Source organism: Patiria miniata, unplaced genomic scaffold, assembly GCF_015706575.1.
Source record: "Patiria miniata isolate m_02_andy unplaced genomic scaffold, ASM1570657v1 HiC_scaffold_24, whole genome shotgun sequence".
NCBI classification, from domain to species: domain Eukaryota; kingdom Metazoa; phylum Echinodermata; class Asteroidea; order Valvatida; family Asterinidae; genus Patiria; species Patiria miniata.
In genome coordinates this window covers 8,125,041-8,413,398 of record NW_024037063.1, presented here as the reverse complement: position 1 = coordinate 8,413,398, position 288,358 = coordinate 8,125,041, and the positions used below count along the sequence as shown (strand labels likewise).

General features: G+C 39.2%; 8 protein-coding genes across 16 annotated transcripts in view; 4 read left to right on the top strand and 4 right to left on the bottom strand.

Moving 5' to 3' along the window:
* The window catches only part of LOC119732658, an 88,447-nt gene extending 27,740 nt beyond the window's left edge, over nucleotides 1-60,707 (top strand). For both annotated transcript variants that reach the window (XM_038206286.1, XM_038206285.1), the window contains 5 exons: nucleotides 8,803-9,035; nucleotides 16,763-16,967; nucleotides 21,857-21,991; nucleotides 31,868-32,068; nucleotides 59,230-60,707. In XM_038206286.1, coding sequence (XP_038062214.1) covers nucleotides 8,803-9,035; nucleotides 16,763-16,967; nucleotides 21,857-21,991; nucleotides 31,868-32,068; nucleotides 59,230-59,246 — 791 coding nt within the window. In that variant the 3' untranslated portion in view covers nucleotides 59,247-60,707. The remainder of the gene's footprint in view (nucleotides 1-8,802; nucleotides 9,036-16,762; nucleotides 16,968-21,856; nucleotides 21,992-31,867; nucleotides 32,069-59,229) is intronic.
* A 1,766-nt stretch (nucleotides 60,708-62,473) lies between these two features.
* LOC119731888 (delta-like protein 1) lies at nucleotides 62,474-81,641 on the top strand. Its single transcript, XM_038205172.1, has 6 exons — nucleotides 62,474-62,516; nucleotides 63,033-63,167; nucleotides 73,359-73,472; nucleotides 74,111-74,257; nucleotides 75,399-75,590; nucleotides 77,300-81,641. Exons 1-6 carry the CDS (start codon nucleotides 62,474-62,476, stop codon nucleotides 77,698-77,700), a joined length of 1,032 nt encoding a protein of 343 aa, XP_038061100.1. The 3' UTR covers nucleotides 77,701-81,641.
* A 435-nt stretch (nucleotides 81,642-82,076) lies between these two features.
* LOC119732656 (kelch domain-containing protein 8A-like) lies at nucleotides 82,077-95,437 on the bottom strand. 3 transcript variants are annotated; one of them, XM_038206282.1, is made up of 6 exons: nucleotides 95,210-95,437; nucleotides 92,675-93,116; nucleotides 90,991-91,155; nucleotides 88,422-88,628; nucleotides 87,933-88,025; nucleotides 82,077-86,341 (listed from the first exon to the last, which is right to left on the bottom strand). In XM_038206282.1, exons 2-6 carry the CDS (start codon nucleotides 93,066-93,068, stop codon nucleotides 86,103-86,105), a joined length of 1,098 nt encoding a protein of 365 aa, XP_038062210.1. In that variant the 5' UTR covers nucleotides 93,069-93,116; nucleotides 95,210-95,437; the 3' UTR covers nucleotides 82,077-86,102. The 3 variants fall into 3 exon arrangements, with proteins under 3 accessions (XP_038062210.1, XP_038062211.1, XP_038062212.1); XM_038206283.1 differs by having other exon boundaries at nucleotides 95,223-95,437; XM_038206284.1 differs by having other exon boundaries at nucleotides 95,288-95,437.
* A 5,678-nt stretch (nucleotides 95,438-101,115) lies between these two features.
* LOC119732655 lies at nucleotides 101,116-106,737 on the top strand. The gene is made up of 2 exons (XM_038206281.1): nucleotides 101,116-101,479; nucleotides 104,226-106,737. The coding sequence occupies exon 2, from the start codon at nucleotides 104,391-104,393 to the stop codon at nucleotides 106,041-106,043; it is 1,653 nt and encodes a 550-aa protein (XP_038062209.1). The 5' UTR covers nucleotides 101,116-101,479; nucleotides 104,226-104,390; the 3' UTR covers nucleotides 106,044-106,737.
* A 2,768-nt stretch (nucleotides 106,738-109,505) lies between these two features.
* LOC119731670 (ataxin-7-like protein 1) lies at nucleotides 109,506-156,546 on the bottom strand. Of its 2 annotated transcripts, none has more exons than XM_038204876.1 (12): nucleotides 156,398-156,546; nucleotides 156,147-156,257; nucleotides 148,704-148,808; nucleotides 127,368-127,732; nucleotides 126,547-126,976; nucleotides 125,587-125,669; nucleotides 124,438-124,856; nucleotides 123,101-123,305; nucleotides 121,945-122,066; nucleotides 119,823-120,876; nucleotides 118,106-118,346; nucleotides 109,506-116,266 (listed from the first exon to the last, which is right to left on the bottom strand). In XM_038204876.1, exons 1-12 carry the CDS (start codon nucleotides 156,486-156,488, stop codon nucleotides 115,692-115,694), a joined length of 3,801 nt encoding a protein of 1,266 aa, XP_038060804.1. In that variant the 5' UTR covers nucleotides 156,489-156,546; the 3' UTR covers nucleotides 109,506-115,691. The 2 variants fall into 2 exon arrangements, with proteins under 2 accessions (XP_038060804.1, XP_038060805.1); XM_038204877.1 differs by having other exon boundaries at nucleotides 123,101-123,302.
* A 1,229-nt stretch (nucleotides 156,547-157,775) lies between these two features.
* On the bottom strand, nucleotides 157,776-203,602 carry LOC119732260 (lysine-specific demethylase 5A-like). 3 transcript variants are annotated; one of them, XM_038205710.1, is made up of 29 exons: nucleotides 203,241-203,602; nucleotides 194,704-194,781; nucleotides 193,933-193,992; nucleotides 193,444-193,506; nucleotides 192,775-192,843; nucleotides 191,713-191,820; nucleotides 190,821-190,943; nucleotides 190,313-190,427; nucleotides 189,670-189,827; nucleotides 189,086-189,244; nucleotides 188,444-188,563; nucleotides 183,152-183,307; nucleotides 182,056-182,237; nucleotides 179,853-180,015; nucleotides 179,148-179,267; nucleotides 177,067-177,261; nucleotides 175,532-175,713; nucleotides 174,516-174,640; nucleotides 173,601-173,751; nucleotides 173,047-173,164; nucleotides 172,421-172,567; nucleotides 170,537-170,745; nucleotides 169,955-170,093; nucleotides 168,103-168,282; nucleotides 167,081-167,227; nucleotides 165,575-166,780; nucleotides 164,735-165,035; nucleotides 163,521-163,697; nucleotides 157,776-162,886 (listed from the first exon to the last, which is right to left on the bottom strand). In XM_038205710.1, exons 1-29 carry the CDS (start codon nucleotides 203,385-203,387, stop codon nucleotides 161,889-161,891), a joined length of 6,096 nt encoding a protein of 2,031 aa, XP_038061638.1. In that variant the 5' UTR covers nucleotides 203,388-203,602; the 3' UTR covers nucleotides 157,776-161,888. The 3 variants fall into 3 exon arrangements, with proteins under 3 accessions (XP_038061638.1, XP_038061639.1, XP_038061640.1); XM_038205711.1 differs by having other exon boundaries at nucleotides 163,521-163,694; XM_038205712.1 differs by lacking the exon at nucleotides 190,821-190,943.
* A 5,676-nt stretch (nucleotides 203,603-209,278) lies between these two features.
* LOC119732455 (coiled-coil domain-containing protein 77-like) lies at nucleotides 209,279-227,290 on the top strand. Its single transcript, XM_038205982.1, has 10 exons — nucleotides 209,279-209,406; nucleotides 215,179-215,482; nucleotides 216,171-216,334; nucleotides 217,055-217,176; nucleotides 218,295-218,393; nucleotides 219,465-219,702; nucleotides 220,988-221,207; nucleotides 222,448-222,573; nucleotides 223,997-224,149; nucleotides 225,159-227,290. The coding sequence occupies exons 1-10, from the start codon at nucleotides 209,375-209,377 to the stop codon at nucleotides 225,303-225,305; spliced, it is 1,605 nt and encodes a 534-aa protein (XP_038061910.1). The 5' UTR covers nucleotides 209,279-209,374; the 3' UTR covers nucleotides 225,306-227,290.
* Nucleotides 227,291-231,922: 4,632 nt separating this feature from the next.
* On the bottom strand, nucleotides 231,923-268,263 carry LOC119732454 (IQ motif and SEC7 domain-containing protein 1-like). 3 transcript variants are annotated; one of them, XM_038205978.1, is made up of 14 exons: nucleotides 267,604-268,263; nucleotides 252,106-252,652; nucleotides 248,960-251,169; nucleotides 247,769-247,930; nucleotides 244,669-244,783; nucleotides 243,239-243,413; nucleotides 242,703-242,842; nucleotides 242,141-242,260; nucleotides 241,567-241,663; nucleotides 240,447-240,599; nucleotides 238,725-238,757; nucleotides 236,126-236,326; nucleotides 235,369-235,415; nucleotides 231,923-232,675 (listed from the first exon to the last, which is right to left on the bottom strand). In XM_038205978.1, the coding sequence occupies exons 1-14, from the start codon at nucleotides 267,696-267,698 to the stop codon at nucleotides 232,523-232,525; spliced, it is 4,248 nt and encodes a 1,415-aa protein (XP_038061906.1). In that variant the 5' UTR covers nucleotides 267,699-268,263; the 3' UTR covers nucleotides 231,923-232,522. The 3 variants fall into 3 exon arrangements, with proteins under 3 accessions (XP_038061906.1, XP_038061907.1, XP_038061908.1); XM_038205979.1 differs by lacking the exon at nucleotides 267,604-268,263 and adding an exon at nucleotides 258,825-259,464; XM_038205980.1 differs by lacking the exon at nucleotides 238,725-238,757 and having other exon boundaries at nucleotides 267,604-268,259.
* Between the last annotated feature and the right edge of the window lie 20,095 nt (nucleotides 268,264-288,358).

Sequence of the window (288,358 nt, the reverse complement as noted above, 5' to 3'; positions counted from 1 at the left end):
GCCGAATCTACCGAATATCCCACTATTCGATCATTCACCGAATAAAATCTGTGATGAAACTTTTTTCGTATAAGTTGAGTGGTTTTATTCTTTGTCAAACATGTACATCAATGCATGATTTGAATTTTTGGTGAAAAACATTAATTTAGCCTTAATTTAAATCTTTATCTGTCAAATATCCCCTTGTACAGCAAGCAAACATGAAGGCCTAACTAGTGTTTGCGATTAACGATGCGACTCTCGCAAAGTAACAGCAGATTGACACTCTTATTAATGGATGGAAAGCTCAAATTAATCAAAACATCTATCAACATTCTTGGTAGGGGCATATCATTGTATTTTTAAGAAGGATCATTTAAAAATAAAGCCCAAAACCAGTGGCCGAACTGAAGTTTTGGTATTAGTTTAATACGCATATCATCGCTGTCAGAGAAACGTCAAGACTTTCTACTTTCACTTTTCCATCTGCTACGTTTTCTGAGCTGAAATTGCACTCGTTCGTACGGGCTCCAATTCCTCTTTATTTCTGAGAAATGAAAGGTCATGTGCAATGACAATTCACAGAGAGTCTTATAATGTAAGTACTTCCTGCAAAACAGGTGCAATTTCACCTCAGAAAATGCCGCGGATGGAAAAGTGAAAACAGAAAATCTTGAAGTTTCTCCCATGGCGGTACTACATTATACTATGTGTAAACACAGAAACTTCAGTTCGCCCACTGCTTCTGGGCTTTGTATTTATAAAATCCTTCAAAAATACAGTGATCTTCCTATATTGTTGATTGCTGTTTCGGAGAATTTGAGCTGTCCATCCATTTATAAGATTGTCAATCTGCAGAAATTTTGCGAGAGTCACGTACTCGTTCATCGCACTCACTATTTACGTGGATATAAGTTTGTTTGCATTATATGCCTCGCTTTCACTTCCAAGATGGCATACCCTGAGAAAGGTCTATTGCCCAATGCCCAGAAGCATACATTTTTTAAACTCCAAGTAAAAACCAGTTAAGACTCTTTGCCAAGGAAATTTAAAGTAAATCCTAGGAATATTGTTCTTGATAAGACTAGTTACTCTTCTTGAATTGTGTGATGTTGTCCACACCACAAAATCTGCCCCAAATACTCTCCTCATTGCGGAGTAAAATGTGCCCAAGTATTAACCAGAAGTAAATGATGTGATAGTAGCAGCAAAAAGGAATAAATGGAGATGGGCAGGGCGCCTGGCAAGAAAAGAGGATGAAAGATGGAGCCGACTTGAAACAGACGGCAACCCTTATATGGCATAAGGAAAAGAGGGCGAACTTGGTCTAGATGGAGAGATGAGCTGGTGGTGGAAACAAGGACAACAGCCTGGAAGAGACATACGGGGAAAGAGAGAAATGGCGTGCTATGGGATAGGCCTTTGCCCAGCAGTGGAACAATACAGGCCGATGATTCAATTCAGTTCAAAATACTTTATTTGTTCTTAAATAGGCAATCACATTTGGTTGGACAGCTCTCTATAAAAAAACACTATAAGTAAGTAATTACTACTCGAATTAATATATACAATTTTAAACAATTACAAACTACATGTACTTATATCTAGATTTAACATTGATATAAAACTTCTCTAAAATATTCGTTAAATACGATGATGAATGTACATGTGATGACGAGTAAAATGATGGTTGATGGACCCTTAAAAATACATATATCAATTATTTTAAAGTCTCTTAGCACTTGAATAATGACAACTGGGATAACGACAACTTCCTTCTGTTCTGTGACAAATAAATTGAAATGACAAATAAAATGATGTACCCTTAAAAATACAAATATCAATTATTTAAAAGTCTAACAGCCACTGGAATGAATGACAACTTCCTTCTGTTGGCTTTACACGGCCGCGGAGGGCATCTGAGACGACGTCCTGATGGAAGAAACTGAAACATGGTTTTCAGCACATGATTTTCACTGGCTACGATAGAGTTGGCTTTCCTAAGCACTTGTTGTTCGCAGAACTAAAGGTCTCTCTGGGGCTCTCCGATAATTTTAGACACCAGGTTAACAATCTTTTGCAAGCTGTTCCTGTTCGTATAGGTAAACATACCAGGAAATAAATGAAAAGCACAACACACTTTCAATGAATGACCGATAAAAAGACTCGGAATAGTTTTGTCAACAGAAAAAGTCATCAACTTCAGTGGCGTAGCACGGTCTTTTTTATTGGGGGGGGGGGTTAAAAAATTGTGAAAAGGGCACTTGCACATCTGTGGTGAAATGTAGACACGGTTTTTCTCCCGACACTTGGCCTCCTTAAAATCAAAGGGGGGGGGGGGGACTCTGCCGATGGGGGCACTGTTCAAAACTGACGATTATGCACAATATATGGGGCTTTTAATGAGTCGCTTTCAAAAAAGGCACCTGGAACGGCCGATGAAAGCAAAAACGGTACGAATACGTTTTTACAGGGCACTTTTTTCGGGAAAAAAGGGCACTTTTTCGGACAAAAAGGGCACTTGGTCAGGAAAAAAAGGGCACTCTTGACAAATATTGGGCGGGGGGGGGGGGTAAGCGCTGGTGACAAAAGGCCTTTTAATGAGTCGCTTTCAAAAAAGGCACCTGTAACGGCCGATGAAAGCAAAAACGGTACGAATACGTTTTTACAGGGCACTTTTTTTCGGGAAAAAAGGGCACTTTTTCGGACAAAAAGGGCACTTGGTCAGGAAAAAAAGGGCACTCTTGACAAATATTGGGCAGGGGGGGGGGTAAGCGCTGGTGACAAAAGGCCAATGAATGGAAAAGGGCAGTCTTTTCAAAAGATTTGGGGGGTAAAAATTTAAAACTGGCCACGTGATGGGCTCTTGACCAATAGAAATGGGTAAACTGCATGTCTTAGGTATTTATGTATAACCATTTAGAGGGTCACATTATTCACAAATCATTAGGACTTTCAAAATGGCTGCCTAACATTTGGAATTGCTCTCAAACAGTTACACATTTGAACAACTTTGATGATGCCATACCACTGCTGCAGTGTTTTATCACATGCGTGATGCTCCTCTACCCATCTTTCCTATTCAGTTTTTTTCCAGGGTCCTTCCCACCTGTCTTTCCCTGTCCTTGTCATAAAATCAATACAGCACAGGTCACTTAACTCAGTTGGATGAGGAGACGCTGACCTGCCATGCTTGTTGTGTTTCTAATTTGACGTTAAAATGATTAAGTTTGTCCTTTGTGCCCAGGAGATGTTTTCCCTGCTTCCTTCCTTCTCCGAGCACCAATTAATGTTGATCAAATTTTCCAGCCAGTTTCCACTTGCTTTGTAAGCTGAAGCAAGGTGATGTGTATACATGTAGGTGCTGTAAAACTAATTCTAGATTGTAAAAAAAGGCATTGCTTTTTGAGGCTGGCATTTCTTGTGGAGTATGAATTTGTTTATCCCAAGTGGATACTAGTTTTCTTTTAAATTAAGTGGTGCAGTTTTGGGGAAACATTATCTAACATTTTTTTATTACAAGAGATACAAACACTGTGTATACAAACATTTAGTATTAAAAAATTTTTTTTGGAATTTAAAATAATAAAAAGTACGATTTTGCCTACTGATGGAGTCCAATTCAAAGTTTACTAAAACAAATTATAGTTCAAATCCTTATTTGTCACTTGAGGCAAATTTATGTAACAAAGAGTCCCTCAAATAAACAAATAATGAAAGGCATGTCACAGGAAAGTTTGAGTTAAATGATTTCTAACTCTAAGGCTCAAAATACCAATTCATCCAATTTTTTTTAAAATAAGGATTGTGAGTCAGAAGTCACACGGTACCAAAGTTATCTTATGTTGTGAAGAAATCAGGATTTTTTGTGTAAATGTTCCCCAGCTTCCTTCATAAGTACACATCACAAACTCAGTTGCATCTGACTTGCATGGTATTGATCAGGAAGTGCACACAAAGCAAGAACTTATTTTGAAGTCAAATCTCCAGGCCTGAGGTTTCAGAAAGCCTGAATATGAATGCTACCATCGCCCCGTAGGAGGGAGCTGATTTAGAGTTGCTGTTGCATTTGATTAAGTCTGCTTGGAATGAAAAGCCATTCGGTTCCTTTTATCACTGTCCCCAAGTGCACTTACTTAATGGCAGAGCATGTATACTTCCATTAGACAAAGATATCTCTTATCCAATGGTCATTAAATGATGATTTATTCGGCAAGAATCACAGCACATTATTGTGGTACTGTTGTAGACCTGTGTATAAAAGAGTTCACTTCCGCACCATCCTCATGGATAAACCTATCCATATTTCATGCCTAACGGTGGCCTGGGAAATCATGGAAAACGCCGGAAGGTGGGAGTAAAAAAATAAAAACAACCTGTGTGTACTTCTGGCTGTATTCTAGTTGGTGAATTCCCCAGCGGGCATCACAGGGGACAAGCCAGGAGCAAGCCTTGATAACTGCACGCGCACATGAACAACCAATCAATAAGCTGTGTGGCGGACTAGATTCACGTCCAAGCTGTCCCCTGTTGCTGCCGTCAATTGCAATTGGTGTCCCCGATGCATAGCTGCACGTTGCCGTGACCTATAACGCTACACGGTTCTGAGTTAACATTACTTTTTGGCAGTCTCCTTCCTGGAATGTTTTATACATAAACAGATTGGCACAGAAAGGCAATAAGTTATAAATCAATAAACAAACTTGATGCATTGTTAATCATACGCACTGTGGTGAGTTGGCGGAGGAGATCAAGTTTATACTCAACATTTTTAACTCTGAACTTAATTGTGTCTTCTTCTTTTTTTCATTTTTTTTTAATGTGCGAAGGGAATTGAAGGAATGACTCACTTCATTTTCCTTTTTTTATATAAAGTTATGCATAAATATAAACAAGGAGAGGCAAGATACAAAACAAAAAGCTGAGCATTGAACACAAATTACAGACAGGCTACACACACATACAAACAAAGGACATTTGCATAACAAATTAAAAAAATGTTATTGAGAATGGTGCCATGATTTCACAAATATGCTTTTTGCCCAAAAAAACATGTGCTTGGTTGAATTATACTGTAAATTAATGTCAAGTTTGCTGATGAGCCTAGTATTAGACTAATAGTAAGGTAAGCATGTTGCCCTATATGTGCAAAGTTTCGCGATCACATAGCTTCGATTCCAGGTGTATATCTCTGGAATACACTTGCGGTACATTTGACTAAAATGAATGACTATGTCTCAAAATAGATCTTTCAGCGCTTTGACCACAGGGTTCAAAATGAAATTATCATTTTCTAGACTGAGGCCTGTTTCCCATCAAGTCCACTACCCACAGGCTGATCCTATTAGGAGTCCTCTGTCATATAGAATGGTGGCCTTGGCAGGCCTGCCCATGATTAGGAGTGTCATTACTGCACCATTAGCTCTAGGGATAATGGCAAGTCAATAATTAGTCAAATGAAATAAGCCTATATGGATTGCCACAGCCAAGGATACAGGATTCATGCGCGGTTTTCATAAAATTTCAGGTATAAGATTTAGACCCGGTCTATACTGAATTTCAGTGTTTCATATTGGTCGTTTATATTGGTCGTTGCTCTAAAAACAGAGCTATCGACGGTGGTTATTAATCTAATAAAGCATCATGATGTAAACCATATCAAAGGGAAGAGTTATTAAGCTTTGTGTTGTTTATTTATTGAAGGGGATATACGTAAGGCCAAACAAAATAATAGTTCTGCTACCCTATAGTTTCCCTACCTACCCTATTCTGACAGCCCCTACCCTAATTTTTTTATTCGAAAATGAGGAAAAAAAACACCCAAAACCATCACTTTATACCTTTTAGCCTTGACTTCACGCAGACGCCTCCATATGATCGTACACACACAAAAATGCCCCCCCCCCCAAAAAAAAATTCCCTACCTACCTACCCTATTTTCGAATGCCATGTAATCGGAAGCAGAACTATTTTTTTTTTTGGCCTAACCACTCTATGATTAAAAAGGGTATAATGCATTACATTAAACCTACCATTTGAACAAGTTGAACAAACATCTTATCCAAAGGAAGTCACAGTCAGGGTAGTAAATTATTGGAATGTATGAGCACGCACTCTACCACTTTTGAAATGAAATTTAACAGACTCTAGCCCTGAGATATTTGTAAAAAGGGGCGGATCCAGGAATTTTCGCAGGGGGGGGGGTTTCATCAGCAAAAAATCTGAAAATGTACACAGGTTTTTTTCTCCGGACACTTGGCCTCCGTAAAATCAAAAACTGGGGGTACCATATTTCAATAGGGGGCGCTGTTCGAATTTGACAATTATTAACACTAGATTACAGAATGGTGTACCGTATTTTGAACAGGCGGACATTATACCAGTATAATTGGGGGGGGGGGGGGACTTATTTTTTAAAGAATTTGTATGATATTTTTTTTTTTTGACAGAGCTGTGGGGGTTTTGACCCCAACACCCCCCCTCTGGATCCGTGCCTGCAGGTAAATACCATTTTACTAGATTCCGTCATACTAGATATACAGCAATGACCACTAATAGGAGTCATTGCTGTATATCTAGTATGATGTAATTCAAGATGAAATAACAGGAACTCAATTTATTATAGTGTACATGTATTTAGTGTGTTCTCTTACCTGTTTACAAAGAATACAGAAATCCTTAATTACAATACAAAAATGTAAGAATTCTTATATATAATTTGTATATTCAAGAGCAAAGATCTCTACCTGTACATGTTGTACGGTTTACATTTAAAGGCATATTATCAGTTGCATGAAATGGATTGATTTAAGGGCTAGTAATTTAAAAACAGACATTGTTCCACCATGGAGCTATTTATAGCTCCATGGTTCCACTGAGCTGTTTAATGTTTTTTGTCCATTGCTGCTGAAAAAAACATGATAAAAACCCCGGTCCAAAAAAGTCAAAACTGTGCAGCTCTTGGAATCTGTCGTGCATAGAACCCATAGGTCACAGGGGGTACCTGAGTGCCAGCTCTGTCGTGGGAAAGTGATATACATGTACATACGCCTAGCGTACCTGAGCATATGCATGAAGTCAACAGCTAGCATGCGGCTGTTTAACAGATGTCGTATTTGAGAAAAGTCAGTGATGGTTAGGTCCTGATACGAAATTCATCTTTTCTTGAGAATGACAACATACCAAACTCAACCTCAAACTCGAACTCGATTACACAGGATGCTTCATACTATTATTTACTTGCAATCAAGTGTTTGATATTTAGGCAGTTATGTTTTTGAGTGTTTACAAATGATCCTAAATGCCTTTAAATACCAAGGACATATAAGTTTTCCAAATGGCTTTTGGTACATCAATTAACTAAATGATAGAAATACATGTAGTCTCTGGCACAATAGAACTAAATCATATTTCATTGTTTGAGCAAACTGTATAACATAATGTTCCAAATGCATTAATAAATATGTTTCTTGTGCAAATAAAAGCACAATAGCCTCTCATAGTATCATAATAGTAGCACAAACTATCTGCGTTAATGTTTTGATAGAAATATGTGTAAAAATTGAAAGGACGGAATGTGAGTTCAATCTGGGTCTGTTCATGTACATTATTCAAGCTTCCATGCAGCCAGGTCCCTCACCTAAATATTTGTATACTTGCAATTTAAAAAAAAGTTTAGAATTTGATCTTGTGATGTTTGGACGTAAATCACATCAAATGAAATGAAATCAGAGATATGTAATCCTTAAAGGTCAGCATGCGCCATATGTCATAATTTATGTGCCTGTTATGTTTTGGACTAGAGCTGAGCACCGTGAGGGCGCAATTCTCTTCCCCGGTATGTACATGTACGTGGCACCATATGTGAGGCTGTCTGAATATTCTTCGTGTTTCGGCCTGTCAAATAACATTAGTCACATTAGCAGGTGTAAAGACACAGGGTCCCCTGTGATACTAGTATAAGGCATGGACATCAATCGGTGAGGGACAGGGGGGATTCTTTTTAAAGTGAGGGGGAAACTTTTTAAAGTAGGGGGGATATCATACTGATTGTTCCCCCCCCCCCCATTTTTTCGTCCCTGAATAAAAATTGTAGCCTGCATATGATTGTGTAGCTCAGAAAAGCTTATTCCATGACTCCAAACTCGATAGTGATGTTTAAATGATTATCTTTTGCTTTAATAAAAAAAAATGCTAATTGGTCAAAGTGGTCAGAAATTGCCTCAGATCTCACCACAGAGCTTCTAGAATCCTAAATTTTCAGGGCCATTAAGAGGGCCCCGAACGCCATGCTAGTTAGGACTTTGTGCTCGCATTAGTTGTGATCAAGGTATGTCCTCCCCCCTTTCCCACTTTTGAGAAGCGATTGACACCCTTGGTATAAGGGAACAAATAGTATTGTAATTGGGCAATGTCAGACGTACATTTTGGACAATTCAACATTGTACAGGGTGGTCCCAAAAAACATTTACACTATTTCATATTGCAGATTTATTGGAATTTGGGAGACATGTTACAATTGTTTCAAGATATATTCCTGAACTAGGCTTGAGCAGGCCCCATGCCTTCTGGGGCTTCGCGCTCTACGCTCGCATAAAATTAAAGTTCCACTTAAGAATTTAAAGACCCCCCCCCCCCAGTCTGGGATCAGGGAACGGGCCTGAACAAAGTATGCGCACATGTGCTGAGCGTATACATGCAGTTTTACGATGAACAAATGTCCAAAACATTTCTAAGCCCCAAAAATACCCTTGCATGAATTTCCACACTAATAATAGTAATGATAACCTCCAGTAATTATTCCTTCTTGTTTCATCTCCACAGATTATAAATATTTCTTTAACTTCATCCAAGGCAACTATTCCTGCTCCTCATCGGGTGCCGTCACCTCACCTGGGTTTCCCCTACGCCATCCCACGTCAAGCTCACACATTTATTTCTACGAGCTGGAACATTTAGGCCCCCATGGCCGCATCAAAGTGGTCTTCACTGATTTCTTTTTAGACTCTGTCAACAAGTCGGTCAACATGTGCAATGATGAACAGAATTATTTAAAGGTGAGTGGACTAGTGGTTCGGTTCATTCATGTTCAGCAAGCTGTCAGAAATCATTGTTCCAGTTCCAGAACATCTTAGGGCAAGTTCACGCAAAAATTATTGTTGACCAACGGTTAACTATAGTTTGATTAAAGTTAGCCCAAACTCTGTCTAGTCGACGATGGTTGACTAAGCTAGCCGACTATTTGGAACCAGCCTACCGCGGCTGGTCGCGCAATGATTTATAGCTGGTTAACAATAGCATAGCATAGTGCAGAGAGGACCAACTACAACAAAAATAGCGGAAACGAAACTGTGATCGCTAAATTTCATTTTCATTGTAAAGTTTTTCCATCTTAGCTGGCAATCAGGTCAATTTTGTCCCACCATTGTACAATAATATTGGTAATTATGCAAGATGTCTTAAACTATGTGTACACAATCGCTATTGTTTGTGTAAATAAAGGGAAAACAACAACTGTTGAATAATTGTGCGACCACCATTTTTTGACGGCCGTTGACATGCCACTAGTTCGACTAGAGTCGTTCGCAACTTCAGTGCACATGTGCTAGGTACGTCACACAAACCAATGACTAGTTACCCACTGGTCCTTGCTCAAACTTGCCCGATGACTTCGCTTCCTTTTAATTGTTCTCATGGACCTTAGTTGCTTCACCCCTCAAAGGAAAGTTCCTTTCAGGAATTCCTTGTTACTTAATAAATATGACAAACAACATCTTCTGAGATACCTGCAAGGTATAAGGTCTACTGTCTCCTGTCATGCATTTTTAATTTGTTCTGAATAAACATTAACACATCAACTTAACCATGTGATTACTGATTGTACACATCTGCACATAAGCCCCATGTACATGCATGAACCCTACACCCCCACCTCAGCAATTCAACTCAACACCCCCTTCTTAATCATCCGCCTTCCATCCTATACCCTTCCACCATCCCATCGCAGCTTTCTCTTTCTTGTTGTCAGCCTGACAGACATAAATGTATTCATCCATCAAATTGATGGATGAGTTCATTCAAAGCACAAGGAGTCAGCCAGCCAGTTGATGGGCTGTGCTAGACTGACCTCATCATCACAGATAGATGGCATGTAATTTGATATCAAGATTGATGCATGAGTTGTATGATACATTGCCTGGTCAATTAGTGCAACCTTTCCCCGCTTAATTTTACCTGGCTCCCTGTGCACTTTTCCCATCCTCAGTGCTGAAGTACATATCTGCTGTCTGGCGCCTTCATTGCGCATACATTTTGTAGTTTTGCTCAGCGTAACTTGAGTGTTTTTGATGACTGCCAATGTTTTTCATTCCTAAGGTTTATGTTAATGTTGATGTGAAAAAAATGAATCATCTATAGTTCACCATATTTTTGAAAGCCATAATCAAAAAGACATCATACAATGACCTGTTGTCACACAGGCATAATCCAGTGAGTTGAATTATGCTTTCCCAAAACACTGCTGAAAATCCTTCAAGTTGTATTTTGATTGTATAGGTTTTGAACAGAATTACCTTTAGAATTTCAGTGCATAATTTGTTCTTCACATAATGCCATATCTTTTAGGCACTTGTTTTTGTTAAGTTTTTTTAAAGAGATTAATTCTACCTTATCAGGACCAGGGTATTTATTTTGTGGGTCTTCTCGGGACATTGCACCTCCAATTTTTATATGCTCTTGCTGACTTTCCGAATGCTAACAGTATGTGGTCTATGACGTTATTTGGTTGTGTTGTGGCTACAAGAGTACCCTTTAGCTTTTTTGCCCATTTTTGAACAAACAAGTTAAGTATTTCAGACTTAATTTCTTCATTTTCCATTCACAGCTTTCCAATGTGGTACAAATATTCTTTAGAACATAATCCAATTAAACAATAATTGGTACATGTCATCTTTGGAGGGCACTACAACCTATTTTGGGGGCAAAACTGTATTTTGTTTGTTCCCCCAAATATGTTTGTTTGTTTTTCCAACCAAAATCAGCTCAAATGGTAACACTAAAACTGCTTTGCATTTTTTTGGGGTGCAATGACAGCTATGAAAAACTCACAAACAAAGAAAATTGTGTAGAAAAGGTGAAAATAAAGTGGTCTTCAATGTATATTTGCCATATTAGATTCTCGGTATACATTATAGATCATGTGACCATATGATAATGTTTACTCCAAAGTGAAACCTTGATAGATTTGGCCAAAAAATACCACATTTTTGACTAGTAAAAAACCCAAATGTCCTTTTTTTACATATAAAAATGACAGAAATGTACGATTGCCAATTTTTCAAATTGATTGCCATGGCTGCTATGGATGTCCCATAGTATTGGTTGAGTTGTTGACCCTCGATAAAAGTTAGGAGAAGCACTTTTGATGTAAATATCCGGCAAAGGAATTTTCTATACTATTTTGTGATTATGTAAATCACTCAACACATTCCAAAGATTGCCCAAGGCATCCGCAGTAATATCACATCTCAGAAAGTTCTCCCCTCGTGTTCTTCACACAATGTGGTTGTAATGAAATAGGAATCACACTCTGACACACTTTATTGTCACTCACTGTGACATATGCACAGCCAACTTGCAGACTGCTAAGCTGGTCGGTGCACTAATTGCTGCAGGCAAGGCAAGCTTCCAGGGATGAAACGCTGTATAAACATGCAGGTGGACAAATCAATACAGTTTTTTGGCTGCAGGTAAAAATATGGATTTAATATCACTGGGTGAACATTGTCAAATTAGCACAATTTCATTGTTAACAAAACTGTGTTTAGCTGTGCAATATACAGTAGTTACAATTTTTAATACCTTTATCTACCAAAGCAATTTTTAATTCACTTAATTTTTATTTTAACTGGGTAGCCCATTGGAATCCACTGGTCCCATGGGGCCCAGTAAAGAGAAGACGATGGAAAGAAATGGTAGTTTTAGAGGTGGGAGGAAAACCCTAGTAGAATATTCTGAGGAATACCCACGGAATCAGGCAGGGACTGAAAACCCAATCTACATAATGGCCCAGACAGGAATCGAACCCAGGTCACAGTGTTGGAAGGCCAGGCCAACCTGTTCAAGAAATACTTTTCACTTTGCTATGAGTATTTAATGTTGTGCAATGGAATATTTAGTCTTAAATTTTAGTCTTAAAGGTATAGTCCATCATTTGTAATTTCTGCACTTTGTTCGTTTGAAGCAACAAAAGTGCTCAAAATCTAAAGAAGGGTGCTGAACAACTAACCTGATGAAATTTCAGCTCAGCTTCAGCTGTATATTCCGAGAAAAACAGCATTCTAGGATCTCGATTTCAAATCAAAAATTGCTGAATCATGTTTTGAATTGGGCCTGAATTCAGCGTCCGAGACACGGTCTTACTGAGCCGATTGCAGCTCTGATCCGACGAATTATAGCAACCGTGTGCGTCGTGCCAAAGCTTGCGCATGCTTCGCCGAATAAAAAAATGAACTTCTAACGGAAATTTCCAACGGTGCGTCTTAAGACGCACCGTTGGAAAGGCCTTCTTTCGTTGATTTCTTCAAAATGACAGCTTGCCAGAAAGAATAATTTCTTTACTATCTTTCAACCAAGTATCTTTTTCAACAATAATTACGTCAGTTACTTTTTGGATAGCTGCAAATGATGGACTATAGCTTTAACAACTTTGGGAGGAGCCTGATGGAAGTTTAGTTGGGGCTTCAACTATATTGCAAGTATGTTCCATGTTTTTCCCTTCCTTTTCCCTCTGTATTACACTACGCATCAACAGTCACATAATACCACAGTGCTAGCCTGCAGCAGTCATTTAATCTCAGGACATGCTCAGATTTCTTTATTTAATGTCATCAGGGAGATATATTAACTGTCAATCAGACTGAAGTGTCAGTAACAGTACGAGATTAATTGCTGCCTAAGGGAACAATTTAAGCTAAGTAATTGTTGTGTCTGCATGTAAATCATTACTTGTTCGTATGAAGTGACAAATCTGTCCAAAACAGGTATCTGGGGATCAGTGGCTGTTCTTACATTTTATGATGTCCTCTTCCTGTATATAATCTGTTGATTTTCAAAACTTTAACATGTGGCGTTTTGTTACTTACTCTAATTACACAAAGTAGCAAACGTGCAGCAACTCAGTTTTTTGGGGGGTTTGACAAACTTAAGTGAAGAAACTGTTCAGTAATTGATATCTCCAAAATTAATATGCTTTTTATGAAAAAGAAAACACAGAAGGGCTATCAAACAAGTAGGCTATCGCTCATCAGTTACATACAGTGGCGTAGCCAGGAATTTTTCAGTGGGGGGGCGCTGGGGGGGCTGGAACATTTCATGGGGGGCGTCATGTAGATCAATGATAATTTTTTTAGAAACTCAAAATCTCAGTGGGGGGGGGGGACTGGGGGGGCGACAAGGTTTCATGGGGAGGCTGTCGCCCCCCCCCCCCCCCCCCCCCACTCCCCCCATGGCTTCGCCACTGGTTACATATTTTCAATTTTTGGGGGGGAAGAAAAGTACAATGTATGGGTCATTCTATAAATTAATTTAAGGTTCAAATTGTGAAACATTTTCTGTCCCTGTTTGTCTGAATTTTGTCATTTGCCATTCAAGTATCATTAAAATTTACTTCAAACTATCTACATTTGTTGGCTAGGTAGTTTGCTCTTGCATGATCACTCGTTAAGTATGAAAGCATGAAGGAGTGCGTCCACAATTTTACAAAATCATATGCCAGATGTAACAGGGACAGGAAAAACTTACTCATGTATAAAAATCGTGATTTGAAAAATCGACCTACTTTTATTTTCCCAACACTTGGTTTAGCTGCCGTGTGGACAGATTCGTCACTTCATCCAAATGGTGAAGACATGGGGTTCATTCTACTACAATCTCCAAAGATAATTCAATTCCCGAAGGCAAAAGTATCAACTTTCATACACAGCAAAATATTCCACTGGCTTTCAAACTAGCCCCTGAAAACCTAGATAACCTGTGTTGCATTGATACTGACTTTTCTGGTAATTCAATTTTCCTTCTTACTGAGTTACTTTCCCCACACCTGATCCTATCTGATCCTTTATCTTTACCCATCCTGATAGGCAGTCTAGTTAGCCCTAGAGGACTGAAGAAATACATGAAATATGACTACTCGATGCTTTGGCTATTTTGATACATGTGAATAAGATCCTTTATGGTTTATCTTTGAATATGGGCTGCGTGCTCCAAAAAAAGAGGGCGCCCTTTTACCTAGCAACGATGCCCCATGGGCGGAACACATAGTTTGCTGGTTGTTGCGCGCACACCGTTCCTTGTGTGTGACGCACGTAATTCAATTTTTCTTTTTACTGAGTTACTTTCCCCACACCTGATCCTGTCTGATCCTTTATCTCTACCCATCCTGATAGGCAGTCTAGCTAGCCCTATAGGACTTAAGAAATACATGAAATATGACTACTCGATACTTTGGCTATTTTGATACATGTGAATAAGATCCTTTATGGTTTATCTTAGAATATGGGCTCTGTGCGCCAACAAAAGAGGGCGCCCTTTTACCTAGCAACGACGCCCCATGGGCGGAACACATACATTTTGCTGGTTGTTGCGGGCACACCTTTCCTTGTGTGTGTCGCACGCACACCAGGGGATTTGTACTATGTACACGCAGTGGCCGTGCTTCTGGGCAAAATATTGCAGTCAGGCAAGATGGCATCGTTTGGTCACCCCCAACTGTACTTTCTTTGACTGTGAGGGGGTACTTGTGAACGGAGCAGATAGCCCTGTTGGGTTGGTTTCAGGAATATGTTGCTTAAGAACAGTACTAATTATGTGCATTACTTTAGTGCCTGATTGGTTAAATTGTAGGCTTTACAAAATGTACGTTGAAAATAATATTTTACAGTAGCGTTAACATTTGTTACTATTCTTTTATCTTGCAACTTACGGCATAACAGTTCTAAGACAATTAGATTATCAATTTAAATATAATTATGTTCAATTTCAAAATTTTATGCAGAAAACTGTGATATGCCACTCATACCCTGTTTATTGCACTAAATCATACAAGTAACATTCAAATGTGAATCTGTTTGGAATTCGATATGAGTGTTTTTTGTTCTATTTCACTGTTATCATTATTAGTGGGTGTGCCATCTATTCTGGTCATGTTTTTGTGGTTTTCTTTTTTGCTTGTTAACCTTTTTGGCATTAGGTTTTTAGACCATTTATGGGCTAGTGTTTGATTTGTGAAGTCACTTACGCCTGCGCACTACTAGCAACGTGTGAATGCCTCCTGTCAAACGATGGTCAAAACATCGGCAAGAAAATTCTTGATCCTGGCTCCTTGAGAATTAATGTACACACTGTTATTGGTAACCATTGACGAGACTGTGCTCTGGGCTCTGGTTCCAAATAGTCGACTAGGGTTGTCCAAGGTTGCATTCAAGTGAAGTTAGTCAAACTACAGGTAGCAATATGTAGTCCTTACTCCAACTTGCTCTTGGCTTTGAGCTCATGCTGTCTGAAAATGTATTCCCATAAATCATTTTTAAATGCTCTTTACAAAGTTTGTTGATAAGTTGTTTTCTTGAACAATTAATTTCTTGAGATTTAAATCTGGACATATCTGAACCTTATGAACTAGTCACAAATGTAAAATGAGTCTTTTGGCAAAATTGGCCTTTTGAATAAATACTTGAAAATAGCATGAAGTACGCTTTCTGACATGTATCATGGACTTCTTTGTGATAATTTAATAAGATACATCTCGCATCTGCTGCAAAAAAATTAATACATCGCAACAAACCAAGAAAACCATTAAAAATCACAATATCGCCACTTCTCTTGAATCAATTTTAAAATTATTGAAATATTTTTATATAAACATTCAAAAATAAAGTTGTTTAACCAGTACACTCAAAATCCAAATTGGAATGAATTTTTCACCTTATCCAATGATAGATGTAGATTGAGTTCACATGTGCTCCATGAGACTCATTCGGGCTCTCTCACTGACCTATTTGACCCGGCCTACATCCGGGTACCGGAAAGTCAGAGTAGCCATTGCAGTCGGCAAATATCATACAGAGCCTTGTGTAGTAGGTAGTGCGCAAGCCTTTAAAGCTGTGATGGATGGCAAAACTGTGAGTAAAACTCGGAGCCAACACCCTCTGGGTCAGTACGATTATAACAACTGTACACAGCACAGGTAGTGACCACTGTGCCATTGGATAATGAATTTACGGTTATTTTATGGGGGGAAAAAAAACCTATACTGTCTAGTATCCAACGCACAATGTGGTTGCTAACCAAACACTTGCCTACTGCAATGGTAGCCAATCACAGGGAAACCGCATGATCACGTGGTACTTAAACATATGATTAGACTCTAAAAGCCGATATGTTTGTTTTAGCAAATGAGGGCACTGTATCAATGCAATTTCCTGGGTAGAAACAATCTAAATATCACGTGCATTGAAGAAATTTAGCAACTTTACTTCAATCTAAATTTTGTAGATTATAATATGTTATGTTTGAATCATAGCAAAATGTAATCTACATGTAAAGAACCTTGGATTCACGTCTGTTTGTACCTCCAGCATGGCGTTGTTAAAACGCTTCATTTGCTCAAGAACATTGCCTATTTGTAGAGCGGAATTGCTCAAATGCTTGTTTTGCGCTACATCAAATCACTGCCTCCATTGCTACCTGCCTGAATCCATGTTGTTAATTCTTGTCACTGCCACAGATTATCGACGGCAAGAAGTCCTCCCGCTACTGCAGCTTCAAGAGGCCCGCACCACACTTGTCGTCCACTCACAACCTCCGCTTTGAGTATCATCTGAACGGAAAGCAAAGACACCACGGCTACGGCGTGTTCAGTCTGAACTACTCCTTCATCACGCTACAAGAGGCTGAAGAATTTGAACGAGGGCTGAGAGGGGGAAGCTATGGTAATGGAAATATTTGGAGAATAACGGTCGCAGGAAAAATGTTGACACTGTGGTCATTGATTATTCTAGAACTCCGGGAATTGCTGGAGGAAGCGTGAAGTAAGGTTTATTTTTGAGAGGAATGGTATAGTGGGAGCATTAAGGAAAGAGTCTTGTAGGTTGGATGATCTTTTATGGAAAACATGGGCTTTAATGTCATTGTTGAGTTGAAACTATCAGCAGGTTTAGTGCTGAACAAAAGTTTTTACATATTAAAATAGCTTGCAAGTTTATATTTATGGGTTTTTTTATGTCCGATTATAAATGATAATGGACAAAGCAAAGAAAAAATAGGAACAAAATGGATTATCCAAATGAAACTGGCTTCTCGTAAAGGGACTCTCCACTCTGACTGCCTTGAACGTAAAAATGAAATACAGGAAAAACATAATTAAATATTTATTAAGTGTAAATTCAATATCTTGATCATACAGCAAATTAATAGATACACCTAGCAATAAGCCCAATTTTTGAAAGGGTTTAAAAAGCAGATAAAATCTAAAATTTAAACAAAATTTAATTAATATAAACAAAAACTACACATTTTTTTTTTGGCAATTTGGGTAAGTCGCATCCTATTCATCATTTTCATCCTTTAATGATATAGTGCTCTCCTCACTCACTTTTACTCTTTCAATTTTGGGGTTTTTGGTTTCCCCTTCAATCATACCCATGATTACCTAATGTCAAAGTTGCGCTGCATAAAACTTTAATGCATTCGGAAAGAAAGTGTGATTTGGGGTTTAATCACTACTATATCAAACCTCTGCATGTTGTGTGCTGAGAAAATAGAAGCTATACATTTTAGAGACACGGTTGAAAATAATCATGTCTTATTAGTTGTCCATCCCTCGCTATTTTTGAATACCTTTGAAGAGTTTGGATAAAAAATGTCATGACTAGCCTGAATTCCCAGAGCTTTTGTTCTTCGCTTCAGGTCCCCGTTTGCCAAGGGACCCTGCAAACAATCTGCCTGCAGTACGTCTGAGCCTAGTCCTAAAAACATTAGTATACCCATGGGTGATTGGAGAATATAGCATGCAAGCTATTTGATTGGCTGGGGGAATTACGGGTTGCATTTAGTGTTTTCGGAATTTAATACGTGGACAACACTCTCCTACACTTTCAATTTTTTAAGATGCCTTTAAACTGGTAGGTATTAAAGTCAACTTTGCATGCTAAATCCTTTCCCTCCACATCGTCTTTCAATACTGAATATATAATTTGAAAAAAAAGATGACAATTATGTTTAAATTGACTCAAGCCAAGAAATCTCATTTGCCATGTTACTTTCTGTGCATTTCATCAAAACTACCAGTGTTCATTGTGCTGTATTTAAAAAAAAGAAAAGAAGGTTCACAGCACATCCCCCTGTTAAACCACGCTCCTCTACCCTTGAGCTAATTGTTCCTTGATGGGAGACCTACTTTTCCTTCTCCCCCCCCCCCCAAAAAAAATCAGCTGCTGTTAGAACTCTAGAGGGCACAAATCTGTGCATGTATGTCACCCAGGGCTTTTCAACAGACTAGACTTTGTTTTCAGCCCTCTGGTAAAAGGCTTTAATTTGATAAATTTTGTGTAGGAGGCTGAACATGCCTCTCTGTCCGCTAGGAAAAAAAAAACAAGTACATGTACGTGACATACTCAAAGAAAAACCTCTTTTTCTGTACTTAGTCATTCATTTATTTACAGTAGATGCAGTGTTGTCATTCTACGTAGGAACAATATGTAATTTTTGGAAGCTATGTTTTTGGTTGATTTTGGTCAACAAAAATCAAGTAAAGTCATGGTAAATGGGAGGGTATGTTTTCCTTCTCCCCTTGTTAGTAGTAAAACTGTGTTGGGATTCGCCAGCTCCTTATCACAGATAACTCACTTTTGTTGAGATATGCTGAAGCCCCTTTGCACTGCCTAGCCACTGGCAAAGGGGGAAAAAAGTATTTTTGCATTGTGATATTTCTGCGCGGTGACTGACCATGGTCTAGCGGAGTGTCTGTCCTGTTTGCACCTTTCTTCACAAATTGCCAATCACATCTCTCTCCCCCACATATCGCCCACCAGCCAAGCAGCTATAAGGAAATACGGTATGGGTCGCGGGGGACTTTCAAAAGGGGAGCTGTCAAGCAAAAATACATCAAAGAAAAACCCCATTGAGCTGTGGTGCTACCTAAATTACTGGCAGCGCCATCAAAGATCACCCTAGAATTGTGCGATTGAGCGTGATACTTCATTATTTGAGGGTGGCAGCAAAGCGATTTGAGAATGCCCTGGGCCAGGCGCCGTCAGATTCCAAGTTTATAGAATCCTGCTGCGACATGTAGGTGCCATGGTCTGCAGACTATGTATGAAGCAGCCAGCTAGGCTAGCATTGTAATATTGGGAAACGTGCCAAGTATAGGGTGATTGCGGGATTGCTTGAGGCTGTCAAACAACTAGAACGTGTCTAGATTTGGACCAACAAGTATTTTGCAGTGGAGGGACTTTTCATGTGATGGTTTAAAATCAGATTCATCGACCTGAAAAGTTTTGCTCATTTCTGCACGTTCTGTTCCAGCTCAGATAATTAAACTTTGGATGTAGGATTTTTGATCCTATATGCACTTATTATTGCTGGTGTACAATGTTTGAAGAACTACCAATTCAATTATTGATAAAAAAATATCAGATTTTACAACAAAAATCCAAATTGACTGCGTAGTGGGTACATGTGGTCTAGCGGTGGAGCACAGGATTCATGATCGTGAGGTTGTGGGTTCTAGCCCCGCCGTGGCCATGCGTGTTGTACCATTAAGTAAGGCGCTTTACCTCAATTAGGGTGGCGATCCCCCCACAGCAGCATATGAGTCTAGCCCAATCACTAACGAAAGAGAGATGGGCACTCCGTTCCTGGTAACACAGGTTTGTCCATCTACCTTTTTTAAATGGAATGCAGAGGGAATTGAATATGTGACATGGGCGTCGGGGGGGAGGGGGGGGGATGCCCCCCCCCCCCCCCCCCCAAGAAAGCAACAAAAAAACCCAAAAAAAACCAAAAATGAAAAGAAAAAGAGATGCAAAGTCATAGTGGTGTAAATTTAATGGGGTGGGGGGGGGGGGAAGCAAAATGTCCCTGCCCCCCCCCCCCCTCTAAAACTGATAAATCAAGAATATGTTGAGAAATACAAGCATTTTTTTGGGAAAAATATGTTTTGCCCCCCTCTAGAAAAATCCTGGCAACGCCCATGATATGTGACCTACGAAGTATGTTGCCAGTCTCCCAAATTGTCGATGTCTTTGTGCATGCATGGGTGCTAGTCAAAGCCAATGAACAAATACATCAGCTTCTGACTAGTGTACCATGAATTCACCGACACTGACAATTCAGGCTGGATATAATTAATGGAGTAGAGCAATGACACAGTGTTTGGGAAATTGCAAGTTCACATTCTGCTCCAGTCATTTTCTTTGTTCAACCTTACATGTTTATTTATTAAAAGTGAACGTAGTTCACTTGAATCTGTCGGGTGGAGAGACCACATCAGTAGTGATAAAGTCTATGAGTTAACAGGACAGCAGCCCCTCTCCATCACAAATTACCAGCGGCAGCTTAAAGGGCCCATGTAATGTAATTTTTTTTAATGCAATCCTTGAAAATGCACCTTTGTGTCCCATTTAACCTGATATTCAATTTTCATTTTGCCATTTTTAAGGGCATTTTGGTGCCTTTTTGGTTGTTATGCTAATGCAAATTTCCATATTCATGACCAAAAGTGTGATATCATTTCAGGCAGAAACCTCAATGTTACAACTGTTCAGCACCAAAATTTGCTAGAATTTTGGATATTTTGCTGTCGTCAATGTTCTTTTCTTTTATTGTTTCAGTACATGACAGTTAGCCAATGAGCAAAGTTTTATCTCACAAATATGTTTTTATTGAGAAAATTTGAGCCACAATTTGAACATGACCGCACAGCGCCCTCATTTGTCAGGAAAAGCATGGACACTTTTAAACGTTCAAAAAGTGCACTTTTCAATCAAATTTACCAAAAAGGAATGTCAAATAGTTTCCATACATTTAAGAGGATTAGAAAGTTGTGCAGAATATGTTCCCAAGTGAGATCCATGTCATGGGCCCTTTAAATTGCTAGGACATGTGGTGAGGACACCTGTCCATGGGAACCGTAGGAAAGGCAGACCTACTTTGATGTACCCACAGTATATTGTCAGACAACTCTCTAAAAATGTAATCCTTACACCTAATGAGATATGTGAGGCTGCCCAAGATAGAGCCATTTGGAGAAACCTTGTCAGTGATGACAAAATCCAGGAAAACCCAGCAATTCAAAGGTTTCATTGGAAGTCATGAAAATTTTGTTATCTTTAATACAAGAAGTCTTGGAAAGTTTAAATTTCAGGGGAAAAAACATGTATAAAGGCATGGAATCCTGCACAACCAGTATATGATGATGTGTTATATTAAGCTATGGCAGTTTGTATTCCAGTTTAATATAATTCTCTTTTCGCATGTATGCTCTACACTTGTTGCGTGTTCAGTGCACCATTGTGACGCTGTAATTTGTGGTGTTCTTTGGTCAAACTGGAAGGCTGAAATGGAGTGGCTTCTATTGTCTATAGGCTCCTTAAATAAGATGCCAAGACAGCATAGAAATGGAAAGCCCCTATTTTGTCCTGGAAAAGTCATGGAATATTATTTCTATTTTCTGGAACCCTGCCGATTGCAGTATTAGACAAGAATAGCTCCTGGTGATTAGTACTTATAACCTGAGCATTAGGCATTTACAGTTTGACGCCTCACGTAATCTTTTCTAATGAATGTCTTGGTTTGTTCCTTTTCATTTTATGTGTGACAGTCCAGAACACAGCCTATGAGGTAGCCAACATTGGCCATGTCTCCATCAACATCTTGAGAGCAAACACAGAGTGGGTTGACTACCTGTGGTATCTCAGAGGTAGACCCGGTAACAGGCTACTGCTCAATTTCTTAGGTAAGTAATGTATGAAGGCAACCAATCAGCAATGGTGGAATGTTTCTGATCATGTCTCTCTAGTGGGTACAGTGGAACGTCGCTATAACGAACACCACCATACCGAACATTTGGCTATACCGAACATCATCCTTGGCTCCCAATTATTGTGTACAAAACGTACAGAACATTAAATAATGAAAGGTTTGCGGAAACAGCGGCGAATAATTTCTCAACTAAGAGAATGGTTCTGAAGACAATCAAAGCATACTGACCGGAACGTCGAGTTTATACCTCTGGTTGATATTGTTGAACATTGTTGTTAAAAAAATGTCAGTGGAAGAGCGACAAGTGGCTATTATTTCCCCAAGGAATAGAAGGGGAAAGCCACCCATTGCTGAAGTAGTAAGCTCAAAAACTGTGTGATTACATAATTCAATAGTTGACACATGCTCAAAGTGGTCTTTCAGTAACTACCAGGGTGTACAGGTCGAAGAAGGGCGCTATTTATTGAAAGTGAGTACCGGAGCACCTGCAGCTTAAAATTGCTATACCAAACGATTGCTATGATGAACAATTTCTGTGGATCCCACGATGTTCCTTATAGCGGCATTCCACTTTACACCCAAAACTGGGTGTATACAAAGGAAACAATTCAAAATGCGGGGGCAACTGGTCCTGCCCCCACCCCTCCTGCTGCTGCCTATGATGGCCACCATCTTATCCTATTCATCATATTGGTAGAACAGAAGATGAACAGTCAGCGCTATATATTGTCTGCCTTTATGCTGTTCTGCTACAAGAAGAGCAATTAAGGTTTTTGTTTTATGGTGGATCAAATTTTGGACAATCAAAACAGCACTCAAACAGATTTAGCAATTTAACTAAATACATATTCTGCTTTTCCGCCACCAGCAAACCTGATTCACTGTTGATTGTTGCAGTAAAATTTACTTTTTTTTGTCAGCAGAAAAGCAGAAAAAATTGCTGAATCTCTGGTGTGCATTTAGCAGAATAGCAGAAAAAATGGAACTTGCAAACATATCTGAACTGCATTTTCTTTCAAACAAACAAAATACAAGTACAGGTAGGTCTATTCCTTGTTCTTCACACTTTGAAGTGAACCCATTGAGATTTTTCAGTTTGTAAATTTCTTGAAACTCTCTTTGAAACTGGGTCTAATTTTTCTTTGAGACAAATCTGATAAATAGGCTTGCAAAACTCAAAATCGAAAAATTTCGATTCTTCCGTTTTTTTGCCACTTTGTGAGCACAGCAAGGAACTACACAATTCTCATCATTCTATATACAATGCAGGTAAATTTATTGCCTCCAAATCTTAACAAATTCCAAAATAAATTCACATCGGCCTATATACAAATCCACGTTTCAAAAATACAAGGGGTTTTTTTTGAACACGAGTACTCAATTTCTATGAATCAGCTTCTGCAAAGTTGGTTCAAATTCCTTCCAAATTCAGGTACGGGTTTCTCAAATTCCAAATCAATTCACAATGAATAAAATTCTCCAAATTTGGTGTTTCTCAACTTCCAGTAAATTGACAATTTACTCAGTGCACTTCCAAATTTAGGAAAGTAGTTCTCAAATTCCAATCAATTTACAATCTATGAAATTCTCCTCCAACTTCAGGTGTTTCTCAAATTCAAACCATCTCAGAATTCTCTTCCAAACTCCAGGAATAGTATCTCAATTTCCCTCAACACCACAATCTTTGAATCTGTGTCCCATAATTTTACAATCTCAAATTTCATAAAATGTCCACTCCAATTTCAAATTTTCAATTCCGATTTCGAAACAAAATGTTCACTAAAATCTTTAAATTAGGCAAAGTGTTTTAAATACACCTTCCAAATTTCACATTTTTACAACCTTCCTCTATCACTCAATAGGGCCAGTGGAGTTGAAATATACAGAAAATACAACCACTCTTCTCAACCGATTCCTTGCAGTACTGTAATTCTTCAAATTTCTTCTACAAACCTTCAATATTCAAGCACTATCAAACTGTTATTGTTTGCAACCAAGTTTTACTTTGTGCAACAAATAATTATAGTTAATCTTTCTTCTAAACCAGGAAATTTTAGTTACAGCAGAATTTGCACAATATGTTTCAACACAGCAATTAACAATTCAAAATGTTCAAAGGACAACTTCTCGGTTTGTCAAGGTAATTGATGAAGTTGGTGTTAATGAGGTCATGTTCGATGCATATAGTACTGCACCGCAATTCCCCATCGACAAAGACACAGTAGTTACGTCACCTCCCATCAGTCAGGGACACAACAGATTCCGTTGATCCAGCACACAACAGAAAGGGTACACAAGTGGCTCAACTTCAAACCCCAGAATTAAGTGCCATCTAGAGAATGAACGTTATATCAAAATGCAATTTACTAAATTTAAATTTTCAATTTTCAGTCCTAAAAACAGAGTTATCTTAAATGCCTTAACAAAATGCCATAATCTTACACATGATATTAACAATTTTAAGTTTAATTGATTACAATGATATAAAAGATGAATCAGCATAAACATAACAACAAATATAAACCAAATTGTTTAAGTTACAGTTACCTCCAGAACTGTAAGGATCTAGACCAATAAAAGTTGCTGTGGCAGAAAATTGTCATTTTTTTTTAAACTCCTAATTCTCCTGTCACAAATTGTTTGGCCCCAGTATTTCACACGTTTTATCTTGACATGGCCAGGTACATATAGGGTGGGTTCAAGTCCCTGAATTGCATATGAAGGGTCATTCGGATCTGTTCTCACTCCCTACCACGTGGTCATACTGCACCTCTTTTTGTCATATTACACACTCTCACCCTGTCTGATATTAATAAGCTTCAAACTGGCATTTTCATGTTCAAGCTTACTAATAATCTCCTACCTGCTACATTTTCTTCTTTCTTTACTCCAGTTAACATCATTCACCACTATCACATTAGATCACACAGCAACCTAGTACATACCTTTCACGCGCACATCTCAGTACAAGAACACACTTCGCTTCTACAGTCCCAGTCTTTGGAATAGCATTGACCAATCAATTATATCCCAAAACCGCTGTGGGCTCTTTTACGAACTCTTTCAAAGAGTATCTTATCTACCAATATGTAGCATAGATTTTTTTTTCTCCTCCTTTGGTTTGTTCTCCAGTGTTGCCATCTCTCTTGCAGTTTTTACGTTTTTTTCCCCTAGTCATTTTTCTTAATCTAAGTTCTGGTCAGTTTACTTTGTCCTCTTGTTTATCTTTGTCGTTGACTTAATTAACTAACTATTTTATTATTTCATGTCTTTGATCTCTTTTCTAAAGACACTTCGCTACAAGCCTTGGCTTATTAGGATTGTGCCTCCACAATATTGTATTTTGCTTTCTATTATGTTATTATTCAGTATGGAAATAAATGTAATATTGAAAAAAGGGTAAAATCGATGAGAATTTCGCTTACCAACATGACAGGAATCTCCACTTTGCCATCTTCCATCATTGGCAGTCGACTGAGGGTGCTTTAATTTTGTTGCCAACTACAGCACGGCTTTCATTTCATGGCATAACAGAAAGAGAAAAAGCTTGTTGAAAGCCATGCTGTGGTTGGTCAAGAGACACTGGTCCAAACTGACTGGACTGCACCTCAAGCTTCACTTACCATGGCGCTCAACAATAGGCACATTCCAGTAAGTAGCACCCACATATACCGGTACCGTGAACCACCACATACCCTTAATTAAGGCAAAATTCACCCAACTGAGAAAAGAAAAGGATGTAAAAGCAGGGCACTCTTGAATGTTCATTAGGCCTAAACTATTATCCAATCACAATAAGGGAAATAAAATAATTTTACACACACTGGTTTTTGAGGGAAACTTCATTCATTCAAAGGAGCAACTTGCACAAAAAATTTACTTCTACAATAAAAATGTACATGTCAAATGTGACACAGTCATCTTTAGTGCCATAGGGAAGCAAACATGAGCAGTAATTGCCTCTGCAGAAGGCATCTTAACTTCACAAATTTAATAGTGATTCCTCCTTGAAAATTTTTGCTGCAAATTCTAAAAGGCTTTAGAGCATCATAAAATGAGCTCTAGTGACTAATTGACCGTATAAAAAACTACAGATCCTGATTGCCAATTATCAAAAATAAAAGGGAAAGAGGACAAAGTGCACTAATTTCCAATTTTTATATTGCTTTCTAATACAGATAACTTCAGTGGTTTTAGAAAAACAATTGCTCCAAAAAAATTACTCTAGAAAAACAGTTCTCTAGTGAGAACTGTTGACTACTTCAAAGATAGGTATAGGTTGAAGCAGACCTCTTACGTCAGCTTTAAAGGTGACACACAAGGATCAATAAGCTCTTTGAAGTTAACTGATAATCACTTATAATCATTGCTTTCAAAATCTAGGATTTAGTTTGGTATTACTTGCAACTTTAGGATAGGATAACTGTTATGCACCTTGACAATATCCAATCTTGTTTTTGCCGCTTTAGAACCATTTGCTTGGATATTGTTCTTTTAGTGCACTTTTGTTTTGAACTGATTTGTCAGAATAGAAGGATACAGCTTATCCATACACTTGAACTGTGATTGCTTCTTGTAAAATATGGCAGATATATCTTGCTCTGGCAATGCATTGCTGCTGCTTAAAGCCATCAAGAGTCAGGATTTTTTTTGGTATAAAAACGGCAAATAAAATCTTTAAAAAAGTTCCCTACAAAATGGATGGTTGTCTTGTTCAAACATTTATTGTGAGGATTGCATAGTCTTAAGGCTACATACACATTAGGGTACATTTGCCCTTACTATGTACGTGCCTCCCTGCGGCCTCATGAATTCAGCTGTCAGTGTGGATGATTGTGGAATAATGACGGCCCGTGATCTCCACAGAGTGTGGATTGTAGCGCCCTCTATTGAGCAATCACCATTCTTTTTCAAATTGAATTGGTATCAGTATCATATTTTTGACATGCCGTTGTGCAGTAATTCAATCAAAAGATTTTAAAGTTTATCCTCGTGATTTGTCATTTTTGGTGGCTGATTTGTACTGGTAAAGTGCTATGGAACATGAGCAAAACGTGCAAAAAAGTATGGAACGGAAATACCATCTAGAATTGAAAAATGGAGAAGTTGAGAAATTGGTTTCAACTTGTGTGCATATGAATGGATAAGTAGTGGTTAAAAAAAAAAAAAAATTCTTCAAATGATCAATAGCAAGCAACAATTTAACAGGGCGGTCAAGCATAGTTTTTCCAGCAAGGCCCTAAATCCTGTTACTTATTTACAATATGCAGTGCGTCCTCTGCTAAAGTACAGAGATTGTGCCTAAAAGGACATCACATCCACAGTGCTGTCAGTTGTCAGGAAAAGCACATTTTAAGTGTTTAAAGAAGTACACTTTTCCCAAAACCCCAAAAGCTATGGCAAATTCATGTAGTTATACGTTTAAAAGAAATAGAAAATTGCACAAAATATGTTCCAAAATCCAAAGTGAAATTCATGTCATGGTCCCTTTAAAAAAAAATTCAATTTAGGCGTTTGTTATGTCAAGGAAGCTTTTGCAGATTCTATCGATTCAGTTTCAGATTTTCATTCCACCCATTTTTTCAACACCTGCCAGTCCCTTTCAGACATCTACACCATGAAACATGTGCACGAGTGTTCCTTATCCTGGGGATCATTTGGAAGTCTAGCAGTGTTGTTGGGCATTATCTTCCTGATAAAAAAATAGAGAACAGTGTTTTCTTATTCTTGTGAAGGAGTCCCTAGTGTCCTCAATATCAGCCTGTACCTGCTTGCTTTCATCTGCTGCCTAATGTTATGCAGTACTGCCTAAACTGTTGCACACTTAATTGTTACCATGACTACGTCAGTAACCAGGTTTTTCGTCTGGGGGCATCACGTGCAAGTTTTCCAAAACAAAGTATCCAGGAAGTTTGTTTCCGGTCAACTGGTCATTGGATACTACTATCCCATAATAGGTAGCACTATTAGAGCATCAACCTTAAGGATAAGTACTACTATTAGCGGCTGTGAGGGGCTGCTTCTTTTAATTAAAAAAATAATGGCCTATTCTCCCTCCCCCCCCCCCCCCCCCCCCCCCCCCCCCCCGGGCTGCATCCTGAACATTGCAAGCAAGTTTGTGCATAAATAGATCACTTACCTATAGAAAGGTGCTAAAGATGAAGTCATTGTGATAACTGCAAAAACAGAATGTCAATCAAAAATGCCCAAGGTGACCAAAAAACTGTGCACTTTACTAGAAAGGAACACTGGCACTGAAGCAATTTGCATTTGCATTTTATTAGTACTATCCTGAAGAAACTATGATCAAAAGCCCATCTGAACAGGGGCATGACTAAGTGATTGCTTTTCATTCAAATAACAAAGGGTGGCATTGCAGACAAACACTTCTGACATAACCTAAATGTTTGTACTTATGTCTCATCATCTAATAAACAATTCAACACAACTTTTCTTCTTCTTTACAGCTCACACTTTTTGCCGAATGATACTAATCTTATGCCAGGATTCATATTGTCTTCCACTTTTGCCAAACTTTGGTATTATTTTTTGTCTTTTGATGAACAGGAAAAAGCTTCATTAGACTGTTTCGGATTTTGGGAGATGCCATTCTCCTGAACTCTAGTTACTAGAGCTGTCTGCTTAATTTGTAGATGAGGGAACATTTGCAAAATCTGGGTTTATAATTGGTATCCACAAAGCATTGTGGTCAGTGCCAGCCTCTGTGATCTCCATGGGGAAAATACTTTTGTATGTCATATTCAAAATGTTCATGAAAGAAGCTTGTATTTTGGGTTATTTTTTTGTCTTTCAAGCAAGTCTATTTTTGTTATTCTAAGTGCTTTTGCAACTTCCTCTTATTTGTAGATTATTTTAACTTTTTGTTTTTGGCTTTCCTAAAAGCAAGTTGATGACAGGGATGTTGCCAGACCAAATTGTATTGGGGGGGGGGGGGGGGGGTTTGGATGACAACAATTTACTGACTGGCCAGCCATGCTGGAAGGTAGCATGGAAAATATTTTTGGTCACCTGCGGCCACTCACAAATTTTAAAAAGGGGGGGGGGGGGCGGGGGGTTAGCATCAGAATTTTGGGGCCCTGTTCAATGCCGACAAGCTTGGACACTATCAAACCATAGGTGGTGCTATTCTTCATCACATATTTGCTGTTACACACATGTTTGCTGAAGGAATGACAATTTTGCTAACAAAAGCGATTTATGGGGGATTACACCCCCCCCCCCCTTCCCCCAGTGACACCTGTGTTGATGAGTTCCTGTAAGGGAATGAATTGCAGTCGGACATTGGATATTCACAGACAATTTACCACACTTGTCTCAACTAATGGTTGTACTGTTAGTGCACTCTAAATACATATGAGACTGTTCAAAATTGATGCATTTTTAAACAAGATACTGAATACCTGGTTGGGTACGATGTGCTTTTGATGTTCTATTAATTAGCTAGAAACCTGTGTTGAAACCACTGTCTTTGGGGAGGGCCAGTGTGATCTACATTTGCTGTGTCATTCACCCTCTTCTTTCCCAATTCTTTTTCCGGTAGATTTGGTTTTTGGTGCTTTTACTCTTCAACTTTTTATTACACAAAAATACTGAACTTGGTTCCATCATTCCCCCTCATTTTCCCCCAAAGTGGGGTTATTTCTTTCCTTTCTCACTTCATTATCTTCTTGCATTTCGGCTCCTGAACAGTTAGCAAAGATGGGAGTCAAGGAAGACATTCGCTCCCCCCCCCCCCCTCTCCTCCCACCCCCACAACACTAGCCCCTTTTTCGTAATTGTCTGTTTTGGGGTTACATGATGGGTTTCAAGAAAAAAATTCTCATTATTACAGCGAAATATGGCAGACTGACACAAAAATGTTATTTTCAACACTTAAGTGAAAAACAGTTCAAATGCAACAAAATATTTAGCACAGGTGAGTCATCAGGGGAAACAATTTAAATGTATAAATTCATTAAATGTATGGAGCCTCAGTGCAGAACTGACAGGTCGTCTCAAATCCACTTTGTTACAAAACAACTTTCAGTGTTATAAGGCCCCAGTAATATATTCTCAGACGCGCAGCGTCGAAGTTCTCTAATCGGATGAATTGTATTTACAAGAGAAGTGGCATCGAGTCTGAAGATAGGAGAAGTCAGCAGATTTAAAGATTTTATTAACGGCTTTACATACATATATTTCATGCAAGTTTTAAATGTATTTCTGAATGACACTTACTCATATTGAATAACAATGATTGCACGTTTGATATATCTGAAACTTGGATTCTGCCTGTGAGTCTCAACTTCTTTTTACAAAAAGAAACAAAAAAGTGACTCCTTCAGAAATAAGAGCTTACAAATCTTGCCATATGAGGGCCTTTTTCACCAATACACATATTAGTTCAATTCCAGACCATTTTTTAGCTTCTCTTTTATATATTTGAGTTTCAAGTCTGATGAATTTACACGTCACTTCAGGAGACTCAATACTAACACCGAGTTCATGATTTGAAAAGTACTGAGAGAGTTGTGATATCTCGACTTGAGTCCAACTCCAGTCACAATTTTTGATGACTCGACTTGAAGCGAGTCCCTAAGGGCAAATGACTTGACTTGACTCGAGTCACTGCAAGCAAATGACTCGACTTGACTTGAGTCCCTCATCAGAAGACTTGACTCGACTCGAACGAAGGCTAATAAGACTCAAGTCCCAAAAATGAAAGCAAAACTTTGCGAAAAAATATTTGCAATGACTTACAATGCCAATTTTATGTTCACGTCACTTTGGGAATACACAACTGTACAAACATACAACGTGTCACAGACTCCCACCTCGTGGCACAAAATACTATCCAGGAATCGGATTTGAATAATCACAAACAGTTTTGTATAGTGCAATTTTGTTTTGATGTCAGCAATCAGTGAAAAAAATTCTAGACCCGAAGCCAAACCAAACCGAAGCCATATCCGCTCCGTTCACAAGTACCCCCTCACCGGCACAGGAAGTACAGTTGGGGGTGACCGACCGACGCCATCTTGCCTGACTGCAATTCATTTGCCGCGAAGCGTTGCAACTGCGTGTAAACAGTACAAATCCCCTGGTGTACGTGCGTCACACACAAGGAACGGTGCGCGTCAACCAGCGAAATGTCCTGCCCATGGGACGTTGTTGTTAGGTGAAAGGGCACCCTCTTTTGGTAGCGTATGGAGCTCATAGGCTCGAAGTTTCACTTCTTGTTAACTGTTAATGATACAAATGACTTTCTCTCTAGTTTTATTTGTTATATACATGTAGTGTCAAATTGACTCGAGCTAAATATTTGACTCAATTTGACTCAACTCAACCTTCTTGACCAAATGAGTTGACTCGAATTGAGTCACTTCTTAAAAATGACTGGACTCCTTGAGTCACAAAAAATCATTGACTCGTTACAACTCTGAGTGCTGATTCTTCTTTAGTTTTGACTGAGGAAATCAATCAGCCTTTCTGCAGAAAAAGAAGAGAAAAAAAAATCACATAAGAAAAAGTTCACACAGGGCAAGGCCCCCTCAAGAAATTGTTGCGGTCACCTGACCGACCGAAAAATATTGGAATCGTGGGTAACCGTCTTGTCCCTCTCTCTCTTTCAGTTACTTTTTAAAAAAATGTTTTAAGTGCCACTATGATCTCTTGTGAGCAAGTGTAAGCAAAGAAAGTTACGCATTTAGGTGATACCTAATTCCGCTGCCAAATGTACATATTCTTTTGTATTTTATGATTCATCCTTAAACTCCACCATGACAAAATGACATGATATTAAAATGAAATTTATAATCATCCTTCAAAACTTTCTATGTTTTGTCTTCAGCTGTAAGCATTAATGCGTCAGGTAGTTTGGAGGTTCGTGATGGCAGCACTTCCCAAGCACCCCTTCTCCTCTTGGTACAAGGCAACAGCACTGATGTCACAGATGTCTTATCAACCCAAGCAACAGTCTACGTTCATTGGCATGGACATGTCAGTCAGTATAATAGACTCAGATTTGTCTACTCCAATGTGGCGCCTGAAGGTGAGTCAAATTTTAAATTAAAAAAAAGCATTCAGTGTTTGTACATGTAAAGCCATAGAATTCAGTTTGTGAAACGATGCCTTTCTGCTCCGTTCACAAGTACCCCCTCACCAGCAAAGAAAGTACAGTTGGGGGTGACCGACCGACGCCATCTTGCCTGACTGCAATTTTGCCGAGAAGCGCAAAGCGCGGCCACTGCGTGTACATAGTCATAGTACAAATCCCCTGGTGTACGTGCACCACACACAAGGAACGGTGCGCGTCAACCAGCTAAATGTCCCGCCCATGGGACGTTGTTGCTAGGTAAAAGGGCGCCCTCTTTTGTTGGCACACGGAGCCCATAGGCCTAGAGATCAATCTGGGCATGGTATCAATTCTATCATGATGGCCCCTTCAATGGCAAAAGCATTGTGCTAGATATTGTTCAGATAGTCTGTCATGCGGCAGTTGCTTTGTACAATGATTGCACAATGGTTTCTCCATTGAATGGGGCATTCGAGCATGCAGTGATGACATGACCGGATTGTGAAATTTACATAATTTTGCTGACCACCAGATATGTGGAACAAATGGGTCAAGGTGCTTCTGCTGTCCGTAAGTCTGTGACTTATGGAACAATTGATGATGTTACTTATACACAGTCAATATAGGTGTCGTAAGCTAAGGCATAACAATTGAAAGTGAACAATTTCACTCACTAATCATGATTTTTCATAACAGCCTGTTATTGCTCAACTAATCAAGGTAGATAAGAGAAAATAACAGCTTATAAGTCTTTGAGGTAAATGCAATGCTTGTTAATTGTGAAAGAATTTTGAAGTTGCTGCCCGATTCCAAAATGTTTTTGACAAAACCATCAAAACTGTTTTTAAAATGGCAGGCTGAGCTGTTTCACCAACTATATTGTGATGGATATAAAATCATACACAAATAGCCTTGTAAAATTTGTGGTCATCCCAGTCAAAGATGTTTAAAATACTCAAAATGTTGTTATTGCTCAAACTCATTTAAGTGTTTTCATACATTTAGTGCTCGAAAACTGTTGTGCGACTACTCAACCAATTAAAAACTTATATAGGGCCTTCCATTTATAAAAACCACAAAGCGCTGTGCAAAAGATAAAACCAAAGTACATCAATATAAATATACAAATGTATATGTCAAAATAAAACCAAGTTTATAATAATCAGCAAAATAAAATATGAAAGCTGAAAAGAAACTGCCATATTTGTCCAACAAAACAGACAACAATCAACCCAATAACCATACAATAAAGGAACTACAACAAAATGACCAAATACATTGTAAAACAGGCCAAACACATTGTGTAAAACAGGTCAAACAGGAATTGTAAACCGGATCAAACGAATGAACACAAAATTGTATCAAAACCCAACCAATGCTAAAATCATATAAAAAATACAACAGATGGTTGTCAGCCATAAAATTAATCTTCTTTGGATGTGGGTGCTTCTTATTTAAATTACATACATGTATATAGGTTTACAAACTTTTTGTCCATATGGGGGTTGCCTGTGACAAGGCTGAAAGCCAAGGGTTACTACCATAAGGAACAAAGATGGACACAAAGGTTGCGTGCCCCAGCATCCCCTAAGCGATATGGTAGAGGTACTTGGTGTACATGTACATGTACATGACCTAATCTGAAAGAGTCTACAAGAAAATCTTAACATATCATAAAATAAAACTGGAGTGCAGCTCACATGAAAGTTTGATTTTTTCTAAATTGCTGTGTTTTTAAAGGTAGAGTACATATTTGTCATTTGTGCTCTTTTTTCGTTTGAAGCAACAAAAGTAATTAAAAATCTAAAGAAGGGTGCTGAACAACTAACCTGATGAAGTTTTAGTTTAGTGAATGCTGTATATTCCAAGAAAACAATATTCTAGGATCTCGATTTAGATTCAAAAGTTGCCGAGTCATGTTTTGAATTGCGCCCAAAATCAGCGTCCGGACACATTGTCATTCAGCCGATTGCAACTACACGATGTGACGCACTGAACTGTCGAATTATAGCAAGTGCGTGTGCGTCGTGTCAGGGGTTGCGTGCGCACCCATTCAGGGCTTTGCCAAATTAAAAAAGACTACTAACGGACATTTCTAAAAATTTGTCTTTAGATGCATCTTTGGAAATAATCTTCTGTTATTGTTTTCTTCAAAATGACATTACGCCAGAAAGAATAATTTCACAGGGAGTTTAGTGCCATTACTATCTTTAAACCAAGTAGGCCCTACGCTCTTCAAAAATAATTTTGTCAGTTACTTTTTGGATAGCTGCAAATGATATACTCTACCTTTGTAAAAATGTACATGTAAATTTCTCATCCATACATAGTAGCAATCTGGTCTGAATATCATGAATAGTATGCCCATCATGATGGATTGGTTGCTTCATTAGTTTTGTTCATGGATCATGAGTACCAGTAGGTCAGTCACTCCCGATCAAGGAAATTAAATTTCCAAGAATGTTTTTTTTTCAGTGAGAATGTGTTAGACTTCATTTATATAGGGCTTATAACCAAAATTATGATCTCACCTTTACTGACGCATGGATTAGGCAATTTAATTGTATCGTGGATGAAGTTGTTAATTAGTTCCAGGAATTGTTTTCATGTGTTTTTCTGTGAAATCCTGCATCATCAGTGTGCACAGGGAATGGATCGGAATATATCAGGAAAGGGCAAATTTTTAACAACATTTTGTGCTTTGAAAGTGAAGTGCTCATGGTGGTTTGGGACAATTTTAGAGAGTTGAGGATGGATGGTGTTTTAGAAACATGGGGATTTTGGAGGATTGAAGATGAATGGTGTTTGAAGAGGATTTTGGAGGATTGAGGATGAATGTATTTTTTGCGGCAGGACTGTCTGACTATTTTAAGGATTGAGGCACTGGGTATCCTTCATTTGAACATAAGTGCAAAATTTTGGAGGATTTTGGAGGATTGAGGATGGTTCCTTGCAAAAAGAGCAGAGGGACTCAGGGTTAAGAATTGGCAAATGTGAAGACCCTGCCTATGAGCTGCTTCTTCACCATTTAGGTCCCTTTGTTTCCAAGATCCAGAGATGCTCCAAGAAGCAAAACTGCTAAATCTCAGATAGTTCAACAACAAAAACTTGATAAAAAATTTCACAGTATATCTTAAAGAAAATATTTACATAGTTTCAGATTTCAGTACCATTTTAGTTTTTCAGTGAAATGTACAGTCACAACCGTTATACGTGTCAAAGATCATGTTTTTCCCATGAGATACAGCAGTGTAGTTAAAGGGTAGATACAACATTTGCAAACATAAAAAAACAAAATTATCAAATTATCACGAAATATCTTACTTGATTGTTAGGGAATGACAGTCTAAATCATCCTGTAAACTTGTGGCTCCTGGTGTGCTGACATTTTCAAGAAAATCATATTTTTTTCAACGCTGGTCGGCCGACCAGCGTTGGAAAAAAACTGGCTTTTTTTTAAAACTGCTCTTAATTTTTCATAATTAGCTTTTCCGCATTTTCTTTGCAATTGATTGCACACCTGTGGAGGGGTACAAGCCTGCTGGAGTGATTCTCTGACCTTACAATTCCCAAAGTCGACAAACTGCTCTGTTGATGTTAAGTGGGGTTAGTGAACCAGACAACAATAGCATTATTGGTATTTTTGGCTTTTTCAGCATCTTCAAGCCCAAAACGTGAAACAAGTCAGTTTAACAATATTTGCAATAACATCTTAATCCCCCAAATCCATTTACTCCTGAAAATTGCATCAAGAGCAAATGTTGTACATTCCCTTTAAGTAGCCTGCCTGAGGCTAACTGTATTAAAAGAGGAGATACTTGTTTCAATTCATAAACTTTACAAAGTACACTAAATTTTGACAAATAGCACAGCTTTGTGCTTAAATGCAAATATCGAAAGCTCAGGTTTGGTGTCACCAAGGAAAAATGAAACAGCAAAAACTCCCAGCTTTTTTTTTTTTTTATCATAACAGGTCTTCCTGGGCCGTGATATGAATGATGCTTAATTACTGTACATAAGCTGTCACTGATGAGTATACATGCAAAGCATAGGCCTATCATAAGCCTCTGTCCCAAAAAGATTTGGAACCAATCATACATCTCCGTTTTCATCCACCTGAATCGTAAGAATCAAATTTTGCTCATAGCAGTTCCAATGATATCGTCTACAGTTGGTAATAAGCTTAGTTAACAAATTATTAACTTACTTCTTGGATAAATGTTGCATGTGACCGACACGCTGTGAATTCGGGCGATTCACAATGCAGTGCGCCATCAAGAGTTTGCCATTGCCAGTCAACTTTTCAAGTTTACAGTCGACAAAACATGGCCCATTTGAATGAGTGTCAGTAGACAACTTGGGCTAATTTGTTATAGATTGGGGCATAGCGTTCTGCCGGCTTACCAAAAATCACCATATTGATAAAAAGAAAAGAAAACGGGAAACATATACTCAAATCGTACGCTTACGAAAAACTACTGACTGGAAAAACGAACAATTTGAAATGTCCCGCGCTGCAAATTTGTCGACCAAATGAACTCTCCATGGCAAGCTCTTAGTGGCGCACTGCATTGTGAATCGCCCGAATTGGACGACAACGACAAGCAATATTTCCCCGTGTTTTTTCCCCCTTTTCCCCCGTGAATTCTCTGTACATCTGCATCCATCCTCCTACTATTCTATGCAGCTTGTTTTGCAGCCAGCTCACGTCTGTAATCATTCCACCTGGCCCTCTTCAAGTCCAAGTCAAGTGGGTCTTGTGAAAACACTGCCCCCGTCAGCTCTCCCTCTCCTCAAGCAGCTCACCAGCGTTTTATTCCCTGTCAACCTTTATCCTACCTTTTTTTCCCCTATTTCTTCTGTCCATCCTGGCACGAATTCATCATTTGCTCATTTGCATTTCACTCTGTGAATGGCAGGTTACTAACCCACATTATGCAGTTTATTATTTAACCTCCTTGTGAACAGTTTGGACTTTGTGTTGTCTTCGTTAATGTATGTTATTTAATAGGTACAATCACAGCATTATCTATAATTAACTACATGGACATAAAGAAAAACTTTTAATGATGTTATATTCTTTTTGTTTGCTTGTTGGTTTGGCTGTAGTTAGGTCCTACATGTTGTGTCTATCAAATTTTTACTTACACACTATTATAAATTTGTTCTCAATTCCCAAACTGCTTAGGCCCTATTTACTTGCCTTACTTTGAGCTTTCCATAAAGAAGTCAATTGAAAGCAATGACACATGATTAGTTAACAAATAAATGAACACTTCAAATTATAATGAGATTTCAGCTTCCAATTCCCAAAGTATCACTTTGCAAACTTTGGGCACATCATAATTTAACAGTGTGTCACTAGTAAATACAGTTTTCTTTAATAATTTGTTAGCGGCAAGAAACTTATTACGTTTTTACAGACAGTACTGGTAGGCCTATGGATTATAAACTTTTAGACATCATCCTGTTTCAGTGCAATTACACGTTGGGCAAAATGGGTTGATATGAAGACCAACGTTGCTAGACCAACGTTGGTCAACATATCAACAGGTTAAACTCTTGGGCAAATTTTTCCCAATTGTTGGAAAATGTTTACCCAAATTGGGTAATTTCAAACCAATGTTGGGTAAAATTATATTTCCCAACAGTGTTTTACCCATTATTTTATACAGTGAATCAAAGACTAATAATAGATATTTTATAAAGCAAACGCTTTACGGTTTGTTCATATCACATACAGTTGTTCTTTTCGGGGGGGGGGGGGGGCAGTGATCTTCTAGACTTCTTGTTGCTTTGGCTGTATTATACATTTAGCCTAATAGGAACTCTCTTTTTATTCTTCATCAGTGGTTGGACATAGAAAAAAGTCGTATATATCCATCCACGCTATGGGAAAATCCTGACGGTGATCTCCTGTATTCATGTAGGATTTGCAAATTTCCCTTACACTGGTTAATTAGAGGCACTACTAGTCCAGAGCACATGTGCGTTATGTGTACACAACGACTGGGGACCGTCAAATTGAATTGTGAATGGTCATGTGGCCCTTTTATACATCTTTTGGATGCGTGGTACGTCGTAGTCCCGCAGAGCCATCGGGGGTCTGCTTCATTAGGTCTTGTTGGAGATAGAAAATTGACGGTTGTGTAGGCTGTGTGGCATGGTGCATATGGGTTGCAGAGAGTGCTTGTGACCAGTGGGCAAATACAGAACCAAAACCCGGGAGAGTCGAGCAGGTCAACACGGATAGGTAGACGTGTACTATACCTAATGTAATTGGACAAGGCTTGTTCTTGGGCATTTCTTGGCTGGAACATCAATTCAGGTCTTGACGCTGGGTCCATTTTAGCTTCAGACCAGTAATCATGAGAAAGCGCAGAGAATATGTGCTGGCAGCCAACGGAGACTCAGGTAAGAGCCGTGGCTGTCTGGATTCTTTTCCTTTTCCTCCCACTTGAGGGTTGTTAGGCCTACCTTGCGATTGCATCAAATTAATCAGTAACTCTCAGTCATCTTCATCCAGAGTTCAGCTGTTCTTTTGGCTGTGATTTGATCATTGCTTCCCTATATATGTATGTCCTTTAACAATTTGCAGAATTGTGTGTGACTGAATAACTAGAGGTTATTTTCATATATTAATTTAAAACTTTTGAATGATTGGGCTTTTTTCCACTTTCAAAGGGTCCAACATTGTGAATAGTAATTTCTGAGTGAGGTTATTTTTTTATTTGGAATTTCCAATATGTTTTGTGTGCAGCTGTAGTATACAGTGTTTATACGTCAGTGAAGGGCAGGACCTTATATTGACATGCAGCTGTGTCTGGAAATGAATTTTAAAGAGAATACGGCTCAAAATTGTCCGTGCATAAGAGTAACTTATCCAACAATAATACATCTGATGACTTACATTTCAGTTTATTTGCGTGTGTTTTATAGTGTGACACTTCCAGGGTCACACCAAAGTCTTTTTATTTTGTGACATTAGCCTAGTGATAAATTCAACACCGTTTTTATGACATGACAAATCTGTTCACTCGGTAGCAAACCTGATGAGTTTTAAGAAATTGCATTTCAAGTTGGTCAGTTTTTCAAATCGTGTTTTAGTATGTATATTTTCTCCCAAGAATTGAAAATATGTAAATGACCAATAGTTAACTAGCCATACCTTGTCTCCGTTTTCTTAAAATCATGTTTAATTAGGGAGATAGTAAGTACCGGTACTTGATAAGATTAGTCATAAATGGAAAAATTAGAGAACATTCGCTACACGTATGGAGATGCATGTGCTTGTACACGGATTTGTAAATTGCAAATTGTATATATTACGCACTAACACACGTGTAACATCAATGAGACTAAGTGACAAATTGAGATTTGTCACTTCGTCAGAACAAAAAAAATCAGTTGTCTCACTTTTTGTTAGTAGCATAACTAATGAACGGAAGCATGCAGCTCAGCATAAAACGCAAGAGAATCATTAGATAAGATTGCATGGCAGTATGGCAGTAATTGAATATCCAAAAAAGGAGGGAGATTTCAGATGAAATATTTGTGACCAACAGCCCTGTATTTCTTGGAAATTCACCGCAAAATAGTAATTTCCAAGGAAGATTTTGATTAAGCCATAGCTTATAACTCATGTCAGGAATTTTGAGAACCATTCTGGCTAACCGACTGACATCCTTACAAAAACATCTCTGAGATTTAAAGGGTATGTGCTAAAAAACTATTCACCCGGATTTCCCGGAAACTTTTTTTTGGCTTTAATATCCGGTCTGAAAGTCTGTGGTAAATGAACCATTGAAAGCAATGTGGGTGAGGATATAGCATCGGTGAGCAGTTTATGTGAGCACACAGTGCGCTGAGTTTAATGAATGAGTTGTCAGCAGAAAGATGCAAGATTACAGCTGGCAGGCCGCGCTATTTATTTTACCCAATTCAAATTGCTGGCTGAGGGCCTGTCTGCTGATGAAGTGAGTATAGCAGTTGACATGGCGTGTATTAATAATGACATTTATATTATCTATTTCTGGATTGCTTGGACAGTTTGTGATTTAAGAAGGGTGAAGGAAGGGGTAAACGTATTTAGAAATAGTATATGTGTTGAGAAAATGTTTTTTACTGGGTCTGAGAGTGCCCTATTAAAACCTAGGGGGAAATACCTAAAATCCATTTTGTTACAAACAAAGGGGTCATACAGGATCATGGGCGTTGCTAAGATGGGGCAAGGGGGGGGGGGGCATTTTCCCCCTCCCCTCCCCCCCCCCCCCCAAAAAAAGAGGTGTGAAGTCATATTTGCCATTTGCAAAATGGGCGTCTGCAGGGGCGTCAGTGGAGGTGGGGTGGGCAAATGTCCCCCTCCTACCCTCGAAAAAAATATATAAATTAAGAATATGCTTGAGAAAGTACAAGGATTTCGGGGACAAAATGTGCTTTGCCCCCGCCCTCACCCAAGAAAAATCCTGGCGACGCCCAAAAACCTGAAAACGTCCTCTTTTTCACAGCTTTTAAAAAATACATTGCAAATATCTATGCATAGAGAGTATATTCCATTAGCTTTTCAACAACGAAGAAATCTTTCCAATTGGGTAAATATTGATTGAGTTATGGTCAATTAAAAAATAAGTGCCAATTGCGAAAACAATTGTTGTTGAAAAGACAATGGAGTACCGAGATGACGTCATTTGGAATCAGAAAGTGTAGTGCAAACGAATGGAGTACGTGCGCGTGTTGGTTCTCGGGCTGAATCACCCACTAATGTCTTTTACACACATTTTGTACACGTGACGTATTCACTTTGGTACTCCATGAACTACTGTCTAAATATGTATAGATATTTGCCGTGATGTATTGTTTTAAAAGCTGTGAAAAAGAGGACGCATTGAGGATTCATGTTTTGGTTTTTTAGAGACCCTGTGTATAAAGCAAAGTCGCATTTCAGTTTGTGCGTAAAAATAAAGTCTAAAGTAATACCGCGTAATTCAATCTGTAAATTCATAGCTCATGTGTCTAACCCTATTTCCCTCTCCATGTACACCCCGAAATCAATAAAAGTGTGTCCTCATCAGGTGACTGTGTCCTCACCAGGTGGCGATGTCCTCGTGCTAAGGTCAAGGAACCTCCAGGAAGATGACTAATCTTTTATTGTAATTATCCACTGTCTGGCACATACTTAGACCAATTACACTGCTTTTAAACACTTGTTCTCTTCTAATGGGCTGATAATGAGACAGCTTATTTACTTACTGCATTGAACCTAATAGGATTAGTGGTAGAATCCAAGGGGATGTGGAGAGGTTTGATTTGCGCTGTAAAAGTACATTTACTGTGGTTTGATCTTTATGCAGGTATTTGGGAGGTGAGTGTTGTAGAGGTGTATAGTGGTAGCAAATGTCTTGTATTTTCATTTATTCCAAGTCACCAGTCAGTAATGTACAAAGGCATATATTTAGAAAATGTATTGTTTTATCGTTTTAGCAGTCTGTTCTTGACTGCTTAAGGATGTAGCACATGTCCCTGCAGTGCATTATAGGCAAGTGGTAATATTGAATATCCGGTCACGATTTAAATGCAAAAAAAACAAATGGTATTGACAGAAATAGTGCACTGTTAATTCAGGCTGTTAACCATCTTCACAAAAACCTAGTTACTTGTTGAGTATTTTCCATGAACTAAAGACATTTTAGGACAGTTTTCAAACTAAGACCATGTTTAGTTGCCTCAATCTTCCTGAAAAATGAGATTCAGAAAAACGAATAAAAATTGTTGTCCACTGTCCATGCTGTATAATGCTGAACCTTTGATTTCATAGAAATACATTTTGAGCAGTGCATTTTTAAATAAAAAATCAGTCTTCTTTAGCTTTAATGTGAAAATGTGCATGCCCACTTAATTGTTTGTTTTTTCTAGGTTGTGTCTTGTGTGTCCGATTGTCCTTTGTCATGTATTGTCGCTGTTTTCCTGTCATGTACACTTGTTTGTCAATAGTTTAGGGTACAAAAGCAACTTGCTTTGCCTTATACCTAAATGTTGTCGTAAATTTGCTTACTTACCAGTATTCAAGATCTTTGTGTATTATACACTGTTAATTGCATATTTGTGCATTATGCTTACATATTATGATTGTAACACTATTATATGGGAAATCGCAACATTGAAAATAATTTTTTCTTTGTATACTGTAGCGTTAACGCTGTTCACTTCACATACCAATTTCTGTGGAATCTTGCATAAATGTCATGTACATGTACATGTAGGTTAAAAAAAAACATGTTATTTCTGTCACTCGCAAAACTGAAAGTGGCAGGAGACTGGAGGTTGCCAGCAAGACAAATGTGAGCACCATACGCATAGCTAAAGTTTTGAACAAAAGGCAATTGAAAATATAAGAGCACTGACACTTTTCTTGCTAACGGTAGACATTTTGAGGTTCAAACTTTCCATCATGCGAAGGCTAGGACAGATAAATACAAATATTCTGGATCTGTGCAATTCCCCAAAACGTTTTCTGGTCTTGCAACGATAATAGGAATGCTCTTATCATTTCTCCTTTTAACGTTCTTAAAGCTAGTCTCCGACATTTTTACACTGTATAGTATTTTTAGACCACTGTTTAACATTTTACTGTGTTGCCCTATTTCATTTTATCCAGCATTTTATTGGGTAATTTTTCTCTTTTGCACATTTTTTGTTCTCCTTTGTTTGCTTTACTTGTCCATCTTGTTCCTTTGTCTGTTCATGCTTTAGTTGCCATTTGGGATGTGGGCTATCTAGGAAAAACAACAACCAAAGATCTCTTGGTTTTTTGGTTTTGGTGTTGATTTTTATGTTGGTTGAATTTTGTTACATTGTTGATTTTTTTTCATGTGAGCAAACTAAACAAAATATACACCAAACGTTTACCATCTTAGATTTTCATAAAACCTGTCCATGTCTACCTGCCACGTAAGGAAAGAATTAAAAAACAGAAGATTGGAGAAAAAAATCAATAGTGGTATGCCTAATTGAATTGGGAATTCTGCAGTGACAGCTGAGGTCTGCTGGGCTTCTACCCCTGAGTAAAATGAGTCAGTCAAAAGGAGTTGAAACGAGGAAGAAATAAAGAAGAAATAATCGAAGGAGAGCGGTTCAAGAGGCAGTGATTGTCGTGAATTATGACCACCTTTTATCACACGCAGTCAGCAAATCATGATCAGCGAGTTTCTGCTGATGAAGAATGAATAACCCATCAGGATGAAGTGCTTGGCAGTACTGTGCCTGCGTATAGTGCTCCGTAAGTGACAGCCCGGCACGGCAAGATAAGCGGCCCTTGCAAGCTTTGCCAATCAAGCATGACAAGCTAATGGTTTGGATGCCTCCATGCAGTAATCCCGCTGCAGCGGGTGTTGAGTACTTTGTGAATGATAGATTGTCTGCATCCACTTGAGGTGATTGGCACGAAAGGTATCTGTGTATTACTGAATCAATAGACTCCAAAAACTCAATAAGCAGCACTTTCTTACCAAGAAAGTTGTCAACGGTTATTGAATTTACAGTGAAACTATGATAAATGTACAGTGTCTGTTTGTCAGGTTAAACATGCCACCTCACACTTTTTATAGAGATAAGTTAACTAGGGAGGATATAAAGATCTTAGGTCAACTAGCTTGGACTTTTTGCAAAATGTACGATATTTTGCAATTTTTTCCCACACAGTTAAACATGGGGGACAAGTCCCCCCACCCCCACTGTTTAAAGTGGGGGATATCATATCGTTTGTCCCCCCCCCCCCCTTTTTTTTTCCTTCCCAAATAAAAATCGTAGCGAACATAATGATTCTATAGCTCAGAATCGCCGATGAATGACTCCAAACTAAAAGGTCATGTTCAAAGATGATCTTTTGCTCGTAGAAATTGGTTTAAGTTGTCAGAAATTGCCGCAGATCGCACCACAGGCCGTCTAGAATCCAAAATTTTCTTTCTTTGCTTCGTTCTTTGCCCTCGCATTAGTGCTGATCAAGGTATGTCCCCCCATGTTTGAGAAACGATTGACGCCCTTGCAGTTAAGATTTCCATCAGTGATAACAAGGTTTTGTAAATTAATTTAGTCCATGAAAGTTTGTCTTTTTTTGGTTCTGCACTGATGTCTTTGTATTGACATTTCTATAATTTTAAAGAAACTCATTTCCACACCACAGGAGTTAGACTTGAACTGCGCAACAAATTCGTTCCTCGAAATTCATCAAAGCCAAAGGATGAGAAAACCTGACATGAATACAAAGAAATTGATTGAATGTAGTCAGCATAAAATAAAATTGTTATGAGAAGGAAAAATCATGATAAAATTAATAACCGAAATCCTAAAAATTGTGAATGTTTTCTAAGTTTTTTGATGGATTAGAAATATCAGGAAGCTCATTTGTTTAAACTTGTTGACAATTCCTGTGCATGCTTAATGCAAATATAAAATGATGCAGGCATATTATTTTGTTTTTAGTAGACTTTAATACTTGAATCCGTTCATCCAAGATTGAAATGAGATTCTTGAGCGCAGAATGCATTATTTGATTTGAGTAATGCCTGATTAGTATTGAAGTGGCTTAGTGTATTCAAGGAATCTTCGCCCCCTAAAAAATGTGCATTTTTAAACATCAAATCAGTGGGTGTTTTTTTCCCAAAAAGAGATTCCTTCCTTGTAGATTGAACAAGGGATGCATTTTGAGTTCAGAGAAGATTGGCTCATTCTTTCTAGAACATCTTTGGAATGTGTTTATGCTGATTTCATCTTAAGGGAAGTGGAGCATTTTTTTTCTCTCAATAACCCGTACACGTATTTTTAAAATAACCAGCTACTAGAACTTGGAGTTTTTACATAAATTGTGTGCTTCCATTTTTTTTCACCAATCAAAGTTTCTGAAGCACATTTGTGATACACATTTCAGTGAACATAATGAAAAATAAACATGTAGCTAGCAAAGTCACTGTTCTTAGTTTCAAGCCAAATCTTATGGAACTCCATTGCTGTTTGGATTTTGTTACTTCTAATATTTCATCACCTCATCCAAATAGCCAGCAGTTGCTTGCTCGTGACTTGCTATGACAGTCTCAGAGAGACCTGATTAAATTGGAGCCAGGCTCCTGTCTTGGCAGCCCCCATGTCTTCAGTGTAGTTTAACGTATGCATTTGTTCTGTTTTTCCCCAACGTATATTGTATCGTGTTGTGTGGCTTAAAAAGTGATTGCACGATACACTCCGTACTGAAGAGAAACAGTTCCCCGAAGTGCTGACACAAAATTTCATTTTTTTTCTACAACACATTGCTAAGATGGATTTGAAATTCATTTTTTTGAATTTTTTTATTATTATTATTAATTTGGGGGTGGTTGGTCCTCGATTCAATAGATAACTATTGAAGCAATAGAAATTAATTCAACAGGTGTTTTCCAGTGCCATTTTATTGAAATTAATTTTGAAACTAAATCTGCTTCGTTTCAATCTTTTAATACTTTGCAGATGGAGAGTGCTTGGGTACAGCTCTTTATCAACTGTAAACTTGTTACTGCTGTATAGGCCAGCCTGTGAATGATGGGTTCAATTTCTTGCCTTCACGTGTGTGTGTGTTAGCTCAGTAAATCAAGTTTTATCTTGAGCATTTTTCAAAAGTAAATACCAAATTTTGAACTACTGCATGTAACAAAACACTACATTTGAAACAAAGTTCATTTTGGAGGAGTCTTAAGCACAAATTGACCATTTGCTAGATCTGTTACATGCACTGCTCAATTACCACAACATTAAAGTTCTGATTTTCAGAAATTTGTGAGAGTAAGTTGTGAAAAATCAGATGTTCAGCGGGCATTTCAGAATGGAAGAATGACAGTAATGATGTTGTTTACTCATTCAAAGCAAACAAGAAGACGTAACGCACCAAACAATATTGTCAACACAATTCAAAATTTAACACAAAATTGTTGTGACTATTATGATCTGTGCTGGAAAATAATATTTTGGGTTTTTTTCCAGATCCTTTACAAATATGAGTCAAGTGTGTTGAAGTGTTTTCAGTACTATGATATGCCCCGTTTTAGAATGTTGAGTTGCTCCCAAGACTGGTAAAGGGGTGCAAATAACTGTTTGTTATTTCATTTCATCACATCATTATACTAACATTGTAGAATTGGTTAAGTTTTATATTATTACAGGTATGTACATGTTTTACCCAGACGACATGGCACATATTTTCCGTAGGTAAAAATAAACTCAATGCCTCTGAGCTATAGCTGTGACATGTGACAGGTGTAAACAAAGTTTTGTTCACCGATGATGGCTAAGGATTATAAAGGCTCCCTATTGGTTGAAAGCTCCAACATTTGCATATTTTCATTTGCATGTCAACTTCATTACCTTATTTGGTTATGAGTGATGACAGCTTTACATTGCCCTGTGTTTGTACTTTATGACTAAGCAACAGACGTACGTGACCAATGCATCAAAATAAAATCTTGACATGCTATACATTATTACTGTTATACGAACCGATTGTTGCTGAGCCTGCTGAAGCAGATCTATACACAACTAATCATATATATATAAGAAATGCTATCATATAAAAATGATAAAAGTAAATATGTGAGGGAAGCAAATGCTCCTGGGACAAATGGCACAAAAGTGAGCTGGCAGCTTGTGCATGCAATTATAATAAATATCCCAAAGCACAAATGTACACACTCCCAAAATTATTCCAATCCTTAATGCTGTGCACTGCACCTGATCATACTGTATACGTTGTACACAAATCTCATGAAAGTATAACTTGATCCTGCAGATTCTATTGATTTTATGCAACCCTGTCTCACGTCATGGGAACATTAACTTGCAAAGCTGAACTTTCTTCTAGAAATGTGCCCCCAAACAAACATGCAACAAGGTCATTAATATTACCAAGGAACACTGCAAGTGATTCTGACATGGGCCTTCCGCCTGCATTTATGCATTCCTGTCTCATGGCTCACAAGGCAGTGTTTAATTTGGTCTACTATGATTTAATCCGCTCTTGCTCTGAAGATCTAACGGACAAGAGAAACGTGTCTCTTGACTCATCCCTTGTATAATACCCCTTGGTATTCATACATCACATGCGATGGCACGTTCTGATTTCTTTTGTGCAGGATATCTGTTACGCCCTTCATCCATCAGAATCAATATGGGGTTCTGCTTGAAATCAAAGCCCACCGACTAGAGCATTGGCCGCTTGAGTGTTTAGTTCATCACTGACATGGGGGGGGGGTGTTAGGGGGGTTTGAGCAAACCAAAAACATAAAACCAGTCGTGTTTTTTGATAATGGATACACTAAGATTCAATAAACTGTATGCATGTCCGGGATGAAGTAGCTTGTGATTCATGGTTGGGCCAACCCAGCATGCACAAACCCTCAGAGATTCATTCAAGTGCATGTTTGGTCGTGATGAAATTTGACGTGATTTGTCATTTGGCAAGCAAGGCACGCACTCCATGCATGACCAGATCATGTCAGGAGTCATTAGACTTGGGGGACTAGGGGGGGGGGAAGTACCCACACAAGCAGCTAAATGTCAGAGACGTTTGTAAAATCTTATTAAATCCTTTTTCAACACTAGTCAAGTATAACTAAATTTATCAAGTTTTGAATTTGCAACACATAGACAGGTTCAATAATCAGTTGCTGGTTCTTTCTTTAGACTTTCGTTTTGGTGGTGATTTTTTTAGGCTTTTAGGGAAGTAAATGGTATGACTTCATCCAAAGAGACCATTTCTAATGTTAATGTATGCCGGTAATAAGTACAGACTTGAATGCAACCATTTGAAAACCTCTGCACATTTTTACAGTAGATTATGTCAATGAGTTGCAAAACCCTGTATCAATTGACTTGCCCTGATGCAACATTCCATCATACATCCATTTATTATGGTTTGTGAACTCCCAGTTAGAAGTCATTTTCTATTAACATGCATCACCTCTGTATCTGCACACAAAATAATTTCTGGAAGAGCTCTGTCTGGATTTTTAGGGGGGAAATGTATCCTGTCATCTAGACCTGTGCTAAATTTGATCTGAGGCCACCTAGGAGAGAGCCCAAAATGGAAATAGATTCAAAAAAAGGCTTTGTGACAAGGCCCAAGATAGATCTTATCGTGACGTGGTGCTTTGCCATCAGATAATACAGAACACGTTCTGTACCAGAATTCTAATATTTTTCAGTCCAATTCTTGCAAGCTTGCAAGCCTTTTGTGGTTGCGGTTCCATTAGTGTCCTTACCTCCCCCCCCCATGCGATGGTAAAACGTGACCTAATTCAACCAGAAGCGAGGACACTACAGACCCATTATCAACAACTCAAACCATCCACATACACCTCCATAATATCACATGTTTTTCTGTCGTTTGTTATTGAATCCGCAAGCTCTCCGTATTCCAAGCGTTATCAAAGCTGCTGCAGGCATCACTTGCACCGAAGACATTTTGCCAGAGTGTTTTGTGAAGGAGAACCTTGTTTGAGGGGCATGTCTCAGTACTCTGTCATCGACCTTTCGGGGGAGGGAGGGGGTGGCTAACTTGCTCTCGGGCTGTGGTTCAGTTCACATTTGCTTGGTGGGTTTTAGATATTTTTTCCCTAGAAATTTGAGTGACGCTTTTTTCAGAAATGTAATCAATAAATCATTAAGAAAAGAAAATATGTAAATCTTTAACTTTGTAAAAAATCTTCAGGGCCCCCCCCCCCCCCCCCTCAGCCTGGAAAACAATTCAGTCCATAGCATTCATCTTAATTGAATGAGTCTTTCTATTGTGATGTTTACAGACATGCTCATGCCATCATTACAAAAGGATTAATGTGCCTCGGCTTGTATCACTGTCATTTATTGATGGGTCGAGGTTTATTCCTGGAACTTTTTCATTCTTACATTGTATAAAATCTATATACGTCGGTGCTCCAGTGCCTCTTGTCATGAAAGATAGTCCATTAAGGGAAGAATTGCGTAAAATATCTTGTTGCAGTACAGAACCGTGATTTATAGCGGGAATCATTGCAATGCCTGTGTGCCGGATTGCTTGCCAAACAAGCCAAATTGACCTATAGGCAAACAAACAGCAAAACTCTGAAAACAATTTTTCATGCACTTGCATGTATTGGCAGAGACACAAACTGATTCATGTTCGTGCTGTATTAAATCCAAGACGGCCATATTTTCTAAGTTTGACAATCGCATGAGGAAGAAAAGGGGGGAACACTAGTTTCTGAAACTGCGCTTATCCAGCAATTGCCCTTTTCTTCCTCATTCTGGTAATATGACTCTCCCATATTGTTCAACTCCAGCATATTTCAGCCTTTGCTTTTACTCATGTTACAGTCAATTTGGAAATTAAAATCTTGATGTAAAGGGTTGAACGGCAAGCGCAAGCTAATTAAGTTGTCATTTTGCTGACAGCACGCATATCAAATTCATGCTAACTTTGCCGTGCTGCAGGACTTTTTTTCCCTTTTGTCATTCCACGTATAGTGAAAATCTGAGTAATTGCTGTGCTTCTGATAATATGTGATCAAGATACATGTGGTAGACAGCGAGGGTATAACATAATTATAACACACACACATAAAAATAAGTAAATCGTGTACCAATTTAAGCAAATAATATTCAACTCTTGGGTATTAGGGATAGAATTTATGGCAGATTTTTTTAATACCGAATATCTAAACAAAAAAAATTCCCTCCGAAAAATGTTTCACTCAGTTTTTATCCAAACATGTGCTTTAAACTGCCTTGCCTATTATATTACTCACTGCAAAAGGCCTCCCGAAAACAAGCTGTCTGAGCACTCTATGGTTTACTTTACTGATTTTTCAGTGAATAAATAAGTGTAATATAATGACGTCCACATGCTAATGGGTTAATTGCCCTTACTGAAAGAAGCACATACTTGTCTGCTGGATACTCAACAAGTTTTTGTGTCGCCTAAACAAAGTTTTGGGAGACACTAACCAGTCCTAAATTCTGTATGACAGTAGACTCGTAAGTCTGTAGACCCATAGACCTGTTAACAGTTTTGAAAAAAAATGTATAACTTCTACATGCTTTTGACGAAACTTGGATGCAGTGACCCTTGGGTGGGAAGACACAATTCTTCATGGGATTGCTGAGGTCAAAAGTCATGTAGGGGTCATTAGAGGTCATTGTTGAAATATGCTTCAAATTTTTAGACTAGAGAATTTAATGGATTTTCATGTAACTTAGATGGAGAGATCCTTGAGCGGGGGTTCATCACAACTTCCGAAATTGGAGGTCAAGGGTCATGTAGGGGTCATTTGAGGTCGCAGTTTCAAAAGAATAGGGATTGACCATGGAAAAAGGGGACACATGGGTTCCGCGGACCACCTGTTATACATAATGTCCTCATTTTCAAGATCCAAGAAAATTGACCAGAATAACGCCTAACTTTATAAATTTAAAATGAGACACAGAAAGATCAGGCAGCACAAGGTTTCCTCGGCCTTTGCCATTTGAAGCAACCCACACACTTGCAACATTTCAGGACTTTTCTCCCCTAGGCCTTTGCATGCATTCTCAGCCATGATGCAGCCCCACAGCAAAACTCTGCTAATCAATAAAAGTATCACATTTCCTTTTCCAGAATGGAACATCGATTGGTGTGTTTTTTTGTTTTTGTTTTTTACATTATATGTCTGACTAATTACTGCTAGGGTCAAAAACCTGAAGCAAGCCAGTTCTTGTTACAAAACATTTTCGGTTTTAGACTGGTCATTAAAGGGGCATGACAGCCTGAAATCCCTGAAAATTTCACGTTTCCAATTGTTTACTTATCCTATTTCAAATGTCTGGTTGAAAGGAAACTAACCTAATGGCTTAGCGTTCCCGAGAAAAGACGAAAAACTCCATTTTGTGGCATAAGCGTACGTATTTCAAGTTGTCTCTTTTCAATGAACTGTTCACGTTGTGTGTGTGTCACATATACATCAGCACCAATACACAAATGTTGTTTTTTTAACGTCCGCAGAATGCAAACCACTGTGCCACATAATTCACAACTATATAGCATTCTTAGCTCGATTTTTCTGGGACAAAATTGTAACCCCCAAAATTCGTTCTCAGAGGAATAACACAAAAAGGCCCAGTTTTTAAAGGATGGTTGCATGAACAGTGCTCATGTCCTACGTTTAATTGTTCTTTCTAATTAATATAATTTTGTTCCAATGCGTTTTGGAGCCCACATGTGTGCATTCCGGTCCGTAATGTCCCTTTAAACAGTAAGGAGAGCGAAAAATCATTCTATTTTGATGATATCAAGTATTGTTAAAACACAATTTGTTAAGTTTCAAAGCTCTAGAGTCAAAATATGGATGGGAACATTTTTTTTTACATGTGCCTGTTGATTTATACATGCATGTCTGAGGACATACTGTATATTCAATGGGTTACTGTTATTCACATATTTAGGAGAGTATGTTCAGTTTGTTGAGCAGCAGTTATGGAATTGTGATTTCAATAGGTATGGTTGGTTGGGGTTTATATATTAAGGAAAATTTCCTAGAAAAATGCCTGGAATGGCGGCTGTTTTCCTACAGTGTGATTCCTTGAAATTGGCAACAAATGGATCAACATCAACCCCTATATGATTCATTGGCCAAAAAACAATGTTTAGAAGCAATATAAAGTAGAAGTGTTGATTGTCCAAAATGGACAATACAACTGTCTTTTCTGCGATGTTTTTAATTGATAGTTTATTTTTTTTAAATTAGGCCTCTCAATTTATTTTATTTCTAAATGATTGGGTATGCTGTAAAGAATAATCAAGATTGAGACATGGAACAAATTGTTTAATTCAGAAGAATTGTAAGTAGAATTTTTTTTAAATTCATTAAAAAAAATAACTAACGATTTCACCGTTACATCATTTCAACGTTCTATTACATGCTAACAACCCACCAAGTTTCAAAACAATTGGACCTTCCCTTGTATGTGGTTTAAAAAAACAACACATTTTTTGTGACGTCACATATTTTGTAAAAATTGTGTCCCTATTATTAATGACCTGCAAAACCTTTTGCAAAAAGAATTTAGAGTTTAGTATGTTTTGTTCGTGAGATATGCGGATGGGATGAACAATTCAAAAATCAATAAAAAAAAATCAAGTGATAAAAGTCATCATGGCGTTGCCTTCATTTTCATCAAAACACGCTCCTGACTTTGTATACATGTACAAACAAGAGGAAGAAGAAGAAAGAAATCAGAACAAAAACCAAGGCTTTTCCACACATTGTGGATAAGCCAATTAAAGCACCTCAGCATACATGTAACCCCAGATCCCTTCATAGTGGAAACAAGATGGAATGGAAATGTCATGCTAATATCACAGAAAGAAATCTTCAGATTGGAAGGATATTAAACAGTAACAAATACTTCACTGGAAGTAAAGCAGGTCCAGCTGGTTGGGCTGTCTGATCGGCGGATGTAATTTTTCAAACATTTGTTGCAATTAGATTGCTTTAAAAGGTTAGAGCATAGAGATGCAGGTTGACACTTTAGATGAGAAATTTGCCAGGCTGTCAGTCAGCAGTCCCTAACTGAGATTGTCTTCAGGCCAACAAAAAAGGCTCTGGTTTTTGGTCTACGCGTGCGTCGCCGTAGCCATGTGTGCTAGAAAAATTAAAAAGGTTTTTTTTTCAATTTAAGATGCTATCTCAAAACCACCAAACTCACTGGTTTGACTGGAATCCTGCTGCTGCACAAGTTTAACGTGTTTTTAGATGGGGTTGCGATCGAGTATGAGCTTTATGTGGCCTCTCTGGGTTCCCATACATTTTACACAAAATTTTGTCCGGCACCATTTGCAGTCATCAGCCGACATTTGAAGAAAAAACAAGTAAAAAAAACACCCAAAAAACGCATCTCCGCACCACTTTGGGGGCAAGGTCCATACCAGAAACCGAAGACTTTTTTTTGGCCTAATGTAGATTTTTTTTGTTTTAATTTGAAACACAATTCACATCCCTGGTTTTGAGAACTTATAGGCCATGTTGTATTGATTAGCTCCATCCAATACCTGTGCAAAGCATTCTCTTTTCAGTTTCTGAACACACTTGTTTTCTGTTACTATAACTGTCTTTCTAAAAACCACACCTGACTCCGTCAAAACATTAATGCCACTAGTACTAGTGTTGCATACAAAAATACAATGACTCATCTTGTTCACTGCAGTGAATGTGTCTAAGTGCAGCATTTCAACCATGAATATCAAATCAAAGTCATTTACTGTATGTTGGCCTGTAAACATGAGTTTCAAGTATTTTCTTCTGGTTTTGCATGTACTCGTGGGCTGTCTGTACCGGGAGCGGGTGAGTGGTATGTTTGGTCGTATTTTGGACGACGAAAGCCACCCACTGTGCACTGAGCTTGCAGGTCATATTATTCCTAGAAGTGGAAGAATGAGACTGCCGGCTGCTCACACCAATCGCCATCTTTACACTTTTGTCCCAATGAGAATTTAATTCTTCAATGCCATTTTTAAAAGATGAATGTTGTTTTTGATGACTAGACAGTGGGAGACAGGTACAGGCTTCTCCTTCACTTGCAATGTTTTTATCTGGTATCTGTAAATTTTAACTAATGTATTTTGTATTCAGTGTACTTCCCTTTTTATAAGCTTTGCGAGCATTGTAATTTCTTCATCTGGAGATTAATAAAGTTTTCTTATGTCTTAGGTCTTACTCGGAATGTCTGTCACTCTTTGCCATTTTTCTTAAATGTCAGAGATCATTGGAAAGTTCCTTTTAAAGTATGATAGTTAATCTTCAAGATGAAGGCACAACTGCATATTTCTCCTGTGACTTCAGCATGACCACTGTGTTGTTTCATTACATTCGTTTTTTTCCCCCCGCTAACAGTCACCAACCATTGAAATACTATCGTCAATTTGTTGTGAAACTGCAGGTAAAGCCCATAGGGAATTGATTGACTGACGGGCCTGCGGCAAAATATCAAATCAAGTGAAAGGGAACGCTCTCCGAAATCGCCTTGTGTGATTGTGCCGGGTTGTCACCCTATTGGCGTTCATTTTCCCGGGGGGATCCCAAATTGTTATCAGTGGTTTAGAGTGTTGGAAAGGCTGATATATTGGTTGTATTCTGGATGCATTGTCAACTCTGATATTTACTGCTCCTGAAGCTGCCAAGCAAACATGTTTTCTTACAATCCATCTATTTTCAGATTGGGGTATCTTAGGACTTGTTTGCCATTGTGTCTATGTTGGATTTGTTGTTCTAACAGGAAATGGAGTCTGACTTATTTACATATAATAATGCAGACAAATTTTGTTTAAGTTGGTTTAGTGATCGACGTAATCATCTGTATTTTAAGGCTATAAATTACTTGCTGTTCATCTGTTCAAAGATCAAGAAACAATCATGGGTAGTGCACAAAGGAATGTTTAAAATGCTACACATAAGGCAGTATAATGTTTGATCTCGGCTGTTTCTTTGGCTGTGGTTATGTGTATTGGTCTTTAACAAATTGAATTGCATTAACTTTCTGTTATTTCAAATTTCAAATTTACAGTCAATTTTGTCAGTTACTGTCAACTTCTTGAAATTATGATAAGCAAGGAACAGATTTCTTTCAGACTGTTCTTATGTGCAAAAAAAACCAGGATTTTGAATCCGAGCCTATGTAAGATGAAATGTTGAGGATTTCAATCTCATCTTTGGCAGTGACATGCTTGTACAAATCAGTCATTAAGTTAAGACATTTAGGACCAAACTCTTAAATATTGTTTGAAATATCATTGGACTGCATATTACTGTAAAACATTGTCTAAATTTCTTATATACAATACGTTATAGTTAACCTATCATCTAGTGTCCATGTGAAAGAATTTTTTTTAATGTTGAATTTCGCTCATGTAAGTTATACAAGAAATTGTTTAGTGGAGAGGGAAGTCAAGATTGATTTTTTTCAGTGGCTCTAATTGCACCAGCTTCATGCTCTAGGCCCGGTAAACCGTTTAGTCGTGAGTTAGCAAGAGTATAGTTAAATCGAACATTTTTGAAACCAGATGGTTGTCTATCCCCCAGCACACATGCAGATTGGTGAGATAAGATGGGTGGCCCGCATCCAAATCCTTCATTTCCATCTCCCTCAGCCATTGATCAACCCACCACCATTGGTCTTGTATACTAAACCCTGAGAATCAAATTAAAGAGTGATAAAAGACGTGTAGGACACAAACCGTTATCAGATCCTCCAGTGTTCTCATTAATCATGGATTGGGAGCGGGTCTTGGCTGCGAGTTGAGCCACCATCAATGTTGGATAATGCTACAGCTCCCCATCTTATGAACCCCCCTGAGGCATAGCCATCCACCGCCAGAAACTGTATCCGTCAGGGCATTTGCTTGCATGGATAGACCGTTCCCCTCACAAGAGCAGATACAAGGAGCCAGAAGGTACTCCAGTCAGGTCCAAACACGCAGGCGACGACGTGAGACGCAACTTCCTGACAAATTCGTCCGTGTGCACTTGTAATTACTAGGAGGGCCGACGATGGATTTCGGCAATGGAGTTTGACGACCGTGGCTGGAGAGGATAAAAAGCCCATCTCAGCAGGTACCTTGAGTGGACGCCTGGCACGGCAGATAAATTTGATATTTCTGCATGCTTGCAAGAGGAAGGTGTCTCTGTGGTGTCATATTTTGCTAGTTGGCCATACTTTGTAGTTGGAGTATGTGTTTAGGCCTACTGCAGCCTTTACCTGATGAAAACCATCTGTGAACAGCCAACTGACTTATAACTGAATTAACTTTTCACCTCCAGAAGACAGTTTAGACTATAACATCATGGGCAATAAAGGTAAGAAAATTAGTACGATTTGGCAATATCACTCGGGTGTTGTCAACATAGTTTTTAGTTCAAACTGCCATGAACTGAAGAAAATAAATATCAATCATGACATATTTCTGAAGTCAGCCACAACATTTAGAAAATGTAGTGGACAAATTGAATTATGCACGGTTCAAATGCTACTGTTGCTTTAGTTCTGTAGGTAATTGATTGCTAAAAAGAGGACCACAGATCAATTTCTTTTTCTGAACTTCATTGCTTTTTGTTTAGTATATTTGAACTATCACTATTTTGCATTTCAGAGAAAAGAACAAGTATTGGATCAATACTGTTCAAGTAAAGTTTCAATATATTCATAACCTAGAACGCTTGGTAACCATACTTTTCTCCAGTGCCTGTGAATGCTGTAGTCGTTACCCTGATTTAAACTTGAGTATGGTAGATAATCAGAATATCCATTCATCTGGCTATATAGCTCTTACAATTTGAAGAAACCTTTGAGTTGAAATGTACCAAATTCGGTATGTGTCAGTGCAAGTAAATTGAACAGTGACATGTTTAAGAGAAAGTTCGATTATTTCTAAGCTGCCTTGGTGATTGGCTCTGATTATGATCCTACAGCAGGAACCTACAGCACATTTACAATAGAAGGATGCAAAAATATGTGTAATGCGAGAAATCAGTGAAGTGCCACCGTTAATGATATTTGGAATAACCTTTTTCATTTGGTATTATGAGAAAATTAATGAGAAATCTTTGGTGATCCTATTACTTGCTACGCATCATACTATCGTTCTTGTTATTGAAATACATGTGAAAGCTCCGATTTCAATTAGAACTTTCAAAATGTTGTATTGTCAAGCAGGAATTTAATGTAAATGGAAAAAACACATGGTCCAGAGACTTGGCATGAGTTTGGGGCAGTCATATCTGTCACATTTATTTCTCCATGTAATATCACCACTATATACTGCAAAGCGCAGTCCAGTATCAGGAAGTGTATGTGTTTACTAGTTAATTGTGAGTTGATTGCCCATGTAGTGTGAGTGACTTGCCCGCATAGGTGGCAACTAGTCCGTAAAGTGGGTGACTCGCCCCCAAAAGCGGGCAACAGGCGGCTTCGGGTGAGACAAATCAATTTGTTAACCCAGATCCTCATTATTTGAGCAGGGGCCCATTCCTGTGACTAAACCTGATTTGCATATATCTGTCGTGCAAGTGTCAAGTGACATCTAATTTTGTATTCCACAGAAGTTTTGTTGTCAGCGCCTTCCTCGAAGCACAGCTCAGGTTTTTATTCAGGTATTCCGATCAGGATTTAGTTTCCAGTAATTGGTGAAACATATCTTGCTTTTTGGCTGACGGGAGAGCCACTTGGGGATTGTTCATGCCGTGTTATGTTGTGATTAGCTGGAAAATATGGGCGTTTTATTCAGAAAGGGCACCGAGACTTCCAAATCAGTGCCACTAGATGCAAAAGGGAAGAATTTAGTTAAGATTTATTTCCCCTTTGAAAGCTTAGATTGTACTTGCCCCAACAATATCTGAGGTATAATCTTAGGGTTTTCAGCCAAAGCCCTACGTGGGTTTGAGAGAGCATGAAAAATTCAGCTCGGTGCATATTTCGCTCCTTAGCAAATGAACCCTGGAGACTTCATTTGGGTCCATGCCCTGTGTTTCCCTGTGTAAACAATTCATTTATTTTCATACCCATCGGTCACTCACACTTGAAATTTCCTTTACAATCATGCAGGTTTTTTTTTAAATGACTTGTAACAATCTCTTTAAAAATTGCAAGCAATGACAGGTAATCTACAGGGACTTTGGCAATAGCAATTTGTATGCATGAACTGATCTCGTCAGTCCACAGCTCTGAACATTCCCTGTTATACCCTTGTTCAAATGTCAACCATGATTAAGTGTATGGATAATCAAAGCAATTAGATTTGTTGTATTTGTGAGAGAGTTGCTCTGTTCCCTGGTGAGGTTAGGTAGTGCACTCACTTTCAAAACTTTTGTAAAAAGTGGATAAGAGCGCCATATCATGTTGTCTAGAGCCATGTTTAGTGTGTTTTTCCTTTGTTGCACAATTTTTTTTCAGCTGATTATATTTCTGTATATTTTATCCAAAATAAATTTAGTACATAACATGTGTCTGAAATTCATATAGTGTGTATGTGCTGCTGTATAATGTGCCCTGCTAGTTCACTTATTTACACATTGTTAAGTCTGAAAAGCGCTTTTCAACTCAACCTGGTGACTCTAGCTACAATCCCAGCCAAAATGGTTGGGACACTTCCTGAGCCTACCACGGTCACCCACTCCCCTGCTCCCCCACTTCCCCGCTCCCCCGGTCAATGTTGTTCTCTCCAGCTTTTGGAGCACACACGGTGCAATGAAATACAACATTGAGCAGGGGTAATTGGGGGCCCAGCGAGATTTAGCCAGGATTGAAGCTGGACATCCACAATGAATTATAGATAGTAGAAACACGAATCGTTGCTTGCAGGGTGACAATATTGAGAATGATGTCTGTGGCTTGGTACGTTGAACATCATGTCTGTGAGAGGCTGAGTTCAACACCTGTTTCATTGCTACAATGCACAATGTCAGATGACATATAACTCAGTCTGCCAAAAAGTTCATTTCTATTGTGCACTGAGGATGAAGGTGTAATCATGCTTTTCTCAGAGACATGCTGTGCAGTTGTAATGCTGAATTATTAAATACAACTTGATGCTATGTGCCAAGAGCAACCTGAGACTAGATCGGTAATTTTCAGATTGCTCACATTGCAAAGAAGTACAGGGAAAAAATGAAGGCAGGAAAACTTTTTACAAATTTGTCATGTCAGGTATACTCTGCCTGTACAGGCTGAAAGCCACTCCAGGTACAGGGCTACAAGAAAAATTAAAAGAAGAGTAGACCTAGGTACTCAGGAATACTGAAGGTAGGAATTAACAATCCTCTTGGAAATGAACAGATCATAGGTTGAAGGGGGAAAAAAGAGATGCAAGGAATTGGATATTTCAATAGGGGAGTAAAATTGTCATGGTCTGAAACATTTTTGACAGCTTTCAGATCTTTGTTTTTATTTTGAAATGAAATTCTGTAGCTTGAATTAACTACCGGTACCCAACTGTGTCAGGTCTGGAGTGGTTGTAAGTCCAGACTTTGTAACTGTAGTAAGTTTCAAGTCCGGTGTAAATACATATGCAAGAAATACTTATTGAAAACTTGGAATTATTCTTGACATCCATTGTATTTCAGAACCGCAAGTATCCTGAGGCAGTCTGATTGGTGCTACGCCAGTCTCATTTGATCCTCACCTACAGCATTTGGTGAACCAGTTTAGATTCTTTTCAGGCCGGGGGCAGTTTATGGAATCCGATTTCGGAAACTACCCAATTAGCATGTGTTTTCCCCAGCTTTGAGGGATCCTGCATACTGAATTTCCTCCGGCTATCCAAAGCTGGGATCTATATGTACGGTTAGAAAGCTGTATGTGGCACAGATAAAGCATTCTACATGTTAGTGTGATAAAGTAAAAAAAATTGTCTAAAATTAATTTGACAAATTCAAAGGTTGAGCACAAAGGGAACCTGTGAGAGTAGAATGATTAAGAATCACTTACACTAGGTTACTGCCATTTCTTTTCAATTGATTGCAAAGGTGTGTGGATGGCTTCAATTGTGTGTAAACCTGAAAATGCCTACTGAAATTAGATCTTGTATTCAAGACCAAATGAAGTCTGTACACGATCACTACATGGCACTTTGTGACCATTTTCAAAAGACTCAGGGCTGGACACACTGGGCATGTTCAAAACCCGTTCTAGCGTTGAATGAACAGGGTTTCGAATGACAAGAACCAAAACACAAAACGCTGTTCGGGAACAGGATTTTCACTCCCCACTTACTGGGGAGCAGATGCAACTTGCAGGCTATGTTTGTGCACAAAATTGAAAGCAGCTATGTAGGAGCAATAATGATAAAAAAAAAAACTTGTACGTGACCATAGAGTGTCTTTGGCAATTTTCATAGGTGTTCCAGGATTTCAATCGTTTTTGTAAGATCATTAATTTTCCCTTCTTGTCATTCGGGGATTAAATGTAGCAGCTGCCATCTTGAATTTTTGCCCAGCTGCACTCATACACACTTGGGCTTTCGTAATGGGCAACCCGAGAACACTGTTTGCGGATCACTTGAGATCTGTGCATATCTTGTGCATTCTTGTGCAAATTGCCTGAACTATGCAAAACTAATATTATTCTTAATGTGCCCGATGCCGTAGCATATTTGGGTAAGCATCAGCCATCCTCAGCAAAGCATTAGAATGAACCTCCCAGTGGTCTCTCCCAACTCTCTCTATTTAACCATTGAGGCCCGGTACTTGTGCATGGAGTACATTTATTGCCCTTAATCACGACAATTCCGAGTTTAAATATGGGCATGTATATAAACTAGTAATTCACACAGGTAATCAAGCAGCTATCAAATGGTACAATGAGCAACTGGAACGATGAACAGCCGTGTGGCTGACCCTGATCCCTCATTAATGTAATGTAATATGTGTATTATATGTAGTAGTTTGTTTTTTACCTGTAATTATTGGATTTATAAGTTTGTGGTAACTACATTGCATTTTTACATCTTTTTAATTAATGATTGTATGTTTTTATAACCCACTCTTTGTCAAGGCCATTTTAATTTCCCTCCTGAGGGATAATAAAGTTCAATCTTATCTTATCTCTTATCTTAATGTAAAAAGTACTGAAGCAAAAGAGTGCACGAAATTAATGTGACAACTGTTTGTGTGTCTCAAGATTGTACCCACACTGTGGAATATTACTGGGAGGCAATGACCGACAGTAGCACCCAGTCAGCAACTTATATATTGCATATTTTATTGGCATTTCTTCCGCCAATAACATGCATCAGTAGGATCCCTCCACATGCTGGCTCTGTGTATAAAAGATGTGTACTCCCTGTAATTCTTCAAATCAACCAAATTAGCGGGCCTAACATTTTGGTATTAAACAAGATCTTTCTCAAAGGCAAAGACAAATTCTTCAATCAGAAAAGTGCATCTTTTGTAACGTCACTTTACATTGTATATTACTGGCGCCTGCAGAACTGGTCTTGCATCAATATAAGGAAATATATTGATCCCCTGGTAATTCCCTCAATCCAGCAAAAGAAAAAACAGGCATATTACTACTGTTTCATCATGTTTATATGATAAGGATATCATATGATAATTATCCTCCATGTGCAGTAGAAAACACAAAATTTGCTTTATTTTAATATTCACTCACTTTGGCATCTTACATATGGGCAATTCAATGAGAAAGTGGACATGGCTGAAAAAATAGCAAATTCATGAAATCTTCAAAACTGCAAACATCACAACCTCAACTGTGGGATCAAATTAAAGGGGACAAGAAGACATTTCATTTCAGTGACGTGGCAGTGAGATGTATTATTATTTGGTGGGGGCTAAAATTATAGATTTGGGGTGGTCATTTTGGCACCTTGGTTTTACATGCAAAATGCAAGTTTTATTGTGAGTTTTTGTTTTTGAGGCAGAGAGAAAGGATCATATTTTATTTAAGACAGATTTTTTTTATTGGATAATTTGTTTCTTATATGTTTGAACTTGTACCAAAGTTGGGTGGACAAAGTGTAACTTGAGTTACTGTAACGTGAGTTACTGAAATATATCCCTCTAGATATTTTTGATTGATTATTTTTTAATAAGCATATTACTAAAGGCCCTGTCACACTGTCTGCGATCATATATGCGCTCTCACTGCGTCCTTGAAAAATAGCTGGGGCGCAACAACAACTACTAGATCCCAGCGACAACTACATAGGTCGCCAGATGGGCGCCAGAGGGTCCTTATGGTCTCCGATGAGTGCCAAAGTTTTTGAGCATGCTCAAAACAATTGCAACACCTCTGTGCTCTGACCAGGGCGCCATAATGACACAACTCGGCGCTGTGCGAGCGTGAATCGTGCGACATTGAAGTGGCATTGAGGCAGCCTAGGCGCAAGGCAGTCGATGTAGTCTCCATGAGAAAGTAACTCGACTGCGATGAACTTGAACTAGTCTACATTTGAAACTGGACTGCGGATTGACCGTTTTCTCTGGGTAGCCTATTTATAAAGCGCAAGGGACGTCACGTGAGCGTATTGGTCGGATAGAGAGCGCGACGCGAGCTACTAGGACGTATCAACAGCGAGTAGATCGTAGTGTGAGCGCAGTGACAGCGCGGCGGCAGCGACTAGATCGAGTAATTGGGCTTGATAGGGTGCATAGAGAGCGAGTTGAGCACATCAGGCACGGGATGAGCACAGTATGAGCGTAGCTTGAGCTACTTTGTGGCCACTTGAGACAGAAAATTGTCATTTTCTTGCATCCTCGCTGCGATTGTTAAATTTATTAAATATTTTTGGTCACCGTAAGGTCTCCTATGAGAGCGCATATAACGTGACAGGCCCTTTACACCCTAATGAAAGTTTCTTCTGACAGGGCACAGTATGAGGAAACTTTTCGTATGCAGGGTACTAAAGTTTTGCCATGTCTTTTTTTTTTGGGTAACGTGAGTTGCCGATCAAAAAAATCTTGTTGCCAAACCAACAGAAGTTTATTTTGTTGCTGTTTTTGTTTGTAGTTTAGTCACTTAATTTCAAGGGAAGTTTTGTGAGAACAATCCACCCAAAATGCTGTGACTTTATAGAATAACAGCACAGAGTTGACTGAAGAACTCATCTAAATGTAACACGAGTTACCATGGAATTCCCTATATCATATTACATTTACAGATTTTATGTGAATGAAAAGTTTGACTGTTGCTATTGATTTTCATTGATTAAGATTCTGCTAAACGACCAATTACATGTGCTAAAAAGTAGCCCTGGCGACTTGTGACTCATTTTGATGGGTTGGGTTGTACCAACTGTTTGTCTGAAAATGATTTTACCTATTTTATCTATTCTAAAATTTGGATGTGCCAAATGAGATCTGTGGATCAAGAAATCACCCTTTTACTCCTGTTTTTGTTTTGGTAGATTCTTCAGGCAGTTGCCCATCAGCTTACCTGAAATGCAACAATGGTGTGTGTATTTCCAAGGAGCGGCAGTGTGACGGTGTCAGTAACTGCCAGAGAGGTGATGACGAGGACCCTACTAACTGCCAGGATCAAGGTCGGTAATCATTCAGTATGTTACACCATACATAAGTATGAGCCAAGAGCTCTACTTTGATTTAATAGTCAATGTTCCAACATGGCCAGGGAAGTAAAACTCGGCTGACCTGCATGATGTATGTACTGTCGCTTTCACATCTTCTGGATTGACCCACTGCAAAAGATTGAGCTTTGGTAGTCCCACCGATACATAACCTGACCAGCACTCCAAAAACAAAATGGTCAGTGATGTACTCCTAAAATGTAGTTAGAGTATATGTTTCTCTTTTGTTTTTCTGAAGTTTTGCTGCAACAAGGAAAAGATTTCAGGCTTTTAAGTATTCCTACTTTTTCTTCTTTTTTGTTGTTTTTTTACCTTGCTCCTACTTTTCCTACATTTTTGTTGAAATACTACTATTTTCCTGCTGTTTTGTCCCACAACTCCGAGAAAAACACCAAAATCTCATTGAATATTTTACATGACAGTGTTACACACTGTGATATGTAAATCACACGGTGCAGGGCTTTGACGCAGGAGTACCGCAACTGTACTTCCAAGAGCTTAGTTGAGGATGGAGCACAAGTGTTGTGAGTACAGAACATGCTAAATGAGGCTTATGATGCTGTGGACATGGGTGATTACCACCGAAAACTACTCCTGAAAACCTGCAAAAGTCCTACTTTATCCTGATCGTGTCCTCCTAATTTTGTCCTTTTTTTTTAAAATTTGATCCTACTTTTCTCCCGTTTTTTCACCTTGGTCTGCTTGAAAGCCTGTTATTTGTAAATTAGTTTCCTGTTGCTCAAAACAAGGAGCAGCACGTATCCCAATCACTACTAGACTCCCAGTCATGCAATAATAGTGACCACAAGTCATGCTTCTGGAAGAACATGAACACCACTGAAACCTTCACAACAAACAAATTATGACAAGAGATTTCGATATACAATATTGTTTATTTTAGGCAAGAAGTGCAAAATTACTGGTGCCAACAGTGTTGGCTGATTTTGATTATTTGTGCCAACACCTGGGGACCAATAGTTTGCACTACCTAAACATCATCACATGTATTTATACACTACATATATTATGCAGAAACTGAACACTGCCCAGCTTCCAAACTGTTAAGCCAGCTGCACACGAAGCCAGCTGCAGTAGCTCACAAAATATCCCCGTGTGCAGTGAATTTTTGCTGAGTTTTCTGCCTCGCGAGGCCATGAGGCAAATATCTATCCTGTTTGATTTCTTTCGCCTCATGTGTGCAGTCCGCCTGAGCTATGTGCTGAGCTAAAAACTATCCAATGAAATCACGTAGTCTGTACAGGTGATTTTAAAATATTTTAGTGCAAATATTCTAAAGCCTGCTGGCGTTTGTCCCCATTTTTTAAATCACGCAGCCGACAAACGAGAATAATATACTTTCAATGGCAAGTTAATCTTTTTATCTCAGCACTTAGCTCACGTTGACCAAACATGGTGAGTTTTTTGCCTCGCGAGGCAAAAGAAATCAAACAGGATAGATATTTTCTGCCTCGCGAGACAGCACACTGGGATATTTTGTGAGCTGTATGTGTTGAGACAACGGCCTTGAATGACTTTTTGCTCAGCACGATGTGATGCTCTCGTGTGCGGCGGGCTTTAAGCTGAAGCCTTGTACAACATTGTCATTATAGGTCATTTTTTTTGTCTGAATTATCTTGTTTGACAGAACAGCTGGCATGCATATTAAGTTATGAAAATGTATTTTAGTTTTAGGAATTTTTTTTGACAGCGTGTTCAAGTTGTATATGTCGGTTTTCTAGAAACACCAGTCTTGTGCTTAATTCCCCCCTCCCCCCCCCCCCCCCCCCCCCAGTGCTGTACCCAAAATATTGTCGTCAGAATTACAAGAAAGACTGATTAAGGTTGTAGAAGTTGTTTTGGAGGGAAAATAATAAAAGAGGAGTGTGTAACTTCACAATCACCATAAATTCCACACAAAAATGTTGTGCTTTCGCATACCAGTTTGTACCGTATTAACACATAATTATTACAAGTGTTCCACATTCACGCACTGAAGTAGCTTGAAGATCTAAAAGATGTGAAATAAAATATCTGCTTCACATATATACGGAAAAGTGTGTGAACCATGAATAGTGCATGGCTCAAGAGCACAAGGTGCAGATCCTTAAATCATGCTTCAATCCAGGTAATAATGTGGCTATACAAGTGTAGATGGTACAGCTGCCCCGTGTTGAGGAATATCCAGGTTTCGTAAGTGCTTCCCCCACAGGCCAAAAAAAAAAAAGGTTTCCATTAACATGTAGAATTTTCCTGGGTGAAGGCAGTTTCAACCATGGAATTTGACAGTGCTGTGAACTTCAGTGTGTTATACAACGGAGGAATTATTTCTGCAGTAATTTACCCTGTTTCAGTTCATTTCCTTTTTTCTATTGAAAAGGATGCATGCTGCACCGAATTACATTGCTTATGGTACAGTCTTTGAGTGCTGTATAATCTCATAAAAAAAGGTCAAGTACTGTGCAGGTAGGTCAAGGAGTACACAATTATTAGGTTTCACATTTTATGTTCTAGGTTTGCTGCTCTACTGCATAGGGGATTTTTGCAGGCGTTTGGACTGTATCTTTCCTGGAGGAATGTACTGTCTGACCAAGCAGAGTAGGTGTTTGCAGGCAGAGTACATATTGCAAGATCTCATTATGTTTACTCATTAAACTTAAAAAGACATTTCCCATAAGATTAAGAGTACTCGATATTGATTTCCCAACAGAGTGATACCTACGCATGTCTTTTGATGTTGGAAAGTACAATGTTGCTGAAGTACAATGCTGGAAATGATGTGATCAGGCCATGTAATGTTTCCTGAAAAAGAAATTTTTCATTTTTTTGTTTTGTTTGGATATTTCATTGAAGTTCCATGCAGAAGGGTGGATCCAGAACACAATTTTGTGGGGGGCCAAAAAAAAGTTAGTCCCCCAAGAAGTGGGTAAAAAAAGGACGGCGTGGGGTTCGGCGTACGGCGTATCCCGCCTAAGGGCCCTGCAATTTTTTTGGAATCTAGATGCTCTGTGGTGTGATCTGAGGCAATTTCTGACCTCTTTGGCCAATTTTTTTTGTGAGAAAAAGACGGTGGTGTACGCAGTGCCTGCCTTTATTGTGACGTCACTTAATAAAAAAAATTGGGTTGTTTTTTTTGGGGGGGGAACCATGTCTCCCTTTGGGCGCCCCCCCCCCCTCCCTCGGATCCGCCCGCGTCCATGCACAGTTTTTTGAATTTGTCCTGGTCAAATTTCATTGTTTAAAGTCTGCATGAATGTTGACTGGAAATAGGTTAACCATGAACAACCATGAACAGCAATATTGCTTTGCTTCAATTGTATTACAAACTGGGTAAAACTGCAACATTTTCAGTGTCATTCAATAGGGGATAAAGGGTCCACTGTACTAATTCAAGCCCCATTGAAAACAGTGTAAAATCAAGTTCAGAGCTAAGTAACATGCAAGCCAACATCACTGGGGTTTCTGAAACAAAAATTAAATTATTGTCTTGTCTTTCATCTTTTCATTTCTTTTCAATGTTAGGTACATTAGCCAATTACATTTTTAAATATTCACACCCAAATAAAATCACCTCCCGAAAAGTGATAGTTCCCGAGCCTGCATGTAGCCATTTTACAAGTGGCATCCTTCCACTTTCACAGGCAAATAGGACCCATTTTTCATCCGTGATTTTATCAAGCCTGCCCTCAGATGGAAGCCCCAAAACCAGGGAGTTGATCCTTGGGTATATTTAAACAATTCCACCGTTTTTAAAGCCAAACGGTCTCCGTTTTCAAAAGTAATTATGGGGGGGCACTTTTTATGCTAATCAGCTGGCGTAGAAATTCTCGCTTGAATTCAGTTCAGTGCACCCTAAAGGGTAGGCAACAGGAGCCATTCATCTCACCCAGATGCAGGTCCTTCTTTAAAGGAAATGTACATCATTGACTTTTGCTGTAATTTTCAGAAATGAACTATTTGAGGGTTTAGTATAATACATCAAATATTGTTACACTGACACCTTTGATATTTTGTGTTCGAAAGTGCTGGAAAAACCAAGAAAAACAAAATGTTTAAGTAGTCTGGTTCATTAACTCCACTAAAGATAAAATGGATCAATTTGTAGATGCCGGAAAATTGTAAGGTAAGGGAACCAATCTAGCTGGCCTGCACGTGCACTGTTCATGAACATGTAACCAATAGCAAACAAATTTGGACTGAAAAAAGGGTAAATTTGGAGCAGTAGTTGAAAAAATAGTTAGGTTTTTCCAACGGTGGTCGGCCAACCACCTTTGGAAATGTATACAAAAATACCAATTTTTTGAAAATGACTTAACACCAGGTGCCATAATTTTACAGGATGCTTTAGACTGTCATTACCAACATCCTAGTAACGTATTTCGTAAAACCTTGGTAGTTTTATTTGTCGATGTTTGCAAATGTTGTATTTTCCCTTTAAGTAAATACACCCAAAGAAGAGTTAAAACCATTGTTTTATGCTACACATATGCCCTTTTCCTCTACAGATGTGCAGTATGAATGAGAAGAGAGATAAGAAAACGGGGGGAAAGAATCTTATGAAGTCCATTCACCTCCCCCCCCCCCCCCCCACCCAAAAAAAATACTCTTGGAATATTGAAAATCAGCCGTGATTGCCACTTCCCCTGGCTTCATAGTAGCAGACTGGGGTATATAAATTGGTTCCAATAATCCTGTCATCCTGAATATAACGGCCTTGAAATTCAGGTATTCAAGAATGTACATTGTTTGGAAATGTTGACTTCATTCATTCTGGGTATAAATTGAAATACGATTTTAAGGGCGTGCTATTTTTCAGACTTTTGTCTGAAATCAGACTATTTGAATCAGAGAGAAAGACATTAGTGTTGAAAGAAATGCATCCAATTTTCAGATTTTTTTTTTTAAATTGACAATGTCATCCCTCAATGGCCACTGATGCACTTTATAGAGCTCAAAATATGTATTATACTATTTTTAAGAATATACAAATCAGTATATTGTTATTATTTAATAATTTGAACCCTTGCAGATTAAAGCAACAAACAAACAACAACAAAAATAAACACAACTTCCTTTTTACCACACCATCACCCATTTAGTTTGATTTCCTACACTGTTTTTGTACAGATGTGCCAAAAAGGATTCAATTTGGATAGTGCAGACTTCATTGTATGTGAAAACTAAGTAAAGTGTGTTGCATATATATATGCTTAATATACATTACATGTTTATGGAATTCTAACAAATCGTCACCGACACCACAAAGTAACACTCATGTACATACCGGTAAAAACTAGCAATCGGAGAAAACGGCATCTAAAGTTGAACGCCTTCTAGAACAACACTTTGGGTTTCTCGTTGTGGACACCTGATGTATTGATGTCATTAAATTTGCTGTTTTTGACCCGTTTGTGTATTAAAACAACAAGAAATAAGAGAAAAAAGATGAGTGCTAGTTCGTGAAACCAAAAAAGCTGCGAAACTGTAAATTTTCATTTTCACGAAGTAGCACGCTTCAATGTATTACAACACTAGAAGAGTGTTACTTCGTGGAAACGGAGGTCAGCGCGCGCGCGCTCAAACAAGAAGAGTGTTACTTCGTGAAAACGTTTTTGCTCGCATTTGAGCAGAGTGCACGCCATACATTACAATGGTAAATGGAACTTGAGTGTTACTTCATGAAAACGAAAATTGTCACTTTCGCGCAAAAGTTGCCATGGATAATTAGCGTAATTATTAAAGTAAAGCTCTTGAAGCTTTGAAACTTTGTGCAATGGTAGGCCTTGATGAATAATGTTTAAATATGTACAAAACTGAAAATCGAAAAAAAATATGGTTAAACACGTGGAGTGTTACTTCGTGGTGTCGGTGACGAAATATGTTGTTACAGTGATCATAGGTACCAGGACACTGTCAATATCTTTATAACAAATTTGAAAATGGAGATAAATATCCAAGTATTTTTTTTTTTTTTTTTAGTATCATTTCATTTTTTGTTTGATTGCAGCATTCAGGGGTTCTCCATGGTGTCACAAACATTCCAATGAGAATCTCCATATTGTACATGTTATGAAATGTTGATAGAATACATCAACTTGTCTCTGTCCCCTGGGCACTTACAAATCAAATTCAAACCCCTGTAAGTGCCTGTTGTACTGTTCTTGCCTATAACCAGGGGCATATATCAATTCCATTCCTGTCAGCACCATGATAAATAAAGCCCAAATTATCTCTGCCTGAAGACTGACAAATCTCCACGGTTAAATCTACATAGGCAAAATCACAGTATCTACAAGAAAGACATATCCCCTAGAGGAAAGATGCTATCTGTAGAGCTAGAAAGAAAGAAATTAATGTGTCCGTTTCTCCTGACGAAAAAGATCGCTGGTCGATGTTTCGAATAAGGGATATAAAAGGAAGCCATGCAGTAAACACAAGGGGATTGTGTAGATGAGTGAATCTTGTTGACATGAGCTGTATTAGAATTTTGTCTGGATCCCACTGGCTTTCAGTTGGGAATGAGAGTGTTACATGTAGTATTTGTCGGACCATAATCAATTGAGTTTTGTAGGAGTGTGTCAGTCAGTGACACTGTAGTTTCACACCGGCAGCTGGGGGAAGTGATGCGTGCTCCATCATTGTTAGAAACACTTACATTGGTTCTTGAAGAAAGGGATGGATAAGAATCTTGATGATACATGTACATTGGAGCAATCATCTTATCAAGATGTCTTTGCATTAAGAATAGATGAAAATGAAAGCTTTTCTTTGAAATCTTTTTTTTTTCATCTTTTTTTTTTCTTCTTCTTTTGGCTTTATGACTAGCTGCCTGTGAGGCAAAATTAGATTTTCATTTTTCAACATCAGTCTTAATTTCAAAAAGACAGCAGCAGCTGAAGAAAGCTTCTGGACATGTTCAATAGATTCCTGTGTTTTGAATACAAATAAATGAGTTGTGTTAGGTATTTGTCATTTTGTACATTTCTTGGGAAGACCAAAAACTAACATATAGAGGTAATAAACATTAAAAAGGTAATGTAGTGGACTTTCGTTTTGCTATGTTTTGAACCTCTGTTGGACTCTTGGTTCTTGAAAGAATGTTTTAAATGTTAACGTTTTTGAAAAAGTTTAGGAAGAAGTTACAAAAAACTAAACTTAATGATGATGTTCATGTCAGTGTAAATGCAGGCTTTCAAGTATTCCCACTTTTTCCATGTTTTTGTTACCTTACTCCTATATTTTATCCTAATGTTTGTCCCACAACTCCGAAAAATGAAATCTCATCTAATATTTTTGATAACAGTGTTACACACAACGTCACAGAGCTGACAAATCGGCGAATCGCCAATTTTGAGATTTTGTCGTTTTTGTGGTTTTAAAGGTTGTTCTTTCAAGTATTCATGCCAAAATTCTTAATTCTTCTCTGAATTTTGAGATTCAGAGCCCACCTTCCCCCCCCCCCCCCCCTCGGTATGTCAGCACTGCGACGACAAGTCCTAATTTTTTTATCCTTATTTTGTCCTACTTTTGTCCAGCTTTTTTTTAATGTTGATCCTGCTGTTCTACCTTTTTACCTGGTCTGCTTGAAAGCCTGTAAATGAAGATTAATTATTTTTGAAGGGCTAAAGAGCATACATGTATGAACATTAGAATTTGTAAAGCACTTCTCCTATTTTTCAAAAACTTGTAATAGATTTGTAGAGGTACATGTGTACACAGTGTCTCTTGAATGTCACTTGAACCGCTAGAACACATTAAGGCATAAGTAAATTACACTTACAAAGTACAACCTTCCTTATGAGCGGAGTGTTTTCACTCTGCTACACCATGTTATTAAGTGCATACATATTGACAAGCCCTTCACTGTTGCTTTGTAGCCAAGGCGCTCTAGGAATCTGCAAATGTTAGGTTAATGATAAATTTCCACTAATCACCATTTGTGGTTACACATGACACTTAAACACACATTCAAAGGAAGAAAAATTGTAGGGGCTTGTTTTTTTCCTTTTTCTTTTTTACCATGAGCTTTATTTGTTGTTTATTCACAGTACTAAAAATTTCTTGAAGCCACAGTTAATAATTATGGTTTCTGAAGGCGGGATACAAAGTTTGGAGTTTTCATAGCTGCATACTTGTTTATTTGAATAAAGGTAGAGGTGTTTTTAGTTTACATTCGTTGTTGGTAAGCCTGTCAAAGGCCTTTATCACATGAATAGACAAGAAGTTTATCAAACCTGAAAGGTGTTTACATGTTAGAAGTGCAAGGCTTTTATTATAAAAAGGATGATGGAATAATGAAACACCATTGGCTATCAGGTGCTGAAAAGCAACCTTCTATCAAAGGGAGAATGTTGCCGGCAAAAGGTGTCATCTAGATGTTAAAAGTGCAACTTTTATGCCAAGTACACTATGCCACACATATCCTGCCATGCAACATCACAGACAGCTTTTTACACTCTCCAAAACAAGATTTTAACAAACCCGTTTCACACCAGAAAAAAACCAGCACAACTAATACACAGATCAGGTGCTCTACAAAGGTAAAATTCAGCACTGGTAGGAATAGAGCAGGTCCACGTAAAAACTCAGGCACATACGCTGGGGGGGGGACTCAATTGGACTATGTTTTCAATTGTAACTTAGAAACCACCAAAAAAAGACATGTGTAGCAGGTGAGTGTCAGGTACTTGTCTCTTTGACAATTTTTTATACAGGGCAAAAAAAAATGAAGTAGGCTTATGCAGGGTTTTTCTTTCTTTAAAGGGAATATACAACATTTGCAAACATCGAAAAATAAAACTACCAAGTTTTTGCGAAATACCTTAACAGGATGTTGGTAAATGACAGTCTAAAGCATCCTGTAAAATTATGGCACCTGGTATACTGTCATTTTCAAGAAAAGTGGTATTTTTGTATCAATTTCCAACGCTGATCGGCCGATCAGCGTTGGAAACAACTGGCTTTTTTTCAAATACTGGCCCCAATTGACCATTGCACTTGTTTGCAATCGATTACAAACCTATGAACGGTTACGAGCCAGCTAGACTGGTTCCCTGACCTTACAATTCCCCAATGTATGTAAACTGCTCTGTTTCTTCTTATATGGAGTCAGGGAACCAGACTACAGGAAAATGATCGTTTTTCTTGGTTTTTATAGCATTTTCGAACCCAAAACCTCCAAAAAGTCAGTGTAACTATATTTGCTTTATATTTCCAACCCCCCAATTCCATCCATTTCTGAAAATTACAGCAAAAGCAAATGATATATATTCCCTTTAAGTACAAGAATCATTCAAATCACTCATGTACTTTTAAAGTTACGGAATTTTAAACACAACCACTGTTTTAAAGTTTTTCCCACGGATCCAAGAAAAAGGTGTGCATTCTTTCAGCAAAACAAACACAATTCACACACATCCCTATGTGACTTGTTTTCGTTTTTCTGAAAGAACACTTACCTTCTTGTAATCCGTGGACAGAACTTTAAAAAGGTGGTTGAGTTTAAAATTTTGTAACTTTCAAAGTACGTAAGTGATTTGAATGATTCTCATACTAAAAGAAAGCCTAGATTTTGAAAGTGTTACATGCAGAACTTCACTAAAACAATGGTCCCGACATTTTAGGTTTTGCCTTTATTTTGACTCGCCCTGTAGATGGATCCAGAGATGTGCTCGTTCCTTAGTGATTCTCGAACAATATTACAGCTCTCTTTCCCTTTACAAAATCATCATTTCCTCAGAGATTTAGTTGCAATCAGATTTGGAGAATTAACATCTGTCTAAGCTTTATTTGTATTGTATGTGCACTTATGACTTCCTCACTGTAGTTTCTAATATCCATGCAGACACAGAATTGCAAGGAAATCTCCCGAGATCTGACTTCTTACCTCGCTGATAGTTGCTGATCACCGGAGGCAATCTCTGCCTTTCTGTAGAGCTGCAGCTGGCCTCATTTCTAGCTTCTTATCTCATTTCAATGCATTTCTTTTCTGCCAAAAAGCAAGATTGGTAATCTCCTCATCATGCCTTGGAGGTATGGACCGGAGCTTGGCACCATGAATCCGTAATCTGCTGCCATCTTTTGTCTGGTAATTGATACCCCTCACAGCGCTCACGTTAACTGATTAATTCCCTTTTGTTTTTTAATTAGACTCTGCCGATTGCACCTGTGAGAATGGAGGCACGTGCATGGTGCGAGAAAACTACCTTATCTGCCTGTGCCCAGACGATTTCACCGGTGAGCGGTGCCAGTACATCGGGAGACGTGAGTATTTTAATAGTCAAACAAGTTAAACAAAATCAGTTGATCAGCCACGTCTGATTGTGGCATGATCCTGAAACAGAGCTCCCAAGATTGTGCCTGTGAATAGTTGTTATGCAGGACAAGCCTGTACATAGATGGTTTTCAGGTCCGACCAGACATAAGTTCAACTGGAAGAGCAAGGCATATCATCAAAATTAAGCAACATTAACTATAGAGGAGTTACAGCACATATTACTTTTAGTTTCATGTTCTGGAATACGTACTTATCCCTGAGGTATGATAGGCCTTCTGTTTTCATCATTTGGAATCACATCTTTTGGATGGAATGGTAAGTTACATGGTAGGCCTGGCTACTTCATCAGTGCAAGAATCCAGAAAACCCTTGTTAGTGGCTAGTTGCACATCCCAATGTGCTTATATGGGTTTTCTACAATTTAAATGTATCATTGATAATATAAGTAGCATTTTGAATTCTTCTTACAGTCTTCAAATTGAATCTCAATATTGGATTTTAAATTGCAATATAGCAAACTTTGTGTGCTTAGGGGAAAACTAGTTGATTCCTGTTATGATTCTACTCTCCATGTTGATTCTGATCCTGTCTGATTAGTATAACTGTGACTTTTCTGTGTCAACAGGCAAGCATGTGAGTGCAGTTATTTCTCGATGTAACTGTAAGAATGGAGGAACATGCACACCTACCAGCTCAGGATTTGGCTTTGTCTGCAACTGTTTGCCTGGCTATGGGGATTACGACTGCAGTCAGAACAACAGTCTGGTGCACGGTGAGTTCAACAGCAAGGAAGGTTGTACTCAGATGGATTCAGGTCCTCACAAGTTGTAACAAATCCTCCACTTACCAGTCTCAAGTCAAGTAACTAACAAGCACGGAGTCATAGAGACGTCAGAGAGGCGTAAATTCAATATTGGGCTTTGCCCTTCACCTATGTAATTTCATACTCGTCCTGTACTCAGTACTCTGCAAGGGCAAGCGAGAAGAAATTGCACATGGGTTGAGTTCCACCTGAGTAAGCTTGAGCATTTTTTTCTCTTTAGACCTCTGTCCTTCATGAATAACCTATTTTTGAACAAACAAGGTGTTAAAAATGATAGATATGTGACAAAGGCATTCCTTTGTCATCACTTATCCCTTGTAAGTTGTATCCTCTTCATATAACTATTGACCCGACTCGTGATTTGACTCTGGCAATCTTATGCATAACAGCCATCCTAAATTGTGTACATTGTTATTTTAGGCCAATTTTTTTAGTAACTTGGATTACGGATCTGCGACCAAAAAAAAATGCCACTTTCGATGATCCCTCCTAAAAGAAAACATTTTAATAAGTCTCACCTTCCTTTAGCAAACATATTTTTTTTATTCAATTTTAAACTCGCAATCCTGGCGTCAGACCAAAAATAGAGAACGGAAACTGTTCATTTCCTTACCACCTTGCTAGATGCTCGTGGCTTGATGCTTCACACAACAGTTCTCACCCCAGGGAAAGTATCTCTCCCCGGGTTTAAAATATTCAACCCTGATCCCGAGCAGGGATGAACTCGCCCCAGAGAAAGAGCAATCTTGGGGGTGGCTCGGGGGGTGAGAATTTCAAGTGTGAATCGTGGCTTCTTTTCACCCGTGCATCGCCCGGTGCCACCGGTTAATAAACACAAGTTTTTGATTACATTTTAAACTTGCAATCCTGGCGTCGGACAAACAAACTGCAGGCCTTTTCACACAAGACAAAATCTTGGCGTGCAGTTTGTTTATAATTCAAACATTGTATGCAAGAAGATTTTATGAGCTAATAATATGATTGATTGAACATGAACCATTTTGCAATATGAAGAGAGTATATCATTAGTATATCATTTTTTTGTATTCAGGCATTTTCTGGTTTCATCTGTGTTGTATATTGCATGCAGGAGGTGCATCTTCCACTGAGTATGGCATTGCAATGGGTGCAGCTGTGGTGGCTGTCTTGCTGGTACTCTTTGGTGTCGGTCTCTGTCTGTGCGTTATCTTGCAGTATCTCAAACAACAACGTGAGGGACCTGATGGACAGTACAGACCAGCACTCAGTAGGGATGTGTACAGTGTGGAGGCTGTTAATATCGGTGAGGCCTACATGGTTGTCATTCGGTGGGGGGCAGGCCCCCCCCCCCCCCCCCACTTTTTAAAGTGGGCGGTATATATCGTTTGGCCGCCTCCCCCACTTTTTCTATCCCCGAATAAAGATTGTAGCCATCACATGATTCTGTAGCTCAGAATAGCTGGTTTAATGACTCCAAACTCGAAAATGATGTTTAAATGATGGGTTATTTTCCTCAAAAAAAATTGTTAAAGTGGTCAGAAATTGCCTCAAATTGCACCACAGAGCGTCCAGAATCCAAAAATGTTTGGGGCCCTTAAGCGGGTCCCGAACCTCACGCCGTTAGGGCTATGCACTGCACGCTCACATAAGTTCTGATCAAGGTATGACCCCCACTTTAAAAAAGTGATTGACGCCCTTGGAGACCTAGCTCATGAAACCATGTTAAAACTGAACAAAATCTACATTCTGAGAATTAATTAAAATTCATGCAGTGTTGTATGCAGGCTTACAAGCGTCTCAAAACTTGCAGCATTCCTTTCAGACTGACTCTTCAGGAACAAGGCTTATTCCCGGTAGAACCAAACCTTGTTCCATGCATAATTGATGTTTCTAAGGCTGTTCAAAGTGGGAAGAGATTTCTGATTTGGAATCAGTAGTATTCCTGGTTGAACTCTCCAAGTGTTTAAAGGTAGAGTAGATCATTTGCAGCTATCCAAAAAGTAGATGGCAAAATTATTGTTAAAAAGCTTACTTGGTTTAAAGATACAGAAGGCAATAAACTGTCTGTGAAATTATACTTTTTGGCGTGCTGTCATTTTGAAGAAAGCAACAAAAGAAGGCCATTTCTGAAGATGCGTCAAGTGATGCATTTTTGGAAATTTCCGATAGTAGTTGGTTTCTTATTCGGCAAATCCGTGCATGGGTGCGCAAAAGTGTTGACGCGAAGCACACGCACATGTGTGGTTGCTATTATTCGTCAGTTCAGTGCATGACATCGCATAGCTGCTGAATGAGAAAGTGTCCCAGATGCTGATTTCAGGCGCATTTCAAAACATGGTACCTTTGAATTGAAATCGAGATCCTACAATATTTGCTCATAATATACAGCATTTCACAGGGCTAAAATTTCATCAGGTTAGTTGTTGAGCACCCGTCGTTAGATTTTGAGCACTTTTGTTGTTTCAAACAAACAAAAAATTGATGTGACCAACTCTCTACCCTACCTTTAAAGGCACTCCTTAAATTCAACATCTTCAAAAACTCAGTGAATTCCCAATTTTTTTTCTAGAAAGTGTGGGGAAGTGTCTCCTGCTCTCACTACCTCACATTTTTTACACAAAAAAAATTAGCCTACTCAAGAAAAATTGACTTCTCACAGGTCTATTTTTGTTGTTAAACTGATGTAAAGTTAATGCTTTATTAGTCAAGATATTTTGTCATTTTGCTTTTTAGCAGGTGACTTGTTCCCCTTGATCTGATTAGTGTTATCCTTAATAAGACTCAAGTCACTATTACTGATCTTCAGGGAAGCTTTCTCTCCAGTTTTATTGATCTCAGTGATTATCCACACACACATTTTTTTATCCCTTTTTAGAAAAGGAATATCATCAATCCTTGATACGATGTGTGATTGGAATACCAGACTGACGTTTTGTCTGATTCAATTGCCAGTTGTGTGTATGTAACATGCAATAGTAATCAATTTACTAAAGATTGTAATTTCATCTTCAGGTTTGAATTCTGTGGAGCCCAATGACTACATTCCTCCCAGCTATCACCAATGCACTCATCACTCATCCCGTGCCAGTGTGGCTACCCCTGATGGATCCATGGATGGTACCCTGACTCCTTCAAACCCAAGCTACCAACGTCACATATGCCGACAGCAACGCACACCCGAAAGCCCCCCACCAAACTACGACACCATCCTGAAACTTGCCCGGGACTTGAGCCCCTTCTATCGGATGTTTACCAGCAAAGGAAGCCTGAACTTTAGCGAGACTAGGTCCCAGCCCCCCAGCTTACGGGACCAAGACAGTGTGCCTAATACAGGGTCTTTGAATACGCCCAGCACCCCCTGCAATGAGTGCTTTGAGATGAAGAACATGCCTGATCCCAAAGAAGACACGTGATTGGTTGGGGAGCTGGCCAATCAGCAAACAGTATTAGCCAGTGATGTCATGTCTGTGTGTGTGCGTGGAATCATGGGATAGGCCACTCTATATCAATATTATGCACTTGAATGAAAGCTTAGCTGGAAAACTAACACTGACTGGAAAACTTAAAAGAAATCGTTATGGAAAACATTTAAATATTTTTAAAGTTGGGCTGGGACATGCCAATCACTGTTAATGGGAGTTGGCAAGGGGTGTTGTATAAAGCCTGTCTATGATACACCTATTGTCTACCTTGAGTTGCAGGGATAAAGGTCGACTGAAGTGATATATTTTTAACCAGTTCGCGCCAGAGGCCGAGTATACATACAAACGTTTTGCTGTATTCAGAATGGATCACAGATAAGCACGCAGGGAGCGAGGCCAGAAATATCTGTCAGAATAATCTTGTCTTCAATAATATCATGTGGAAATAATCCCTGTGTGAACTGGAAGGGTGGTGACAATGTGTCAGCAAACCACTGACAATCAATGAGGCACATGTCCCTCGCTTTCCCACAAATAACCATCTCAAAGTTAGCACTGTTTACATCCAACATATGTTGAGAACGTGACGATTTGCAGCTATGATTTGATCATTGCTAATTGCCCAAGATCAAGTACAAGTTTGCAAAGTTGCTGTTTTCAAGCACATTATGATTCCTAGGATTGGTTTTATAACATATTCTGATGACACATGTCACTAGATCAGTCAGATGCTACAGTCGTTGGATCACAACACTTCAAACTGAAGGTTATTATGTACTCAATGCAAAAAGCAAAGCAAATTTCACATCTCCCACATGGGTAAATATCATAAGAACATTCCACAATACTATTTAGGCAAATATTCATCTGCCAGCTCATTTTTGTGAAGCACAAACTTGCCTGTACCAAGACCAGTTCACACTTGATGTAATTTTCAAAGTGGAAGGAATGTGTTGGGGTTATGGTGAATGACACAAAGAAATTGCAATTGCTGAAGTTTACACATTCACTTTGCTCTCACTTCTCCTTTTGCATGAAGGAACTAACGTTTACATTTTTTTATAAAAAACAATTTGGTGAATTGTCCATGAACAAAGAACAAAAGAGATCCAGAACAAATTTGACTTTTTATTTTCAGTGATCTTCAGTGACAGTTTCTCTTGCTCTAAAACTTTATGTGTCAGATAGCCAGATGTACTGTACATTAGACGAGAGAAATTAATCTGACTGCTTCTTGTACGCATACACTCAATGGAATGAGTAAATACAAGATTCAGGACACTAAAAAAAGACGATCATGTTGAATGTCTAGACCATTTGGAGCACTCTGTACACTCACAGGGACCTTTTCAATGGCAAAGAATTGTTTTGGCTATTGTTCACGGCCCAATTTCATGGCCCTGCTAACCACAGAATTTCGTGCTTACGATCACCATTTTGTGCAACAGCACTAGGGAAAAATTCTGTGCCACATTACCGGATGTACGCATGCGCAGAAGCCAAAATTCCTTGCTAACCCGTGAAATATGCTTACCGTAAGTACAGAATTCTTTGCTACAGTCAGCAGGGATTTTTCGCTAACAGAGCCATGAAATTGGGCCCAGATTTCTATTCATCACGGGGCAGTTGCTTTGTACCATAGCTGGCACAATGCTTTCACCATGGAAGGGGGCCTCAGGGAGTGTTCCGTGATAGGGCGATCGTGTAGTGTAGGGCCCGGTTCCTAAAGGGAACAAATCCACTTTAAAATTATTGGACCTACCAAACTAGTTGGCGACATTCTCAATAAACAGGTATGTCATAGATAGAGGGCAGGGTTTTGATTTTTTGAGGGAAATTTGGGGGTAAATGACGATGACAGCACGGTGACAACACGCGACCCGAAAATAAAGATGGCGATCACCGCGCAATGTACCATGAGCACGCACGGCACGCTGAATCGCAAGGCACTAATCATGATTTCTACCCCAAGAATCTGTTCAAAATTGCAAAACGGGTGTCATTAGAATTGAGAAAAGTCTGCTTTTGATTGTAAAGGTGATTTTTTGAGCAATAAAAAACATTTTTGACTCTAATTTGATCAAAACAAAACAGGGGCCCTACACTTCACAATCGCCTGTAATAGCATGCTTGAAGTGGTCTACAATGTATATTTTAAATTGCAAGAATAACATGCTTGTTTTCATTCAGGAGCCATGAATATCATTTCCACAATGCACAGTCACAGCACAGACATCCAGAGAAACTTTATTTTTTGTACTATGCATATAAGTATCAATTCTATAAACACACCATACTTGGTGGGTTTCTTCTCACACTGGTGCCATCTTTGGTTTGTATTCCATGCGGATGTAGGAAGTGTTTGGGCTGATTTGGTGGGGCAAGTACCTAATCTTGTCTTGCACTATGAAAGATTGTGCATGCTCTGAAAAGGACAGTCAAAAAGTGTCTGTAATACTCATTTTGGTGTACACTTATCAGGACACTCTAAAGTGCCACTTGCAGGCTAGGCTGGTGCCCAAATGTGTTATTTTACTACACGCTGATTGCTGATTAAGCCTGGGAATCTGACAGTGATGGCAACAGTGTGACAACAAAACAGTTCCTTTTTGACAGTACTACTGTATTCAGAAGAAATGTGTACCATATGAAGAAATTGTACTATTTTGCGTGAGAGAGAAAGAGATATAGATGATATAGATAACAGCTTATATTTCTTGCAAACTAATTTATATACACAGCACATCTACATAATAATTACATATTTTAAGACTGTGTTTAATATGGGGTCTTCAAGATTGGAAACTGACCATTGTATGATTGTAGGTAGTGTTTTGGGCAACGAACACTTGCAGCAGAAAATGTCAATGTTGAATTCAACTGGGGGAGTCCCTACTTTTATTTTACCTGTACCAGTTCTTTTGTACTGTTTGAAACACTATTTTAACTCTTTGAGTATGATCATTGCCTTAATTAGATGGAATTAAAACAATGCACTATATAATTTCAAGCCAATATATTTTCAAATGGCGCAAATACACCGAGTTAATTATTGTACAGTTATTATACTGGTTCAATGACCATTATTGAACTCATTTAGATTAGCTGTCAACTAGTCAAGTTCTTGTAAAAGGTTCTCGCACTCTCTCACTTAGAAACTGTGTTTTCAGTTTTGGTGAGATGCTGTTGTGCATTTCATGAACAACTGCCCAGTAGCGTATAATGGGGCTGACATCTCTACAATACTAATCCAGAGCAGTGTTACAGGTATAAGTTTTAGGGAAAGTTTTCCATACTGGGCCTGTGTGGGCCACCACTTTTTTTTTCAATTAATTTTCAAGTGCCAAAATGTTGCATCACTTACTTCATTGAGATTCAAACCTTGAACTCTTGTTTGAAACACAACACTTTTACCAGCAGGCCACCAAGATCGCTTGTTGCGATAATCAATCTTTGGACGTATTTAAAGTATCCATTGAAATAAGACTAATGAACGGTGAACTAAATATTCATGAGAAATTAAAATATTGACTTCTTTTCTTTTGGTTAGTTTGTTTAGCGAATCTTACTCCTGCATACAAATTGGGCATTTTATTTGTAATTCACTTTTCATAACCATTTATAGTATGGCGAAAGGATTGTGTTTTTAATTTCATGATTTATTTACATCACTTTTCCAATTCCAACTCTTGTTTCTGGTTTTATCATATTCTGGAATTTGATTCAAAGCTTCCTTTTCGCATGGTTTTGCCCAAACAGGTTATCAAAGGGAAAAGCACTTTTAAAAAGGTACATCTTGACTCGTGATCGTTATACCATGTTTGCTCTTCAATTATGTTTTGAATTAACATAGCATACTCAATACATGTCTCCAATTATCTTGAATAAACAAACAAGGGGTTAACTGATCTGACCTTGATGTTTACTATTTACGTTAGAGTTCTCCTGCCTTTCTTGCTTCCAAAAAACAATTCTACATTGAACACTTTCTGCTTCATATACAAAAGGGGTGACCTCTTTAAATAGTTGTCAATTTAACTGTTAGATGAGATTTGAAGGTTTAGCTGTTACCAATTCCAGTTGAACATTTAGTTTACTTGTATTTCAACTTTGATGAACACTTGGAATGGTGTATTCCAGGTTTTGAAAACAAAAATAGAGCACCAAATCTACACTGTTGCTCAATTATCAATGGAGAGTTGTGGCTGGTTTGCTATTGCCGTCCATATCACATATCCCTATCGATAATATTGCCATGTCAACATAGTGAAGCTGAGATTACGACTTGCAATCTGTGCATCAGCAACACATCGCCAGGGACTGTCAAACTCGCACGGGTTGTTGCCAGACATGTGCCGTTACATTCCTTTGAAAGTCGTCATCCTGAGCCTAATAAGCCGGTGTGCGTGAATGTCTGACTCCATGAAATGTGGACTCAATGGTGGTACTGCGCATGTGTGAGTACGATAACATACTACTTTTAGGATCATTATGGGAGAGTGACCGGTCACATGCGAGGGATTAATCAATAATAGGGAAAAGGAGTCTGATTTTCATAGGAGTCGGATTTTCATATGACACCGGACTTGACGATATAATTTATCTTGGCAAGTCATCATCTCGACACCAATAAGTTGACTTGGTGGGAATATTTATCAAATTGTTACATCAACTTCGGTATTAAACCTCGACTGTTGGAGGTAAATCCTCATCCTAATTTTGTTGACTTAGAAAGATAATTCACCTTACTTTCTACAATATCTCAACATGACATAAATTGCCTTGGTATTTAAATAAGTGGTATGGCACTCGTGGAGCACCATAAACAAGAATGTTGCTCTTGCTGTTTACATACAATAGGCACGTAGTAGTAATGCATAATACAAAAATGTTTTAAAAAGTACTGTAATGTCTTGTATTAAAAGACCACACATTAAGTAACAGCATTACATCTTAAAGAATTACATATAAGGAGTGAAAGGAGCTCCACGAGCCACTCGACTTGACCCTTAAGATGTTGTCATCCAGAGATGAACTATGCTAAGGATCTCAACAATGTGTTGTACACATGAGCAAAACGATCATCAATTCTGTCCAACCTGTCGGTAGGCAAAATTGCTATTGCATTTTCCCCACTTAAAGTAGTATTGATACGTTTCAGTACAGAAATCAATGACTGTTGGTTATTAACAGTTTCAACCATTTCCCCTTTCTTTTTGGTGGAATAAATAACTGTACTTCATACTGATAATCATCTAAACCCCTCTCAACCACATACCTTTAAGACATTGTGGCTGATTTTTGCCCGAGGTTTTACTTAATATGAATGTTTTGAAATCAACTCACTCTCTGGGGGTTTTTTGCACGCGAGATGATAGCCACAGCTGATAGGTGATTCCACAGCTGATAACCAGCTGTGGACTTGCCAGCTGCTCAGATCTCTGTAGCAATGTGCACAGGTTACAAATATAAATCCGGCTGCAAATCGATTGATACCTTCAAAGGTGTAATTTGTCTCAGGAGTTTAGTCATAGTGTCAGAAAGGAGTTTTTGCAGAAAAGAAGGGTTGTGATATTATATTACTACACCTCATGACCAAATCAGAGCAGGTCATTGGCCGATTCCGCCGTGCATCCGGGAAGTAAAAATGATACGCGCCCAGCTCGCTGGCATGCTGTATTTTTTCTGGTAGCATCAAAAATTCCCTGTGGAACCCACTACGTAGACATGAAGTCTGTGGCATGTAATCTTTACAGGACCAGTCTGTTGTTGTAGTCCTTGTAACTACTGCAGTAAAGACACATTAAAGACTGTTGGCATCAGAGTATTCATTGGCTGACGAGGAACTTGAGTATCTTGTGCTGAATATAGATGCAAAATCTACAAAGGCTGTTATTGGTAAAGGCAATTATGAAGTGTAGTAAAACAAATACAGTGTGGTTTGTTTTTGGAAAATAGTTGCAATTACTGGTCCCTCGGTGTAGGTCAGCTTGACTACCTCTCGACGCCAACAGTAAAGCTGACCTACACCTCGGGACCAGTAATTCCCACTACTTTCCCTCAAACCATGCTGTATTTGTATAATATTGCATCCAGAAAATATGGATAACATTGCATCCAGAAAATATGGATAACATTGCATCCAGAAAATATGGATAATATTGCATCCAGAAAAAGTGTTAATTATCTGTATATACATGTATATGACTACGGTTCATACGTGAGGTCATGTTCCAATTTCAGTTTCAGCAACATGCCTAAGCATACATGTATATGTATTTCTGCTGAGGAAACCAAGTCATCTTTTAATGCCACAAAATGCTCAAAATCACTTTACATCGTGAAAAAATTCATGTTTAAAAGCTTCCAAAGCAAAGTGACATTTCTGGAACATCATTAAATCAATGAGAGGTTGATATAATTATCACATTGGAGGAATTTTCAGCGAAAAGATGGAAATTCATACGTACTAATCCCATGTCAATCGCTTCCATACGCTGTTTCCCTGTTTCTTTTTCTCGTATCACATAATTATAAGAACGCACAAAGTGATGATGTCACACTTAACATTTGTCTTGACATGCCATCATCTCAACATCCAGCAAGTCATTGTGAGAGATTATTTATCCCAGCAAGTCGTCATCTTGGATTCAAGAAGCCAACTTGGCAAGATATTTTGTCTCAGTGAGTCATCATTCTCTTATATTGGCATCTAAATAAGTGGTATGGCACTCATAAGAGCACCATACTTGTTTTTGGAAAGTGATATTTGCCAGTTTTTTAAATGAGTTTGAGTACTTGCTGTGACAACACCAATGAATTATTGTTTGTGCACCTAGTATGATCTGCCTTGAGAAGGTAACTATGCACGCCAATGGTCTGCTTAACACAACCTTAGTATGCAGTGAATTAGGTATGCCATCTACTCCCTCAAAAATTCTGTTGGGATATTCAGGCAATCCCAATCCACCAGGCAAATTGGCCTAACCATCGACACTTCAAAGACTGAGGTGCTATCAAGCATGATTGAAAGTTTGTAGTTAACGGTATGATCATGACTTCAAATACCTTCAACTTCCAGTCATGACATTCAAAAAGCCACACCCTGGGGGCACTGTGGGGAATTTGGGGAATTCTGCCACAAACATCAGGCTCAATGTGAAACTAGCCCAGATTGGATGATGTTGGCCTCCGTAACGTTGGGAGGTAAGGGAGTCCACCTGGGCTAACGTGAAACCTAGGTAACATCAGCCAACTTGAGCTGGCACCTTGAGCTCAACGCCACACATCAAGACGCAGTCAGCAACCAGGACCTCTTCATTCAGACACAAGAAAAACCTCTTCCCTTTTCAAGGGGCATCATCTTTGTTCCCAAGGACATTAGCTCCTCCCTACCACTGGCTTCACAAACCACTCTGGAGTCCTTCTCCCATGGCGTATATGCCAGCAAGGGTCCTCTACCATGAGTATGTAGCCAAAATACTTATTTCTAGCTTTCAGCAGAGTCCCCAGAAAATCACAATTCTTCTCAAGCCCAGGGTAACTTGGACTTGGCTGTGCCGCCCGTCAGCAGCCTCCATAGGATACCTCAGAAGACCGAAGAAGTGATGCTACTAGCACATCATGCAGTATTAATGCATTTCTCGGTATTACAGCCTCAGCCAGAAGTACCTCTAGAGACAGGAATACAAACTGTTTGCACATTTTAGTTTTTGGACCTCCATGGGACATTTAGCTCTTTATGTATTAATACTTCAGCGAATGTTGGATTTTCACAATTCAAAAACCTCAACACAAAAGGCAAGCTTGGAGTAATGGGCAAACTGTACATATATGTAGGAAAACCAAATAAATGGCCGAGTTCATGGTATAAAAACAAACTAAAGTTCTGTTAAAGTACAACAAAATATTCAATAGTTTCAAGCAGAAGCATTCCACACAAGAATTTTGTAAAGTAATCAAACAAAAACATGATTTCAATTTTTAGAACTACTCTTCAATTTTCAAAATCACCCATTTCTAAAACTGTTCACAGGAAATCCAGTGAATTAACCTACGATCTAGTATTGGAAATCTAGTATTGGGAATCTAGTAATGGTATTGTTTAAAGGTGCAAATATGGATTCACCTCAATAAAAGAAGTATGCCACTGCACAGATCATCAATGTTGGATTTTTGGGGGGTGAGGGGGCATGTGTTTTGGCTGCCGGCCTTAGCTGGTTACCTCACACAGTTCTTCTGTCTCGTTTTGACCATCAATTGAAAGATCTCTTTTTCAAAATTGTCTTTATCAACTGGCGAGTACTGATCTACCAAACAGCCTAGAAATCACCACACTGCAAGAATATATTAATCTCCTTGTACAGACTAACTGTATTTATCTAAAAAAACACTCAGCGCCTTTTACCAGCATGTCTGTTAGCATTCTGTGCAGTACTTTTGTCTTTAACACTGAGTACATCCACAGCTAGTGTTAAGCCAGACGGTGTCATGCCACCTAGGATATAGAGTTTACCATCCATCATCGTACTAGCAGCAGAACTCCTAGAAGTAGGGCAAGGAGGTAAGGCACTCCATGTCTTAGTCTCTGGATCTAAGACTTCACCTATCCTATGAGGCTCCTTACTGTGACCTGCAAAGATACAAGTATGTCAGTGTGTTAAGTTCAGTTTATAGTCGGTCGTGCAATAATGACCAATGCTGATAGTCACTGGACGCAACCTAGCCTTTTTTTGTGGACAGTTTATAGTCGCCGCGTAAATTCAGCTGTGAAGGGTGATGATCAAGCATCACTACTGCTGAACAAAATATTCCTATTTCTTGCTGTGACTGTTGTTGTTTGATGTTCCATTTGTAAAACAATTAGGTCAATAAATAGCAGATGTTTAATGTCGATTTCCTGATATTTCCTCCCTCATCAGCATCAGAATAATTGACTGTAAGATTTTGATAGAATGGTTTTGTAAAAACTTTGCTTGTCACCACTGCCCTTCCATTAGTCTAGGGGCTAGACGTTGTTATGATCTGATACGTGATAACCCGAGGCCGCGATAACCCGCCGTCGCAAGAGGGCGCTTTCACGACCAACCAATATCGCCTACAGACTTGTCAGAACGTCTAGGGAATCTGCTGAAATCTCCTCCCCCCCCCCCCAAAAAAAATGGGGGAAACTAGAGCGCATCCACAACTTCTGCAGGCAATTACAGTCCACTTTCAGTCCTGCACATACTACACATAACAAAAGAGCTGACCAGTGAAGTTGCGCAAAGGTCTTGCTGCATCTTTTATTGCACTGGAACAAATTTGAGAGTTTGCTTTGGAACTACTATAATTTTTTTGAATTACGTGCTGCATATATTAGGCCTAACGGTGCGCGCATTACACAACCAATACAAATTTCCCTGACATGATGTTCCTGACAAATCCGTGGGCGATATTGGTTGGTTGTGATAGCGCCCTCTCACGGTGGCGGGTTATCGCGTACCAAACCAGATACACCATCTAGCCCCTAGACTACCCTTCCATGGGAAGGTTGTCCGTTTTGGGGGCCATTTGTGCATCTTCATTATTTCTTACACATCATGCAAGTCCATTAATCTCATGATGAAATGTAAGGTCAGTGACTGTCAAACTTCAAATATTTGAAATCTGTAGCAACGTCACCAGCATCTTTCGGTAACTAGTTGCAAGCACTTCAGTGACAACTATAAACCATTTGTAAGATGATCGCACATCAATTATAAGCAGGCCTGTGACAAATGATCTTTTCCAAAATGTAGCATGCCTTCACTTACTACCTGTCAAAATGATCTTACACTTTGATTCACTTCATGTTCCAGGACTGGATTTACATTGTCACTGAAGATAATAACACGAAATAGATTTGGTAGCCTATTCATGGACTCTATGCAAGAAATGAAGATATCACTGAGTGGCCTATTCACAAGACCAAGTGTACTGAATGCGCCCAAGTTTGTTTGCGGCCCATTATTGAATTACTACTTTTAATTTTAATTATAAGCTGCCAGAAAACAATTCCGTTCTTGTGCGGAAGGCCGGTCCCCCCCCCCCTCCCCCACACCGTCAGTATCAATAATGCATGGACTAGGAACCAGTCTGCTCACAAAGTTGATCTGTTTGTGCCCAGACGTTCAAAAAAGTAAAAGGAGATTTTTACTGATATACTGTGATATGTAATAATGTAGCTTCTCAGCTAGACTCACCCATGCCTCCAAGTACTACCACTTTGTCCCCCACAACATCAGCAGTGAAGTCTCCTCTCTCATATTGCATAGACTCAATCTCCCTCCACTCATCTGATCAACAGAATAAACCAAACATTACTCATTGCAAAAGCAACAAATCCTGCACGGTTTCCTATTGGTGCACCAGAAGAATTACCTCCATGGGGTATTCACTAAGCACCCTGCCAAATGCAGCACAGTGCAGTGCCAGCCTTGGTACCAAGTACCTACCCTGCCAAATGCAACGGAATGCAGGGGTGGAATGCATCAGATCAGGACACTGCTGTAAATGCAACAACTTGCAACAACGTTTTACCATTGGTGCATTCTGTTGCATTTAGCAGGGTGAGGGTTAAATTGGCCAAAACTTTTCAACATCGCCAAGGGCACCTGCACCTAGTCATAACTCGAGATCTGTCCTGAATGATCAATCTGGATACTTAAAAGCCTATGTGGGGAGGCCATCACCTTTCTCGATGTCGTACTCCTCGACCACTTTGTAGAACCCATCCTTAGGATTAGGTTTGAGACCACCAATGCAGTAGATATATCCGTCTGTGGATACGTTACATGGGAAGGCACGCTTGGTAGGTACAGGCTGAAGGCTGGTCCACTTCCTCTCAACAATGTCTAACACCTCGACGGCCGGGCAGATAGTCCTAGCAATCCGTCCACCTAGCCAAAGCACAAATCAACAAGTTGTCATGAACTATTGTTATCGCCACAAGATCCATGAAATTATGAGTAAAGGCATTTGAAATGACAAAAAATGTCTGTTTTGTTGCTTTGTAGACCCAGTAACTGTTTGCTGTATTTCTTCTTCCAAGTTGTATGATCTTGAAGCATTCATCCATACATGTATTTTGGTAAAATTAACCTGAATTTGTGACTCAATCAAGACATTTTGACTCAAATTTTAAAACTCGCTTGAAATGACTTGACTTACTATCCACACCAAGCTGATAACATGTCAAATGTTAAACGCTTTGTCAAGATATGAATTAACCCTTACCCCCAAGACCCTTCTCTGGTCACCCTGCCAAATGCAACAAAATGCAATTCTGCTGAAATGAGAACCCTGCTAAATGCAACAAATTGCAACAGTGGTTTCTGTTGCAATGTGCAGTGAATCCAGTGCATACCAGCCTTGGCACCAAGCAGTTTTTCTGCTAAATGCAACTAACTGCAGCAGTGGATTCTGTTGAATTGCCTCGGCAATATGAGCAGTTACCCTGCTAAATGCAACAAGATGCAACAAAGCACGGGACTTGAGTGTGCTGCTAACAAAATGCAACAGTATGCAACAACTGTTTACCTTTGTTGCTTTTCTGTTGATTTAGCAGGATTAGGGTTAATTTCAGGATTTAGTACCTCGTCTCTGTACCCAGTCAACTGTGAATATGAAGGAGGTTTATACAGGACCACCCTGGTGCCATCTGGCCTATAATGTGCAAGCTACTTGGCTGAGTGCTGACCAGTACACTATATTTATGTATACACTGCACTGGGTGAAATAAGGTTTACAACTGCTCCGACAGAAATGACCCATGCATTTAGGATTTTAGTACAAACTTTTCTTTGGACAAATTTGGTAAATGGTCAGTAACTGTCCATCCCCGACCATAACTAAAGCCTGCCACACATTAGAGCTATCTGCTGAGTACAAAGTTGGCTGTGGACGTTTGTCAGCACATAGCTCAGAAAATATCAGTGTGTGCGGTCAACGTTTGCTGCGTCTTCAAACAGCCACAAATGATTCTTTTTGCTCAGCAGACAGGTCTCATGTGCAGCGGGCTTTAACATATTGCATTAGGCCCCTACATTTTTGTCAGCTGTAGGATGGTCCATTTGCCAGTGATGCGTTTTGTTATACATGTACCGTGGTTTTATACTTTTATAACTGTTTTGAATTTTAAAGTAATGAATTTAATCTTTTTGGGAAAGTCAGAATAACATGAATTTTAAGGTGTTTTTAATTCTGAAGTCCAAAGCTTGAATGAATTGATCGAGTCAAAATTTATAGGGACCCAGGTCCATTTCTAACTGTTGAGTGCTGGAGAGACCATTCCATTGTCAAACATGAACATTTAAAATATGTCGCACGAACAGTTCTCAACTACTGAATTTTAACAATACAACGGTACGTGTATCACAACTAGAATATGACTGCAAAACGGATGTGTCAGTTTCAACACTCAGCGTAGCCCCGTCTCTCTGCATCTACCGGTACATGTAGACTGGTTTCTACCACCATCATTATTGAGAATAACAAAGGCGTGACTGGCATCCTGTCTACATGCTTCACCTGATGTATGTCAACTATGTTATTAAACAGCAATGGAGAGCATGTCTGAACCAGCAAAGTCACACAGCGCCCTCTGTTGTTCACATATTGAATCCATTTGCAAGTCAACATTAGACGGATCCATTAATCCCCATCCTATGATGTGTTGTCCAATCACAGCTTTGATCAACGTCCGACTAAAGACTGACGTGTTCTTGCCTACGACCCATGCATCTGGAATATGCAGAATGGCACATTTGAGAGGCGCAGGTGTCGTTGCCCACGTTCTTAGTGGGCAGGTCCACATGAATCGGTCTATTTAACCAGTTCATGTTGGAGGACGTGGTCACACACACTGGCTGTTTTTATACACAGGCACGGCTGACGGGTTTTAACGTCAAGCGCGCCTCGACACGCCTCCGGGTGACGTCTAAACACGCTAATCCCTCGTGCCTTTTGTACGCACACACAAAGTCTGTGAAGTCTGTGGAGGTTGGCCGAGTGTTGATCTTGAATTGGCTGTTTTGCACGGCCTATTGTTCTAACATTAACGCTCCAGTGCACACCCCAGACCATATGAACATATGAGGTTTCGGCAAGAAATATCGTACAAATACTGTTGAAATGGCTCTTGCGAATCAGTACTTGTGGCGTTTGGCTGTATAAAAGAAGCCGACTGAAAAATGTTGCCTTTTGCAAATATCAAAATTTGGTAGTTAAGAATTGGGAGATTTGCCGAAAGTGTCATCTCACCTACTAGATAGAGTTTATCCCCCTTCAGGAACGTCCCCATGGCATAGCGTGGTGTGGGCAGATCAGGTAGGCTTAGCCAGAGATTCTTGTCTGGATCTAAGACGTGGCATTTCTCACAAGGCGTTGTATCTGGTTTCATTCCTCCTACTACCAAGATCTTGTCATCTGAGTCAAAAGATAATTATCAGATATCAAAACTCATTCACATTACATGTAGTCTGCTTTCCAATCTTAGGTCAGGTAGCCGCTAGTAATACATTGTAATACAAATATACGTCATGTGACTAAAACGGAAGGAATGCCTCCTTTTTTCGAAAATTTCCTAAGTTTGCCGATTTCATTTCGTCGACAATCTTTGATAGTGCCTGGATATTTCCGAGTATAATATAGGTTTTATTAACTGCCTTGCTTATTTAACACTGTAAAAAATGAGTTGATAATTTATATTCATTGCTTACGTTTACAAAACTTGAAATTGAACGACGATTTTGTGCATCACTTATACGCTCGGATCGTATGAGGGGCGAACTTTGCTGCGTCATGTACTATTTTGAATTGACGACCGTTACTGGGATATTCCAAAACTTGGCGTGGTCTCCAATCGGCTCCGACTGCTAACAGTGCTGCCTATTTGGGTGCCTACCTTTGAAGATTCCAGGTCAACATTTCTATAATATTGGATGGCTTTGAGGTGGATACAAGAATATATTGCAAGAGCTATGACAATATATGATAATATATATGACAATATTGTCATATATATTTTCATATATACATATTTTTGTATCCACTGAAAAAAAGCTATCCAATATTATTATTATTATTATTTATATCAGGCTGACTTGATCCGCAAGAAATACAATTCAAGAAACTGTCTTCATTTCATCTTTTTCGTCAAACTATTTGAAGCTGCTACTGACAACAGTGCACGTATACCTGGTCTTCTTCGCGCTGCATGCGCGCAGCGTGCTCCGTGTTCGACGGTATTCGTGCGCGCTACACTCTGTTAAATGGTTAACAACTGTGACTTTCTATGCTCTTTATCGTGCGGGAACCAGCGAAAATTCCTGGATGACTGCAATAATAATATTATTGCAGTCAACCGGGTACTTTTACTGACATGATATTGTAGTCATCCTGGTACTTTTTTACGAAAGCATGAAATACGCTGATTTACTTTTACCGCTGGAAGCCTGATATAAAAAATAATAGTCATTATTATACCTCTGTCTAGACCAATTTTTCATTGGTCTAGAATGCTCACGTGTTAAGTTTATAAAAAGTCATGGCACACTCCCTGTGACCGTCCCTCAGGGAGTGTGCTATCGACTTTGTACGTACATACGGTGTGAAACGCTTGTATCGTTGGTACCCACGCTATTTTCACCATGTTTTCACACATGACTGGGAGCAGGGAACTAGAAGACAATCAGCCGTTTCGAGCACGGTAAGTGACATGCATGTGAGTTGACGTTCGATTGTCATGATTGTTGTGCTCACTGCTGTTTGTTTTCGTGATTTTTACATCAAAATCCAACACAGAAGTATAACAAAACAATGGTTGACTGCTGTGATGTGGGATATGACGTTTTGAACACCCCCTCGGTGTTAAAAACGTCATATCCCACACAGTAGTCAACAATTGCTAAATGTATGTATCCTAAATTGGACATGACATACTTACTATATGCTACAGCAGACAGGCCTTGTATCCGGTCAGCGAGGGGTTTAATGTCCTTCTTCCATTGTCCTTTCTTATTGCTGGTATCAAAGGATTCCACTGCATCGATAGGGACGGCATCCACTCCCACACCACCAATCACAAAGATTGTTGAGCCCAACGCTACCACGCAAGTCCCTGCTCTGGCTGTGGGGATGTTACACAGACGTGCCCACTTCTTGTTCTTGGGGTTGTAACAGTGGAAGTCATCCGTGCCTTTGCCCTGAGCATCTGAGCCACCAATCAGAAACAGCTGACCGTTGACTGTAATCATCGATGTGAAGACACGCTTGACCAGCGCATTGGTGATGGTTTCCCACCGGAAGCCTGAATCAACACCAGGTTGAGCTGTCGCCATGCTGATGATCTCTTAAGCACTTAACTGATGAATTTTCACTGCACTAATCTATTTTGGGCAAACATCGATATATAAACAATACAATTAAGAAGTTTTTACTTCAGAGTAACACCGAGATTAAAAATCTCAACTCAACTAGGCCTGTGCGACTAGTGCGACTAGTCGACTAATCACCAATACTAAAAAACATTGGTAGTCGCGACTATCAATTTCTAAATAGTCCACCAGTTGTTATGCCATGACAAGTCGCAACTATTGAAATTAGTCGTGACTATTGACATTGGTCATGACTATTATTGAAATTCATTAGTCACCCACGCCTGAAAATTCGTAGTCCAAGTGATTAAAAATGGCCCCAAAAAAGATGTTTTAAGGATTGAATGTAACTGACAATATGAATGTCAATTTCTGAGGCAAAAGTGTATCTTCTAATACAATGGGGTTATACGATGAACGATATGTAGACACATATACAGGGTTCGAAATTAACGGTAGCACGCTAGCCAAATGCTGGTCAAAACAGCAGTGGGCTTGTCAAACTATTCCTTTAGTAGCCCGGCTGGCGAGTGAACATTTTTTGGGATACAGCAAAGATGCAAGGACAGAAAGAAATAAATCATTAAATTCAGAAAGAAAACCACGTGAATTTGTGACTAACTTTATCAACTGTTTTAAAGGGTTAAATTATAAGATCTGTTAATCAAAAACACCGACAAAATTGCCTCAGAATTGAGCCTGAAAATGCGCCATTTTTTATATGAAATTAGGAGAAAAAAAATGCGGGCTAGGGAACAATGGCGATTGTGAAGTGTAGGGCCCCTGTTTTGTTTTGATCAAATTCGAGTCAAAAATGTTTTTTATTGCTCAAAAATCACCTTTACAATCAAAAGGCAGACTTTTCTCATTTCTAATGACACCCGTTTTGCATTTTTGAACAGATTCTTGGGGTAGAAATCACAAAAATTTGCGCGGTTTGTGCCTTGTGATTCAGCGCGCCGTGCGTGCTCATGGTACATTGCGCGGTGATCGCCATCTTTTTCGGGTCGCATCTTGTCGCCTTGCTGTCATCGTCATTTTACCCCCAAATTTCCCTCAAAAAATCAAAACCCTGCCCTCTATCTATGACATACCTGTTTATTGAGAATGTCCCCAACTAGTTTGGTAGGTCCAATAATTTTAAAGTGGATTTTGTTTCCTTATAGGAACCGGGCCACGGGGCCAAACACTTCACGATCGCCGAAACAATTGGTAAAATAAATCCTTACTTTTAGGACCCCGTTCCTATATAGGAAGGGTAAGACCAAAACAGTTGACTATTTGACACTCAAAATTGACATTCTGATATTTCTTGACACATCTGAACAATTGGCAATGACACCTTCTTGAATATCAGCAGGTTTAATTTTGTGGAAAGAGGGCAGGGCTTTGATTTATGAGGGAAATTAAGAAGTAAAAGACGACGATGACAACCAAAAAAACAGACTAAAAAATTAAAATGGCAAACGTGATAGCTTGATGCAATAAAAGCTCAATGCTGATTGGCTGATAAAAAATAAACGTCTTATTAATTTTTTTTAGCAGCCAATCAGCTTCGGGCTTTCATTATGTAGGGATTGCACTCGTGTTGTGAGAACTAGAAGGGTTAGATATTATTTAGATCATCACCTCGTGTTTGTATGGCCAGACGCGCCGAGAGTCCGACAAACGTCATAAACTATGATGCATATTCATTATCTTGCCCAAGCGCGCTCGCATAATGCATACATTACAGCGCGGCCGCCATTTTGAAATCGCATGGGGAGCATTTTAGGGACGATATTTGTGGAACATGATGACTGAAAGTCGTCTTTTGGCCAGATGGATGAAAATATTGAGACCAAAGAACGTTTTTTCGAAAAGGTATGAGTTGCTCTACGAATAAGAAGAACCTTAACTTTGGCAATTTTTGTCCTGGATGAAAAGATAATCTCGATTGAAATCTGTAGCAAAATCGCTACATCAGCGGCCAAAAAAAATCAGTCTTTTTGGAAGCATTGGGCGTCTGGCCGTACTACAGAGCTTGCGATAGTACGGCCAGACGCAGTCGGGCTAACGCTAAGGCGCATTACGTTAGTCTACTGACGAAAACTGCCCGTATTTACCGTAACTACACACTCGCCAAAAGTTGTGCCAGCAAACTGCAAGGGCCTACAGATAACTCCAATGAAATCAGTCCTCACCAGTCGTTTATAAATAATTTGAATATACTTAGTTCATAAACGCCCTGTTTCCAATCCGAATACCGGCCAGATTTACGATCAACCTGGAAAATGGGCGCTGCCATGATATGTCCCGCTGACAAACGAGTAACCTAATTTCCGTATAGCGTATCCAGCCATCAATGGCGGTACCTGACTCTTTTCTTTCCGTTTGTATAGAGAGCCCTCTGTTGTCACAACACTACAGAACATTTTGCTCATTTTGTCAGTGAGCTTATTGTCAAAAATAATCTCCCTTAGTGTATGCATTCAGTTTTAGGAACACAGAGAAACGCAACTCCACTTTAATATACAATTTGTTCCACATCCAAAAGGAGTTTCGGGCATAGGTTTTGAGCCGAAATACAGAAATACGATATGTCCTGACCACGCGCGGATCCAGATGGGGGCACACCCGGCCCGTGCCCCCCCTTTTTGCAACTGTTTTTTTTTTTTTTTTTTTTTTTTTTAACGAGTCATCTTAGGGCGGGCGGGCATTAAATACATCCCTTTGAGAACATGGCTATCTTTTTCCTTTTTGAGGAGTCATTATGGCGGGCGGACGGGCGGTCATCAAATCAATCGCTTGGAACATAACTATTATACATAATTATCAACAAAAATATACAATGTATAAGTTTTGAAGGTCGCCTGTCAATCATTGTCTCAAAATTTCTTTCAAAGCAAGAATATATTTTTATAAGACACTTTTTTATTTCCCGGCTGGACTAGGGGCACATTTAATACAGCACTTGCATTTAATGCTTCATGTCAAAATGTATTCCAAATTATATTCTAGAGTAGAACCAAGGGCGGATCCAGGGGGGGGGGGGGGGGGCAAAGGGGGCCATGCCCCCCCCCAAAAAAAAAACCGAAACCATTTTTTTTTTTTTATGTGACATCGCAATAAAGGCAGGCAATGAGTACACCACCATCTTTTCCTCAATAAAACAGTGGTTAAAGTGGTCAGAAATTGCCTCAGATCGCACCACAGAGTATCTAGAATCCAAAAAATTTTCGGGGCCCTTAAGCGGGCCCAGAACCCCACGCCGTAATTTTTTTGACCCACTTTTTGGGGGGACCAAAACTTTTTTGGGGGGGACCAAAAATTTGTTTTGGCCCACCCCAAAATTGTGTTCTGGATCCACCCTTGAGTAGAACATGTACCGGTACACGAAATTATGTAGGCTATGTATTTTTTTTAATAAATGAAGAATAAAATCGCCACCCCCTTCTTTTATTTTCCCGGCCTCAGAGAGAGATTTACGTCTGGTTCTCTACAAAAACTTTTTTTTTAAAGCAAAATGATTAAAAAAAAAACTAGTTCGTTAAAGTTTGTACTCGAAGTTAATTCTTTTGTAGATTCCAGGGGAAATTTAATACGAATTATGCTCGGTTTTTCTTATTTTTAAATGAATATGATCAGGATTAACAACATCCCTCAAATAATAGCGTCAAAATATATTCCAAAATATATTCTAGAGTAAAACATTTTCACAAAATAATGTAGGCCATGCATTTTATTTTTTAGATACACGAAGAATTAATCGTCATCCCTTTTGCCTCAAATCGAGAGACATCAAATAAATAGGGGTTATTTTAATACGACTTAGTATGTCTTGTTCTCTCGATTTATTTTTAAAGTAAAACGATTTCAAAACCCTAGCCCATTAAGTTCTGAACTCTCAGTTAATTCTTTTGTAGATTCCAGGGGAAATTTTAATACGAACTATGCTTAGTTTTTCCTAATTTTAAAAGGAATACGAATAAGATTATCAACAGCCCTTTGACTTCAAACTTAATTTCAAAATGTATTCCGAAATATTTTAGAGTAACATTTACAAAAATAATGTAGGCCATGCAGTTTTATTTTTTAAATAAGCGAAGAATAAAATCGTACTACGAAAAAAGACATCGGGAGCCCTACATTTAATGAATTATTTGGACTTGGAATATCATCCCCCAATCGTTTATCTATGTGCATGTACACAACACGGAGGTGAAATTTCACGTTCAATTCAGTTTCCCACATTTTTCGCATAAAGGTTTCCCCTGTCTCTGAGAAAAAAAAATGCCCAATAAAATCTCAGCTCCGAAAAGCCTTTCCAGAGAATGATTGATAGCCGCATTGTTCAAATTGATACAATGCCACTCTTGTTCGTTACAAAGCATATATACATTTGGGTTCAGCTGTATGTAGGCCACCGAACTTTAAGGCCTTTGATAACAGCTCAGGAATGCTGCCACTTTCGGGAAATTTGTGCAGACAAACTTTTTCATATTTTGGAATTTGGAATTTTGATGCAGTTTGCATTTCCGTTAAATTAAAGGTTGTTTTTTTGTTTTCTATTAAAGAAAATCGGAGCCCCCCCCCCAAAAAAAATACAAATAAACGATTTTCCTCAGGCCTTGACATTTCTTGAAGTGATTCGACAACACTTGCAGAATGCAGACGATTCATTTCGTCTTAAATTATTTAGCCTGCAGACTTCAAAAGAACATGGAAAAAAATGGTGGTTAAAGTGTATACAAGTGTATATACAAAGTAAGTATATATGTGACCGCAGTTACCTCACATTATACTGGGACACAGGCGGCAGTCTTTTTGAAGTCTTGACTAAACATATAAACGCTACGGGGAAATTTTGCTAATATCAATTTTTTTTTATGACAATCGAGATGGTTTTGAAATAAAGTTTTATTTCTTCTTTTTGTTTGTAAAGACTATTCGTAATGAAATACTCAGCAGGCTTATAAGTTATACAACATTTTTCAAAGGAATTGGGACGGAGAAATTTTCTGGGCCGGTTGATTTGCTCAGCCGTGGGGTGGGGTGGGGGTAGGGGCTGCTTGGGGCAGGCTGTCCCCTAATGAAATTCAATTTATTTTATTTTCTTTGTTTGCAAGGCAAATTTCTGGGTGGAAATGTATGTTTTAATAGTAAACATGACTTGTTTTGGCTCGCTCGCTCCGCTCGCTCGCAAAATAACACGTTCATTTTTTTCACCCGGGGGCTGTCATCAGCACCTTCTAATTTTGGGGTTCATTTTCAACTTACATCAACAGTGACTTTAAATTCTATATTTGATAGGCAAAAATAGTGTTATTAAAAGTAAAAAATAAACATTGTGAATTTTGCTCTTAATGGCTTAAAGTACTCATGATGTAGGAGAGAACATCTAAAATCGTAGAGCTTCCAGTGCCCTCAACCCTGCCCGCAAGGGATTTCGCGCTTCAGTCTCGTTATGTGTGCAACGCGCACAAAGTTTTTGTGCCCCCCTTTTTGAAAATCCTGGATCCGCCCCTGGTCCTGACCAATTATGTGGACGGGGCGTCAGCCCCAAATGCCAGTCATTCACACATTGTTAGCAGTGAATGAAAAATGTGACTTAAGAATGGCATATTGCAACATTTTTGTTTGGACAAACTTTCTCTTTTGAGGCAGGAACACATTTCATAATGTGAGGGTGGGGCAAAAAGAAATAATTAACGAGATATTATACAAGGTTCGAATTCATGTCATTTTGTTTTTCTGAATTTGGTCTAAGTAGTCTAAGTGGTCCTTCGAAAAGCAAAGTTGCAATCTGCAGTTTTCCTTTCAAAGTTTATGCTGGTGGAACTAAAAAGTACTCGGAAGCATAGAATCATGGTCATTCTGGAAATATCTTCCTTGGTTTTAATCGGCGGATGGGGGTAAAGACATTGAGCAGGGGGAGGGTGGGGGCGTGCCCCGTCAGAGGCATTGGGTGAAACATCCCCCACCCCCGGCATAAGACCCGTGCAACCCCCCCCCCCCCCCTCAAAATTTGAGGAAGGCAAACATGAACTATTTTTAATTGTTTAAACCATTAAAGAGCCTCTCAAAAAAATGAGCCTCTCTCGCTTAAAATGTCCTGGTTAAGTTCAATAAGTCAAGTTGGACCCCATGTTTTTCAGACTTGCCTATGCACGTTTTACTGTTTGCCGCCATTTCCTCCCAGCCACGTTACACGGACTTACAAGATTGCTGCTTCCATTTGTAATTTCAGCGCATGGTGATGAAGCGGGGAGGGATTCTGACAAGAAGTGTTTGAAGCAAACTCGCTGAATTAGTATTGGCATGTCAAGACAAACAAGCACACAAAAACCACTTCGGTTAACAACACCGTTGGGCGGGCTCTTCTGTTTACCTATGAAATGGCTTTAACAACTGTGTTGTTTTCCTTTCCCTTGCCCTAGCCTCCCCCGCGCCCCGCGATGTAGTCAGTGGACAAATCGTTTTGTGCTCCTTTTCACACATAATGAAAGACCCCTATGGCCAGTCAGTAACGATAATAGTTAACAAGACATCAACATGTACATAAGACATCAAACAAAACTGTACAAGCTGAAAAGGGAACATCCTTTTAAATGAAAGAGCAGTCTGCATGTTGTGTGTTCCCATTCGGTTTATCTGGACTATGAGTAGTCGCGAAACAGAAGTCACGCCAAAGCAGATCGCATGTGTGTGTCGATAAACATTTTGTATCGATCAGATGGACCACTATTGTCCCGCACCGAAGGGCAAACTGAACTCTTCAATAGGTATCGATTTGTGGGGCTCATGTGTTATTCTGCAAAGACGGGTGTGTGTCTTTATAATTGGATACAGCTCATTTATAATTGATGAAATCTACCAAAATGAAAAGTTCTTGGGTGTTTTAAAGGGGAACGCGAGACTCGAACAAAATAAGCAAAACGAAATAATTGAAATATGCTTTGATAACTGAATGTAATGGTTATCTCCACTTTGATGTTTTGGTCAAGTGGCGTATGGCGTAACTAAGGCTGCGGTTCTGCCCTCACTCAAGACATGTGCGTCTCCCCGTGCCGGCCCCTATCCGCAGCGGTACTTTCCTCGCCTTCCACGGCTTTTGCCCTGGTTCGAATCCCCCCTGAGCCAGTATGTGGATTGCTTTTGTCAGTCCCTGCCTGATTCCTTAGGTTTTCCTCAGAATATTCTTGTGGGGTCTTCCTCCCACCTCTAAATGTGTACAAAAAATTATTGTCTTCTCTCTACGTTTGTTTTTCTTCAGGCTTGCGAGCTACAGTGCTTATCCTGCTTTTGGGTAACTCTTTGTTTCATTACCAGAAATAATTATTAATAATAGAGGAAGGCAAAAAAGTTTAAAACCCATCGAATACCCCTCTCCACAAAATGAACCCCCGGGTTCACACCCCACTCAAATTGGACCCCACTCAAGCCAAAGTTCAAGATTATTTCAGCCAAATTACTGCAAACAAGCGACAATGGGAGTTTTTAATCCGCAGATAATATTAATTTTGGACCATGCAATGCCGGATTTCGCGTTTACATGGAGTAAAGATGAGTGTAAAAAAATAATAATTTGATGTATTTTAAAACAACCTCTTATGTTAACTATTTTCTTTGCACAATTGCATTTAAATCTAAAAAAAATAATGCTGCCTGACGTTCCGAACTTAACAAGTTCTTCTTCAGAGGCAAATAAGAACTTAAGTTCGCAACGTCAGGCCGCATTAGTTTTAGATTTGTATATTCAAGTCAATCCTGTCAGAAAGCAGTTTGCAACAGCCCTATTCATTTTCATAATTGTATTTAACTTATTTGAACTTTTGAAATGAGTAAATAAAAGTGAACATGGTAATATTATTAACGCAATACTATCGCGTTAAAACATTCACTGAATGTACGGCATAGTATCAGGGTCGGAAATGGTACCTCGTGTCCCCCTTTAAGTTGGGAGGGGCCATCGCCTTGGTGACGAACAATGATTGTGCGTGGCCTCATCATCTGGCCTCTAGTAATGCGACCACGGCGTATGATACCCACCAGTGACTGTAAACGCGACGCACGGCATGCTTGTACGATCTAGCATCACTTCTATGGCAGAGACATGCCCGATATGAATTACTCCATGGCAGCCGGCATTACCTCATATTTACATATTATCAAGGCCTTGATCACGATTTTCAGATAACATTTTGGCAGAGAAATCATTGTATTGGGTCGCATGTACAATGCCAAAACTTGACACCACTTTTCTGAACGTCCTGGACACGGCAAGCGCCTACTCGTTCGTGAGTGTAGCGATCATGACACCGCAGTGAACAAAATCGAGTAAACTTTTTGTTCTGGACAGGGAAGCTTACCAGAGACCTTACCAGCTTTTACATGTAAGTAATTGAATTTTGATTAAAAGTATTAAAACAAAAGAATACAGGCGAGCTTATTGGTGGTTCCAGACCAATTTGGGCTTAAGGGGTCTAGATAGTCCTAAAGTCACAAGTGACAGTCAGTCAGTCAGTGACATATCGGTACAAAGAGCCTACTAGGCCCTAGGCTCTGAATCCAGCAACACTTGCGACATATTTAAACACTGATCTTAAATGAGCGAAACTGTCTAGTCTGACCTCCTACTCACTCATGTCACCAATCCTAGAACCTATGTGTAAGACGGAGAATCGAAACAGAGTTTTGAAAATGGCGAAATACGTTTTTTTTCCCCGGTTTATTCCAAGGGCGGATCCAGGGGGGGGGGGCCAAAGGGGGCCATGGCCCCCCCCCCCCAAAACGAAACCAATTTTTTTTTTTTTTAATGTGACATCGCAATAAAGGCAGGCAATGAGTACACCACCATCTTTTCCTCCAAAAAAATTGGTTAAAGTGGTCAGAAATTGCCTCAGATCGCACCACAGAGCATCTAGAATCCAAAAAATTTTCGGGGCCCTCACGGGCCCCGAACCCCACGCCGTAATTTTTGAGACCCACTTTTTGGGGGGGGACCAAATTTTTTTTTGGCCCCCCCAAAATTGTGTTCTGGATCCGCCCTTGGTTTATTCTCCTTTGCACCGTGTTACTGTTAGCTATAGTCACTTACTAACTCATACCATTTTCCTGTGTTCTTTGTGTAGTGTATATTGTCCTATCAACTTACATCATGAAGTCACAACAAAAATAAAAGAATCCAAAGAAACCTTTTTAAAAAATGAAAATCAAATTTGAAGCAACACAAAAAACGCAGAAAGTCTGATTACGCGTGCACATTATTCTCGTCGGTCCTGCATGCATGCAAGAAATTCAGGTTGAAGATTTATCACCTGTGACTTTTAACACCAAGCGGAATTATGAAACAATTCATCAAAGAAACTCACAGATATTGTTAATTTGTGGATATTGATGGCATTTACAGAGATTGGATTTCCAACATTGTTTACCTGTTGCACCTGTGCTGTGCATAATGAAATGGGTCACGGCTCTCAGCAAACAATACCGACCGTTGAGTCCCGTGGTTTGTAGTCCAGTTCTTCGGTAAATCACTGACAGACGTCAACCTGCGTGGGAATAGGGTGTAATTGTTACTGGGCAACTCTCGAATGCCCACCGGAATGAAAGCTATCAGAGCACTGATAATGCCGTTGTTGGAGCCCCTTGTCAACACTTGACAATCTCAGATGTCAAATAAAAAAATGTGTAGTGACCATGATAACAGTCATTATGTCACTGCGATATCATAAAATATCACCAACTTCGTATGACTTCGGAACGAAATGCTGCAAACTACCCTAAAATAAAGTGTAGTGTAGAGTTTACTACAACCATTATTTTTTTATGAGTATCGAAAAAGACTTTAATGAATTGACAAACAAATCGAAAATGCTGTTTCGCAAAGCGGCATTACTGATGACCCAGGACTGATTTGTTTTGAACGATGCTGTGATTTGACTTTATTTGGAATTTCTACGTGATACCTTCCGACAGAGAATTCCATGTACGCCTCTCTTTTCCAGACACCGATATTTCTCAGAGAACACAAGCAAAGGTTTCTATGTAACTATAACGGTAAACATTACGCGGTTACACTTTCCCCGTGATAATCCCAACCTTAATCAGCTTATCCACAAACGTATATCCGTCTTGAAGCGCACCATTGGGCCAGCAAGGCTCATCCGCTTTGTCGGGCGCTATTCCTTTGTGAAAAGATACTTTCTCTCTATTCAGTCAATAACAAAATCTACTTAGTGTGATCAATGGTGTTATAAAGAGCGAAAGTTGATGCTTCTGCACGAAGTTTTCAAGCCGAAGAACGCTGTTGCTTAATGCTTCTGCTCAATCGGTCGAGTTGAAATCTTAACCACCTAACCCCCCCCCCCCCCCCCCCCCATCATGCATCTGATCCCCAGATTTTAGTTTAAGCTGAAACTTTAGTGGACGAGTAAATTACGAGGATTGAGGGATAACAAAATACTAGGTGCAGTCAGCAACGGTTCGTACTTGTGCAACTGAGCATTGCGCACGGGCAGCCTTGCTTCGATCTTATACACTCGACCAAAAAAGAAAGTCCCCCCCTTCTATCCTTTTTTGTCTAACTCAAAAACTACTGAGCACCTCTCGCTCAAATAACGACTAATCAGTACAGAAATTCATTAGCAATCCAGCCATACATTTTATTTGGCCCAAAACAGTGATTATGTGTACGAATTTATACAATTTATGACAAATGATACCGAAAACAGTTGCACTTTTGTATACGTGCAAGTTGTGGTTCACACTCACCTTGCACGTGTACAAAGGTGCACCTTTTTTCGGTATCATTTGTCACAAATTGCACAATTTTGTACACATTATCACTGTTTTGGGTCAAACAAAAGTAGGCCTACGGGCTGGATTGCTATGGAATTTCTGTACTGATCGGTCGTAATTTGAGCAAGATGTGCCCACGGTTTTGAGTTAGACAAAAAGTATTAAATGTTTGGTTTTGTTAGGTTTAACGAAATTCTGGGTATTACCTGTTACATACATTGCTAAAACTATTCAGAAACCTGCATTTGTAAGACCTCATAATCCCAGTGAATATACAGCATGTGACGATACGTTGATCCAGATAGTGAAATAATTCTCAGTGTTCTTTAATTTGGGCAGGTGAACTGGGACCGTTGTTGATTGTGACGCTTCAAGATCACTTGCACTGTAAATGTGACTACAGCAGAGAAACGATTGACTTTTGCCCTGCGAACTCGGATAAAATCAAGAGCAACTTGAAGACAGTATTTGGAAGTTGTCATAGGATTGAGAAGTGCATCAAAGATGGCAATCCGTCCCGGTCTCACAAATGGAGGCCCTTGCCTCAAGCACCGAGCATCACCGGCACCAAGGCCGAAACAAAAGGACCATTCCGATATCAAAGTGACCAGCCACAAACAGACCGTGCAACACTCAGTTCGCGCCCAGAAATTGGACGAGCGACAGCTCAGCAAGTTCTTTAAGAGTCTGGATGACTTAAAGATCAAGAGACTGCTTCAGATTGACAAGGAGATGTCTGAACAGGAACAGATCTTAGAAAATTTGGCTAATGAGCGTGAGCTTGCTCGGGAGCGACGGGTTTCTAGACGAGGCAATAGCTCAAGGAGCACATTAGCAGATAGTGACTTGTCTTCGATATTGCCTGATCATTTCATGAGAGGGCCTCGCCCTTCTATACGCAGAGGCTCCAGTAATTTTGACTTGTACGCCTTCATGATGCGTAGGGAGAGTGACCACGCAGTTTCGCCGCACACCAAGAGCACGCGAGTGAATAAAAAGACTCCCAGGAAGTCATGCAAACAAGTCCAAAGTTCTCCGCGGCACCATAAGACATCCTTGAAGACATCAAAAGCAGAGGATGATAGGGGATCCAGTTCGGTCGCAGAGTACCGGAGTAAAGATGAATATCACGTGTTCTTGCCGGGAAAATATGAGATGAAGCCAAGGTCTACTTCACCAGTATCGGTAACAAGTCTCGCGAGGAGTGTCAGCATTGAGAGTCTGCAGTCATCAACGCCAAACGACGACGGCATTACAGCGACGCATACGCAGAAAAGTTTCCCTTCTGGAACTGATTGGCCAAGAAGACATGACGTCAACAAAGGCGCCCCACGACGCGCGCATCAACGGACACCGCGTTCAAAGCAACTGCAAAATGCACGTGGAGATGGAAGAAAGAGACAAAGTCAGAAAAACAACAAAAGGGAGGGCGGTGAGCGAAGGGCAGAATTAAAGGTTAATGCTCATGACATGGCAAAGACGAATGGATCGCTAAAGAAAGAGGTATCATTTCATTTTGACGAAGAGGAGGACAAAAGAGATGCTTTAGGTGGCATCGGTGTCACCATAGGCGCCGGCATTATGGAGAAAAATAACTTACTGAAAGCACCCCCAGTGTCATCCCCACTCGCTACCAATCAACCGGAATGCAAGGAACCAGACTGTATTTTTCACAACAAGGCATATCGCAAGACGGACCACTCTGATGATGATGATTATACCATCGATGACTATTACCGCACTGTGGGTGCCAAGTCGACTGTGTCACCACTCTTCATGCCTGCTGGTAGTCCACGCTCATGGAGTCGCCGTGGAGTAGTACGTCCACCATCTCCCAACCCATCGGAGTTTCTCCATGGACTTGACCATGGGAAAACTACCACAGATTCTTCCAAGGGTAGTCTGGCCGAATCCAGCAGCTTCCTGTCCGTTCGGCGACCTCTCAAGGGCTCCAACCGCGAGAGGATGTTGAAGGACAAAGAAGAAAACGTACGAACCACTTTCAACCTCATGCGCAAGAAGATGGCCGACCAGAAACCGCCGGAGTTTAACCAAAACTACGGCACGCCAACTCCAAATTGGAAAATACTCAATCCATTAAAGATGCGGCACAAAATCAACCAGAGTAACCCTTTACATAGTAGATGGGGACTCTAGAATGGATACATAGGCCTAGATCTCCATCTTCCCAGCTGCCCATGCGGGTTGAAGAAAGGGGTGGTTATTTTGTACGCCGCTTTAAGTGGACGTTCATCGCATTAATGTTTGGGTTCTATTTTTAAGTGCACTTTTTTAACATTTAAACTTTCGTTCATTGTATACATTTTGTTATTGCCATTGACCGGGGTCAACGTTTCCGCGTGCGAACGACCTACTATTTGCACGATTGTACATGGCAAGTGACTTACCCTGCTCATAATGCTTTGTAAATGTCTGCGTTTCTTGGTTCTGTATGAAAGAGATTACTTACATGATGTATATAGGCCTACGGTTACCAGCGCGTTATCCAAAGGACGAGTGAAGATTTTCAAATGAACCATAAAGGCGCCGTGTTGTCACTTGAGGCATGATAGTCCCAAACATTTAGGGGCAGCGGAACCGGGGGTTGCCCCCCCCCCCCCCAGATTGTCCCAGGCCAACAAAAAGTATGTGCCCCCTCGAGATGAAAAAAAAACCTGCCCCTCAATCGCACACTTGTCATGAAAGCATTATGATAACGCTTAGAAATGGTCTCCTCTCTTGTAATGCAAACGTGCCCCTGAAAACACAAATACCCCTCACGCATTAGCAAGATTGTAAACCTTCTCTCGTGACTGGAAACTATCCCTCGAAAGCACAAACACCCCTCTCTCGCGATTAAGATGGAAAACTGCCCCTCGAAAAAAAAAAATTGGTTTCGTTTTTTTTTTTGGGGGGGGGGGGCCCATGGCCCTCTTTGGCCCCCCCCCCCCGGATCCGCCCTTGCTCACAATGTTCTCCTCTTTAACACCGACGGAAGGTGCCTTTTTTCTGAGCAAGTGCTCCTTTTTGGTGATGCCCCTTAGTGAAAAGCGTTCCGCCGCCGCTGCAGCTCACTGAAAACATAATGTACATGTTTGCCCATCGACTGGTTGTCAATACTGAATCAACATTGAAACACTAGAAACAGGCAGTTCTGTTGTCCGCGACAGAACCTCACCTTCTATTTTGCTGCTGAGCATATCGATATCCCTGCAATGCAACAAGCCTTGGGTATTCTCTCGGTCTCTGCGTCCTGCATGCACCGGGTTGGTACCCCGTAGATTATTCCGACCTCTTGTTTTCAGAGCTTTTAATGTCTTGCGGCGCAAGGTCTTGAAGGTAGACTGGTTCCTAATCGATAATCTAGGGACCAGGTCTGTCCATAGGGTTGCAGGCCAGTATAATCGGTCCAAAATTGCCTACGCCGGCCAAATCACGATTTGCATGCCCGATTGTGGGCCATAAACTTGAGGGTTTGTAAAAAAAAAATATGGGTGGAAGCCGTGCACAGGACTGCGAGCTTTATACTTGTAGTTCTGTGCAATTTGGACGAAATCGGGGCCCTTAAAGCGCTCTATTTTGCAATGGAGTGTAGGCATCGTTTTTCAAAATGGCGATGGGCTTCAGGACTATTTTAAGGGGTGATCATCTTCGGATGGAAATTTCTACTAATTTCAGTTAACCCCAAAAAATTGATAAGAAAATGAAAGATGATGAAATAAGCTTTCATTTGATGTGTGTCTCGAACACCTTGGAGAGTTGTGAGTATTTTTCCTGAATTTCTGAAGTGCATGGGGGAATTTATCATTTGGGTCTATGGCAGTTTATTTACTGGTCTGCAACCTTTAGGCGCATAATATTTGTGCCCAAAAGCAATCCAAAATAAAAAAACTTTTCTGCAGAGGGTTGCTGATGCCCCAAAAAGAAAAAGTATTACATTGTATTTCTTTAAAATAAAGGTAAAGACTGCATCGCACAAAAACAAAGCTATTTCATGGGTCATTTCAGCTGCTGATGATGCAGGTAGGGAAGGGGAATTAATTTTGTTCCCCGGGCGGATAAAAAAAAAACAGTCACAAAACCACGCAGGAAATTTATGGGCAGCATCGACCATTGAAACCGACGTATGAGGAGTATTTCAACCCAACTGGTTCTAAAGGAAAATCCGTATTCCCCTTTTTTCGGGGTTGTCGTTTTTCCTTACAATAGTGGGATATTTTCAATTTTTTGGCAAATTGCAATTAATTCAGGTGTAAAATTGAAATAAAATTCGATCGCCACAAAGTACACGGATGTCAGCGTTTGCTTCGTTTAATTTTTGTGGTGGTGTTAAGGAGGCCTATGTGGAAGGTGCGGGCAATGAATAAGTGGGGCGTGGGAAAGTTCGTATTTTAGTCGTGTGATTATTTCGTATGCCAAACAATCATCGAGGCAGTGTGCGTTCATTGTTTTACAGTAAACAGCTACTGATTTTGCACCGTATAAACGAGCCAACAAAACACATTCAGGAGGGGGGGGGGGGGATTGAATGTTCCTCAAGAATGGCGTAACGGGGTGCAGTACAAAAATACGTCCACACCTAGGATGGCCGCATTCTGTCGTATGTGAGTTACAACACCTATGATAGTAGGAAGATGCAACTTAGTCGAGGGGTTAATATTGAAACCGTACAAAGTCGATTCCAAAAGACTTAACCCTATCATATCAGGACCGGGCTGGGGCACAATACATTTTACGTAATAGCTCTAAAATGCTTCGGCCGATAGACATGACATTTGACGACTTATTCTAACTTTTATCGGGAGTCAAAGTTTGGCCATTTTATATCAAATAACCGAGGAAATATGCTCGTCTAAAACATTTTAACTTTGAACCTATAAGATATTCAATTAGACTAAAATTCGTGGTCATGTGACCAACTACAATACATGCTGGAAATCCAATATGGCCGCCATTGCGCAAAAAGCCTATAATTTCCACCTTTTTACAAAATTGTCTGGTGTTTTTTTTTGTAATTCTAGCATTAAACAAAACAAAGCATTTGCTGATTTTGATTTAAACAAAACAAATTTGAGACAAAAGGGACAAGCCCCTGCTTCAGTCCATGTAATAAAATGCCAACAAATGCAAACGGTGTAGAGCGGTACTACCTTTCTGTAAAGAGGATATGCTGTCTATACCATTATGTTCTATTCTAAGACTTGTCCTTTATTGGATTTTTTTTAAAGTTGAAGGGCAGACTGTTCAGTGTTTATGCAGCACGCAGTGACTAGACGTTCTTGAGTGCGCATTATTTTCATTATCAAAATCTGCAAAGAGGGACTTGAAGTATAGGTGAGCGCGGACACCCGGGATTTTTGTTGTTGCCATTGGCTTATCTAGCTCCCTGACCTATGTTCTTGAAACTCAATGGTTCTTAAGCCTGGAGTGCTGAATGGTAACACATAGCAACCGATGAAAACTGGTATGCAATGATGAAAAGATGTTTCATCGCATGACGTCAGCCCGCCCCGATCTATCAATGCATGTTGGACGTAAAAACTGTGTAAGGGCCGGGCTAGGCTTGGTACTAGTCAGACTGGTTCACTGGAGAAATGGAAGAAACACAACAGGCTGCCATTCAATTTGTACTGAGGAATCTATTGATAATACATATGGGAGAGAACACATGAATGTCAATATACCTCATAGAAAAATAAATAACTGAAAAAGTATGAAAAACAGTCCAATGCTCAACTCCCATACAGAACACACATTTAAGGACATAAACTTGTCTGTTCGACGTATGGCAAAAATATGTCAAAATATTTACAATACATTTCAACACGAATACATTAGAAAATATGTTTATTTGATATTAAGAATTAATAACAATAAGTATTGTTTTTTTTATTAATAGTTTATGCATTTCTTGTCAATGCTACTAGATTTTAAAATGTAACATACTGGAAATGTGATATTCTTTCCCCAGAAAAAAAATATAGAAAACAGTAGCCTATTGCTATTCAACTGTACAATAATATGTTTTATTCATTTGGCATATACATATTTTCATATTACACAAAATTAATTCGTGCCATTTTGTTTTCCTCTCCAGTCATATACACGAGACATTAACTTACAACACTCCACGCAGTATTTCTGGAATCTCAGACTACATCAATGCTAAAAATTAAAATTAATTAAAGAATTAAACACATTGCAATGCTTATACAGTATTTCAAAAACTCTTTTAACTTTCTCAAATCGGTGTGGTTTGTACTCCAAAAATACTTCTGAAAACACGTATGATAAACTTAAAACATGAAATTGTTACTTCAAAAATACGTTTGGGTTTAATTAATAACTATACCGATGGTTTGAATTGAAACATTCATATGGCATTTGTGTATACGCAGGACCTGCAAACTTTTCTTTGGGGGAAGTACCTAAGTGTGTATGTTGACATGTGGTATAAGCATGAATCTTTCTACTTCAGCCTATATTAGCTGAAGAACAGTGAGCTCAACTGATAGCTAAATGACACTCTGCTGCAATTTTGAAACACAAACATCTGACAAAGGGACTTCATAAATGAAAGTGCGTAAAGTGACTGGAATACTATATATAGACTCCAATACAAGTACTACCCTAAAGAGAGTTAATAACTTCGGTTATTGAATGGGAACTTTCGGAGTTGTAAATTAAGAAAACATGCTCGGGAAACCACCTATGTTGAGAATAACTGGTTTGGTGTGAGCTGTACAATATCGTGCAACAAGATACATGTGTAAGAGATATTTTAAATTGTTAAACAAAATGGCTTCCGATGAAACTCGTTCTGCATGTCAATGAGGTGCCGTAGCTAAATGAATTGCAACAATTTGGAAAGGTTTATGTGGTTGGCAATGGGCCAATCATGCACAATACCAAAATGGTTGTTCTTGCAGTGTAATCCGTTGATGTACTGGGAAGGGTCACACTGATAAACCAGGTGGTTTCTGAACATAGTAATATCTCATTTAGATATTACAATCTATCTTGGTTATCAATTATTACACCGAATATGAAATAGAATCTGTATAAATAACAGCAAAGTATTCAGTGTATGGAAAAAAAACTTGGAAAAACAACAATTACAGAGTACACATATATCCATGCCACTTTATAGATGAAAGAAAACGTACAATTTTGACATGGATGCAACGACATTCTTGATATTTATAGTCCTCATCACATTCATTCAAACCCCTCAATAGGGCGGTAACATTACAAACAGTCATTTCAACTTATTGGCTTAAATGATTGATTGATCTATCCCCATTAGCATCCGGTGTTTAGATTAGCTGAAAGAAGTTCAAAGTGTTTTTTTTTGTTGAATCAATTGATATCCTGTTTTTCCGAAAGAAACTGTGGATATGCTGGCACCTAAACAATAAACAGATGTTGGAACCCTTAAAGATGTATCTATTTGTGTATTGGGATTATGTACTATGAAGAACCTTCAAAGCACATTGTGTGATCCAGGAGTACTATCATTCAGGCAGAGGAAATTATCTGACAACTCCAATGAAATGTCCGTTTCTAGTCATCAGTTGATATTTCGTTATCGATATGAACTTGAGGATACTCATTTCCTTTGGAAGTGAATACACAACAAACCAAATTTGTTTTGGGGTTTCAAATCAAAGCCATTGAGACTATGATGCTTTCCTTTGAATCAAGGACTTTGAGATAAATACTTATTTCATTCTGCTAATAATTTACAAAATTCACTGCTCATTCACATGAACTGTTAAATTGTTTTATCTATAAATACTAATGCACCATGCTATAAATAGTTATTAAAATTATTCAAATATCACTGGATCATCTAGAATGACAAATTGAGTCTTTATAAGAACTTGATAGAGAACACAATTTTGGACATGTCATTGATTGTAATACCCACTACTACATGGCGATGGAAACACCAGCAAGCTTTCAGCAGAAGGTCAAGGGTTCCCGTCATGCTCTTATTGTTCGCATATGCTTTTTGATGTGCCTACCTTTCATCACTGAAGGGAACAATCCTAGTTTATTAATACAAGCAACTGACTGGAATGACACACAATTTAAAATAAACACTCTTTATAGTTATACTTTTAGACTTGTGTATCAGTCAAAAATTCAACTGGGTAAAAGTATGACAGAAGCATATATTAAAAATATGTAGTAAAGCACATGAACAATAACCTGCTCTCTCACAAAAGAGAACTAACATATCTCCCTCGCAGTGTAATTAAGAAGAGCCATTCAGATTTGTGCTACTGTGGTTCCTTGACTTACTGAGAATCAACCTATGTGAAAGACAGAGACGAAAAAGAAGAAGTTGAACTAGTCAAAGTGATGGTTATCCCTTCCTCAGCTTGAGATGGGAGAGACTAAGTCTTTGTCTTGTGCTGCTTTTGAGAATCATCTGTACACTACTGATGTCACAGGAGGTATGATAGCGCTTTGTGACCATTTTCTGAGACCCCCTGTTGGAGGGACACATTGCATGTGAGCGCTGATGACATGGTGCAATGTACGCATGAATCATTTTATTCTGATCGTGCACAAACCCACAGCATCTTTGCATGAGCATCATGCGGCATGAGCATCAATGCGTTTGAATGTCCCTCCCAGTGATCTCCCCAACTCTCCCCTTGTAACCCTTGAGGGGGTACTTCTGCACAGACTCCTTAAGCCAATCCACACCAGCCTGTATGCTGAGTAAACCAGCTTACTGTCAGGCCAATCACATGTAAACTAGGCTCTTTCCTTGAATCTCCAACAACTACAGATACTGCATTTTGTTGCATTCATTTTGATGTTTTCTCAATACATGCCTTCTAATAACCTCAATAATCCTCCAAGTAGAAGTAGGACCCCAACCCTGTTATCTTCAGCCGTTGTTTTGCCTCAATGCGGCAGGGCCATTGTAAACAGAAGAAAATATACAAGGGCAAGCTAACAATGTGGTTTCTTGTAAATGATGTTTGTTTCGCATTTAGCTGCAACATTTTATGAAAATAGAATTTCAGCCAATCAGTAATCATGTGCTATGGGTATGGCCTAATTATCCAATCAATTTAAAAAAAAAAAAAAAAAACACCAGCTGAATTTACAAATCCACGGGTAAAGCATATGAAACATTATCTACCACTCAGATGGTTACGGAATTTACCATGTTTAAATTCAAATAAGTTAACAAGATGATATACATTCATAGTCCAGTAACATATGGACCATTACCCTAGACTAAAGGAAGGTCCAACACAATCAAGATGAGTTGGCATAAGATAGACTTGCATAAACACTTTGACTCATTCAGTAACTCAAACATGTGCATGGGCCTAGGATGTGGTATTTAAATGCACATACTTAACGTCAAATTATATTCTGTACAGTATTTGCAATCTGAGAAGTTTGGAAGTTTAAATAAAGTATTTTAGTCAAAAAAGTTACCCTATTTTTTTATTTGAAAGTTTCTACAATGTCATGACTGAAATAACTTCATAACCGTGGCAAGCTAGAAACACAGAATTGTGTCAATTCAATCATTGCAACATTGTTGGCGACTTGACTTCTTAATTTATGAATGAGGACTTAAGGATCCATACAACTGAGGACAAATACCTTCAACTGAGGACTTATACCTTCAACTGAGGACACATTGATTTATAAGGACTCATTCAGCTGACTTATGGACCTACAGTTGAAGCCCCCAGATGCAAATCTGCCTGTTGGTAATTACATTAACTGTTCACAGAATTCAAAGGTTCAATAAACACAATTTTGTCAGAAAATGAAAAAAACACAAGTTGGCAAGGTAAAGCTACAAGGTCATTCTAACAGAATACTGATGTTATCCAATAATTGAAGTCACGCAGGCACGATCATTACCATGCAATGACACTCTTTCAATAGGTAAGGTAATGTACTTAACTATTTCTGAATAGTGGATCTTTTATCAAAAATGTATTAAAATCAAAGAGAGCTGCGCAGCGTTTCTTTTAAAAAATGGGATGATCTCATCCCACTATGTTAAAAGTCAAAGATTAGTACAGAGATTAAAGGGGGAAAAAGAAGGAAAACAAGGAAGGAAAAAACAGTTTTCCAACATGCCATGTGGGTATTCAAACTGTGGATGTCCACATCAAGATTTGATCATATTCACTTCATCAACACACAGATAAACGTATACAAGTCTATGGATGCCACTGAAACCGAGTCTACAATCAGTAAGTTTTGTATGCAATCAAAAAATGGGCTGATATAAAATGTGCGAGTAAGATGGAGCAAAAGATTGAGTCTTATTACTCACTTCAGAACTGCAACCTCACTTCCATTTTACTGGTGTTCTCTGTGGCCTGCATGCATGCAAGTACATGACGCGGTGCTTATCTTAAAGTGAAAATTGTCCAATTTTGATGTGTACATATGCAGTTGGCATAATTTACTATCCCTTTTAATTGACATCCTTTGACCATTCTCATTGCGTAGATTTCACACACATCCAGTACAGACAAATCTCAGTAAACATCACGGCTGCCAATACTCCAACTCCCATCCATTCTGCATGCATCCAGTAAGAGCAGTGTAACAGATCACTTGTCTGTCACCATGATTTAATTATTGTAACAATTCATTCATACAATGACAACAAACACTAGTTTCGATGCTGAGATATAAAATGCTTACATTTAAGAGTGCACAAATCTCCATTTTGAAATATAATTCATTATCAAACAGTTTTCAATAAAGGAAACTTTGCACATGACTGATACTCAAAGAATAAACAATATTTCTGTTTGCAGAGGGTTATCTTTATGTGGAATAAATCGGCAAGTTAACACATATAGGGCTTATGGGTTTGTTTATGGATACAGGGATGCCACAGGGTCTCCTTAAAAAAAAAACGAACTGGGTCTGCTTGAAAAAAATGGAACGGCTGCTTGAAAAAGTTACAAATATTGTAATTATTCTGGTGTTTATTTTCGATAAAGCCACACTAAAGAACGTTAAGCACACAAACCATACAGCCCTAGCCTCCAGGTCATGCTGCTAATATTCATGTTTGTTTTGAAAAGCTCCCCTCCCTATGTCCCACGACAGCGCATCACTTATGTATTGCTCACATGTATGTGTATGTGTAGCCATGTCCATGCACTCGTGACTCGTGACTCAGACTCAAGACTTGAACCAAATGACTCGAGACTCAGACTCAACTACAACTGTGCTTTATGATCCGTGGAATCTAGCCTATTCATCAATATGTGGTGAAACCAACGTTATAATGCAAAATGCAAGTGCAAAGTATTTCGTCGCGATTTACAAATTGTCTTTTACCAAAAAACAAGCCCAAATGCTAGTTTGGTGGGTCACCACAGCCAGATCCCAACAGCTGGAGCTTACATTATTTTTTTCAGGGATCATAGACTAGGGAATAGTTTTAAGGGTATAAAATTCTTATTTCTATAAATTGACCAAGTGAATAATTGTATTGGACTATTATGCCTTCAGGTTTGTAAAGGTATTAGACTTTGTTCTTTGAGTATCAATATCTGCATGAAACAATCACAATTATTATTATATTAATTGCAATTCATTATAAAAATAATATAAAGCCTTATCATCTGATGTCATGAGACATCTAAGTATAAACGACTAAATATATTACTTTTGTTCCCTGATTCCATTCATTTAAATACAATGTGGCAAAAATAATTTATTCACAAAATACCCTCATCCAAGTAGCCAATCCACACAGGCACCATCTGTTTGCCGGGCTCCGATTGGCTTTCAGTGCTGCATCTTGATTTCCTGTCTGTTATCTTCATCCTGACTCATACCAATCTGTGATTGGTCAGATAGTCCGGCACCTTGTAATCTGATTGGCTGGCCTGATCCTGGCTGCTGTAGGTGTAAGGCAATGGCCCTCTGTGGCAGGACGGTAGACTGTGACAGCACTTTACCCCCTTGCTCTGTAGCTACAGCAGGGGCTAGCGTCAGACCCCCTGGCAGGACCCCTGTGCCCACTTGCTGGGTAGGAATGCTCTGGAAGAGGTTAGGAATCAAGGCGCTACTCAGCGGCAACGGTTTGCCCTGAGGATCCATTGCTACGAGATTAGAAATCTGTTGCTGAAGTTGCTGTTGAATTTGCTGGGGTGTAAGTTGCAGCTGATGAAACTGTAGCGCTTGTTGCTGCTGCTGCTGCTGTTGTTGTTGTTGTTGTTGAAGCTGCTGCTGTTGCTGCTGGTTGGAGAGCTGTGACACGGTCCGATGGGGATGGTGTTGATGGTGGCTGTGTTTTTGGTTCAAGGTGGATTTCTGAAGGTTGTGTGAGCTGCCTTTTGGTGAGACTAGAGTAAGTTTACCTGCGTGATATCAAACACCAACAAAACAAAACATGTTAAGCTTGATACTCACTAAATGAATCAAGTTGCTTAACAGCAAATTTTCTGATGGGGAAGCACATGTATATTTATGTTACTTAAACTATCAAACACCTTACTCAGAAAACTGATAAAAAAAAACCAACACGTTATGCTAAGTGATCAATTAAAAAATATTCCTTAAATACGTTTCAGGAAATTTAAACACTTAACTTCTAGTCAACTTACTTAAGCCACAAGTCATAGTCTTGAAAAATGATAAAATTTACCTCCTGGGATTGCAAATAGACATAAGTTTAAAAAATAAAACTATTTTCAATATTTCCTATAAAACCTTTCATCAAAAATTGTTTGAACTAGTTAATCCATAAGTGTTAAGTAGAAACCAGTAAAAAGTTTGCCTTTGTGCACGTACATGACAACAACACAGAACTGCTATTAGGCCAAAAAAAAAAAATTTGGTCTCTGGTCAGACCACAGTTCCGGAATTGACACGGCCACGCGGCTTTTTTTTTTTTTTTCTTCAAGCTTGGATTGCACAGACAAGGTGGGTACTATTTTGCTTTTTTGGTGTCCTCATGTACATTGGTGTCCTCCATAATTTGCCTTGGTGCTTTTGATCATTTGCCTTGGTGCAATTTCCCATTCCTTGGTGCTCTTTGGTAAAAAAAAATTGAGGAGGTGCGGAAATAGAGGGCGCTATTGGAGCTACCGCGGAACATTTTTGAAAAAAAAAAGATCGACGCGCATGATTAAAATCGACGCACGCACTGACCAGAGACCGACTTATTTTTTTTTTTGGCCTTACACTCATGCTCTATGAAACTGTGTAGGATGAGGAAAGCATCTAGAATTTGTGTAGCTCTATTGAAATGTGCTTAACCCTATCAGGACCCCCCTGTGAAACTTCTTATGGTATAACAGCTCTGGAATGCTTTGGCCGATTGGCAGGAAATTTGGTCGTTTTTCCTAACTTTAATCCAGGGTCAATATGACACTAAAATCAATTGTGTAGGATGTCAATGGTTACCATGGCTACCTATTTAAAAACACAAGTACATGTAATCAGACAATTTGGTGATTTTTTAAAATAAAACTGTGTAAATACGCATTTTTTGTGAGTCAAAACCATTTTTTCTTCGCCTGAACCTATCAAGTATCCACTTTAGACAAAAATGGATGGTTAACGCAATTTGAAAATTCAATATGGCAACCATTAGAGTAAAAAGCTGTTTTTAATTTTCACCTTTTCTGCACAATTTTCATTGTTTATGGGTAATTTTTTCCCAGTTCTTGCATGCAAAAATGCAAAGCATTTATAAAATCACCATAAGTAATTCATTATTGCCTCCTTTGGTTAAATAAATGCAAATTTTGGGACAAAATCATAAAAACTGGTAATGTTGCCCCCAGCGGTGGCGTTGGACACCAATTTATTTAATTTGAGGGATAATGACCCAAAACCTGTTTGCACCAAATCTAAAAGTATTTGAATGAAAAAGGTAGAAATTATGCCCAAAATACGACTAGAAATGCACTAAAGCCCCCTCTTGTGGTTTGCAGTACAACCAAATTACATCATATTATATAGTACCGGCTGACCAACATTCCTGCCAATTTATGGAAAATCGGCCCTCGCATATTGAAATTATATTACCCAAAAGAATGAGATATGCTTAGAGACTAATCAGCATCAAGGAATTAATTTTGCTTGACCATAATGTAAACATCCTTGCAGAGATCACAATCTATTAGCACATTTCCCCCCTCTGTATGCAGTTTCATGCAGAAGTTTAATGGTGAAAAACAAGGACTTCTTACCACTTGTATTAAATGAGCCTGTTAGCAGTTGGGCGGTTACATTAGGGGATGCGTCTGCAGACCCCGTACTCGGTGAGGGTGTACTGGTTCTACTGGGACTCATCCCTCGTTGCACGTGATTGGCTGATGCTGCCGTTGTGGTACCTATGGAGGTACTCGTATACGGCTTGAATGTGATATTGGTTGGAGAGGGAATGATGCCATTGGGGAGCGGCGAGGTCAGCTGAGGACTGGCTGAGTTCTGTCAAGGATGAATCAAGATGGTACAAATAAAAAAAAGCCCATAAAGAGCAGTAACAACGGCTTAGTCATGATACAGGGATTCACCGATTCCCTTCACCGACGTACATGTACATGTATAAACACTGTATACTCAGTGTGTTACCTCCCGAGTGAAAGTTGGGAAAAAATCACTCGGGTGGGACTCAAACCCATGACCTCCTGCTTTCTAGTGCAGATGTCTTACCACTCGACCACTGAGCTAACGGGATCGGTTGGCTGGTTTGAATCTGATGTACATAGCAGCGGGTATCGCATAAACTATTATAAGATGGAATTTTGCGTCGGGGTGATATAAATCAAATTAGGTTTTGCCCTTCACCAACATTTAAACACTGTATACTCAGTGTGTGAACCAGCCAACCGATCCCGTTAGCTCGGTGGTCGAGTGGTAAGACATCTGCACTAGAAAGCAGGAGGTCGTGGGTTCGAGTCCCACTCGAGTGATTTTTTCCAACTTTCACTCGGGAGGTAACACACTGAGTATACAGTGTTTAAACGTCGGTGAAGGGCAAAACCTAATTTGATTACTTGTTTTGTTCCTAGACTGCCAGACTTGCAGTCAGGTTCATTGTGATCTGTGGTTTACAAGGCACATGAGTGTTTGTATGCACTATGCACCCCACACAGAGGTTGCCAATTATCAGTAAGTTTCAGCAAATGACATTGCTACATCCGACAAATTCAACAACACTAAAGACTGTAGGAGGCTGAATCCAACATGATTCAAAAGCTACATGTACATCTACAGTGCGTCCCAAAATACCCGCACAATTTTCACGGAAACACATACAATGCACCATTATTTTTAAATCATTCTAAAGCTTGGAATCTTCTTGGTAAGTATTGGTTTGATTTTGGAAAGGCTTTTGAAATGATTCCTGTTCAAATAAAGGCATGTCAAAAACAAACTCAACCTATTTCAAGGAAAATCAATCATGCGCATTTTTTCTAATGTGGAAATGGTTCATCATGATGTGATGATCTGGTTGCCAAGTTTTACTTTCTGTGTTTCCTGTTCTTTTCAATCCACGTAGACCACACATTAAATGAATCCACAATATTGTTCTTCGCTTCACTTTTGAAATTCATGTGCAAGTACCGGTATGTAACTATTCACAAAGTGCACTCAAAGTGTGACTCGAGTTTGCATCTGATGTACCACATCATCAATTTTCCTTAAAATCGGTTGAGTTTGTTTTCGACATGCCTTCATTTGAATACAAATAATTTTAGAACTCTTTTAAATATCAAACCAATACTCGCCAGGGATAAAGTTCAATTCTGATCTTTAAACTGGTATATTAGTATTATGGTATAATGGTATTGTGGGATGCGCTGTAAAGGTCTTTGTTACTGTTTAAAACAGAACAATCGTAAACTGGATACTGTTGGATTTAGTATGGTTGGTGAAGATAACGGTCCAATAGTTCCTTACCGGTCTGAGTTGAGGGCTAGGTACAGACTGTGGACTCTGTAATGGTTGACAGGTATTGAGTGTGGTTCCTCTCTCACTACCAGATACTCCTGCACCAGTCCCTACTGTATCCTGGGATGAACTGTCAATAAAAGGCTGACTAAGTATTGCTACATTCTGCAGACTGGCTGTTGTATTGCTGCCGGACAGGCGTCGCCCTTGCCTTTCCACTGAGGATTTGCCTGAGCCAGCACTCTTTGTTCGAGATTTCACGTTCAATTTCCGGTCATAGGGCAGCGCTAGGGCACCAAGGTTCCCTAGTAATACTGGAGTATTTCCAAGCGTTGCATTCAGTATGGGAACAGTGAAGTTGCCAGTGGTTTGAGGGGTTGCCGCATTACCGACAGCACCACCATTCACACTGGGTTCAATGTTGGTCACCACAAAGCGTAGGTTTTTCAGAAGGTTCCCTGACAATTCCTGATTAGCGATAGAGGCAGGATCCAAGTTAACCATGCCACTGCTGAGGATATCTCCCGGTTGCAGTCCGCTGTTAGTCACAATGGAATAGCTACTTGAGCCTGCTAATGTTACCGGGCTGGCATTGGAGACTGAAAACAAATTCTGTGCAACATTGCCACTCAGACCTGCATTGCTTTTGCCACCGCCACCTCCGCTTTTCCTACGGGCCTTGGAGTTCTTGATCGGATGCTGGAGGGATGAAGACACCTTACCGTCAGCAGATTTACTCAGAGTTTTCCCTGACGTTTTCCCACTCAGTTTCTTGCCTGTGGCAAGCCCCTTGTTGAAGTTGTTACACATGGCATTAGGCAAGCTCTTGGTTTTACTGAGTGCAATAGTTCCACTACTGCTGCTGCTACATGTTGTAGCAGGGTTCCTACTCCCACTAGGAGTGTTATCAAATGGTGAAGCACTTGACAGAGTGAATGCACTTGTGGAGGCAGCAGAGTGAGATGCAGAATTGTTGCTTTGAAGCTCAGAGGCATGGGACGGAGGAGTAGTATCCATAGGGGTTGTCAATTCTTGAGATGAATCACTTGATAAGCAGATTTTCCTAAAAGAGTTAGAGAATTAAACTTTTTACAACTAGAAAGCACTCAGAGAGTGTACACTTCCGCCAAGGCTAAACAATTTCCCACCACTATACACAGCACCAATGCACAAATGTGGTTTCTAAAACAAATCCTTAAATTTTTCCCAAAAGTTCTCCAAAGTTCCCAAATTATGCATATGTATATGTACAGGAATGGCTTTCACCGTAACTTGCTATACCTGACACGTTATTTGCATCACTCTTCTTCTTGTTATTGATTTTAATGGTGTAGTTTTTCAATCCCACTTATCATTTTGCTCAGATGTTATATTCTTACCTTAAGTGTCTGCTGTATCGATAAACACAACAATAAACCACTCAAACTGTGTAACTTCGTGTAGCAAATCTTTAGTTTGTGTCGTTTGTCGATGTCTAGTCTCTAGCGATCGCAATTCGCTCGGGGTTTTTCCAATGTCCAGTCACATGACCAGTCCTATTTGATCGATAGAGGGCATGCTATTTTGCAAGCTGCTGCGGTCATGTGGCCTCCGCAACGAGCCAGCAATTGGCGTGCTGGCTGCATTTAGGCAAGTGTTAGCAATTAGGCTTGAGAGCCAGGATTTGTTGCATTTAGGGTTGGAGTCAATCACAATGACAACATGTATGCTGCATTCCCGACGTGAAAAAACAAAGAGCATTCGGCAATAATGACAAAAGTTTCGCGATCTTTTTACGCAGAACTGGGCATGCTTCTTCCGGTCCGAAATTTCGAGTAAGTGCGGGCATGTTTATACATGATGTGCTATTCTTTTGACAGGAATAAGTTCTTACTTCGAGTTAAACGGGTTTTCCAGTTAACCGGTTTTGACTTATCGAGATTTCGCTGTATTTGGAAAATACTACAACCAGAAATTCAATGCACTATTGAACTTCCTTCAGCACACCTGTACAGGTTGCAGCAGTGGTCCAGGAAGTCAGGTTGTGAGCTACGTTTCCATGACGAATCCTTGGTTTCTTACCAGAAATTAATATACGATGAAAAAGATTTTAAAAATAACAATAAGAACATTTGCAATGTTGTTGACCTACTTGAATGGAGGTGGTCTGGAGTGTTTCTCCACTAAGGCAGCCATGGTGGATCTTAGATGATCTAATCTCCGATTGAAGGCGTAAAGGCCCTTACCAACTTGCCGTGCACCAAAGGAACACATCTTGGATAGAGAAAAAAAGAGCCTCTTCAGAAATCAATAAACTGACAACAAACAAGTGTTCTTTTCTGCAGTCCCTCATTCTTCACTCATCATATTAACGAGGAACAAAACTACAGAATTGAGCAGGAACCATTTTTCCATCTACATCTGATTCTGAAGGCCAAACAAAAGACACATTTCACACAGCTAGTTGGTCTAAAACAAATCATGTATAGCAAATCAAATAGATACTGCTGAATTCAACGGCAAGAACAAATGTGGCATTTTCTGTCACAATCAAACACTTCTGTACTCAGCTGGATTATTATTATTTTTTTTTTAGATTTTCAGATTATTTTAAGATTGGCAAATTTGTGATTCTAAATATGTCCAAAATATATTTTAAATGTTCCAGATGGTACATTTGCCTCTCAAGGTGATTTTCTGGACGATTTGTAGTGTTTTGGTTCAAGAAATGCCTCTCCCAAACTTGTTCTGTTTTCAACTTTGTGACATCACAAACTAAACAGGCATAATTCTGCAAAGGAAAGTCGATTTGAAACAATTATAAAGGAAAACATCTTTATTCTGACAATATCTTAAAAACCTATTTTTGAACATCAAAAATGACCTTTTTTTCTTGCTCTGTCCAATAAAATTCAGAACACAGGTAACATTAAGAAATTCCATGTACATGTAGTTGGTATCATGGTCCAGTGGTTAGGGAGTTTGATTAATGTACGATGGCAAGTGGGTTCAAACCTTGCCAAGAACATGGTGATTGTGCCCTTAAGCAAGACAATTTACTACAATTGCCTCTCTGCACCCAGGAGTATAAATAAAATGGGTACCTGCGAGGGTAGAGGCCCGAATGTGCACTGATATCGGCTGCTGCGTGGTACTATGGCCTGATGAACGGGGAATATTTGTAAAGCGCTTTGAGATTGTTGATACAATGGAAAGCGCTATATAAGCACTACAATTCATTTATTTATCTATTTATCAGGGCAACTGAGGTGGCTTATTAAAAAGCTAACTAGGACTGTTGCACTTACTGCAACTGGTCTGGGATGGTGATGGGAGCAGGAGTAATCGCATTTCTCCTTGTCTTCTTTCGTTGTCTTATCTCCCTCGGAAGGTTTGCCATGGCTGTTACTGCTGTTGGTACTTCCACCCTCTTGTGGATGTGTTTTACACTCGTTAACGGTTGCCTCCATAGGTACAGGGTCCAGCACTGTCGGAGGATGGTGGCTTTTTCTACTTTGACAAACAGTAACATTAACTTTATGCACATATGAACAGTATTGATGATTCTTGTGATGTGTGCATCAATTTACTCAGGATTCAGGTGTCAAACAGAAAACATTTTCTTGGAAAACCGACAAAAATATTCACAATGTCTAGGACATGCAGAGGCCTCTAGAGTTTGAGCATGTCTTTAGTAGCAACTTTCTTGTGATCAATCCATTTGCCTATCCTAGGTCAAAACGGGCAATGATCTTTGAAAAAACGGTCTGTTATTGGGAACAGTCAACTAAGACATGTATGAAATTCTCTAAACAATACTCCAACTGCATTGAAATTGAATATTTGAATTACAGTTATCATGTCTGTCAGCATCACATGCAGAATGTTGATGTCAAATAGGAGGGCATCATTTGAACATAGAGAAAGGAATACAGGAATTTGAACTTCCCAGGCAATATTAGCTAGCCAATTAAAATCTAATCATTCCCTGTATGCCCATGGCCAAAGCACAACGACCACAGGCTGAGAGTAATAAACCTTTACTATACTGCAGAGACTTGCAAGACGTTTGTGGCCGCTTTTATACAGCTTTGTGTGCTGAACATATGGGAATCAAATCACGTACATGTAGCTGCTTTTTCATTCACCACTTGATTGTTTTGTTATACAGCGGCAAGAAGTTGCCTGGGTCTTTGAAGTTGCAACTGCTTCTGTGTTCCTTTCTCTACATGGTGAGTCATAAAAAGGAAACCCAAATGTCAGGACAAAAATAAAAACAATTCATATGCATCCCCATGTCAATTTTTTTTGGTTTTGACGAAAGGACACTTACCTTTTTTGTGATTCGTGGACAGATCTTTAAAACAGTGGTTGTGTTTAACATTCCGTAACTTAAAAAGTACATGAGTGATTTGAATGATTCTTCTGCTTAAAGAAGACTTATTAGTTGGGCTTTCATATCCTAGATTTTGAAAGTGCTACATGCAGAACTTCATTAACAAATTGGTCATATCATTTGGGTTTCCTTTTATTTGACTCACCCTGTATGGTTCATGTAGAAACTACCAGTAGACAGATTTATTTCCTGGTAGAACACTTATGGACTCATTTTCTAATCTCAGCAAAAACTGTTAGCCACTCTTACCTGGCCGGAAGAACTAAGTTGAAGTTGTAAGTCTTGGTAGGCCCAGGTACAGGCATGATCTTCTGGAACACAGTCAATGGCTTGCTGTTTGCTTCCGATTTCACATGCAGATTACCCACTGGCTGTGGTCTAGGGGTTAGGACCTTGGGCGTCAGTGCTTTGGGCGTGTTGGGGCGGCTTTGTGTAGCCTTGGGTGTGCTGGGTCTAGCTGTGCCATGGGGCGTGGTGGCGTTGTGTTGGGCTAGGCTGGATACCGATGATGATGCTAATGATGCTGCTGCTTGTTGAGTAGATTTCTTGAGCAGAGATGGGTTATTTGCAGCTGCCTGGGCCTGAGATCGGGCTTTGTGTTCAGCAAGTAGTTCATCGAAAGTTTTCCGTCTTCCTTTGACAGCTCTCCGTAGTGATAAGGCATGAGTCTGTTAAAAAAGGAACAGGTATTTCCAATGACATTTGCATGTATAACATGGTAAGAAGCTCTTTTCAATCAGTTCCTATAAATTGCCAATACCAGTTTTGTGTCAAATTTCCAGTTTGGGGGTAAACAGAAAATCTAGATTAAAAGGTAGGTGCCATAAAAAGACTACCTGTGAGACTCAACTTATAAGTCCCTTTCATATCTCTGTACATCATGCACTACATGAATGCAAAACATACATGTAACGTCCTTACAGAAATATCATTCTTTCCTTAATTGTATGGATGAGCCAAATTATGCCCAAACATGAGCAATAGAACAATGGCAATGAGTAGTGTACAGACTGGTACCTGTACAACCATCACGACCCATCCCAACCTATAGATTCTGTGCATAAATAGTAAATGCACTTGCGACTACTCACAGGAGTTACAGTGTGCGAGGAAACAGTGAACTGCTCACTGCTTCACACATGTATTACACTGAGCAAGTGTGCCAAGCGTATGGTAGCACTTGGTGTTCAAGTTTCCCACCTGATTCCATTTGCGGGGTACTTGTGCATCGAGTCCATAAATTGTTTTGATGAATGAAAAGTTTTGGGGTAATCATTTGGACAACCGTGAAAGTATTGTAAGATAGCAAAATGGAACCGTTTAAAAAAAAATTAAAAGTGAATTAATACAGCGATTTTAAAAAGTCTGGCCAAGTCTGAGCAGAAATAACTTGCTGACCTTGCAGGTGAGAGACCTTGTGCACTGTCTCTGGTCGACATCTACCCATACACCACAATGCTTGTTCACATCAAACTCCCGATCTGAAATGAGAAAGGTATTTCTTCAATAACCCTAACTTCCATTCTGTCTTTTACTAAGTACTGGACCAAGTCCACCAAAATCCATCAATCACACTGCTTCCAATGCATGCTTTGCTTTAGGCCTCCAGGACCAATCCATCACACTCCACCAATATTTAGTCAAATCATGCCTGCAGGATCAAGTCCCCCAAAATCCGCCCGAATGGGGGGGGGGGGGGGGTGGATTTTGATGGAGTTGGGGAAGTTGGAGTTGGGGAAGTTAGGGTTAAGGAGAGTTTGTTTATAGTAAGGGATGGAATGACAAACAAAGACTGTTTTTTGCATCAACTCTAACTATCACAATAAAGAAACAGTGAACCTTGACCTCTTCTTCCACCAATGTGGTACAGGTTCAAATATCCCTGTTGTTTTGCATAATTGTCTCAGTTTCCATTCCCTTCTACTGTCCTAATTTCAATGTTTTCAACAAGTACCGGTATCCAGCCACATGCAATATTGCTTTTCAGTATGTAAAAATACACACATAGGAAACCCAGCTTACTGCTTTCCCACATGAGTATACCGTACTTATCTTGCTACAATGCTTGACAATTTAAAAGTCAACACCACATGCAAAAGTTACAACTTACATGTAGCTTGTGATTGTGATATCAATACAAACAAATAATCAAAATCTCAGTGAAGTATATTTGGGCTATTCGTTGGTCACTTTTTGACATAAAATTGGGCTCGTCTGATTTTTGAAGCTTTACCCCTTGTTAAGTACTTTTCACTGATTCATCAGGTTAGTACTTTTAAGTCTCTACCTCACGTGTCTAAGCTGCTTTTTTGTTTGACAATGGCAACTAATACCTTGATCCAGTTCTAAAATGTTTACCTTTGCACAATATATTCTTCTTTGGAGACGGCTTTTTGTTTCTTTGTTTTGGTACAGGCTGAGCAGGAGCAAGCTTGACCAAACCGGTAGGAGCTGGCTGGATTGGTGGTGGCTGGACAAGGCCTGGTTTCACTGTCTGCATCATTGTGGTGGGACCCGGTGCCAACTGGACCATAGCGGTTGGAACCGGTTTGGTTGTCTGATGATGCTGGGCCAATGTCTGCGACTGCTGCTGTGGGACCAGATTGGGAGCACACTGGAGAGATCCGCTTGACACTGGTACCAACTCAATTGTAGTCTGTTGGCTGCTTGCCAATGACACCGGTGAGATTCCCAGAGATTGCATGCCAGCATCGTTGGCTTGTTGGGGTGACATCTTTTCAATTCTGACGACTGGGAGGGTGGGACTCACCAGATTTGCAAAACGGTCCTGAAAGTTGTTTGCACAAATGTTGGTCAGTTCAGTAAAAGATGAAACTGGTTTGCAACTTTTCAATGTGAACTACAATAAAACACATGTAGTGATTTGGTATTTACATTCGTTGTATACATGTATACATGCAACAAGACCCAATAAACAGTGCAAATCTCGCCTCATGCAAATTATGTATTCCATTAAATTCAAAGTCACAATTTCCACAGACTAATATACTAGCACATGTTATTGGACTCATACATACATAATTTCAAGAATGTAGTCTTGGATTAAGACTATTGACAGTGCTTCAAGTACCTTCCTGGAATGCTTGGATTAGTTACTTCTTCATCAATCAATAATGCAAAGCAAGTTGTTCATGTACTTCTATCAACATGCAAGTTACCTGTATTTCTAGCGGTGAGTTCAGTTTTCCAGATACTGCTGGTGATGCATCATCCCCGCTTCTACCCGTTGTGTAATTGTGGGGGGATTCCTGTCTTTGCACTAAATGAACTGGCAATGGCTTATTAAGTACTGTGTCGAAGGTCATCTCCGACGCTTGCGGCTGTGATGCCGCCCTCGATGGCAAAGAGAGTTCACTGTGCGTATGGTGACTGTCCTCATATCCACTGAGGGGGATACTTGACTGGGGCTGATGGCATAGGGGGGCTCTGGGAGTGATTGGGATGCGGATGGGAGGCGAGTGCATTATTTCCATCGGGCAAGGGACGTCCGGTGGTTTGTCCGGTGGTTTGCCATGCCGTAATTCTGCAGTTAGAAAAAAGGCAAACAAGACAGTTGAGTGATTTTGTATCAAGTTACCACTGCATGTTTAGAACATAAAAACGTGTATCACTTCCCTAAATATTTTTTTACAATGTACGTCAAAAAATCTCTGCAAATGTACACATGTGCACTGTGTATAAATCAAGCTGCTAAGTATATTTGAACAATTATTACAGGTACCTGTTGATTTCAGGGCATATCATTTTACATTGCAAAGCTTTACGTAGACAAAACTCCTTTTGTACATGAGAATGCTGACACATAATTAGTGGTGGGATTCCATTATCCAGTTTGAAGTTTGCAAACCAAATATTCAAAGCCAACATTACAAAAAATTAAACCTTTCGGGTTTTTTTTGGATACAATTAGCTGAAAACTGCAACTGAAATGTCCTCCAATTTGCTCCATGCTCTCTGATTGTAACCGCATTCACCCATTAGCGGTGCTCTTGTGTTCATGAAAAGCCAGCCCATTGGACTGATCTGAGAGTTCCTACCCAATTCTTTTAACATGACAGCTCTGGAGTCCCAGCTGTCATGAATCCAACAAACTATCCACGGCCATTAGATGAACCACAAGTTCACAAGAAATATCACTCGCTACTTTTTGTTGGCATGATTGTGGTTTGAATGGGAATTTCCAGTGAAACCGGATAACCGGTGTTCAGTTTGTAAAAAAAAAGGATAACCTGATTTTGAAATCTCCGATTTCTCCCACCACTACACGTAATATGTCATTCATTAATAATGTGACTACATGTATGTACATGTACAGCACATGAGCAAACTACAAACAGGAAGTCTCTTCGCCCACTTACATTTACATAGAAAACAGATGGAAGGGAAGTTAGATTTGGTTTATCCCGTATTTGTGCAGCTTACAGTATTAAAGTAACATTGTTTAAATGCATATGTAATATCTCCACTAACAATGTGAATAGGGATACTTTCAAGTCGTCTTTAACATATATGAGTCAGCTGTAGTCGAGACCTCCATGACCAAGACCGAGACCGAGACTGAGGCATTCGAGACCGAGACCAAGACCGAGACCAGCTCTTTCAAGACCAAGACCGGACTTCCGAGACCGAGACCAAGACGTCCGAGACCAAGACAAAGACCAAGCATAAAGAAAAAAACAAAAGAAATCTCACATTTCCAAATATATTATTGGCAGGTTGAAAAAAATTCAAACATATTTTGGACGACTTTCATACCGCTACCATGTTGATTGATTTTTTATGTAAATTTAACTAACAAACTATGCAAGACCTTGGCCTGAAAAACATGTTGTCAGTCAGGCGAATTCCAGTTTCAAAATATAAATTACTGCCTAAATTGCAGCCAACAAGTTTGGTAAAGTCGGTGTACAACTTCCTGCAAACAAAGGTCAAACTTTACTTGCAGAAGGCTTATTGTTGAATGTAAAGTCTAGCAAATACTCCCTAAATGTCAGAAATGAAGCACAAGGACATGTTACATGTAAGCGTTGGTAGTCATGTCTAGGACAGTACAATGTGTAGGAGTGAAATACATGGGCAACATAGCTGTGCACAGGTACCGAATTGACAAGCTGAATTGACTGGTCTTTATTCCAGCTTCCATCTTTTCCTTCAGCATGAAAACGTACACTTTAAACAAATTCATTTAGCTTTGGAATAAAGATTAGCTTGCAAGTGAATAAAGCCATACGTAAATGGTACTTTTTGTTGAGGTCTCGACAGGGCTTGGGGGTAAAACCTTAGGCTTTGGCATCCGAGACTGAGACCGAGACCGAGACCGAGACCAGCACTCCCAAGACCGAGACTTTGATAGACCGAGACCGAGACCGAGACCGAGACCACAAAAAAGGTCTCGAGACCAAGACCAGGTCTTGAGACCTACAACACTAGGTTACAAGTACCACGTTTGTAAGACCTTTACTTCCCTACTTTTGTTCTTCTTTTCTAGTGACATTTCTAACTCCATAGTGGGGTACTGAGGTCTATTAACACTGACTTCCAAGGTCCAACTGTTGTAGGGCAATGTTTATTTTCATGCCAAGCCTTACAAAAGTTCGACACCCATTTCATGGGTCATTGAAGTGTAAAATATTAATGACCATAATTTCTAACAATTTGTCCAATTGAGTAAAAAAATGTCATATTAACTAGGCATGAATGTCTTAAATAATAATAAGGCACATGTATCCATCAGTATTGGTGCTCAAGGTGCCACATCATTATTACCCTACTCATTGGGCCAATGAAACATTCCAAAGACAATCTCAGCTCCCTGGGGAGTATACATGTACATGTACAGCTGGATGTTGCCATTTTTTAGGCGCAAATAGGGCCAATGATTTTCAGTTTCAGAAAAGTGCAAATTCTGTTTTCAAAAATCCTGAATTTCGTTTCAGGCTGAAAAATTCCGTTTCACATTTATTCAATACAAAAATTGGCATTTTACATGTATATAATGCATTATACAATGTACACAGAAAATAATTCCAAGACGATAATGAAAAAGTCGTTTGGTTGGAGCGCGGGAAACTGCCCTCAAAAAGATTGCTTTTTTTTAATCAACGGCCAATCAATGTACAGACGTAGTATTTAAACTTCGCCACAGTCAAGTCGTATACTGCACTGCCACTGCCACACACGCAAGAAACATGCAATAGCCGTACAGGCCAATCCCATGACGTCACACACATCACTGGCCGAAGCGAAATTCATGTAGGCCTACGCCATTTCGTTTTCGGGCTAACGTTAGCGGCAAAATAGGATAGTTTACGGTAGATTTTTTGACCTAAGCATGACATGCATTTCTATAGAGCCAAAGTTAGATGTTATACAATTGGTTGACTGACTGCACAGAGAAAAATAAACCTACCGATGGAGCAAAAGAGACCCGCAAGAGCGTGTTGTGAGTGTGATGATTTTCAACCGTGCACTGGCCGACAGCTACGGCGTGCGTCGGGACTGTCACTCCCATGACTACGCGTACTACTACGGTAATGATCTCGTAAGATTTGCTCTGATCTTGAACGTTTTTGTCCCACCAAAAGCGTGATATAAACACCGCTCATTTGTTATATGGCTCGTCTGTTCAATCAATCATCAACTATTCATTTTGTATTCAATAAATTTTATGAAATTATGTTTTTTATGAATGAAATTACAGAAGTAAGTTATTTTGTTCAGATTCAAACTCCGTTTTCCGTTTCGAGGAGCAGGCTCCGTGAATACCGTTCCGTTTTCCGGGATTGCGGAAAATCATTGGCCCTACGCAAAGCAGCTAGAAAAACCACCATAACCACCTCTGCCCTCACAGGTACCTATTTACTCATGAGTGGAGAGAAGCAATGAGTGACAAAGTGCCTTGCCTAAGGGCACACACACCATTACCCCAGGCTGGACTCGAACCCACAACCTGCGGAAACTTTACCTGCAGACCACGAATGCACCAGACATTAAAGCCATGGCAGTCCACTTTACAAGATTTAAAAAAGGAAAATGTGTTGCATTTCCAAGATAAAGGGGTCGGAATGTAACGCCCCCCCCAAAAAAAACCCCCACCTTCTTAGGGTTAACTGGTCATACTCAACTTTTTATGTTCACATAATTATGCATAAGAGGTTTTCTACATTTTTGAAATTAACTCTCAACCAATGTGTTTTGTATACATTGCATTCACCATTCTTCCCCAGGTTAATGCCGGGTAGTCACAGACATGTTAGAGGCCACTGTTATTACTGCGGCAGACAGATCTCAAATTGCCTACACAATCAAAACAATCAATGCAATGCCTCTTGGAGGAAAAGGTAACATGTGCTTATGTATTTTCAGCCTTTTCCCAAATGAATTACCGTAGTTGCAACAGAGATGAGCATCCATGGTCAAGGGAGTTGAAGGCAGTTAAGAAGGCATTCCTTGCTCAACTGTGGTAAAGTGCTTCTACATTTCTTCATCTACAACCATCCCGCCAGTGACTTTGTTGGTCGACATGTGCATACATGTACATGTATGCACATGTACATGTAGAACGGTGCGATCCAGATCCAGAAATATTCGGCTGTATTCAGACAGTAGATTTGTTTTTCACTGCTTTAATACTCTTTAATTAACTTAGTTTCAATGACAGCCAATGAAAGATGATAAGCACCAACATTATTCTGGATTATCTAGAAAACATAAGGTCCAAATTCTGCTGCATGTACAACCAATCTCCATACACTCTGAAGTACATGCATGTACACAGCCCTCCAAACCCCTAGAGTCCTCATCCAATGAGAATAGACTGTTCACTCTAACTATTAACAAATCGTAATCATTAAATATTTTGTAGGATGGAATTTTACATTGGAGAAATTTAAATTAAATATTTAGTTTTGAATTCAAAGTGTACATATTCACTCGGCCCCGGGCAGACACATACGGTAGGAAGATGTAGCATACCGGTATTATATTTACATGGAATTTTTGTAATTCCATCTTATAATAGCTACATTGTATGCAGTGCATGCTGCAGACCAAATGGTAATACTGTCATGACTGTAGGAACTATAATGTACTACAATGTATACATTTTGTATGCTGATCATGTCAAGGGCAAGTATTAGCACACAGCAGTGCTCAAGGTCATGTGTGTTGGGACAGATTTAAGAATTCCAATGCCAGTATAGAAATGGACCTACTTACTGAACACCACATCACAATTTGTACTTCATTTTTTAAGGGGGGGGGGAGCGTAAACTGTGCCTTAATTAATGGGGAACAAAAGAGTTCTTCTACAAGTTTTAACTGGTGTACATGTACAAAATGCACATGATGTAACATGTACATGTACAAGTATGTAAGATATTCAAACCTGGTTGACAAAATGCTCCTTTGACTCAAATTCTGAGAAAATGTACTAGATTTTAACATACGATTACATACATACACATGACACAAGCCCGAAAGTAATGTTAAACCAAATAAACACCTCATGCTTGGCAGGCCAGTTGTGTGAAATACATGTCTGCTTCACTTCAGTGGTCAATAGTCTGCCAATGTATCCACTCACTGTCAAAACAAGTGCATCATGATCATGCATGGAGTACGCATGTTCCATAGAAATATGCATGCACATACATGCAGTGCATTGATCCTTGTTTGGTTTTTATAGCCAGGTAGGTCAGGAACAAGCCTAGGCGAGCCTAGTAAAGCTGGTCCAAGTGCAAAACATTTTTTTCATTGATTCAGAATTGCTAAAAAGTTCATAGAATAAGCTGGTAACGTGACGGAAATGAAAAATATCCACTTTCCCTATGCATGGAGACTTTAATATTGGTACTGCCTACATGTAAACAGTGTAATTCACAAGTGACAGTCAGTCAGTGAGATAGGTAACCAGTCTTATTCACAAGTGACAGCCAAGATATGAGCTTCTCAAAATGCAAACAAATTTATGATTTAATTTATTTCATTGAGCAAAACGTGAGGGTCAGGCCCAATATTGAACTTGCAGGGGTCATTTCTAGTAAATGACAAGAAGTTGAGACCTGCGTATGAAACCTGTTCTTTGGGCTCAAATACATGAAGAGGCTCTGACTTGTAACCAAAGCCAAGATGGTGATCAGCCAACCTTTTCAAAAATGTTTTGAGTTGGCATGGAATGACCCAAATCTCAAGTGGAGGTCATCCACCAAAGGCAAAGATGAGGGTACCATTTACTTCTTAATTTAATTAACTTTTGCTGTGTACATGTAGGTAAATATTCGGTTACACCTCTATGTTCCGACACCCCAATGTTCCGACTGCACATATTCCTATTCCTAACCTTAACCCTAACCCTAACCGGGAGTAACACAATCTAGGTTGTCGGAACATAGGGGTGTCGGAACATACATGTAGAGCAGTCACCAAATATTCACTGGTACATTGGAAACAGCCGTGTGAAGCACTATACAGCATGCATGTATACATATGTATACACGTGTACATGACAATGTTGGTTTGTCCCCAAAAGTTAACTCGAAACGTAAATCTGAAACCCAAAACTCTAAGAAAAGTAACACTCAGTGCCGACAATACATGTATGTGTCTCCCATGCAGCTAGCCTGTACATCATTTACAAATAAACAACGGTGACTTGAACCCTGGTGCTCATGTGTTTTTTCCCACCAATCTGCACAATCTGTGTGAATTACCAGTATACGTACTGGTACCTGTGTGTAAGATTTCTGCAATGAAACAGGGAGCCAACCAAAATTTCAAAATATACACTGTATCACTATTCGCTACAACCCATAAGTACACACACTTTTGTTTTACTATACTCCCGAGGGCAATGCTTTGTGTTTTCCTTTGTCCCTGTAATATAACACTCTCCCATAGACTAAGCACACAACCTACCACAGAGGACCGTTTTGAACAAAAGACCCAACTCCCGAGGACTGAAAGGATCTGTTGTTCTCCCTTTGTGTGTCGGTCCTCGGGGGTTATGTAGAACACGTACAAATGTGCGTGTACCGGTATAACAAGTTTGCTGCAAATGTACCGGTACATCCATGTATGGCACAGTGTAGAATACCCAAGTAAAGGTTCTTTTAGATTGCAGAAATTAGGTCAGTCATAGTCATGGCCATGGCCAAGTGCACAAATACATGTACACTGTACTTCACCATAAAAATCACATATTGCTCATGTAATGCTCTAAGCATGGCCATGCTATGAGATGGTTTCACGTATCGGTAGCATCTGAGTCAGCATCAGATCTAATGGTGTCAGTCACAGTTTGTTAGGACTCGGTGCAACTGACACTGTGTACATGTTGGGCAATGACCATGAAATTACCAAGTATTGTGTGTTAATCAGCATCGGAAAATCATCAAAGATAACTGGCTTTTTATCACAACCCACTCCATTGGAGACCTGTGTACATTTATGGTCTACTGCATCATGGTCATGCACGGCTTATACATAGGTGTAAAACCCCATACAACTTACCGATAGGCTTGGATGATATTTCGGTAATTAATATGGTAGGATAATGTCAATTATTTGTTTGATACTGAACATTACCAAATGATGTTAAAATGGCTACCTGTACCTCAATAACAGAAGCTCCATATACGGGGTACATATAAAGCCGGCTTTCCATAGAACGTTTTTCCATTTTCTGTCTACTGCTTAGGCCAGTGGTTTATTTTTTTCTGCCTAAACATATGCAATGGGCATCAACAGATTGAAACCCACTAATGGAAAGGTGGCTTCAGGCAGGACATGTACATTGTATGTCAGAACAACTGACTTTTTGTCTTTGGGTACATGTATATGTGCTTTAGCATGCCCTTGTCCAAAACAACAAAGCTGTTATCAAAAATGCCCGATTCCAACATGTACACATACACGTACATGTACATGTAATGTTCAATGGCTATTTTTAAAATTTATTTAATTAAATTCACGACTACATACATACCGGTACATGTATGTAAATGGCAGGGACATGGACCCCCCCATGAAAAATCGTCGCCCCCCCCCAGTCAACCCCACCCCACTGGAAATTTGGCAACCAAGGAAAGCATACATGTAGTCCTACAATTTACCACGCTTTGCGGGTTTACTAGAAAGTGTAGTTTTTTTTACACATTTTCTGTTTATTTTGCCTGAAAAGCCTGTTTTTTCCTCAATTGGCTGTTTACGGTACGCAAGCTATGTTCGCTATGTACGGTTCGCAAGCTATGTCATGCTTAACAAAATCAGACTGAAAAGTATTACTTCTATACTGACATGTATATTTAAGCATAGGGTCTACTGATTATGACAAGACCATCTGGCCTCTAACAACACTGCATTATCAATCATTACAATTCTGCATGTATGAAAAACAAATCAGCTCTACCCTCCCTTTCTTCAAGTCACGAAGAACATCCAAACCAATTGTTTATCATTGTGTACGGCAAGCCAGCAGTTAAACATGTACATGTACGTGTATTGCTAAGGAGTAAGGTATCCATGTATTTTTGTTACATTCATGTCCATGATAAAATGCATACATGTATATATCCATTATGATCAATCTTTAAAATCGTTCATGCATAAAGTATGAATAGAACATTTCCCACCCTTTCTTTACATGTACATTTCAAAGAATTCCCCTGAAATACTTGTTTAGCTTCGGGTACAGCAAGCTAGCAGATGTACCGGTATGTGTGCCGCCTACACATTTTTTTGTTACGTTCACATTTGTGTGAATTAATAACTCTAGTTATCATTACTTACTGTTTTATTGACATTGGATTTATTTCTAACTGTTCAATCTCATGTACTATTTTACACATGTTCACAATTGAATTATAATGTACATGTATTATGTATGTACCCTCAGTAGTTTATTTATTGCATACCATATCAGCCTTACGGTTGCGAAGGTCGAGTTGTAAGGGTTACGTAATACTTTTTTTTTAATAAGAACAAGTTCATATTACAGTTACATTTGTTCACAGACATTTTGTTGTTCGCAGGCAAAACATTTGAACATCAATTTCTCCCGTTTTTAAAAGCCATAATAAGACCCACTTGAAGTCAGGCCGAGTCATGCTTATGACTACGCTAATAATGCGCCACATCAAGGTTGCGGCAAAATCCAATGTACCGGCCGTAGATACCGGTACCACGTGTTGTTTTGCTCGGCAAAAAAGTTCCTCCTCGAAATTTACCCTGGTGATAGTACAAGGTGTAACACAAGCATTTGCAGATTAAACTGAAATTTGGAATATACTCAGATGATATTAGTATTCAACTACTCGTGAAATAACAACTTGTAAGGATTCCTAGCAATGAGATAAGTGAATAGATACGGGGACCTTTTCGAATGATTTTTCTAAGACTTTTACATGTAGGTCAGCTTTACCAGTGACCAAAATGGACGTTTCTGCATCAATAACGTCGATCTTTTCAATGACAAGAAGTTTAGGATTTCTTCTACTATTATAATTTAACATTTAAATCATATTGAACATATTTTTTGAAAAACAGAACGTCCAAAAAGCGATGTTTTTTTGAATGCAATCACTTCACTGCTCTGTTTGTGGCATCTAGTTACGTAATCGGATTAACTTTGCTTATCAACACACGATGCAAAGCCTTCGCGACCGTAAGAGGGCACTTTTTGACCACTTTCGAGAGCCCAATTGATGAGACACACTTACTCGTTCGCGCGCACAACACTAAGTACGTAAAGCTAATATTTTTTCCTTCTCAAATGTGAAGGATAATATGACTTTAATGGATCACTGCAATGTTCAGTACTGCACAGATTCCCTACTAGTATGTGTATGTCATTTGTTCTCCACTTTAGGAAGCTGATGTCAGAACTCTGATGCACTTCTGGTCTTCCCCCAAAACACTAAGGACAACTGGCATAACAAGGTTAGGGAATACCCTCACCATGCCTTCCCATAATCACAACACTTCAGCTAAATGACTACTACAGCTCACACAGCCATCCATGGGCATTTCCACTATGTAGACTTGAACCAAGCCAATATTCAGGGATATTTTTAGATTGACCGGATTGCCCCCTCCAGGGTAATCGGTGATCCCCATAAATACGTTGACATTCACCTGTAAAACAGCTCAATCAATGATTCAACGATCCTGAAAGCACACACTGTGCCTGCCTGCAATCCCTTGACACACCAAACGCAAAACAAACAGTTCACTGCTTGACACAGAGTAAAAAATACTAGATTATATTGAGATGCAATACCTAAACACACACATACACACGCTCATGCAAGTATTCATAATGCCATCATTATGAGGCTTACTTACACATGTGCAATGACTTTGTGTAGAACATCACAGTAATACTGTTTTCATGTGCAATAATGTACAAATTGAATGCGCACTACAATGGTAAACTGTACACTTGCATTGCGTGCGTACCAATGAACGTGTGCTTGTGTGGAGTTGTGCTGTGCATAGTGTGTGTGTACATGTGTTGTACACTAACGTTTCAAAGTGCACTTGAGAATCTGACATCCTGAACTTAAGGGTCAGGGGATAATATGATGACTTCCTGTTGAATGAAAACAAAGAATCATCAAGCTCTCTTTTAACTTAATTCAAATCATCCATCATGTGGAGGAATAAGAACAAGGGAACAGAAAACTGTGATCTACCGGCACATTGTAGTTTGTACCACAAACAGTGCAAACATACCGGTACATTATTTTTTGACCTACATGTACAATGCACACTACCGTACTATGTACATTTTATGTAGGATGAATTTTCATCTGTTGTGAGTATCAGATGTTGATCTTAGGCACTACATCATGATATCATATTCATTTATGACCAATGCCCTCTTAATTATCTCAAAACTGAATGACTCCCTTTCTGCTGGACACTTTGAAGTCTGAAATCACATCACCTCGGGATACTTGTAATCTGAGACAGAACCTACATGTTGAGCCACTTAACAAATTTCCGCCAAGCTCAATGCTAATGAGGTAATGTACCGTACATGAACATGTTCTAGCTTTTGAGATCCAATCAGTGGTATTCTGTGCTGCTCTCTACCGAATTAATAGGACACGGAATTCCACAAAGCAGTTTTATTTTGACCACATTTCTTTTCAAATTAAAGACAAAATAAAACGGTGATTTCAAGAAAAGATGACAAATTTGGCAAATGGTTCCTTATGTTCATGTACGTACAATACACATGAAGTCAAATGATGTGAATCATGTTACCAGAACTTCTACTTATCAAAATTAAAAATATACATGTAATCATGTCTGCATGAAAACAACCACAAAAAGACAAAGAAACAAACCTTGATAATTTGTAGCAACGGGATTCAGCAATATTCTCATAACAATTTATTAGTAATTAAGTTCCATTGAAAGAATGTGACTTCAAACATAAAAGAAATGATAAAGCTGACTTGACTGGATGACCCTCATGTACAGTGTTCACGTGTTTTGACAATCCCGTTGTATCGAATACGGGCAATCCACCTAAAGTTAGTGTCATCTTCTGCATCGCCGTGAGGTTCAAGAATCCATGCAGTACCGGTATGTCTGCATACAGCAGGACTCCTACAAGCACTCGTACAAATAAAAAAGCCTTAGGACTAATGTACATGAAAGAGCAAAAAGTAACATCGTATCGGATGGCTTTGAGAGGGATACTATACAAATAATGAATGTTTGTAATGGAACATTCGTCTGTCACTGAATGAAATTATTCTCTGCATTGCAGGAATGGGAAACATTCATTATTTGATTTATATAACACCTGAATAAATACTCGTCATCTGCAGCCGCGTGAAGGTGCAATGGTACCGCACGCTACGCTGACTGGTTGCCAACAGTACTTTCTACATGTACACTCTAGATCGTGCGGAAACCAGCGAAAATGCCAGGATGAGGACAATATCAAAAGTAATATTGTCCTCATCCAGGTACTTTTACTGACATAATATTGCAGTCATTCGGATACCTTTCACGAAAGCATACTAAACGCTGATTTATTTTTACCACCGGAAACCTGATATAAATAATAATAAGTAATATCATACTACATGTAATACTAAGGACAGGACATATACACAGGTCATTCACCTGTTGGGCATAATATAATGAGTGGCTCATGGATCAATTTGTACAATTTCACAAATTGTTAAATTCACACAAATTGAACATCTACACACTCTAATGTAATCCATAATTTAAATCTTAGCCCTTATAATTTGGGATCCGACAATTTCAGGTAAATCTTGTAATAAATCACAACAATTAGCGGGCCTAATGTTTCAGTCCTGAAAGGACCTTTCTGTAAGGCAAAAATAGTTCAAATAATATCAGGATGGTCTCATTACTTGGGAAAAGCATGAGTTTGGATTTCTAATCTGCCACAATCATCATCATGAAGACAATTTCTGATAATTCCTAAAATGTATACTCATGAACCACATCTTGGCTGACACTGACTATGCAATGTACATGTCTACATCCCTGCAATATCAAAACAACAATTCTATCCAATAAATCACACTTTAACAGACTTCTATTACAAATGCAATTCCCAAATGAATTGTAAATGGTGGCCATTGGTAGCTTGTACATAAATCAGCCACTGACATGCAGACTGAGTGATTACATGCTGCTTGTATGTACATGGTACAATGTACAAATGTACATGTAGTTTCCGCTGCGGTTCAAAGTTCAAACAAACGATAGATGATGTTCATTCCCTAATTGATTTTCATTTCTCCTTCTTGGATGAATTACAAATTGTGATCAACTGATGATTTATAGTGCTATTACCGCTTTCAGCAGTATTGTAACCAGACACAAGCCACTAAGTGCATTTTTGTTCACCCTAGGCACATAGCTGTCACATTTTCAGATGTAAATTAACAGGATACTTTGTACTCCGGCAATTTAATCCACCCATTGGTCATAAACACACTGACAATTGAATTTCCAGAATTATGTTCACGGCAACAAAATATCTGGTCACTCAGAAATGTGTGTTTTATAAGCCTAAATTGGTAAATGTGATTCAGTCGTCAAGACACTGATATTATTTCTATTTAATTCAAGCATTCGCATACAGATCTGTACCAATTCTCATACACGCTCAGCACACTTGTCAGTTACACATGTACCCGGTATGTGCATGTACCCCCATATTAATTTAATTTAATCATTAAGTTACTTTGATGATTGACTGATACACAAACATTTCATCCATCTGTTCTTTGTATCAGTTCTCAGTATGAATAGAAATGAAAAAGACAAAACATGACAACAAACATGCTTCCTAAATACATTTACTCAAACTTTGTTGTTTGTCTTGATTAAAACCTCCCCCCTCCAATTTTTTTTTTAAATTGCAGAATTCACAGTATCAAATTGCCAGGTAAAAAGTATCAAGCCTGCTCGGTGCATGGAATCCAAGCCTAAAACAGTCCTAACTATGTCTAGTTTCCGATGTCACCACCACAAAAGGTTTTTTATCTAGGCTAACCTTGCGTGAGTGTTTAGCTGATGTCTAGTCTAGGGGCAACACGTTGTTATAGTTTGATACGCGATACCCGCCGCCGCAATAACCCACCGCCGCGAGAGGGTGCTATCACGACCAACCAATATTGCCCACAAACTTGTCAGAGTATTGTCTAGGGAAACTCGTATTGGTTGTGTAATAAGCGCACACCTGTTTGGCCTAATGCAGCGTGCAATTCAAAAAAAATTACAGTACCCCGGTAGTTCTCAAATTTCTTCCAGTGCAATAAAAGATGCAGCAAGACGTTTGCGCAACTTCACTGGTCAGCTCTTTTGTTGTGTGTAGTATGTGTGGGACTGAAAATGGACCGTAATTGCCTGAAGAGGTCGCGCATGCGCACTAGTTTCCCCCATTTTTCGGGGGGAGATTTCAGCAGATTTCCTAGACGTTGTTCTTACAAGTCCGTGGGCGATATTGGTTGGTTGTGATAGCACCCTCTCGCGGTGGCCGGTTATCACGTATCAAACCACAACAACATCTAGCCCCTAGACTAGCTGATGTCATGCAAATGTTCTGACATCAATTGAAATATAGAATTTGGAGGAGCCATTTTTGCTGTTTTATGGAATGCAGGGTCATTTAAAAATGGTAACCTGGGATGTACATGTGTAAAGGTAAAAACAAACCAAATCACACCAAAATAAGTCTTTAGAGGGTCAAGAAAAATGTGGTAATTTAAGTCGTACTTGGGTACTACATATATGTGTACCCAACCCTAACAGTCCTGAATCCTCCAATTTTAATATGATTTTGCACACCCCCTAGGGGATTAGGGTTATGAGTAAAATTTCATTTGGAAGCGGACTGTGTAAAATTCACATCAAGTGCAAATAAAACTAAAAGTCATGTACACATGTATGGGCTTAGGTAAACAGTATGCATGTGTTAGAGTGTTCAAAAACAAACCCCTCTCTGAACACTGCATACAATGTCGGCCTACGTGTGCATTTGCACGAATCGGAGCCATGATCATTGTAGACTCACTAGGCCCCCTTCAATGGAGCAACCATTCTGCACGCTATTGTACTTGTAAGCAACTGCTCATGATGGATTACCTGAGCAGTAGTTACATGTAGCACAATGTTTTCGCCATTAATGGGGGCCTCTGTGATGTAAGTGACAGCGATTGGTCTGCACCGGTATATAGTAACATAGAGGATACTTTTAAAGGTATAGTCCATCATTTGTAATTTGTGCATTTTGTTCGTTTGAAGCAACAGACCTACTCAAAATCTGAAGAAGGGTGCTGAACAACTAACCTGATGAAGTTTCAGCTCAGCTTCAGCTGTATATTTCGAGAAAAACAACATTCTAGGATCTCGATTTCCAATCAAAAGTTGCTGAATCGTGTTTTGAATTGGGCCTGAATTCAGCGTCTGGGACACGTTCTTACTGAGCCGAATGCAGCTACGCGATGTCGCCCACTGATCCGATGAATTATAGATGGCGCGCGTGCGTGTGCGTCGTGTCAACGCTTGTGCGCACTTTGCTAAATAAAAAAACGAACTACCGGAAATTTCCAACGGTGCGTCTTCAGAAGCACCGTTGGAAAGGCCTTCTTTTATTGATTTCTTCAAAATGACAGCATGGCAGAAAGAATAATTTCACAGGGAGTTTAGTCCCCTTACTATCTTTCAGCTAAGTATGTTTTTCAACAATAATTATGTCAGTCACTTTTTGGATAGCTGCAAATGATGGACTACAGCTTTAAAATGGTAGCTCTAGTGTAGTGTAGCTGCACTGTGCCAACATCGTGAAGGGTGATAACAGACGTGCACACACATGTAAATGCTGCTATGGTGTTAACAAATTTCATAGGCTGTAGACAGTTTTGTACAAAGCGAGACAGTAATGAGACACGTGTTACATTTAAAGATAATGGTGTATACTGTCTGTGCTGTTTTCAAATATTTCTATTTTTCAAGCAATACAAAAGTGATTCTCTAGAAGTCTTTTGAATGAGACTTCAACCAAAAGCATGGGCTACATTCAGTTACATTTATAAATGAAATAAATACTTTCAAATCATTTTAACTTGACAATATGTCAGTGCTTACAGGGTAGACTGGTTCCTGCCCCCTATTACTTGGGATCAATAATATAGGGGCCAGAAACTAGTTAGCAGGCCGAGCAGATCTGTGTGTGCATCACAGCAACCAAACATAAAAGCCATCTTTCACTTTTAACTTTTTAACAAAACATACAAAGTTTAAAATTTGTTTGGAGAAAAAACATTGAACAGTACATCTTTAGAATACACTGAGGAAAGACTGTCTTCTATACTCTTATTAATTAAACATGTTAAAAGGTATTGGTTATGAGCACTATATCTCTACGATGTAAAACAACAAAGCTGTCAGTGAATGATTCAACAGTTGTAGCTAACTCTCACTCTACATGTACATGTACAAGTAGCTAAGGACTTGAGCATGTACTTGAGTCTAAAAGAAACACACAAGGTCAATGAGTCATTCCGATGCTGGCCTTTATTAGTCCCAGGTGGGGCAAGATTGTGTGAAGCAGCAATATGAATACATACATCACATCCAATAGAGCTGTCAAACACCCCACTAAGGCCCTATTTGTGTGTGTGTCCATTATTCAACTTGGCTGAGTACCGTACGCCAGTATACACATGGATGAGTAAGTCATTTACCTGTCCCCCAAGAATTTCTTTCACTTTGGAGTTTGCCAGGTACCGGTAGGCCTATAGTTCACAGGGATACTCCTAGGGCTAGATGTACACCTCACTATAGCATAAAACAATTAATTTGTTGGTTGATCTTTCATGAAAGTGCTGACAAAATTCCTACATCTGGAAATTGGCACACTCATGTACATGTACATGAACATCAAAGAAAAGTACCCATGGGTAAAAGTTAATATTGTCATCTACTGAATACACAACGTATGCATTGAATGTGTTTGTAGATTTATACAAAAAGTACATGCCGTGGGGAAAAAATAAATTGTATTAAAGACAAATGTAAACAAATGCCAATTTATCAAATGCAAAGTGACAGCTTGGGTTGTAAGTGAACTGGAATTTACACAATGAATTTGTTGTGCAGCTGCGCAATAAACTTACGATCGATTTCATGAAAATTGGCATATATACGCACAACATTTTAAACAATTTAAACATGTTGGAGGAGTAATTTTTTGCACAGGTAAGTTAGCAATTCAATTACTTCAAAAACAAAGCTGTGAGTTTCTTGTATCAACCTGGATTGGGCAATTCCACAATGATAACAATTATTTGGTAAAACTGTTCATTTTCAGTCACCACACCCTAACTTATAGCAGGGTTGGCTGATTTAAATCACTGATTTAAATTGCGATTTACATCAATTGATTTGTTTAATAAAAATCCCTGATTTAAATCACGTTTTAGTAAAAATCTTATTTTTGGCCAAATAAATTGATTGAGGGTCATTTTAATCATTTAAATGAACTGATTCCACTTAATTACACAGTGTCAGATATTTTTTAGCACATTCAAACACCCCTACTTTATTGGCGTGGACTCAACTTAGGTTTTGCATAATTACCAAAAAAATAATTGTTTCGATTAAAAGTTAAGCTCCGAGTATATGCAGAGTTAATGTTTTTGTTTGAAGTGAATTCTGAGTTCTTGTAGAATATCAATAAATTGTTCAGTCAGCACACTCACTTTTGCTTTAATCATTGCATGATCCGTTTACAATAATAATATGAATCAACTTTGCCATTGTAGGCTTACCTAAACCACATTAAAGTTCCAATTGATAGTCTCATTCCTAACTTTTCTCCATACAAAAGTTAGATTTGGATTATACCTTGAAATGTGCAAGGCCTGATATCATCATATTACATGTATGTTCTCCACCTTATATGAAGGACCATCAATCAAACATTCTTTCTACACGTTTCACAAGGATTGGTGTTGTCGTGGACTCTAATACAATGTACCTTGTACGCAAAGTGAAACTTTTTGATTTTGACATTTGTTTCATTACATACATACACGTAGGCCAACCGTATACATGTACATTTAAATTGTGGCTATTTTATTGCCCAGTGGCTGTGAATAATTTTCAATATCCAGATACTTTGTGCCTTTTGCTTTGAGTAATTATCATTTGTAGTATTAACGTTTTCATTGTTTTCATTTAGACTGGTTAAACAAGTTTAACAACAAAATACTACAGTAACTACAGTTGTGGTGCTCAAGATTTCATAACTTTACCTCTATTCAGCCATGTCCACTTTTGCTTGGAATTCTCATATGGAAGAACTCTACACGGCCAAAATGAAGACATCCTCAGGCAGAGGACCAGGAGGAACTTTGAGGTTTTACATTGCCAAAATTACAATCCTAAGTTCACCAAGGACGGCTGCTTTTATCTCAGTCATCAATAAATCCTAATTACAATCAGCCAACTACATGTATACAGTAACACCTAATGACGAATGATCTGGACTATTTATCAGGAAAAAATGCAGATTTTGTGACCTAAACTAATGCATGTCTAATTGCGTGGAGACAATGTATACATGTAGGTCTGCTTGTTAAAATTAATGTACAAAACATGGAAAAGACTGATGAAGAGTGGTTTTCAGGGATACTGTGCTATCTGTGATATTCCAAATGTCAGGAGAAATTATGGGCTTGGTGGATGAACAGGAAACTCCACATGTACGTGTGTACATTACAAGTACATGTACATGTACATCGTACCTACCGGTACATGTACAGTCAACAAGTCAAGTACATGTACATGTTCATGAACTTTACATGTACATGAGCTTGAAAAACAATTACACAATGATAAACAATACATTCTACAAGCATTGCTGCGTACCGTAAGTGCACTAATGTACTTTAAATCCATTGGACAGATGGTTTTGCTACAAACTTAAATTGGATAAACAAATCATGATATTTCACGGTACATGTACACATTGCACACATGTTCACGTACCTGGTAAAATAGAATATGAATTTTGTTACAGGTTCTACATAGAAAGTGTTCAGCACACAGAAAACAAAAGGCTGGCATCTACAAGAACATTTACCTTAGATGACGGTTTACAGTTGACTAAATACGAAACTTTGTGTATGCACCAGAATTGAGACAGATGGCATAGTTCTCCAGAAGCCATAATGGATTTGGCTGTACTCATATTGTACACGTAACGCAGCATGCAGGCCTACTTGTACTTGGACAAGGCAAGGAGATGATGGTAATGTATAGCTCCCTCTTGTGTTGGGAAGAGGGACAGCTTGACTGCATAAACCCCAGGATGGTGGAGTGGCAATTTATGACAAGATTATAAAATATGACTTACAAGGTCCAGTGGCCAATAATGTACAAGAACAGGTGCACATGTAATCATTTACATAGATGTAGACGAACTAATTCTAAGTTGACACAGTAGATCCAGTACATTGTTCATCAGATCCAGCATCCTAGGTACTGGTATGAGGCTAATAAATTGATCTTGCTTTACCATGGACATTCAATCATGTACACACAGATCAACATATATACCGTTAATGTCACTTGCAAATTGATGGTGAATTAAACATTTGCTAGCAACGTGAGTTGTCTTAAAAACATTTGGCAATAAATCTTTAGTATAAAATCATTGATGCATGGTGCAGTGTTGCTGTTTTGAGGAAATGCTCACTAGAAACTAATAATCTCACACAAAAACTTTTTGGCATAAGATATGAATTCCTGCCTCAAAAACAAATCTCACAATAAAACATGCATTTTGCGTGTAAAAACAAGGTGCCAACATGACTACATAACATCCATACATTGTATTTGGTAAAGTGCAAAAATAATGCAATTTACCATATTTCCATCTCATTTGCCCACCACTCAAAATGAAAGGCCCCCTCTAATTTGATACAACATTTGATGTTGTGGTGTTTCTAGATTTCGAAAAATTTCATCTTTTCACTTTCTGATGGAATTGCCCTTAAAACTGAAGACAGGTTATCATCACAGCCCACGTGAAGCAGCTACTTCAGTTTTATCCAAACCTGCGATGATGCCAGGGGAAACGGTCACACTTTAGTTTAGCCATAAGGACCTGTAGTACATTGTATCACATTGTGTTTATTCAGTGATGAATCAATAACACTACACAAGGAGTAATACTAAGAGGCAAGGCAGTTTGGCACATGACTAACAGGTTCATTTGTATCACTGCAGCAAGTTCGTTATACTTATCTGAGTACCTTCAGTAAGAACTACAAATAATTGAAATGGAAATTTCTATAGAACCCCATAGAACATTAATATTCACAAGATACTTCATTGAAGTTTACTGAAGTGTAGCAATGTATCGTTATCAGATGGATATTTTACAAGATTCCCAAGAAAGATGTTGTTGTGATAGCGGTCCATGGATGACACTGATTCGTTGTGATAATGCCCTCTCTACACTGGTCCACACCGTGCACGCCAAGCAAATTGACGAGATATCCAACTGGACGCACTGTCAATTATCGACGTAGAAGTACTGCAGGTGATCGGGTAACTACTTTACAACAACGTCTTGACTCTAGACTACAAGTTTCTGGCACATTGTAACACATCCATGGTTTGAAAGAGGAGTATTTGCCACATTATTACAGTATACCCTAATACTTAAGCACCAAACTCATTCGAAAACGAAACTGGATTTTGTAAGCCTGGTATATGTGTGCATACACCTAAGGAATGCTAAGAACAAAACTTACGCCCATAAAGTGCATGACATCTAAACCTTGCGGCAACAAACAAAACTATGGGAACAGGGCAGTATCAATACAATCAACTTATTGAACTTGCCTTGGCTTTACAACCTACGGCTAAATGACACAAGGCAATTTGGACAAGCAAATGGGCAGCAGGATGCAACCAAATGACCTAAAAACTAAAACAGTACCCTTGGGCGGAAGAAAGTATATTTTTTCCCAACAATTTATGGATTTGCAACCATGCCTGATAAGTGCAGCTGGATAAATGACACATGAGACAAAACATACTGTTAAACGTATGGCATTTGGTATGCAGGAGTAAGAGGAATGCTCATGGTAGGGACCATTTGAAATGACGAGCATAAGGGATACACACGGGGCTTGAAAAAAAACTAGCTGCATATATCTCCATTTTGTGTGGTTAAATAACCCGACATACATCTCACTATTTTAATGCGAGTTGCACTTTGCCAAACATGTGCCCGATGAAATACATGCAACCATGTAAAATAGTGATTTCAAAAGCAACATCTTCTGAGCCACATACTTCTTCAGTACTCATATTAATTGTAATGGTCCTTATTATCTCGGGTCCTTTTACCATAGCTCCATGTTTTACCTACCTAAGCTGCCACTTACACAGGACATTTTATTTTGTCCTGTAAGTGGATGGAGTTGATGGCGCCCTCTAAAGGCAGCTTTGCCACAGGATGGTGTTCCGTAAGTCAAGGAGAAAAATGGTCCATTTTGAACCGAGACTACTTTGCTGCACATTTTGGATCCAGCCTTAAAGAGGTGTGAGGTACTTCACTGTTCACTTGACGTACCCCAAAACTTCACGAATGATGATCACATCATCTCGAGTACATACCTCATGTTACCCGGGTACGTCACCTTCCATCATTCTCTCAGACTTTTGAATATTTTCATCCCCGCTTCGTTGTACAAAACAGCTTAAATAGACAGCGGGCACAAGGTAGGTGATGTTACCCCTCGCGTCCTCGTGTCAGCACAGTCTTGAACACCCTTGGCTTCACCTCGGGTGTCATTTGCACCCCTCGGGCATACAAAACCCCATGGACTACATCTACACCACAGCAGACAACAATTGTATACTGGACTAATGTCAGTATTTGATTGCTGTCATGACTGTTATCTTGTCCGACTTACCCATATGCCTTTCCAGGGCCTGTGGTTTGACGACCTGACTACACCGCTCACACACCACCAGGTAGAATTCATCTTGTGTTGGGCAGATACCAAACACATTTGCATCTGAGGCTGTGAGTTAAGGGAAGACACTTGCAAAAGAGGACCATGTGTGGGTGGAAGTGGAACATCAATGAAATCAACAAGATGTATCCAAACATCTGTTAAATTGGAAGTGAACAAAATATACAAATCTTTCCAAACAACAGATTATAGATGAAGCTGGCAACTCTCCAATCAGCATACTTGGCCGATCCTGTGCCTAGAGGTTGAAATTTTTTTATTTATTTCAGTATTTTGGCTACAGTAGAGGCAGTACTTCTGTAAGGAGCTGAGACCTGGACTGTCACTACTAAGCTGGAGAAGTCTCTGGATGGGTGTTACACCAGGATGCTGCACATGGCCCAGAACATCTCGTGCCAGGATCACATGAGGAATTTAGACCTCTACGCTTGCAGGACATTGCGTCCTGGAGCTGGCCGCTAGCCCAATCATTCTCTGGGAGCCCACATGGGGCCCTGCCTCACGTGGGAGAAATTTCTACTTCGTGGACATGCTGAAACGGGACACCGGCTTGGCCACTCCTGAGGAGCTACGCTAGGACATCTGGACCAAGATCGTTGGACGGGCTCCAGCTGCCATATGGCCTTGACTTGATTGATTGATTTTGGTTAAATGGTTTACACGAACTGTACGGCACCATTCGCCAGGCGGTGTTGCAAATAATAATGATTGTTATTATCATTTCCACTTACATACACATGTATGCGTGTCATGTCCATGCACATCCATTTCATACAAATGTGGCACGGACTCCGACTTGACTGAAATGACTTGTGACTCGGACTCAGACTTGAACCAAATGACTCGAGACTCGGACTCGACCAAAGTGACTCAAGATTTGTACACTACAACACTGTCAGCAATTGATTGTGCCGTAGTTGGTCACAATGAGATCTCTCTCAGTATGAGCTCACACTCTATGATGATAAGCCCAGCAATGTACTAGGGGTAACTTCCTTGTTTGACTTGATTTATCAAACATTCTGCAGTAATTTGTATCTACCTAGTTAATTTGAAAGTACAGGGTGAGTAAAAAATAAATGGAACCCAAACCTCAAAAAATATATTTCATATTTAAAAAAAATATGTAGAAAAATATATGGAAAGCCAATTTTATAAACTACTTTTGATGAAAACATTACTTAAATTGCTCAATCCGTTCAAAGTATATCACCATTTGAACACAATGGCCCTAAAACCTCTTTTGTCCAAAAAATACAATTTCAAGAATCGTCGTCACCATTGTCTCCAAACATCACCAGTGATAAAACCTCAGTTTAAAAGTAAAAAGTATTCAACAAAGTCCTTTTGAAGGCCTGTCTTTTGAAAATTGTGGATTTTATAAATCTTTTAATATTGTTTGCCTAAGCAGGGTTGTTAAGATATTGTGTAATACAGTTGTTGAAACAAGTGTTCTGTGTCATTTTCTTTGTTGTTCCAAACAGTCAGAACAGACAATAAATTGCTTTTTTGGACGAAACAGGTTTTAACGTCATTGCGTTTAAATGGTGATATTCTTTGAATGGATTGAGCAATTTCAGTAATTTTTTTATCTTTTATCTTAAAGTAGTTTCTGAAATTGGCTTTCCAGTCATTATTATTTTTGGTGCTACACATGTTTTTAAATAGGAAATATATTTTCTGGGGTTTGGGTTCTGCTTTTTTTTACTCACCCTGTACAAGTGGCTGGGAAAGGTTCATGTAATTGCTACGTTACAGAAACAGAATAGTAATGTGGTGACCTTTTGTTACGTGATGCTTCTTGTTAGACTGGGCTATTCAAAAACAAAATCTTCAGCAAACATTCCAATTTTGAAGCTAACAGCAAAGTCTCTTCACAAAGCCATATCTCTTTCCTTTTCAATCACCAGTACTTGGTGAAGTTGGGAATATTCTGAAGAAAAAAAAAGACAAGGCAGGCCTAGTAAAGCTGGCCTCAGAGCCCACCAAATTCTATTTGTTTCAGAATGGCTATTCACTGGAAATTTGTCATGCATCTGCGATTCTGTGTACACAGTGGGCTGGATTTAGCCCTTTCACTGGCGTAATGGGGTAGTCCTATACAATAGCACTGCCCAGCTCACAAGTGACAGCGAGGCCAATGAGTTAGTGAGGTACAAAGAGGACTACAGACTGGCCCTCGCTGGAACCAGCAAAAATCAATGTTGCATGGAAGTTAGGCAAAAATCTTGCTTGATTTCTGTACATGTACCAGTACATGACTGCAGCATTGAACTGGCTCTGTTGGTACTTTTCAAAAAAGTGTTTTTCTGGCTTGCAAATCAACAGACCACAGTGGCAAAAGTCGCAATGAATTTTGTTCTGGATTGATTGGTACATAGGGCTGACTCTTTGAACAAGACTAAGAGCCAATCGTCTTCCATTCATTAATGGAGAATTATTGCTAAATATGACACTACAACCATAGCATTATAATGATTAACACCATGTATGGAACTGATTGTAAATATTTGTTTGTACAATGGTTCAGTTCACGTGTGGTAAAAATTGGAATGTACAAGGGATTTGCGACTGACTTACCGACATCTGTTAATTGTCATCAAGCATTGTAGACCAGTTATAGGCCCTCTAAAAGACCCAGTCATGTGCCAGATTACAACCAGACCATGCCTTACTGCCAAAGCTTACCAGCGTGAATAAAATTGCCATATTTTACACTCAAGTTAAAAAGTGACATGAAAGTTGAGTTGCGTATATGGAAAACACATTCATATGGTCCATTCTGTCGTACCTAACACACTTCTCAGCAACCTTAGGACATCAAATACACCAATAAAAGTAATGCTGCTTGTATTTCTTACTCCCCCTCCCCAATATATGGTCAGTATGTTTTCTTTTCAAAGTTGTTGTGCAGCAGTACTGGTAGACTGGTTCCCTCTGGAAAAAAATGACAGCCTGACTGGAAACCAGCCTGTTCGAGAATGACAGGAACAAAATGTCAGGCAAACACCGTTTGAAACTATTAAAAACTAAATATTTCAGTGTGTAATTTGTTTCCTTTTGTTACATTCATTTCAAGTATTAACTATTTAGGTCCCAATTTCATGGCTTCTCTAACCACAGAATTCTGTGCTTTCGATCACCATTTTGTGCTAACAGTGCTGGCGGAATAAATTCTGTGCTAACCCTGTAAGCACAGAATCCTTAGTTACAAAATTGTACGCATGTGCAGAAGCCAAAATTCCTCGCCAACTCACGAAATCCACTCTGTTCACAAGTACCCCCTCACCGGCAAAGGAAGTACAGTTGGGGGTGACCGACCGACGCCATCTTGCCTGACTGCAATTTTGCCGCGACACGCGGCCGTACCACTGCGTGTACATAGTACAAATCCCCTGGTGTACGTGTGTCACACACAAGGAACGGTGTGCGTCAAACAGCTAAATGTCCCGCCCATGGGACGTCGTTGTTAGGTAAAAGGGCGCCCTCTTTTGTTAGCGCACAGAGCTCATATGCTTACCATAAGCACAGAATTCTCTGCTACAGTAAGCAGGGATTTTTCACCAACGGTAAGCAGAGCCATGAAATGGGCCCAGATGAATTCGTAACATTTGCACAGCATGACTTTTTGACCGTCTGCACATGGTGGCTGGTCACTCAGTCTACTTTGGTGGCAAGTCACTCAGTAGTTTAGTGATGCTAAAATAAGTAAATAAATAAACAAACAACTGAATTTGGTGATCGTTTTCAGCAAATTTGAGTTCAGTTCAGGGTTTTGGCTGTGAAAGTGAAAGTGTGTCAAAGGTTGAAATAAATACAAAATTGATTACCAATAAAAAGGGCAATATAAACTGAAGTGGTGATAAAGAACGTTTCATCTACCTTGACTCCGGCTGTCCTGGAGATTTCAAGACACAACATGCAGGTGTAGATTGAATCAGTTAGAATACTGTAAAACTTGAATACCCTGCAATTAAAAGTAAGTCATCATTCCAACAGCATATATAGTATGTTGCTCTGCTGCTCTCTGCAAAAAGAAAAGAAAATTAAACTTGGATATTTAAATAGAATAGATCCAAGCAGAATATAAAATGGAAATGAATGAGAATTCTTCAAGATTGTGCAAGCTACAAGACTAAGGTTGTACATGACAAGGATGGTAACCCCTCAACTATGAAGATAGCGTCAAGAAAATGCTCTCAGCAGATGGCAGGAGTATTTCAAAAGGCTCTTGAAACCAGTTAAACAAGGTAGAAACAACTTGTCTCAGTTCCTGCTGAGCTATCCAGACAATGACGTTAGGAAGGCAGTGACAGCCAGCCCAAGGATCCAGGCTGCAGGAATGGATGACCACATGGCTGACCATGTTCCAAAAAGAATGGAGGGAGACAAAAGTTGTTGTACCAATTTGGAAATATACAGCAAAGAGAAATCACTGCTAAGCCACCCTTGAAAATTCAAAAATATTGGAAAAACATTCTTGGTACAAGGGCGGATCCAGAGAGGTTACTGCTGGGGGGGGGGGGGGGGGGGGCAGCGCCCCCTCTGCACCCCCTGGATCTGCCACTGAGGTACAAGGTGGAACCCCTGATGAGTGTTGCACACTGATGGTGGAAACATGTCGCCAACCAAAAAGTATTTCCAGCACTACTTTCAATGCTGTGTTGAAATGTGAACCTAAACCAAAGTAAGAAAAGGTTTGCACAGATTGGTGTTGCAGGTCTCATTTGTTTTCCCATGAGCTACATGTATAGAGACCTAAAACTGCTATGGACTCCATACACAAACACTCCATAAATAGTGACCGAGATACCACACATATTTGAACACCATTGACATGGTATGGTACCCATAGGAAGATGTTATTGGTTTGTGCGCATTCAGATTCAGATGAAAGTTGATTGTGCTACATCATGCTGTACTTGCACAGGGCCAACACACAACTTGCAGTGTTGTAGTCAAGTACTTTTTTCCCCGAGTACTGAGTACTGCCGAGTACTTAGGTTACCGAGTACGAGTACGCATACTTGTACTTCCGAGTACCAGTTCAGGTCTCCGCATATGAGTACTTGTATTCCGAGTATGAGTACTTCTATTTCCGAATATGGCCATACAGCAAATGGTTCATTGTGCGTTCTTGGCCAAGGCCCAGTCTGACTGATATACAGTCCCACTCACGGCTAGCTGTTAAAATAATGTGTTTGTCTGGACGTGCACAGAGAAAAATCAGAGAACTTTTATTTCTCTGCAAGCCAATCAACCATTTCCAACTGCAAGTATCGATAATAAAATAAGGTTGGGTAAGTTAAGCTATACCATTTTTTTCCGAGTACTGCTATTCGAGTACGAGTTCGGAGATGATCGAGTACAATTTTGACATGTCGAGTACGAGTACTTTGCTATCCGTGTACGAGAACCGTCATTTCAAGTACAAATATTTTGACATTCGAGTACAAGTATAAGTACTCTAAAAGAAGTACTTGAGTAGTACTCGAGGACGAGTACCGAGGACAAGTTGTACTGAGTGATCATTGTACCATCACTATTCCTGAATGGGGTCTAAAGTCTAGTAAAAAATAAGTTGCTTAGAGTTTTAGCCCAAAAAAGCCAGCATCCCTGATTGTCTGCACAAGTAGCGCATGCGCACTAATTTCCCCCACTTACAAGATTCTCAAGACATTGCTGTGATAGCCATTCGTGAATGATCGTGATTCGTTTTGATAACGCCCTCTTACGGCAAGTGAACTTCTTGACACAAGACCAGCCTACCAGTGGCGTATGCAGGATTTTTACTGATGGGGGAGGGGGGAGGAGGCAGGTTTCTGTGCTGGAAGGTACATGTAGCCAGGATAGCCAGTAAAAAAATAACATGGCATTATTGATAAATGTTACTCATGTTCAGAAACAGTACAAGAAATATTTTTGTTGAAAGTATAATTGCAAGAGTCTCATGAATCTTTCAAGTTCAACTTTTTGGAGTTGGGCGACTACAGTTTTGCAAAGAAAGTGTTTATTAAGCTGTGAACTGGTCTCGCATTTTTTCCATTTTTAAGCCAGCAGATCACGAGTAGGCCTACACCATGCAAGATTTTAAATTACCATTCCTCTTCTAGCGAATACGTGGCTTAGTGGATAGTGTGCCTGCCTCGCAAGCAACGCCGCTTGAGTTCGAGTCCCAGCATGACCCACGATTTTGAAACTTTACTTTTGCGTCCAAAAAAAAGAATAGTCTTCTTTTAGGCATATTGTTTTAAATCGAATCCTACATTTAAGTGCAGAGTATTCATCTTCTTTTTCTGATTAGTGGTTCTAGATGAGTTTTTTCAAAGGGAAATAAAGTACGAAATTGTAATAGGTCTGGTTCCCATCTCTTTAACACAAAATTAGAACAGAGCCAGACGAAGATTCGTCATGGTAAAATTTCGAAGTCCCAAAAAACTTAAGGGGAAAAATGGCCTCAACACAACAAGAAACATACGAGCACAACTTTTGATTTTCCGAGGTCACTTACATCGTTGGTACTCTGAGTCATGTACGCAAGAAATGGTAGGAGCGGAGCCGTCCGGGTACCCGTACAATCATGTGTGTTGAGCGTTTCTACACAATGCGGGAGCGTGGCATACTTAATGTTATGGACACCACGTTAACGGGTCTAGGTCAAATATAGATATGATAGACATTAAATTTCAGTTGATACGACCATTTAGCAACATCATGAAGACACCAACCACCAGATTAAGGCGATCCTGCAATATAGGGCCCATGTTTGCTTTTGATCAAATTAGAGTCAAAAATGTTTTTATTGCTCAAAATCACCTTTACAATTAAAAGCAGACTTTTCTCAATTCTAATGACACCCATTTTGCAATCTTGGATAGATTCTTGGGGTAGAAATCACGATTTTCTTGCGCAGTTTGTGCCTTGCGATTCAGCGCGCCGTGCGTGCTCACGGTACATCGCGCGGTGATCACCATCTGATCTTTATTTTCGGGTCGCGTGTTGTCGCCGCACTGTCATAGTAATTTTTCTCCCAAATTTCCCTCAAAAAATCAAAACCCTGCCCTCTCTATCTATGACATACCTGTTTATTGAGAATGTCGCCAACTGACAATGACTGAACTAGTTTGGTAGGTCCAATAATTTTTAAGTGCATTTTGTTCCCTTATACTAGGAACCGGGCCCTACACTACACGATCGCCCAAATTAAAGTAAGTCCGTCGATCACTGAAGCAAGATGCGACACATCCTCGATCATCTGATGATCAGATGATGCAGCGCTAATGATACACATGGCACATGCACAAACAATGACACTAATTCATTTGGCAATTTCGGAAAATACATTGGGCTAATGCAACAGCCCTTTAAGAAAAAGGATACCCTCTATTCTGAGCTTCATAACTTGTTCCTTGTCCTGCTCCTTGTCAGTGTCCTCATCTGGAACTTCCAATGCCCCGTCCGCTTCATCACCTTGGACCGATGATAGAGCATCTGTACGTGCGTAAGGAATAGGGAAAACCCGCGATGAAACATGCCATGCACCAAACACTAATGGGACGGTTTTCTGACAAAAGAAAACCCTAATAGCAGTTTGGCCGGTATCAAATGAAGGCTGAAAGATCGGGGCTTACCTTTATTTTCACGACCGACAAGTTTTTCGGCCCATGACGACCAGGGCTGGCCCACAAACTGTGACGGACTGCCGTGGTTTATGGTCGCCATTGCTGTTCTGCCGTGTTGCCTGCCATGTATCCCGTCGTCCTGTGCGCGTGACGTCACTGACAGTTCGCACGCGAGCACCGCGAGTACTTTGCAAGATGTAGGGCCACCTACAGCATCATTAACTTTTAACTTTCTTTTAATTACCTTAATGTGATATTTTCCCCAAAAGACCAGAAGAAAGAAATAACAAGACTTAAAGTTCTCTTTGCATTTGTCCATTTTTAGATGGTTGCTTCGTTTGTGCATGGAGCTATAAAAAGTTACCATGTTTTTGTGTCCCATTTTTTCTTTGTTGTGATATTATCTTGTTGCTTTCTTCATGACCTTTTCTTCTTTCTTCATTGTTTGCCTGGTTCCGTGGACCGGTATACACGATGATGCGTTGCAGGCCTTTTATTGTCAAATGTGGTTAATTATGGCAAACCAAATCCTGCCCTTTAATTTGGTTTGGCCTGAATGGCATTAGGGGTAGTGACAGAGATGCACATATAGCTTGGTATTGATAATTATATAATTATATAAAGGGACTAAACTTAAAAAAGTTTAACAAAGGGACATTTGAAGGTGTAAGACATGCTAGCCACAATCCTTTTCAGGACATGACATTAATCCTCCCAACCAGCCACTGTTAGAATAGAAGTCATGATTGGTCATGGTTGGTCCACATGCCTCAATCACTTTGAGTTTTCTTAAACACTGACAACTCTGGAATACATTATTATTTCAACTACCGGTACCGTCTTTAACCAACTCTGACTTAACAACTCTCCTAAACAATAGTTAAGCATTTTAGTATTATTTTTATTTTCTGGTACTCCTCAAAAGCGCCCTAGGTACTGTAGCTCACAAGCCTGAAGAAAAAAACATGTAGAGAGGAAAGAATGAGAAAAATTACAGTTTTAGAGGTGGGAGGAAAACCCCAGAATAATATTCTGGGGAAACCCACAGAATCAGGTAGGGACTGAAAACCCAATCCACATATTGGCCCAGGCGGGAATCGAACCCAGGTCACAGCGATGAAAGGCGAGGAAAGCACCACTACACCAACCTTACTCCGCTATTGTATGGGTATTCATAGTATATTCTTCTTGTTTTGTCTTTGAAAAGTAAATTAAGCAGTTCAATATCTTGCCAAAGTACCGGTAATTGAAAAATGCCCATAATTTAAGGAACTTCTTTTTTCCTTGTCTTTTAAGGGGTGGGGGATGTGAGGGGCAAGTTATATCAAGAATTCAAGCACTGACACAACTTTAAAGTTATCTACTTAATGACACACCAGAGCCAGGCCACATTCCTCATACTGCACTTCTGAATGCGGTTTTAATGAAATCAGCACTCTCCAAGTCATCGTTACTGTTAGGATACCATTTAATCCTTCGCAAGATACACATAAACAAAACAAAATGTTTTTCCCCTCTATTTCTACAATGTCACTTGCTCATTAATAGCATACAGAGTTAAAGAATTAACAATCAACAGAAATAGTCACTTTGTGTCTTTTCATCCATACACCTCGGAAGTTCATAAAATAATACACTACACATTGTTCAGAAAAACCTACTTGGTGAATTGGCCAAATGTAAGCAAATGAGAAAATACATGTTTCTTAACGTGAAAATATCACTGACGCCGAGATATTGTCAAGTGTTGCAATGCAACTTTGGATTTAAAAAAAGCAAATATGATTTCTGTTATTGTTGCATAATGTGTTAAGTTGTCTGGGTAGCACACTGGGCCTACCGTCATCTTAAAAGGGTTTCCATGACAATTTGATGTTCCTCTTGACCATAAATGTAGCATGTGTACATGAAACTATAGGAAGCTATTCTGATGGCTTCTTCAATGGCAAATAAATATAAATTTAAATTAGTAAGGAAAACCTCAATATTAGGTTGATTTTGTCTTTTACAGGGCACCATCTTATTTATGTTAACTATCTTTTGGGGATTTGTACTAACAATAAGGCCGCATTATCGTGGTTGGTGATCAACTCACTTTTCTACCTATGCCTCAAATATGCACCATTTACACTGTTTGTTGTATTTATTGTTTAATTTCATATATCTGAGTCAAACTCAACTCTGCATGAGTATCGAAAACTAGGCAAAATGATGTGTCAACAGTTTGTTTTTGGGGTATTCCACATACATGTAACAATATGTTTTATCATTGAACAGAAGTTTAAAGTAAACAAAAATCAAACTGGTAATTCTTAAGAGAAAAAGAAGAGACCAACTGTTTTAACTGTATAATCCTAGTCAAAAGGGAAAAAGGTAAATGTTATATTTACAACATAAAGGACGTATAAGCCTTCACTTACTTTAGAATGTAACAATCTCAAATTAGGTGTTTTCAAAATGTATGTACATAATAATCACTGATGAATAATGCAAACAACGGCCCTTATGCGTGGCGGCCATTTTAGAGGGCATCTTTTTTTCTTTTTCTTTTAATTCAGTAACATGCCTATCCCAGCAAAAACAAAGGCATTGCCCTGTAAGATGGCTGCCAGGCATACAGTCCATTACTACACTGGTTGGAAAAGAAACAACTACATCAATTCAAAAACAGAAAGTGGCAAATTGAATATTCAACTTCTACTTTACACAGTAGTACTTTAAATATGTTACGTGAACAAAGATGTAACTGAAGAAGGGTTTTTAAATTTTCATTTTAAGTTCTTTCTACATGTTTATGATAGACAGCTGCTGAATAAAGGAAAATAAGTAAATTTAAAAAAATATTTCCGAAATGGATGCAGGAAATTCAATTGAACACAATGTATATGAGAGAAAAATATAAAATGACCAATCAGTTAGTATCATTTTGACTACTTCTTCCGAGTCTGTTCTCTATTTTCAAATAAAGTAAATGCCATACTTTTATAAATCAAACAAATCCAGGAACAAATTGAGTTCATTGCAAGCTGTTAAATAAAAGTGTAAATTGAGCCATGCATTCTGAACAATTAAAGTTGTTTTTTTTTTGCATTTTGTAGTCATTCACATGCCACTGTTTGAAAAGTAGTAGTCAAGTTAATATTGTTAACTTTTAAAGATATAGACCAGGAAATAGACTTAACCCGAAGAATTTTTAGAGACCAATATGAAAAATCTCTTCACTTATTGCAAAACGGAAGAATTTTCATGTATATAGACTTTTTTTTTTTTTTAGAGCATCTTTAAAAAAACAAAAACAAAAAGCTGTAGGTGTTGGTACCAATTAACTAGTCAAAGTGATGCGACTAGAAATAATCTACATACTGTGCTACTTTCTTAGTGAGACAAGTGTAAGCTTCTGCAAAAAAAAAATGCAGAAAATCTGAACTTGTTCCAAACAACCACAAGTAGGCATTTTTGGGCCTGCAAAATGTTCACTTTATGCTGTTGACAAATTCATACTTCAAACGGATTCTTGAGGGAAATTGGATTCCCCATTGGCATACCAGTGCGTACATACATGTATTCAGATATGTGCATGTAATTTATTGTAAACATAGAAGTACCAGGGTTCCTGGGTAAATACATCATAGAACTGGAGCTTTTAAGTTATTTTCTACATTTGCTGGTACTTATTTACTGTTACATATATTTCCATAACAAACTCCCATTTTTGATTACGGTATTCTGCTAGCGAGAAGCCACAAGGGTTGATGCAGGCACGGAGAGTGAGATTTTGGTGTTTAGGTCTTACTACCAATTCAGCTCTTTCTTAAACTTAAACTTCAGCTCCCTCCCCTGAGAATCCATATTTTCTGGTAAGGGACCTTTAATTCGTCAAATTTGTAAAATGAAAAGCCCTTAGCTACAGCTGTGAGTTTAAGCTTGCATGTTCAGAACACATTCAAAAACAGTTTGCGAGCTGAGGGAATAAAAGGCAAAAATTTTGGATTGTATGTGACATACAGTATACGTCAACTACTTAACTTATTCAGTCACTTCTTTGATCCCACTTGCAAAAGCCAACAAATTACGTATCTGCAGTGCACGTGCATAACTTGTAGATCATGTTTTAAAGTAAAAGGGAATAAAATCAAATCATCTTTCTCAGTCAACTGTAGGAGGTAGAATTAACAAACAAGAAAAAATGAAATATGTATTGCAAGAATAAACAGAAAAACGCAAATTAAGACAACAAGGAATAGAAATGTATGGTTAAAAAACAACTGATCAACTGGAAAAAAAAATATATTTTTGGCACACTACTTGGATAAATGGATATGACTATATCCAAATCATGCATTACTTTCAAACCATACTGAGAAGATAAAGTGCCGATTGTTACTATTGTTGTTGATTTGTCAAAATGCACTTTCGTTTAAACAAAAACACAATTGCACTACACTTTACTGACAACTGTGGTCTTTTTTTTTCCAAGCACTAAACAGAAGTCACATGTAATGTTTGACTTCTGTTACTACAAAACTCAAGGGCAATTTATCACTTTAACAACCATCTTTTCAGAACATCATTACTTACAGGTGGAGGTGTCAAGTAAAAACAAAAAAATGAATAAAACAATACATGACCTGTGAAATCTGTATGAATCTCCATAAAGGCCACCTAATGGTGTCGATTCAAAATAATGTAGCTGATCATTGTGTCTAATGTCAACTGAAAAAATAATTTCTGAAAACTCTAAAAATAATAATTTAGAATTAGAACTATTATTCCTTGTTCAATCGGATGAAGAGCAACTTTGCACAAGAAATTAGAAAAATCAACCGACTAATGCCCATCATCACTTGGTCAAAAAAAGTGTTAATCAAACAAGCTTTTTGCAAGATCATGTTGAATTTTTTTTTTTTTTTTTTTACGTGCTACAGCGTAACAGGTCTTAGTGTGCTAAGCTTTACACTAATATGAACAGCTATAAATCGTTTGGCTGCTTTTTAAATATTAACACAAGCGCACTTTACCCCTTTTGTTAATTACACGTTTCTTCCATTAGAGTACAATTTTTACACTAATAGCTCATAGTACTTACTGTACACACAAACACACTCTTCATTTGAAGTCAACAGCAGATCCCAGACATGTGACAAATCTTTGATGAATTTTTCAATTACATCTCCATTCGTTTATGAAACTGATATAACAAAATAAGTGTCTTTCATGATGCGACAGTAAAACTCGATGTGTCAAACTTTATACTTCTACAAACTCCAGTGCTCTCTTTAGTGAGTATTCGTCATGGAACGGACCTTCAATATGTATAACACCACTGAATCCAACAACCATAACAATGTTCATTATAACGTTAATTGGTAGGGTAATTAATGGCATGTATTCTACAAAACAAACTGGTAGCCAATCAAAGGCGTTTTGATTACAAGCAAAGTGTCTGGTATACCAATTACTAATTAGAGGAGCATTCTAACACGTTTACTCTAGCTTCCCATCAAGATGACTCAGTCATGTTACTTTCAAAAGTTTCTGTTAGAGTCTCTTGGGTTGAGGAGGACTCTGCTTGTACCTGGGTGGATGTTGAATCATGCTGGGTGTCACAGGGTTGTGCTGCATCAGAATGCGTTTGTGGAGTGGGTTCTTGATGGGTGACACTGGGCTCATCTGCGGTTGTACTAGGCTCAGCAGGAGCTGTTGGAGGGGTAGATGTCAGTGGTGATTGACTATCACTTGGAGCCTCTTGGCTGGGTGGCATGGGAGTTTCCACTGATGTGTCAACACTGGATTCAGAAGATAATGCTGGATGTGAAGTTGTCAATGGCTTTTCCGGTGAAGTTCCAGTGTTAAGTTCCAATGGAATTTCTTCAGCGACCACACTATCCACACTATCTGATTTCTTGGTGTCTGGAAATTGGATTTCCATGGGTTCTTCACTGGCAGCTGCTGCAATGGGAGAGTTAGCCACAGGAGTAGAGACAACTGAGATGATCTCCTCTGTAGTATCCATCGCCACTGTATCTCCAGTCTCTTCACTTGTCATTACTTTCTGGGAGACTTGTTTGTCCATGTCACTGGGGGTATCTACTTGGGCCACCACTGATTTGGTGTCTTCAGATGTCTCTGTGACTGGCTCACCTCCTGACTTTTGGTCTGTACAAGACATTGGGGTCTCTGATGAGCTAGAATCTTTGAGTGATTGTGTCTCAGTTTTCTCCGTGGACGAATCACACATGTCCGCAATTATTGGTTTAATATCAGGAACAGTTTCTTCCATTGGTGTCCCCGTGGTATCTTCTAGACAGTTTGGTTCCATCTTGATCTTGATGTCTAGTGGTTTGGAGGGTGGTGTTGGCGTAGTGGAACCGCTGCTTCTCCTAGCTTCAGCAGCCCTCTGAGCTGCATGGCGTGCCTTGGCTGCCACAGACTGACGCTGTCTCTTGATACAAGGGCGACAGATGAACTCTTCATCATCAGCTGGCTCTTGCGTCATACCTGTGTCACCCAGAGAGAAAAGTATCACATGGTCACGATGCATCAGTTGGCAAGTCACTGGACCACAGGAGTTCCACAAGGTTTACAATTCTTTACAGGAATGGACTCCATGCAGAATAAGTAACAGTACAGTGTGTGGGATTTTTCACACACAGGACCAGAACTTGCAGGGATACTTAGTAGTCGTCTTAAACTCCACCTGCATTTTCTAGATAAAAATCTTAATGCAGTCCCTGCCAGGTTTATGGGTTGCATGTGTATGGCGTGGAGTACAAGTCTTATTTTCATCTGAATGTGCATGAACAAGTAATGTTTCCACATGAAAATTGGTCACAGAAGTCTCTCATATTTCACTATTCAGGGACTAGTTGTGCACAGATTCCATACACAACACTCCGATACTGTGGACAGAATATGATTCTCATGGTATGTTTTGAAGTAAGGACTAGGATGAATAAACGGGATTTCATGACGTCACATGCCCATACCTGCACAACCAAAGTACACCAGTATGTTACTTGTTGCTCACTGTGCTGCCGTTCAATTTGATGAAGTTATTGCAGTGACTGTGACATCATGAACATTCCATAGATAGGGACCCACTTATCACTGAATTGAATGATGGATGACTCACCAATGCATAGTAGATGGTACCATTTTTCACACTTGTCACACTGGACCCAACTGATGTCATCACCGGTGGGTTGTAGACAGTGTTTGGCTGAGCATTGCTCATCATCCTCATCACCGTCTACATTGACAAACGGCTCAGTCTCCAGCTTCTTACCCTTCTCCTTCTCATCTTTGACTGCTGGTAATGAAAGAACAATCAAAATACAATTCAAATAAATATCTTGGGGGTGAGATTGAAGGAAAATGAGAAATCTACGAGATAATCGGCTCCAGAGCAATGTAGGGTCTACGGTTTATGTTTGTATGTATCTAAAGGCACCAATTAATGCACCCATTTCTTTTGTCCTAAATAAACTTTTAAAAGTAAAAACACCTTTGAGGTAAAATCTCAGGAATTCCAGATTTCATAAGGGATCTTTTCAAAATCCTGAAATCTGGTGGAAAATCCTTTGTAAGAAATTCTGAAATCAGGACAAATCTTGACAAATCTCATCCCTGATATCTTGCTGAAAGGTTTCAGTGCTGACAACAGAGAAAGCTTGGTTAAACATCCCAGGATGCTGAAGTATGTAATAGCAACCTCATCCTCAATGTGCAATCTGCAATTCTATTATCAAGAACCTGGTAAGAGATCCATTGTGAACCAACACTGCTACATGGTTGTTAATGTTGCTACGATTTCACAGCAAGTATACTATCCCATAAATGGGATACAAATGTGCATCAAAGTCTACTAAGGTGGTTTTTCACCAGTTTGTTTAAATACAGCAGGGATACACACACTACAATAATCCCCGGACAGGATTTTTAATTCTAAATACAAACCGCACTTAGCAGGATGTGAACAATAATCAATCACATGCACTAAAACTACACTGAAGACATTAGTGTTTACTAAGAGCACATACTATATTCTTGGTGTTAAAAAAGCCTGACAACTTTTTGACAATAACATTTATAATTTTGTGTGAAATTGGGAAGAATGGATGTAATTTGAATGGCTTAATCTGCCTTTCGGCAGCAAAATTCAATTTGTTTTTTAAAATTTGCATTGTTAAAAGGCCCTGTCTTAGGAATCATTTTATTTTAGAGAACGAGTCCAAAACAATGGACAGATTTGTAGCCCACTTATTTCCTCCTCTTCGAAGCCAGTCCTTGACCAATTCCTATCTTTCATCTGCAAACCTCTATGCCATTGATCCTAATAAAAGTTACCTTTTTTCTTCTTCATTTTCTTGTTTTCTTCCTTCATCTTGTTCTCTTTGCCTTCCTTCTTAATCTTATCAGCCAGGCCTAGCTGCTCCTTCTTGATGCCGCGTCCATCCTTCTCCTGTTTCTTCCTCTTCTTCATTCTCTTCTCCAGCTTGTGAGCCTCTTCCATCATGGCTGCTCGGAAGGTCTCGGTATCCTCGCTCATTCCTTCGTTCTCTCGTTTGCGCTTCAGCTTCTTTTTCTCCTTGTCTATGATCTTGGGCCGCATCAGAATTTTCTCAGTGATGGATTCCTCTTTGAGTTGCTGAAACAGACAAGAACATAAGATCCGGTTTCAGTTAAGTTTTGTAAATAGTTTTCAAATGATGGAAAGAAGTTATATATGTCATACTTTCTCTTCAATGGTTTAGTTTTTATGACCAGAGTTATCATAATTTAACATTGTATAATTGAAGGTGGGGGACAATTTATGAACAAAACTCTAACAGTTATTCAATGCTCAAAACACACTCAAGACTCAATTTCAATATTTGTATGTTATTGCCATCCATGTCTGGTTCTTTTTAAATATTAATCAAAGAGGTTTTTTTTGTTTATCAACAAAATGTGTAACTTCCCTCCCAATATTCAATGAAAAAGGTGATATGAAAAAGGTGATTAGATAAAGTCGGCTTTTTACAGGTTTTAGGGGAAAAGTGACCTTAAAATTTAAATATCAAAATATCTGTATCCTCTCCTTCATGAAACATTTCGTTTAGATAATTCAAATCAGTAAATTTAAATATCAAATATCTGTATCCTCTCCTTCATGAAACATTTCGTTTAGATAATTCAAATCAGTACCTGTACAAAGAGTTCCATGAAGCGTTCCTCTCGTACTGGTTGGCAAGCCTGTAAGATGCGCCAGATGTGCTGCGTCTCATCAAGTGATACCTCCAGCAGGTCCCCCTCCATCATTAGATCTTCTAGCTGAGCCTTAACCATCGGTGACAGTTCCAGTACAGGAGATTCCACAGGTCTCGGAATGACTGCAGACTTTCGAGAGTGCTTACGTTGCTGTACTGGCTCCTGCTTTGCCTTAGGGGCAGCACTGTATGCATGCTCAGAGCTGGTAACGGCACTGTAGGCGTGTTCAGTGTCTGGGAGCTGATCAGTTGGAGATAAGTCAGAATCGGAGACGTCGGGTGGAGGGTAGGTATCTTCTTGCTCAGCAGACGAGTCTTGAATGGTTTTCTCAAGTCCAATCATGTGTGGGGGCTGACGAGCTTCGGTGTCCATAGCCAATGGTGTGGTGTTGTTTTCATCAGGGAAAGGTGTATCGTTCTCTGCTTGGGGATGAGCATCAGGTTGAGGATGGGTAGGAACAGGTGACATACCATGGAGAATAGATGCAGCATGGACATCAGTGGATAACTCCCTATTCGCTGGACTCTGTGAGATGCTTTGCCTGTATTCCTGCTGCTCAGGATTACCAGCAGCCCTCTTGACCTCTGATGACATAATCTGCTCTGTTTTCTCTTTGGCAGCTTGCTCTACCATGCGCTGACTCAGTGCAGACAGTTTGGCTAATGCTGATGCTAACTCCTCTGTTGCCAGTGCCTGGCGGGCACGGTCTTGCCAGCTCATACCACGTTCTGTCAGACACTGTAAGGCTTCTCCTTCAGGTAGTCGTACTGGCAGCTTCTGAAGTGACACCAATAAGGAAAGGATGGTCTCCAGACGGGGTCGGCGTGATCTCAAACACATCGGGCACAAGAACTTCATGTCACGTGCTTGAGGCTGCTGTATAGACGAGCTGGCTCCACTGACAACTGGAGTCAGGAACTTACTCTTGTTGGCGTTGGGTTTGGGAAGAGGTACGCAAGTATTGTGGAACCAGTCCTTGCATAACTCACACTGCAGCATGAAGCCACCGACACCCTTACGGCAAATGCAGTACTTGCCTTGCTCAGTACCTTCCTCCTCCATCTGCTGTTTGCGACGGTTCTTGTCTCGCAACAAACGCATCAATTCAATCTCTCGGGCCTCGTTGTCTTTGTAGCCAGCCACCTGATGGCAAAGGAAAGATCATTTCAGTAGATTTGTTGACAGTCAGGGCCCAATGTCAGTAGGCTGCTAAGCACATGTTAGCAAATAAATCATGTGCTTTGACACAGAGCATAAGGAGCAGGTGCAGCATAACTTTGCCTAAATTAGTGGCGTAAAAATAGAAATCTCTATTGGCGTGCAATCAGTTTTTACATCCACGCTGTGAAAAAGAGAAAAACATCAACACTGGGACTCGGAAGAAAACTGATTCATACTTATTTGAACATTGAACCTGTATCTGATTTCATTTGTAGTACTTACAAATGCTGCTGGGTCCCTGATCTCATCTGTGTTGACTTCCACTGCATACTCCTTTTCCATCTCTCGGAGTCTCTCCAGATCTTTTTGTTTCTTTCTGCGTGCCTTAGTGGACTGATAGATACCGATATCCCGCCTTGGTGACAGCACCTGGTGATAATAACAAGATCGGGACAGGCCAACATGAGAGCAAACAGAAGCTTCTTAGATGAACTGGCTATTATGATGGTACAGATGTATTCAATGTACTGGCCAGACAAGGTGGTTGTTTCAGTTGACGATCTGAGCCCAATGTCATATCTCTGCTAACCACAAAATTCTGCCATTACGATCACCATTTCATTAATGCGTGCGTTAATTTGTATATTGTCTGGAAATCATTGCAGTGTCTTCTCCTTAAAGACGAGTGTCGGCCTAAAGTTATAGCGGAAGAAACCCGCTGTACAGAGTGAGTCAGAATGATCTGGACCCAAATTAAAGAAAACGTTAAAAATATCTAGCAACTATCAAAACATTTGGGTCCAGATCATTCTGGCTCACCCTGTAGAAACAGCTTTGAATATATTTTTGATACGTGGGTATTTATAATAAAAATAGCTTGTTTACAAAATTTAATTCATTTCAAGCTAGCAGCACTAGTACAACAATCTGTGCTGACAATGTTTCTGCACTAACCCTTTAAGTATGGAATCCTGAGTTATGGGATTTACGCATGCGCATAAGCTGAAGTACCTCACTAACCTGTTAAATATGCTAACTGTAAGCACAGAATCTTTTGTTGAGGAACACCAGGCTGTTTTGCAAACGGTAAGCAGTGCCATGAAATTGTGCTTCTGGCTACCACATTTATAAATGATTAATAAGTAGATATTTTAATCCTCATTTGAAACAGCCAAGTCTTTCTGACAAACTTCCAATGGTTTTACTGAAGCCCTCATTAACTGTAATAGAGAGTATTACTCTTCATTTATAGATATACTTTAGTCCCAGTTTTGGTCCATTACATACGCAAGGGCTTGACTAACCTCAACCAGTGAGTATGGTGAGTTCTTCTTGAGGAATGTCCTAGCTGTTCTCTCTCTCCATGCCCTGGCTGCGGAGACCTGGGACTCTACCTGGGGCAGTTGCTCTAAGCGAACAGGAACGGGACGGCCACTCATCACCATACTCTCCAGAAGGTCCAGGTAGGGAAAGTGCTCTCCATTCTAAACAGGACAAAAAGGAAATCAAGTTACAGTAAACTCTGGCTAAACCGGCACTCTCGGGACCCGAAAAATTGTGACGACTTACGCGAATGCCAATATATGCTTTACATGAATGGTCTTTTGCGCACATGATTCATTGCACTAATTGGCTTCGATTTACCCTGGATTATCTCCTTAATGCTCGAGTTGAATCCAGCAAATTAATCCTCGAATTGTATCATCACGTTTGGGGTATTGATAGTGGAGACCACGATACATATGTACGTGCACAGTAACGAATTAAATGCGTGCGTGGTCCGGTATATACCACGCACACATTGACTGCAGCACTAGTCATTCAAAAGACGACCCCCAAAATGGACAGAGCGCATGCGTACAGCCTAGAGGGGGTACTGGTATTGATATGCTCACGATGCATATGCGATGTATGCAGCAAAGATCCTATAGCGCCGCATAGAGGTATGCAGTAGGACACCCTTTTTCGACACTGATGCATGCAGCGATCACGGACTGTGCGAAACCACTTTTCACTCGACACTTTGCCAACTGCAGTACAGGAAGTCGATGCCAATGCGTGATTTGTTGAATGCCGACTTACACAAAGGATTTTGTGATGCTTTTTCTGGAAAGGGGACCGAGAGTAACACGACGACATGAGCGAAATGGCGACTTATAAAAGCCAACTTAGAAATAAAAAATTCAATGGAAATGCATTACGGACAATTGGGACTTTAGTCAGATGGCCGACTTGAGCGATTTGACGAGTTGTACGATGTCGGTTTAGCCGGATTTTACTGTACTTCTAGTTGATGCTTTTACTAACCAAGTTTGGTTTTAACATTATGAAGATTCTGTTACACTCCTAAATATAGGTATTGTTGTCAACACTTACATAATTTTGTAGGTGATAAAAACATTGAACAAATACTAAAACAAAAATCAATTGGTATCATGAATATTATAAACGATTTGTTTAATCTAATGAATTCATATCTTATTATTAGTTTCAAATCCATTCAAGAAATGTACATTGAACCGACAATGGCACTCCCATACTGAAATTCCAACTATGTTACTATGCAACTATGTTGCATAAGAGTCCTTTTATTATTGAACTGTATCTTTTGGAAAAAAATGTGATTTTCTTTTTGTTTGCACTTTTCACTTGATGCCATCAGGTTTTGTGCATTCATGATCTTTATTTTCATGTTGCCTTTTGTACCTTTCACCGTCGCTTTACCCTAAAGTTTCCCAAAAAAAGCCAAACCCCGCCCACTACATTCCTGTTGGTTGTAAACATCGCTTACTACTTGGGTGAATGTGATAACATGAAGTGAATGTTTGTTCTCTTATAGGAACAGGGACTGATTTCACGAAAAAGCTAAGACGCGTCTTAGGAAGGTTACTCGTCTTAACTTGCGACTCGTCCTATGATCAATTTCACCATGACAAGCACGAAACAGCCATCAAATTGGTAGTGTTGATGTGTCTTGCTTAAGACAGGTGTTGTGAAATTGGTTTTAGGATGCGTCTTAGCTAAGATCGATCTCAGAGAGGGGACTCGTCATAAGTGCTTAGATGAGTCGTAAGATCAGACAAGTTTTGTGAAATCAGCCCCATGGCCCATAACTACACAACAGACATCACTAGGGTATCCATTTTTATTACCTACCTGTATTTCTTCAATTTTCCTGGTCCATTCTTTGGCTTTCTTGAGGGCTTCACTGAGTAATGCAGTGTAAGGTAAGAAGGCGGGGATGTTCCTTGCTTCATTGACGATAGTCTCCAGAGTAGCCATAGCACGACAAGGTCTTAAGAGGAGTAGAAAACATACCATGCTCTATTACCATATGAGCAGCAATGTATAAAATGCCAAGAAACACACTGCTACACAACTATGGATTGGTGAACAATTTCAGTGATTAAGAACATTTCGGTGATTTGGAAAATATATTAAACTCTCAGAAAAGTATAGGTTTTCGTACAAAAGTTGAAGAATATTTTTTGGAAAGTTTTTCCAGTCAACCCTGTGAGTGATGAATTATTGTTGGGTCATAAACAATTTAAAATTTTGTAAAGTAATTATTCCATAACTTCAGATAGGCCGATTTTTCCTTCAATGTCTCACTCACAAGTGAATATCTTTTGTGTGTCTAAAACAGTAACAAATTTTTAAAAAAAAAGTCAAGGTGAAACTACAAAACAAAAATACAAAACACAAACAGTACATCTTAAATCGCCAGACAATTCTTACTTTGTCTGTAGGCATATCTTGGCCTTTTCTTCCCATCTCTCGCTGACTGTCAGCAGCTCTTGTAGTTCTGCCATGGCCTTCTCTACAGCAGGATGAGGCACCAGGCTTACACCAGAGTCAATCAGCTTACGTAGGGTGTCAAGGGTCACACTGTTGGGGATCTGAAGGGTAGCACGGACTTCATCCAGCCAACGAGCCTGGGACAACTCCTGGATTAGACAAGGAAACAATGCATGATGAGGGGAATATACAACAGTTGCAACCATCAAAACACAAAACTAACAAATTATTATGAAAAACCTTACTGGACTGTCAGTGAATGACAATCTTATGCATCCTGTAAAAATCATGGCACCTGGTGTGCTGTCAATTTTAAGAAAAGGGTATTTTTGTATCAATTTCCAACGCGACCAGCCGACCAGCATTAGAAAAAAAACTGGCTTTTTTCAAATACTGCCTCCATTTTACCATTAATTAGTTAGTCCGCATTCTGTTTGCAATCGATTACACATCTATGAAAGGGTACATGCCAGCTAGACTGGTTCCCTGACCTTACAATTCCCCGACGTCTATAAATTGCTCCGTTTCATCTTAAGTGGGGTCAGGGAACCAGACAACAGGAACATGATTGTTTTTCTGGGTTTTTCAGCATCTATGAACACAAAACTTCAAACAAGTCAGTGTAACATAATTTACTATAAAATACTATCCCCCTTAATCCATCCATTTCTGAAAATTACAGCAAAAGCAAGTGTTGTATAATCTCTTTAATTCATTAAGATGAATTTCAGATTATGGACTAAATAAAAGATGCGTGGTCCACTGACTCATACATTGCAATCAATTTCAACAGGTTTTTTTGTTTCGACTAATCTGTTGCAATATTCTTCAATGTCATTTGTTACAGATAATCCTTCTCGCTACTACTCATGCGGTTTATCCCTCTTTTGTTGTTCCTCACTTTGATCTTTACACTACCTCCCCCTCCCCATTTGATCTATACCCACTATCACACTCTTTTGTCCCTCCCCTTGCCTGATGATCCCCTCTCATTACACCCAACCCTTCCCCTTTATTCCCTTTCACTGCCCACTCAGAATCCTTTATATCCTTCCTTTGTGGTTTCCATTCACCCAGGTATACCTGGGTGTCTCTTGCTTATTAACCCTCCTGCTATTTAAACAGCCACATACAGTCAAAATTTCCATCCACTTCCCCTGCTATACTTTTAACACAGGCTAGTCACCAGCAGTCCGATCATATGTAAAGCAAGCACTGTGACTAGTCATACTCAGTCAACAGACCATGAACAGACAAAGCAGGTAAGTTGTAGGCACAGCTGGCTTATCAATTACCCAAAGCAAAAGTAAACCTGTATCGAGTTACATGAACAGTCCCAGCCAGTCAATCCTGCTTTATGTAGGCTGGGAATTCATAACTGTTGAAAACAGTCACTTGTTTGATTTTGACTGAAAGGACTACTTGGCACAGAATGTTCAGGTTGCATAGGAGGGTTAGTGTTTTTATGTCATTTTTTAGAAAGATCCTGTCACGGTAGAAAGCCTTCTAAATAAGATTTTGTATCCCCCATTAGTTCCTGTTCAGCCCTAACCCCCTGCCTGTAACTACATATACCAGCCCAAACCCAACAATTCCCCCCCCTAACATGTCTAGCTTATGGATTCATGAAGTAAACACAAGTGCTAATGAGTAAACAAGTTTATTAACAAACCAAAAAAACACAGGGAAAAAAGGAATTGTGTTGCACTTCGGACTTAGTCAAGCACTGTACTTATCACACACTCAATATCGAAAACCACATTATGATTCAGGATATTCACAACAAAGCAAGTCTACATTTGACTGTAGAGACATTTCACCAACCTGTTTGAGTTTGGGTATTTCTGGGAGCTCTATATCGATGCCTTTACCCACTTCAATCAGCCGTTTCAGCTTGTCTGAGTCTGGGATGGTATCGCACAGTGCATCCTGTGCCTCTGTCTGGAAGCTTCCCACTTTGGCAAGCAGGTCCTGAAAGAGATAATGTCATATCGACAGTTCAGACCAAACTTCTGATGAGAATGGTTGCCAAATTCAAATAGGACAAATGGCTCGGGTTGTTTTTAGTCGAGAAAACACCATATGTAATAAATAAATCTCTTAAAATTCAAGTTTTGATGATGTCATTTTTAACGAATAAAGAGTGAATGCATTTTAGAAGACATAAATTTGCATATGTACATTAAGTGTTAACAATTATCACATTTGGATACAGACGGCATATAAATGTGTACAGGTCGGGGTAACATGGTAATCATGAAATCAATAAGATGGAGGAAATAAACCACACTTAATAAACTGGTACCCACTTTGATTTTGCCACAAATAGGGCAGATTGTTTATCCAAATATTAAAGTTGCTGTGTGAACTTGCAGCTAAAATGAGAAACCTTAAGTACCTTAAATTGATCACAATCTACACTTGTTAAGAGAAGCAAATCTCTAGTGTACCTGTACAAGTTCCACCTCTCTGATCTCACAGGGTAGGCCTTGGACTTGCTCCATGAAGTCCTTCAGTTCCTCCAGAGTCAACCGTGTCACATACTTAGAATCACCATGCTGTCTTTGTCTACGGAACAGATATCAGGAAGAAGTTCATAAGTTGTGACACATACAGATTGAAAACAAGATCAGCACAAATTTCTAACCCTCATGCAAATTTAGGATTTAAATATATACCTTGCACTACTCACAGGATAGTACATTTGCTTTTCTTTCCATTGCCTACATGTATAACACATGAAACAGTGTCATTCTTCATCGAAATGGCTAGCTGCTGTATTTCTAAACTTGCTCAGATATTAAATTCAATTAAAAAGAAAAAAGGCAGCCAACAAGATAATATACCTTATAAAAGTGATTCATACAAAAATGCCCAAGACACATTTCTGATAGATACAATTTAGGGCAGGGAATGTGTAACACAGTCAGTTACTAAGAAGGAATGTTAAGTGCAGAGTAAACGTTGTCCCTCAAAAAAAAAGGAGGGACTTTTAGGTACAGACCTGGTCCTGTGTTTCTTGCTGACAAGCTGTGTGGCAATGGTAGCGCAACGCTCTGCTTCTGTGACAGCTGACACCAGCTGCTGAAGGAGCTCATTGTCAGGGAAATGCTTCTCATCTGCCTCAACGATCATCTGTTTTAGCTGTGTCACATCTACACAAAGACAAATAATGGACTGGTTCTAGGCAAATATAAGGCATTTAGGGGTGTGCTTGTGGACACACAGACGATGCAAAAGGTCCAGTTTCTACCTTTAAGGGAATGGTTCACAGGTTGTTGGTAATCTTGTTCGCCTCCGTAAACACGGCATTCCCATGTGTGAATGCTTGTTTGAGTATGTAAACCCACCCTGAGGAACAGCGCCGTGTCCCAAATGGAATGCTCCAAAAGGAAAAAGGAAAAAAGAAATCACGGAGTGTTCCTATACATGTGTGCTTTGTTAATATATCATCGGCATAAGTTAGTCATGCTTATGACAAAAATGAAATTATACTAGAACGATGCTCAAATTACAAGTGCCCTCTAAGAACAGTCGCTGTGCAGTATCTGCTCCGTTCACAAGTACCCCCTCACTGGCAAACAAAGTACAATTGGGGGTGACCGACCAACACCATATTGCCTGACTGCAATTTAGCCGCGACGCGCGGCCGTACCACTGCGTGAACTTAGTACAAATCCCCTGGTGTACGTGCGTCACACACAAGGAACGGTGCGCGTCAACCAGCTAAATGTCCCGCCCATCGGACGTCATTGCTAGGTAAAAGGGCGCCCTCTTTCGCTCGCGCACGGAGCCCATACACGTAACAAGTTTGTTTCATCAGCCATTGATAGAAATGTAGGTATATGTACATGCAGAATTCTTGACTCCACAGTGGGACATAAGTCAACATGTTTTTTTTCTGACATAATCATCCTACCTAGTTTGTTGTCTTGGGATGCATTCAGGGCATTTTTCACCTTGTTGGCCCAGTTGTCAAAAGACTCCGCTCGGACTTTGAGTCGATGCAGCATAGCAGGTAATTCATCCAAAGTATAGCGATATCTAGGAATAAGAATAATACATATGCCAGTTCATTCATAGTTCCATATATGTCTCACTCACATTTTGTTTGAAAACCTGGGGGGGATGTGTTTTTACCATTCAGGGCACCACATCATTAGATTCTAAAAAAACTCAAATATTTATTTCTTTCTAAAATTATATTGCACTTATCCTCGTACAACTACTAAACTTTTTGCAAAGTCATATTCAAAGTATAAGCATATTGATTATCCATCAAAATCGTTTGCAGACAAGAACTGTGGCAACAACAATATAACGCACACTGTTGTCCTTATAACTATAGCAGTGTTAACCGTATGACAGCAGCCACCTCGTGATGAATTATAGTTCTGGTGACAAAGCAAGGGCGTCAAGTTGGTGCACTGGTTCTTTCCTCGCCTACCATCTCTATCACCTTGGTTCGATTCCCATCAAGGTCAATATGTAGACTGGTCCTTATTGGTTCCAAAGGCTTTTCCCTTGAATACTCTTCTGGGGTTTTCTCCCACCTTTAAAACTAAACTTTCTTCGTTTTCATTATTGTTAGAGTTACAGTAACGACTGCACTTTTGAAGAATCCTTGGTTTTACAACCAGATATAATAATTTTAATTATATAACTGACATGCAGATCTTTGTCTTTTGATTGGTGGAACTCACATCACGTGACATTCGTTATTGCTCCCATTCACGCCGGGGCTCAAAAAGTCCCATTCGCCCATGGGGAATGGGAAATACTATTCAACAGTTAGGATCATTCTTGTTCCATGACGCGGTACTCTGAGCCACTCAATATTTGTATACTTTATCACAACAGTGCCATTGTGTGCAGCCATGCAGAGTGGCTCAGACCCATCACCCATCAATGGTCAACGGGGAAAACCCTGCTTACCTGAGGCAGTGCTTGGAAGGATGACACAGGCAGAGGTTCTCCGTGTGATGGATACACACCAGCTTATTGGGTGTACATGGGCAGGTCACAGCAGACAGGAAACATGTGGTCTTACAATGATCACATTGTCGCTCATCATCTGGTAGCAATTCAAAGGCCTCCCGTTCTGCCTCAGTAGTGCCCTGCAACAACATTATTGACAAGAAATTACAATGACTAAAGTGAGCTCTTGAATTCATCCACAAATGCAAACACATCATGAAAACAAGTCAGGTGTGTTTACAAACACAAATGCCCCGCAACCGTGACTGTTTCCATGACATAACACCACTCTAACATCAACTTACATGTACCTTGGTCAAATGGAACGTTCATTGACAGCATTAGTGTCTTCTGTAGGTTTTATATGAATTAATCCCTAATCCCTATGATCTCAGAATAAATACAAGATTTCTATTGTTTTAGCCACTGTGACCTTGACCCTTGACCTTTCGACCCCCAATGCGATAGGCTTCTTAGGATTACCAAGGACAATCCACAAACCAAATTTGAAATTCATATGTAAAGTATTTCTCAAGTTATCGCGCTGACAAAATTTCTATTGTTTCAGCCACTGTGACCTTGACCCTTGACCTTTTGGCCCCAAATGCAAAAGGCTTCTTAGAATTGCCAAGGACAATCCACAAACCAAATTTGAAGTTCATATGTAAAGTATTTCTCAAGTTATCGCGCTGACAAAATTTCTATTGTGTTAGCCACTGTGACCTTGACCCTTGACCTTTCGGCCCCAAATGCAAAAGGCTTCTTAGGATTACCAAGGACAATCAACAAACCAAATTTGAAGTTCATATGTAAATTATTTCTCAAGTTATCGTGGTGACAAAATTTCTATTGTTTCAGCCACTGTGACCTTGACCCTTGACCTTTTGGCCCCAAATGCAAAAGGCTTCTTAGAATTGCCAAGGACAATCCACAAACCAAATTTGAAGTTCATATGTAAAGTATTTCTCAAGTTATCGCGCTGACAAAATTTCTATTGTTTCAGCCACTGTGACCTTGACCCTTGACCTTTCGGCCCCAAATGCAAAAGGCTTCTTAGGATTACCAAGGACAATCCACAAACCAAATTTGAAGTTCATATGTAAAGTATTTCTCAAGTTATCGCGCTGACAAGATTTGTCCGGACACACACACCCACACACACACCCACCCACACACACACCCACCCACCCACCCACGGAAGGACAAGGCGGAAACAGTATGCCCCTCCGGCTTCGCCGCGGGGCATAATAATTGGCATTGCAGAAATTGAACACCTTAAACTCCGCAAATTTCATTCTCAATGTTTCATGCCATCAAAGTCACTTCCAATTCCGATTTGTGTTAAGTATGAACAATTGATCTTTAACTTTGCTAGAAAAATGGGTACATTTTGAACAAGAAAAAGAGCGAGGAAGCTGTTCACAGTGGTTACATTTGAGTCTACATTAGTCAAACAGCCTTTTCCAGGCTGAGTTGATGCGAGTTTTCCTCACTCTTTCTAGTAGCTTCTTGCGTAATCTCTTCTCCTGTTCCACCATGACTAGCATCTCTTTGTGGACAGCGGCTGCTAGGTTCAAGTCCAGACTATCCGGATCAGCAGCCATCTTACAGACCAGCTCCTCATGGGAGAAGACGCAGAATCGGCGCAGCTTGCGGTAATGCTCGATGCATGAACGACCGTTAGGAAGCTGAGTCAAGATCAATTCAAAGAAATGAGGACTCGGTTAATACCATCAGCAATGGCTCTCCATTTTACACACACACACAAAAATCAACCTCCTCAGCTTTTTGACAAGGAAACAAAGACACAAGGTCATGATATCAAATATAAGATTTCAAAAAGATTCTTTAAAAATCCTGAAATCAGGAAAAATCCTGACATATCTCACCCCTGTGACAGTAACTCATTATTGAAAATAAATTGCAAGGTTTCAATTGAATAAGCAAAGAACTGAAGTCTCTTATTAGGAATGAGTAATTGCTGCATATGTACCGTTAAGGAGACACATTATCAAAAGTTAAACCTTAGGGAGACAAGGTAGATCAGGGAGACGATTTCAATGTCTCCCTAATGTTTCACGTCCTATTTCTAGACAAAATTGTATTTTCGCAAAACCCAAATTTACAAAGTCTGGTGAGGGTAAGATAAGGTTAGGTTAGGTTAGGGGTAATTTAAGTTAGGATTTTTTCCAATATAATGATTGTTTCAGGTTATCAAATACCAGATTAGCTATTTGGAAGAATGGTTTCAGTCAGAAGGTCGTCCATGTGTTGTTTCAGCAAAAGGTTTGGAATTTGGATGGATTTGTTCACTGGCACTCAAACCTCTTCCAACAAACCAAACCACTACTGCACCAATGAGTTTTAGTGACATGTTCGGTCAAAAAGAGACACCCCTAGGCAGCTCGTCAAAATAGGTTTTGATAAAGGATGTGTGTTTCTCCCCTTTACAGTGATGGTTTAATTTTTGAAAATGGCCAGCAGCTGATTTCACAAAACCTAAAGCAATGGCGCCACTCTGCTTGCGTCACAATTTATTGCATAAGTTGCACAACATTTCATGCTGCGCAACATTTCACTTTTCACGAAAGTCGGATAGTGCGTAAGTCTGCAACTTGCGCCATAAATTATGGCATAACTTGCACAATCATTTTAGGTGGCGTAAGTTGTGGCGTAGTGACTGAAAAAGACATATTTTACCAGCAAATTGGCACTGTCGTGAGAGCCCGTTATTGCACAACTTAACAAGGTTGATACAAGACACTCGCAACTTTATATTTGAAGTAAATGAATTTCTATTTTACTCGTAACATAATTTTTAGAGTTGCTGAACAATTCCGAAGAAAGTCAGACAAAATAACTTTCGAAATTGCGGGCTGAGGTGATCCAACTACTGTTTCACGAAAGAACAAATTCACACACAAACAGCTGTCGTAAATGTTGTTTTTATCCTCGTCCAAGATGTTGAAATTACTTAAAACGTTGCGCAGCTACGCCAAGTTTCGTGAAATCGTTCGTCAGTTTACTACGCAGCTGCGCAACAAATTTGTTGCGCAAGTCTTGCGCATGGCGCAAGTCTTGCGCATGGCGCAAGCTACGCACAGTTTCGTGAAATCGGCTGCTGTCCTTGGCTAATTAAGGTTTGTGGTGCTACAAAGAGGAAAACAGAGCAATTCCCATGTAACAATTGTGGGTTATGAATTTCTTACTTGTCATAACTACAAATCTTCCCAAATACACTTTCAGAGCCAACATGATGATCTGAAACGTTTACACTATACTTTAGACATATTAAGCAAAGCAAATCCTGGATAAAATCTCTGACTGCAACTGTCGGATAAATTGTCGTTTGTGCTCAATGATCAATCAAGGAAAATCAAGAATCATGCGCAGGCTACAAAAAATCTGGGGAAAAATATACTTTCAAAAAATACACTGTAATAAAACCAGCAAATCTAATCGCAAGATGACTTTTGACCAAGGATTGAGACTGGTTAAATGCAAGATACATTCTGACTGTAACATGGGGAGTATCTGCCAGTTGTTATCACCAAGCATGGGTTAGGTTACCTACCCAGTCAGTCGGGCAGAAGTTGACTGCTTCAGCAAAGTTGTAGCCCTGGTTGAAGCCAGCGTGGTAGGCCCGTGGGAATGTGACCACAAACTCCCCTGCACACTGGTTGGTTCTTACCAGCTGCAATAGCAATGGTCATATCGGGCTTGTTAGCTCTTTTTCTATCATGATGTTTGGATCAAATTGGGCTTGCAAAGTTTCAAAAATGTTTAGTTATTAGTGCTACACCTTTATTTTAAACAGTAAACTTCTAAGTAATAGACCCCTCTCGTAGACAACCATCTTCATAGGAAAAGTACAACGGCGTATTAAATGCCATCAGGCACGTGTGCACGCAGTGTGCAAAATGTTCTAAACACGCACGCATGTTGCTCAAACTTTTTTCCAAATACAGCACAGCTGATGCGCGTCACAAAAATTTGACTCCCAAAATGCCAATGCACTTGACAATCTGTAAGCAGTGACATTATTTGAGAGAGATCTATTCAAATGGAATCGAATACTCCTACTCCTGCTGCATGCACAGGAGGACTGTTTCAAAGAATACGACTTTTGAAAGAATTTAAGCAGTTGAAATATTAGGAAGGACACAAAACACAGCATTAAAGCAACAACAAACTACTGTTTGAGCTACATCTAAGACCCCCAAGGAAGTAGTCACCGGTCGATGTATTTGATGTACAGATCAATATTGAGTTAACTCACCGGCACATTGTTTTTCATGAGGATGGTAGGGGATAGGATGGTGACAAGTTGCTGGAGGAGATCTGGCTGTGCTTCAAAGAGTTCAGGGGCCTGTTCCTTCATGACCTGCTCAAAGTGATCTGCTGATTTACCGGGCACCCCGTACCATGTCTTAGGCTCACCCCTACAGGAATCACATATAGGAAAGGGTTCATGTCTAGCATCATGAACAAGACAGTCCGAGAACACATTCTAAAATACTAAATATGATACAATCATGCTCCGTTGAGAGGTTTGAAACAGTTTAGAAGCGAAAATTGTTTACCAGTACACACTTGATAGCTATTGCACACTTTCACAGCACAGGATTCTCAATGGAATTTTTCGTATCATTGACCCTAAGGCCCCCCCCCAAAAAGTCTCCGGTTTCTGGTATGCGCGCGCGTCGCCGTAGCCATGCGCGTCGGCAAAATGAAAAAAAAAAATTTTCAATGAAAGATGATGTCTCAAAACCGCCAAACTCACTGGTTTGACTGGAATCCTGCTGCTGCACAATTTTAACGTATTTTTAGATTGGGTTATGGTCGAGAATAAGCTTTATGTGGCCTCTCTGGACTCCCATATATTTGCACTAAGTTTAGTCGGGCACCATTTGCAGTCATCAGCCGACATTTGAAGCAAAAAAATCAGGTAAAAAAAAAAAAAAGCCGCGTCGCCGCACCACTTTTTGGGCAAGCTCCATACCAGAAACCGGAGATTTTTTTTTTTAGGCCTAACCGCCCTGAATCCTTCAAAATCCTCTTTGCCGAAGTGGAGGAATTTGAAGGATTGCGGTTACATGGCAAAAGTGCGTTACTGATTTTTTAGGATGCACTTTGTCAAGGTCTTGGGCCGGACCTTGTGTTGTTTTTGCTCAGCCATGCATAAATATAGGCCTGGATTATGCTTGAAATCCTCCGCACTGCTCCAGGATGTCACTGGCCAAGCCTCAACATATTGACAGTCACTGCCGCAGGATTTTGCAGGATTCAAGTGATTGTCACCCCTCCACAGACCATATTCAAGAAATAATGGAGGAATTTGCAGGATTGGGGCTATATGCTATTTTTCCATGAGGCCAACTGGAGGATTTTGCAAGATTGAGGCTACATCCTAGCAAAAAGGCCTAGGGAGTAAGGGTTAGTAAAAGTGACTTCATACAGATTATTCTGCTGTATGATTTGTCTCTGTATACAACAATAAACCATTTTGCTTGACATTCAGTCAATGAACCCTCAGATAATTATATCCCCCTCATGAAACCCAGGTCATTCAATTTTACAAAAGTAATTTTTAAGTCAAATCAACACCGATGTGTTCACACAAATGCCACACTGATATAAATCAGATTCCACGGATGGTATCAATTGCACTGATATGTTATTATTTATATCAGGCTTCCAGTGGTAAAATAAATCAGTGTATTGCATGCTTTTGTAAAAAGTGCCCAGATGACTGCAATATTACGTCAGTAAAAGTATCCAGATGAGGACAATATTATCCTTGATATAATCCTCATCCGGGCATTTAATCATTTTCGCTGGTTCCCACTATATCAAGAGTATAGAAACTCACACTTGTTAACCAGTGCACAGAGCATAGCGCATTCGGTACTGTTTATTGCTCGGGTGGTTTCGGGCGCTACAGTGACTAAAGGGTTAACGTTAAAGTACTGAGGAAGCGGTTGGCAATTTTTACAAGACAATGACAAGAAATTTCTTTCTTTCGGATCAAGTCAGCCTGATATAAATAATAATAATAATAATATTTGAAGGCTTTTTTTCAGGGATACAAGAATATATTGCACTCGCTACAACAATATTGCACGAGTCGAATTAGCTCGTGCAATATATTCTTGTATCCCCCTCAGAGCCATCCAATATTACATAAATATCACTAACTAAAATCTTGAAGTGTCCAAATAACTTACTACTCCAGACTTCCACAAGACTCAACTAAATATCCAGTTGACAAAAACCTCATTCAGAAATTCTTCTGACACGTTTGCAATTTCAGGTTGCTTTTGGATTTTGTTTGTCAGATGATATGAAGTATTATTGTAATTTGCAACATTATAAATATAATCTTTATAAACAAAAAGGTCAATTGTCCAACAGTTTTGGTAGATCAAACCAAACATTATTTGTTTCGTTAGTGTTTCGGCGTCTAAATGACTTGCCCTTACCAGTGCATGTAGTTGATGGAATAACTCCAATGGTCCTCATTATGCCAGCAGAAGGATGCAAAGCACATGCCGACATACATCCAGGGGACCTTCATCCCAGAGATATCGGCATTGATGTGAGACAGGACGGATCCGTCAAGAACTGGCAGGTTGTTCAGATTCCAACCAGAGTTCACATATTCCTGAGCAAAACAAAATGGCATCACGGTACTTCATAAACATCCATTTAAATAAATGTCAAAGTTTCCTACAGGTAATCAAAGGACAGACAATCTTGTACATGCAATCAAAGGAATGTGGTTTGACTGTTGCTTCAACACATTTTCAATACTGGTTTCCTACTAGTCCCAACAAATGATTGAGTTGCCATCCCTGGTATGAAAATAATGAAAACCTTTAAACCACTGCCACAATAATGCTCCAAAACAAATTGTTTACAAATGCCAAATTAACAGTTAATCAAATGGAATTTATGGCATTCAACATACATGTAAGTAATGTTTGAAAAGGCCTAAGTGTATTCAACTGCTGCAAATCAGCTTCTTGGCAACAAGTCAACACTCTTTTGTAGACACTGCCAAATGGTATTACTTTAGATTTAGGTGAAAGACTTGGTGGTTCTGAGGGTTTTTCACAGGCACACAAGTTACAGTGAAATTTGCTGGAATAAATAGTGACGGTTATTATTTACTAGTCTTGTGCGATTCCAGGTCAGAATTGAATAGAATTGATTGCAAACTTAGATCGGAATCGTGATTCCACCTTTTTAAAGAGCCAATTCCTAGTATAGTAACAATTCCATTCTCCCAAGAATAGATTCCAGACACTTAAAAACAAATTTGAGGTCACTCCTTGTGTGCTTATTTGTGGCAAACTTGTACAAGATGATACACACTTTACTGGTTCTGCATTTCTTTGCTCAATTATTTTTTTTAGACGGAGAGAATCGGATTGGAATCTGAATGGAATAGTGAAACCTGTATGGAATTGGAACCAATTCAAAAATGTTGTAATTGTCAAAGCCTATCATTTACAAGGCTTCCAAATGCATCTGTGATAAATGACTAACAGCAGTACAAGAGTCCTGCCTGCTTACCATGTCCTCTTCCCCAACGACCTTGCTCTTCTTATTAGGGAAGGCACTACCAAGATCCAGGGAGTGGATGTCAGCACCATAGGCCACTTTGACATCTTCATCGATGGCCGTCACCAGACGCCAGAATTCCTTCTCAATGGTCTCTGGAGGCACCATCTAAAAATATACAAGCAATCCAACGCAATAGGTGTGTTAGAATTACAGGCAAGGTTAAACCAGGGCCCATTTCACAGCGCTGCTTAACAGCCCATTTAATGCTAACTGAGCCTTCGTCTGTGTCATAGAGACCATTAAGCAGTAAGAACAGTACAAGCACGCTTAACCCCAAAGGAAAAAGTTGCTTAAATCAGTGACATAACAATAGAATTCTCCATCGCGCAACTGTTAGCACATCCACGCCAAGAAACCGTGCTTAAGTGTGCGTTTATGAGAAGACCATGCAAAATCCTGAAAAATCGACAAGGTGGGGGGTCAGCGAATTAAGTTCAAATCTTGGCCATTTGATCCCCACCTGAGACGATACCACTCGGTGGAGTAGCTCGATAAATAATCACACGGTGGCCGAGTACGGGGCACCAACAATTTTGAGCAAAAAGGGTGACTTCCGGGGAGTAAATTTGTGTTGTTTCTGGTGTAAAGTTATAGCCTCGTTTATACCCTTAAACTAAATCGTTTACTGTCGACCTACATATCAAAAGAAAGGGTTTAATCTCCTCTAAACGATGAAATATAAATCTTTGATATGCAAGCATTCACTGCGGAGATATAGGCGTAAGAAAAACACGTATCAGCTCTATTACGAAATGAAGTCCTTTACGCGGTAAACCATAACTTAATTAATGCAGGGCTGAGAGTCAACAAACTTGGAGGAAATATAGTTCAGATATCCGACTACAATAATAAAAAATAAAAAAACTGTCAGCTCTTCTTGTTTTTGTTTGCTCACGGTCAACAAAGTTGAAAAATTCCTAATTTTCAAGACCAAACCTACATAGCCCCCTAGACAGTTCCGAGTGCAATTGGTTGCCCTTAATTGACATTTTGCAGGAATTGTTGTAAGAGCATAACAAGATGTACATTTTGCAGACTTCACCTATTGGGTGGGTGAGTGGGCTACCTTTGGTGGTGCGCACTGATCCGGTAGCTAGGAGGGGAACGTCCTGTTGCCGCCCACCCAGTTAGCGCGCGGTATCGAAAGAGGGCGCCCTCGCATTACATTACCGTCAAAATGGCAGCCATGGACATGCCGTCTGTGCGGCTGCAATGTGATTTTTAGTAATTTTGAGTATAGCAAAGCCATCGAATGTGGTGTAAATCCCTCTTATCTGCGCGAACTAAATACAGTGCAACTTAATCGATGCACAAAAGACATACGGAGCCATTTGCAGAAGTGGAAAGTCGCTGCATATGATGTGAATGTCGAGTGGAAACTGATCCTCCTGCGATGTGGTTTGTTCGACGTCGATGCATACACTGATAAGACAATACGTCCAGCGCATAGATACAAGTTAGGGTTGAGTTGGACATCATCAAGGAAATGTTGTCATACACTCCATAAAGGGAAAGGCAAACCATTCCGTGATGTGAATAAAGCAACTAGCCGTGAGATCATAGATGTTTGATCGATGGGGTACCATGATTACTGTAGTGTTGGAACAGGTAAGAAGACAGAAATCAAACAAAAATACATTTTTGAAAATTAAAATGAATTAATCATGGTCAAGGTCCATTTCTGATCAACTGACTTTGTTCCTGGGTAGGTTATATCAATTAAATCCCTTATCATGCAGTTGACTTGGGACCAGTGAAATTTATTATTGTGCGAAAAATTAATACTGGTTGTCACAGCTCTGGACCACACACATGGTTTTCGGCAGTGGACACACATGGTGAATATTTAGCCGGAGCTGGATTTTGAATTTATTTTGTTTTATATAAAGAAAGTTAAAACTGCACTGAACATGCGCAGTTTGGGGAATAAAACATATATATTTTTTTTGCACTTACATTGTTTTTTTTTACTTTTATTCACGAGATGTGACTCATCAGACCATTTACAACTTAAAGAACAATTTCAGATTTGTTTCCCCTTTTATACAAATCCTCCAGAGCCAGCCACATCAGAAAAAGAAAAAGTAATAAGTGCAATTAAATACAGGCAATATAAAATAATAAAAGAAGATTTCTTATTTTTTATTTATTTATTTTTTTTTGGGGGGGGGGGAATTTATGACATGGGTTTTGTTCAAGGCATCTATTGCTCAATATTGTTGGCTACATACGCCCCGCTTTATATCTTTTACTTTAAAAAAATATTAAGCCTGCTGCGGCCTTAACACTTTGTTAATTCTCACTGTTCATATAACTTTCAGGTATCTGTAGAGGTTGTCTATCTTAGCACAAACAAGCAGTTACGCACCAGACAGCGGAACAATTACCATCTAGCGATGTGCTCTCTAAGGAACAAGAAGAGCATCAGTGTACAATCAGTGATTTCACATCGCCGGCTGGTGTACCATCTCTCCAACCCACCGACACAGCGTGCACTTCAGTTCATGAGGTAAAGAGAGTGAACTAAGAATGGACCTTGACATATTGCATCTCATTTATCACAGATGAATTGTAAGCACTCTTCTTTGAGTACATCAATTTGTATTTCAACCCTATATGTAGCATGCATCTCACTGTTTTTATTTTCTTATGATTATTTCTAGCATACATCTGAGTCCTCATCAACTGATGGAGATATTACACAGGATGTAGGTGCACTTGACTCTTCTTGGGCTCCAACCCCCTGACCAAAGAATGTGGAGCTGCAATCCCTGAACACTTTCCTTACTCAGGGGGGAATGTCTGCTGTTGATGGGCAGCTTCATCTGTCATTAGAATAAGCATCTGATAGCACCATCCATTATTATAGAAGGAAGGCAAAGGAAGCCTTTGGTTTAGTTCTTCATTGTTTAGCACCACGTCAAGAAGATGGGCTCATGAAGATTACAATCGGTGAAACAACTGCTTAATCATCACAAAGTGGTCAAAATTTTGATAGTAGTGCCCGTTTTCATTTTTTTTTATTGCATCCTTTTTTACTAACATTTTTGCATTAGTGGTTCCATGTTCTCTTCCTTTACGTATTTTGTGTTTAAACAAAGGGTTATCATGGTTTGTTATTTAAAGACAGTGACTGTTTTTGTTTTTTAATGTTAATTTAAGAAGGAAAACAATTTCTTGATTTATATTCTATTGTTTTTTCGAGTTTGATCGTTAGGTTGTTCCATGTGTCATTCTATTTTGATACTGTGTTGGTTCAGTTTTCTTCTTTCAACTTCCATTTAAGTTTAAAGTTCAATTTAGTTTTGTACAGTTGACTCTCGTTATAGCAAGGTCGGTGAGACTGCCCAAACTACCTCTTTAAACAGAAATGTTGCTTTAAAAGGACAGAGAAACAAAGAGACACAAAGAGAACTAGAGATTCGAGACCTCAGAATGTGCTCTATATAAGCAGCAGTAGGACATCTTTGTAAAAGTGTTCTTTATAACAAAAGTCGACTGTAGTACTACCATTTTACTTATTTGGTGGGGTGGATAAAAGTTAATTTGGATCCTTTTTGATTATTGGTTTTTTGAAAGGTTTTCTTCAAATTTTGGTTGGTAAAATAAATCATTCTTTTTTGGTCTTTCTAAAACTTTGTCATTGTTTCTATTTATTCAAATTCCTCTCTACTTGTTCCTACCCCATCTAGGTGTGTCTCATTTTTGACGAGTGCCCCAACATTTAGCGTTTTTCTCATTCAATTTATTATTTTCCTAGTTTATTAATTTTCCGGGTTACATTAACATGCCAAAAAAATAACAGAATTGTCATCCAAGCCTCATCATTCCCACATTTGGTGCGCGATATGTGGCAGGGTGTAACCCCCCCCCCCACCACCCCCATTGTGTCTTCATTTTGTTTTGGTAATCTCGGGAATTCTTTAGATGATTATTGGGGGATACTTCTGTTAACAAAAAGACAAGTGTGTGTTGAGTATAGGAACATTTGTGGGGACTCCCTCTGCCACAAATCGGGCAGGGTATACATTCCATCCTGGACTCTGAAAGGTGGCGGCCATATTGATTTAAAGTGAAACCCCCTACCCTAAAAATGGGATAAATTAAGGAATTATAGCACCCCTTATGGCGTCTCCAGTATTAAAATATGTTTTAATTTTTTTGATCATGAATATATACACGTTTGCCAATTTTCATAACATTCAAGCAAAAAAGAAAAAATGATGTGAAAAATACACTTTTTGACCAAAAAGGTGCCCAAAAAAAAGCCCTCTGTTAAAGATTTTTAAAAATATTTTTGACGTCATTATTTACAAATTGGAAATATAAAACTTGGTAGCAAATTTCATAAAAATTGGTTGTCGACTTTTGAAAATACAGAAAAGGGGGGGGGGCACTGTATGCCCCTCCCCCGTCCCTTTACTAGCGAAAAATAGGGGTAAAACAGACTCCTGCCATTTTATACTAAAAACTGCTGACAATGTTTTTATTCTTGATACTTAAGGACCATGATAAGAACTCTCTTTCACCTGAGTGTCATTGTTCAAAGACCTGCACTAATGACGCTACGGCGACTTAAAGATCGCTATTTCTATGACTCAACTTTGGGGGTACCCTTAGTGCCGTTGCCTCCTAAGAGCAATTTTTTTCTAAATTTTGAGTACCTGGTTTTAGGTCAGGATACAACCTCAGGACCCTGCAAATTTCATTTCTCTGCTGCTTTCCCCTGTTGAGCAGCAAGCGTTTAAACGTTTGTACCCCAAAATCATAAAAATCACCATTTTTCACTAATAAAAACACATTTTTGGCTCTTTTTTCTGCTACGGAGGTCAGATTGGCCAAATATTTTGTACAACCTCAAGGCTACCTATGACCCACCTACCCCCAGAATTTTAACCAAATCCGCCGACCCCCACCTTGTCACGGTCTGCATGGTCCTCTCGTGGACATACTCTTAATCAGTATCATGATTTTCTGTTATAGCAGACACAAGTTTTATGCTCACTGTTAGGCAGCCCTATGAAATTGGGCCCATCACAGGGATTGATGTCTCCATTTTGTCCGATGCATGTGCCATTTTGTCAAAGTAATTATTGGGTTTGGTGAATTTTGTGATGATTTGATGGATTTGAAGAAGCTGACACAAGAACAAAAAATTGGGGGAACGTTTGGAAATCTAAGCTTTTTTTATTTAAGTTTAGATTTAAAAATGCAGTATTTTTAATCACAAGATTGACTTACGTGGACTGGCATGGAGAAGTAATCTCTTTTGAATTGGTCAGCCATCTCTCCAAAGGACTGCAGGGTGTACTGCTTGTAAGCAGTCTCAAAGCCAAAGCATTCAGTTGGCTTGTTACATTCCTGAACAAAACAAAAAAAGTAATGATCAATAAAAGTAAAGGTTAGTTTCTGATATCCCAATTATATTCTCCCCGTAACATTCTGAGACTTATGAATATTTTCGTCTCTACTGCTTTGCACAACACAGATAGTATAGACACTTCGCACAAGATAAGTGATGTATCCAATAGCGCACGTGTCAATGCGGATGCACGCGAGTGAATGCAGATGTGCGTATTATTGAAGACCAAAGCATTGGACTTTCCATGATAATGCATAGGGCGTAAGAAAGTGAAAAAATCCTCTACTTCATCCCGGGTGATATGTGCACCCCTCAGACGTACAAAACACCATGGACTACATCACAGCAGACAACAATGTTCTACTTCCACTTACAAATTACTGCATACAGGGGTGGTTTCCGACACTGACAGCAACATTTGTAACTTCAGAGGGATGCTTTCAGCTAAAGGCAGTTTGCATAGGGTCCTTACCCATGACCAACTTTGACAGACACTATTGGTTGGAGTGATGCACACATACCTGGACAAGGCATTTAGGACATCGCCAATCTCCCTTTGGCACCTCAAAGAGAGGAGGAATAAGACAGAAGGTATGGAAGCTGTCATCACATCCATCACACAGCAGAAGGCATTCCTCAGCATCACCACGCCCACAACCACGACACATGTAGTTCTCAATCTAAGGGTAGAAACAAGGGAGAATCTTGACTACTAGTCATACAGACAGACACCGATGACACAACACACTATCACATATAGATTCATTCAGTCATAAATGTCAAAGATTCATCTTAAAATAGTTCTGGATGCTTTGGGAGACACATTTCATGAATGACTACAAGTACATTCTGGATTTGAAGAAGCTGACACAAACAACTACTTGCTGTAAAAACAGAATACATTGAGGTTTCCACTTTAATATGTGTAATCAATCTTCAATGTTTCTGTCTTCAAAAAACAAAACACTTCATTAGTTACCAGCTACATTTAATACGAAAATAAAATATTTCCATAATTTTCAATGCAGCAAACAGGGTTTTAAGATCAACATGTATACTCCATTCACATTTGAAGAGACGGATTGAAATGATCTTTTCCACTTACAAAGCTTGCACTGAGTACATTGGAGCGGTCTCTCATGGTCATGCTTGTTCCTGCTGGCTTCTCTTCATGTTTTCTAGGTGAAGATCGCCTGTGTTTGGAATCCGATTCCTTAGTGTTTTCTGGCTTCGTGGTGGCTTCTTCTTCTTTGACTGTGCCTTCTGAAATATTAAAGTCAAGACCCTGCATTGTTCATCTTCTGTTAAGCAAGTGTGCTAAGCTTTTCTCGGAACATTAAACCCTCATGAAGTTAATGAATTTTGTATCAGTAATCTTATTGTAATTTATTTACTTGATGACCATTCCTACAATGGGCACTCTTCTGGCTTGCTCTGTCTCGCCTGGTAACAATTTAAACTGTCGGATTTTTTACAAACAGCTCCATTTCAAGGTTCAATCAAATCAAGCAGAGCTATGAGTGAGCTGCGGAGCAGAATATACTTATAGCAGATCAGCTTTTTCCTTTCTCAGTAAGCGGTAATATGCAATTGATGTACGCAATTCAATTAAATTCTGCATAACCAAAGATCATGCGAGGTTTTACAAGTTGTGCACTAAAAGGCCAATTTAGGAAAACAGCTTTGAAACACCATGGAAACAGCATGTAGCAACAAAAATCAACCTGTCTCCAGGGTGATTTACTAACCTGGTTTCTTTTCACCACCTGCCACAAGACCCAACCCTTGGAACTTTGGACCAGGACCGTACAGCTGAAGTTTCTTCAGTTCCGGGTTATTGCTGAAGTCTATGTTCAGAGGATCCTGAGTCAAAAAAAAACAAATTGAATCCTTGAACAACAATGAAGCCTTTCTGTATAAAACATGCAATCTGTAACAGCGCTGTTACAAACTGTTCAGAAAAGCTTTGGAACACTTTTCAGTTTGAGCTTGCAGCTGGAAGTTGCATGCTGCTACATGTAAATAAGCTGTCTCATGTATCCAATCAAGTGTGGTTTCAAGCTGGAAATCAAAGGCCAGCACACCTTCACAAAAACCTATGACAGGCATCTGAATACTAAATATCCGTACATGAACAACTAATTCAAAGACTTTTGTAAGCGATCTGTAGAGCTGATTAAACATAACAGAGACCAACACTGGGAAATGCAAGAGACAGCATCTAGCCATCTACATGTATGACGGAGAGTAACATACTTCTGGAGCTTGGCGTTTGACTCTTCTACTGTAGCACCCTCCACCAGATGGTTTGACTGCCTGACGGGAGACAATACCATGAGGCACATAGTCTTTATCCTTAGAGTCACCCTCAGGAAGTATCTTGTATAAAAAATCAAACAGAAATTTATCAGGCCCACCTACTAACCAGAGTCTCATTAAAATGATTTTTCTGCAAGGTAACCACTCAAAACTTTGAACCCACAATCCTATCTCAACTGACAATGCCAAATCATTTTTCGGCAGCGAAATCTGTTCAGTTATTATATCATCCATTTATACATACTGCTCATACCCGACAAACATGTGTGAAGGTAGTTGCTATAAAATTACAATGAAAGTTGAGATAATCTTTGAGCCTTGTGTAAAAAAATGTCTTTCAACCATTGTCTTGAGTCTGATTCTTGACCTAAAAAGGGCCGGGGGAGGGGGGAGGGAGGGGCTTCCTGCACTTTTGTAACAATATTTTGCAAAACACGCATTTCTCACTGTGAGCGTTCGTGACTTGTTAGCTTCAAGTCTGGCGCACGTTTTGATATCAAATTTATGAAAATTGACCTAAGGGGTCACCGCACTCGCGACATTATTTGAGGCTGGTCACCACGGAAATTGCATTTTTCCATATACTATACAAGCATAGTACAGCTTGCTATGGTAACAGTGTGCTCACTTGCAAAGTCAATAATTACAAAACACAGTGCCCTACGAAAATCAAATTCTCTCAATATGTTCAGATTGAATTGCTCTACATGTGTGCCAAATTTGATTCCATTTTGTTGCTTCACGCCAGGGTTGCTTCACGCCCCCCTCTCCCTCACACTGTGTGATCGTCCCCTCAAAAACTGGCCCATTTAGGGTTGAGATGTCTTACCACAGGGGTGTCCAGAGTGGCTCCTGCCTGGAAGATATCATACGGCCACAGTATTCGCTCATAGTGCTTCATCAACTGAGAGCCAACTGCCTTGGAGGCAAAGCCCATCTAAAGAGAATGGAAACAATTTCAGCATCTGTTGCACAGCTGACATCAAGTCTCCAACTTAGGCCCCAAGAAAACTTGTGTTGCTCTCCCATGAAAAATATAAGGAGGATTGGTTGGTTGGGGATTTTTTTTTTTGGGGGGGGGAGAGGTTGTACTTAGTTCACATATAGGCATACCCTTTCTCCTATTCCATTCATTTACCAGTTCCCTCTGCCAACATACACAAAATAGTTAGGCTACCATTAATGCACGGCCAAACTATGCAAGAAGAACACTCCATGAAGGACGGACGGATGTCCGAACAACTAATCCGGTGAACACTGTTTCACATTAACTATTTATTTTCTATACTATGTATATGTACATGCATGGGATACAAGGTACAGTGCATGTACACATGTGCATAATGTATGCAGTACATCACACATCACACCAGTACAAAATACAGTCGATTCGAACTGTACTACCATTTAGACATGTACGTTTTGTAACAAAATGCAAAATTCTGGCATTACAAAGAAACACTAACTGTAAGGTTAAACTTTATTTTAGTTTTTTCAAGTGAAACCCGACCGAAGATTTCCAGGTTTTGGGGTCGGTCGGAGGAGGGCAACACAACATTTTTTTTTTTGGGGGGGGGCCTTATTATATTCACTGTTCAACCCAAGGATATTGAAAATGTTTTAAAGTTCTCCACATAAACAGATTAAGTTGGTGATTGATTCAGACATCTACATATATGCAAATCCTGAGAGTAATATTTGGTTTGTCACAATGGAAATAATAGACCCATTAAAGATGACAGCATTTACACAATAGCGTTTCCCTGTTTCTGCCCCTCAAGCCCATATTTTCTCTTTTAATATATCACATGGATAACAGTGTGCTTCACGTATCACTGCACATAGATTAATCAATTAAATGGGGTTGGAGATTCTTTAAAGTAAAACGTACTGTTCCAGCAACTTTGCTCCATTTTCGTTCTCTGACGCATGTCTCAAATCCACCTTCTTCATGTACAACCTGTCCATGGTGAATTAAGCAAGTAAAACCACTCAATGAAATAGTCATTTAATCATCAAACAAAGTAAATACTTCATCATCCAGAACGTCGTGGCGTGGGCCAGCTCAAAATGATATGTTATTATGATGAATACAAGTAAAATGTTTTTAAGAGTGTTTTGCAGTGTGATATACATTCACCTTATAACACGGCAATCCAAATTTGGTGCGTGAAACGGGAATGGCCCACGCATCTTCAAACAGCGTAATACGCAGAGTGAGGTATGGACCGTGGAATAATGTAGCCCGGTTTGTTGCAATGGATCGACCAATCCAGATTGAGGATTCAAGTTTGCTTGAAGATTAATGTGAATATCAAGTTAGCTAAACCATTTTCTTTTAAACTGTATTATTAGGAATCCTTTTGTAACTATGATTTCCAAAAGCAGACAAATATTCTGTAACACTGTCATTTATCAAACATAACCATGAATAGGCCAAAACATGTTGAAATGAAACCATCTTAATATTGGTTAATATACATGTTCATGTATGTGACACTATAATCAAACAAGATTGTTTTTACAGTCACCCACCTACCTAACAAGTCCACTGACTTACCCTGAACAAGTTGAACAGATCCAACGACTTGCCATAACAATTGGGAATTCTCAAGCGGCAACCCTGTGGGCAAAACACATATCAAATTCTGATGTAAAAAAAGGCTACTTGAAAGCTTCTTTGAAATCATTTGTCATTATAATCTAGATGCATATGACTGCCTCAGTTGTGCATCAAACCCGGTTATACCTTATCTTGAATGTGACCAACCATCCCCATCCCCAATCCAGACTCGAGTCACCACACAAGCATCAGACTTATCAGCCTTTATCAGTGAAATTACAGCACATATATATCGCAGTATTCACACATCTTATTGTCCACAACCGTCATAGGTTTCAACCACAAAAATGTATGTCTGATAAGTTCCAATATAGAAACCAAACCTAGCAGCTGAATCTCAAAGTTCCAACAATCAAGATGACGTACTTTAGCCTGGTCTAACTATGGTGGGTAACATATCTTACGAACTAAATAAAAATCACCAACCTGAAGCTCCCAGTACTTTGCAATCTGATCAAGGAAGTTCAGCTTGATGCGAGTCTTGGCCTGGAAAAAGGACAAAATATATATTAAACCAATATTACATGGTTTGAGGGTGGATAATCGATATTAGCTCCCCTTGGTAACTAGTTTGTCAATTTCAAATACCAAAGGAGCGTTTATGTCACAAACAATATGCTTTTTACTCTACCTTATTTTCATGTAGCTGAGGCATTTTCTGCACATATGCGCACTAACCCTGTACGATAGTTCCATGGGTACGATGTAATTAGAAAAGTGCATGTGTAGCACACCATCGCCACGTTACATGCACATTTACCCTGTGCATGAATCCTCATGTGCGCGCTTAGTAAATAACAAAACTAGCCTCCGACACATGCTGGTGAATGGACCAGTAAGAATTCCGCTCTCGCTCATGAATGAGTACGAGGTATATTTTTTTTTAAATTTCATATTCCTGAGAAGCCATGTTAAATGCTGTGTTGTTCTACTAAACGTAACTATCTAACCATGCAACAAAGGGGTCCAATTTCACTGTCACTTTTGCTTTCGGGTATCTGGTATTCAGAAGTTCTTGAGCTGATGTCCTGTGCATGTTTTGACACACATTTGAACTTAAATACAATTTGGACTGGCTTATTCCCAGTAGTGTCAAACATAACTGTATGAAACGAGAAATCCACTGGAAATATTGTGTGATTTAAAAACTTGCTACATGCAACATAACAACAAAGGCAAAGCTGTTTCCACATTTACCTCAAGTTCATTCAACCTCTGGATTCTTGGTGTAAACTTGAACATGTCAACATCAACAGCAAATGGGGGCTGCCAATCCTGGAGTCATCAAAGTAAACAAAAGGAAACAAACATTTAGTGTTTATTATTTTCAAAATTTAATGTTTCTTTTTCCATTTTCCTGGACTTGTCAAGGTCAAGTGTGTACATGTTCCTGCAACAGATCGATATAAGACATGAAATGTCAAATGTCATTGTACAGCTAATAATTGGTGAAGATAAGGGAGCAAATCTCAACAAAAAAAGGTGAAAATAGTGTACACACAGTCTGGCTGATCAGACATAATGAACATATGTGCACAGTGGTAGAACTGGGTGATGCAACTAGAGTGTATAGTGACATGTACATGTACATACATGTACATTTTCATACATGTATATGTACTACAGTAGTACATTGTACATGTGGCATGCGTGCAGCCCGTGAAACTACTTAGGACTTTTGCAATGGAGAAAAAAAGAAGGGTATTATTACGGGCTTTAAAACTTACATTTCAAGTTGATTCAATGAAGTGATAAATATTCAACCTTGACTGCTTGAAAAGCACCATGTAAATGTTTACGAAGGGCTTTACTTTTAATGTGATTTTTTTGAAATCATAACAATTAATCCATTCATTCGAATGGGACAGAACAAGTGCAACTTAATGATTATCATGTTTATAGTTATGCACATTACCGTACATCATACCCACGACAAGATCATTAACAGAAGTTAACATTTGATTCAAACCTCAAGTCCCAAGGGTATATGAAAAATAATAAAATAATAATGATAAATTCTTGTATAGCGCCAAATCTGTCAAAATTGACGCTCAAGGTGCTTCACAGAAATACAAATATTATTAAAATTGGAGGATTTAGGATGTTATATTTAAAGGGGCCCATGCAATAATGTTTTTTAGGCAATCCCTAGAAATGCACCTTTGTGTCCCATTTCATGGTATTTTGGTGCCCATTTGTTTTTATACTAATGCAAATTTCAATATTCATTAGCAATTGACCTATCGTGTCAATGCAGTTTGCGAAATATTGTCCAATTACATGATGTACAAATGGACGCAAAATCTGAGACAAACAGAACTTAACATACAAAACTTCCATAGGGTTGTCTAAGGGGCATGGCCAACTCACAAATGGTAATAGGTCATTTGTGTAAAGTCATTCCAAGCAGAAACCGCGTTGTTACAGCTATTTGTGCAGAATTGGGGATACCTTGTTGTCGTAAATTTTCTTTTCTTCGATGATTCGTTGTGCAAACATTTCTCACAAATGTTTTCAATGAACAAATTTTTGGGTTCACAATTTCAATGGAAAACCCCCAAATGACATCACAGCAACAACACCCTCAGTTGTCTGGAAAAGCATTGAACATTGATGCTGCTGTCACCCTGCACTCATGCTACGACGTTATAGGTTTGTGAATGCATACTCTGTGCCATACATGAACCTGTGCTTGAGACGCACATGTCTCATTACCATGGCAGCTTATAAGTGTCTGATTTCACACATTGCATTGTCGCCTGCTTGGTATCATTACATGCAGCACTTGTCTGAAATTGTCAGCTGTGGATTATAATTTGTTGGCATTATTCGCTGCTTGTAGTGTGTGTGGCGGGATTTGCCAACGTTCTCTTAGTACAATGTACAAAGTAAGATGCGCGTCTGATCAGTCAGCACTCTGGCACTGACATTTGGCTACAGCCTTACAGGCACCTGCATACAAAACAAGATTGCCTGACACAGTGAAGACATCTATGAGCATGTGTGTACATAGCCCCATAAATGTGGCCAATTTACTGGACTACCTCCGTAAATAAAGGCCACACTTGGAACATGCACCCGAAAATGCAGAACATTATCAAGTTTTTATTTTCACATTTAGACTTTGTAGTACATTTGTATATCTATGCTTTAGAACTAGAATCACACTCACCCTCTTTAACCCTAACGTACCTAAATCCATCAAAATCCACCCCCCTGTTTCGGGGGATTTCGGCGGATTCAGGATACCTCCATATTGAACAAACTGGGGGATTTTGATGGACTCAGGATTCAAAGCCTAGCGGAACTGGCGGATTTTGATGGATTCAGGATACCTCCATTTTGAGCTATTGGGGGACTTTGATGGATTCAGGATCTCAACAGTTTAACTCTTTTGCAATGTTTGTGGTCAAGTAAATACTGCTGGCACTAGCCCTGCCAAGTCTGTCACATACTGTACAAACATGTACACACATGTACTGGGTGGACTTGCATGGAGGGTCACGTGCTGGAGGAAAGATACAAATAATGCGCGAAAACGTGACGAACGCAACGCCGTTTACGCGCAAAGAACACCATGTGCATCGCTAATAATTATGTGTGCGCATCGCGTAAATACTCGGTGCGCATTTCTTGCTTCGCGCGTGTTGAGCTAGGTCACGTGCTGGAGGAAAGATACATTTAGCTCCATTACTTTACGTTAATTTGTTGTGCGTCTATGAGAGACAACCAAAATGGCAGAGATTTATCGCACAGTGACTGGGCGTGTGTGGACGCGCTGCCGATCTAGTCTTTTCATTCTATATGGTTTACGGGCTGAAACATGCGCTAATGTCTTTCACACAAATTTTGTGCGCGAGACGTATTCACTTCGGTACTGATCCATGCTGGGGTCGCCATGCATTGGTGTATTTTGATGGATCCTATGCAACAACACACATCACAATTTTCATGCGAGCATGGTATCCTGAATCCTTCAAAATCCACCAGAAATTTAGGTGTTGGATTTTGAAGACTCTATGGAAAAACATGCTGTATTTTTTTTATGCCACCATGGTATCCTGAATCCGCCAGAATCCATCAAGACTTTTGCTGGTGGATTCTGGCGGATTCAGGATACCTCCAGAATCTACACTGGGGGATTCTGATGGATTCAGGATACCAGCATTTTTTGCACGACAAAATTGGTGGATTTTGGCAGATTCAGGATACTTTCTAGTAAAAGAGCCCCAGGAGTTAGGGTTAAAGCAAAAGAAACTTAATCCATAGCTGCCAACATTTCAAAATCCCAATTAGTAATCAACCCGCGCGGTCATTTTCAACTTCTCGTTTTATCACAAGCTTTACCAACATCGAGTACAGGTACATGGTTTACATGTACACATACATGTGCATACCCTTCTCGTTGTGAATAATAATGTACTGTAGGCCAAAAGATAATTTAAAAAAAAATATATATATATATATATATATTTTTTTTTTTTTTTTTTTTTAATTAATTTTTTTTTAATGTCTGTATTTGTTTGTTGAAGTCAAATAAATAATAACATCAATAACATGTGCACATATTTTTTTGGAGATGCATGCTATCGATGTTGAGTTTCGAGTTCGTATCATGTTTTTACACACAATGATCTATGGCCACCGTATGCAATAGAAATATCCCGCCAACATACCTTGCAAACGCATGCTGATTTATCTTTTCTGTCCGTTGTGACAAACTCAAACTCTATTACAAATTATTCCAACCATACTCTTATTAAATTCCATGATTAAAATCTCGCACTGATGGGTCTCATCCCGGCAATAAGCGACTAAATGTGCTCACGATCGTCACTGAAAAGTACTCACATACAGTACACACACCCACACATCCACGAGATGCACACAAATAACACACCATTGAAAAATATTTTTAGTCTGGTCCTCAAGTACTCCACTGCGCACACTGCATTGATGTCTATCAGGTGCTTGACTGCATTCTTATTAGACTTGTCACCTGTCCATCCATTATCACGACATTTCGCCAGAAGTTTTCGGTCAAAAACGATACTTTACATTTTTTTTTTTTCGTTAGGTAGAAAATAAGAAATTCGTAATGTTTTAGTGGCAAATCGTATTTTCGTAATTTAACGAACAATTCGTAATAATTACGAAAAAATCGTACTAGTTGGCAGCTATCCCCCTTTTTCAGACGTCTATATTTCCAGGTTCATTTTGCACATGATTACATGAAAAATAGACGTCGGAAAAAGGGGGGATTAATTTTCTATCGCTTTAAAGGGAAAATACAACATTTGCAAGCATCCAAAAATAAAACTACCAAGTTTTTATGAAATACTTTACAGGATGTTGGTAAATGACAGTCTAAAACATCCTGTAAAATTATGGCACCTGGTGTGAAGTCATTTTCAAGTAAATGGTATTTTTGTATACATTTCCAACGGTGGTCGGCCGACCACCGTTGGAAAAACCTATTTATTTTTCAACTGCTGCTCCAAATTTACCTTTTTTTTCAGTCCAAGTTTTGTTTGCTATTGGTTGCATGTTCATGAATGGGGGCAGGCCAGCTAGACTGGTTCCCTTACCGTACAATTTTCCGGCATCTATAAATTGATCCATTTAATTTTCAGTGGAGTCAGGGAGCCAGACTACTTGAACATTTTTTGTTTTTTTGGTTTTTCCAGCATTTTCGAACACAAAACTTTTAACATGTCAGTGCAACAATAATTTGATCTATTATACTAACCCCTCAAATAGTTCATTTCTGAAAATTAAAGCAAAAACCAATGATGTACATTCCCTTTAAAGAGGGTGAGTGTGCTTTTTCAGCATAAATAAACTTCAAGTACAAACAAAGTCTAAATGTGAGTATAAAAATATGACAAAGTTCTACATTTTTGGGTACGTGTTCCAAGTGTGGCCTTTATTTATGGAGGTAGTCCAGTAAATTGGCCACATTGGGGCTAGTGTGTACAATGTACATGTATGCAATCAGACAACCATATGAACATGGTAGCCTGTGGTGCGGGAAGACTGTGCACAATCTATGCAGTTTGACTTACCCATTGGAGCACTTTCAAGAGAAAGTGCCCATTTTGGCTTGAAAACACACAAGTAGAGAATGTGAATATTCACAAAATAATATATTATGTATGCCCTGGACATTTGCTGTTTGGAATTTCATGTAAAATTACAGTGTGCAAAGGAATTTTGAGGGTACAAAATGTTGGTCCTCAAAAGTTGAGTGGTTGTGCAACTTATCATACACAGTCAGGCACATGTTCTTCATGTGCGCTATATCATAATCTGAAGTTAGCATGGGACCCCTCACAGTGTATCTCACACTCACCGTGAATTTAATACAATTTAATGTGGCACCTGTCTTTTGTTGACAGTGACGGTCCTGCTCAAAATTTGATGCTTGAAATTCAGCTAAAAACTGCTGCCGCATTAGATGTAAACTAAGGGTTTTGCAACCTTTTTCCTGTAGATGTTAGACATACACGTATGTATTATACCTTCCCATTTAGCACATTTCACCAATTTTCTGGTACCGGTAGCAAGCAGTCCACATGATACAGGAGATATTCAGCAGTAACTTTGCATACGCCTGTTTTGCTCTTACCGGTATGTATTCCTAATCATCTGGCTTTTTGCCAAGAACTTTTCTGAACCCTCAAAATCCATCACAGTGCAGAAACCAATAGCGCTTTCTTTGTACAGTCCACAATTTGTTATTTGTGCATTTTGGTCGTTCGAAGCAACACACATGCTCAAAATCTAAAGAAGGGTGCTGAACAACTAACCTGAAGAAATTTCAGCTGGTATATTATGAGAAAAACAATACTCTAGGACCTCGATTTCAAATCAAAAGTTGCTGAATCATGTTTTGAATTGGGCCTGAATTCAGCGTCTGAGACACGTTCTCACTGAGCTAATTGCAGCCACTGATGTCGCGCACTCATCCGACGAATAATAACCACCGCGCGCGCATGTGTATCGTGTCAACGCTTGTGCGCTTTGCCGAATAAAAAATGGAAATTTATTTCTTCAAAATGACAGATGACAGCATGCCAGAAAACAATTTCACAGGGAGTTTAGTTCCCTTACTATCTCACTATACCTTACTATGTTTTCAACAATAATTACCTCAGTTACTTTTTGGATAGCTGCAAATGATGGACTGTAGCTTTAAAAACAAAATTGTTTATTTGAGACACCGAGCCCCTTAGAAGAAACTAACAGCGTCTGAATACCCCCCCCCCCCCTTTAAAATCCTACTCAACCAACAGACCGATCCATTTGGCCCCGCCCACTGCGCACGTGAGTAACTTATACATGTCGCCACTCCAGTGCCACATTGTATGTTCGAAATACATGTGCGTCATGCACGCATGCACCCATGTGGGATCTTTGTGGATGCATGTCGGACATTAATCACAGCTGTGATTGGTCAAACTACCGGTACCATTGGGCGAGTCTAAATGGATCGGCCCATTGTTTGAGGATTTGCTTTGAGTAACAGTTTAATGTAAAAAAATCGTGTTTTTGTAACTCACGCCGTGCTCGCGCTGCAACGAATTGACTCTGTTTTTACCCCAGACACCGCATACAAAAACAAACGCTTATGTAACGCATATCCTGGCACCAGACTATTCCTCATTTGCATACGTGTTCAAAAATCTTGCACATGCAAATGATCCAATACCAGGGTGAGAGAGCAGGTAGTGATGAGTGCGTACTGTTCGACACCCTGGGGACGAGGTTGGAGGACTCCTAATTCTTTTTTTTTTCAAAAAGGCAGGACGCTAAACATGTTTGTTTTTTTACTTGGCCTTAGACAACTGAGGGGAAAAAGGGAGCTTTGCCTCAAATAGATGGAAAAAGAATGATAGCAGCATTTTAAAAAGCTCTCTTCATATGTTTAATCGTATAATTTGTTTAACAGTCAGGGAGCTGATTCATGAGGGAGTACCATAAAATTGAACCATATGGAACACGGTGGAAAACTAAAAATTATACAGATTAGGTGTACCTGTACACACTCACTGTACAAATAAAATGACCAAAAAAGGATGAGGGAAAGGTGTTCCAAAGGAAGCATTTTCTGAAGGTTTGCTATTTCTGTAATACAAAAGAGACTACATGATACAACAGGGCACTTTCAGGTCAATGTGCAAGCATCTTACCGCCATTAACTTTGAAAATTAGCTCTCACATTTATCACCATGTCATCCAATAATGATCAGCAATGCAATTAATTTGAAACAATAATTGTTGGCACTGAAAAACAATCCAAACACAAGTATGACATAACAACGTGCTCCTACGGTACGGCTCTTATGTTCGTGACTCTCAAAAGACATCATGTGAGATCTGATTTAGGCCTACTTGTAAACTGTGCATATACCTCAGTAAAATCTAATTCAGCATTTTTCAAAAATATTGTCAACATTCCATAGGTTCAGAATTGTTCGAAGGTGGCTTTTCTACTTTACAAAAACAAGCACCAGTTGTTGACCAAATTTAATAATAATAGTAATCAAGAAGACTTACACAATAAGATGAAGACAATTTACAATTTATTTGGAAGCAAAATATGCGAGATATTACTAGTTCTATTAGTTATGTCCAGTTTTGGGGGAGTCACACATAATTAATTAATTTGCATTTTCTCTCTGATTCTGGGCCCTCTTTTATCAAGCTTCAAATTTTCTCTGATCTGTTGAAGTTGCATAATCCCAACTTCTGAATACAAAGTCACAATAATGATGTAAACACGGCATCAGACAGCAAGCTATGATTACATGCATTATTGCACAGGTCGTAAAAGAAGAGTATCACGGCAGAGGCAGTTGGACAAAGTTTTTAGTCCTCTTCCACAATTTGTTTGTCTTGTTTGTATTACAATTTGTCAGGAGAAATATTGAAGACAACATTTCACTAGAGCAAATGATATGACCTCCAATGAACAAATAAAGAAAATGAACGCTGAATTTTATCCCATGGGGAATAAGCACTTTCACGGTATTTCGGTAATACTAGAAGACCTAATAATAATAGGCACCATCTTGCTTACGAGCCAATTTACGTGCGTTGCTGTGTACGCATCTTCAATCGAAAACTTTTACGCTTCAAAGTCATCATGCCTTTGTTCCAAAATGCGCCAGTGTCTAGCAACGAATGTTCTTTTTGCCCCGTGAACAAGATGACGCATATTTCTGAGAAAGTGCTTATTGAAACGAACAGTAAAAAAATATATAATTGATGTTTTTGAATTGTAAAAATATATAATTGATATTTGAATTACACAATTAGTTGTTCGCCTGATTAATTGAAAGGATTGTTACTCATTTGAAACTGATGACAGATGCTCATTGGCCATGGATTAAAAAATAGATGCCAATAATACTTCAACCAAGCTTCAACTAGTATGGCATGTAAGGTACACGCCTATAGTGAGAATGTCTTGTCAACGTGGAACACAATGAAAATCTCGTGCGACACACGTACGTTCGCTTACCCAACAACCCGGTGTTTTTGTCAGGAAATGTGAATTCTCACGTCGTCAACTCTTCACATATTTCCACATTACTTCCAAATAAGTTTAGAAATCACGCCACAAAAACATCGGCGAGGTAGATGAAGTAAATGCGGAAAAATGTAAAACAGTTCCATGAGATAACATTGAATAATTCAAGGAGAAAAATGACTTTAAAAATTAGTCTCACCGAAGGAGGCCTGATTTTACAAATGCCACTCTTCTCCGCAATGGGTCGAATCTTTGCGATGTAGCCGAGTGGATCGGCGAATTCCTCCTCCGTCGGCTCAAAGACTGGAGCCTCCGGTGGAGGGACAAATGGCTCCTGCTCAAGCATTGTATGCCATTTACCACATCAAAAATACAGAATGTTTCCAAGCCTGAGAAATGAGGTATCTAGTGAAATTTCCCCAGTGTTTGCCCAGCATACGACAATCCACTGTTTTTCTAATGCAGAACTGGGTATGCCACAGTTCACAGACTTTGCATTCATAACATTAACACACGGGGCTTCTATAGGACGAGCGGATCGCTCGCGATCGCACGTAGGACCTCTTTACGCTGTGCAATTCTGAACAAGAGCGACCGTTAATTAGTGCTTTCATTTGTATCATAAATGTTGTTTACGGCTCGTTTCTAGCTGTTATTAACAACAAGAAATTACTTTAAAATCAGAAACGTGAAAGTGCAAGAAATTAACCAATTGATCGCGCACCAGATTGTTTATTCTTGTGAAGACTCGGAGTGATATTTAAAATTCAATATCGTCGACACAAATTTAGCTTTGAAAATAGTTACGGCATTCAGGGGTCAAACAGCTGGGAGCGCTGCGGTCATGCTCTCACGGGTGCCCGGCAGGTATATTTATTATCACGAGTAGGATTGCAACCAGTGGACATTTTCTGAGCACCCTTATAATAATACTTGGCTACGGCTAGGCTAGGCATGCAGGTCGTACGTACGTGTGTATGGGATGTGGCTACGGCTAGGCATGCAGGACGTACGTGTGTAGAGTATGGGATGTGGCTTCAGCCGTTAAGCCCTAGCCAAGTAAATTCGGTTGAATCCAAGACAACTGATGTAACCATAGGGTCCTAGCTCTATGATGTAACTATAAAGCTGAAAGGGGGGTGTGAGGGCGGGGGGGGGGGGGGACGCGCGTGGGGGGGGGTGCCCCCCCCCCCCCCCCCCCCCCCCAGGCATGTGCCACCCCGTGTGCACCCGCTCAAAATTTGGGAAGGCAATAAATTTGCTATTTTTAAATGTTAAAAGCGAATTAATTCTGTGTTCCCCGTGCTATTTTCGAGTTTCATCATCCCGAAAAAAAAATAGATTCCTTTCCTAAATTGCTATTGTTTTAGCAATACAAACATGATTCACTTTTGAATGAGACATCGACCAAAGAAATATAAGAATAGGCCCATGTAATTTAGTCACTGAATTATTACTTTACAATTTCGAAATATTGGCTGCAGTGCCAGAAAGACATTCCGTTCTCGCGGGGTAGGCTGGTTCCCGTCCCACAATCAGTGTTGATAATGTGCGGACCGGGAGCCAGTTCAGTCTGCTCGAATAAAAGAGCTGATTGTTCCCAAAACAAAAACACTTTTTGTCATAGGGTTGCAAACGTCCACAAAGGGAAAAATAAGACCTTTTGATTTAGATAGACACACATTTTTTTTCTTTTTCTGGACACATGGCCTCCGCCAAATCATATAGGGGGGAGAGGGGCGGGGGTTGGTACCATCTGTCAGCGCGGACGACCATGCACACTTTTTCGGGGAGGCCCACGCGTGAAATTCGTTACTAACAACCGATAGTTGATATTTTTTCTTATAAAAAGGGCACCTTTTCAACAATGAAAATACCCTCCCCCCCCCCTTAAAAAAGGGCTGGCTACGCCTCTAGTCATACCGTGGTAATCAAAATTAAAGTCAGTGGTCTGCACGCGCTGTATGTTCCTGTTCAAACAACGGTACTTTATTAATCGTCTGACTTGATTTCTAGTTGATATGCATCAATTGTAAAATTGGGCGATACGGTATTTTTGACGGCAGTTTTATTAATCATATTGTTTAAAATTGCTTTCAAATGAATTACTACTGAATTTCACTGAAAAGAGAGACTTTCTAAATCCTGGGCTGTAGGCGCGCCTACAAGACAGGAGAAATAACAGTTTGAAAGCCGATAGGGGGCGCTGCTCAGTGTGAGAACAGGATGAGTCCTGTAGAAATCACCCCTAAATTCTTTGTTCGAAATTCCTATAATGCAAGAACATCGGTACTGTTTGAAAATCGCTCATCGGAAGTTGTCATCGGGAGTTGTCAATTGTAACATCAGGCATTGATTTCACTCACATTCCCTTTCACTCAGTTTTCCAACTGGCGGATGTACGGTGCGTTGCGTGTGTGCTCTTCGACAAAATCCCTTTTTTTGTCCATGACTTGTCAACTTTGTTGTTTTATTCCAACCAGAAATCTTTTATTTTCCTTTTGGACGTCTGCAACCCCCTGAAAAAAAGGGTGGGGTTTTTTTTCGGGGGGGGGGGGGCACACAGATCTGCTTTGCGAGCAGACTGGCTACCGGTCAGTAGTAACTCATATCGATGATGATTGTGGGGCGGGACCAGCAGCCTACTTCGCCGGAACGAAATTATTGTCAGCTGTCAGCCAGCAATTTGAATTTGTAAAGTAAGAATTCATAACCAAACATGGGCCGATTTTTTTGCTTTGGAAGTCTCATTCACAAGCGAATAACCTTTGTAGGCCCTATTGCTAGAAAAATAACCAGCAATTTAGAGAAAAGGGATCTCTTTTTTGGAATCTTTTATATTAATCAATTCATCTATTCTTGAGATGGAATTTGGGTCGGGGTAATAATGATATTTTAATATTAGGTTTTGCGAATGTCGGACACTTCGCCCCATTTCCACTTCGCCCCTAACCACTTCGCCCCTAACTACTTCGCCCCATCTCCACTTCGCCCCATCCCCACTTCGCCCCATCCCCCCTTCGCCCCATCCCCATTTCGCCCCGTCCCCACTTCGCCCCAGCAGTTACATGTAAAAAAAAAATCTGTCTATTTAATTGGCAAAAACAATCCCAAAAGATTCACTAATTGCTGCAGCGAAAATCATTGACTAATATCTGCTTAGTGTCAGTCGAATGAGCTTTTTTTTTAAGCTCCGATTTTCTTTAAAAAAAAAACGTTTATTCAACGGAAATGCAAACTGCATTTTAATTCCAAAATGTGAAAAACTTTGCCTGCACAAATTTCCCAAAAGCGGCAGCATTCTTGAGCAACTAGTTTTCTGCATGCTGCGAGAAAAATAATCACATACAAGATTTCTGGCTACGCAACCGGCAGCTCCCATCCAGGCATCACAAGGGAGTCTCCTAGCAACAGTATTTCTAGGCAACCAGGTTGGAATGTGATAATGGACACACAGCCATGCAGCATGCACCTGTGGCTCAGATAGTTCGGAATTCCAACATTATAACGTCATATTCATGAAAGCAGACGGTCCGTGATGAAACCAACCAATGGCGTATGGGGGTGGGGGCGAAGTGGGGATGGGGCGAGGTGGTTAGGGGCGAAGTGACAAAGGGGCGAAGTGGAAATGGGGCGAGGCGTCCGACACCCAGGTTTTGCCCTCCACCGACGTATAAACACTGTATACTCAGTTGGGGATCTACGGGAAAAGATCTACTACCCGAAATTCATTCAGAAAATGCTGATGATCGCAGGGAACACAAACACGCCCCTTTCTCTCATCAATAGTTGCATCGAGAACCTCTGGAAGCAAGGAAACTGAAGAATGTCGGGTCTGTCAAAAGATGGAAGAGGGAAACCAAAACTCTTGAATGTCTAACGTTAATTAAAGATATAATGTCCAAGCGTCTTTTATGTTTCTTCTTATTATCATTCATTGCTATTTTCCCTTTTAATTGCTCCTTTTGAATGATACATCGAACGAACGAACTAATATGAAGCCCGGGAAGGGACAGGGTGGCATTTTTTTTTTAATTTGCTAATTCGTTCCCACGAATTGCTAACTCATTCCCACGAATTACTAATCCGTTCGCACGAATTGCTACCTCGTTCGCACGAATTGCTATTTCGTTCGCACGAATTGTTATTTCGTTCGCACGAATTGCTATTTCGTTCGCACGAATTGCTATTTCGTTCGCACGAATTGTTATTTCGTTCGCACGAATTGTTAATTCGTTCCACGAATTACTATTTTGTTCGCACGATTTCCTAATTCGTGGGAACGAATTGCTAACTCGTGCATCCGGAAACGCTTTAGTAATTCGTGGAAACGAGTTGGTAATTCGTGGGAACGAATTAGCAATTCGTGGAAACGAATTAGCAATTCGTGGGAACGAAATAGCAATTCGTGCGAACGAAATAGCAATTCGTGCGAACGAGTGAGCAAGTCGTGCGCACGAATCATAGTAATTCGTGCGCACGAATTAGCAATTCGTGCGACCGGATTAGTAATTCGTGGGAACGAATCAGCAAATTACAAAAAAAAAAACCACCCTGTCAGTCCCTTCCCGGGCTTCATAGTAACGCGTTCCCGGATGCACGAGTTAGCAATTCGTTCCCACGAATTAGGAAATCGTGCGAACGAAAAAGCAATTCGTGGGAACGAATTATAGCAATTTAATTACCCCAAAAAAAATTCCACCCTGTCCCTTCCCGGGCTTCATAGTATGAAGCCCGGGAAGGGACAGGGTGGCATTTTTTTTTGGGGTACTGCTAATTCGTCGGAGCTATGGGGCGTCGGAGCTATGAGGCGTCGTCAGACTTATGAGGCGTCGGACCTATCGAGGCGTCGGACTTACCGGACCCCCCCCCCCCCCCCGACCGGCAGTCCCGCAAGCTCGGTGGTCGATTAGTAATTACGTCTGCACTATTGTAAGCGGGAGGACGCGGGTTTGAGTCCCACCCGAGTGATATTTTCCAACTTTCACTCGGGAGGTAACACACTGATTATACAGTGTTTATACGTCGGTGAAGGGCAACGGACCCAATATTGGTCACCCTAACGCAAATTTCATCTTATGAATCCTTCTGTGGGCAATTTGGCAAAATGGACACGGCTGAACTTGAAGTGAAAAATGTATTATGAAATCATCAAGACTACAAGCAGCACACCTCAAACTCGGTGGTATCAATCTAATTTGTCAAAAAAAAAAATCGTTATGTTTGGGGTGGGGTGGGGCTAAAATTATGGATTTTACTCATTACTTTAGGCATCTCGTTTTCACTTGCAAAAAGTGCAAGTGGTATTGTAAGGTTTTTGTTTTTAAATGCAGGAAAAGGTTCATTATCTACGAACAAAGAGTTATTTTTGTTTGAATAGTTTATGTGTTAGGCCTAACTTGCACCAAAATAATGCGAGGACAAACTGTAGCGCGAGTTACCGTAACGAGAATTACCGAAATATATCCGTCTAGATATTTGATTGCTCAATTTTAATTGTAATATTTTGATATGGTAGCATAATACTATGGTGACCTACACCCTAATGTAAGGGTACTGAAAAATGTTTCAATAGTGCACAGTTAGGACATTTCCAAATGCAATTGTATTTAAATTCATTTTTTATGTGCCATATAACGCCATGTTATCGATAATAATCGAATTGCTAAACCAACAGAAATTGATTTTGTTGGCTTCTTTTTGGTAGTTAAGTCACTTAACTTTTAGGGATCTTCTGTGAAAAAAAACACCCTAAAATGCTTTGATTTTATAGAATAAAAGAGTTGCGGACTAGGGGTCTGCTCATAAGTCCGACGCCTCATAGGTCCGACGCCTTATAAGTCCGACAAAATCGCATCCCCCAAAACAAAATAAAGGCCCATAAGTCCGACGCCTCATGAGGTCCGACGCCTCATAAGTCCGACGCCTCATAGGTCCGACACCTCATAACCCCGACGCCTCGTAAGTCCGACACTGATTAAACCCCTCGTTTTTCCGACGTCGGACTTATGAGGCGTCGGACCTATGAGGCGGAATAAATAAATGTTATGCCTCATTAGTCCGACGCCATAAGTCCGAAATTTCGGACTTATGAGGTGTCGGACTATGAGGCGTCGGACTTATGATACGCCCCGCGGACTCGACACCGTTCGAACAGAACAGCCTGCGAACAGCGCCCCCTTTGCCGCCCTATCGTCGACAGGCAGGAAAAAGTGGCACCCAGACGACTTTATTTGAAAGCCTCATACTTCGCATATCGGCACCTGTCTAAACTTCAATAAGATAAGCGCAAAATTTAAACGGAAGTGCGCCCTAAAAACACACAGGTTAAACATGTCCGCTAAGAACATTTTACCACAGAGCAGGTAGGATAACATTTACTAAGCATAAGATGTGTAAATACTTCTGAACCACTTTTAAGAAATGTTAAATTCCACACTTCTAGAAGTCTAGTTGGGAAAGAATGTTGCAACCTGACGCCACTTCCGCGATTGTGTACAAATAGACAATGACAAGCATAGACGCTTTCGAGTCAACTCGTACCTTGGGCAACTCGTACCTTGGACAACTCGTACCTTGGACAACTCGTACCTTGGATATCTCGTACCTTAGACAACTCGTACCTTGGTCAACTCGTACCTTCAATTAAGACGACTCGCACCATGCAAAATAAAACGAAGTGGCTATCGTTACGGCAGTCGTTGTTTAGCGCCCTCTACGATACTTTTTGATACGCACGCAGGTATATAATTATTTGTTTCCACACGTTTTGGCGAGCAGTGCAACGGCTCAGTCGATAGAAGGTAGGATTTTGCACCGCGAGGTTGCGGGTTCGAATCTCAGTTTTGCACTCGAATTTTTTTCCTTTTCTAACCTGAGGCTTTGGAGGATTTTTTTTAAAAGGGAAATAAAGTCCGAATTTCATAACGTTCAAATTCACTTTTTTCCTTCTAATTTTATATTTTCTTGTCATGTTTTTATAAAAGTTGCAGTCTACCGTAACGATAGAAAATGGGAAATGCGTTACGGCTGCCGTAACAATAGCCACTGCGAAAATAAAAAGTAGAGTACATGTACGTGCGTGACTATTTTGTATGCACTTGTATGCGATGGTTCCTTGACTGCCAAATGATACGATTCTTTTCAAGTCAAAGTTAATTTCTATCCCACAGAACCACATTCAAGATCTAATGGCTTTGCCAGGCAGCGTGATTTTCCGCGTTGTGCCTGCAGCAGGGCAATGAAATTGACTGCCGGGCCGGCCTCTGACTGACTGCCATTTTGTTTTTAATGGAATTGCTTGTACATTCCTTGTGCATATTCAATGTTTGATTCGGTACCTGAGATAACTTGTCAAATAAATTTTAACATACTTTCTTTCTTTTCTTTTTAGGTTCTGGATTTGTAAAAAAAAAAATTGCGGTAAACCATGGAGGAAAGAAACACAAAGTTTTGGATGAAAATAAGTATTTCCTAACAAACTTGGAAATTTTGTCAGTCCAAGATTCACGTCATCATTTTTGCAATGAATGACCTTCATTGAGATGATATATATAATATGAAGCAAAAAGTGGCGTCAGATTGCAACATTTTTATCAATCCTGATCCCTATAAACATCAGTTCCATAATATTTGCACATAGCCTAAGTCTCTAAAATGTAACGGCAGACTGCGTCAATGCCACCGTGCACAGACGTCCATATTGACCGGTCAGCGCGGCGCAAGAACCGTGTCACTTTGCACGGATGGCTAGGTTGACCGTACACGTACCGCGCGGGCCTGTGCATGCCGCGCCGGTGCGTGGCGCGGCTTCGCTAATGGCTAAATACATGTAAATTCCTTTTTTTGGGGGGGGGGGGGGGGGAAGAGAGCCCATACAACAAAGAGATTCGTCTTTATTTTAATAAGCAGTCCACTTTCAATGAGTATGGTCCACTTCATTCAGCCTCGGATCATTATCCTGACTGACGGTACGACTTGACTTACGTGTGATGGTACGAGTCGTCTTAACTGAAGGTACGACTTGCCGAAGGTACGAGTTGTCCAAGGTACGACTCGGTATAATGATGTCGAGTTGAAGGTACAAGTTGTCCAAGGTACAAGTTGCCCAAGGTACGAGATGACCTGTTACCAAATAGACTTAGACCCGTGAACGTGGCGTTGTCAAAATAGACTGAGACTGTCGAGTGAGAGCTGGACAGCTGGATAGGGTTTAATCAAAATCTTGGGAACAAATGCCCAGATTGTCTTAAAGCATAGTATCATCGACCCTGATCACAGAATGGCCAGTCTTCAGTTTCACTAGATCAGACAAAGGCCCATCATGCCCATTGGAGCCATGCCAAATGTGGCCAACTTTGCATTTAATCAAAATTTTGAGAACAAGAACAAAACCAGCATCATTTGATTGATAGCTTGGAACTTGTAGATTATGGAAATATAACTTAAGAGCGATTTTAGATCAGACTAATTAACTTAAAGAGCAGCCCAAAAAGCACGCAGGGTGGGCGTGGCTATCACCCCCTCTTTTTCCTTTTCGCTGATACCGTTGCAACGCAACGGTAGAGGAGAAAATGAAAGCAGTTTGTATTGATGCCTTGGCACATGTGGAACATGAAAATATAACTTAAGAGTTGCAACGGTATCAGCAAAAAGGAAAAAAGAGGGGGTGATAGCCATGCCCACCCTCCGCGCTTTTCGGGCCGCTCTTAAGTTAAATAGTCTGATCTAAAATCGCTCTTAAGTTATATTTCCATAATCTACAAGTTCCAAGCTATCAAATGATAATGGTTTTGTTCTTGTTCTCAAAATTTTGATTAAATGCAAAATTGGCCACATTTGGCATGGCGCCAATGGGCCTTTGTCTGATCTAGTGAAACTGAAGACTGGCTATTCTGTGATCAGGGTCGATGATACTATGCTTTAAGACAATCGGGGGATTTGTTCCCAAAATTTTGATTAAACACTATCCTGTCCAGCTCTCAGTCTAAAAGTCTATGGACTGGCTGACTGGAAAGTCGACGATCGTGTAGTGTAGGGCCCCTGTTTTGTTTTGATCAAATTGGAGTCAAAAATGTTTTTTATTGCTCAAAAATCACCTTTACAATCAAAAGCAGACTTTTCTCAATTCTAATGACCCGTGTTTTGCAATTTTGCAAAGTTTCTTGGGGTAGACATGGTAGAAATCACGATTTTCCTGCCCTGTTTGGGCCTTGCTATTCAGCGCGCCATGCGTGCTCAGTCACGGTACATCGCGTGGTGATTAATGATGTGCATCGGGTCGGGTTGTCCAGGCCAAACCGACCCGAAACATTAGAGATATAAACCGAATCCAAACCGAAACCGATCTTAACTCCCTCAAACCGACCCGACTGGACCCGACAAAAAATAAGGTAAAACCGACCCGGAAAAAAACGAAAAAACCCTGAATACCTTGCTTGGACAAAGTGATCACTTTTTTGTGCCTGCCCTAACCCACGTGGCATTTTGCAAAACCATCGTCTCTCTCTCTGTCATACTCAGTGGGTTGATCGAGAGTAACTCCGCTTATTGAACAAACGCATGGTATCATCACGCAGTATCATGAAAACTGTTGCAATGTATCTATTTCACTGTCAGTCCCGATCCGACTGGAGAAATTAATACCGTGGGAACTTGATAGTGCGCTCGGTGGCCACACCACACTAGGGCTGCGGTCACAGTGACTATCAATAATATTGCATCACCTAAATTTCTAAACTGTTTCGGTTTATTTCGGTTTATTTCGTTTCTTTTCAAAAGAAGGCTAAACCGACCCGACCCGATCCGAAAATGAAAATGCAAAACCAAAACCAACCCGACCCAACTTAAAAGATGGACAAACTGACCCGACCCTACCCGCAGTTGGTTTCGGGTCGGGTCGGGTCGGTTTCTGTTTCGGGTCGGGGTTTGCACATCATTAGTGGTGATGCATCTTTATTTTTGGGTAGCGTGTTGTCGCCGCGCTGTCATCGTCATTTTACCCCCAAATTTCCCTCAAAAAATCAAAACCCTGGCCTCTATCTATGACATGTACTGTTTATTGAGAATGTTGCCAACTATTTTGGTCGGTCTAACAATTTTAAAGTGGATTTTGTTCCCTTGTAGGAACTGGGCCCTACACTACACAATCGCCAAAAAGTCAACTGCTGCTGGTCAAGAAAAATTTCCAACTTAGTTAGTATGCTTAAGGCATGGCTTGTTCCTCCATGCTTAGGGTAATCCTTATCTTTAGCACACCTCTATTTTTTAGGAGTTCTGTTCAAAACTCAATTTTGCAGGTGACTGTCCAGTACCAAAGTGACCTTTGTAGGCTAAAACAGTCTCTTTGTCTGTGTTGTAATTTTGAAAGCACTTTCATAAAAGCACTTTCATGAAAATGCGGTGAAATCGTCACACTGATGCATAGCATATCGATCGTATCTACACTGGTGTCCGACCCGGTCCCTTTGTTATTGTTCGGAATTTATCTGTGTGGGAACCAGTTCATACAATGTACCCTGGTTCCTGATCTCTCTAGTGCCATTCAGAATGCACTTGTATTAAGTTGCAAGCGGGAACCAGTCTGTTTATTACTACCACATAAGATCAAACATTATCGGTTCAAACCAATCAAATGTGTGGCTCAATGGGAAAATGTACATGTAGGACTGTCCGGCAAAGGCGGCAAATCGTCCGGCAAAGGCGGCAATCACTGTCAATATGTTGAGGCAGAGCCAGTGACATCCTAGCCTTTCGCCAAGGCCATCGTGGCTTAGAGCGGCAGAGTTGCGAAGACCAGAAGCGACTGGAGCAAAGATGAAGTCAGCACGCACGAGTGGCAAAGCCACAAGGCCTTTCCCAACTTGATTTTGTTGAATTATTCATAGTTTTTATGCAAATAAGAAGAGTGCTGAAGGTTAACCAATCACAACGCGGATTTTGCCTAGTCGCTTCCATTTTTAAACGAAGGGTGAGTAAGGAAAACGTAAGAGCAAATAACTGTAAGTTCAGATAAAAAATAAGTTCATACACTCAAATACTTTCTTGAAATACTTTTATAAGTAAAGTTAAAATAAGATAATGTAAGAACAATTACGCGGTCACGATCTTGTGGAAAACTAGACTCGCATTTTTAAAAAAAACTTTGTGCAAGCACCCGGATGCATCGACGCGTCCGGGTGTTAGCCACGCACGCACCAAAAGGCTGATGATTGGTTGGAATTTTGCTACCCTTTCGGGGTAGCAAAAATCAAGATTGTACAGAAAAACATAAGAATTTCTCGACAAGTTAGAAAAGGCCCTCGTGGCTTCGCCACTCGCGTATGTGGTCTCCATCTCCAGTCGCTTCGCGGTTTCGCCGCTTTGAATGCGGGCAAGTTAAGCCATGATGGCCTTGGTGAAAGGCTGTGACATCCTGAAGCAGTACGAAGGATTTCAAGTATAATCTAGGCCTAAATCTATGCACGGCTGAGCACAGGCTAGGACCTCAAGTGCTCAAAATGATGCAAAAGATGATCAGGCCAACTTAACTCACTCTTTAGCCAGCAAATTTCCCAAAACTTTCAATTGGCAAAGAAATGGTCCTCAGTATTTCTCCAACCAAGTTTGAAGACTCAATTCTATTTTTAAAGGAGACTTTTCTTCAATATTTGGCAGTGGCTTGCACATGAGAGGGAAGTCAAGTGATTTCAAAATGAGGCTAAAAACTAGACTTGTACATGTCCATCCATGGTCCAACTGTTTGACAAGACTGACTTCTTCTTTCATTGTCATTTGTCTGGTGCCTGACTATGGGGAAATGTGTAGAAATAGTGACTTTGTACCCGATATCCTAGATATTTCTTTTGGCACAGTCGGCTGACAGTTGATTGATGCATACATGTACATGTACATGTATACGTACGCATGCCCAGAGGAAGTGCGGGCTCAGGAGCGGAGAAAATGAGGGACCATGTAACGGTTCTAGGTGTAAACACTTCATCATGAATTAGACAGTTTCTCCACTTGATATTCCCTGTGGAAACTAAGTACTACATTTTCAAAAAGTAAGAAAATCAAATTTCCCATCTCAAGACGTCTAGTTTTATCTCCAAATTTCCTCTCAAAATTCCAGGATAACAAACTTGTTTCTTCGACAGAGTCAGTGAGCCCAACTCTACATTTCGTACTCCAGAGAGAACCACTGCCCCTTCCAGATCCTCAGCACGTAGTGGCATGGCGACAGAGCACATAGGCCATGTTTCCTTCAGGGATCACAATGACGATGTTGAAGATCGCCAAGATGTCACCATGGTCATACCATCTGTCAATGAACGGTTGGGCCACTTACGTCCCTCCAGAGAGCTCTTGGAATACTATCGGAAGAAGATCGCCGAATTTGATGGGGAACATGAAGACATGCTGAACAGACTTGAACAATACAAAATGACCTATGAACAACAGGTAGCTTCCTATCAATCATGCACCTCATACTTCATAAAGGCAACAAACACAATTGTCCTGTTGTCCTACCCCTTGTTTCTATGGGGATCTTCCCCGTAAAACAAGGCCTTTTTCAGCCATAGGCTAGTAGAGAACGAAGATACAGGTTTTTGGGGGGGGCAAGTACCAAAATCCTGGCCAATTTTTACTCAAACTCCTCCAGACAACATGCCAGATGCTTCTTTACATTCTTACGAACTGAGTAACCAACAAAAAAATAGGTCAAGTTTGTCCAAACTCTGCCAAAAAAACCCGCAAAAATTTCTTGTTTCAGTCAAGACCCCATACATGCAGTTGCATGGGCACCGTTGTCCCTCGTCTTTATAGTATCTTTTCCCCTTAGATGTTAGAAAATGGGATTTTTTTAAACCAATTTCAAGACCAGGTTTTACAGTGACATCATCTGTTACTTTTTAAAAGTGTTATTGGATTAAGGAAGTAAAGGGCAATATAAGGTTTCAAATAAATACTTTGATATAATAGTCCAGTGTTTTCAATCACAATACTGTTTTTTTTTATTTCTCTGGCTGCTATTGTGTCAGTGTGTGTACCTGTACAAATTACCACTACTCCAATGGAACAACTCATAAACTTGCAAATCATGGTCACATGTAGCACAACAATACTTGTCCCTTTCTTTGTTGTTTAGCATAAGCTTGAATGGGAGTTACGCCAACGTGAGGAAGAAATCGCTGAGCTTCAGAAGGCCCTGAGTGACATGCAGGTTTATCTCTTCCAGGAGAGAGATCATGTCTTAAGGCTCTTTGCTGAAAATGACCGCCTGAAGATACAAGAACTGGAAGATAGAAAAAGGTGCGTGGGATTGTCTGATGAAGATGTTTTAAGTCTTGACTAAGGCTGTCAGCTAATGTTCTGCACTCCATGGATCATAGTGAATAGCTGATCTGGATTAGTGTGTTGTGCTTGTCACGGGTGTTGGTCACTTCGCTGAATTTCCACTTCGCCGAATTTCCACTTTGCTGAATAACCACTTCGCCAAATTACCACTTCGCCGAAATTCACACACCAAAATTTAAAATTTACATTCCATACAAAAGATGATTTTGAAAAAAACAAAAACAGGTAAAAAGTTTCACACAAGCCTTTTACCACCCCTAGGGTGGTAACGAACATTTTGATGGACCTTTCGAAAAAAAGGGTGATAACACCCAAAAAGGTGCCACCGCTGCAATGCTATCACATATTTTCCAACTCTGGAGGTGTATACCTTGCCAAAAATCGCTATGACGATTATTCCCCTCATTTGATACCGATGGCCAACATTTTGGACTGAGGCTGATGGCCTATAGTCTCTATATATTTTAATAAATTGCAATTTGTTCTACACTAGCGCAAAAGTATGAATGAGTTGCTGTATACATGTACATACATATGAATGTTGGTGATGCTTACTCCACATTAGAATCAGTTACACGTATAATGTGATATGGAAGTAAACAAACCCTGTTAGTTTGGATTTACCAAAGGTGTACTAACTTGAACTTTTCCAATGATTTGATTTGTACTTGACAGAATCCAGCATCTGTTATCATTATCAAGCCCATCAGGTCCTGAAGTGACATACTTCCACAAAGAACCATCAACGCGGGCAATTGTCACACAGAAACACCCACAAAAGAGACATCCACATGCAGGTACGTGGCAAAGACAGGTGGCTTTTCTTTTAATATATTAAATGAGCAGAGAAATTAACTGTGGTAGGACTTGAACTTGTCACCACTGAAACACCGCACTGGCAACTCTACCAACGGAGCTGCAGACTCATATTTGTCAATGTCCTTGGCCAAAATTTGTTAATCAATTCCCTCGCCCATCCATGGGCAATTCCACAGAATTATAGACCTGAATGCCAACAATTCTAAATGACCCAAATGCCACAAAAAATCTGTTTATCAATTTGAAGCATATTATCTGTATTTTATTGAAATGTATTTTATTTTTATCAAGTTCAGCAGTTCCACTGTTACTTGTAAATGAACAATTAATTGATGACAATACAAAAAATTGATTTGTCTGAGTACGTCCGGTGTTTTGAGCCAATTTCTACTACAGCAACAAAGTTGGATGAATAATTTCTTCTTTGACTCATCAAAGTAACTAGTGACTAACTGATATGTTTTATCAGAATTAAAATCTACCCCGTGATTATAACTACAATTACATACACTGTTGAATTGCCCAAAATGTACGTCTGACACTGCGGAACTGCCCCCATTTGAACATTATTAAGAGTAAACCTAGTCAAGTTCCCTTGTATTGGGTATTTTAAGTGTCAACAGTTCTTCAAGTTGTCCTAAATGTCTCATCCTTTTCCAAACAAGCAAACAACTCAAGGAATGCCATGGATAAGCCAGTTCGGTATTTCAACTGCTTATGTGCACAACGATATGGGTCACGGGTCATTCGGGATAAGAGAACGATCAAAGGCGCATGAATGCGGGTGCGCGACGCTTGTGTGTAAATTACCACTAGAGTGGTCGTGCGCGTAACATCGCCTAACATCGTGTCAGCAATGTTATCCCAAATGACCTCAGGTCATTGAAATACAGAACTGGTTTATTACAATGAATTACAGTCGGGCATTAGAAGACTTTTGACCCAACTTTGAACATTGCATTTTATTCTGGCAAACAATTATATATCTGCACACACTGTCCATCAGATTTCAAAGGTATATGAAGGTGTAACCTGACACCAATTTCCAAGACGTCTCATCTTTTCTTCTTACATGCCTGTCTGGTTTTTTTTCCAGAGGGTGAAAAATTGGGTTTAAAAGCCGAAGTGCCAAGCAGACCACAGAACAACAGAACACGGAGGAATGCACAACACAGAGTTACTGCTAACACAAAAGGTAGGTAGAGATTACATACCGGTATGGTTGAGGCAAAGGGTGGTTGATAAAACATTGCAAAGCCAACACTCCTCAGATCTCATACCAACCATATCAGGCCCATTTTTAGTATTTGTGGGTCAGATAAACTAGTGGATCATAGTATTAATATGGTTAGGGTTTGTGACTCAGAGGGTCAGGGGTCCGAATCTAGTTGCTGGCCATATGTGTGTCCTTGGGCAAGCCACTTCACCCCCACTTGCCTCTCTCCACCCAGGAGTATAAGTGGGTATCGGCATTAGCTGGGGAGTAACCTGCAATGGACTGGCATCCTATCCAGGGGGAGTAGAAATATCCTCGGTAGCTTCATGCCTACAAAACCAGAGATAAACGCCGACCTGATGGCTATATTGGCTCATGACAGACTTTACTTACTTACTTTCATAGTAATAATAGTAAATATATATCTGTCGCAGCTTTTGGTAGGTGTGTTGACAATTCCTTGATCAGTTGATCAAATTACCTGTAGTTACTCCCCTGAGAAGTGAGTTTGGCAAAAAAACTGGCTCATCATACCATGAACTTTCCAAGATTAGTTACATACGTTATCCCAGTAAAGTCGCTTCAATCACGATAATTGATCAGATCAGCTCCAAAATGGTGGTTTCTTTTGTCAGAGTCTGCACCAGCAGGTTGATCCTGTTACCATCCATCAATATTTTCCAATCCTCATTTCAGTCAAACAGCGGCCTGCCAGTGCCAGTAAATGTATATATCTGTTGCAGCTTTTGGTAGGTGTGTTGATAATTCCTTGATCAGATGATCAAATTACCTGTAGTTACTCCCCTGAGAAGTGAGTTTGGCAAAAAAGCCGCCTCATCATACCATGAACTTTCCAAGATTACATACACATCAGTAAAGTTGCTTCAATCACGATAATTGATCATATAGGGGTTAATACATGTATCTCAAGTTTTTAGGGCATCGTGATTTTTAGCTCCAAAATGGTTGTTTCTTTTGGTTCCTTCCCACTATTCAAGTCTTGCTAATCCATCACTTGATCCTGTCAATATTTTCCAATCCTCATTTCAGTCCAACAGCGGCCTGCCAGTGCCAAGCCCAAAGCTGTCCATCCTGATTCAGACCAGCAGCAGGCAGAGCCAGAGAGTCTGTTGCTACAGATTGAAGCTCTACAATCTCAGATGAAGGAACAAGCTGAGCTATCTAGAGAGCAGACGGAAGCCTTGCTGGAGGATCGTAGGGTCAGGATGGAAGAGATGCAGACTGTGATTGAGAGAGATCGTTCCAAGATTCACTCCCTCAATGAAAAGTAGGAGCTCCCTTCATTGATTCCTTATATTAGCACTTAGATAAACTTGACAAAGGTGCTCAGTGGCATAACTAAGGATGGGGGGATGAGGGGCATGGACCCCTCTGCTCAAAGACCGCCTCCTGTTGCTGTCCCCCCCCCCCCTGCTTAGAATTAAGGGCATTAAAAATGAGCTTATTTGTTAAGAACCCACTTTGTACCTCCTACTAGAAAATGAGGTCCCTTTAGTGCCCTCCAGCAACTTGGACCCCAGTTACATCCTTGAAGGTACCAATAAAGATAAATGCACATGTGTGCAGTTTGGACAACGGGCAGGGTTTCAAATAGATTATATTACCTGGTGTTTGTGTTGTTGCATGAATTGGCAAAACATTTCTAAATATGTGGAGTGCCCTGGCCTCATGGTCTGGAGCATTGAACTCGTGGTCTGCGGGTAATTCTACAGGTTGTGGGTTCGAGTCCAGCCTGGGGTCATGCTGCATGTGCCCTTGGGCAAGGCACTTTGTCACTCATTGCTTCTCCCCACCCAGGAGTAAATGGGTACCTGTGAGGGCAGAGGTGGTTATTGTGATTGATTTTAGCTGCCCTGCGCCGAAATGGCAGCATCAAGCTGTATGGGCTTTATTCAGGAGTCGGCCATATTAAATTTAAAGCAAGGTAAAATCTTCAGTTTTGGAACTTGCGAAGAGAAATAAAAGCAATGATATAAAATTAATCAAATTAGGTTTTTGCCCTTCACCGACGTTTAACACTGTATACTCAGTGTGTTACCTCCCGAGTGAAAGTTGGAAAAAATCACTTCCAACTTTCACTCGGGAGGTAACACACTGAGTATACAGTGTTTAAACGTCGGTGAAGGGCAAAAACCTAATTTGATTGATATCACCCTGGCGCAAAAAAATCCATCTTATAATAGTTAATGCGATACCCGCTGCTATGTACATCAGATTTGAACCAGCCAACCGATCCCGTGAGCTCGGTGGTCGAGTGGTAAGACATCTGCACTAGAAAGCAGGAGGTCATGGGTTCGAGTCCCATCCGAGTGATTTTTTCCAACTTTAACTCAGGAGGTAACACAGAGAGTATACAGTGTTTATATGTCGGTGAAGGGCAAAACCTAATTTGATTTACATCACCCCAACGCAAAATTAAATCTTATGAATGACTAATAAGACACGTGGCTTTCTTTAAACAAAAGTAGTCCTACTAAGAATGTGTATCTTTTATTCAGCTACCTTGTTCAACCATCATACATCACTTGTCATGGACATTCTTCTGTTAATAGGTTACATCGTACACAGCAGATGTTGTATGACAGCACTAAGGACTATCTAGAGCTGAAGTATGAAGGACGATCTCAGGAGCGAGTCTGGATGGCAGAGAAGGACCGTCTACTACAGGAGCTGGATCGATGTAAGGAACAACTAGATGTCTCCAAAGATGACGTCTTAATCATCTCAGATCATGCACTGGAAGAGAGACAAACACAGAACTTGGAAATTGAGGTGGGCATTATAGAGAAGCTTCCTGCACAAAGAAATCATTTCAAGTTAAATACATTACAATAATGATAGTTTTCAAGCAACTTTGTTTGAATTGCTTTTAAAAAAAAAGAACTAACTTTTCCATTCAGAATTTTTTTTTTTTTAAAGTTAGCAAAACAAAAGGATCTTGTTACAAAGTCACAACTGAATGGCCCTCTCAAAAGCTGGAAACAAACTATTGGGGTTAAAGCACATAAGGAGCATTTTGGACTTTGGCAGATCTACTTTATTCAGTGTTGTACAAATGATACTGAATGATTGCAACGTGGTGGTTTAGTCTGACGATCTCTTCCGCGCAAAATCTTGATATGGCGAGGAGAGCATAGAAGATAAATTTCACTGGCGGTTGTTGGATGAAAAAGACGACAGGCCTAATGCCAAACTTTTTCCAGTTCCACCTACCATGCGTTAGTGGAGTTGTTGTCTTGGACTTTTTCCTTGACTTTCTCCGTGTTCTCAAGTAAGATGTGAATTTCTTTAATTACGAGTCAGAAACTCCAACCCTAATTCAGGCTTTTTAATATTATGGAAACACTGAACATTTTTCACATCGTAAAATTTCATTGGGATCTACATGTACATGTAAAATAAAACAGGAGGCGATGTCCAGAAATTGAACACGAAGTTTATTGTACATATAGTACGTATGTGTACTTGTAGCGCAGCCCAGATTTCAGACACAGAATTTTGGTCGGCCTATTTTCAGATTTTTTCCCCATAGGCCAGTTTCATCCCTGTATGGTCTGTGACTTGAAACATAGATGAGTTTGTGAACAGTACTGGACAAAAAAACATAGAACCGCGCCTCCAGGTGTGTCATGTGACAAACGATGACGCCACTGTGATGTCATGATTCGGCACAGATCTGACTGATTAACTTGTTTGCATAATTATGAACAATTGCTCCAATTTCACGGCCAATAGAGCAAAAACACACATGCAAGAAATAAAAACGTGACGTTTATTACTCGATGTCAAATAAGTGTGGACAATTTGAATTGCACCTAGTATTTCTTCTGGAGAATAGAATACTGTTGCGAATCACTGTTTGTCATTGACAACATTTCCAATTTTGTGTCGTGTTTCTAATGGCATTTTTAGGCCCAGGAACGTGTGATGGTTTAGTCACTTTAGAGAATCTTCTATGTTGATGAACCTGGAAAACAAAAGGAATTGCGTTTGTGTTCTTTTGAATGTGCAGTCTTTAGAAAACCAACTGCAGCAGGCACAAAAGCTGGCTGATATGTACCGTGAACAGGTGATTGGCCTGGAGGATGAACTGGCTAGGATTAGAGAACGAGATGATGTGAGCAAGGATGCCTATAAGGTGAGATGGTAGTCAGGGTGGGAGGGGGATGGGGTTTGTATGGGTGAGGAATGTGGGGCTATGGGCAAGTGATCAAACCATGCATGTCAAGTATGGGGATATCCCATAGAGCTGTATTAAAGGTATAGTCCATCATTTGTAATTTGTGCATTTTTTTCGTTTGAAGCAACAAAGACGCTCAAAATAAGTTTCAGCTCAGCTTCAGCTGTATATTTCGAAGAAAAACAACATTCTAGGATCTCTATTTCAAATCAAAAGTTGCTGAATCTGTTTTGATTTGGGCCTGAATTCAGCGTCCGAGACACGTTCTCACTGAGCCGATTGCTGCTACGCGATGTCGCACACTGATACGACGAATTAAAGCAACTGCGCACGCGTTTGCGTCGTGTCAACGCTTGCGCGCACTTCGCCGAATAAAAAAGCGAACTACTAACAGAAATTTCCAACGGTGCGTCTTAAGACCTTCTTTCGTTGATTTCTTCAAAACGACAGCATGTCAGAAAGAATAATTTCAGAGAGAATTTAGTACTGTCAACCAACCAAGTATGTTTTTCAACGATAATTACATCAGTTACTTTTTGGATAGCTGCAAATGATAGACTGTAGCTTTAAATGACTAGAGACTTAACTTACTGTACAGAATGTACACTGCTGGGTGCATCCATTTTTGTGCACAACCTATGGAGAGCTCAACATTCAGTACTGCTTTTTATAAGCTAAAGTCATATTTACATTTGCACATGTATTTGAAACTGATGTGTAAGTGATGCCAATATATGCCAAAAGGTGAAATGCACAAAATGAGTATTTCAGATTGCTCTGTGTAAACAAGGCACACATGAGCACATGCTTTTCACATTGTTTGTTCGTTTGTACTTGCATTGCATTTATAGCTCACCTGTGACAAACCATTCCATCTATGATCATCATGCACATTGATTAAAAACTTCTATGCCCATCCCAAGTGACCTTTGACCTGAACAACTGCATTACAGTACCCAATTGGCTTTGTTACATCAGCGGTTTTAGTTCAAACTGTTGAGCGTTTCATCTCTCATTAATAGAAACCCAGCCACTCGTATAGCGACACTGGAAATATCGTAAAATGTGTTCTACTTAATGCTGCTGCCAGCCACGTAAATGTTTGATAAGTAGATTGAACTTTTATTTTTGTCTTTTTGTATAAATACTGAAGCGCGATATGGCCTATAGAAACGTCTACATGTCCACCTGTCCACCTGCACTAATGCGCCTCCACGACAAAATCCCTTCATTGGACTGTTCTGATTGCTATCAAGAAGTGAACAAAATAAACTCTGATATTCAAACAGTTCCAACTGCTCATGCAAAGTTTAAGCCATTTCTGATCTATTTCCAAAACCTGTTTCCGGTACCATTCATTCTTGTGATTATTTCTCCACAGGATAAGACGGAAAAGCTTGCTAAGCGTTTACACCTGATGAACCAGCGGTATGAGGCCATGGAGAAGCGACGGAATCTGGAGATAGAAGGTTTCAAGAATGATACCCGAATCTTGAGAAACCGACTCAAGGATGTTGAGAAGCAACTCTACAAGGTGGAGTATTGTCTTTTCATGTCAGTCATGTTGTTAGTTTGCATTTGTCCGTTGCTGTTTTCTACTTTCCTATGTTGGTCAGCTATAGTGCAGTTCATGCAGATCGTGGTGCGGACACTGCGAACAAGTACCCCAAAGGCTGGGTCATGCTTAGCCCCATATGTGGCCATTTTACTGGACTACCTCCGTAAATAAAGGCCACACTTCCACCATGTACAAAAACATGTCGAACTTTAATATTTGTTTTATATAACTGACACATAGATCCTTGTCATTTGATATTTGAACTTTTATTTCAATACAAAATTGGTGGAAATGTATTTTTCTCTTCCAAACCACCCCTTCACGAAAATGTTTGAACCCAACGCTGTAACGCTGGCTCTTTGGAACAATACGCGCAACACTGAACGCGCACACCAGCATGCATTTGCACACAAATACTGCGTCATGGAACAAGAATGATCCTAACTGTTCAATAGTATTTCCCATGGGCGAATGGGACTGTTTGAGACCCGGCATGAATGGGAGCAATAACGAATGCCATGTGATGTGAGTTCCACCAATCAAATGACAACGATCTGTATGTCGGTTATATAAAGTAAAATAGTGCATTCCATGTAACGTGCTCTCGACTAATCAAGAAGCAGATTCTGTTAGTGAGATGTTATTGTGTCATCTTACATGTATGTTCCTACGCATAGTCCATAATGATGTTGTCAATGAAATCAAGATTGCAAGGAGATCATTGCAGGGATGTAGTCGAGTCCATCACTAGTCCCTGCAAGTCCACCACAAGTCCTCCAACACCAATTTAACTCACAAGCTATTCAAATGAGCTTTGACAAAGGCATCCAGTGTATCTTGTGCCTGGACTTGTGATGGACTCACGAATTACTTGTGTCTGGACTTGTGGTGGACTTGTGAATGGAATCAACTACATCCCTAGCCCTGGATCATTGTCAGTGCTTTGTAATGTAAACCCTTCTTGTTTTGTTGCCATGCTGAACAGGTGACAGTGGGTGTTGGGGAAGATGGTGATATGTTCATGCTGCATAATATTCATCAGACAGCTAAGAGATCAAAGAAGATGCAGAGTGAGCTACATCAACTCAAGGCTCTGATCTATGGCATGGAAACAGACCTCAGGAATCTCTAGTAATACACACAATCACCCCTCACTGTGTCTCCACATTTGATCAAATGACTTATAACTTTGGGAAGCCTCATTATTTGTTTAAAGGTGCATAGCATCTTTTGATTTTTGTGCCTTTTTGGGTTTTTTTAGTTTGAAGCCAAAAAAATTGCTCCAAATCTTAAGTTAGATCCATAACAACTTACCTGTTAAAGTTATAGCTGAGTGGATACTGTACATCTTGAGAATACAGGGAAACCTTATCAAACTTTAATCAAATTGGACATAGGACTTCGTTGCTATTGTCTTTCCCACCAAGGCCTATGCATAAACATTTTATTGTGCCAAGTAAATAGAAAAAGTGAACCTTTTTGCCACCTTGGGTCAAAAATCTGATATTTCACAAGAACAGTACATGTATGTCTGATGTTCTGATAATTGACTTTTCTGACAACTTACATAGATTAGAAACAGTTGGAGGAGATCCTATAAATCCACCGATGCTAGCATGCTGATAGTTCAGTTGCTGTATTCGCTGTCCTTGTGAACAATTTCAAACATTTAGAGAAAAAGGCTCCTTTTTGTTCATGTGCAATGTGAGAACTGATGTCACTTTGTCACTTTAGTACGAATGGCCGGTTGTTCTGCGTAGAATAGTAACAGTACTAACATAACAATGCCCACATGTACAGTTACTTTGGTTACTTAAAACCGGAGAGAGTTTGTTGTATTTGTTATCCCACAGGAACCTTGACATGAAAAGGCTCCCTTATATTGTGGGGGCGATGTGTGCTGCCAGAATACACAATGTTTTGAAATTGAATCTGTTTAAAATGGAGGCTTTTTAACCACTGAAATTGCATGCAAATATTTTCAGATATTATGGAAGTAAAATGCAAATATCTAAATACTTGTGCAGAAAAATATATGGTGCCAAAGGATTCGATTGAAGCTGAATACGGATTTATTGTGCACAGCAAAGATTTCTCAAATGAGACACTTTGGGTACACTATGGTAAGGAGACAAAAAGTGGACATCTGCTTTTCTGCTGTCAGAAGAGCAGATAACAAAAGTATGGCCATTTTCAATACATTTTTCTTTTCGTAACTTTGTGATGCGGAAGTTCTTTAAGGGGGAGCGTCTGAAAACCTGTGAACGTAAACTCAAATAGACCTCCTGAGAAACATCTGCACCTTTTCATTTTCCTTTTAGCCGAAAAGCAGAATGCAAATGGTAGTTACCAAAGGTTCCTTTGGCTTTTCTGGAACTCTGAAATGAGAAAAGCAAAAAGCAAAAATATGCTTTTTGGGTAGCAGAAAAGCAGAAAAATGGAAACGTCAGAAAAGGTTTGATCTGATTTTTGAACAAGAGAAAAAGCAAATGTCCACTTTTCTTCCTCCAGCAAGGGAGGAAAAGCAAAATCTGCATTTCAGGTAGCATAAAAGCATGACAGTAGATTTTATTTAAAAACCAGTAAATTCTGCATTTATGGTAGCAGAAAGGCGGGAAAGCAGAACAAAATGGAGATGTCCACTTTTCGTCCTCCATGACGACATGTACAGTCCTGTTCATTTCAGAATGGTAAATAGTGCCCTCTTCTCACCATCTAGTTTGCAAGTTGTCCTTCAATACCCATTTTGTTGTTCTAGACATTTGTGTCAAGCTTGTTTTTTTCCAATTAACTATGCACAAGAAGTACATGTATTGGGGTCATGTCCTGCATGTTGTTCTAATGTAGGAGAGATGTACAAAGTAGTGTATGCAATGAAGTCACATGTATTCTACCATACAATCTTATATTGGTGTCCATTACAATTGATATGCTTGGCAGTAAGGATTGAACAGAGAGATTATTTTATGCAACTGTAAATAGCTTTTGGAATTTTTGCAGTGAAATACTTTGTAAAGTAAGTTGGCTCAGTATTTTTAAGGACTTTATTTTTATGGTGAAGGATTTTGGAATTAAATGTAGAATATTAAAAGGATCTATGCAAGCTTTCAGAACAAATTTGTGATTGGCATTCAAGCGCTTTATTTTGTGTGTTCCATGAGTGTGAGTGGGTTTAACAATTCATCTTCCAGCACACTTCATGCACAGCTACGTGCACGCTGTCGTCACGTTTCAGCTTTCATCTACCACATACGTACGTGCAGCAAGCGTCTTGCGTTGTGTGGTGTGGTTTCAGAATTTTGCACATGTATCGCCCTGAAAAGCACCATATATTGGCTCTTTGTGTGCAGAATTGTCGGTTTTGAACAGCGCCCCCATCGACAGATGGTATCAGCCAGATGGTACCAGTGACTGCATTTCTACCTCCTGAGTTGATTCATGTAGCATTATGTTTTCCCCGAGGAAAAGCTAAGGGGAAGTGAAATGCACTAGGGCCTTGAAAAGACTTAAGATTTCAACTTAAACATTTTTTTTTCTAGTTGAGCCTCAATGACAACTGAAATGATGGAGATATTAAACACACAAGTGCAAGTCTCACTTAATGTTATTTCACTCTTAGGGCCACTGGACATAACATACTAGTAGTACATACGTTACAGAATTCATATATTACATGTACATGCACTCTGTGAAAAGCAAGTCACAATGTGCAACATAAATTGTACCAGACAATAATTCAAACAATCACTCGTTCATTTTTGAAAAGCACATTGTTTGTACTCAGAACCTCTATCTTGACCGAAGAAAATAGACTTAAAACAACTAAATTACTGAACAGTTATCACAGCATCCATGCATGGGAAGTAGGATAATTTGTACAAAATATAACCATACATTGTTACAATAAACCAAATCTATTCTCACAAAAACATCTGTACATTCATTAGTTTACAGTTTTCACAGTTGGCAAAAAATAACTTAGATTACTTGTGTTGCATTCTATAGTGAGATATTAAAAAACGTTCCAAGTCCGACATTTCACGTACAAATTTGGCGAGAATGTATTGTACATTTTTGTTATCTAGGTTACTTGTCTTTTTTTTCTGGTTAATATTATTATTTTTTTTTTTACTTTTAACCTGGCAAAGCCTTTTCACCTTAATAGAAAATAACCGTGTTTTTATCCACACACTATGTTAAGTTTGAATCCCTGACAAAATTGCGTTGATGAAGTTGGCAAGTATTCTTTGGGTTTCTTCATCGTTATACATCACTCCTCTTCCAACTTCCGTCCGTGCCCATTTAGGCTGACTGGAAGACTGGTTTGGACAAAGAACACGCATTCCTCCAGAACAGGAAACACAAATAGCGCCCCCCATTGTCTCCATCACCAAGAAAAGCTTTACAAGACATGCAGAAAGTGCTGCAAGCACAGTCATTCATTGGACCTACACTTCGTTTCTGTATACAGGTCACTGAATGTGATTGAACTGTGGACATCGATAATAATCCTCAATGTAATGATATTGCCATCTCTGTTTTGGAAAATAATTGACAAATTTCAAACCATCATAAAAACTGCTACTGCATAACATTGGGGACCTTATCTTTGGCAATCCTCATCACAAAAAGGGAGCACAATGGTGCTCACTTTCAATAATAATTGAAAAACATTTCAATTCAGTGCATGTGAAAACTAACTGTGCCAAAAAGTCCTCACAACTTGATAATTTGCAGGACACATTCCTAATGGTATTGGTCACAAACTCCAAATGATGCAAGACAGCAAATGCCCTAAAATATGTTACAATGTACAACATTAAATACAGCAACTATGTAACATGTGTTCTCTCTGACTAATGGATCCCATTGGATACTGGTAGGAAACATGTCTGTGATGAGACTTAATTCGCAATAGCATTTATTTTGCCCAAAGGAGAGAGTGAACTATTATATGTTCAAATTCCAATATTACTGGATGGTACATACAATATCAGGGATAGATAATTTCAATGCTTATGTCAGGTATAGTGATACATGTTTTTTAAGTTTTAACACTTGGGTAATAAAGTTACTGGTTTTTTTAACTGGTGTACATCACTGTCTAATGCATCTTAAACAATTTTGTCCATATTGAAACACTATAAGTCAACATGTATCTTATTTTTTTCTGTCTATGCGGTTGTTAGAAATTGATAAAATATGTATACATGTACATGTATATAATGACAAAGCATACAATTGCGGGGCAAACAGTAGTGTATACAAAATTGCATTCATTGAGCTGTGATATGCAATTTTTCCTGGCCTTGTTGCACTTAGTCCAGTGCATAGAGGAATTCTGTTTGCATGTTGTTTTGCATTATTGGTTGCAATAAAGAGTAAAATCTAGTGCATTTGAACTCATAAAGGCCATAAACAGTAGGGTCAAGATTGCAAAAACTTATTGTTAACATCACAGATCAAGTTTGAGTATTTATAGTACCGCAACAGGAGAAACTGTAACAATTATGTGTTTCACACAGATCCTGATGTGGATCCTGATCCATTCGGTTTTGGCTCAGATACTGATCAGCATCTCAGGGATCCTTCCAGAGAGGTGGATCAGTGTGAGAATCAAAACTGGTAACTAAGGAAACAATGTACAACGGTAACTGTCTCCATGTTTTCTTTTAGCTAGTCATGTGACTTAAGATCTGAATCAGGCGCAGTTCAGGTACTTGTTCCAAGGATCCGGATTTGGGTCCTACAAATGCGCCCAAAGTGAGCTTTTGACAAGATCTGTAATGAATTCAGGGCTTGATGACTTTTCCAAAACTAAACACTCAATAATGATTTATAGTTGGCGAGAAAACAAACGCAATCTTCTTGCTTAAATTAAAATTTTGGTACATGCACCTTGAAAAATGATCACATGTTGCTAAGGAGCTACCAACCAATGTTTATATTTCCACAAAAAGATCTCATTTGCTGGTAACAGATTAGAAAGTAGCACTTCTTTATATTATTGCTATAATACTAGCACCATTCAAACCAATGCAACAACTGCAGTTTCTGTAGGACCATGTCAAATAAAGAAAGCTACCAGCATAACTGAAATAAAGAATTCAACAAATCGCTTTCCCCCCATTTTTCCCATTTGCTTCCATTCTTGTCTGAGGCCCTTTAGTATAAATGTTGACTTTTTCCATCTCAAATGTCTGAAAGCTCAGTTATTAATTCATAAATTGCACAATTTTGTAAAAGTAAATGAATATACATAAACAAGTAAAACCATACAATATTTAAACTTTTTTTTATATTTTGCATAGCAGAAATGATTTTTTCAAACATAATTTTCTGAAACCATTTCCCTATGTGATCAATTTTTTTAAATATAATAAACATCATTTGAAATATATTGTCCAACACAATTAAACTAATAAAGACTTGAACTTTTATGTATTTCGTTTAAACAGGTGGACTTTTTTTTGGTATACAAACCAACATATTTGTCAATATGATTGATGTGTATAGCTAACCTACATTCCACCTGTATTTCTGATAAATGAAATTAATAACAAAAAAATACGATCATTTTATGATCTTTATATTTATCTTAAAATTTTTGTGGCAAAGTTGCAAATCCCAAGCTAGCAAACTAAATATCAAACCCTACATCATGTGCCATATACGAAAACCAAACTATAACAGCACAGAAACTAGACACAACTTATCTCTGGATAGCTATACACAATAGGATACACAAGCAAAACAATTCTAGTTTTCTTACTCAAAAAGTGCTGGACTTTTAGCTCCTTCTTAAAAATATATACGTATATATATCATGGATATTAATGTCCCAAAGGAAAATCTACCTAAACTATATTCTGAGTTGTTGCAATTGGGTTTTAGTGTGTTCATAACACTGGTTCAATAGCAAAACTGAACGCGCTTAATACCACATTTTTACTGTTTACCGAGACACAAATGAACAATGGGATGGAAGCTTCAAAGAAGTTACATAAGTTAAATATGAAGCAGAGTGGATGTGCAGAAACTATGTCAGATTTTGACAATCATGCCGCATCAATCATGCATGCAGGGACTCGTCTTGTTTTCCTTAAACCTTGCAAAAGCCAGAAAAGAAAACAACGCCCTCACTTGTTCATTGTTATAGTCATAAAGCAATTTGATTGGTCAGTACAATGACAAAATGTTACTTTTCAGATGTCACTGGCATATGCAAGATAGTCATATAGAGCTAGAATAAATGCAGTAAAAGAGGAAAAGCTTTGTCTTGCATAGATCAATGTGCACCTCCACATTCTCATGAGTCACACTTCATATGCCTGCTAGCAGTGTTGCAGTACTCATACTCATACTCAAGTACATTTCTTTCATACTCGTACTCATGGCAAAGTACTTGACTACACCACTGCCTTCTAGTATGCTAATATTGACTGCAATGAGTGGTACAATCAAATGATACCATTGTAAGGTGATCCATACCATATTGTATGTATATTCTCAAGCAAGAGTGGAGGGAAAATATAGCACTCCACGGATCTCTGAGTGAGGCTCTTTTTACTGTACCACACGTTAGAACAGTCAATATTTGCTTTGTATAAACACCTCACCTACAGATACACGGGACAGCTGATTATATACTCCCAATGCAAGACAATATCTATTCAATTTGTGTGTACTGAAATTCACTTGTTATTGCACTTCTGCAATTGCACTAGTCTTTTGGACAATAGGCGGTAGTACAGTAACAACAAGTGAAGCTTAAAGCATTATTCATACTTGCATAGGTTTGTCTGGGAAGCAAAAGCAGCTACCCTGCACACACGGCACACGCATGAGGCACGTAAACCAGTCAGTGCTACCAGGACAGCAGTACCCCATAATTAGCTCTGAAACCCTGAGCTATGCAACAATTGCACATGCAAGTCGGGTTGCTAGTGGTACCACACTGCAACCTTCAAGAATGACAGTATATACGCATTTCATGGGAGGGATGTTCCATGGAATTCCAATGAATTTCTTACAATGGAACTAATGAATTATGTATGGGTGTAACAGAACAAATACAACATGGTTCATTTCGGGTAAGTAGTGTATTACTTGTCCACGTTAGGAGCTATGGTAGTCCACATCAGCCCACCTTGGCACCAGTGATTTCACACTACCTCCTCTCACTCAGTGTAACTTGCCACTACTATTTCTCTGATCATGTTGCAATTTGTACAATACCATCAGCTGACACAATCTATGGGTGAGATGTTTAAGAGACTGGGCTCATGAAGAGCCAGTGCACATGCCTGGGGCTTAATGGCTTGTTACACCAGCGTGGAATAGACCACATCACGAGTCCGAGGTGTCGCTATTGCCTGCGGTGCTGAGGTCGAAGGTCGGTTGGGTGACTTTGTTGCGTCGTGTGCTGAAGACTGAACTGACGGGGTTGGTGCCGGTGCGGTTCTTTCTGGGGAGGGGCATTGTGGCGTTGATATCCAGGGTCTGTGTACAGGCAGAAATGCACAGAAAATTATTGTTAAAAAGATTACTTTTTGTTCCAAAATTTCATGTTGCAATTCTCAGGCAGTTGGGCATGTTTTCAAGTGCATAAAACAAAACCTGGAAATTTACATGCATTTTAATAGCATTCAGGTAAAATGCAACAACATTTTCCACATGAAATCCTCTGTATTACAAAAATACATGACCAATGCACCAACACAAAAACACGTATTTCAAGAAGCAATTAGGAAGAAACTACATTACTGCCATAGAGCTACACTGAATTACTAGAGTGCTGACTCGATGTACAAAGTGATGGCTGCTGGGCGCATCCATGTTTGTGCACAAACCTATGGAAAACTCAAACTTTTGTACGGCTATTTGCGTTTGTATTCTATTCAGGTGTGTTATTGAAGCTAATATGTTCAAAACTGAAATGCACATTAAAATGAGTGTTTCATTTGCTCTGCGCAAACAACACAAATGTGTGCACGTATCTGCTGCAGATGATTTTTGCTGTGACGTTTGTTAACCGTTAAAATGCGCTTAAGTTGCTTACGTATGTTGCACTTGCGCATTGCATTTAGAGTACACTTTCAAAATACACTCTATCTAATTTCATTATGTTCTACAAACAGTCTGTGTGCAAGATGGCATCAAGTATCTCCGCGCATAAGAATGAGGAGGTAGCGCTCTAGTAATTTACTATAGCTCTATGATTACTACAGACATGTATATATATGCAACCCTTATTAACACATGCAAGGGGAACAACTCTGACTAGATTTCTAGACATGAAAATCACTTGGTAACCTCTTACATGTACATTAGAAAGTACTCTAACCCTAACCCCCTTGAGTGAGTTACTAGGAACTTTCCTCACTCCTGCAACATCCAACACCATATGGTAGACTCAACACCCAAACTGTTGGACTCTGATTACGGTGGTACATGTACATGTATGCCTGACCCCATGTAGTACTCACTCCAACATAATAAAAAAAAAGAAAAAAAGATGCAGTTGGATTTTGAAGGGTTGGGGGTGGATAGGGTAAATACAACTGATTTCTAGAAGTACGCAGATCAACAAATGCAAATATTCTGTCCAATAGGTAGAATGGTATAGGACTATCACACATACATTGGTAAACATTGTGTCAATACATTTTAGGATACATGTACGTATAGTATTCAAAACTGCATCAGGGGAGAGAGATCAAGATAGCTCCAAAGTTATTTAGGTCTCCTGGAATCAAAGTTTCAATCATCTTTTCATTTGCTTATTAGTTGGCATTAAATCCAGCAAAGCCTGTGAAATTGGGGCCCTTTCAGTAGAACATGTGGAAGGAAACTACAGCTTTTATAAGTGGGAGGAAAGCCCGGAATGATCCTTCAGGGAAAACCCACAGAATCATGCAGTGATTGAAAACTCAATCCACATATTGGCCCCACGAGATTGGAACCCCGGTCACTGTGGTGGAAGGCAAGGAAAGTACCGCATGCTAACCTGATTCCTCCTGCTGTAAGATTGAAGGAAAGTAGACGGAAGTCAGGCAGATAGATTAAAGGTTCTAGACATCTTAACTATCGGTAAAAACGTTACCTGAACCAGCAACACTAAAGTGTATAATTCCAAATTTTGTGTAACATTATTACAAATCAGTGGAAGGCGTTACATTTGGGTGTTTTGGGAACCTACAAACCATGCATTTCTAGGAGATGGGAGAAGCGTATATCATACGAATAATGCTGCACAATCCTCCCCTTCTCCCTGAGACAGATTGGTTTAAGGTTTCTCGTTATTATACAGACATACAGACAGACAGACTTTTGCCATTTCATTCAACATTCCACATAATGCACGGACCAAGCATTTGTATCATTCAAGACATGAATAAAAACACTCACACAGCCACAATGCGCGTGATGGCCCACTAAATGGAGTGTGTGTTAAAGAGAGTGCAGAAAGGAAGAAAGCAGACACAAATGTGCATACATCAAATAGAAATCTCTCTCAATCTTTCACTGGGAAATGGAGTTTAAATCAATGTTATTCTAAAAACAAAGGGTTTCTCCAATGCAGGGGATAATGGCTGTCAACTCATATACCATATCTCTGCAATCTTGCAGCAAACAAATATATAAGGACGAATGTTCCTCTGTAAATTTTTATGACTGATTTATTTTTCAGTGCATTGGAATTCAGTACATGATGTCTGAAGTTATGTTCTGGAATTCCGTTTATGAATAACTTGCCTTTTACCCACCACCCCCAAGATACAATGTATATCCAATGTATATCACCAACACAGCATATGAGTTGTTCAGGGTGTGCTGTTACATGTATATGTCTGCATTAAGGATCTGTGCTTTTATAATGAAGATAGGAAAATGCCTGGAATTCTTTCTAATGCATGATATTTCTAAAATGTGCCCAACTCATTCACATATTGACCGAGAGTTGGTGATAGATTTTTCCTTTTACAAATTAAAATTTAATAAAAGATGTCACGGTTGCTAGAGAGCCTGAGGTAGCATTTAGAGACTGAGGAAAAATGCTACCATCAACTTCAAAATCAATCCTTTTTCTCAATTTTGTGTTATTATTTTGAAATAAAGAATGAATGCACACCTTATCAAATATCTTTACAAATAAAGAAAGAAGAGCACAGAGAATGTGACATAGTACATACCACTCCACTGTCTAAGGAACTAGCACTGTTCCTGTGATTCTTCTTGGCTGTTAACAGAAATCAAAAAAGGCAAATATTTCACATAATTTCAGGAATTCATGCAGATATCACACTTCAGTTTTTCTCACCAGATTTTACAATGAGATATAGAATCCTTATCTCAGGTGCTGCGAAGTCTCATTGCAATTCCCTTATGTTTTGTCATTTCGACAATGCTTCTCGTTTTATAACTTGAGTTTGGAGAAACAAACTAAAACAATAAAAACACTCATTCTCAGACAAATGGCTTAGAGGATGAAGTCATTACTTCAATACTTCTTTAGGAATGGATGTAATAGTACTTGAAAACAAGCATCAACCTCACAACATGTAAAAGGGGAATAATTCTAATAACAGTCCAAATGAACTTATTTCTGGTTGTGAACATTGTGAAAGAAGATCAAATTTGTAAATGAGACATGAGGTTTGTGTGTCCTCATAGAATGCAATCACCAACTATCAACACCTACGCCCTTTCAAATTATCTAAACTCTTTGTGTTTGACCCATAATCTCCCAGATGTCGAGAACCCCTTTCACTCTTGCAAGAATCTAACCTCGCCTCTACACGGGTCCAGTGCTCTCAACAGCCCCGGTTGGACCAGGGTTGACAGGCTTTACGCTCGGACCTGGCTCTACGCATGCTGGACTGGTGTTGATTTCAACACGGTGAGGTGAGACGATCCAGTGAACAGGCCTGTAGTTTCTTATCAACCTACCTGATGCTTCCTTCAGGTCCATGAGTGAGTTGGACAGTGCAGTCCTCTTCAAGGTACCACTGTCGCTAGCCTGTGGTGCTAATGAGTCCATGCTACCACTCAGGTTCTGTGTACTAGCAAAGCTCTCCGTATCCAGACCCAGTCCAGAGTCAGCTGTACTTGCCTGGCTCTTGCGCACAATCTTCTGCCTCTCTAGCTCAGCTGAAATACAAACGGAGAGAAAGAGGGTTGATAAGAACTTTTCCTTCTAAAACTGGAAAGCGATCTCCAGTTCACCAGAAAGTTAGTGATGCTTGAGTGTTTTTTAATTCAACTGCCAAGACACTGAAATTGAGTCTGTCATTTTATGTGACGCACATGTATATCAGGAATTATAGCATATACAGGCCAGTGTACATGTACTTCCAAATACCTTTTTTTATGGGTTATTGAAATGTTTTGGAGAGCAAAACTCAAAGATATTCATTGATTGTCGATATTCTTAAAAAATAATTTAAAAAAAATCTGAAAAAAAAAAACATTTTTGTGTTGGGCATAATGCCCTTTCCATCGCTTTATCTTATCACTAAAAAGTACAAAATAAATGATTGCTTTTAACAAAAAGGGATGATACAGCATTGAATTAAAGTTTACAATAACAGGCAAATTCTCTCACAAACACAAACACAAAATAACACAAAGGCATGCACACATAATATTACCTGTTGCATCAACGTTACAAAGGCACAAAAACAAGCATATAAATTTAATTCATGTTGTTGGCAGCAATGCGCTAAAACACACCCACGTCAAAGGAGACCTTTATCCAGCTCATATCGACCCTACAAGATTAAGACCAAGTTGCTAACACCCTATAACTATTCTAAAGACTATTATCCATTAAAGTTCTGACACATCTTTTCCAAGAAGAGCTCAGGAGGATAGTTGAAGGCTGCATGGCTGTGAGAAATGCTCAATGGTTACAATGCAATAAGGAAGGAAAAGCAAGACTGTGATCAGATGTTATGAATGGCAGCGATAGACAAAGCTCTGCTGGATGACTGCAAGCAGATGAGAAGCCAAGGTCATGGTTTGTGAAATGAAGGATTTGATCTGCCTATAGATGTTCATCAAGACACTCTGAGTATTTGAATGCCCTTTATGCAGCTTTAAAATCAACTGTCCTGTTATTCAATGCATGCAGCAACAAAGAATTTGATGAAATCAGTTGCCCCAAGGCCCAACCATCCATGTTTTCTTATAAATTGTCTGGACAATATGATGTTAAGCCCATTGACATAAATATTTAGGAAGAGGGTGTCTCCCCAATCGCTACTTTGTTGATGTCCCTAATCTGTGTCAAAAACGGTCACGTTAGTTAGTTCCATCTGAAACCATCCTCAGCATAGAGTGATGTTACAACCAAGCATGGCTGGTCTAAGCATAATCCAGGCTCAAGCTGTTAACAGCAAATTGGAACAACTCCTAGAAATCACACTTAACCATGAGTAAATCAACCAGCGAATCAAAGATCATGGCGTGATCAACAGGAAAGAATCAACTACAGGCAGGAAGTGGGAAAGGCATGATTCACTGTCTTTTCAAAGCACAACTCATACATCTTTTTTGTGTTCTGTAGGTATAGGGTAGTTTATGGCAAGGCTTTAAGGGCCGCATGAAGGTCCACCTTTTAAAGCTAGACTCAAATTGTTTCTAAAGAAGATTTGAGAAAGGAACAAAGAGAGAATTGACCAATCCAAGACATTTTGTCAATATCCAACATTTTTGCAAAATATGTGTGAAATGTGTCCACATGACGAACGCGTCTGGACCATGCAGCGTGGCTCTGGAGAGGTGTGTGTGTTGCTGCCCATGTACACAGTGCGTGGGGCTTAATACACACGGCTATTGGTGCATGATCAAGAATTTGGATCATTCTGATAACTTGTCTGCATTTATGCTTATATCTCAACCAATCTAAGACTTGTAAAGTGTCCTTTAATTTAAAAAAAAAAAATCAAAGGTGAGTAAATTTGACCCTCGTCAGGTAGTCAGGAACATGATGGAAAAATTATAATTTCTTTTGCTATTAACTAACCAGCTACCTGTATTAAAATGTTGGCGCTTAACTGAAGAAAAAAAAATGCTTATTGGTTCAAATTTGGAGACAAAATATATTACATGTTGGAGAGCAAAACATGCTTCTTTGCTTCCTGTACACGTGACGCAAATTGAGTTCTGCAGAGAGAATAACCACATGTGTTATATGAGAGTTGGTTATGGTAAAATACAGGAAATCTGTACCAAAAAAAACACCTCAGTCACTCCACAAAACTGGCACATTTTTAGTTGCCAGCAAATCCAACAGATGAATGCCCCATTCCCAATAGTGTTCCACAGCCCCCATTCGAGAATTGAAACGCCTTAGAATATTAGCAAACGTGTCGGGCTTCTCCTCTTAAGCTAGGAACACATGCATTAATACACCACAATTAGTACATATACAATACACCTCGTGCAACAACACAAACTGTTTGGACTTCCATATAGTAAGAGTGTGGGTAGCAATCAATACATAGCAATCATATGTTGGTGTCTTGCACCCAGGATACATACGTACCTTCCCAGGGACACATTTCCCTTGGGGGGTAAACTAAAGGAAGCATGGTAGAGGGGGAAGGCAAGAAAACAAAATGCAAAAGTAATTGACTGATTCCAATCAGGGTTGACAGGCTCAGGTCGTATCATGGGTGCACATTATTGGATGCAATCAGTGGGCTCATTCCATCAGAAAGCAAAGTCTAGGCATTGCACGGAGGCAGAAATACCACTGTGTTGTTCTTAAAGGTTCTACAATGAACAGGCCTAATTTCAGAAGTGTGCTCTGCCTGTTAGGCATTTGCACTTTCATAGAAGTTGTGATCAGGGTATTTGGTTGGAACTGAAACAACCATCTCCTGCCTACAGGGCAGATATTCTGAGCTTGTTGGGTGGCACAATCCTCTATTACCATGATTACAAGATTTAGTGATATCTAGAGCACTGTTTTGCATTGTTGGAAGGTAACTTCATATGAAAATAAACAATAATGACCAAATGCTTAATGAATACTGCATACTGTATGGAAAGACCCTGCCTACATGTATATTAACATTTCTTAACCTTATTAAAATATCAATGTTGTTACAAAGATCAGCTCAAAATGTTTTGCAAGTGCCAGTCGTCTTTTACCCAAAATCTCTCTGTTTCAGGGAAGGGGTACATAAAGTGGTCCCATGAACAAACTTAGCCATAAATTAAGTGCAGCACACCAAGACTATCGCAATAGCAATGTCACACTTAACATTTACTTTGAAGAGAATCAGTGAATTAGTTCTACACATATGCAGCCATACAGAATGCACTGGCTTCAGGACTGGTTGTATTACATTCATCTGAATTTGTTTTATCTGTTTAATCGTGCATTCTGGTTTTGCTAATGATGAAGTCACTGGGTGCATCTCACATGCCTCGTGCCAAGAAAGCTAACTTGAAAATCATAGAAAGAAGTCAGGGTTCCAGCTCTTCCACATAGTCCAAGCACAGTAACAATACATAGAATGTTAACAGAATAAATGTGTACACAGGACAGGATACCAATATAGTGATGCTGAGGTCAGACAAGGGAAAGCTACAATAACGGGTGTTGTAGTAGAATCCAAGGAATATCAAGGGTAAACTCAGGCCATTCAAGAAACAGAAATGACTGGTGATCAAATGCAAAGACTGTCAACAATGGTTAACAGTGTGATGTTATGTGACTAAGTTTATAATTGTTAGACTGCACAAGAAATGAGTATGCAGTGCAACAATGAGATGTGTTATTGCATCAGCATGCAGTTCATAACTATTGTTTAAGCAATTAACATGGTTGAACTGTACTTGAATTCAAACTCTGGTGATTTTTTTTACTTGAGCACACTTTTCAGAAATACTTATACTGCATATGCTGAATAGATGGACAGTTCAAATTAGTATAATTAAAAATTGCCAAAATTTGTGTAAAAACACAGTGCTGATTCTCATAGCACATGCTGTAATTGAGATAGACAAGCAAGCATCCCTACTACACCCATGGATGCAAATGCCAAATGAAAATGGATTTGAATAGGAAGCCTTTGAGGAAACACAGTGCATGGAACACCATTCCAAAGTCAACAGCATCCTCTGAATAAGGGCTGAATAGCGGCATGTTTCTTTAGGGGGGGGGGGGGAGAGATATTGGGCACAAATAATTCATAAGTATTGATGATCATGAATATTCATACTTGATGAATATTTGCATGTAAGAGTGTGTACTGACCTCCTATTCTAATGTCCTCCATCTCATTGACCTCTTGGACCGTCTCTCTCAGATCAGCCACAAATTTCATCTTCTCTTCCTGGGAGTTGGCACAGAAGGTGATGAGTGTACGGTTGTTCATGGCTGCTACCAGACGGATCCCATGGGGATAATCTACACAAGACAAAAAAATCCATTTTGAGGTAATACTACTACAATGTAGATGATGTCATTGCTAATCTTAGGATGAGGATAATCCAATCAAGTAATTTAATGACAATATCCAGTTAGAGGGTAATGAGGAATAACACTGTTGACTATGTCAAGACTGAAAGATAATTTAAATTAATACATTTTTCAGAGAAAATAATGTCACTGTTATTTTGTGAATGATCTATAAGGTTAGGACACTGACTATCTATTAACACTAAGTTTATAAAAAAAAATCTGTTAATTTTGGTACAAATAATATAGAGACAAACTAGCATCTGTCAACCATTCAGATAAAAGGGCATAATTAAACGCAAAATGAAAATCATATGCGAGTATTATTCTTTTCAAGGAGACCCAGATTTCAATCTGTTGTGATCTACATCAGTAAATGCATTGCCCAAGCTGAACAGATGGTCCATGCAGTTGAGATAAAAACCCACTTTCGATTAGTGAGAGTGAAGTGTTTCAGCCTTCCATTACTGATCTGTAGGGTCATTTAAATGCACTTCAAATATCCAGAATATGTCATTTAGAGCTCATTGAGTTGGGTTGTCTGGTGTAGGTATCACTTTACACATGCATGTCTGTCTGGGTTGCATGTTAGGAATTTGTCTGTACATGGGTACAGCAGGAGATATGAGCAAGATTTTTACGCTGATTATTTCGAGATGTTTCGGAGCATTATGCTCCTAAAAAAATGAGTACTGTTAGTTTACCTCCAGTGACAAAGGGGTACTTACTACTTGCCTTGTTTAAAGAACTTGTTTAAAGAAATTTATCTCGATAATTTACCTCTTCTTAGGTCAAACTGCTACTTCAACAAGACTTGCACATAATAATTAACAAGCCAAGAGCTGCATTTTAGTTTAGTGGAAAGTTGAGAACTTTTGATGTAAGATGTCCCTTTTACAAGAGAAAAGTCACTTACATTGTGAGGAGAAATCCAGCACGCAAGCAGTGTGCAATGGGAAGGCCTTCTTGAAGCCATAGATACTCCCGGTCTTCTTCTTGTACAGTTTAGTAACCTTCAGCAAAGAAGTTAACAAGCCGAGTGTTGGCCGTTACAACATCAAAAACACAATGAATATCAGAAAGCTTGCTTGGCTAATCATGGGAATATTGATCTGCTGCAATATTGTGTACATGTAGTGCAAGCCATGTGCACTAATCATGTGTTTCTTTAATAACGATTGTTGACTGCTGTGATGTGGGATTTCGTTTTTTTAACACCTGAGGGTTGCTTTGCGCCCCAATGGGGTAAAATTGGCATATCCTACATCACAGCAGTCAACAATTGTTTTGTAATATCATGCAAATAAGTCCAAAAGAAATGTTGCGGTTTGTGTTTTCTACATCTAAAAGAGCATATTGGTCTGGTTTCAGAGTCACCTTTTTAGCAGATGACAATGAAAGACCAAGGCCAACAATCATATACTTGTGCAAACTATCGTACAAATTAACCAATAGGTAGATGATGTTCAGATAAAGAGTTGGCTGCATACCATGAGCATATCATTGAAGAGAAAGACATGTCTGGGATGCTTCTTGTCTTTCTTGGTGGGATCGTAGACCTCTGACAAGCTGCAATCACGGACTAGACGACGATGAGGTTCAGCTAGGATCTGGAGGGAAGAAACAAAGCAAAGTTCTTAAACCTCTGTTGTGGTGCAGCAATCCAGCCATGAAGTGGAGTATTTTTCAACCAAGGTCTGTAGCTGGGAATTCAGGGCTTGTCCAACCGAAGTGTACCATGCATGCACGTGCTCATGTGCAGCTTGAACAAGCAGTGTGGCATTGGGAAGATGCTGTGGCCCATATGCAAAGTGGGCAGGGCTTGTGTTGTGACCAAAACCAGAATGCTCCATTGCCAACATCACAAAGAAATCAAGAACATTGCCTTTTGTTACATACGGATTGTATGTCCTTCTCATTTGTTTGACTTTTAGGGATAGAAAAGGCTAAGAGTCCAGCTTGAAATGCAATGACACAGCTGCATAAGTGGATAAGTTAAAGAAGGAAATTATTGGTGTAGGAAGGCAATCTGGTGTTTGTTGCCGTACATACCGGTCTATTGCCAGTGATATTCTGTTCAATCTTGAAGACGATACTTGTATGGTCCATTCCTGGCTGGAAAGGATGTTGCCGGATGCGATTGTAGATACCATGAAGAAGCTCAGGATCAATATCACAGCCATCGTCAATACCTAGAAACAGAACCAACACGTTACAAAGTCTGGCACTCTTTTTCACCAAGGGTAAAAGTTGGACGTCCAAAAGTTTAGTACGTCCATACGCACTGGCAAGACTGTTGCAAGTTTACATGAAGGGCTGAATTTACGTGCCACAGGGATAAAAATACCATGTCCTTGTGCATTTTCGGAAAGGGTTGCATACTCTGTTAGTAATTGTTCTATTATGCAGCTGCCCACATAATATGAAAGTTGGTGATGTTGAGCCCAATTTTAGTTCAGCGAGGCATAGTGAAATTTGTTCCTTTGAGAAAACATTCAATGCTCTACATTTTCATGTCAACTTACTTGAAGTTATAACGGGTCTTTAGGTCTCTGAAAACACATGTTCTGACTATTTGGGTCACTTACCACTGAGGTTTTTCAAGAAATCCTGGAGCTTCATGCGTCTCTCTGGCTTGTTATTGGGACTATGCAGATCAGTATTCAGCATGATGATGGCAAACGCTAAGATGAAGATTGTATCTGGTTTCTGAAAGGCCCTGGTCACATCACCATTGCAGATACAATATCGCTGAGCAAAGGCCTAGGTTATAAACAAGCAAAGAAAGATTGATGTGGTTCTGTACATACATCAAACCACTGCACTAGAAAATATTAAGGGGCCTGTTATGACCTCAAAATAATGCTTTTGCAAATTCTTTGTTTATGTGGGATCTGGCCATACTGTAATTCTATGAATATAAAAAACTACGGTACAAAACCTGAATGCAAAGATAAAAACTTAGTTAAGCCCTTTCTATCTGCTACAATGTTATTCTATGTTAAAGAAGGTGTGTATTACATATTTTTTTATATGTAGGTTTGTTATACAAGCTTGAAGATCTTAAGTTTTTTGGGTTAAAATATTAAATAGAGTTACTTCTCAGCCATCCTTTGGTTTGCAACTTAGCTTCACTGCAAGGTTTCTACAAGAACAGAATACTGCAATCAAAACTTTGAACTGGACAATTATAAAAGATTTAGATCAAATTGGTGACTTAGTGTCTCTCTGTCACGCCAACAGCCACTGACAAAACTCTGAAAGACAATATGGATATTAGATATAAGCCAGTGTGAGAAATGGCTTGTGGTATAAAGGAAAATGTTAATACTCGATGGATGAGAGAGCAAAAAGAATCATCAGATTGAGTTTTGGAAAACTGATACATTGTTTGGCTGGTGCCAGTATCTGTAATTATTAGTGTTCATTAATCTATACACCGGGTAGGTGCCAACATGACTCATTCAACATAAGCGTCAGATACAATCCTTTGCATAAGCCTGTACTTGGCTGAGGTTTACCAAAGGGAAATGGGATTGTGTGGTATACCATGGTATTAACGTGGGAAATGTCATTGGTTGAGGACAGTTCATGTGACATACATGTGGTTCAGAGGTTCATGTTTGACGACCTGACCGACTCAGCGGAGTAGATCACCTCGTGTGCTCCACGTACACGAACTTGATCATTCTCAAATATGATGAAACTATCTTTGCAAAACTCAGCGCGAACAGACCCTGGGTACAACATAGGCAAGACGTGTACACGTGCATACGTAACAAAGATGCACATAAAATATGACCAAAGCACTGGACTTCAGAATTAGAAATGCTCATCTCAAATCAGTTTACCCAAATAATACCACGGTATAACAAAACAATTGTTGCCTGTCGAGGTGTATTCCCTGAGTTTTGTACAACTTTACATTGGGCAATATTTTACTTTGAATCATTTGCACCCCTTGGTGATATGGACTACATCATAGCAGACAACCATTGTATAACATTGGTTTGTATACCTCCATGAGTCTCTCTATCTTCTGAGCTTCTCCTGGAAGTCTGAATGCTGTCTGGAATTTACGTAATGCTTCATCAATGCACAAATCACGGAAGTTCATCTCATCTACGTAGCACCTGTTGTAATACAAAGGCAAAGAAACAGTGATTTGAAGTCGAGTCTTACATGAGAAGTATATGCATTTCACTGGTGTTCAGACAATCCTGTTTTCTGAAAAATGTCATTCATCTCAACACTGGCTGAACTTGGCTAAACTTATTTTCTTTTATCTAAGCACCTGTATTACATTGTATTAATGTGTTAATTCACTGAAGTAACCATAAAAGCACTGAGTGCTCAGACATTTTCAGGCAATACAGGGAGCAACAGGCAAAGCTGTTTCGGGTCGTTTAGTGATTTAATGGGTAACCAATTTACTAAATTGTATTACATTGTGTTTATTCACTGAAGAATCAATAAAACTATAGCATGTTCAGACGGTTTCAGACACTACAGTGAGTAATAGGCAGGGCAATTTGGGGCACTACAGTGACTAAAGGGTTCAAGGATAACTGTCATCAATATCAATGTTTATTATTGTCCAAAGCTTTTGGAATTTTATTAGTTTCAAGCACAATAACTGCCATATCTTTGCGGTTAACCAATTTGAACAATTTTTGACCACTTGTTATGCAACAGTTGCTTAAAATAAACGGCCATGGGTGTTCACTGTAAGGGCGTTTTGTTTGGGTTTGTAATCAGTAATATGCTTCCAGAAAGGAAGGAAGTGAGGCTTAACCTTGTCCCAGACAATTTGACCATCCTTGAGCACTACAAATAAAGATCCCAATTACCGGGGCTGATCCTTAAAACTTTGTGAATCAGCTTTGAATTTGCACTGACAGGTTGGTGTGGTTGTCAACAGGCAAAAGAGGTGGGTGGACAGTTGTCCTGGAGGAACCACAAATTAATCAATTCATTCTCAAGTGAAAGAAAAACATTTATTGTGTTAACAAAATTATGGCAAAATTTGAAGTACCGGTACATTTTATCCCTACACATATTCTGACAGATTTTTACCCTTTAAATTTGATAGCAAGGATTCTAATTTGAATTTACATGCACTACACAAAAGCCAACTGCAATGTTCACACTAACTTTTTTTGAGTTTATGGAAAGTGGGCGATAGTTGGACGTAGGAACAAATGATGAAATGATTGCCCTTGAACTAATAGGATCCATTTCAATATGGAACAAGGTTGGCTCTTGATTCTGACAATACAGGTGCACTCTGATGTTTCTATTAGACAGTTCCTGCTGCTCGGATTAACACAGATCCTCCTGTTTTTCCCCCCACCCATCATCCAATTTATATCAGACAAAATCAACACCCACAACAATTGGGCCACTCTGAAAAATCCAATTTTACACAATGTATTCTTTTTGAATTGGTAATCTTTATTTGACTAAAAAATCTATCATCTAATCCAAAAACTGAAAAGATCATTTTCTAAGTTATGATTGAATATCAGTTGAGTATTAAAAAAAATACAAGCAAAGAAACTTAGATACTTGGGTAGTTTTTGTCCCTACAACTTTCTGCTTGCTTCAGTAACTTTTCACCTCTAATTTTTCACATGCGTATGAGGCATTTGTTGAGGTTTGGTTCTCAGAAAGACTGAACAAAATCAAACAAGCAAATGAAAGGTTGAATTTAGAAAATAAAATGACTTCCTGGTTTGACTTGGCATAACAAGCCTTTCAAAACCAACCTACATGTAGGTTTACCACCTGCCCCAAATTCCACAGGTATATGGTGTTTATACATGTAGATGTGTTTGAATTTATGGATTGTATGGTCACGCATGACACGGATGATCAGTATGAGGAATCTGACCAAAATAACTGCTGAATGATTGCACTAACACCCCCTCCACCCTTGCCTGGCTGACGTCAGTTGCCAGGATGAGTGTACTCTGGCAATGTCATGGGTATTATTCCTACAGGAAACCACAACGAGGTGGAACAGGATCTATACAAATATTTGCAAGGACCCGCTCCAATATATGCCAGCAACTGTGGGAAAAATCCTACGAGTTGGTGGTTGTTTTCATTAAACATGCATTATACAGATATATTTATTATGTGTTTAATATTTCATTTTATGCATGCCCACGTATATTGATATCTATCTGCCAGCTTTGATGTGATTTGGAGGAAGAACCCTTTCATGTTACCTACATGTAGCTTGTTTCGACAAAATATGCAAAATACTCCCCCATTTGTTTTAAAGGGAATATACGACATTTGCTCTTGCTGTAATTTTCAGAAATGGAAGGATTTGGGGGTTAGTAGTTTATAGCAAATACAATGTATTGTTACACTGACTTGTTTGAAGTTTTGTATTAGTAGATGCTGGAAAACGAAGAAAAGCAATCATGTTCTTGTAGTCTGGTTCCCTGACCCCACTTAAGATGAAACGGAACATTAACGTTCGGGAATTGTAAGATCAGGAAACCAGTCTACATGTTGCTGGCTTGCACCATTCATAGGTGTATTAATCGATTGTAAACAAAATGTTTACAATGAAAATGATACAAAATACCACTTTTCTTGAAAATGCCAGCACACCAAGTGCCACAATTTCATAGGATGCTTTCGACTGTCATTCACTAACAACCCAGTAAGGTATTTCAAAATAATTTGGTAGTTTTGTTTTTTTGATATTTGCAGATGTTGTGTATTCCCTTTAATTGAGTATTCATTAATGATAGATTTATTTGTAAGAAAACAGTTGACAGAAATTTCCTCTTTTATCTGTTTCATATTTTCTCATTTGCCCTTATTTCATGTAAAAGCCTGCAGTAAGTGGTATAAGTTACATTATCATTCAGGTACGAAGTATGTACATTTTAAGTTGGGCAAGTCAACTACCGGTATTGTTTGAAACTTTATAAATACACACTGTTAAAAGAGCTTAATACAAATTACATGTTGATTTGATTTGAAAGACAATATGGAAGTATTTCAGGAGATTTGTATACATGTATATCACATTCATATACATGTAAACTACACCAATTGTCTTTTTAACACCACCCATCTTACTCATTAGTACTTACTCTAGGACCAGCATGTTGAACTCCTTCTGGAGATTGCCCAGATACTCTCCAATCTTAGCCTTGCTCAGCCCTGTCCGATTCAGGAGAAACTTGGCAACTTCATTCGGAGAGTTCTCAACAAATTTATTATCTACTAAAAACTTGATTCCTTTCTCTGGTTTTCTGTTTGGGAAAAAAAAAAGTACATGTAATTGTTAGTATCACTCTGAATGTGCATGTACGACAAGGTGAATAATTACTACATTTTTATTATGATGCAGTACTAAAAAGATCATGATAAAAAACTGAACATTTGGAAAAGCTTTATAAATCGGTATAAAAAAACCTTTTGGGGTGTTTGGGAACGGTCATGAAGTGTTATCAATTTATAAGGGCTGTTGTTTCTTGGGACCTAAATAAAAACAAACTCATTTAAAAAAAAACTTGACATTCCTGTTGCCCAAAGTGTACACAACGTAACTGACCAACATGATAATGTTCATTAAAATGTACACTTGAGATGACAAGCGTTGGATTTATGGAAGGTACGGGTAATAGTTGCAGCAGAGGGAGGGGGATCTTGACTAACACTTCTGTGTTAAGGACAGGATGTAATTAATTTCACAACAGCCGTCGTTGGCGCCTAGTGTGCCATGAGTCAATCATGTACATGAACTCGATGCTGTCCAACTCTCAAAACTGTAATAATTCAAATGCCATAACAGAATTCACATTCTTGAATAGACAATAACTTAAGAACTCTGAGATACACTTAGAGGAAAGGGCTGAGATCAGAGCCAAATGATCTCAGTTCTGTGGCAATTCCAATTTATGCCATCATCTCTGAACATATTACATACAGCATAGAGTCAACTCAGGTCAACAGATCAGCTAACATGCCTAAATTTCCCGTGTGCATATCGATTGTAATCATTCTATGCCAACATTTGTACATGTTTGATTGTTTAGTGATTTAGTTTCTGCCAAGATGACTTGCAAAAGCAATTCAAGTTTGTAACAATGTTAATTTACTAAATTTGTATCACAACTAGGTTCATTTATTGCATTTTTGGAAATATGGTGAATATGGCTTTCAACTAGCAGCGAAACAGGTGGTGGCTTATGAGGAAATTTCTTGAATTAACTTTTTTTAACGAATTGTTTGGTTAAAAAGAAAGAGAGAGAGAAAAAAAAGCAGTTTGAGAAACTCACTTGTTAAAAAGATTGAGACCAATCCTATATCTCCTCCAGCGGACAGCTGTCATTGGTATACTAAGCATTGGGTCTATGGGTCTCTTCTCCAATGACTCCATGAAACTAGACTCTAAGGACAGACTGTCCAGGCTATCTGTTATACTGGAATCATCCCCAACTGTGAAGCGACAAGACGAGTTACTACCCTCGCTACTCATACTGTCTCCTGTTTCTGATCGGGCCAGAGTCTTGCTTGGTACCCCTGCGGTTCCGTTGACCAATGTCCCATTTCTGGTTGCCACTTTGGTGTTCTGACTCTTTCTCTTCCAGATTGGGGACTCCATCCCACTGGCGCTCTGCACCCTAGAAACCAGCTGCTTGGATGCGGAGGTTGGAGGTGTGGAAGCCGTGTGGCCGGACAAGCTGACAATTGGCAAGGAGGCACGCTTCTGACAAGGTGTATGAACCTCATCCTCATCATCTGAGTCCGAGTCTATTGAGGAGGTGGAGATGATCTTATCCAGCATCGTCAATGAACCCTCTGGTGTTGCTACAGTCACGGCAGGTACATCCTGCATGGATTCTCTATCAAAATCACTGGTGGTGACCGTAGAGGCTAATGAGATCTGATCTGATCTGTCACCCAGATCCCCACTGCTTAGAGAGTTGGACCGCATTTTCTCTGATTCCTGAGCACTCTTTTTCTTGGCAAGGGCTTCAACAGATCCCACAGTGTGCATGCGTGGCCTTTCATAAGGATCCTCGTTGGGTTGTGTAATAGACGGTTTTGGCTCGATTGATATATTCTGACTATCTGTTGAGGAGGAACTGGACTTCCGGTATTGCAGAGGACTGTCAACATGGAGTTTCCCCTGCACATTTCCTTCATGCACTTCCTCACTGCTTGATGGCTGCTTCTGTACGCTCTCCGTTGATTCCCTTTGCACTGATGCCCTAGGATTGTGCCGTTGTGGTTTAGGAGAGTTGGTAGGAGAACCCTTTCGTGTGCGATCGCCACTTTTGCTTCGGGAAAATGGCCAGTTCTTCTTCTTGGGAGAAATGTCCTCTCCGTTTTTACTTTTGGGGCTTTTCTTGGCTCTCTTAGTGCTGGGACTTGCCTTACCCTCTTTGATCACAGCTTTAGACACAACAGTTTTTCTGTTTTCCATACTGATGGCTGGCACCAAGGGGCTTTCTACTTCACCTGATGAGGTACCGGTAGGCGTTGAAGGACTGGCACAAGATTCCTCCTGAACACTCACTTCAAAAGTAGTTTCCATCACTGGCTCCTCTGGAGCTGGGACTACTGTCCCTGGCTCATCTTGTTCCATCTCATGTTCAACTTTGTTAGCGACTTCAACAACATCTTCACCAGTAACTATTTCGTCCTTGAAATCTATTTGTGTTGCTTCGCTCTGATCGACAGACGCTTTGTCTTCTGTCAGCGCAGTTGGTTCGTTCTTGGTCGAGTCACGGACTTGAGGCGTCTGGTCTAAGTCATCAAATGGAAGTCTCTTAGCACAAGCAACTTGACCAGGGCTGCCAAGCCTACAGGAGAAAGCCCTACCGCCACCATCTCTCAATTCCGTGTTTTGTATTACCATCTTGATGGTCTTCTCAGTTGTGGCTACATTTGCGGGACTAGAACTTTGGTTGTCGCCCCTTGCAGTCAAGTCATCACGAGAGCCAAGTGGTGTAGAATCTGTGCTAGTATGACTACATGTATCACTCTCATCTGATTGTCTATGCATAGTCAATGTCACCACAACAGTCTGTGAACTCAAACGACTTCTCTCTGCCGAGGAGGCATCACCGTCAGCTTTCACCTTTAGGTCTGGACTGGCAGATGCAACTAAACCTCGTTTAGGTGTGACATTGTTACTGTTATTATGATGGACTTTGTGCTTCTTCTTCTCTGCACCTACAGTTTCAATTCCACGTAGTTGCTCTACAGCTCCCAGTTCTTGTATACCCTTGAGTGGAGTCTTTGTGGAGACAGGGGAAGTAGGGCCTGAACTGCCAATAACCATCACCCTAGCACGACTTCCACCAATGCCCCACTGCTTGGAGTGACTGTCTAAGTAACGCGAGATACGACTCTCTGATGGAGTGCGACGTAGCCGCTGGAATTCCTTTTTCATATTGTGCTGTCGAAAGGCTTCTTGAATAACTTTGGCAGCGTGGTGAGCTCTGATGCGACCACCATACCGCTTCTCAAGCATTTCAACCTGAAACAAGACATTCCATACTCAATCAAAACAATATCTTAAGTTAATTCAAAACTAAACCCAAATAAATGACAAAACTATGAAAACAAATTTACAAAAAGTACACATAGCTTGTGATGAGAAATTATCATAAGACATTAAGAATTGGGTTGAATCAAAACCAAAAATGTATGTGTGCAGTCTTGACTTCATACAACGTTAACATTTTATTGTTTAAAATCCTTATAACACACAGATTTCCCCACGATACAAGTACAGCCATGTATGGAGCTGTAAATGATTGACACTCAGTAGTTATGACGCGAGACAAAATGCACCTCTAAAAGCACGACGTATGGGTAAGAAATAAAGAATTGAAATTCTAATAATTTTTTTTTTTTTTTTGGATGTGCATTTTGTGGAATTTTTTACTGACATGTTGAAGAGGTTTATAAAACAAAACAAAACAAAAAACATGAAAATGGTTTGAATGACGCAAGAGTCACCATAATGATTAGAGGAATAAGTAGACAAGGTATGACTGAAGTACACGCAAGATACTTGATTTGATTAAAGGAAATGCTGTGTCAAAAAGCTCACAACGGATCCAAACTTTTTTACAGAAACAGGCCTAATACAAATCTTGAATTGCATCAGATTTTGAGTGTGTATGGAACACATGAATGAAAAAAAATATATATTAGCAATCCTTCGATCTTTCGCTCAGGAATAGGAACGACATGAACCCACCTACAATTTTCTTGGAATGGAATCTGCAAGAGATGCAAAAACTGATATATTCGGATAAATTTGTAACTTTTCCTTATCATTTCAACACAATGGCCAAGAAATTGGGTCATAAAGCCTCAACCATACATGTACATGTATGCATCTGGACATGAAACCAAATGCCTCTTATCTTAGTTTCACTCTAAAGTTAACATCAGTGAGTCTTACCTGTTTATTCTTGAGATCTGAAGACAACTCATATGAGTTACTCAATTCTCGAGACTTCTGTATGTGCCTTTCATCTTCTCGTCGTTGTTGTATGGACTTCTCGCGTCGTAGTGAACCTCTAGGTGCCTTGGGTCTTGGTGTGATGTCAAACCTTGGTCTTACTTGGCCGTCAGGGATGGACGTGGAACGTTGAAAAGATGGTGAAGCCCCCAGGCCTGGGCTAGAGCTTTCTAAGGTATTCCAGCGTACGATAGGAAGCTTGGATTTCCCGTCCCGCCTGACGCTAGAGTCTTTCTCTGTCTGAATAGCTATCGTCCTTGTAGGAGTTCCTGTCAAATCTATGGGCTTAGTTCTTCTACTGGAAGACTCATTTGACACTTCCTCAACTTTCAAGTTAAAATGACGAGCTTTCTCAGCCACAGATCTTGAGCTGAGTAAGTCCTCAGGCTCCTGAGAATGCTGCTCTGGCTGAGGTTTCTCTTCAATCGGAGCTGGCTGTCTGGATGCCAGGTCCACAGAGCTCAGAGTCTCAACTTCATGTGGATCACTGTAAGCACATGTAATAGAAGGAAATGGATAATAACAATTAATAAGAAACCTGCGCAACATGCCGAGAAACTGTTCCATGATTCTTAGGGAATTTTGCCAAAACGTGTAGCTCCTCCAAACTCTCAGCATGGTGGCTATGCTGACCATCAAAGTTCGTATCTCTCTTCAATAAATTAGGGAGTTGCCTCTCCCATGTCGTCATAGCAAATAAATAAGTTGATAAAATACTGCAACTTTTTCCCAAAATTGACATGCACTGATGACCAGGTATGTGTTTTATGACAAAGGCTTCACTCTGCTTTGGCAGTACACAATATAGATTCACTGGAACAGAACCAACCAAGCCCACACTGCATGCACTGTGGGCTGTTCATTTCTTTCTGCAGATTTGGGCTGCAGATAATTCGTTATGCATGTACACACTGGCGGACAAAAATGTCATATCAATATGTGAAGGTCACACAAACAACAATAAAGACAAATAATTTTGATGTATTCTCTTCTGAAATCCAGTGATGACTATTTTAGGGTTTAAAAATATAACTTTTTTTAAGCTGACACTGTCCCCCCCCCCCCAAATGTAATACGAGTGCAGCGTCATTCAGACATCATGTTACTTTGTTAATTAACATTTAAAATTGTGCATTTGACCAGTATTTAAAACATGAATACCACATGAGTAACTACTTGTATTTGAAAACTAAAGATATGAGTAACAAACTCAAGTTATAGGCCTATTGTATGCATGTCAATCATTGTACACATCCATGACAATATGCATCTGTGCAGGAACTGGTGCTGTACGTGTAGGTGACCTCAATCCACAACCGATACAAAGCTAGGGAAGTTATAAGTTACAATGCGTGTAGATATGATTAATAATACACACTAGATAAGAAGCAGGTATGGTGAAGGATGTACATGTCCAGTTACTGTGACATCTTTGTAATGCATGTACATGTACATGTAGGTACCTTGTATTAATTGAACATTTTGTACAGTTTGGTGAAATGAATGAATTCTCCTGTAATTGATCACTTGGATTTCATTGTTTCATTAAAACAAGACAGCAACATACATGTACATGTACATGTAAAACAGATAAACAGATCCTAATGTTATGGTGAATTGTTAATTTGTAATTTTTTTTAAAGCGGATGTAAATGAATTAAGAAAGAACGAGTTCAGCTTTTACAAAAATGAAACCAAAACCACGAGCAAATATTGCATATCTACATGGTTAATCATTTACTCAAAATATTGTTCACTGCATTCATTTAAGGAAGCACTGCTTTTAATTTATGGTTTTAACAAAAATAATAATTCTCTGGTGGACTTCTCAACCAGCAGTAAAAAGTGTACCTCTTTTCAGCCTGAATGGCTTATGTCAACTGCTCACCTGGACAGATCGTTTGCTTACATGGAATTCTTTTGTGCTAAAATTGTGCTAAAATCATACTGACGTGACCCAGAAGAAAATCCAATGATCACGCAACAATTTTTATAGTTTTGTAGTACATGTATCACATTCACATATCCTTTTCCTCTGAGAAAAAAAACACCTGATATCTTGTATATCAACCTTCTAAATTTATTGCAATTTGTAATCTTTTGTTTCTGTCTCTTACCTGTACAATAATGTACGTGTGTAATTTGTGTTTCGTTCATTCTAAAACAGTGGCTAAGGGGCCTATATTTATGTGAGGAATATAATCCAACAGATACATTTTAGTGTATACAGTACTACCAGCAGAATCAGCATTTCCCAATTTAACACCTGGTGCAGGTACATTGGCCAGTCATTCTTGCTGAATAATATCCGCGGGCAATTGCATGGCATATCCACCACTGCAAATACAATGTATGCCTACAGTGTTTTAACCAAAAACAAGTATTGGATCATTCCCTATTGTAAGCCTACTAGTCTCATTATTGCTTTAGTCTGTGGGGAGATCAACATACACATGTAGATCTTATACAGTAGATAGTTTTTATGTTAAACATGAAGGTGGGAATTCGTACAAGTGATTTTTGAAGTTCTGGCTGAGATAGAGTTCCTTGTTTATTAGATGTACACGTACACTGTACAACTGCAAAGACATATAATACATGTATATGTCTGTAGACATTCTCTCAAGATTTCACAGACGTTTTTATGCAGGATTATTCCTATGTGACAAAAATACAAACTGTAACAGTTGTTGTCAGACACTACAGCCATACCAGAGCCTGAGCAGTGCCTGAAGCACATAGTGACCTATTCTTCCTTGGGTCTCATGAGAAGGTCACACAGTGCTATCAACATGTACATGTAGTTCCTATAGCCTCAACAACTTACAAAGCCACTATATATTGTAATGACATTTCTCATCTACATGTAGATGGTGTCATTTTATATTTAGTCCTTATTGATCAAATCGGTTTTTTTTAACAGCTGAAAATATATTGCTATAATTTGACTCAGAAGAAATAAAAATGTACATGTACGTCAAATTACAATTTGAATAACATTTATTACAAATAAATCATTACAAATAATGATTCATTTTTACCTCTACAGCTTTGTGCTTGTCTTTGACTTTATTTTACATAGTTATTTTCCAGCCTTGTAATGGACAACTTTCATAAACAAATAATACTAAAGTAAAGAAAAAGAAAATGATACATTTCAAAAATTACAAAAGCGGGTTTAGCATATCATTACCATGGGGAAGGAACAATTGTTTAAATAAACCATTGCAAATTTAAAAGATCCGCCAGCAATAAATAAATTCATGTACATTCACATTGACAGCTACATGTACTTCTTTTCCTGAATAAATGTCATGTCACTAAGTGGCAGTTAATGCCACTATTGGGATGAAAAAAATGAATTGCCACTCTAACTAATATTTCATTAGGCCTGACACATGTCTGCCTATGTCACCTGTTATTCAAGCAATAAGACTGAATGGGAAGATTCGCTTCCTGTGGAAACTAACATGACCACATGAACCTTTGAATCCATTAAGATTCCTGAGGCAACAGAAGGTCTGGTAATATGGACATGTTCGGTACATGCTCATGTAGAAAGAAATCTAATTAAAGCGTGGATAAAATAGGATGTTTAGCTAAATAAACTGAAAAATCAAAATTTGTTAACCAAAAATTATACAAAATAATAATAATAATAATAACAAAAATACAAATTTTTTGTTTTCAATGCTCAAGGCACCAATGTTTCTCCCCTCAAATTCCCAAGTTTGTGATTTTTTTTTCCTTCTAAATAACAATTGCTTTAGTACACTAGCTCAAATATTACAAAGCAAACTACCGATACATGCGCGCAAATGAGTTTGACTGGTTACCATGGACACAGTAACCAGGGCTAAAGGGCTTATTTTAAGCAAGATAGTTAATGATCATATACTGAGCAAAGCCTCTCTGTACTGTACTCTCTAATAATTAATGCATGAACAAATACCGGCTAGCACATTATGTTTACATGTACATGTACATGTCATTCACATAACACTATACATTGTACATGTACACATGTACCACATGCACTTGTCTGTAGAACAATGAAAACAATTTTAATGTCCTTCCATGAACAACATTTCCTTTTTTTTTCTTTTTTTTTTTAAAGATGATGCAAACAATCTATAATATTTCAAAATAGTCTTAGCCAGATTCACTTTGGGGCCAGGATCCAATAAACATGGAATGGGTGTTTGAATGATTAACAGTTTGACAAAGCTAGCAGAGATAGCTCATATATCTGGAAAATTCATGCTCCCTTCCAGAAATGAGGCCATGGTGACTGATGATTGCATTTATAAAGACAAACTTCTCACCAATTTGGTTATATTTTACATAATTTCTCTAAAAAGAAATCACAAAAAAATTCACAATTTACATGTAGACAGAGCCATAAATGTACACAATTAAGAGTTATAAGTCCCTGACAAGAAGGTACATAGTCTGACAAACACTTTCCTAAAGGCTTTAAAATTTGGAAACAGATAATTTTCAAATTCAATGAAATGGCGATGTCTCTAAACAATATTTCATTTTGCACAACTGAAGCATACACACAGTTCCCATCAAAATCTGACTCCCTCTCTCCCATAATCTATGTGTAAAAATTGACTCAATGTCCTTGCAGCTAGAAAGCAGACATTCTTCCCTGCCAAACATTTAGAAGCAAATGGATCGGTTGCCATAGATACTGGGTTTGGTCATCAGCCACACTAACGTGAGGCAACTCTGATTCACAGGATGGTGCCTTAACTCTCCATTAGGATCTGCTCCATTGATCTCTGCTCAGCCAGCTGCCTATGCACTGTTTTTAAGCCTCAGTCAATACAGAACAGAGAAAGGTACAGTATCTCAGTGGATCATGTTGGCTTCTTTTCCCCTCTATTTTCACAAGTAGATGGCCTTAAGAGTTTTTCGCCTTGCATTAACTAGACACGTGATTTAAAAAAAACCAGTTAGCCTTTGGACTACAAGTACATTGTATGCATGCGGTACCGGTACATGTATGCATAATCCATGGTGATTTAAACATATACATGTACGTATGCAAAGTGGCTGAAAAATTAACAAGACATGCGCAAAGTTGACAATATCCCAAATCTTGTAAATAAAATCATCTAAATATGTGACTGTAAACAATTGCTGAAATACCTCCAGCAAAGGTAAAACATAGCAAAAATCCTCTTGATACAAGATAATAAAATTAAGATGTACTTAAATGGGTGTTACCCCTCCCCCTCTAGCCTGTCTGTTGATGGAATTTGACTAGTCACAGTGCCTACAAGAAATATGATCTGACTGACCTGTGACTTGTGCGTAGCCTGTGTATAAAGGCATGGCAGGTTTTGACTCTCCTGCTGTCTGAACAGAACTGGTGTTTTGATTGTCTGTGACTGTTCAGACAGCAGGAGAGTCAAAACTTTTGCATTTCAAGACAGCTGACTAGAAGACTGTCCCATTGTCAGATTGGTTTCCAAACATGCTTGAGATGACTGAATGGTAATTCCCAAGTTGGTGAATGGATTGCCATTTCCTCCTCACCCCTAGGGGCTGGGCCTCACTCATCCAAGCTGACCTACCGTACATATCTCCTCATGGAACCAAGCATCATCAAATGACAAACACAGGACATAACACAGGACAATCTCCACAAGATATGGCCAGTATTGCTGGTGCTGTTTGCCTGAGAGATTATTGGCTTAGTGCAGTGAATAGTTTTTTTTACAGCTAGTTATTTTACATATTTTAAATGATATACCGGTAGACAAACATATGTTTATCATAAAAAAAGGCATTTAAACATACAAGGACTTGCACACACTCATGAATATTGTACCAGACATGTACACCTACACATTTGTAGGATGATCAGTGAAACATGATACATGTGCATGCCAATACAGGGTTCATAAACTATTGATCGTAGTACACTTCTGTGACAGATCTCCATTGCCGTCAATTTACTGATTTAGGAATCAGGGGGGTGTGGAAATGTGATCCGTCTAATGGCTTTGGCTGCCAACATTGATTCAAGTTTCATTTTATATCGCTGGTGAAAGACAGATCACAGATGTACCGATAGGCCAACCGGTACATGTATGTACAAAAACAGTTTGACACAAAATGACCATCCAGTTTACAAGGTATTCACAGCGGTAACCTGTCGTACACTATACTACGCATATACATTGTGGAAAGTAGCTTAACTTTCTTTTGCATATAAAGGCTCAGATTTCCAATCCTTCTATCATATTTAACAGAGCTTATCCATGCAATGATAGTTTTTGATACATAAAATCATACATACATGTAGACTCTCCAATGATAAAGCACAATATCAGTTTGGCTACGGTCAGACAGCAAATACACAGAGACTACCTAACAACGTGAATCACAGTTAGCTCTAGGGACAGGACACACAAAAAACAAATCAAAGATTTGACATGAAATTATTGAAGCCAGTTACAGATGCTGATGTGCATCATTTCCGCCTGACTGAGGTCAGACAGCAGAGCAGTCACGTCTGCAGTAGCAACCCAACCAGATAAACCGTCCGCCACACACCATTTCCCCACATGATCATGTTATTTTACAATGTACTAGAGTTAATTGACAGAATCTAAGCCGCTGACATGATTGAGAATCCTTACCACTGTGGGGACATGTTGTAGGAACCACTGCGTCCCAACGCCTCCGTCACTGGTACATTCCCCATGCTTATATTGATCCCATGTGAGACAGAAACACAGAGTTACACTTCACCACTGGCTTGCCTCATTGTGTCTCATCCTTCCTATGCAGCAGACAGTAGCAGTACTCAAGATACTGGCTATTTCAGTCCTCGCGGGATGACGTCAGACGAATTCATGATTATAATTACCAAGTCCATTTACATGGACGTTGTATCACATGTTGGCAAGAAATCCACTCTGATCAGAGGGTCATACGTAAGCAGGAAACTCACCAACTGACCAACCAATTGACCAGGATCAATAGAGCAATTATCATTGATCAACGCAGGGACACTTATTCACCCATGAAGAAATATGAATGTGTCGCAGACTCGCAGCCATTGTTGAGAAGACAACCAGCAGTTTTCAGCATACAGATTCATATTTGCCTTGCGTAAATGATGACTTATACATTTAAATGGGCAACTGTACATGTACGGTGTACATACATGCACATGTACATGTTATATGCATACCAGCATGCATAATACCACTTATGTAAATGTGATTGTAAATGTACGTGTACACATGTAGACAGACTTGCATGTACTAAACCGGTACATGATGTAACTATACAATGCACCTCTACTAACATCTATTATCTGTCTATTTGGATATCGCCACTTGATGCATATATTCCTCATCAAACACAAATTTATGACAGCTTATCAAACTAGGCTGAGTATCACTGACACGTAATCGCTATCATTTCAATATCAATTCGAGTTAAATCAAGGCCTCCAGTTTTGCATGTGAGTTGTTTCCTTCATGCAAAGAAGTCTTTTCAATTTAAATCAGTTACTTAATCACAACGGGTTGAAAATCACCAAAATACAAAGAAGGTATTACTAACTGCAATAATTGTAATGATATTGATATTTGAATTCTATAGCACCACAATACACAGGTCAAGTGGACGTCAGCTGGACACTATAAGGTAATACACTGTACGCTGTATGCCATGACAAATACCAAGAGTTTAAAGTTTATATTTATTACATCGATAAGGGTGCTAAATTTTGCTTGTGCCTATACATGTACAATATAATTGACCAACACGCACATGTGTGCAATCACGAACCACAGGTGAACAGTGACATATATTGTGGTCACCCATTTCCTGTCACAAGAGGGGGCTATTCAAGTAGGACCATACTGTCATGCATTTACCGGTAATTTTTTTGCACATGCAGGAAAGAGAGATTATCTGGATTTCTTAAAAGACAGAACTTCAATCCAAGATAAAACAGAACCTCATTTTCATGTATTTATTTTGTATTGTACTACTACAATACTTCTGACAAATATAATTTAATTAGATAAGTACACAATTTTGGAAAAGAAAACCCACATTTTGTTCTATTAGAGCTGTTGGACTACAGTTGGACATTCATCAGACATACCTTCTGTTCTGTGATTGATGCAATATCTGAATGTATACTGGTCCAAATAATACTTGACCATTTTTGGGGTTAAAATTTTAAAAATTTAGTCAGTTGACTGCACTTCATGTACATTTGATTGGTTAGACATATACAGGAAGACATTCTCGGTCAGAGAAAACCTGGACAGAGACAACAACTACATCATGATCAGATTTGAACCGTTCATCTTTGCCAAGTAATACTACCTATTCATTGAATCCTGTGATTGTGACAATATTGTCCTAGGCTTTGTTACACATCTTGTTTTGTTAATAAAGACACAAATTATAATAAAATTCTGTCGAAATCTACAGAACTTTGTAAATGTACACATGTACGGTACCAGTCAATGTTGTGCTGAAACCTGGCTTTTCAATTTTTTCAACTAAACTAGGTCGTACATTATCATAAAGACTGGACTGGATATACGCAGCTATTTTTGGAGGTCCTCAGAGAGGAGGTGACTAGTAGGTGTTCCCCTTCAGCAAAAAGAGTAGAAATGACTGCCTGATGTCTAGGCTTCCTGTGGGCAATGTTACGTGTTGACAGCTACATGTCCAAGCAGCTGCTCTCCAGTGTGACCAAACCGTGATGGAATCTTTCAAACTGCATAAGAATGCAAACCGCAGTTCTGCAGAATCACATACTTGCAACTTAAAACAAATTCGGCTTTTACTAGAAGACTTTCAGCCGTTCCTGTACGTTTCTCTAGGCCTGCTAAATCAGGTGATGGAGTCCGTAGCAAAGTTCCCCCTCAACGGTGGCAAAGAGAGAGCTACAATGTCCATGTATGCAGACTCTTATTTCAGTCGTAAAATGTACTTCGCCACACCCTACCCACTATAGTGTGTCTCAAACACCAAGCTCTAAAGGACCATCTGCTGTTCATGCACAAAGTTCATAGTACAAAGTACTGCATTTACAAAACTGTCAAGACATTCAGTTACCAAGAGTTTCAGGGAATAATCAATGAATAAACTTATCTCCTAAAATGCACTCACCAACGATTGCCAACACCAGACCAGAATCAGACAGTAGCAATTAGTCCCCCAGTGTAAGGAAATCAATTATTGTAAGATGATAGGCTGGAGGTTTCCTGACGGCCATAGGGCAGATGAGGGGTGTGCACATCTGACAGGTGAAAATGACGTGGTTTTTATTCGATGCATCTCTTCATTTATTTGTGTACTTTAAAGTGTTAACCTCCAGGTCCTTCTGTTATATATATAGGCCTAAATCTAAAAAATAAGTGAAATATACTTTTGGCGAATGGTGATGCTAATTGCTATAGTATCATTAAATGTACACTGTAAAATTTACTAATGAAGAATCAAACTACCCTGCATCACTACAGATTGTGATTTTGTTCAGGCTTTGTGGCCTGTACATGTACTGTACATGTACGGAGTTCCCTGAGTTTTAAGCTAAGCAGAATTCCTGTTGACTTTACAGGAACAAATGCAGATTTCCATGTGCAGCTGATATCCCATCATCCGATATTGCAACTTGACTCCAAGTTTCCAGGTTTGGTCAATATCCAAGGAGGATACAACCTAGAAAAACTAGATCCTAAAATGAAAATGATTCCCAGAGATTGTATTGTGTATCTTGTAACTTAACAACTCCAATACTTTAGAAATGCAGTGTATGCTAATGATAACCAGTTATTGCACAATTTGTCCTATATTTTTACAATGATAAATTATACCACTGGAACTTAAGAAATGTCCAAATTCTGGAGTGTCCTCATTTTTTGAGGTTCACAACTATTTGTTACAGGAAGATGGCAACTTGTCAAGACAAGGAGGCAGTGTCCATGGAATGTGATCTGTCCTAGCGACAACCAGTGGTCATTCACAGGAAATCGGGCTCAAGCTACAACAGGCACAGCTATGGTACTTGAGCATGAAATTGGTCCAAATAACACTAGGTTTGGCGGATATCAGTCTGTGCCGCTGGCAGTAAATATTGGAGTTGGAGTGTGAAACTGCACTTCAAGCACTGATTGAAGTACACTGACCATATCCATGAACCAGTCCAGGCACTGAGTGACCGCACCACACTGTACTTTTTGTTGGGAAAAAAAACGACATGCGCGCATTCAATTTCTCATCATGTATTTTTGAGGTTTTGATTACAGCATTTTTACATTTGGACAGTTGGAGAAACAAAATATGGTATTCCCTTTTCATTGCAGTTTGGGACCATAAGTTTAGCCAAACATCCTGATTGTGATACATGTACATGTAATGCAATATTGCTCAGGTCAGTAAAATGTGAGGTGTTCTGGCAAAATGAGATGGAACTGGGCTCAGGCCTTAGTGGAGAAAAATGCAAAAACCAAATGGGGGTGATTTTTTTTTTTGATTTTCAGATTTATTGATATTTGTAAAATATAAAAATAGTATAAAAATTGAGGGAAAAAAGGTTTTTTTAGGGAAAGACATTTTGCACCTCGAAACAAAACTCGATACTTTAAAGGCCTTTTCTCAGTATTTACTTTTTTGACAGGTTGATTAATGTGAAACTTAAACACACACAACTTGTCAATGGAATGGCCGATTGATGTGCAAAAAACAGTATTGCAAGGAGAATTGAACTCTCTTTCATAATACCTGCTGACCCTCATTTCGACCTCTGCCCAGTTCTGTCTCATTTTGCCCGAACGCCTCTCAAATGATTCCCACAGCATTAAATACATGTAAACCTGTTACTTCCATAACTGTTACAAAGTTACATTCTACTTACTACTCTTTGATACCAAGAACTAAAAACACTGTTTAAAACAGGTTTAAAATTTATTTTAGCAATAAGTAAGTATGGCCTGAAACTTTATGAAACTTACCAAACTGTGCCTACAGCCACGAATCAAACAACAGATCAACAACAATACCGACCGGTAGGTTCCATATAAATGAGAAGCACTGCATACCAAGGTGGATTATAAACTTCAGAGATCACCAAGATCCATCTGGATACACATTGTCTTTCTCTTAATGATGAAGAAAACAGCCACAAACCGGAAGACGGGGCAAAATTGCTTTTCAAGAAATATGCACTATTGCAGCGCTGTGTGTGAGTCAGCTCATTGGAAATCCCTCCACAACAAAAAGCCCGCTAGTCACTGAATCCAGCAAGAAGGCCAGGCATAATCACAGTGATAATACTGCCATTGTTGGCAGGGGAATTAAGTTACTAGAAACTGACCCATGATTGTTCACAGGGACAATACAACTGTGAAGGATTTACAGGCCAGACAATAGATTTACTTTATGGTTTCTTTCTTGGTCCTAAACTGTTGTGCATTTGTTGACAGTGATAATGGTCTTAGTTGTGCTTGGGGATGGAAAAGACCACTGTTTATGATGATCAGACAGAAAATGAGACAGTTACATGTATGCACATGACTCTCTAAACCTATAACACTGATTATCTGTTTTACATGTATGATGTAGGTTACCAGTCCCATGATGTAAAAAAAAACCTCAGCATTTTGCATCAAGTGTGTAAAGAAACTCTAACTTCATATGATGTGAATAAGAAACCCCATAAAAGTTGTCAGATAGTCACTTAATTGGGACATAAAACACAGACTTGAGGGAAACCGATTCTGTAAAAATAATGTACAGATATGCAAGGATCTACATACATATGTACAATGCACACGTATGCAATGTAAATTTACAATCAGAGCAGGCACACTGTGTGTTAATACACTCATACCGTACAGTACAGTACACTGTCTACCAATTAAAAAATATTCCTAATGTAAGGATAAAAATTAATTATTGACTAATATCTACCGATTGTCTGTTTGCCAAACAATTAAGTTGTCAAGAATAGTGCATGGACTAGGCACTGAACTTGCTAATGACTCATTCCATTATGAGCACTAGAATTGGTTGAACAACATCAATCACACAGGGTTGCTCAAAATGTTCCGATAATATACGTGTACCATGTGAGGAGACAAAATGAACACATCAAATAAATAATTTTAACATAGGGACCAGCTGCATAAAGAGAACAAAATCCTAATGAAGTCTTAGACCAAGAGATACCGTACAGGTATGTACAGTACCGTACTGTACATACCGGTAGTATACATGACCACTTGCCTTCAAATGTCTAGCTGCACATGTACACTCTTCACCGTCATCTTGTGAACTGGAAAACATCCCTTTGCTACACCCAGCCGGCCGTAAGGACACTCATCATAATACAGTGTCTATAAAGTTCCTCTCAATGTTATCACTCACTGAAATACAAAATACAGTTCTGGATACCCCTTCACAGTCGCAACCTCTTAATAAAATATCACCTCTGATAAAGGTTCAAGATAGAGACCATCATGATGCAACTTAGCATGTATGTAAATGCCATGGACTTGCATTGAGTGGTGTTACTGGCCTTGTGTCGAGGTAGAGAGAAGTGTGCTTTTGCCACCTGCTCTATAATGGTAATTGATTGGTACGAAACGATGGCATAAAAAGACATGCACTCATTATGTAAAGGTACAAACACACCTTTAGACCATTAAAAATTAACCTTATTTTTCATCTGAGGGAACCAAATCCGGCTAAATACTTAACATTTAATAGTTCAATATATCATACTCTTATTGCAGAAGTGTATGTACCAGTAAATACCCGGTACAAGTTATTTGGATCAGATCCGCCGAAAATTTCATTGCACAGCATTGAAAACCAATGGCCCAATTTCACAAAAGTTGCATATACACAGTGAGTATGTCAGAAACTTTCATGTACCGGTACCTAAATCTAAATGACGGAGAGCTTTCCCAGTCATTTCTGGTGGGATAACTTGCAGTGAACAGATGATACTTGGACAATTAACTATCAAAGCATGATTGTTGTAAGCCCCATTATCACTATTACTCAACTTACCAAGGTTGTTACAAAAAAAAAAATTCCACAGCTTTTTTTTTAAGGGAAATTAAATAAATGCTCGTATATTGTTTCATAAATTTTGCTACAGTAAGCATACCGTATTGCGTAACAACCATACATATACCTTTCATCTTGAACACTGTGAAAGCGTTTACTTTTATTGAAAATTGAGGTAACAAGTAAAGTTTGTTGCCGGAAACGAAACAAACAGGATTGGAAGGTTACAGGAAATGTTGCAAATACTGGTAGATACCACACAGATCATGAGCCTGTATGGTCTACTTGGAATTACGCACTAATGAGGATTTCGATCTCGTCCTGAACACAAGGTTGTTATCGGAAAATCAAAACAGCCAAATGTCAAGGTACATGTAGTATGTTCATGTCCTGCCTGAAGCAGTTACATGTACAAGGACATGTACATGTACATGTAGTTTAGAATACATGTACTTGTAGTCAAGGCGTGGAATTAACAAATTCTGACAAAACCTCAAAAGCATTAAAATTACGGTATTTTCACATCAACAAATCTTGATTTAGTAGGCCTATAATTTTAAAAAAATGATGTTTAATAGTAAACCAACATGCATTAATCATGATGATTCTGACTTCTGAAAACAAAATTCAAACATAAGAAACTGTGAATGTTATTTTTACTACATTTTAAACATATGGTCCAACAGCAAATGCTAAATGAAAACAAATGTCAGTACTCACATTTAGGATGGTCAGACAGAAAAGAAGACATTGAGAAATCATGACCAATATTTCTTAAACACGCCAACCATTTAGACTCTATGCTAAAACATGTACATGTACCTGTACTCCACCCTTTTGGAGCACAGATATGTTCAATATTACTCACATGTTAGCCATATTCATAGCTTCTTCAAATATCTTTTGGTATCATCACAGGTTTATCTTTTAGAGACAATTCTCCCACGTTTGTACCATAGAATGACGATGACACAGACTGCAGGATGACGCTCATTACTTGTTTACATTGGAATGACAGATACGCGTCTCGTTGCAAAGTCCAAACGGAATGCTGGTATTAAAAGACTGTCATGTAGCCTATTATAAATGGTTCCATTTCAAATATTTTGTTTTAATGAAATAACAAAAGTGATATGGTAACATAAGGGATAACAAATAAGGGATAACAATTATCATAGAGATTACATGATAGATCATATGACTGTTATACACGTTTGTGAAGTACACTATACATGTAGCCCCATGTACATCTTACAGCAAAGAACAACTTCAAAATAAACCACAGATTTTCAATTAAAAACTGAAAGCTGATGTAAAACAAATCTCATTGGGAGGAAGTTTATTTACGTTTGATATTTCAACATGGAAATGCAGCAATCATATACAATTTTTTTTTTTCTGAGCATGCACTGAGTAAAATATACACCTGACTTCTGACTCCACACACAAATGTAAAAATAAACACATGGTTTGTGTTGTGTACATCATTAGTAGTGCCAAAGTCAGTGATAGATGACAGCTACAGTAACTTGACATCCTAATTTATCATGTCTCTCCACATATAACTCAAGATGCACTCTGGATAGTTCAATGCAGCATTCATCACGCGTCTCTTTCACAGCCAGCAAGACCATTTAAGTGAACAGACCACCAGAATCTTGACTTCAACATATATCCCACCCTACATGTATCAGTCAAACATATGTATTTTGTTTGTTTTTCTCAACTGTAAACCTTTAAAATTGTTAAAGTGCTACTAACCTTATAGAAAGAATAACAGATGCTGGTACAACATCAACTCGTTGAACATAACATTGTTTGTGTACAGTTACTCATTAGCCATTGGTTCGTTCTCTGGTGACCAAATCCATCTAGTGCTTGCTGATCTACTTTTTTAGTCAACATTTCCTTCCTTGTATTCTCGTCTGGCTGTATCAAAATATTAACCTTACTTGTACATGGCTTGCCAAGTTTAAGTTGCCTTGAATTGTTTGGTGTTCCAAGATTCTGTTCCACTTCCAAGTTTTCATTGGCATAGGGTGACAATGGGTGTTAGCTTTAATTAGCAAATGTGGATGTCATGTCAAACATGTGAGGGGAAAAATTAGCAGAAAGACACCACCACGGAATGGACCTGAAGGCAAGACACATCAGTACTCTTTCATTTTGGACTTTCCTGTGCATTCTGTCATAATTCTCCTAACACACTGACTTGTCACTTGATGGAAACTGTACACACCAAGAACATTTTCACCAAACTTATTTCCCAAAGTTCAAGGCAAGACAGAAAACAATCCCTGTATCATACAAAAGCCAACAAAGCACCAAGTTCATCAAAGCAACAATTAGTACAAAGACATAGTTTACCTGCTGGTATTGAAGTTGTGGAGACTGTGTGTGGTACTTGCTGTGACAAACCCTCCTGGCCGTCGAATGTAGGGACTTGGACTTCTTTCTGCCATCTTAATAATGCAAATTCCACCCAATAACAATGCTCAACTTTCAGAGTGTCGAGGAAACTAAGCTGGTGAGATTCCAAACGACAACTACATGTAACTTTGGAATCAATACATCCACAGAAATGTTCAGAGATCTGTGAGTGCAGATTGATCCCTTCTGATCTGAAAACACTGAAAGTTAGCAGCAAAGCGTCAATTAAACTTCTTTGAAAACTTGATTCAGGAAACGTCATACAGTACATGTACACTGGAAGTACCAATAAGACCAGACTGTTCCGAGATTCCAAAAGCTGGAGGGAATTTTGTTAACGTCCAGTTGGATGATAAAGATCCGTGTCGACTTCCTTGCAAGGGTGTTGTCTACTGCAGCAATATAATGGGGTGTAATGGGAAATCTTGACAACAGCAGGTAGTACAGGATGTGCACCGACCACAGGAAATGCGACTTGGAAATTGGTTCTTCATATGGTATCCTGTGTGCCGATTGTTCACTCAAAGACCAGGTTATTCCTGGGATCACATGGGTCACCAGCAAAGCTGTGATTGGTTGATTGGTCATTTAAAGACCAGTGGACATTCATGACGTGTAACAAGAAGGTTACCACTGCCAGACTTTTGTTGAATGTAATAGAAGTGTTACATGTACATGTACATGTAACATGATAAATACTGTCATATGCATGTACGTTTGGGTATGCTGTATGGACTTTCAGTTATGGGTGTATATGCTATTGACACATACAAAAATTATGGGTTCACAAACTGAAAATGAAACAATGCTTTTAATGAATATACGTGTGTATTGGTAATTCCCATGTATAGTATACATGTACAGTGCATGTAAATTATAAAATGTATATTTTGGTTTCAAAGTTTATTTAAGCTGTAATGTTTTTAGTAGCATTTCCTGACAAAACAAAATAGCCTTGAGGCTTGAAACAATTTCAAACTGTTAGCTACAGGAAGACACTAGGAAATGATGGCATGGAGCACGCAATGTTCCGGTGAATTCTGATGACTACAAGAGCACTTTAGACAACTTAGAAGTTTTTATGTTTGGAATTACCAGTAATTTTGTCACACTTCATTTCCACATATAAGGCACACACACTCATATACACTATTATACAAATATGGAGTGGCTCAGCTTGGAATGGGAGGAATATTATCGCAAGGTAAAATCTGGACTTTTCCATTTCACGAGGCGAAGCCGAGTGAACTGGAAAAGTCCAGATTTTACCGAGCGATAATATTCCTCCCATTTCACAATTTAAAGCCACTCAATATTTGTTTTATATAACTGACATAAAGATCCTTGCCCTCTTCCAAACCGCCCCTTCACAAAAAATGTTTGAACCCAACGCTGTAGCGCTGGCTCTTTGGAACAATACGCGCTACGCGCAACGCTGACCGCGCACACCAGCATGCATTTGCACACAAATACCGCGTCATGGAACAAGCATGATCCTGACTGTTGAATAGTATTTCCCATTTCCCATGGGCGGATATTACTTTTTGAGCCCCGGCGTGAATGGGAGCAATAACGAATGACACGTGATGTGAGTTCCACCAATCAAATGACAAGGATCTGTATGTCGGTTATATAATTCTGATCATTTTATATTGAGTACTGCCTGATACAGTGTATTGTAGCTCAAAGGTAATGGAGAACATTTGTGAACATTCAAAAATGAAACAGCCAAAATATTATTATATCCTGCATACTTGAATCTATTAAGTAAATAAAAAGATCAAGCATGTTGTGAGATCATTGCGCCCAGTATGCTGTCATTTTCACGAACAGAGGAATTACCATCATTTCTTTGTGATGGTTAAGACCAAACCATCGTGAACAGAAAAGGCTTTTCTTTCAAATAGGCCTGCTCCCCGCTGACCAACTTTAGTTAACCGAGTGACAAACTGGCATTATGCACAACAAGAGGATGCTTGCAAGTCAAAAACTTATTTTAAAAGATGACCATTATGGAAGGAAGCATTTTCAACGGAAACTTCGCTTTGCTTCGAGATAAATTGAGATAGTTTGTCAAGAACTACCGGTATGATATCTACTTGAGCTAAAAAGTGAAATTAAGATTGATTATTTTTTCAAAGTGTTCACTTACATGTACCTTTAATATTTGAAGAAAAAAGTACAATAACCAGGAAAAGGAATACAATACAAAACATTATGTTTTGCATCTTGTTAGCTAAATATCAGGTTAGTATTGCACATGTTTTATGGGGATTTCATGATCCAAACTTCAAAAAAAGTAACACAGTAACAGCACAACAGACTGAGAAAGGAAGGCAGCATAGCTGCCAACATTTCAAAATCCCAATTAGTAATCAACCCGCGCGGTCATTTTCAACTGCTCGTTTTATCAAAAGCTTTACCAACATCGAGTACAGGTACATGGTTTACATGTACACATACATGTGCATACCCTTCTTCTTGTGAATAATAATGTAATGTAGGCCAAAAGATAATTAAAAAAAAAAAAAAATTAAAACTTTTTTTTTTTTTTTTTTTTTAATTAATTTTTTTTAATGTCTGTATTTGTTTGTTGGAGTCAAATAAATAATAACAATAATAAAATATGCGCATATTGTTTTGGAGATGCATGCTATCGATGTGGAGTTTCGAGTTCGTATCAATGTTTTTACACACAATGATTTAGGGCCACCGTCATGACCGTATGCAATAGAAATATCCCGCCAACATACCTTGCAAACGCATGCTGATTTATCTTTTCTGGACGTTGTGACAAACTCAAACTGTAATACCAATTATTCCAACCATACTCTTATTAAATTCCATGATTAAATTGTCGCACTGATGGGTCTCAACCCGGCAAAAAGCGACCAAATGTGCTCACGATCGTCACTGAAAAGTACTCACATACAGTACACACAACCACACATCCACGAGATGCACACAAATGACACACCATTGAAAAATAGTTTTAGTCTGGTCCTCAAGTACTCCACTGCGCACACTGCATTGATGTCTATCAGGTGCTCTACTGCATTCTTATTAGACTTGTCACCAGTCCATCCATTATCGCGACATTTCGCCAGAAGTTTTCGGTCAAAAACGATACTTTACAAGTATTTTTTTTTTTCATTAGGTAGAAAATGGGAAATTCGTAATGTTTTAGTGGCAAATCGTATTTTCGTAATTTAACAAACAATTCGTAATAATTACGAAAAATTAGTAACAGTTGGCAGCTATGAGGCAGGCATGCCAATTGCAGCCAGGAGACATCCCACAAATATATCAAGTAACAAACCCTCAGGCCAGTACACAACATGTAGTTCAGGCCATTGCTAATGACAATGGTAAAGGGTCCCTAGCCAATGGGGTACATTTGTGAGGTCACACAGGGTCAATCTGTGTCCCCTAAGAGGTCACAACAGGGGATTAACACCCATCTAGACAGGTTTGTAAACATGGCATCTAAAGGCTCATTAGGAATGCCTAGAGGATTGTGACCTGCAAGAGTAACAGTTACATTGTACAACAACGTGCTAATTGACTGGCTGTGGTGAGGGCAGAAGGTGACTTTGGATTGACTGACGTGTTCCTGATGTTGTCAGGACTTAGGCCAAGCAAAGGGGCCAAGTGACCCTTGCATGTTCTTTCTCAATGGCTGATCACTGAGCAGTGTCATATGAATCTTTACAACAAATTCATGTTGGCCGACTGCAAGTCGATGGTCTCTGTACCAAAAAAAGTTTGTACATGTATATACTCCTTTCTTAGCTTGTTGCAGAAACTTCACATGACAATCCATTTGCTAGTTTTCAATATTATTATTCTAATTCCTTTGGGTATTTGTGATCAGCGGATGAATATGAAATCATCTAATGTTACAATTCCTTGTGAAAACCCCGAGTGCATTTTTTGTTCAGGATTCCATTTCAGTTTCACTAAAAGCTGTGTCACATTTCCGGAGCGAAAACAAAATACATGTAGATACAAGTCAGAGTTAGGTGTAGAACAGAAAGTATGGTATGTGATTTGTGCCTCCATAAATGGTTAAAATTTTCACTGTCAGGTTGCATGACATAAATCTGTCAAACTTCTGCGAGTGTTACATGCTGGCCCCAAGTTGGGTCATAAGGCAAGTGATTCTTTCCAGTATGATGACAGTATTGTGCTGCAAATGAAGTTCTGATGGATTATGATGTATTCTGTCCATGGGATTTCCAACCTTACTCTCAAAAATTACTGTACCGGTACCTAAAGGTGTATGTCCTTGCCTACTTGCACATCGTTCTGGCAGCATTAATGATTTATCATGAGCCTCCTGCCTCACTGATACTAAAAATCTTCAGGTTTTTAAAAGCTGAATACCATACATTCCTGGCCAGTTGGCCCCACTGAACAGCTTGGATCTCAGGTATGGAAACCAAAACTTGTTTTAAGAGTCTGAAAACATATAAGTTTTACCAAAACATCTGAACCTAATTTAAAAAAAATCAGCACATTAACTGTTGATGACTTGCCTGTGTAAAAAGCATGATAGGGGAACAGGATTGAAATTTTGACTGTCTGTGACTGATCAAACAAAATGAGGGATACAGAAGCTAAAAAGTGAGATGCCATAACATGTTCATTGCTATTTACGCAGGCATGTGCATGTACGTGTAAACTGAAGTCATTCTTTCTTTTCCATTTTGTGTGTGAATGTTTTCTCTGTTTATCCAAGTCTCTGTGCTTGTTAAATACATTTCTTTAGGAATGTACAGCCTTTCACTGCATTGACCAGAACCTCTAAAATGACCTGTGTTGTTGACAAGCTGTCTGCAGCAAGCTGAGGTCCAATGGGTTTTATTGCTGCATACTTCCCTTGGCAGGAATAACTTTCAGACAACACTCAGCCACATCCTTAGTCAAGTCAAATAATGTATACAATGTACAAGTTTGTGGGGTATGCATACTCCTATATTGTGCAACATCTCATACCAACAATGTACATTGTACAATGTCCCATTTACCCATTTTTTTCATAATAGTTCCTGTGTATAAACATCAGTGATTCTTATGGCTGTAGCACACTTATAAACTCTAGCACTTTAGCAGTATCAGTAAAAGTGCATTTTTGTTTATCTTGGAAGAAACCTCAAAATCAAACATACATACATGTGCATGAACATGCACATGTACAGTGTACATGTACCGGTACATAACAGAAAATACAATGAAGTTTAGACATAAATGTTATTGTTGACAAATCTAGGTTACCCATAATATGTATTAAGTAACTGGTACAAAAACTACATGTACATATGGGTCTTTCTACAGTATTGGGTAATTTTGACGGACAAAGATTACACAAATGTTTTATTAAGAATCCATTGCAGAGTTACAAGTTATGTGTGATATTGTTAAGTATGTATTAAAGATATATCAGAAATAAAACGAAAACCATTGGTTGTTGTGTTTGTTTATTATTCACTTAACCCTGAAGAATGTGTCCCTAAAATGGTGCTAAATATTGTGACATTTCCTGAAAGGCAGGAAACTATTGCTTTTTCTCCCTGTTTCAGTCTCAGTATTAAACTAAATTGACAGTGTTTGAAGAGTTGGAGTTTCCCCCCACATAAATAATATAAGATGCAACCGCTGCGAGCTCACTTGTAAATACACGCCGACTGTCAGGTGAGCCATTATCCACGTAACTGTGTCTGTCAAAATGTTACGTGGATAATCCCTTGCCAGATTGGAAAATCCAAGCCTTGTATCCCCACCTGGTTATGACTGTTTTATAGCTATGTTATCTTGTGCGAGGCACATATCATGACAGCGAATGTTTTCATGGAAAAGTTTCTCAAAACGGCCGACGAAATCTCGGTTCCAACTGTCCGTCAAATCGTTACGTGGATAACATCACGCTCGTGTGCCAACTCAGAATTAGATAGATCCCCAGTTGACATCTTATGGTGTTTTCCCCTCACTGAGATGGGTTTCTGACGTGTTGTTCTTGAACAGTCTTTCCAACTTCCTGACGGATGTTTCATGTTTGGTATTCCGTCACCAGAGTTACGTGGATAATGGCCGTTACGTGGCTAATCATGACAAAGGTTTTTAAAACGTCTTAGCACAGCGAGACAGGACAAATTTGTTTCCAGTGATAGAAGATGATGTCCAGTAACATCATGTTCAGTGTTCGAAGCTAGGTGAAATTAAATACAACTAAACGAGCTGATGACACAAGAGACGGACACAATGACTGGTGTGTCATTACCCTTGTAACATGATACGGACATAAATGTGGACGCAGCAAACCCGGACGCAAAAAAACAGCTACCCCGTGTAATTTTTTTGCACTGCAGGACTGAATGGTCCATGTCAATATTCAAGGGGAAATCTGAGGTGGTATGTGATGTAAAAAAACAGTTTATTTTCAACTAAAATCGGTTTTAACAATGTTAATGAACAGGGCACGAAGAAGGTTCACCAAGGGGCAAAAATGTAAATTTGGAAACAGCCGTCGACTCGCGAGTCGCTACCGATTCAGTAAAAGCCGCCATTTTTTTTCGCACTTTCGTGCGGCTGTCATGAGCGAAAGTTTGCCTCTCAAACTGGACTTTCCAAAAAAATCCAGGTGAGGATTCAACACTTAAAAATAGTTTAACAAATGTTGATGCATTCATACTCTTTTTCTGTGTGAAATTTTTTCTGTACGACTCGTTTTTTGGGGTAAAATCATTGGCTGTTTATGCCACAGGGCCTGTTGACAAGACAGAGTTGTGTGGAAAACGCACGTGTTGCGTGGCTGTTATGTGTAGGCTTTTAAGTGCAATACAGCTTGTCACAGTGTAGTGTTCGCAGAATGAAAACAACGACGTGGCGCACTTCAAAGTTTCTCCCAACTTTCCCCATGCATGTAGCTCATTCTCTTTGTTGTGAATCTTAATGTTCATTAAGTTAAATACTAAGTAACTTTTTCTAAATAATACTTGCTGTTGACTACTTTAGTATCATAAATTTAGTCCGATTTTTTTTTTTAAAGGTTGTGTCCGGAAATTGGGCACAAAATCGGCCAAGTGTTCCCAGGCATGGCGCACTGGAACAAATCTTTAAAAAAAATCCCAACTTGTTTTAAGATGATTGGAGTTGGGGGTGATATGTGCATAACTGTTAGAAATAATTTTGTTGGAAATAAATAAATGTTTAAATGTCTGTCAGAATTCAGTTGTCTGTCAGTGCCTGTGTTTTATTTCCATTGCGTCCGTCAATGTTACGTGGGTAATTCTGTGCTAATGCTAAATAAATACCCTTTTTGAATGTGAGCCGTATTATCAGACTGACTTGACAAACAACAAATTAAGCAGTCAGTAATGGACCACCAAACACTCAGTTATTGGCATGACAGACTTCATGCATTTAATCATTGTCTTTCAATGGAAAGATAAACAAAATATTTTGACCATGTGAACAATACAGTGATTCAGAGGGTGTTTCATATTTTTTTCGCTGAAAGGGAATTTGTTGGGGATTTTCTAGGGTGATATTATTTACAATAACCACTTGCACTTTAAAAACACACATACCACAATTTCTCAAATACCTTGCTTGACTGCTGGGACTACCAAGGTGTCCGTCCCCGTTACATAGGTAATACCCCTTAAAGGCAGTACACAAAACCCCTAATTTTTTTATTGTACAAGAGAAAGTTATCTTTTTGCTACTTTTTCTGAAAAGGTGACTGTACCCTCAATTCATGTTTGAGTCTTTAAATCTTCTCTAAGCAATTTCAATTTTGAGGTAAATGTCACACTCTTTTACCCAATACTGTAGAAAGACCCATATACATGTACAGGTGCAAACAAAAATGTATGTCCATTGTACCGGTACATTGTGTATATGATTCTGTTTGCAATGGATTCAATATAATCAATATTTGAAACAAAAACCTAAACTATATATTTATTTATAAATGTTAGTTCCAAATGGACACAGCTCAACAACCAAATTTTGCACAAAAAAATTGTCAACTCCACTCCTTGCCAAAGTCAGGTGAAATGCCATACCATGATTCATGCAGACAGCTACAGAAATAACCTGGCCATAAACTAACATGTCCCTTGTTGGTATCTGGCTGTTTAATGTCAACCCAAAGAATAACAGACTATCAGCACATTCATTGGGCTGACAGTGTGGATTTCACTCTTGCTTGTTTTCACTTGTCAACCAGGGACATCTTCAGACATGTGTAAGGTGTTGTAAGCCCTAAGGATATTGTCAAGAAAAATATCATTACGTTTCAGCATGTAGTACAGCAGTCTGGTCCCCTGTCTCTCACATGTGTGGTTCAGTAACAATGTGCATGCATGAATTGCATACTCGCCAGATGCAATAGTCATATTAAATGATTGAATCTGTAATGTGAAGCCTTCACAGTTTTAGGACGTAACTGGAAATACCAGGTGTAGGACAAATCCTAATGAAGTGCTTTTCTATGTACACGTATGTAGTTCTTGGTTTCCAACAGGTGTATCTTATTGTATAACTTATGCACATGTACTGTTCCATGTATACATGTACAGCTTATAAATATGTGTCTGCTGCCATCCACAATATCTTTTTCCACTTGCAATCAGCAGATGTTTTATTCTGTAGTATATATTGCACATGTACATGAGTAATACCGGTAGTTTCACATTCTTGCTGAAGGTACCTACATGTACATGAACAGCTGTACACCAAGTCATCAATCAATGTCTATGATTTCCCTAACACCCCCAGATTGCTCCCCCTGGGGGAACCCCAACACCCCCAGGACTTCCCCTGGGCTTCCCTTACAGCTCCCCCACCCCCTGTCACATTACTGTCCCCATAGGATCTGAGAATGGTAGCTCTTGCCACATCAAGGCATATGCAACATTACTCATTAATCAAAACGGAGTGAATTACCAATGGTTTAAATGTTAGACAATGTAGAAATGTAAATCACAGCACATAGGGATTTCTCGGTGTGAACAACTTTTATCCAAGAGAAAAAAATGTGAACATTCTTATCCAAGAGAAAAAAATATCAAATCCACATGACCTTCACAATTTTTTAATGACATTTTTAATGACATTTCAATGGTACTGGTACATCTTTGTGGTGTAGACCATAACCAGCAGGTTTATTAAAGGGAATGTACATCATTGGCTTTTGCTGTAATTTTCGGAAATGAACTATTTTGAGGGGTTAGTATAACAGATCAAATATTGTTACACTGACATGTTTGAAGGTTTGTGTTTAAAAATACTTTTAAAAACCAAGAAAACCAAAAATGTTCAAGTAGTCTGGTTCCCTGACTCCACTAAAGATGAAATGGATCAATTTATAGATGCCGGAAAATTGTAAGGTAATGGAATCAGTCTAAGTGGCCTGCACCCGTTCAAGAACATGTAACCCAATAGCAAACAACATTTGGACTGAAAAAAGGGGAAATTTGGAGCAGTAGTTGAAAATAGTTAGGTTTTTCCAACGGTGGTCGGCCGACCACCGTTGGAAATTTATACAAAATACCACTTTTCTTGAAAAGGACTTCACACATGGTGCCATAATTTTACAGGATGCTTTAGACTGTCATTTACCAACATCCTAGTAAGGTATTTCGTAAAAAATTGGTAGTTTAGTTTTTCGATATTTGCAAATGTTGTATATTCCCTTTAACCTTAAAAACCCTAACCCCCTAGGCCCATTTTGCTAGAAAACATCCTCAATCCTCCAAAATGTTGCACTGTTCAAATGGATATCCACTGCCTCAATCCTTCAAAATCCTCCAACAGCCCGCCTCAAAATGCGTTTCGCCTCAATCCTCCAAAATCCTCTTCTTCAAACATCATTCATCCTCAATCCTCCAAAATCAACCGACACTGAATGTCCATCCCTCAATCCTCCACAATCCTCCAAAATTGTATGTTGCATTCAGCCTCAATCCTCCAAAACCGCCTGGAGGACTTTGGAGGATTGAGGGTCAGGGATGCAAGCTTTTCCTACCATCAGGAAACCACAACAGCCACGATGATTTCAATTCAAATGAAATGAAGGGAAGAGTCTTTAAATCTAGTTATTACTTAGCCCTAAATATGGACTTAAGAAAGAACAAGGTAGGTCCTTGCTCTTCAGACAGCAGCTGAAACTACACCCTGAATGATGTATACCTACCCCCAGCTTAGCTCGACTGGGATAATCCTCTTGAGACCACGGAACAAGAAAGACTTTGTTCAAGCATCCGAACATGATCAACAAGGGCAGCTGAACTGAGATTTCATTTCACATCAGGACATGACTTTCTACACAACTGTTTACCAAACCATCATAACTTTAGTAACTGAACAATTATCATTTTTTGTTTTCCTATTTTGAGCGTGATTAGAGATCGCATAAGAGATAACCCTAAAGTGCAATGCACTTCCAAACGCTCAGGACTTATAAGTTATTGGTAATAAAAAAAAAGCCTCTCAGAATTGGAATGGGAAAGCCAGTTTCAGGAGATGAGCCAGGCAAATTCAATTTCCTGACTTTCCTGTCAGAGAAACTGCCCATTTTGTTCATGTACAATAACAACTGATTAACACCATATTCACATCCCTGACAATCTGTAGTCCAACCCTTTCAGATGACATTCTCTACCAAACCAGTCAAACTGCTTATGCAGGGCGAGTAAAAAAAGGTTGGAACTTTTTTAATTTGTAAGAATGACATATTCGTTAGTAACCTTGCGAGATAAATGAAGTTAATTGCATTTACCGTTGGTTGTTTGTGAACCTTTTTACTACGGTACGCGATTTACATTCTTGCACACAAGGCATCGGAATTTTGACTAAGAGCGGAAACGGTACAATAATGATAAAATAGACAACACAGATTTAAAACTGACTGAACCATAGCTGAAGCTTTATTTGTCTGTTGCACTTCCTTATGTTTATGCACCATTTCTCTGGGCTATATGTTCACACAATTGCAGCTCTGCCCTCTACTTGGCACTCTGCAAGGCAACGCATGTCTCAGCTCTAGACCTGGTAGAAAGATCGGCTCTGGGGGACATATTTTGTGCTCTTATGCAATTGTTAGACGCCTCGTGGACAAAAACGTAAATCGGGTACCGCAGTAAAAAAGGTTCACAAAAGACAAACGGAAAATGCGATTAACTTCATCTTTTCACACAAGGTTACTAATGAACATGTCATTCTTACACATTCTTACACTCAACTTGGTTTTGAAAAAAAGATGGTTCCTTTGCATTATTGCAGGTTTTTTTTACTCACCCTGTAGGAAAGGACTTCAACTTCAACACATAACTAACTTTTGTTAAAGGACTTCTTTCTCTTGATGTACATGTACGCTAACACAGTATAAAAACACACCTCATACAAAGCTTGTTGGAAGAGAATACTTAACAACAGAAATAGAAATGTACAAATGAGGCCTTGCACAAAGAGAAACCATCACAAATAAACATGTGAGGATTGTCAATGTCTGAGCCACCAAATAAGGTTGAGATATTCCTGCGGGCCCTGTCTCCTGTACATGGCAATGGGGAGAGCTGGTGCTCCAGTCTGTCTGTCAGAAAACCTTGCTTGATTGACTTTTTATGACCACATGGATAAACCAGAGATAGCCAGAAACAAGAAGTGTCTCTCCCATATGTACGGACAAGGCCTAGAATGTCAAGTGCCTTTAGCCTGGCTATCAGGAGGGGATTTTAATGCTGGCCATATGGGCTGTTCCTACTTTTAGTAATTGCTCAGTAAAAATGACACACTGAATCTTTGTAAGTGTAGCAGATTATATCACACAAGTAAAGACATATAGTTTAGGGCTGTGCAGTTTCGAACAATTGAGTAATCGATTATTCCAACTTTGACTTGATCAAATAAATGAATATTCAATTTCAAGCCTGAAATGGCTGCCGATCAGATTTGTTTGCACCTGCATTTTGTCGAAAATTGAAAAAGAGCTAATCAAAATAATATAGAACAGGGACTGATCTCAAAGAAGAAATCTGTCTCAGAACTAATTGCCTTCTTGAATTAAAATGTTTGATTTATATGACCAAAAGTCCTCAAAATTCACATGTGACATCAAGATACCGGTATGATGTACAGTATGTTCATCTTTGTAGAAATGAATGCTGCAGTTTTACATTGTGTGTGATGGACCACTGGTATCCATCACATTTCCTGGGCCCTGCTGGGAATGAAAATTCAATTTCAAATCTTGTTAGGGGGTCAAACATGTGGGAAAACCTAGCCATAATGTAGGTCACATCTGACAGATATCATGTATGGATATATAGATCAATTATGTACATATCTGTGCATATTCTACACTGACAATCAGGGACCCTTTATCCAGTTAAAAAGTTATGAAATCAAATTACATGTGTTGAGTCAGCTTGAATAAATACCACCCAAAAATGTAGACCCAAGCTGCAATGGTACAGTTGATGAGTGTACTGTTTGAAAGGAGTTGGCTTATTTATTTGACATGTGAATGGGCAGCTCTGAGAGTTGAAGACCCAATATTAATTAGAAGCCTTGGGAAAAAAATCATGTCACTTATAAAACACAGACTGGTCTTTCTGAAAAGTGCACATTCAGTGTATTGTTTACAAGAGTAAATGTTAATGAAACACATATTTAGTCAGTTGCCGAGTCTCTGCAAACATTCCAAACAATAGCAATATTGTATTTGTCCAACTTGGTGCAATTCCAGCAATTCAAATAGTGGACATCAACCTATCCGATGGGCTGTCAAGGGTTATTGTTGGTTCCTGCTCATGACTCATCAAGCGCCATGCTGTGCAGCACAAAAACCTCCCTGCGATATTTGAGGAACTCTGAACTTTTTTTACCTGACTGGCTGGAGTTTGGAAGAGGGTATGTACATGTATTGTAGGTACCATGTTAGCCAATGTGTCTGGCAGAAACATGCACAGTCTAGACAAAACCGAGGACATTGATTGCTACTGCAAAATGCAAATGGATTCGATAAGCAATTAATGTGTATATGTATGCAACGTATATGGATGCATACATGTACATGTACTTCCATTAGATGTTAATCATGAATAATCGATTAATGATACAATGTAGGGAGGAAACAAAATAGTCAAAAACCTGTGCACATTTAAACAGAACAAAAAACATACATGTATATTCAACAGAATGCAAATTGGTACTGACAAGATGGTTATTTTTGTTTTTCAGATCAGCAGCACTTGGACAGTAAAATACAATTCAAAGAAAGCACAGGATCAGAATGTTCCCAATACAAAAACTAGACTACAATAACTTCAACACTACAACAATGTAAACACATACATTGAAAAGGAAAAGTTCGTGACAAAAACCTACATGTGGCTTCTGCCCATAAAGTGCCGCTCCAAAGACTTGGCAGTACTACCAGGGCCCCAGGGAGTCTTTATCCTTCTCTGGTTACTGGCTAAATATTATTTATTTTCCCTTGACCATCACAGGCTGAAACCCCAGTACCACATGTCAATAAGCTGAGGCTTAACCCTAACAGTCCTGAATCCTCCAATTTCAATACGATTTTGCACACCCCCTAGGGAGTTAGGGATTTATTAATAAGGTTGGATAGTTATGGCTGAACAGAGCTCCAGCCCTGCAGCCATTCCAGGGTACTTCTTTCACAATTTTCGGAGACGTTTAGACAACAAATCCAAGAATAAAATACTCCAAGTACCAATATCAAAGATTCAAGTATGATGTCAATGTAACATTCACGGAACAAGCAAATCTCATTTATTATGTTAAATTTATTAATGTCAAACATTTCCCATACAAATTCTATTACTGTCAAAACATTACAAAAATCAAAAATAAAATTCAGAGGAAAGATAAGAACAAACCATTATGCTTTAAGACTGCTGCAGTGACCAACCATCTTCTGTTGTTTTCTGATGAGAAGGTTCATGCAGTGAAAACTCCAGCACATTTCACATCCAATTCTTCCAGCGAACTGTAACAGAGGGTAGCTTGAGTTCTTAGCTCTATGGTTTGCACATGCTAGTTGGTATTTGGCAGTGCCAACAAAAACCACGCACACACTTTCCGAGAAATGTAAACCACAGGACTAGCTTGGTCCTGCTGAATAAAATACTGTACACGGTTTCTTCTAAATCCAAATTACATTACAGGGCCAACATATTGAACAGGTGAAGTTCAGACAGAGGTCAATGTTCACAAAAGGTTAATGGACTGATTCAAATTACAAGGAGACTCAATCTACACCTATAGCATACCCTGCTACATGTACATCATTACATGTAACTGTCTGTCGAAACTGCAAAAAGTATGAGTGTGTTAAAAACTGAACATGTACATTACACAGGTAAGAAAAAAAGCAAACCATCCTTTTTCATAGAAAAAAGTGTATGCAAAAATGGCATTTGCACTTTATAGACCACGTAGAGGCAGCTTTACAGGGAAATGCTTTTGTACTGGGATGGGCGTGAGTAGACCATTTGTGCTTCATTGATTCTGAATTAATAATACCGGTACATGACTCCATGTATGAGAATAACAAAGAAAACCTCTCTGACGCAAGGTGTAAGGTACACACAAGTGAAATGTATTTTTTTTCTTCATTTTTTTTTATGTGTTAGGAATGTGGCTAGACTGATGTATGTATGTATTTCATGCACTTTTGGTTTTGACAAAAATAAAACAACTATTGACACATCGAACCTCAAGGAAAGAAGGTGTTAAAATTCAACAAATCTCATCGTTTCTCGTAATATGATTTACATGATTTCCCATACCTTATTTTGGTCCAACTATTCTCCTGTCCTCAGCAAACTGATCCAAGCACCTATCTGCAAAGCAGGGAAACACATCTAAAATCCCGAGGCTGATCCTTGTGGGGCTAGTACCCCTACACTGGTCCCTTAGGATAGGATATGCACCTTGCTGCATCTACTGCAGGAACATGAAGCATCCAGTTTTTGCAAGTTGTTGTCTCACTCTTTAATAATGTCAGAAGTAGTAGGTATTCACTTCACATCAAGTTATCGGCTTTTGAAGTCAATTACTCTCTGATCACAATTTACTCATCATTCTATCACCTAAAACAAAACTACCACTGATATTTACACTGCACATGCAATCTTGCGCACTGTGTTCTTAAGAATAATTCCTCTTCTGCAGCAACAGCACTTTCACAATCGATCCAGAAGAAATAAGTCCTCTAACTATTTGCAACCAAAAACACACCCAGCTCAGTCAGGAGGATGTACACATTGACATCTTCCAACCAGCTATGACTGATAATGATTAAGTCTCCTCTCATGCAGTAATCATGTCATCATGCCAAGTCTGGAGAAATGAACACCCTGCCTGCTGTGTGTCCTTCTCATTGGATCTGATGGAAATACATTGGAACCATTTGTACCCACGACAACAACATTTTGGTTCATGAGTTTCTACTGTAGCTCACAGGATCAATGAGTCACAGACTGTTGAATGCTTTGCCATCCATTCTGCCAGTCCTGTAACACTAACACATCAGCAAAATGTCTGGGTCTTGCCCACTCCTGGAATCTTCACCGCCCTGACCTAACCCCTCAACTTATAATGAGGATATCCATGTAGGCCACTCATCTGGAAAAGCAATTGAACTTTTCAGAGTTTCCCAGCAGATGCCATTTTCATGCTCCTTTTGCTATGTAAGCTGTCTGCATGTTGGGAATTCTCAGACCAGTTTGAAGTGCAGCATCAAATTGGTTTGAACACATACACATGTACATGAACTGTGGTGCAGTTAAATCAAATTCTGCAGTCCTCTGCCTTCAATGTTTAAGAAGAATTGCAGTCCACTCAGTCCACACATTACAAAAGGTCTGGTGAAGTTCCACATATCACAGCACTGGATTTGCAAGTTGACTTCAGTATATACGGGTACTTGACTACATACCAAGTGTGTTATCTCCATCCCAACCAGAAGCAGTGCTGCAGTGTCAATCAGCTCCGTCCAGCCTGACCTCTGCTGGCCTAGTGATCAGGGGTCTCCTGGCCTCTTGCAGCTATCAATCTGCTGTCATTCACAGTCTTCACTGGTGACAATGGGACCTAATAAGAACAAAACCCAACCCTTCTAATGCTACAAACCACCCCCTGGCCTAAACCGGCCACGATCCCCAACACTAGTCCTCAAGTCTGTCCCAGCACACAGGCATATGAATGAAACATTCTTCTTGCAGCAAGGAACATGCACTCTAGTATTCCTTGGAATTAGTGACATGCCATCACGAACACTGTCCAGAAATAAAACATACCAGGGGAATAAGTGTCTTTACTTTACTACGGCATTTCTGCTGTAAATCTATCACTGTGGCCTCCAACCGTTCAGCCTTTGCTACACCCCCAATACCAACAAATGCCATAACCCACAGCTCCAGTGATGCAGTGTAATCTGGGAAGTTCCATAAGATAAGCAGGGGAGGTCAATTCTTCCAATCGTCCCAGAGACATCATTTTATTTTTATGGATACAATTTTTAATCAATGGTTGATGGTAACAATGCATGATGAATTCACACCTTGACTGCGAAGTGACTCAGCGCCAGATCACACTGCAACCATTTGTCATCCTGAGCATTTCAACGCTATTGATAGTAGATTGCCAGTGCCGAATGATGTTCACTGTACATGTACATCCCTACTGCTATAGCAAGATGACATTTCTCGGGGATTAGTCAGACCAACTTTAATTGCACTTTATTCTTGCATCTACATTTAGGTCGACAACAATTTTTCATTATAAATGCCACACACAAGTTTTACTTTAGGGAACTTTGTTAGAATTATGTCATCTTGAGCCCTTAACAGACTAATAATAGTGAATCATGATCAATTGAATCAAGTTTCCTTTAATCACATGTAATGTGCTTCTCTACAGACTTCTGCAAAAGACAATTACATGTACCAAACATTGTAAGAGTAAGACACTCATTCCCTACATTAGGCCTTCATGTCAGTATAAGTCCATACTTAAGTACAAAATTCAAAGTACACGTAAACAATTTGTTTCACTTAATGAAAAAAAAAACAATCAGCTTTTTTTTTTTTAATTTTTTTTTTTTTAATAAAATCCCCTTATATTTAAAGTTGGTGTACATGTATGCATAGTTTTTAGGTGTGGCACCTTGAAAAATAGAATTGATAATTTTCTAGCATTACACTACATGTACATGTAGTTATGAGCTTTTCAATGAGACATCGCACAAAAACAAATCGGCCCACAACGAGTAATCAATTAATTCATTCCAACTTTTGAATTAAGAGCGGGACGCTCCTAATTCTTTCTGAACAGTGGGCGCAATTTCTGAACTGCAGTGCGCCATTGAAACCACTTTCTAAAACTGTATAAAGGCCTGCAAAAACAAACAAGCACAATTTATTTGTTGCAGGACATTATATTCCGTTAAATTTCGAAATTTTGAAAAAGCATGTTTGTGCCTAATGAAGATATTGTAGTAAAGCCAGAGTCCATCATTTGCAGCTATCCAAAAAGTAACTGGCGTACTTATTGTTGAAAAACATACTTGCTTGAAAGATAGTCAGGGAACTAAACTCCCTGTTAAATTATTCTTTCTGGCAAGCTGTCATTTTGAAGAAATTAACAAAAGGCCTTTCCAACGGTGCAAATGCAAATTAGGAGTTTGTTTTCTTATTCGGCGAAGCGCGCAAGCATTGGCACGACGCACATGCGCGCGCGGTTGCTCTAATTCGTCGGATCAGTGCGCGACATCGCGTAGCTGCAATCGGCTCAGTGAGAACGTGTCTCGGATGCTGAATTCAGGCCCAATTCAAAACATGATTCAGCAACTTTTGATTTGAAATCGAGATCCTAGAATGTTGTTTTTCTCGAAATATACAGCTAAAGCTGAGCTGAAATTTCATCAGGTTAGTTGTTCAGCACCCTTCTTTAGATCTTGAGCACTTTTGTTGCAAACCATGGTCAAACGAACAAAATGCACAAATTACAAATGATGGACTATACCTTTAAAGCCACTGTTAGCTTGTTCCAACAATGATGATTCTATAGACTTTATGTGTATTTTAAGGTCAAAACAGATCTCAAGTAACTGCTACGTGTATATAATTCTGAAATAGTTCCTTCAGTAAGCACATGTAAGAGGAAGTAAGATGCAACACTTCACTCCCAACAGGCTATGACCAGGATGAAATGGGTCTGTGTAAACGCATATTTCCTTCATTTCCTTCTCTTGTCACCCAAGCCTTACGTGTAGTTTTCAGCATGGTACATCCTTGTATCCTTGCAACTGAGACATTTGAAGTATTTCAGGGGGGGGGGGAGGATTCAGCTGCAGGCATAAACGTCTGGACCAATCTCTCCAAGCACTGAAACAAGTTTCACAGATGTATCTCCAGACATTTGAAATCTCTTCCAATAAAACTCCGGTCATACTCATGCTGACCAAGTGATGAGTGAATCAGGTTATTTTTAATTCTGAGATCTTACGTGGCGAATAATTTTGAATTCATAATCATACATGAAGATGTCCTCATAGTTTTCTCCTTTTATTGTGATTTACAAGTCTGTAAAACAGCTTAAACTATTGGCAGACTACAGGGTGAGTCAAAAAGAAAAGGACCTGGATTACATTTTTTTTTTCTTAAAAGCAATCAACTTTGACACAACAATGAAGTACGTCTTAGATTCTCCCGACGACGGGCAGAGCAAACTGTTCAAAACGTTGAGTCAGTCCGGTTCTTTTCAGAACCACACATTACTCACAAAAGAGATTTATTTACATGGTGTCACCGCAAACTTATCTTGTCGAAGTACATCTTAAAAGAACAAGTTTAGTCCACTCATTTGAAGAAAAAAAAGAATTACTGAAATTGATTCATGCCATCGAAAGTTATGCATGTTTTACTAAAAGAACCCACTGTTATAGCTGTCCATGGAATGCCATTGGAAGCTACTGAGCTGAGTGAGAATTAGGGGCTTACAGATTACACACAAGCATTCAAATACAAATGAGATTTTAATAATTGAAATCAAGACTGAAACATTATTTTTATTGTCAGATTTTGTGTTTGGAATATGAGGAATGTTGTGTTCTGAATATGAGGAACAAGTCAACTTTTCCCCCCCTGAAATGTAGATGGTGATTTGTGTATGTTTTCCTTTACAAGTTCTCGTTCTTTCATCAAGGTGGGAAAACCTCCATGTTTCATTGTACTCAATGGACATTCATCAGTTCGTAGAACAGTAAATGATCAGTGGTGGACAGCCAAGTTTTGTGATCCTTTTATTGACATAGATATATCTTGGGAATAGAGTATGCAAATTACATGACATTATCACAGTTACAAGTCAATAAGATGTACTTTATACCTATGTTTATTTTTATAAAAAGGAGAAAGCTAAATATTTACATCTTTTTCAAATTTTGTCATTTTCCTCTTGACTCACCCTGTAGATGAAAATTGGTTAGGCTATGAGGCAGGGACTGTTTGCACCAGAACAGGAAAAGTAACATACTCACAGAAGAAGCCATTAGGATACCCTTCAATTTTATTAGTTGTTCATATGTTACAGATCTCTTCAGTTTGATACTACGTCAATGGTGATCTAATTGGTCAGCATGAAGCCACTTTCAAAAAGCACAGAAGGGGTCAATGAAGATCTGAATGATCGATAGATTGTCCAAAGTAAGGTCCCGAGTCTCCAAAGACACAACCCAATACAACTCTCACAACAGTTACAATGTATTTGCATCATAGCACAAATTACAGCATTGCAGTACAATGTTTAGGACTTATTTTTGTGATGTGGTTAATTTTGAGATATAATCTAGGACTTGAACATGACACTTACCTGACATGTAGACCTGGAACAAAGGACTGAATTGTATTAAATATACATGTAAAAGTGAGTACAGCACATTACAACAGGACTGACCAAAGATCTGCTTACGTCACCAACTCCTATAGAGTATACATGCAAATTACATGACATTATCACAGTTACAAGTCAATAAGATAATACCTGCGTTTATTTTTTATGAAATGAAGAAAGCTCAATATATCTACAACATATTTTTCAAATTTGGTCAAGCATACTGTTCGAAACGCTGAGTCCCTCCGGTTCTTTTCAGGACCACACATACTCACAAAAGAGATTTATTCACATGGTGCTACCGCAAACTTATCTTGTCTTTGTCACCAACTCCACAAACTAACCGTGGTACATGTATGTCAGAGGGCACATTGCCTCCTAACCCACCATGTTGCCTCAATCTCTACACTCCCAACTGAATTCACACGGTACCTTCCACCAGCCATGCTCCTTGCTGCCGTTGCACAGGTGCTTGACCCTTTTTAATAACACATCTTAGTGCTTCTTGGCAATACTTGCAGGACCTGAAGTAATGCCTTCCCTCACCTGTTGCTTACAGAGGGATATGACTGATGGGAAGTGACTGCTATCTACTGATGTCTTGGGATACCTTTCTCCTCCTCCTGGGACAACATTCATTGTTGCTCTAACCACATGTTAAAGGTCCATGATCTTCTCAACGAATCAGCATTAGTTTAATCTCTATGTTAAACATTGTAGGAGAAAACCCTCATTACATTTCCAAAAAAAAGTTCTATCC

Excerpts from the sequence above, each read along its gene's own strand:
- LOC119731888 (XM_038205172.1), top strand. The coding sequence starts at position 62,474 with ATGAAAGTTTCTTCTGACAGGGCACAGTATGAGGAAACTTTTC. Across the intron at positions 62,517-63,032 it reads ACAGTATGAGGAAACTTTTC|ATTCTTCAGGCAGTTGCCCA; the intron begins GTATGCAGGGTA and ends TTGTTTTGGTAG. Across the intron at positions 74,258-75,398 it reads GAACAACAGTCTGGTGCACG|GAGGTGCATCTTCCACTGAG; the intron begins GTGAGTTCAACA and ends TATTGCATGCAG.
- LOC119732656 (XM_038206282.1), bottom strand. The coding sequence starts at position 93,068 with ATGGCGACAGCTCAACCTGGTGTTGATTCAGGCTTCCGGTGGGAAACC. Across the intron at positions 91,156-92,674 it reads CCTGTCTGCTGTAGCATATA|ATGACAAGATCTTGGTAGTA; the intron begins GTAAGTATGTCA and ends CTTTTGACTCAG. Across the intron at positions 86,342-87,932 it reads GGTAGTACTTGGAGGCATGG|GTCACAGTAAGGAGCCTCAT; the intron begins GTGAGTCTAGCT and ends GTATCTTTGCAG.
- LOC119732655 (XM_038206281.1), top strand. The coding sequence starts at position 104,391 with ATGGCAATCCGTCCCGGTCTCACAAATGGAGGCCCTTGCCTCAAGCAC.
- LOC119731670 (XM_038204876.1), bottom strand. The coding sequence starts at position 156,488 with ATGGCGACCATAAACCACGGCAGTCCGTCACAGTTTGTGGGCCAGCCC. Across the intron at positions 120,877-121,944 it reads TCCAGACCACCTCCATTCAA|GAAAATCTGCTTATCAAGTG; the intron begins GTAGGTCAACAA and ends TAACTCTTTTAG. Across the intron at positions 116,267-118,105 it reads AGGCTCATTTAATACAAGTG|GTAAACTTACTCTAGTCTCA; the intron begins GTAAGAAGTCCT and ends GATATCACGCAG.
- LOC119732260 (XM_038205710.1), bottom strand. The coding sequence starts at position 203,387 with ATGCTTGAGCAGGAGCCATTTGTCCCTCCACCGGAGGCTCCAGTCTTT. Across the intron at positions 193,507-193,932 it reads CAAAGTACTGGGAGCTTCAG|GGTTGCCGCTTGAGAATTCC; the intron begins GTTGGTGATTTT and ends TTTTGCCCACAG. Across the intron at positions 189,828-190,312 it reads AGGTGGTGAAAAGAAACCAG|AAGGCACAGTCAAAGAAGAA; the intron begins GTTAGTAAATCA and ends TTAATATTTCAG.
- LOC119732455 (XM_038205982.1), top strand. The coding sequence starts at position 209,375 with ATGTCCGCTAAGAACATTTTACCACAGAGCAG. Across the intron at positions 209,407-215,178 it reads AACATTTTACCACAGAGCAG|AGTCAGTGAGCCCAACTCTA; the intron begins GTAGGATAACAT and ends TTTCTTCGACAG. Across the intron at positions 221,208-222,447 it reads CACAGAACTTGGAAATTGAG|TCTTTAGAAAACCAACTGCA; the intron begins GTGGGCATTATA and ends TTGAATGTGCAG.
- LOC119732454 (XM_038205978.1), bottom strand. The coding sequence starts at position 267,698 with ATGGCAGAAAGAAGTCCAAGTCCCTACATTCGACGGCCAGGAGGGTTT. Across the intron at positions 242,843-243,238 it reads TTTCTTGAAAAACCTCAGTG|GTATTGACGATGGCTGTGAT; the intron begins GTAAGTGACCCA and ends TTCTGTTTCTAG. Across the intron at positions 242,261-242,702 it reads ATATCACTGGCAATAGACCG|ATCCTAGCTGAACCTCATCG; the intron begins GTATGTACGGCA and ends TCTTCCCTCCAG.